This window comes from Dermacentor andersoni, chromosome 11, assembly GCF_023375885.2.
Source record: "Dermacentor andersoni chromosome 11, qqDerAnde1_hic_scaffold, whole genome shotgun sequence".
Classification (NCBI taxonomy): Eukaryota; Metazoa; Arthropoda; class Arachnida; order Ixodida; family Ixodidae; genus Dermacentor; species Dermacentor andersoni.
The window spans coordinates 93,318,269-93,587,197 of NC_092824.1; the positions used below are offsets into that span (position 1 = coordinate 93,318,269).

The window sequence follows — 268,929 nt, forward strand, 5'->3', positions numbered from 1 at the left end:
CGCGTCCGCGTGTGTATGTCTGTGTGCTGGTGCGTGCGTGTGTGTGTGCGCGCGCACAAGCACGTGTGTGTGTGTGTGTTCGCAGGCCGTTTGTTGATTCCACCTTTCAATAACCTGCCCCTCTTTCTCTCTCTGTGGTTATCAACGCGAAGGACGTTGGGACGTAATCTAACTTACAAATATTAGCAAACCATAATTCCAAACTAATGGACAAGCAGGGTGAGAAAAACGGTTTCTTACCTCGACTTCAGCAACAACGTCAACCTCTTGCCGGGGAAGTAATACGCACAGGTAAAAAGATAAACATACAGACTTTATTCACCTGAGATCCACGTTTATAGCTTTTTTTTTGCCTTGTTTATCTGCTGACCGAAAGCCGTCGTTCAAATACCGTTCCGCGCAGCACTTGAACAACACATTGAAAATGACTCCATCGTGTTGAAATAACAAAGTTTATGTTAGAGCACACACACCTCTGTCAACTGTCACATCGGCAACACATAAACAATATCTGCTTGCAGCGCTCTTTGTGAAGAAGAGCTCGCACTGAACGAGAAGACATTGCTTTGTGCTGGTCAACCATGCGAGAAAATCAATATAGACGATGGAATGAAACGCTCTGTTCTGCTATTGTTCTAAGCTATAGCACCTAAATATACCAACGTTTGGTGTTGCTCTACAGTTTAAAAATCGGGTCAATAATCGTTGAAGATAGAGGGGGGATTTGAGAACAAGAAACACAGAAATTTGTGCCAGCACTTCCGTCAAATGGAAGATATAGCTGACTGGCTCCCCATTCGAATACACGCGAAGAGCAGAAACGGTTCTGTTTGGCTATCGCTGAATCAGTTTGAGCTAAACTAGTGCATTGAAATGTAAACTAGTCACGCTTGAAAGCAACTTTCGATTTATACTGTCAACTTTCACACAAAAAAATGAACAATGAGAACATAGAACTGAAGTTTCCAAGAAGATAAAATATGTTTACGATTATTTAGCCCAGCAGCATAAATATTTGCAATAGCTCTGTGAAAAACACCTTTTGGAAAAAGTCAACGCAGAGAAAAAGTGATATACATCTGAATATGCCAGTGGTTTCTCCATATACGGTATTTGCAATACTGAAGTTAACAATATAACCTTTCCTCGTGAAACGTAAGCTGATACATCGTCATTGAGAACGTTTCATACGGTTTTAATATTCACCCGTGTAGAGTCATCGTAATCTTGACATGTCAGTGTACTTCAATATGCAACTTTGAGGCAGCTTACAACCTCACGGCACTTTTTAAAAAACGAACTAACAATCTTGAAAGCCCATATTGAAAGCGTGCCTTCAAAGTTCTCCAGAAGTGTATTTTCAATGAATAAAGCTCGCTTCATCTGTTACGTACTAACAGTGCTTCTGCTATTCGCACCCATTCGAGCGGGGGAATCTGAGTTTGCCTTAAGCTACCCCATTCTGTTAGCGTCGCACGACGTAGTAGTAAGGCTGACGTGCTCAGGTAAGATGCCACAAATGCTATATGTACACTATCTGTGTGTTTCCGTGGTCTGTGTAGCTGGTAAGCTGGCAGTGAGACGTGCCAAAACCACCTGATCTAACTACGTCAACGTACATGAAAGCTTTTGCATGCGCTTATTTTACAGATCATATGGCCTGCGTAATGATGCCGGCACGGACAGAGCCATAAGAAGGTATGTTACATGACCGATGGCGGACATAGGCAAGATATTCTGAGTACTTTTTCACATTGGTAACAGTACAGAGTGTCTTCACGTAAGCTTTTCTTCCACGCATTATGGCTTGCCTCCATTAGAATTGTGAGGAAGCTTTTACGTTTTACAATACAAGTACTATCTAGCAAGCTTTGGTTTAATTTTTACCATACTGGACTGAATGGGTATCAAAGCACAGCACCAAAGCGTTTGGCAAAGATCAGAGCGTACAGACAACAACAGAAGAAACAGCTTTCTCGGATGAATACTATTTTGAATATATTACTCATTTCTACATTTCGCGAAAAAAAATTGGCGGAAGAACTGACGCTAAACTCTGCTTATCGAATTTCACGTCCAAGCTCCGGTGGCGATGACGTCGATGTGACGTCAAAGGTCTCGCTGTATCCCCTCGCGGAATTTTGTGCTCGCGAAAGTCTGTAAACAGCTGAGAAACGCTGCTTTCAGTTCTCATCGAAATTATATTGAATAGTTACATTATCCGTGAAGGCACCTCAACATATTGTTACGTCACAGAGAAGCTAGTTCGAGAAATTGAAGGTGACGTCGCTAGTGGTCCGTTGATATTGCTTCATCCTCAGACATTAGAAGTTACCACTGTCGTTTAAAGCTGCCTAAGTATCTTAGGGAAGCGCAACATACCAGTCTTGCTTTAGCTTGTTTTCTTTTATGGTCTTTCAACCATTTTATACTGCGAGTGGGGGGGACACAAGGAAATTCTGCAAGCACTGCTGGCTTTTTATTAGGTTTTCCGATTTATCTAGCGTATTTTAGACACGTCAGAAAAAAAAGACCTTTAAGCGTATTTTATCTGTTTTAGCTTAAATATACTGGTGGATTCTAATGTCAGGTTAGCTTAATCTTTGAAGAAAAAGAATGGGAACAGCGTTCAAGAACTGTACTCTAAATGAAGTAAAAGGTGCACATTTTCACATTTTTGTAATTAAGTGGCGCTTGTCAGCGTATATAAGTGCAAGAGCCGCGCAGAATTGGATGCATTGGTTATTTTCGTTAGGTCTCAACGTAGGGTCGAGGTTACTGAGATTTGCAGGGGCAACGTGCGCTAAATAATGACGCAAGTCGTCAACGTTCGAGTGCTGTAACATGGATTCCGTCACCGCCACATTTACTTATCGTTAGCTCCTGTGAATGTTACCCCGAATGATGTAATCCTTGGACTTCAGGTCTCACACTGGCTATCTTAAGAGTAAAAGAAAAAAAACGTTATTTACGGCAGATTACCTCTTCTTAGAGCACAGGATGCCAGTTACTCATAAATATGCGAGAATCCACATCTTTCTGAAGGTTACCGTATACTGAGTGCATGATGTTGTGCACTGTTAGCACGCCGAATAAACGAACATGTTACGTATGATCTGTATGTGCTGTTGTTTTTCCTGCATTGTCGTGCACAGGGGCCTCTCTCTGAAGCCCGCGCGCTAAACGACACCGTGGCACGCCATTGCTCTCACCACGAAACGAGCTCGCGAGTAGAGTCGCAGGCATTGCATTGCCGCGTGTACCGTACCGTGAACGCGCGCTCACCACGTCGAGGTCGCGTGTGTTCTGCCCCCGTAGACTGGCACTTTCCTGATATGACGCGCCCAATGAATGGCACCGGGTCGCGCGATGTTCCGTGAAACATGTGCGTTCTCTTCCTGCCAGGAGCTGATTGCTTCTCTCTCTTTTTTTTTTTCTTTTTCTGTGAGTGTATACGCAACCGTGTTGGTAGCGTATACACTCCTGTAGCTACCGACGCGTGGTATCCCGGCTTCCGTTCCTGTAGAATGAAAACGCTGTTATCACGAGTCGTAACTCTTCCCTCACATGGCTGTGATTTGTCAAAAACTTAGACAGGGAACGCTTCTTCTGCTGTACGGGTGTTCGAGTGGGAGAAGCGTAGTTTTCCACTAAGTTTGTGTGCTTTCTGGTAAAAGTTGGAAGGCTCTACACTCCAGGAGACACCAAACGCATCGAGCTGACGTGTATGTAAATTTTTCTGCCGGTTGAGTGAATCGCATTTTTGTCGATTCCTTTCGTTAGGGTTTCGCCGTGCGCATAACGAAGCTTCGATCCAATTTACCTTGACACACTTTGAAACGCGAGACCTTTCAGTAAACGATGCACCGAGGTGGGTGCCGTGCCGACGACACGGAAAACCGCGTCGCGAACAATCTTCACAATCCAGAAACTTTACCGTCCCTTTGCGCAACGCATTGATACAAACTTGGCTGCAGCTTTTATAACACTGTGGCCTTGGGATTACGCGCTATGGCTTCTGCCTCGAACGGTATGAAGGTTATTTTTCTTTTGCCTTGGTAGAGACGCGACATAATGCTGGCAAAGCGGCTGTGACAACAGACGGTTCTCTCTGAACGACGCCATCTCGGTAAACTGCGACTGGATACAGTTACTCCGAGTTTCTTTTTTCCAGTTTGAAATGATGTCAAAGCTATCTGGCAGCGTCGAACAAAGTGGATAATAAGAACGGTGTCGTAACAATGCGCAACGTTTCGCTAACACTTTCTCTTTACAGTACCTTATAATCTTTCTTGCGCTCTTTTTTTTTATTCTCCTATAGAGCGTGACATACATTTCAGATATTGGTGTGTCTCTTAAATGGGACCGACGAAGTAGAAGGAGTCTCTGAGGAACGGTGCCATCACGGACTGTGTTTCTTTCTTTGTGAGGGTGACCTGGATTTTCTTCTTCAGCAGATCCTCCCGCAGGTTCTTTACTTCCCGTTCTGCGTGCGTCCGTAGCTGAAAAAAAGAAAGATAAAAAGAGATAAAAAATTGGCGAACTGATATTGAATTAAAAAGGGCTTGCAAGCCTGTCTTACTTATTGAACGCTGCTTACAGCAGTGAGAGGTCGTCTTGCATGTGAATGAATATTTATTTGCAGAGCGTCCGCTGTTTGAGACACTAGAACTGTGTATTATAAAGAGAAAAGTTCCCTCACTACCGATCCTAGCGAAATGCTTATGCGAGTTCTCGTGCGGAGCTTGCGCGTATTCAACATAGCTTCATGTCGCTTCGAGGCGAACTTATACCGTAGCCAAACTCTACCCGTTCCTTTCTGAACGCTACGAATTGCATTATTAGACATGTATGTTCGCCTGACGTGAGCTGGAACGCCACGAGTTAGCTATAGATGGTTATCTATTAGTATTGCGTCAAAATACGGCACAAAACGTCACACGCGCAGGTGTTGTCGGGTTGTCTATTACTCTTGCTTCGTTCGTCGAGCCAATTTCGTCGAAGAGGTAGGACGTGTGTCGGAGGAGCTTCTAAACATGACTTTGCAACATGGTGAACCCGGTTTAAATCGCGCATCTGTGACCTCAAAGATGTGTGACGTAATGCTAAAACATTTCTCTCGCATTGACCACCACATCGCCATGCCACTCAATTTTTTTTCTTCGTAGTATAGACATGCAGGCAGTAGTCAAGTGACACAGCATTGTTGACCTTGCATGGCTGGCCTCGAAAGACTAATTGTTTGCCGATGCTATGGTCTTGATACTTTTTTCTCCACACTCGACAAATGTACATGTCTGTATGTGCTCACGAACGCGTTACCGCTGGTACCCACTAAGGCTTGCATGGTTAAACCTGCCTTAACTAAACATCTTACATCGACACCATCAATTGGAAAGCAGCGCCGCATCTGGAGTGAAATAATATCTGAGCTCCAATCTATAATCTCGGTGATTTCGGAGCTAAAATTTTGAAACCAGGCACTGTGAGAATTTATTGAAAGGCACTGCAGTGGTGACGTCATCTTCAACTGCTTCATTGAAGCAGGGTGGCGCATACTTTTGTGAACAGGTGGCTGTAACCTATACGCTAGGTGCATCGAAGCGAAGTACATTGAGTCAGTTCATGCTCGTGTGAGAATACGGGCTTGACAAAAGTGTGCGTGGAAGTTCAGAAAAAAGAAAAAAGAGGCTTTCCTTTCATTCTAGACTGTCCGTGTCTGTGTAGCAGCACGTGCGTAGAAAAGTGAGCGCGCCTACCCTGACTTCGGCTCCGAGAGATATTCGGGTATACTCCAGGCGCCGCTTCAGGTCTTCAATCTCTTGGAGCACTTTGGCGATCATTATTTTGTAGCTCAGCTGAAAGAAAGAAAAACGAGACCTCTTAAGTACATACAGTAGATAAGAGGCCAATATAATTTTTAACGACATGGTCACAAGAGCGCTTTACCGCATGGCTCTAAAGTAGCAAAAGAGAGAAGAAAAGAGAAATTCAGTGATTTTAAACGTGTGATTTGGAGAGAAATGTTCAAAAGGCGATGAAATGTTCATAATTGCGAACATTCCTCAGCCGCGAATTCAATAGCCAAACTGACAAGTAAAACTGTACATAACACCGTGTGCCACTGTACAGTTGTGAGCAATATAAGGGGATATTAACTTCGGTGCGACAGGAAGACAAAGGAGAGAAAGAAAGTGAGCATAAAAAAACTTTGCTTTTTGGTGCTAACTCCGTTTCTGTTTTTTTTTTTCCTGTCGCACTGCATTTAATGAATCAACACTAACTGGCCCGGCTTTCAGTTCTTATATAAGCGTGAACACCGAATTCGTTGTTGTATTTTTTTTACATTTACTTGCGATGTGTTTGTTCAAATCTGTTTTGTTATTATGTGACGAGTAGCTTTCAATTTCAACATTTAGTCTTATTGAACACATTTATCCGGAGCATTGGGCATTTAGCCACTACGGCCCCTTGATTGCAATTTTACGTGTGCCCTTTTATATTCTGAAAGGGTACAAACTGACTACGACGACAATGATGACGACGACGACGACGGCGATGATGATAATGATGGTGATGATGATGATGATGATGATGATGATGATTTTAATTTATTTCGAAAGGGGGTGGCCGAACCCATAGATTTTCTCACTATAACACCTAGAGGGTAATCTGGCGCCACCGTCTATGCGAGTTTCTTAAGGGGGCACCGTGTCGTCATGGGAATGACGGTATATGTGTCTGCGAGGCTCGTGTTGGCTGGTGTTGTAAGAGGCTTCGTCTAAAACGTGGATATGGCTACGCAAATAACGCGTTCTCAAAGTAAAATCTTCATAAAATGTTTCCATTCACGCATATTACATCTTTACTCACCCACGATGCATGACCAAGCGAAGAAAAGCAAGAACAGACGACCAACTGTTGCAAAGCGAGCGCGAACCTTGTCGTCTGTCCTTCAACTTTAGCGGCCCGCTGATACTTCTTACGTAACATGTAGTCGTATGCACAATAACAAGTTCTCATAGTTAAACAAAACATGTTTTCGCGTAATAATAAAGCTAAAACAGCTTTTCACGTGCTGTTCTAGTAGAAAATTAATCATTGTGACAGACGGAACGGTACTTGCCAAGCGCGTCTTCAAGGTGTCCTGTCTCTACGAGAACGATGCCAATCCGAATCCAAAATATACCGGCATTCCCATGCATACCACAGCGCAGCAGCGCCAGATTTCCCTCTAGGTAATGTAGTGAGAAACTCTATGGCCGAACCTAATCACCTAGTCTGCTAGAGCTAATCAGGTTTTAGTGCATCTATGACAGTCTAGCATTCTGCCTGTCTCTATGTTGTATTACCTCGCTACATTAAAGTTTCTATAACCCGCCGTGGTTGCTCAGTGACTGTGGTGCGGGGCCGCTGAGTACGAGGTCGCGGGATCGCATCCCGGCCACAGCGGCCGCATTTCGATGGGAGCGAAATGCGAAAACACCCGTGTATCCGTGTATTTAGCATTAGGTGCACGTTAAAGAACGCCAGGTGGTCCAAATTTCCGGAGTCCCCCACTACGGCGTGCCTCACAATCAAACCGTGGTTTTGGCAAGTAAAACGCCATAATTATTTTTTTTTTCATTTCTATGGTATTTTTGAACCGCCTTGTATTTTCGCACTCTCCCTAGTGGGGTGTGCTACAAATCCTATCAAGGCCCCTTTGAAATAATGCCATTGATTTACTTAGCAAATTTTCGTCGCCCGTACGACGTCCTCCCCTCCCCCCCCTCCCCCCTCGTGAATTTCGCATTCGCCACCCGCTTCGTATTTGTCCTGTAAAGCGTGCTCTGCCTCACACAGAGTACATGTGCGGCAAAACATCTTTTGGATTTTAAGGGTTGACTGCGTGCGCGCAGAAACACGAAAGAAGGTTGTCCGTTATCTCCTGAAGAGCCTAAAATACCTTCTAGATATACAAGGTCTGACGATGGCAGCAACAAAAAGAATTTAGATGAAAGAATTCGCGTCAGAAAAAAATGGCTATATAAATGCAAACGCATCCCTGCTCTAATGCTCTATACACATATAATAAACTACGCTGCATTCGCATGACGTTGCTGTGAAGCCCGGCTCGAACATGATAGATTTCAAAACAGTGTCGGAGTGGGTGCGGCGAAAAATGCGGTTCAAATTTGCTGCGGGGTGTGAAATTATTACAAGGAACAACTTTTCCAGAGTTACAGCCGCATGAAGCCAACAGACAGTGTAAGTAATGAAACATAGGAAAAATTAACTTTGTTTCAGTTCAAGTGTTGAATGAATAAGAAGAAGAGAATTGAAAGTGTAATAAACAACAACTTGTCGCCAGAGAGAAGTTTCCTTGGCTTCATTGTCAGTTAGCTCCATGTGCTTGTTAGTGACATACAATCTAGCCCCTCAGTTTCCATAATTCTCGCGCATTGCATAGTGAGGTTCTCGAATCTCGTAACCTTGGTGCGTTGGGGTAGCCTACACGGCCGGTTCGTGAGCAGTCTTCTTCATGCATTACGTCAAGCCTGCGGTTGAAAGAACGTTGGGCATCCGCGGCCATGACCGTCAGCGGCACTTCTTTATACAGCTGGGGCTGGGTTTGAGTGCAAACGCACAATTATGGTTTCTGTGAGTTCTGTAGGTTATCAAGGTTATTGTAGGTGAGGCAGACTCATAAGCTATCCGATGGGTTTCTCTTGCCTGCGCCTCCGATGTCCTCTCTGTGTTGAACTAATCTGAACATAATTTTCAAGGTTAGTTCATGCTTACATAGTTTAGTGTCGTCCATAAAAAATGTTTGCTGCTTGCTGACGGCTTTGTGATTGGGTGATTAAAGAGAGGCATAAAGAAACACCTATCGCGGGATACCTTTGCTATCTCTCTATAAGGGGGTGGGAGAGAGAAAGAAAGGATGATCTGTATATGTGAAATATTTGGCGACAAAAAGGGCAGCTGTCAGCACTACGCTATAGGCATTTAAGGTGGTGTCGTATCAACGAGCGACAGCTTTGATGACCTGACAGCAACGACTGCATTCGCCATATCACGGCAAACCACCGGACCCCTCACAGTCGAACTGCACGTTCCGAATTTCTAAAAACGCTAAAAATTTCGCTTCGAACGTTGGAAGGCCCTTCCAAACAAGGTAAATGAGTACGCGCGTACCTTGTTCGAGGGTTGCTCGAAGCGCGGATAGCCGGTGAGGCGCAGCTCTCCTTCGACCCTGGCGAGCAGCTCCCGGTGAAGCCGCTCCAGTTCCAGCCTCCAGCGGGCGCTCTCTTCCTCCAGTTTGGGCGTGATCTTCTTTTCCTCGGCGTAGCGGCGGCGCCACATGTCGCGTGCTGCGACACAAACGTGCCTCCCCTGTGGTAAAACTGGCGCGATTCTTCCCTATTTTCCCGGTGGTTTACACTTCTCAACTAGATATATGAGTTTTGAATTTCTTTTTTAGAATTTCAAGTTGAGCTAGGTAAACAATATTGTAGTTTGTGTCGGCAACTGCTGAGATCTCATGCGGCGGGAAAAGCGCTGTTTCATCCAGCCGACATGTGTGCGCATCGCAAAAGAGGAGGACTGAAGGAAGAACACGGCGCCTGTGTTGTGTTCTTCCTTCAGTCCTCGTCTTTCGCGCTGCATGTGCACACATGTCGATATTGAATCACCAACTCGCCCAAGCTTCCATCTTTTCATCTAGCCACTTGATATCTTTTAATGTTCATTTTAAGGTCCTGTGAACTAACCTAATCGTCGAGGAAGGACAGCTTCTTTCCTTTATTTATTTATTTATTTATTTATTTATTTATTTATTTATTTATTTATTTATTTTACAATATTCCTAACTCCAGTGGCAGTCGTTGCAGAGTGGCTAGCAGACGATGATTACATCATGACAAGTCTTACAAACAGTAAAGAAAATGAACTAGTGTTTAACGCATACATGATTAAAATTATATTGACACGTGTACGTGCTTATCATTCTCCTGCGACCGCTTTTCACTGGCAAATAAATGTTAAACGTTATCGTTCGGCGCAGGACACGCCTTGGTGTATCGCGAGTTTCTGCAATGTTATCGATGGTTCTATCCCTTGTCTCTTGTCACCGAACCTTGTGTAATCTGACTGTACGCGCGACGCGAATTGTGTAGTACTTTTTGACTTTTTGGAAAGCACGCGAGCACAAGCGATTACTCTGGAACCTTCGAATAGTCCCGTACAAAAGCCGACGCGCTTGACCCGCTGATCAGATTTTAGACTATCGCTGATTGTGCTCGTCGCTGTCCTTGTGCTTGACTCTTGTATATTTTTTTTTTTCTGGGCAAAAGTTCGCCCAAGAAAACGTTACTTTCGGGATTCACAGTTTTCCCTAGCGTTCTTTACCGTCACGACAACGTGGCAATATGTTTTTATCACCTTTCTTTTCATCCTGATTTATATTCATTCCTTATTTAGGGCTTTAAGGCGGCGACTGTTAGTTTTTCAATGTCAGTGGCCTAGTTGGTTGCTGATAGCAGCTACGTTGCTCAGTGTATGCGAATGAATAAAGTTTCATTGCAGACAGTAGCTTAGAGTGTCATGAACGCACAAGTCCTCAAAGGATGGAAATTTCCGGCTTCATTATATTGGATCCACACTTATCTCAGTCTTACTTGTACCTCAACGGCCTTCGAAATCATTGTGTTGATACAAATTATGCTTCAAGCAGGTCTCTAATATATCTATTCCCATGAGCTATTCCTACCGCATACTGTTTCTTGCGTCAATGAGCAAAAGTTATCTTCAGTTAGTAGGCATTAAAGGCGCTGCTTTTGTCACCTTGGTCTCGTGTAGACGTAGCCTTGCTTTGGAGGAACTTTGCGCGTCGCAGAAGGTCTTCCCTCTTGGCTTCGCATGCGAGTCGTTCCTCCCGAAGAGTGTCCAGCTTTTTCTGTAGCCTCGCGACTGCGAAGAACGGAGTGCAAGCGATAAACAGCAAACGCGATGAAGCACTGCCTATCTGCAACCTCAATACTACCATAGCGTAGACGATACTGACACTACAGCTTCCAGCACATTTTTCTGAAAAGGATAACTTGAGATAGCCCATCTGGAAAAGCTGAAAATGCCATAGGGTGAGTGAGGCTAAAAGGGAGCGTTTAGCCAAAGACGTTTGCAAATTTTTCCCGCTTAACCAACATTAGATCGAACACTGAGCCATTTTGGAATGCCTAGTAAAGACAAAAGATCTTTTGACGGTGCGACCGATAGTTTTCACAGTGAAATCCTGACGCACCTTTCCTGGCTTTCGGACTCGAAATTTTCCACGCGGTTTTATGTTTGGCTTGACGGTTATGCGTTATTTCGAAAAATGGACTTTGCTTAATAAAGCAGTTGCTCTTTGGCGTTCAAAATCTTGCTTTAATAACTTATCTTCCTGCACACATTTATTATAGTTAGTCTTATTAAACCTATTGCTACATCAAAGTTATATGATCGCCTACATTACTGTCTGCTAAGGCAACGAGTGGGAATACTTTACAAACACTTCTGGCGGGCGTGTATAAGCTTTGCGAAATAGGTTGTTAAAGAAACGCAATTTTCATGGCATGCACGCTTGCGTGCACAATGAAAGACACACACAGAGAGACACACACAATAAGGAAGACATGGTGAGAAAGAGACAGACAAGAGAGAGTGATAAAGAGCGAGGGAGTGGTGACCTGAACGAAGGTGTGCGAGCTGCGCTTCCAAGGGGCTCTCTTACTCTCAACGAGTCCTTGTTCCTCCATGTTTACACTGCGGCTATGCCTGCCGAGCAGCCTGCTGGCATTGTCCGGATGCTGCTCTGGCGTCGTCAGCGCAGTTCTCGATGCAGCCACGGACGCCTGGTGGATGTGCTCGCCGTCGGAGCGGATCCTCCGCACGCCTCCAGTCCCGGCAATCAAGGGATGTTGCTTCGCGTTTCGTTTCGTCGTCGGCGGCTTGAACCTCGACGGCAGCACGCCGACGCCCTTCGGAGCCCTGATTTTCGCCGCTTTCGCAGCTCCCGCGTTCCTCGAAGCGTTGGGTTGTGGGCCCCGGATCTGCGGTTTGTGCGTGACGGGTAGCGGTACTTCGGTGACGGTACCGCGGCTCCCTCGGCCGCTGCTTGAAGAAGTCGCGTCGACTGCGCCGTCGCCTTCTCCGTTCTCTTCCCGGTCTTGCGAAGAGCCCCTCGTTGCAGGCGGCTCGTCCGCTAGGATGCCTTCGTCGAGGTTCTCGCCGTCTCGGAGGAGGTCCTTGGGCGACGCCAACTCGGCCCTGCTCGTGGCAGGCGAGGGAGTGCTGGTGCACGTACCGTCGGCGAACGCGCTGTCCTCCTCGGTACGCGACGTGTCTGCGTCAGTGGTTGGCGAAGCGCGGTCCGTAGTAGCAGTGGGCACATCCGTTTCCGTTTCCTCGGCAACGTCTTTTGGACCTACGGATTTTACGGCGTCTTCGGCATTGCCGTCGGGTTCTTTAGTATCACTCGTACTGTGGCGAAGTTCTTTTGCGTTCGCCTGTACTTTTTGTACGTCATCGGCATCAGATTTTTTAATTCGTTCCGTACTTGCGTCACTGTCTGTGGCCTTTGCGGTTTCCTCTAGTTCAGCGTTCGCCTCAGAGATGCCAGCTTCCTCTGTATCACCCCTCGAGCGAGCGGTTTCTTCAGCTGTTTCTTGTTCGACGTTCGCTTCGGCGACATCAGCTGACTCCCGCGTGTCGGCGTCTTCAGCTTTTTCGCTACCCATGTTCGGTGCCTTGACTTCGGTCTCACTTACCTGCTGCTCCTGTTCGGGCACTTCTGTTCTCTCTATTTCGTGACCCTCTACAAGCGGGTGTTGCCTAAGCGAATCACTGTGGTCTTCGTTATCAACGCTTTTGCCCTCAAGGTGTGTGTCACCTTGTCCCTCTTCGTTGCATTTTTCTTCGCCGGCAGTGAGGATTGGTTCCGCGTTACCTTCTTCAGCCTCAACGATCGGCGCTGAATCTGGAGAGGCAGGGTCCTCGCTGCGACGATTTTGTTTCTCTTGCTCCTCCGCCTCCTGTTCTGTGGCCAACACCTCTTGTGTAGTCCCTGCAGGGTGCAAGGTTTCCAAGGCCGTTGCTTCGTGATTGTTCGGCGTATCGGATGCACCATCCGCCTGTCCTTCGTTGCCGTCATGGATCGATTCGCGCGCAACGTCCTCTTCTGCGTTATCTCGACTTACATCTTCTTCAGAAGTGTCTCCTCTCGTGCTAGTTATCATGCCTTCTTTGTTAAGCTTTTCATTGTTACTATCATTATCTGTTGAGTCTCGAGAGCTGATATCGGCACTAGTATTTGTCATCTGTACTTCATTCCTCGGCACGACGTCCGACTCAACTACATCTGGCTCAGTACTGCTCTCTTGCTCATCTTTTTCCTTTGTCGTGGTAGGTAAGCTACCGTCTTGAGTTTTCTCACTGTTGACAGCTTTGTCATCATTTTCTAAGCTTTCCTCGTTTGACATAGGGTCTGCTTTCGTTTCTGCGTGTGTGTCTTCATCTTTCCCATCATCAACGCCTTCAAGAGGCGTTGACGTCTCGGCTGCAGGTTCACTCGCGTAATTTTCGACACCGTTCGTTTTTTCGTTGTTTTCGCTAACAGCCGTGGGTTCAATTGTTGTAGCGTCGTGCGTGATAGAGTCGTTCGCTTCTTCGTCGTTTACAGCATGTGGCGATGCTTCGACTTCGCTTGCAGAAACCTGGCTTGCGTTCGCATTTTCGTTCGAAATAGTAGCATATTCGCTCGGTTCTGCATTAGGCGCCGGTTCTTCATTCTGTTCATTTTGATAAACCTCAGGAAGACCGTTCACATTCTCCTCGCTGTCTTGATCACGTTCTTCGCCACTTACTTTCCTTTCAGTGTCGCTGGCGGTATTAGCGATATCATTCGCCTCTCGAGGCACTTCCCTTGATTCTGCCGCAGCATCATTACTTGCATCGTTAACTTCTTCATTTGATACGCCTTTTATAACATCGCCATATTCAACTTTTGCTTCTGGAGTGCTCACGCGGTTTTCTCCATCTTCGACATCTGCGTCGTCACCAGTTGGCCTTGAAGCGTCATCGGCCGAAAGCTCGTTGTGGCTTTTCTCGCCCTGAGAATAAGTTGTCTCTGCTGCTACGGCTGTTCCTGGTCGAGTACCAACCCCGGACACGTTTCTCTCTGTGTCGAGTTCCAGCCCTCCTTCTACTGCATCGTCTACCTTTGTACCGTCGCCGCCTTCATTCTCAACATGGCTATGGGCATTGTCAAGGACGTCCTGTGGTTCCTCGGGTTTCTCGTCTACGACCATTGCCTCGGAAGCCTCGGCGTCGTTGGCGTCGTTGCTGTTTCCATCTAAGCGCTTGCTGCCTTCATCTAGTATGCGTCCCCTTGCTTCACGAGAAGCTTCGAATTCTTTCGCTTTATTTTCATCAGCTACCAATGTCTTGCGTTCATCGTTCGTGACAGCACTCTTGTCGTTCGTTTCACTGGTCTCAATTTCTTGCACTTGGTGAATGGATTTGTGCGAGTCGTCCCCTTCTAATTCTTTCTTTGCTTCTGTGTCATTCGGACTGGGGGCAGTATCCTTCTGGTTGTCACTTTCCTCGGGCTTTTCTAGTTCGTGGTGGATATCGCGTAAGTCGCCTGGTTCGGCAACCGGCTTTACATCCATGTCTTCCGGATTGATATCTGTGGTGTTTACATGACCTTCCGTTTTGTCAAACTTATCAGGTGCTGGAACACTCCTCTGGCCTTCGTCACCTTCTGCTTGCTTCTGGTCAGGTGTGCCTGTTAATTGTTGGACTTCATTTGGTTCAACTCCGTGTTCATGTTCCTCGGCTACCTCTGGCTTATGCGCCGCGTTCCGGCCCAACATGTCATCACCTGCTTCCCCACCGGCGGCACTTTCTTCGCTAGATTGTATCCTGCCTGCGTCTTCTTGCGTCACTGGCTGCACCGCATCGCTGTGGAGTTCATTCCGTTCTGCACTTTCAATTTTCTCCATCAGTTCAGGCGCATTAGCCGAGCTTAGTAACTCCGCCACGGAAGGCTTGATTTCATCGCCATCTACGTGGCTATCCAAAGCACGGTCTGAAACTTCGCTCGGAGCGAAAGCGCGCTCAACTCCATTTTCGTCAACGGAACCTTCATCGTCCGCAGAAATATTCCCGTCAATGCCGTTCCCAGCGTCATCGATATCTCGCTTATTTTCTAATCTGTCTAGTTCAATATCAGACCGCTCACGTTCGGCTCCGCCGTTGTCTTCTAACGATGGATTGTCTTGACTAATCCCTGCGCTATCGGCTAGGCTACTCGCGTCCGCGTCCGTAGTGTCCGCGCCCTTGTCGGCCCTCACGTGTCCACTGTCGCCTAGCAAGCTGCCGCGAGTGTCACTCTTGCTCAACGACTTGTGACTCCTGGACCGGCGCCGTACGCCACTGCCACCGCCTCCACCCTTGGACGAGGACCCACGTTCCTTCACGGCCTTCCCGGAAGCTCCGGCCGCTCCCCCTGTCTGCGTTCCCGCCTCGCCCAGTTCAGTCACGTACACTTCAACGTCGAAGGTCCGTTCTCTCTTCGGCTTCTTTGCCGCCGCCGCTGCGGCGGCGTCGCTCTTTCTGTAGCTCTCGACCACCGTGCGGGCCGTGTCGACGTTGTTCACCGCCTTCCTGGACGCCCTCCTGGACGCGTCGCGTTCGCCACCGTCGTCTCGAATCCTCTCGCCGCCTCGCCTCACGTATTCCCTGATCTCCGACACCTCGGCTTCGGCGTCGGCCGTTCCGGCCTCAGCCGCAGGCCTGCCTGGAATGAGGCGCACTTTGGCGACTTGGACCGTGACTCCCGAAGACTGGCCCCGGGACTGCTTCCGGCTCCGTACGCCGGCTACTTTCTCGGGAACGCTCATCGCGGTCTGCGGCGCCGCCTTCGCACCACCGGCTACCGCCGGTTTTCTGCTTGGACCACCCCTAGTCGCCGCTGGCACCCGCGTGTACTGCTGCTGCTGCTGCTGCTTTTGTTGCTGCTTCTGGAGTTGGGGTTGTCCTACGCTGCTGGGGTACTTACTCCTTCGGGATGCTCGGTCGCCACCACCAGTTGCCTTCCACGTGCGCTGGCTCGACGGCGCGGCGATGACGTCGCCTACCTTACCTACGGGCGCGTCTGAAGTCGCCTGCGCGACCGCACTCTCCTCGTTCTCTTCTTCCTCGGTCACTTCCAAACGGTAGGGACCTTCCTCGCGGAAATAGTCACGTGACTCGCCTACCGGTTCCGCCTCCTCGCGCCCGCCGTACCCGTCCTCAACCTTAGCCTCCTCCTCCTCGCGATCCCTCTCAGCTTCGGACGCGGCCTTAGTGACTTCTTCTCTCGAACGCGACGCCTGAACGCGGTCGCCGGCGCGCGGTTCCTGATCCGAGGACGTTCCCTCCGCGCTGCTGCTGCCACGGGCGCGGTCCCGTGCAGCTTCCGCCGCGTCTACTTCCGCTTTCGCCTCAGCGTCAGCTTCCGGTTTGGTGTCGGCTTCCTGCTCCGTTTCCTCGCGTTCTGCGGAAACGGCGGTGCTTGAGCGGCGCGATTCGGCTTCGCGACTGGGCCTCCTCCGAGGTCGTCGCTCGCTCTCCCCTTCGAAATCTTGCGAGAGTGCCTCTTCGCTCTGTGCTCGTGTTTTCAATCTGCAAAAGAAAAAGAACAAGTCACGGTCAAAACGTATTGGTGGGCTTCTTCGTTTGCCATGGCTTGCAAACGATGCCGGAAAACACACAAGGGCAATCGAGGAGACATAAGTACGGTCGCGAGGCGCCTCGTGATCGTCTTGTTGTCCCCTTGCTTGTCCGTCGTGTTATTTGGCGCCACTCGCAAAACATGCAACGCATTGACTCATATTAGTACCGCGAGAAGAAAACTGATTGACAGTTTACTGCAGTTGATATCTACGTAATTCGAAGCAATTAGGGTTTGGTTGAGAATGGTTCTGATGAATCGTAACTGTTTTGCAGCTACCGGGTAATATTTTTCTAGCGTACTTCCCCACGTGCAGCACTTCACCATGTGCAGCACGTGGTGAAGTGTGTTGTTGTAATACAAAGGGACCGACGTTGGCGTCACATAAGTTCATCGAAGCGAAACAGATTGGCCTACATTTGCATAATGCACTAGATAAGGATCAGCCCAGGAAAACTACCAGATGCCGGCCGGATACCCGTTATAGAAAACTAGGTAGAACTCGTCAAAAACGCTTTGTATATAAAGTCTTTTTTTTTCTTTCGAAGTATGCGCCGTGACTGCAATCTCCTACAATGGCTTTGAAAAAAAGAGGCCTATGCAGCCACTAGACTTTGTTTCGTAATGAGTACAGGCTACAGCTGGTGTGAACTAGTCATAAGCGTAAATGCCCCACGAACGAATGTGCGCCTACGCCACTTTATTCCTCCACGTCAAATCGTCCTGTCTTCGCACTCAAACACAGTCTCCAGACTAGCCTCGAGCGCTTGAGCACGTCTCATAACTCGCGTCGCAATACAGCACGATTGCTAACGGATTATAGAGTTTACGTATATTTAGAACCAGTCACTGCTCGCGAACGCTGCACTTTCGTCAATCCTCACGGGCCATCAGCTCGTGGTAAATGCACTGAACTCCTTTTGGGAATACATGCTACGTTGCTTTTTTTAAATATCAGAATGCCTGCAATGTAAAGTACACAGTGAGCAACTCATTATAAAACTAAGCGAGAGAAAATAACAAGATACAAAGGAATGGACATAATTATGCTTTCGATGCGAAAAATTCTTAGGGCGTGTCATAGGAACACATAACTTTCTGTTACTTACGAACGCCATAACGCAGCGAAAATGGTGAAAGACAACAAGCGGTCTTAGGTGAAACTTCAATATGTTGCAGCTGTCGTTAAAAAAAAAATGGACATCAACTTAGCTGAACCAGTGATCCTGCAAGACAGCTTTGTTCCGACGTTGAAGCGTTAGGACCGGGTACACACAGCTTGCCTAAACTTTAGGTGACGACGCTGTACCACACGGAACTATTACATAACTAGCGTTGTAAAAATTCAGCATTCGGGAGCTGCATATGCCGTGCATGTCTCGTGTGTTATAGAGGAGCCCGCATGAGCTCCATAAAGGAAAGACGATCTCTCTTTCCCTCTCTCGCTCACTCACTCACTCATCCACAGCCACGAAGGAGTTCCTCTATTTTTTTTTATTGAAGTACCCTATAGGCCTATACGGGCATTACATAAGGGTGTTACACAGCAAAGTTTCACTTATAAACGGTTATGAGCTACCTTATTGAAAGCCTTGGCGAAGTCAAAAATATGGGTCTATTTGTGATGAGCCATGAATAGCTTGGTATAGGTAGGAGACTAGCTCGAATAACTGCGTCACGCATGAGCAGCCCTGTGGGAACTCGTGTTGACTGATGAAGAGAAAATCGTGCTCTGTTAGGTATTTCATGAATGCCGATGACATATTGTGTTCTAATAGTTCACATGGTATACTGTTCAGTGAAATTAGTGGTCAGTGGAATGTCGTTGATGATGGAGGTAACAGAACAGAAGTCAATATTAGCGCAACAGGAAGTCCACTTAGAAAACAAAACAATAGAGCGAATGTAATGCAGTAGCGACCCCTGATGGTGGGAGGAACGTTTGGGTGCGGGCTAGTTGGTATTCCATGGTATCAATCGTCACTTACAGCGCATGCATAGACGAGGGACAAAAAGGACGACGAAGACAAGCGCCGTTCTTCGTCGTCCTTTTTGTCCCTCGTCTATGTATGCGCTGTAAGTGACGGTTGATACCATGGAATACCATCTAGCCCGTACCCAAACCTTGTTTCAGTACATTTCTAGTTCGTTCAGCGCTTGTCTTCGTCGTCCTTTTTGTCCCTCGTCTATGTATGCGCAGTAAGTGACGATTGATACCAAGGTGGCAGGAACTCGTTTTTCTTCTTTCATTATGAACATGAGGCATGATGATCAAGATTTGGGGTTTATTACTTTCCAGAACTTGTTTGTGTTGTTAGCTAACATATTGGAAGTATTGGGGCCAAAAATGTGTCTTTAGCTGCTTCAGTTTTGGTTTTGCATAACTTTGATTGCTCCCGATATCACTTCCAGGCATCATCAGTTGTCGACAGTTTAGTTTTTGAATAAGAGCGTTTATTTTATTATAATTTTTTGTTAATCATTGTCTTACGTTAGAGGTGAAGCACGCACTTCTAGTAGAGTTATTTGTATTATTGGAATGTACTTTTCGTTAAACGACCCCTCAACAGGTCACATAACAAATTTCTGTTATACGCTGGATGTTAAGTGCCCTATAGGAAGGGTTCTACCGCAAGAATTTTTCGAATTGGTTCATTACTAGCCGAGATAGAAATATTTCAGTGCCGCGAACCCTGAAATATTTCAGAGCCTCAAACCCGTCATTTCAGGAGCGGAGCGTCAATGCCAACATATATATTCTCTCCGCTTGCCCCCGTCTAGCCTCCGCATGCGAAATTCCTTCCCTGCGTTCTCCCTTACCGGAGCTGTATGGTCGCATGACGCAAACGTCACGGACCCCGCCTTTTTTTTTTTCTCGTGCTTTCTTGTTGCGTGGCGCATTTCCGCTGATGGTCTCGTGCACGAGCTGTTGCGTTTGTCTCGTTTCGCGCAGCGCACCATTTTGCGCTCTGTGCGCGAGAACTCCTGACTAGCGGTATAAGCTAGTGCTACACAAAGACTGAGGCAAACACAAGCGGATCACAGAGCATGATCGCGCGCTGGAACGCGGTAGAAAAGGACGTAGTGTCGCTCTCGGCGCGCACGACTACAGAACGTGGGAACAAGCACACGAAAACGGAAGTGCATATCTCTTGCTACGGTACGAAGTAAAGCAAAGACACGCAGGCATTGGAACTGTAGGTTTGATTGTTTCTCTAAACTTTAGTTCGTGTACTGAAGCAACATATCAAACAAATAACTGCTGTTGCCTCGAACAATTCTCAGTCACGTGCCACTGTGAGCGACGTCACAACACGGCGAATCGCGTAGGCGTACTTGTGCGATTTACGTTCACTCCGGCTGGGAGCGCGGCGCCCGCGAGAACGGCGCAGGCTGCTTGGTTTAAATTTTAGCTCTTCTCGCAGCGCGTAGTGGTGTAATACTTTGCAAGCACGATCGTTAGCGCGCATTGTATACACTACACTCGTCAGTTTGAAACAGCTAGACCTGGTGAGGGGCCGTGAATTTTAAGTCAGCTTGTCACAAACAATCACCCTGTGATCGGTGCTATTCACGATCGTGCATGTCGCTCGCGAATTCTACACGAAAAGTCAAGAGCTCAGTGGCGATCATTTCAACATTTGCTCGCGCATAATCATAAATTGTTTTCCGGTACACTTTTGTTAGGCTTGATGTCACATTCACGATGGAAGGCGTTGTGGTCACTGATACAGTGTAACACACGAACAGACACGTTGACGGGCTCAGTGATCAACACAATATGCAAGATATCAACCCCCGTATTGGCAAGGAGACCGTTTTGGCTTAATCCGTGAGAATGAATGACGTCAAGAAAAGTTCTGCATTCAGCTTTCCTTGGGCCACTTTCGGGTGTGCCCTCCGCCAGTTAATTCCTAGGTGAGTAATGTAACCCGCAGGAATCATAGGTGAGCCAGGAAATCTGTTGCATAAAAAGGTTAACGATTCGTTTAAACATTTAATGAATGTGTCTTGTGAGTCTGGTGGGTGGTAAGGCACCCTAACGGCACGAGTTAGACATGAAATCTGAAGCAAGACCCACAAAATTTCAATACAGGAACCCGTGTCACATCGGCGCACTTGGAATATTTTTTACTGCGCTTATAACACCACCTCCTGGTGTTTCTACCCTGTTTTATCGAAACAAAATAAAGCTTTCAATAAAGGACAGTTCATTGACGGACAGTATGATATGAGGAGAGCAGGACTCGAAAAACACACGAAGGTGATCCTGTTTTCTCTAAAGATCTGTAAAATTTGTCACAATAATAGACAGTTTTTTGTCTTCAGCTGCGATGACACGTCAGTTGCCATTCGCAGGAGCCTGGTGTCTAGGGATGGGGACCACTTCTTGCTTGAAGGGTCGACAGTGTAAATTTCGTTACCAATTATAAGCTTATAAAACTGCAGCTTATATTTCTTTTCAGCTGTCTCTTCGCGCGTGTGCAATGACGGAGCGTTTTCTTGATTAGTTGCATTCGCGGTGAAAAAGTTTCCTCGACCCAGATTCGACGGGTTACCAGGTCTTTTAATTTGAAAGCGCTTTTCAGGATGCTGCTTTTCTCTTTGAAGTGCACAAATTTAACCCTAACAGGCCGAGTGGGATCAAGTTTACGTTGACCGACTCACTGAGCTTGCTCTACCTGGTTTAATACCCAGGTTTGTCGTCACCAATTCAAAAATAAGTTTTTCCCTGTCGCTACACTTTTCAGCAGCTTGTTGAGGAGTATACCCTTGAATACGAGATTATTTCGCCTCATTCAACTATTCAGGTCATCCACTACGAGGCTTGCTTGTTGTGTATGTTTCTGCTCGGTGCACTTCAACTGCACTTGAGCGTTATTAGCTGGGAATTTCGTCTGTCGCCTTGAATTCACACGTTGCTTTCGTCCATTTGCTCGCATCCTGTCTGCTGCCTGCTGCTCGGTGCACGTTTTCCTTCCCACGCTTTACGTAAATACGAAATGACAGATTGAGAAGAATTGCGTCGGGCGTTCCAAGAAACCCCCGGGCCGCTGTCTCCTCTTCTCTTTCACTGGGACAGACGGCAGCGCTCATGAATAGCCTTAGACAACCGCGAAGAGTACAGCGCCGGGGAAAGACGCCATTGACATTTTACCAAGTCTCCCTGGAGACACAACCTTCTTTTGCAATTCAACGCAGCCTCTTTGAGTCCAAGTCTTGTGCAATGCGCCGCTATCTCAGGGCCCATACTGCACCGTGCCTTGACAAGGAGGGAGAAATGAAAACAAATAAACGTGTACACGGCAGGGGGCCGTGGGCCGGCACGGTCGTGTCCTTGTTTAGTCTAGGCGCTGTGATAACAGGACACTTCTTCCTTTTCTTATTTATTCCTTCTTTTTCTTCAGTTTCTTTTCATGTTTTAGCCGCTGTGGAAGTCAGGAGCGACATGTCGCTACCACTCGTCACGCTAGCTTCATGGCAACTTCGAGGTCAGCGCTTCCAATGCTCATATCCACAACAAGGGCTGCTTAGGGCCCGTTCAGGTCCGCATGACAATAGTGCGTGTTTATTTTTGTCTTCACTGATATCGTCATTGTTCTTTTCAGACAAAGTATAAACACAGAAATGCAAAGAAAGTACAGAACTTATTTGTAGGGGCATTCATTGTTTGCCCAGGAATGTACCAATATTGCGAAGTAATAAACACACAACGTTATCTTAAATGAAATTTTTCGTCTCGTGGTGCGCGACGCTGTCATGCCTGTTCATTAACCGCTCTAAAATGAGCGCGATGTAGAAGAGCAGGACAGGACTAAGAAAGAGAAAAGCAGAGCCGTGCTTGTCTCTCTTGCATCCTCGTAGTCCGCGCTCTTCTCATTTTACGTCGTGAACTAACAGCTTGGAGCTTCAGCCCACCTGGACTTCATTTAGGACCGCATCTTTGCTATACCTCAGTCATGTCTGACGCAAAAATAACTCCCTTATATCCGGTGTTACAACCACATATTAGTTGCATGGTGATATCGGCGAGAAACATTCTCAATTTACTTCGTTATCTCCAACACATCCGTGTTCGTCATATCGATGTTGCAAATATGTGTTTAATACCTGCTCTGTATTATCCAAAAGCTACTACGACTATCATCCTTCCATAACTTGCTTCGTGCGTAGGATTTGCTCCTTTCTTCAGCGTGCGTGTTCTTTCCTTTCACGTTGCCCCGTGCAGGTAGCGCGTGCTGTAGATAACGGCGATGGTGCCCTTGTGTTTCCTTTGAGTGTGCTTGGCGTTTGCTTTTCGTCATGGTCCTGCTGATATTAACTATCTGGTTGCGTCCTTAAGTTCAGCTTTTGATGTCCCGTAGGAGCACAGATTCCCAAGTTCTGAAATTAGGCACCACTCTCTATGTCTTGTCTGCAGTTGCGGCTACTTGCACTATAACTGCAGTGGTCATTCTGCTGTGTAACTGTGTGCAACACAACAGACTTCGCCAGCTAATGAAGATCGAGCGTAGGTCGGGCGTGGTGCATTGACGCGCGTACGCACGCACGCACACACACGAACAAAAAACAAACCAACAACCCCAATAGGATCTATGGAAATGGTTAGGGAAATGAAACAGGGATCAAGGGGGCGATTGTAGAAGGAGGTTGAAATGAAGGCGCGAGGCGCAGCGAGAAAGAGGGGAACGTTCCGTAAAGCGACAGCAAGGAAGCAGCCCAAACGACGGGAAAACCATGGTTGCCACGGGTTACAAAACAGCTCCACCCTTCGTGGTTCGTTTCTCTTTTTTCTCCTCTGCCTTTTCTTTTTCTTTTTACATCGCGTCAGATTGGCGTTTGTGTTTTTTGATACCGAGAACCGCACGGTGACCCAGACGCCGCTCTGCGTGACCCAGCCGGGGTCTCTTTGCTGCTGCTTCTTAGTTCCGCCGCGTTAGTCCGTTCCCATTTTGCCCTTAGCTTCGGGTTGCCGGACAGCGGAACAAACGAGCTGCTGCTGCTGCTGCTGCTGCTGCTGCTGCTGCTGCTGCTGCTGCTGCAACACACAGAATCAAAGAACGCCGAAGTGGAAAGGGGTACATGTGAAACACTCGAGCAAACAGTCGCTTCAAGAGCTCTAGAGAGAGAGTGCCAGCAGCAACGGCACAAACTGCGGGCACGACGTGGTGTGCCGGTAAAAGGACTCGTCGGCGCGGAAAGCGCTTTTAGCTCATCGGGAGGCTCGCGTGTTTGCGCTCTTTTTTTTTCTCCCGTTCATTGTCTTGCCTTGTCGAGGCAGTTGTTGCGATGAAGCTTCGTTGTGGTTTTCGAGTGCTTGGCATTCCCTCGCAAGCTGGATGTGCTTCTTACGCTGCAAACGCCCAGCTTTCGGGCGTAAGGCGCTCTTTTTTTTTTTGCTCTCTGTGCCCCGCGCGAATTCATTGCTCGGCGCGTTTGAAAACCGCGCCTTTGTACTGCGACACTAAAAGTTCGCGCTGCTTGCTGCTTGGACTAGAGCTATTCACCCCGTGTTGATCCTCTGGCGTTACTAGAATCACCGCACGCGTTGCGATAGTTACTGCAGAGTGCGCAAACTTTACGAAGCTTCACCACCGCCTTTGTCATCTGCTTAAAAAGCCATCCCATGTGGCAGCTGTCTCGCCAGTATGCAGTGAGCAGCGCTTCAACTTTCTTTAATTTCTTTGTTCAATAACTACAGCATTTGTTCTGTGAAACAACAAATATTGCCGCTCTTCCTGCATGTAAAAAAATAAGAAAGGTGCCAGAAATATGAGGCGATAAATGTGAAAACAAAGGGATATATCCTTTTCGTGCACAGATAGCACTGTGTGCCCTTAATGTCAATGCAGAATTTTCTTTTTTTTTTTCGCGGGTACACTGCACAATGTTCATCGTTAATACTGCCACGACATCTTTATTCTCTCGGTCTATTCTATACACGTTCCTGTCCTTTTTGCAACTCACACACCAGTATCTGCGCTCATCCATAATACGCTCAACAGTAAAAAAAAAAAAAGACCAACCTTTCCCTTGCCGGAAAATGGGTCTAAGCGAAGCTTGTCCTGCGTGCACCTGACCTTCGTCACGGTTAAGTAACCCACAGGTAACGGTGCCGGGTTGCTTCGGCCTCCCGCTCCTTCAGCTCAGGATTTTCTGCTCGTTGCTGTCGGATTGCCTGGGCTCGGGAAGCTGTAACGGCTGGGTTGGCGCGCCGACAGCGAGCCCTTTCACGGGCGAGTTCTCGCCTCCGCTCGTCGAAGGCTGCCCGTTCCTCGGGGGAACGCACAACGCGTGAACGCCCTATCCGTTTTCCGAGGAGAATGAACTGAACGGAAACGAACCCGCCCTAGCGCACGCGAAACCCTTTCTTGCCATTTCCCTTCCCGGCGGAAACGAAACGGCTCTGATTGGTTGCGCGCGTGGCACGAGCGTGCGACTATGCAGCGGGAATCCTCGCAATGACTCACGCTCCGGCGCAGCTGCCACCTCATCCAACTGCCCTTTTCCGCAGCTGCTCTATTCCGGGACAATTTTTTTTTTTTTTTTTTGCGTGACCGTCGCTTGTGAGCCAACGCCACTTGTGAGCCAATACAAGCTTAACTTGAAAAAAATGAACAGCTAGCTGTCTTTGCCGTCGTCCATCCCGACTCTGTCCGCCGTTCTGCACATACATTCACATCGCCCTCCTCGCAGGCCTAAACGACGCGACGATTCGCGAGGTCAAGCCGTTGTCATTTATGATGAACGGTATCTCGCCTTTCTTGCTAAACCTAAAGGGCACAACAACCTCTACTCGCGATTTGGCTCACTAGGAAGCCGGAAACTGAAAAAAAAAAGTCATTCTGGCGAAATACGTGAACCGATATATACCGGCAAGTAGTTCGTTGTCTTGGACGTGTTGCAAATACAAGTATCTGCTGGAAACGATAGGACGAAACAGTGCAGGACGACGACGTGATAGATCCGAAGCAGGTGGCTGTCGGCCGCGTGAAAGTTACCACGAACAAGGCAGTCTATTGAATGCTCCGGCCACCTTACCGGCCTATTCGTTCCCGAGAGCCACCACACATATGGAGAGTTCCGGATGAGAGCGGCTTCGTGTAGGAGGTTGGCCTGCCGAGCCTAGCTGAGTGACGTCATACTCCCTCCTAGCTATTTCTTTCTTTTCTCTGCGCCATCGTTCCTGTGATAGCCGAACCGCTGTGCTTGACGCTCCCGTAGACGCAAAAGTCAGAGCGTCCTTCCAGTAATTTTCGCTAGAAACTCTACGCCTTTCAGGACAGCGCCATTATCAACGCATTCGCACGCGTACGCCTGTATAGCTGAGTGCCTTGAGCTGCGCCGCCTGCGCCTGCATGATTTGCAAGTCGACGCGCAAGTGCCGTGGACTGCATTTTTTTTTCCTGAGCCGCGTCGTTCTTTAGAGCCCACTGCTTGGGGCGCACGCGTTGCTCATAGGGACACTGAACGACTGTTGAATAGACGCACGCCGAAGTCTCTCATGCGAAAGGAAGCCCAGCTGAAGGCGACAGGTGCTTGGTGCCTTTTCCGATAGTGTTGTTCGCCTCTCGACTGTGTCTCTTTTCTCGACGTCTCGGTCTTTCCTTTTTCTGTTTCTTTTTTTCCCTTTTTTGTTAAGAACGGGAGCGTGAAAGGTCCCAGTTGAATAAGCGACACCTATTCGGGCACCCAGCGGGCTCGCGTGATCCTTTAATCCTCTTTACTCCGACCGCCCTATGGAACTGCTACGGGAAACGTTCACGGAGCGTGCGAAAAAGAAGTCAGTGAACGGTTATCTTTGGATTTCGCAACAAAGGGCTGCGCGCGCATGTGTTTATCGACGCTCACGAGTATGCCAGTACATTCGCATTCATTTGTCCTGCCATGTCTCTCTCTATCTATCTATCTGTATTACTTTGCGTGCGTGTGTGCGTGCGTGCGTGCGCGCGCATTGTTTTTACACATTTACCCATTAATATGTACATTGAGAAAGCTCGACATTGCTTGAATACAAATATTCAAAGCGATAAAATCACAGAAGCGGCGGGATCTGCAATCGGTCACTGTGTATCAGTTTACCGTTTGTGTGCATGAGCGGCCATATTGCTGAATTCCCCGATCAGACCTTGACTGTATCTATCAAATACTGACGAGCTTTGCAATGGCTGAATAGCTAGTGTCGTGTTTCGCAAAAACCTGATTAAAATTCCACACGCAGATCATCAAGTAAGCACGGACAGACAGGAGAAATGGTTGATAAAGTACTGCCTCATTGTTGCTCTCATTTCGGCCTCCTCCATTGTTGGCAATTGTTTGCAGTGGCCAAAAACAAAGAAAGCAACAAATAAATAAATAAATAAACAAACTTGAACACAAGGGGCGCACAAAGATGGGCGACCAAGACACAAAGGTAAACGGGGACATGAAGATCGGCAGGTGCGCAGGTACACAGCTTGTGCAGACGTACAGTGTACATTCGCCAGGCAAGCCAATCATACATTATACATTCGGGTTGATCTGAGAACTGCCAACTCCAGCGAATCGTTGATTCTCTTGACGTCGTCACCCCGGGCTTCGGCTTCAGACTAGCAATAAATATGCGGCCTATATAATCAATATAGAGTTGCGCGCACGCATTTGAAAGCCACTCAACCCATCATGCTTGCAAGAAACCCGTTCAATCTTTTAAGAAAGTCATCCAAATTACACGACGTGCCAAGGAGCTCCACTTTAGGACTCTTTGGGAAACCAGTACCGGCGAGGGGCAGAGTAAGTGAACGATCGGATGGGTACGTTAATCAAGCTCACTTCCTCGTTCAAAACGGCAGTACGCAGAAAAAAAACGAACACATCGTCATGATTCGCAGCCCAGGTGAGCGATACAGAAGGGCCCGGGCCGAAAGGACAAAATCGCACGAACGACTCGCCTTTGGCCCCCACTGTCTTCGTCCCCGCGTCTCGGTCCGAACGATCCGCCGGCGAAGCTCAGCTTCCGCGGCTGCTGTTGGAACGTCGGCACCGCTAGCCTGCTGCTCTCCACCACGGGCACGGTGGCCACGCTCCTGCGTCGGGACTCGGTCAGGCTCGGCCTCCTCTGGGACCCGAGAGACGTGCGAGCCGCGGCACCCGACGTGGGCGACGGCAGCGTCAGCGTGATCGTGCCCGCTCCGTCGCTGCGGCTGCGGCGGTCTCTGACAGACGCCGCCGGCGAGGGTGTCGCTTCGCTGGGCTCGCGCTGTTGATCGCGCTGGGCCGAAGCGTCGTCGACGTCGTTGTCGCTCTGGTCTTTGGCCCTGGCGTCGTCGACCTCTTGCGCGGCGAGGTCCTTGGCATCGGCGCCGGTGACCGGCGCCGCCGGGGACGAAGAGGCCACCGAGGGTCTTCTCCGAACCGACGAGGCCGGCGGAGGCGCGTCGCTCAGTTCGGGGCCGTCGGCCTCCCCAACTGTGTGCTCCTCGTGAACCCTGCGCACATGGGGACGAGGTATACGGACGGGAACGCGATAAGTGTGTTTGTGTGCTTCCGAGCGTAGCGGTGTAAGTAGGTGCGTGTCTCGCGGATTGTGATGTCACTAACCGATCGACGAAAGAAGACGTGTGCGCGGGTGTGCGTGTGTTACGTGCGTGTGCGTTCGTGCGAGCGTGCGTGTGTGTGTGTGTGTGTGCGTGTGTGTGTGTGTGTGTGTGTGTGTGTGTGTGTGTGTGTGTGTGTGTGTGTGTGTGCGTGTGTGTGTGTGTGTGTGTGTGTGTGTGTGTGTGTGTGTGTGCGTGTGTGTGTGTGTGTGTGTGTGTGTGTGTGTGTGTGTGTGTGTGTGTGTGTGTTTGATCGTGTGCGTCTGTACGCAATTAGTACGGCTGAATGAGCAGGTAAGCTTCGCTCTGCAAACTACACAAAGTTGAAAGCAAACATGTTTGGGCGACATAACGTAGTGGTACGAGTGGAGGCAGTGTTTGATCAAATGAAAGTCCTCATTAAAGGCCCGAGGTGATATGTGTGGTATGTGTACCACATGTTTAAATGGCAATAAATGTAACAGTTCTTTATGGAACTCCGATTTCGAGCTATTGTTCTCGCTTTACCTTGCTATTGCATCTCTTTTTCCCAGCATGTTCTGAAAATACATTACAAAAGAGGCATTCGCACATCAAAGTAGTAATTACACATTACAAATATTTAGGGGTGTTTCTTCGTATCTATATGCGTTTATTCCACATTGCACTACAAAAATGCCAAACAAGAAAAACCTTCAACGTTCATCAACGTTCGGCAGAGCCTCATTACCCGAACAATCATATTTTCGCCCAACTCCGTTCGCCATGGTCGATATTTGAAACCGCGATCTCGTAATGGGAGGATGATGGGCATCAGTAGCTAGAGCAGGGACAGGTGTTCTTATTCCTGTATGATACACCATATAACCAGCTCGAAAAAGAAAAGCAGAGATATGTCCTAGTGGAGCAAAGCAGGCGACAGTAGCGTGTCCTGTGTAAAGCGCCCAATTATTTAATACCATCAGCACCTATATTATCGCGTCAGCACCTTGTGGCGCGGCAGACGAGTTTTCAGCGAAGGGTAGCACACACCTATGTCACTCACGTCTGCCCAATTACATGGCGCCGACTAACTCGTATATTAAAAGTGCTGACATTATCAAATAATTGGGTGCCCGTAAATCTTCGTCGTCTCTTTCTGATCTTTATTGTGAGCTTCCTTTGTTGACTCTCGGCAGCGAAGCCAAGACGTCTTTACGGACGGTGCTATAAACCTTGTGTAAATTTTAGGGGCGTTTTCCGGCTTCCTAATAAGCAACATGCTTCTTCACTCAGGTTATCGTCGTAGCAGTTACTGCATTTTCGAAACGTACGGTATTCAAATGCTACATCAATGTCCACTGCACTGCCCCCTGTCTATACCCTTGTGTCATGTCTCTCTCCCTTCCCCATCTTTCATCGCCCCCATCCCTCTCCCATGTGTAGGGTAGCAAACCGGTTAAGCTAAACTGGTTAACCTCCCTGCCTTTCCTTCACTTTTTCCTTCCTTCCTTCCTTTTCCAAGGCATTACAGCAAGAAACCTTGGCTGCTTGGTTTGAACTGTCCAACTCATCGCGGGGGAACAGAATTTATCGACAGCTTAAATGAGACGGCAGTAATTAAGATACACGCGGCACGATACTTCAACTTGTCTTTGCTATGTAAAAATGCGGATAACATGCGTAGAAAGCAGTCGCTGGGTGGGGAGTGCACAACGGCATTATCAATCGCCACCAGCTGTCGGCAAACACCCTCGAACCCTTCGAGCATGTAAATGAGGCATAAATTTGTCAGGACAAGTCTAATCGTACATTAAAGAAAGTTGGCCGCTTAGCGAATGCTTTTTTATCCGTGCTATAGGCACCATTGCTTAGTGAAGACTTAGTTAAAGTTTGTCGTTTTTGCTATGTGTATCTTGCAAAATTTGGCAACCGTAAACCACGGTCACGCCTACGCATCGCTTTTGTCCGGCATCGTGCCAGTCGTCAAAGAAATCACACAGGTTCCACAGTGGCAAGCCGAAGACTGGGCTAAGCACCTGCATTATGCCACGCATTTTTCTCGCATGACCTGCCAGCCTTTGGTCCTACGGCGAAATGAATCATATAGTTTTGTACAATGACTAGAATGAACTGTGGCGCTAGTTTCTACGGGAGTTGCAAGCAGGGCGCTTCAGCCAACATGTGAACGATGGTTAGCGCATCGACTTGCCTTAGCTTCGTCCTTCTGGCTTTAAATGGATTCGTAACTTTGTAAATTGATCACTTCCAACAGAATGTTGCGTTATATATAATTAAATAAACATTAATAAAATTGTTCGACGGCAGGATTCGAGCACAGGACCTGTAGCGCGCACTCCCGATATTGAAAGCATTACGCTGCGGACGCATGGACAAACGCAATCGCTGTAATTAGCAGCGATTATGCGTGTTCGCAGAGTCCTATTGCCTTTTGCATTTCAGAAAGAAAAAAAAGTATAGATTGCTTTGAAATTTCTGCCAATGAAAGCAGGTAAATCGTAACAAACTAAACCACAGGAATCCCTGAAGCCAGAAGCACGAAGATCAGATAAATTCATGTACTAACCCTCATTCCCGTGGCGGTTGAACGATCGCTGCGCCAGAGTTCTCTCTATTGATTATTATAGGAAACCAAATGGACTGAACATCCACAAAAGATATGCGCAAGACTGGTGCTGGCTTGAGCGAGTTGCGCAGCGCGCACAGCATAGATGTTGTCGCTTTGTGACTCGGCAAGCAGCAGTTCATGTCCTTATATATACACTTCATCTCTGCACCTGATGTTTAAAGGTCAAGCTTCATAGACGAACAGTCCTGGACTTTGCTGAACATGGCTCATGCCTGGGCTGTCTTGCTGAACACTTCACACACTGGACAGCGCTCATAACGAATTCGCTTATATGAGGCCCAAGTGTGACAGCACTGACAGCACTGAGAGCACATCACTGTCACAGCAGTGACAGCACTTGTAGCGAATTGGCTTATATGTCCCCCCCCCCCCCCCCTCCTGCTGATGTGAGAGCTGCCGGCTGATACCGGCGGAATTGCGCCGTGGAAGAACAAACGTTGCCTGGCATCCTCAGTGCAACAAGTATGCGCCTGAAGGCACATCATTTCTACTATTAAAGCGAAGCTCTCTTTGCCTTCTTTCCCATAGCTTGACCCGTCTACTCGATTGACTTTTCGTCGAGTAATACCACTGACACATGGGTGAACTTAATTCATTTGACGCAACACTGAAGGACTCCTTATCAAGAGTGAGTCTCGCCGCTGACACACGGGACGGATTGGTATCCATTACACGTTTTCAGTAAACAACGCGGCAAAGCACATGTATGGCGCTGCTTCCTCGCACCAAAACTGACAAAACTGTAAAAAAAGGTAGTGTTTCTGGTCAAATTTCGTCAGTGCTACGTATAAAACAGTTTTTAAAAGAACTAAAACTCTTATTAAGGCACCATTTGTATTTCCTCAATTTTTGCGTTGCTCAAGAGCTGCACTCGAGCTTACCTCTTAAGACCAGTAAAAAATAAAAAATCTAATACATCTCCTTCAGCAAGAGACTTCACCAGAAACTACGTACTTTGTCGCGTAGCGCTTTTCATCGGTACATGTCTCCTAGTCCAAAGCTTTTTGGTGTGCGCGCGAGTCAGGGATGTAAGGTCCTGGAGACTGTGCAGCAGTAGTAAACTAGGTTAATCCCGTAAATAGCGTAATGAAAATTGGGCCGATCCCGGATACAAGGTTAACCCGCTTTGGCGTGGATCACGTGGGTCGCTTTTCGGGGTTTTCGCACGCCGCGCTGATTTGCCGGAAGGCGCTTAATGGCTATGCTGCAAAACGCGTTGCGAAAGATGAAACGGTTCTGTACTACTTAAATGACCGCTTTACGCAAACTTTCGCTTTATGTAGATTCTATAATGTTCCGTTGGGTCTGCACAATTTTGTTTCCTTACCGGTCTTCTGACTGGCCGTCAAGAGCCTGCTGTTGGCGTTCACTCTCCTCCTCTTCCTCCTCCGGCTTCCCCTCCCTCTCCACTAGGTCCTTCTCGTCCTTGGGAGGCGCGGGAAGCTTGAGCAGGTGCACCTGGTCCCTGACGCTCGTCTCTTCGACGGTGGTCGTGGACCGGTGCGTAGTCGTGGTCGTTGTGGTGGTCACGCGGTGCTGTTGGTACGGTCCCGCTCCGGCGGTGCCGCCGTTGGACCACTGGTACGTGGTGGTGGCGGTTGTGGCACCGCCCGCGACCGCGCCGTTACCGGCCGACCGGCGCGCCTTGCCCGGTCGGGAGAGGAACAGTCGCGTCGAGTCCAAATGCGGCAGGAAGCCGTCGGGGCTTGAGAGGGACGGCGGAGTGAGGACGCCTATCCCTGCGATGACAGCGGGCAAATTGACGAAAGTGACTGCGTGAGCGTTTTATATGGGTGGGCAATTGGAGATGTCGGCAACTATTGTGTCGCCGGCTCCTCTGCAAACAATGAATCGTCCAGTGAATAAAATATTACATCTTGAAAGAAATAAGAGGAAACTCTCCGACGATGCGAAAAACGGAATGGCAACAACGCTCGTTTATTGTGCATCAAGTATACGTTAAAGAACATCTAGTAGTGAAACTACGGCGTGCCTCGTGATGAGATCGGAGTCTTCGCTCACGGAAAATCTCCGAATGTTTAATTATGTGTGCAGTTGATGAGGGAGATTAGCAATTGATACCCTCAGCGCTACACTACTACTTGGCAGCTGATCTTATTGGTATTAAATGAGTCGTTCAATCGTGATCGAAAAGGATGTACACACGCGCGCACTGCCGAAGGGCTAATATCTGTTGCAGCCTATCCGGTCTCTCGAAGCCATCGGTACAAGTTCGCACTCAACAGATATCACGGGAACTTTTTCGCAACACCTCGCCTTCTTCTGTCCACACCTGCTGAAGTACGTCTGGAGTAGATGCATCACAGGCTGTCCGTGAGCCAAAGCTTGGATACCATGCTATTTCTCTTACTTTGCCAGTCGATTAATTTCTAATCAGTAAAGCTCCTCACGCCTTACAAAAAAGCTGTGGATACGGTACGCGTGTTAACATTTTCAGTCATGGTGCAGACATTTGTGTACGCGACCTGCTTTTGCCAGTTCTGCCAAGCGGTGGCAAGGAAAAAACCCGCTGTAATTGAGCATCGGGTAAATTGAACCCTTCACATGCTCAACGCAGCGCCGCATTTCACTTCACTCTGCTAAGTACGCGCGACCACTCTGCTGAAGGCACTGCCATTCTGGCCGGCTTGTTCGATGCGCTGTGCGCTTTCAGCAATGGCGAAGAGATATTTCCTTTCTTTTCTCATAATGTGTGCAGCCAATAATTGACTTGCGCATGGGCGGTGAGTTGGCGGTTCAATCGATATTATGAAAATAAAAGCACGACATGAGCCACTGCACATGAAATCAAGATTTAATTTTTTAATAGAATTACGACTACGCATAATAGAATATGATCGAACAATCTTTCTACCAGCTTGAATTTCTTACAGCAGAGCCTTCAAAGCGCCTACAAACCGTTCAACCTTCGACTAATTTATCGACAGCCCGTCATATTTTATCGCTGATTGGGTTCAACTGAAGAGCAGGCAGCTCACCCAGGTTATTCGCCTATTCCAGTTCCTGCTAGGGGAAAACCACGACTCAACAGGTTATCGAGGAAAGCTTCATTCCAAATTGCTCCCGTTTCCGAAGCTGCCGGCGCAAGGTATGCGATTCAAGAGGTTTATCGCGGGCAACCCTCGCTTCTGAAGCTACGTGTGCAAGTGCGTAAGCGAATATTGGTGAGTCAAAGCGTCGGTGATTTACCGCGTCTTCACCATGTCTCTCGCTGCCGGTCGACTGCGTCTCGCCGGGGCGAAGCTTTCCACCCCGTATGCAAAAAAGCCGCCTTCACGCACCGGTCGTAGTCGTGCGAGCACTGCCGTGCGCAGTTCGCTTTGCAGCGATCCAGACGCTTCGATCGACAAAACGCAGTCAGCCAACGGAAAAGGCACCCCCCTTTCCATCTCATTTTTTTTTTCTCGTGCTCAAGCCATAAACGCGCCGAGGTGGCTCGTCTATGGCTTGCAGGCATAGTCCATGCAGGCAGCTACAAATGAATGCCTGGAGGTGCGCCAATGATTTGTGTGTCCACCTTTGCCCTTACCCGTGCGTTTCGCGTTTGCATCTCTTCTTCCGCAGTCCTTCGTGTTTCTCCATAGTGTGAGCTTACCGTATGAACGCGCGCAATGGCTGCGCATATCGGAGGAGTTAGAGAGTTGAAATTTTTCAGTCGTTCCTTTTCACGACTTAATAAAGAAAGAGAGAAAAAGAGAAGCACTCAGCCACAATATAGGGTGACATCCGTGAATGCGGACGACAATTATTGCTGATTGTTTGGTTCGATTGGCGCACAGGGATTGTACGATGTCCTGTGTCACTGTTTTGCTTGACTAATTGTGCTCTGGCATCACGTTCTGTCTTTTCTCTTTCTTTCTTTTGTTCTTATATTGCAACTCTATTTTTTGCATCAGTTCCTCCCTTAACAGGATGGATAGATGGATGGATGGAAGTTATGAGCGTCCCCTTTGGAACGGGGCGGTGGGTTGCGGCACCAAGCTCTTGCTACTATGCTGCCTAATATCCTACCTAGGTTAACCAATGAAAAAAAAAAGAACACTATGAACTACCGCGTCCAAACTTTCTGATCCCCTATTGCGAATTGTGCTTTTGTACGTCTCCGTCTTTTGTCGTTTCCCTACTTTCCTTCCACCAATCCTGCAATCGCCTCTTACTAATGTCTATTGCGGACCTGTTTGCTTTACCATTACTCCCGCTGAACCCAAAGGCTTCAAGGAGGCCAGTGGTGCCTAAATCGACCGCTGGGTAGACGTCTTCACATTCTAATAAAATATGCTCCGTCGTTTCCCTAGCTTTACCGCAGCAAGCACATGCTTCTTCTTCGTTCTTATATCTCGCTTTATAGGTGCGTGTTCTAAGGCATCCCGATCTCGCTTCGAAAAGTAATGAGCTTCCCTTTGAGTTATCATAAATGGTTTCTTTCCTGATTTCGTTTTTTCCTCTTAAGTAGTTACTCATGGCAGGTTTCTTTTCCATTGCCGCCACCCATGAGATTAATTCAGCCTCTCTGACTTTCCGCTTGACCTTCGTAGTAGGCAGGTGTTGTGCTCCTTCTGGTGGCAGTAACAAACCACCTTCCGCACTTCTTTTCCTCTCTGTCGAGTGTACATATGTTTTAAGGAAGATTATTATTATTATTATTATTATTATTATTATTATTATTATTATTATTATTATTATTATTATTATTATTATTTGACGCACTGTAAGGAAAACCAAAAATGTACCACGGAGTCCCATAGTCCAGTGGATTCCAGTAGACGGGAGACGAGGTTATTGCCCTCGACTCTGTGACCTCTGCCACGTGTGTACAGGCGTATATTAAGAAGCCCTACTCTCTCTCAGAGTGAAGCAAGTAAAAGAGCTTGTGTCCTTCTGTGAGAGCTCAAGGACTGTTTGTAGGTCGCATTTATAGAAACGCACGTTGGCTTAAGGCGAGGAAGAACTTATTTTGAGATTCAGGCGTAAAGAATTGTAACTCACGGGAATATAAACCACATAGCCGCACAGGGCTATGAGGGACACAGTAGTGTACTTTACTCTGAAGGCCCTTCTTCGGAGCCGCAGCTACGTTTAAGACCGCACTTCGGCCGTCAAAAGCATCCTAGGGGACCTTAATTTTTTTTTTTTTCTTATTTACTTCAAGTCAGTTTTGTTAGGCGAGTGTGGCCATTACGCGCATCGATACGGTACACAGCGCTGCTGCTGTTTCTTGCTGGTTTTGAAAGCTTTTTAGTCTTTTTTCCTATGCTGTCGCCACTCCCATTTACTAGTGCCGCGGCTTTCGCTCAATTCTGGCTACGTGCTGCGCAGTAGTATACATACGTCTCCGTCGGCCTGTGACTGTGAGCGAACGCATTGATCTGTGTCGCGAACCCTTGACCATAACGCGCCGTTCCCGCGTGGTCTCCCGCCGTGCGGGGTGCATGCTTTGCTAGGCAACCGCGTTTATAAACCCGATCTGTTTTCGACAACAACTCTCCGCGTGGTTCGTGATCTTTGTTAGCTCTTGCCGCGTTCTCAGTGTGGAGGAATCGACGCCCAATCGATCCTGACGGCATGTCGGCACGCGAAATATAACGCCACGGAGCCGTGCGGCTCGACATTGTCGAGTAGAGCTATGGTATATCACGCCCCCATATCCTGGATCCTGTACTTAGTCTCATACATACCAGGCAGCGGTGCGAATGTCTATATATATATATATATAGTGAATCTTAAAAGTAGATGTAACATTCAGACTCGTGCCTCTATGTTTAAAATGTGACGTAATTATTAGCCGGAAAATATCGGAGACCTTTAACCTGTTTACCACCAAACGAGTGAAATGACGCGTATGCGGTAACAGCAGCTGCAGTGCCCCGCTTGTGCTCACCGACCAAAACGTAGTGCGCCGCATACTCGATGCAGAGAGGTGCACCACTGATGCACGATTTGACGTATAACCTTTACGTTCACCGGTTTTTAATTGCATTAGGAGGTTATCAAGTAGAAAGGATCGCAGAAAAAGAAAACAACTGCACTGCGAAGCGCGCGGAGGGACACTACTCGTACGACCGAACTAAACTTGCGTAGCAGCGTTGCCGATTAAGTATGAAACGGAGTAGAGGAAAGCGTGCCGGAAGGGGACTACTTTTTTTTTTAATTAGCCACCTGCTTCTGATTGGAAGGGAGCATCGACTTCCTGTTTCTGATTTTGCGTCATCTAGTAGGTAAACGGAAGCGGCAAAATAAAAAACGTGCACATGGTAGGATTAAAACCCTACCTTCGGGTGAAGTGCGCGGTGTTCATACTGGCACAACTGCCATAATAAAGGACAGTTTATTGGTGAATACAGGGGATTCTTGTGAAGGCCCGCTGCAATGGCGTTTACAGGGACGGCGAGCAGCAAAAAAAAAAAGCGGAGGGGGGGGGGGGGGTGAACTAATGTTGCTGTCTTTGCTTGCTTGCTTGCTTGTCGCACGTATTGCACGTATGTGAAAGTGCAAGTCGTCCCACAAAAGGTTCCGTGGAAACCAAAAAAACTTCCACGTCTTCTTTGCACGATGTGCGATAAAAGCTTGCTAAGAGGAAGTTGCAGTATATAGGTTCAAACAACCTTAGCTCTCTTTTAATCTACACGTTCAAAACGACGTTTCCTTCACGTCATTGCACAGCCTGGAACCTGTAGATGAGCTCTAAACACATCTGGTACTGTTGATTGCTGGTTTGGCTATGTGCACGGCGGGTTAAAGCACGTTTCGCGAAAATCCTCCTGCGTCCATTAACTCGCGTACATTAGTGAAGATCTCCGCACTGCAACGCACCGCACGCTCATCCATAATGTGTCCAGGAAAAGCGTTTTAGTATATTTGTATTGACCGCCAGACAGCCTCCACGTACAGCACAGTCAACGCAGTGTTTCATTGATTGCCTGAGTCGACTGGCGAGCGCAGCAATGTCTGGGAGAGAAGAGGTCGATTACTTATCTGGTTCTGAGGGAACAGCGTTTATCGACTTTTAGAGCTAGTTGGTTGCGTAATTGTACGAGTCCTGTTCGCTGGGACCGCAATCCTTCCGAGCAAACCACTTCCTGCTTTGCAAGGAATTAAATATACCAGGTTCCTGCCAATCATTTCATCAATCCTTGCCCGTGCATTCTGCCGCACGAATGCATAGTACCGCCTCGTAGGTATCTGACCTTCAGAAACGACGGTTTCCGCCTGGCGTCGGTGGTGGTAGGTGCCACCGGGGTCGGTATTGAATGTAAGCCATAGAAAGGCCGGCAACGCAGCTTATGTCGCAGCTTCAAATAGGCCGTATGCGCATTGATGAGAATGCCTTACCGTACGCCGACGTGTACTGAGCAGGCGCAGTGAATAGGAGCAAGCGTCGGACACTTCGGAGACTATAGAATTACTAAGCGTGGATGTGGCGAATCATTTCTAAAGATACGGGTATGTCGAAAGAAATGCAAGGACAATAGTGAAGCATTTGCAAAGTCTTGGGTATATTTGGGGTGGACTTCCGAAGGATGGGAAAACTCTCTTATACAGATTCAGTGTCTTTCGTGAGCAAGTTGCTTGAATTCGTATACATCTGAAAGCTTTTGTTTTTTTATTTCTTGCCCTGGAAATGCAGAAGTTCTCGAATGGGCAACATGCTAAAACACTCTTTCATCTTGCTGTTTATTTAGAACGTCCAAGGGTCATGTCTTATAGTTCTTTTGCTTTGATTTTGATCAGCATTTCTTGCGTGTCACGAGGAACGACGGGCTGTGAGTTAACAAAGGTGTGGTGGCGTGCGAATCAAAGGCGGATGGAAATAAGAATTAAGTGACAAACACATCTTCCTCAGAACCATCTGAAATGTCCAAGGTTTAGAGCCTGTTGGAACCGGCTTCGGAGGTAGTGAACACTTGTTCGAAATTGTTTGATGATTTGTTGGAACGACTAGTCGTGCGACGAATCGGATGGTTTTACCGCGGAAGCCGTGTTTTGTCGAGGTGTCCCGCAGACTTCCATTGCACGGATGCAACGAAAATTACTTCATTGTCTGACGTGGTGGCACCTGGGCTGCCCGCTTCAAGCCGAACGGTTAGCTCTTTCTGAAGTGTTTGCCCGCTTCACGGGAAGTGAATGGTATTGCAGACTTTCACCATGCGTTATCTCACCTCGTCCCCAAAATTCAACCGTTATTTTGGCGGTATTCTTGAGATTAGTTCTCGACATCCAGTGATGAAGGCCTAGTATATAGTCACTTACAGGCAACTGGCGATGTCACTCCAACGGAATGGTAGCGCCATCTGTCACCGCTACAGCAGCACACGGCGAAATACTCCGCACGGTGAGAGATGGCACCACCGTTCCGTTGCAGAGAAATCAGCATCTTTTAAGCAGTGTCTCCGTGGAAGACCATCTTGCCATTGCCTTTCGGCGTTGGTTCAGTCAGCGTGCACTAGCATAAATGCTCCCTTCGTTCGTGGGAGGGGAGTGTTTGTCGGGGGAGTGTTTGTCGGGGAGTGATGCACCAAAATGGGAAATGCACGGTAAGGATCTTCCATAGCTAGTAGACATTTCAATTTCACATGCTCGCAGAGCTATGTTTGGCTAATTTCGTAGTTCTTGTGGTAATCAGCGGCTGCAGCTTCTGCGGTAACCGAGTTCGGTTGATAAATCAAATATAGTCCCAAACTCAACCTACGTTGTCCTAAAACACGAGTGTGTCTTCGCGCTTAAATCTGGAAGCAAATGTGTAGAAAACCTGTGTCATTCTCACTTCTTTCGATGATTTCGTGCGTTCGTCTTGCGTCCAGGTAGGCTTCGTCGAGCCCGCTGTCGTCACCGTGCAACCAGCCTTGGTCTGCGAACTGGCCGGACTTGAGGTAGATTTCGGGCTCGCTGGCCTGCAAGAAAACGAAAACGAGCTTACTTTGTTGTCGTTTGAGACCATTTTACAGCATTATTAACAAGATTCTATGCTCTGTGTGGAACAAGTCACCCCACTTAGCGATCTCCAGTTCTTCTATATCGCGTCAGGCGGTTCCATCCTGTCCCTCAGACATCCTAATTTCACTGCACCCTCAAATTCTCTGCGGTCCTCGGCTGCGTCTCCGTTTTCTTGCCACCCATTTCGTTTACTCTGCCTGCCGATTATCTGCTCTACACGCTACATAAAGCGTGCCCAACTTGATCTCAACTGTAGTATATCAGCTACCCATGTTTGCTCTAGCATAACCAATGCTACCGTTGTCCTGCGTATTAACGTCACGCTTTAGCTCTCCCTTTCCAACGCTCCTTGCGTGGTGTATAGCTTCATATCAAGTTACTTCGTAGCCCTCCAAGAAAGTGAGCAGTAACTCCCTGATTCCCCCCTTTCGCTTACAGCCAGTATAGGGTAGCAAACCGGACGCTCGTCCGGTTGACTTCCCTGCCTTTCATCTCTTTGCTTTCCCTCCCTCTCTGTACCCTATAGGTAATTACTGCCAGGATTTGTATAGGAGAGAGAGAAAACATGCGAATTTAGCAAAGGGATAAACCACCTTCTACAATCATACAAGAGTATAAATACAGAAATGTAATAAAAGTTGCTCGTGAAGGTTAACAGCATTCACATTGATTGATTGATTGATTGATTGATTGATTGATTGATTGATTGATTGATTGATTGATTGATTGATTGATTGATTGATTGATTGATTGATTGATTGATTGATTGATTGATTGTAAAGAGGAAAATAAGCGCAAAAATTTGCTCAGGTACACAGGAACGCAGACACTTCTGTCTAGGTCACTCCTGCTAATGTCGACCTTGTCCGGTTCTTGTGTACACAAACATTTCGCCACAAGTGCGATTTCGCATTCTGCTATTACAGGAATGCAGCCACTACCGCGGCTTGGAACCAAGCCAACATGCAGCCTCGTGCCGGAGAGTTGGGGGTCATAATAAGCTATAAACCACAGGTACGGTTTTGTTTTTTTTCGTACACGTTTCTCCTGTTCAGGTCAGGGTCTTCACCAGTGACATTGTTTTGTCTATTAACATCCAAACAGCAGGCTGTTGATATTATTTTTTCCGCTAATGATATATTTGTAACAACACGTCTGGTTTCACGAGCTAGAGAAACGAGTAGGCCTTGAACTATACTAGAAGGCTACGGACTAAAGCAAAAATTATATGGGCGCAGTTGGGAGAAATGTAGAGGGCGCAGTAAAACAAGGGTGTGATCCACTTACGCCCTCTTCTGCGCTTCATTCACTCGTATAATTTGAGCGCCGTGCTCGGCGTCTGAAATACCCGTACGGCTCCACTCTACCTGGTTCCATTCCAACAACAGCGAGAAAAAAAGAACTACAGGAGCGCGCTAATTACGAAGTCTGCACCGGTACGGTAAGAGCCGTCGAAATTAACGCACCTAGAGAGAGACATGTCTAACGGGACATTATTCAGTAATTCCTGGTTACGTGCGATTTCCATCAAGACGAGCCACGTATCGCGACAATATAACGTTCCTTTTCGCGGCTGGCAATTGTCATTATTATGATGAGTATTATGATGATCTTGTAGCGCGGTTTCCGCAAAGGCTTTGTGCGATAGTAGGCGGCCGGTTGTACTAGAAAGACGACGGCGATCCGTTACAACTTTGACGGTGTCAGCTCAAGAACGCAGTGGTACACATCGCTGTACGACAAAAAAACTGTGAATTCGTATAGGTGCGCCGGCCAACTGCGGTGGTTCGTTTCCGTGACGTCACGGCAGAGTTGTTTCGATGTTGGTGTCTTACAGTGAAGCTCTCTGCGCGAACCCTGTGCCGCCGTTGTCAGACATCGCTAAAACGGGGCCACGTGACCTAGCGGGAGAGGAGAAGAAGAGCTCAACAGGGAGTAAGGGTTTGAAGTGACCCCTTTCCCCCTGTGAGAATGCTATCTTATACGCGAATCTTATACAGTGGCCAGACGGTGCATCTTCGGCGATCGAGCCAGATCGGCATCGAATTTATCGACGATTGATTCACCCCTGCCACGAAAGAAACACATGTTATGCGGTCTGTTTGCGGTCAACGAAGAGTGCATGGCGATTCAAACGCGATACTAGGAGCGCGTGGCTGCCGGCGCTTCTTGCGCCAGTCAGAAGTGCCGGCAGCCACGTCAATCGTCAAACCAATCTAACCAATCGTGAAAACGATTGCAGCGCCCGCATCTCCAGTGGTGGGCTTTGCGCCCGATATAGGGAGCTTTGGATTAGTGGTTCCACACATTGCATCCCAGCTACACATATGGGAAGACCACGAGTAGCGCGTATTTCTGAGGAAGAAGCTGCCTGCCGCGAGCGTCAGCGGGAGTTGGCTCGTGAACGGGACCGTCGTCGTAGGGTGGAGCCCGAGCTACGCGCCAGAGATGCCGAGTTTAAACGGCAGCGCTCATAAATCATGCTCACCACGCGAAGCACGCAAAAGCGAAAATGATGTGAAAGAATGGTGAAACAAAAGATAGCTACAATATAGACTGCTTGCGAAGTTTCATTTGCATGGTGTAACACTCGGTGCAACTAACACAGCTTCGCTGTTCAACCTTTCTATTCTTTCTCTATCTGCACGGACTGGAAGGAGCAGTGATTTTTATTTTCTTGAATGATTTTTGAGAGTGTTGAAGCACAAAGGGTAGTTGCACGGCGGTTTCGTAGATGAAAACCGAGTAAGAGAGAGAGAGAGAGAGAGAAAGAATAGTAAAGGCAGGAAGATCAACCAGACTAGCATCCAGTTTGCTACCCTACACTGGGGGGAGGGGGCGTAAGAGAAACGTTAGATAACGGAAAGGCACGAGCGATAGCTCATGGTTATCGTTTGGGGTCGAGATAAGCCCCAACAGATGCAAACATTTCTTAGTCTGTATAGTTGACGGATGTGGCGAAACTTGTTTCCGGTCACTTTCGGCTTAACATCGAAGTAGTGTAGTACGTGTTACCTGCACTGCGAAGCCAATAATATCGAGCATCCGGTGGTCTGTTGAAACGTAATTCACCGGTTTACCCTACTCTCGCCGGAACGTTAGTGCTCTGGCGAGAGGCCTATGATCCTGTGGTAGCCACGGTATAAAGCGTTCGAGTCCCAGGAAATGGCACTCACCCGTATATCTTCTGAGAAACCATTCACCTGCGCGACGCATACAATACGTGCCCTTGACGGTTTTTAAAACTTCGCTTCAGATATAAATACAGGGTGAAAGAAAAGCGGACTAAAAGACAGAGCTCGCCGCAGGTGGGATCAGTGCCGAGATATCCCGAACTACGCGTGCGATACGTGTACACTAAGTTACCGCAACAGCCGTCTTCCGGTGCGCTTCCTCGCGTGTTCACATATGTGTTAAAAATTAACCCTGTGCCCCTCACGGCCAAGGCGGCGTATGTCGAACATCCATGGAGGAAGGAAACATACCAGGAGTGAACTCTCCTCGAAGCCATTCCCTTCGCTTTCTTTTTCCCTCGCAGTATCGGCACAGCACGTGGCCTCGAGGCTCGGCTTATCGGCCGGGAATGTTTGGTTCCCGGCAGTCGTCTTTAATCGATGCGCAAATGTTCCCACTGCCATGCCGTATAGCTGTACCTGCGGTGCGGGAGCACTAAATCCCACCGCGCGCTCTGACGTGACGATCAGGCGCTGGGCCGATGCGTTCGCCCTCTGTCCCGTTGCGTAATTTTCCATCCTGAATATATCCTTACTCGATTCGAACATCCTCTCAACCTTAGGCGTCACGTAGTGCATGAACTTAGCAGCACACCACCAACAAATAGATCCTCGTATGCTGTATAGGGAGCACATGTACACCATTTTGTAGTCCTATTCGCAGATTCCACTGGGCTGCTGGAGATAAGCGGATCAATGCAACGCGCAGCTTTCCATCATGCTAGCTGCACGTCAATACGGCGACCTCGATAACGTCAGCGCAGACCAGCTGTATATAAAGACAGCAAAACCACCGAGCTCGTGAGCCTGGCTATGCGATGAACGATAATAGTAAGGGAAACCGAACGACTCGTTTTTTTTTTTTTTTTTTTGTACGCGCTTGCAAGTTTGTTTGTTTTTTGTCAGTATGTTCCTTCTTTTTCTTTTTTTTTTTCTTTTTGTTTTTTGCTTCTTCTACTCGCTCTTTTCGAAAGGCACCCAGAACAGTCGATAAAAGAACTTGCCAGGTCTGAAACGTTACAACATGCGCGTGAACACACGACCGCTTCGACCGGACTTTCGCAACTCGCGCGCTCGGTAGCCGTTTGCCCTTGGGTCCACCTCAAATAGCAAAACCTGATACTGGGTCGGTGGAGCTGCACACGTCGCCCTGCCTGTGAAGCTTGCGCAGAAAGCAAAATTAATCGAAGTCCTATCGGAGATGGTAGGGAAGGTAGGTACGCAATATTGAATCTAGCAGTTCAGTTGGAATGCGTAGGGAACTGCTTATTCTTCATGTTATTCTAAGAAACAACGCGATTGACCTCCCTTCGTACCTTGCGTGTGTGCTTGTGTATGCCTGTTTTCAGAACATCGCTATCATCAATGACCACCATAGAATTCAGCACAGACTCCACCCAAAAAAAAAAACCTACCACACTTTTCAATAATTCACAGTGCTTGCTCTCGGTGTTTGTTGTTCCCTAGATCTGTTTTTCCCTAGAGATATTGCTCCCTAGAGACGTCAACAATGAAAGAAGCGCGTCTGCGTTGTGATGTCGTTGAAATGAACCAACGCTATTGGCTGGCAAATATACAAAGTCTCTTCTAGTTGCACAGCGGTGAAATCTCCCGCATTCTTAAGTTGCCGCAGACTACAGACTGCTTCAAGGGCTTCCGAAAGGTTTACACTGAACGTAACCAAAGTAAGTCAACCAAATGTATGCGCGGTAGAAGTGCAGAGGGAAAGCTCGCGCATAGCTGCAAGATTTTCATGAGGTTATTGCATGTATATCTCTCCGTACTGAAAGATACGCAGGGGTACGATAACCTCCTGAAGCTATATAACGCCTGTGCGTTGTAGGTTCCCGCAAAACAGCGAGACCTCACCACTGTGCCCCCCCTTTTTTTAGGTACATTAATTTCTTGCACAATATTTGAAGAAGTTCTAATCATGATACCAGCAAAAGCACGCGGAAAGTGCCTCGCGACTTGTCGCGCCGCACTTTTTTGTGGTTTCCGGGCCATCTTTAATAATTGGAAAAAAAAAACTTTTATGTAGCATGTATCGAGCAACAGAAAGATGGATCGCGCATTTTTAATGGTAGCCCAAGTTTTCTGATTGACAAGTTTGCTATGATTATATTATTTGTGAAGTAACTAAGGATTAATTATGTAATTACGCGAAATACGAAACAAAATCTGACTTGCTCGAAGTGATGGAAAACAACTTGGTTGTGTCTAGCAACATGGGACTCGCATTTCTTTTGTTTTTTGAATTTTTGCACAAGTTACGTTTCACACCTTGTATAAATACATCTAAAGGTCGTTGAGCAAAACGAGAACAAGGTGAAAGCAGCAGCCAACATTTCGACAAGTGGACTTGTCGAAACATTGGCTCCTGCTTTCACCTTGTTCTCGTTTTGCCCATCGTCTTGAATTTCCATCTCCCGCCTTCCCTGTGTTTTCGCTGGATTTGTAAAGGTTGTTGTTGTTGTTGTTCTTTACGGCGAAGTGCGCCTACTAAGGGCATTGTTGAAAAAGTGTGATGTTAGTGTGCCAGTTACGTGTTTTGCATTCCGAGCACAGAGCCGCCATGGTTGCTAAGTGGCTTTGCTGTTGAGCTGCTAAGCACGAGGTCGCGGGATGTAATCCCGGCCACTGCGGCCGCATTTCGATGCAAGCGAAATGTAAAAAGCACCCTCGTACTTAGCTGTAGGTGCACGTTAAAGAACCTCAGGAGGCCAAAGTAAATCCATAGTCCCCACTACGGTGTGATAATCAGATCGGGGTTTTGGCGCGTAAAACCAGTAAATTTAAATCACGATCATAGAGTTTATGTGCAAGTTCGGCGGTCACTTATGTTTACTAACAGTTGTGTGGCGTTCTGCCAGTCTGATGCTGTGAGTGCACAAAATCACTACACCACGCGTCCAGTGTTCAAGCCCCTTATGATACTGCTCGTGTGCTTGGAACTTACGTTATATCGTGTGCAGCGTTCTTCATTAGTTTCGTCGTTTTTTTTTTTTCGGAGTATCCTTTGGGAATTTGGAATAGCCTGCCCCAAAAAGCTCAGCCTTCTGACTGCCTTCACATAGTTGAAAAATAACCGTCCTGTTTCCTTTCTCTTTAACGGATGTCCCCATAAGATTAAAAAAATAAATAAGAACAAGATGACGTCACAAAGTGCGCCCCCGAACAGGAGAAGAACATAGACGACAACATCGCCTTGGAGCCGCTAAGGACAAGACCACCTCCATGCAGGCTTGCAAAGCCTCCATCAACTCTTTCATTCCTTCAGAGCCAAACGCCCACGCCGAAACCTTGCTCTAAGGGACCGGAAGATCCACTACCAAAAGGTGAAGTGCTTTTTTTCAAACCTGGCAGCTTGAAGTGTTGGAGTGTTCTGAGAACTGCAAGTACAATGCCAGACTCTCTCGAGTGAGGAATGCAAGAACAACAACGAGAGCTAAGAATGGGGCGAAAGGGAAGAATAAGAGGCGTCTGCATGATTTGGCACTCGAGCGAAACTTTTCCATTCTCTTGCGTGCACGCATAGCTTGGTCTCCAGATTGAACGAGCTTTCGGGGCGAGTGTTGCGCCTCCCGCGCTTTGGCCGCTTTAAGGCTTGAGCGAGAAAAGTTAGAGCTGCTGTTCGCTCAAACGTCAAGCGCACGAGCCTTCAGAAGAGCGCATGTGGCTCTGTTGTTATAGGAGAGAAAATGAGAAAGCGACCCTTCTCGCACAATAAAGCGACGGTGACTATGCCTCTTTTACGGAACGTTTGAGAATGTGGCGAATCATGTCATCGACAGAGTTCAAGCTTACGCATTTTTCGTATAGTGTCTCTGAAAGCTTACAATGCACTTTCCCGGAATACGAGTGGGATTTGAGTGCAGGAACTGGGGCTTGCTGCTGAGCGAAATCCGAGTTCATACGTTATAACCAAGTTTGCCCTTCACTTTCGAATACTGCTTAGGCGTGCAGTCAAGGTCTTGGATTTATCGAGTTTTCGTATCAAACAGACAGACCCTTTCCCTCGTGTGGCATGTGCAAAGAGAGCCAATGCAGAATAGCAGCACAATTCTTTAATTACCACCCAAGCACTCCGTACAGACGGTTAACCGGCGACGCTGAAACGTGCGGCCCGGGTGTTTATCACTGAGTTAATCCCGACGGTTCATTAAACGATGGCTTGGTGGGCTCCGTATCCTGCATACGCAGTTCATGCTTGCACTCGGCTGCACGAATCTGTTCTTGTGCCCAGGCAGCAGTATCCGCACGGCGTAGACGAGCTCGTTCTCAGTTCCGATTGGTTCCCGGTTGCTGATCAAAAGCTGACTGCACCTAAGGAGTACGTATGACGCGTGGGCTACCCATTTCAGAGCCGGAAAGAAACTGCTGCTCTTGCGCTCGGCTGCGACAGAGGTCAACGACGTCACTACTAGCGCAGCTAGTCCAACGCCGCCTAGATAGCACAAGACCTTTCGCTCCGATCCATGACGTGATCTTACCTGGCCCGACTACCATAGAATCTAATGGGGATGCTCCCGAGTAGGCACCTGTGATTTTGCCACTTTCACCACGCCAGCTTTGTCATTGGAAATTCGGGCCAGGTAGCGTGACGTAATGGATCGGAGTAAGAGGCTTCGTGCTATCGAGGTGGTGTTGGCTAAACGCGCGCCTCTCTTTCTTTCTTTTTATTTCACGCATGCGCTTCGAATTGCGCCGAAGGAGTTTTCGTTGTAATGTCGTCCGAGAGACGCACGGACGAATCGGCTAGCCATGTACAGCTTCGCTGCAAAAATAACCACAAGGTGCACCCCCGTATGTATAGGCATACTGAGGCAAAACCACCGTGCGGCACACTTTTGCGAAATGGAGCGAGTTTCCTTGGACTAAGCAGGACTCGCACCAGGCAATGACGTCTGGAAAGCAGCTTTGCCGATGCACACGATATACGAGACTTACTCGCCGAATAGGTAAAAAAACGGTACTGACGCAATTAGCGCCAATATAGAAGGAAACCACATTGTACTGTACCCCTGTAAAGGGTGACGGCTGTATGTATAGACATGCTGAGGCATAGCCATCGTATGGGACATTTTTGCGAAATGGAGCGAGTTTGCTTTGAATAAGCAAGACTTTCACGAATAAATGATGTCTGGAAAGCTGGTTTGCTAGTGCCCATGAGATACGAGAATTTGTTTCCGATTAGGTAAAAAAGAACGGTACTGATGCAATCAGCGCCAATATAGAAGGAAACCATATTGTACTGTACCTCTGTAAAGGGTGCACCGCCGTATATATACGCATGCTGAGGCAAAGCCGCCGTACGGCACTCTTTTGCGAAAAAAAATGGAGCTAGTTTGCTTAGACTAAGCAAGACTCACACGAGGCAATCAGGCCTGGAAAGCAGCTCTGCCGATGCCCACGAAATCTGAGACTTAGTCGCGGAGTAGATAAAAAGAGCGGTACTGACACAATTAGCGCCAATATAGAAGGAAACCACATTGTACTGTACCCCTGTAAAGGGTGCACTACCGTATATATATAGACACGCTGAGGCAAAGCCACCCTATGGCACACTTTTGCGAAATGGAGCGCGTTTGCTCGGACTAAGTAGGACTCCCACAAAGCAATGACACCTGGAAAGCTGCTTTGCCGGTGCCCACGTGATACGAGAATTATTAGCCGAATAGGTAAACAATAAAGTACTGACGCAATTAGCGCCAATATAAAAGAAAACCACATTGTACTGTACCCCTGTAAAGGGTGCACCGCCGTATACATAGACACGTTGAGGCAAACCCGCAGTATGGCACACTTTTGCTATATGGAGCCAGTTTGCTTTGATTAAGCAGGACTCCCACTAGGCAATGGAGTCCGCAAAGCTGCTTTGCCGGTGCCCACAAGGTGCGAAAATTAGTCGCCGAGTAGGTAAAGAAAGAACAGTACTGACGCAATTAGCGCCAATATAGAAGAAAACCACATTGTACTGTACCCCTCTAAAGAGTGCACCGCCGTATATATACACATGCTGAGGCAAAGCCGCCGTATGGCACACTTTTGCGAAATGGAACGAGTTTGCGTGGACCAAGCAGGACTCACACTAGGCAATGACGTCTGGAATGTTGCTTTGCCGGCGCCCACGAGATACGTGAATTAGTCAACGCGTAGGTAAAAAACGGTAGGTACTTAATTAGCGCCAAAATAAAAGAAAATTACTACCGAAGCAGTCCGTACAGAAGGTTAACCAGCGAAGCTGAAACATGCGACCCCGGTGTTTATCACTGCGTTAATCCCGACGGTTTATTAAACGACGGCTTGGTAGGCTGCCGGACCCTCGGTACGCAGTTGCTGCTTGCGCTCTGCTGAACGAGCATGTTCTAGTGCTGGGCTGAAGCATCGGCGTGGCGTAGAGTAGCTCGCTCCTGGTTCTGCTCGCGGCGTTGCTTATCGAAAGCCGCCTGCTCCTAAGGAGTATGTATGACGCGTGGTCTAGCCATTTCGGTGCCGGAGAGAAACTGCTGCGCACGCGCTCGGCTGTGACGGAGAGCAACGACGTCACTACTCGCGCAGCTAATCCAACACCACCTAGATAGGACAAGGACTTTCACTCCGATCTATGACGTCGTCTTATCTGGCCCGGCTAACATAGAATCTAATGGGGATGCTCCTCAGTTGGCAACAGGGATTTTGACGTCACCACTTTCATCACGCCAGCCTTGTCATTGGAAATTTCGGGCCAGGTAGCGTGGCATCATGGATCGGAGTAAAGATGACATGTGCTATCCAGGTGGCGTTGCCTAAACGCACGCCTCTCTTTCCCTTTTTTTTCTTTGTGCTTCGGGTTGCGCAGAAAGTGTTTTCGGCATACAAGCGATTGACAGGCGCATGGACGAATCGGCCAGCCAAACGCATACAGTTTTGTTGTAAACTAAATTAAGCTTCTCCTGTGTCACAGCAGTGCAGCTTGAAACTCAAACGCGCATTGTATCGATCGAACAAAGACACGTCCAGTTCACTTTCCTGTTCCGTTCCACCATGGCGAAGTAATCTCTCTGGCCAAATGAACTGGATCGATATATGAGACTGCGTAATCGAATATGGTGACTTTGTGGTTGACCGATCCTGGTTGTCTTTGTGGTTGACCGATACCAATGGATACTATGTACCCTCGCAACGGTTTCAATGGGATTCAAACATGGTTAGCAGATATGTCCTTTTTGACCGTGTCACTCCTAAAGTCCGAGCTGTACTCCTCCTGCGATATTATTGCGAAAGAGGAGTCTTTTGTGTCGAAAACTGCGCAAATCATGTATTTCTACTGCAGAGAATTAGGTGTGCGCGGCAACCTATTCAACGCCACATCGTCCGTGCTTCAGCACTCCAAACAATTAGATTTGCATTCCCTGCATCGCTTCTGCAATCGCCGAAGCGGAGATTTTATCGCATTTGTGAAAATCGCAATTAAAGGCCCTCTCGTCCTTCCTAGTACATACCTGCACACCGTAGTCGCCACACGTTCTATACTTGACGCAACATGTCCTTTTGCGTAAAATTGGTGATAAAAAAAAGCAGGAAGAGAGCATTGCCGTGCAGCTTACACGAACGCATGCAGTGCCGGCTGAACGTGGGCTACATCTGCAGCTATCATTACAGTTGACCGTCTGGCTTTCGTAACCGTGCTTTTACTCGCAAGAATTGTGTGCGTCAAAGCTGACGTGTAGCGTTTGTTCTCTCAACGCTTCCTGTCCTTTGTGTCTTAGCGCTGAATCCACTATGTATTATAAAGCTACCTACCGATCATACACTTGGCGTTATATGTCCCGCACCATAGAGCTCCGTACGAAAAAAATACTAGAGCTCCCCAATGTCTACGGCAGATCGAAGGTTGTCGTTTCAGCCAGCAATGGCAGTGAAGGTACAGAACAGGGATTTGCATGAACTTCCTCATTCTGGCTTCTAAAGCCCTTGATACTTCGCAATTACAACACAATACTGCTTCTATAGTATATATGCGCAACAAATTGCAATGAATACGGATGTTCGCTGACACTTACTTCCTCGCTCTGTTTCGAAAACCACGATTGCTTGAAAGCTGAGAAAGGTGAAGCGCAATGAACTACGCCGCAGAAAACATCTGGGAACCACAAGGACATAGATTAGACAGACATGTATTACTTATCATTTCCATAACAGCTGGACGATCTCAGCACCAGCGAATCCCTCCAGCAATTTGTTGCAGGAAGCTACGGCCTGCGCAAACCTTTAGGAAGTATCGCTCGACAAAAAGAGGAGAAGAGAACAGATGCTTACAAAAGAGTTTTAGCGAAGCGAAGCTTGCGGTGCGTCGCTTTATCCCCCGCCGGAGCAACGCGTGGCCGCTGGCCGAGTCTACATCGCAGCGACGTCGGCGACTGGCGCGACCGCCACAACCGTGCCCTTCACCGGCAAGAGCACGCCACCGCGTGTCCCTCTCACCCACAAAGACACAAACCGGGCGCACATACGTCGCCCGTTTCCCCTAAAGCCACGTTCGCCGGGGAGCTCGCTCATCAATATAGGTCCACGCGCCCCTGCGTTACTACGCCGCGCGAATGTCCGAGGTGGAAGGGGGGGAGAGGAGGGGGCACGCAGCAGCCGCATATGGACGGAAACGCAAATTGACGTGTACCGGTACACGAGCCGAGGGGAAGGGGTTATGCCCGTGAAAGAAACGCGCGGCGCTGCGTGCAATGCACCGAAAGGGGTGAGCGGGTCGCTCGATGCGCGCCGTTGTCAGGTAAGACGTAAACAAAGTAAAGAAACGGAAATCAGGAACGCTACGGGAAACGCTTGTACGGTACGGTTCCTTGGTAGAGGAAACACTGTAGATCAGAATTTAGGGAATTATTAAAGCTCACTGCCAGCGCGACCACATCTGCAATATATATATATATATATATATATATATATATATATATAGAGAGAGAGAGAGAGAGAAAGAGAGAGAGACATAGAGACAATATATGCATATAGCATACGCCGACATAATTAAACCTTGCGCGTCCCATTGGGTACTTGTTTTTCCATGAGGTTCTTGATACGTTTAAGCTCTGTTGCTTTTAACACTAAATTGGTGTTTCGTTTAACATGGGGCCGTACTGTACATATCAGTGGATTCCTTGCAGGCCAAGAAGGAATGAGGGAGCATGGGAAGGGGTATTGGGATCAGACGATTGAATGGAGGTTGTTGGCAGAAAATGAAGAAAGAGAGTAGAGAAGAAAAAATAACAGAAGTGCAAGAATAAGAGGATCAAAATGAATGAATGAATGAATTCTCGCATTACGCAGAGCGACTGGTGACATAAGTTATCGTAAACAGATAAAGCTGAAGAAAAAAGGATGAAGCTAAAGTTGGGAGAGTCCCGAATTTGCCCGCGGGAAAACAAGAACATGAAGAGAAATTAAGGGAAGTAAAGGGACTACGCCCTGACCTCTTTCCGAGGCAATATATATGGACGGTAAATAGAGTGTAGTCTTCGGATCAGAGGAAGGATTCCTGCTACAAACATGAAGCCGGGCGAAGCAATCAAGGAGGAATACGCGAGGAGAAGAGTTTCTGCGCAATATTTGTGGCGCTGTCGGGTTCTCTTTCAATCTGGAACGTTCTCACCGCACTACCGAAATCGATTGGCGCCCCTCTGACGGACAGTCTCGCGAAGATAAATAAACTGACGCCTTTATGTAGGTGTCTCCAGAAATGAACGAACGCCAATGCACGAAAAGAAAGCCCTGGCGAAAAGCACCGCCCTGTGGCCTGAAGAAGCCTGCTAAGCACCACCGAGTTAGGAAACGTGGCGCCTGTTCATAGTCGCCTGTAAAGTATGAGCATTGCGAATGCTTGCAGCGTGTGTGGGGGGGGGGGGGGGGGGGGGGTGTTTGGGTGAGAGAGAGAGAGAGATGGCATCGGAAAGTGTGATCCGTTGGCTATCGATACCGGGAGAGGGGCAGGGGTCCACGGGAAGCGCGTATCACTAGTGTCCTGTATTTTTATTTTATTTGATAGACTCTGTTAACGGTGTGGATGTTCAGGCTCAGTGTGGGAATAATTTTAAGTAATCTCCGTATGCGCACTTGCACACGTAGAAACACTATAAAATGCGAATTGTGCCCACGCACTGCGTCCTCAGGTGCGTGTAGACTGTGCAGACACGCTTCGCGTGCATACTCAAAACGTGGACATTTGCGATGCGAACAGCGCAAGTGCTTTTAATCTAACTGCGAACGCAGTTTGCTGTTGACGAGTTTATCGGACATACATATCTGCAGTTTTCGCAGATAACATGCTCATGGGGCGCGTGGTCGCACTGTACATGTTCGTGTTGCGCGGGTTGGCTACATGCGTGCACATGCATAGCGTGCATCTGCATGTGACGTGGAAGGGAAATATTTCTTCCCCGTATTTTATGTATTTTATGTGAAGAAGGTTGGACGCGCTCCTAGGAGTCCTATGAAAGCCGTGCGTGGTCACGTGGTGTTTTAATCGTTTTAGGCCTCGCACCCGAACATGTGTGTATATATATATATATATATTCAGTCTCGAATTATGACCGAGTGTCGATACATGTGTGAAACATGCATAATTTTATGACAGATTGCTTGAGACTCCGTTGAAAGCAAGTCAAAGTAGTAGAAAGACAGTGCATTTTATAATGGCGCATCACAATTACAGGGTAACTAAATATTTGAATATGTTAGAGTCAGTTACGCTACATTTCTTCATAAAATGAATTGAATCACCCGCTCGAATTCCATGCGCAATTTATTTATTGGCGGCAAACATTTCAAGAAAGAAAGAAATATTTCGAGGTTGCTACTGACACGCCCCACGTCAAACGTCACGTAAGACACTGTAGTGCCTTCACCAAAGCGGTACTATCTAACGATACATATCATTCAGAAGTAAAATAGAGGTAAGTAGGTTAGCAGAATGTTTCATTTGCGCTAAGCTTAATGTTTTTGCTCTATTCTTTGCTACCATTGCACAACAATAGCAAAGACACGCTATGTTAGGAAGAGATGTGTGTTTAGAAAATATTGTTGCCGGACGCCACCGCCACCGCCGCCACCGACGCCAGATCTTCTGCGACACGGGCTTCTTAACGTTATTGTCTTAAAATAAACTGTGCAGGCCTGCTCTATGAGTGAATCCGCTTCCAGCAATAAAAAAAATAAGTCCAGCCGCGATATCCACGATGTCGTTCGTTGATTCTGGCTCCTCTTACGTGCACTTTCAACGTGAGGCCGATTGAAACACCAAGCGATAAAATAAATTTACGAATTAACCAGCTAAAATGAACCGCGCAAAAAAAAGGATTTATATCTGACGCACATCCATGGTTGCGCGAGATGACACCGAATGAAAACCCGTCGGCATCGATTTGCGTCCAGAGGAACGATAAAATAAATGTAGCTGGACGTTTCGCCACGCTGTGCTGTGCACACGGCTGTTGAGCAGGAACGTCAATGTGTGAGTACGCACCGTGCTCATGGCAGCGCCTGAAGCCAGAACGCTGCACTCTGGCTCCTCCAGTGCTGTTTGAACGGAGCGCGTCGCCACGTCCAGTTGGATTCGTCACACTTGGAGCACCTGGTGTCTCTAAAAAAAAAAAAATGCCTCCTGATCCTCCACGCGCCGACCGCACATCCGTCGTCCATATAGCAGGACGACACGGCGACGCTGACGCCGACGGCGAAAATGCTTTTCGCGCGTATATACATGACTGCTGTCCGCAGTGAAAGAATAAGTGCTGCTCAAAGCTAAACTTTGCCAGATTGTACTGTAGGCTTAACTATTCCTGTCGCACTATATATACCACTTGGAGCCTCCAAAATCTCTTTAAAAAATTTTACACCCTTTGAGTCGTGTCTTGTTCCACAACAATTCTCGTCATCTTCATTGCCCGAATTTCGTGTCTTTAGCGCTGCGAGCCCGGTACTTCCCAGTCACGAACGGCTTGCGCGTTATCAGCGTGGCACATCATTCTCGACAGGGAAGCAGCGAGCTCTAAGTTTTCAAGAAAGGAGACGCAAGCAAGGCAGATGACGATTATTGATGTGGGACAAATATACACCTCAAAGGGTGCAACTGTTTTAGGAGCGTAGGTTTGGGCGACAAGGCTGTTTGTCACACAGTATTACATTTTTTAAGTGGAACAAAATTATTGCCTTGTTTCCGGTTGCCCAAAGAAACGGAAACCAAAAATTTCATTTCTCTCTCTTCCTCATGTTTGCTCACTGACCATTTCACTGGCATCATTTCGTCTCCTAATTCTGTGATAATGTGGCCTTTTAAATCTCCTTCTTAAACGTGCCATTTATAAGATTGATTCAGTTAGTCTGACAGCAAATTACGCACCTACATGTATTTATTTATTTCGTATTGCGTGTTTTTTTTTTTTACTCTGTAGAATATTTGTTGGGCTTGTACGTTTTCTCCCGCGAACCAATTCTTGGTGTATCAAAGGTGCCATATCGTTGTAGAGCCAGCATGAAGCTACGCCTTATATAGATTCGCTCATCTCGAGCATGAACCGTCCTGACAATAATATGCGTAAGCGACGTGCCGAGAATGCTTCCTACACTAATGCCCCGCAATATTTCATTTATTCCTCGTCGTGACTCACAGCCATTAACCTCCCGAACTGAGGACAAACGTAATCCGCATACTACACTGTTATTCTCAGGGTTGTAGTTGCTGTTACAAGCATAGCACTGAGCTTTGGTGGTCCTTGATTGGGACTCCATGGTTGCGAACCGTGGCACAAGACGTTATGAGCACTAGCGAGAACAAACTGTCACTTCCTTGGACAGGCCTTCAAAGAAGTAAGACGCGCGTCTGCGAGCGACGTCTCTCATCAAAGCGCTTGCTTTACGGCCGCGAGAGGGCTTACGCCGCTGGCTCGGTTTTACAGCTTGAAACGCAAGTGTGTTCGAAACGACGCGAGGTCCACGTTGAAACGAGCAGCCCATGACCGCGCCCGGTCTCAGCGATTCTGTGAAATCACTTCTCTCACCGAGATCGTCAACGTCCCTTCAACCAGGCCTTCGAGATCGGGTGGGGCCACTCTTTTCGCTCTCGGAGGCTTAGCTTCAACCACAGAATTTCCTACGTACTTTACTAGAGGGAATTACGACGTTACTGTTTTCGGCAGCTCTAATTGCTGCAGTTCAGCCAACAGGGCTTAACGATAAATAGTACATGCATTTTGCCAAACTTCCTCTCTTTTTGCCTTCCAACGGCTTTGCGTCTTTTGACGTGAATCATTTTAAACGAATTGTTGCGTTATAAATGCAACCATTTGCAATTTTTATGCACGTGCGCAGTGACTTATTTCTCTTGTTGTGTTTAGAAAAATTACGATTGCTTGGAAATTTAGAAACATTAAGTTTAATAAATAATTCCATAGCACGTCTGAAGCCAGAAGAACGAAGATTAGAGAAATTCATGCGTGCACTGCCAAATGTTTTCATGGTAGCTAAACGATCGCAGAGCATGAGCTGCTTCTAGTAACTTTTGTAAAAAACTCTATACGCCGTCAACCCTTCACCTGTTCTTACGACCCATAAAAACGTGTATTATCGCACTCAAGCAGCGCTGTCTACGCCATCTTCCCAGATCGAAAGGAAGTAAAAATGAACGCTGTTTTCTTATTTTGCAGGATTAGCTTTTTTAGGCTCGTCTCCCTCTTGAGTGTGTCCTGTGTCACCAGGAATCTGTTGTAACGCGTCCGGTGAGCATACATGTCACAATGCCTCTTGTAGAACATCCCCCTATGCTTAACGGTTGTGTGCTGTACGTGTCATTTTCCCGCAGCCTGTCATTACAATTCGTACTAAGGACCTTTCTTCGCGCTGTTGGTTTGCGTGTTGTTTTGACTGTAGCAGCATTGTTGCGTGCAAATTCACTGCAACAGACTCGTTCCCTGCAATACCCACGTATACAAGGGGACGTTCTTTCGTCCGGGTAACAACCCACGATGTCGCCTTGGCAACAACAAGCCCCCATGTAGAAATCATGGCTCCAATTACATTTATTCTTCGACCATTGTTGATAATGTCGCGTGCACATCTCGTTGCGAACATGCCTTATGCGCACAGGTGTAATTTTGAAGAACTGATCAGTAACTCATAATATGAATCAAAATAAACCTTAACATTAAAGTCAGCCGTGCTTAGTTGGAAGTGAGGTTTTTGCAAGGAAAGTGGAATGCGCGAGAATTCTTCAAGAAAAATATAGGTAATAAAAAAACGGGGTGCGATGGAGACTGTCATAAAATGTAACACGATGGTAGTCTTCTGTCTCTGATAAAGCTGTAAACTGCAACATGCTTTGCTCAAGCCCGACGAATAGTCCACAAAGGAAAGGATGACTGGCGAAAGAGATGTCAGCCCTAGCTGTCAAAACGAAGGTCCTGAAAGTCTTTTTACAGCGAAGCTGGATATGGCTAAGTTCTGGAAAAAATTGCGTGCGTCTGTCGAGCCTCGTGGAACGAGAATTCAGTGCCCTTCCACTCTGTCTTACGGACACGGATTCTTTCTTCGGGCAGGCAAGTGGCCACCAATCGTAGTGCCTCGCTTCATCCTGCGTGCGTGAGCCCTCACGCAATGGAGTAGGGAGTAGGGACAAGAAGGGGGAAAGGGGGGAGGGGACGAACTGTGGGTTGTTATCTCGCACACTTGTTCGTCGTGGGAAGGGCCGGGAAAGGGCGCGTGCACTTGGGCAAGCGAGCATCGCCCTAGTATCGTTATCAGCAGTTGCGAGTTGGACTTGCTATGGGCAGGACGCTCGTAGTTCGCCATGAGGAAGAAGAACGTGCCCGCAAAGAGCGGCAGCGAGAGTAAAAGCGCGAATGGGTGCGAAGGCGACGAGAAGCCGCTTCCGCCGAACGAGCAGCGGCCGAAGAGTCGGGACCATCGAGTATGTGCCGTGCAGACGAAAGACGGGACAGTAGACGCGATGGTCTACGTCCATCCGGCTACGTCCAAATGAGACATTTACACGTTTCTCATAAGCGCCCTTGATTGGATGTCATCCGTCGAAGACAAGTCGATCGTCATAGTAGCGGACTCTAACGTCGATCCAGCGCGCTCCGACGGCAAGAGGATTGTATCCTTCCTGTTGGAACGCCTTGGAATTGAGGGCTACATGAACGTCAATTTGCCGGCCATGCGTCACCGGTCGTGTATAGATTGAGCCTTTGACAAGAACGTGTCTAGCAGAGCAGTACAGCCAATGGCGGTGTACCACAGCGACCACAAATCTGTGGTCACTGTGGTAACGAATGAGACAAAGTAAAGACGATAACAACAACGAAGTTACATGTCTCTTTATTCAATCAATATAACAATAACCATATAAATCAATATGGTAGTCAATATGGTCATCTCAATACAGCTTTGCTGATTATCATTCTTCACAGAGTGGAAGGGCACTAAATTTCATTCATTATTATTATTAGTTTACTGGGAACCAATAGTCCGGTAGCACGAAATAACTGACCAGTAGACTCACATTCATTGAACATGTGGCGCAGGTGTAAACAGAGATTTGACCATTTATTTTGTGATTAGAACTTCAAATTGTGTATTTAGAAAACGAATAATATTCCATGAAGTGTTCAAAGACAGGGGACGATCAGATTGTTTGTCTTTGATAGAAACAATATCGCTTTTGAATTCCTTCTTCAATCTGTTGCATTTGAAATAAATCACGACTAACGGCGATGGAAAACTCTCCGGCGATCTCAGTGTCAAAATCCTTGTGTAAGTTTTGCGATCACTGGGGTCGCTCCTGCGGTAAACCGTGACAGACTATGCTGCAGGTTCAGTGATAAACAGACACCTCAAGGAACACATATAATATCATGAAAGCCAGACCACCCCGAATCAAACAACATAGCGCTGTCCAGGGAGCAAGGACCCCGTATAAAACAAGATTGAAGTGATCGACATGCTAGTGCAGTTTGCACTATAAAGGCTGCGAAAGAAACCCTTTGACAGTGAGCTAGCGCAGAGCAGCTGAATCTTGTCTTTTTATTAGTTAGTTAGTTAGTTTCTTGGTTAGTTAGTTAGTTAGTTAGTTAGTTAGTTAGTTAGTTAGTTAGTTAGTTAGTTGATTGATTAGTTGGTTAGTTTGTTAGTTGGTTAGTTAGTTAGTTAGTTAGTTAGTTAGTTAGTTAGTTAGTTAGTTAGTTAGTTAGTTAGTTAGTTAGTTAGTTAGTTAGTTAGTTAGTTAGTTAGTTAGTTAGTTAGTTAGTTAGTTAGTTAGTTAGTTAGTTAGTTAGTTAGTTAGTTAGTTAGTTAGTTAGTTAGTTAGTTAGTTATAGTATGCAGCCCGTCACTCTACTTGCCTCTTTGCCGGCGCGTCCGCTTCCGTTTGCCTTCTTTCACGGAGGCCTTTCCCCGTTAATGATATTGGAGCCGACATTCAAGAAATAAAGTAAATGCAGACCTTTCTAAAGCTGGCGCCAGCGTTTTTCTGGAGCCGAGCGTTTAAAACCCTGAGCCGGCGAAAAGCCTGTTTATTTCAGCACAACAATGTGCGTGGTGAAGAGCGTTGACAGGCCCTTAGAGCTTCTAGGTACCGCTCCGCGCTGAACAAAGCACTTGTTCACTGAATTTTAAATGAGCGCGCCTCGCCCTTTTTTTCAAACGTCTGCCCACACGGCTTTGAGAAACCGATGTTCGGCTCTGCCTTTCTCGTCCGAGTTCAGGACAGGAGAGAAAAAAAAATATGGGGACAAAGAGGTGGGTGACGTGGAAAAGGCGGTACTAAGAAGTCACGATCGCCGAGAAATGTTGAAAAGGACCGTCGAATTTTCAATCGCGCAGCCGCAGCGTTAACGCTTGCCGAGCGTTATTTCGGAATTGCTAATTGCTCTGAGCCCTGCGGTGTGCGGCCATTTCGCCGGCCGTCGTTGTTCCTGTCACACCTATTCAAGACGATCGCGAGATAATAGACGAGCTTCGCCGCCATTAAATGTTTTGTGGAGCACGCCCGTCGATCAAGTTTGTTTGTTTGTTTGTTTGCTTTTTGTTTGTTTGTTCCGGCAAAGAATGGCAGCAAGAATGTCCTGCCTCTCCAGGCGAAAGTTTCTTTCTAGTCCTGATGATAAAAGAGCTCATGTCCTGGCCTTCAGTGCACATATACGCACGTCATTCCTCATGAAAGTACGATGAAAGCGACTATGCGTTGGTTCATAAATTATTTTACGCTGGGGGATGTTGGGAGCACTTCTTGCTTTCAATGCGCGTCGGTGCGTTGTGTTTAAATATTCTGTCTTACTCACGCTGCTACGGCATTGATTAAAAAAAATGAATGTCAAATATTAAAGGGCAGAAAGCCCCACGAACATTCAGGAAAGCCCATCAGTAAAGCCGTCTGGAAGAAACATGATTCCCCTAAAACATCAGTATAACGAAACCATATACAACAAAATAATGGATATAACGAAGTGAGTGAAGTTCCCCTTGAATCAAATGTCTATTGAGAGGCATAGTGCAGTACGTGTGTTAATGAATGTAATGAAGTAATGAATATAACTAAAGTAATTCTGGCTCCCCTTCAACTTCGCTATAACGAAGTTTCACTTATTAAAGTGGAACATTTTCAGTCGTAGCCGCGGAGGAAGGCGTTGAAGGAAGCTGACCAGCGATTCGGAGGAAAATAAAGCAATAGGTATCAGAGTTTTGGTGAGAGAAAAAATGAACAAATGAGAACAAAACTATATTGAATTTTCAGATAGAGAAATGTACAGTAAGGAGATACCTGGGAATATTATGTAACATGTGAATTTTAATAAGGCAATCGTTCTGTGTACCTAATAAAGCTGTTAATGGCATTAAAGACCACCCTGCGGCTGAGCCCAGCGAAGGGAGATATTGTTGGTGAAGTTAGTGATAGCCGAAGCAGGCGAAATCGAACACCTAAAAGTTTTTTGTGTTGTGTAAGGTAGTGGCACGATAGAGCAAGTGCTCAGTATATTCAGCTGCATCACAAATATAACACAGAAAGGACAGCGCCAGACCAAACCGGCGTAAGTAAAAATGCGCTGGCTCTAAAATCAGGCGACAGCTTCTCTTCAGGTCTGAGCCCGGCCATCGTCATGATCAAAACTGTTAACTTAGTTTTGTGCAGTCCTTATGAATTTCTTCTCCTGACACTTCGCTGGTGCGCAGATGTTAAATCAGAGTACCGTCACTGCTCGTAACAATAACCAATGAGAGTTCCCAGCAGCGTATATTATCAGGCCTGTTTATAGTGGAGTGCTCGCTTTACATGACGACCATCTTGTAGTGACATCTTTTATCTAAGATTAGACTTTATATCGTCATATAACATCACGTCAGATTTTTAGTAGGATACTATTACCTGCCAAAATTGTACAGGCTTTGGTTTTTTTTTTCTTTTTTTTTTTAGGTACGCGATGCTAGAGTGACATAGGACGCCCCAAGCGCCGGACAGAAAAGCGAATAGGAACACCTTATTCGAATTGATCGCCAATTATGCGCGCTATTCTCCCCGACTAAGTACAATTGTCATTTGCTAGTCGTGCTGTGCCTCCGCATTGTTCTGCCCGCCTTTGTCGACCGCATACAGCGGGCTTCAGTAAACTCGCACGGCCGCTAACCCTAATTTTAGTTCCCCTGCCGTCTGTACGAATATGCGTCACATGTAGGGAAGCGCACACTTTCTTATCCTGTTTACGTTTGTAAGGCGAACCGCACTTTCACCTTTCCCTGCCTGAGCTGCAACCTTGAGGCAGTGCCCCCCGAACACGGCGTGGCGAGTACTCTATTCCCAGTTCCATTGCATATCAAGTAAACTTAAATTTCGCCGTTTGATGTCTCGAAGCTGTATAGTTCTGTATTCTTTTCTATATTTTGGCTGATCAGGTAACGGAATTCAATTTAATTCAATTTAATTTGACATAAGGCGTATGATGTAAAAAAAAAATAAGAATAGTTTGGGCCCATGTCAAAAGGCTACAGTCGGTCCGAGACAGAAGTGGAATATAGTGCAAGCGAGTATTCATTTTCGCACAAACATTGAAGGCAATCATCGGGAATGTTTGCACCAAGCTCGCAATGTTTATGTTGATAGTGTGGAGGGACGCCACAGAGGAGGGGCCCCCTGAATAATTTTGGCCACCTAGATTTCTTTAACTTGAGCCCAATAACGGTACAGGACTGCTTTTATTTTCCTTTATTTATTTTTTTCACCCTCACCTCAGTGCGGCCGAGATGGCCGGGAGTCGCACCCTCGACCAAGTGCTCGGCAGCACAGAGCCATAGCCACTAATCCGGTGATATTAGCCGAACGCGTGGCTGCGGTTCGAGTTCCGTCGTAGCCGAAAGCGTAAGCGAAATAAATGGCTTCGACGAACGGCACAGCGAAGCAATCGAAAACCCACCAGACTACAAGGGAGCATGCGCCGGTGGCTGAGTGGTTCGTGCTTGTATGCACATACATCCGACTTAATTAGCACTCGGTATGTCGATAGTATTCGAAATGCAATGCATACTTCTAAATTTTTCTTTTCTTCTTAAATGTAAGGGAATATTTCGACGCATTGTAGAAGCACAAGAACAACTGCTCCAACGCGCGTTATAAAAGACTTGCAAACGCGGCGTTGTATGCAGAATACCGATGACATGTGGCAGGTGTTGAAGTGGGCAAGGAATGTTGTGGTGGAGTCCCCACACGGGCCCTGCCGTGCTTACTACGCCTCACCAGCTCCACGTAACGCAGTGAAGGTTATAGTTCACGTCGTAAGTAACGAGCGCCGGACCTCGCGGGAAAAAGAAAAAGGTGCATTGTCATGGGCGACGTCTATCGATTTCCAGGGTTATTGTTCTTGCATTGGGGTATTTTTCGGGCCTCTGCTGACGTCCGTGTAAGGGTATTCCCGCATTCCCGTGAAAGGCTGTAGTATACAAAGAAAAGGTTGACAATTGGCCCTTTGACGTCAAAGAGCGTTTCGCTGTAAAGTGTATCGCTGTTTTTTTTTTTCCCCAATACGCCGTTGCTATGACACTTGCATCGTTGTTGACACATTTCAGTTGCGCAGCGCTTGTTCGACACCCGTTAGAAGTGACGGAAGCATCGATTTTGCTGCGCAGTGCAATTTTCGGTTACTACGCGGGGGGATCCTAAGGGCGCCCATGTGTAGGTGTAACGATTTGGAAATGCTCCGACGACTGAGGCTCTATTGCGCATTGCTCTTTTGCGTCAGGTTCGTTAAAAGTACTACACTGAAATAACTTCGCTCTGTTTGATTGATGAGATTTATCCTCCAGAAACAACACTTTGCACTGTTGTGACGCTGCAGTAGAAGACGGCGCATTTATTTTGGCCGTCTTGGTTTCTTTGATATTACAGAATTTTGTGCGCAATGCTCAGTGATTCAAAAGCGATACTCGGAACACATGACTGCCCGCGCTTTTGGCACCACCGGTGTGCGCGCCGGGAACACCGTGCGGATGCTTTATGGCATACGATGAAAACGAGAGCCTTTGCGTCCCATTGTAAATGAAGCTCCCCCCCCCCCCCCCAAACCACCCCGAGCTCAAGCGCTTATACCTGTGACCCAAAAAGCTGACCGCCATGCGGGCCGATTATCGCGTTTGAATCGCCGAGTACGGTATGTGTTGCTTGAACTGATGTTCGCCTGCACCTGTCTTGCGGCAGTGTTAGAAGCGCTGTTAAACATCAATATCAATATCTGTTAAAGACGCGAGTGCTGTCTGAGCTTGCGAGCGACCATCATTGAACAAGTTTCACAGCCGCGAGTAATCGAATGAAACAATCATGAAGGCATATCTCTTGTTTTATTATTGTAATCATCATCAGCAGCAACAGCATCAACCTATTTTTATTGCTACTGTAGGACGAAGGCCTCTCCCGGCGATCTGCAATCACTCCTGCCTTGCGCTAGTCGAATCCAACTTGTGCCTGCAGATTACCTAATTTCAACACCCCATATAATTTTCTGCCGTCCTCGACTGCGTTTCTCTTCCTTTGACACGCATTCTGTAACTCTAATGGTCCGCCAGGTATCCATCCCACGCATTACATGGCCTGCCCAGCTCCATTTTCTTCTCCTAATGTCAACTTGATTTCAACTTAATGTCACCAAAATTATTATTGTAATCTGTGTTAAAGGAGATGTCAGTACCTGGTAGACGGCGCCTGCTACTTCTCTTGTCTTAGTTAGTCATAGATGTCCTCGAAAAAAGTTTCAAACAAAAAATATGGATAAGACTATAGTGACAACCACACCTCTACAGACAAACTCTGTCTTGTAAAAGACAAAAATGAGTAGATGGCTATTCCACCATTTTATTCTACTTCACTCTTCTTCCTCCTCATTTTCTCTCTTTTCCTCCAGTCACACGTTCGTCCTCGGCTGTGCGGCGATGCTTCTTTTAGTGGACACTTCACACGCCTTATCGGCGGCGGATTGTCAGTGTTATCGATTGATTGATATGGCGATCGATCATATTGCTTTTAATGTTTGAAAGCAAAGGCTGGCCAGTGAGAGACGTCGGGATGTATTGGATTGATCCGATTATCATTGAGCACCTCGGGTTATTATATGTTCATCTGAATAGACTCTTTTTCAAGAAAATTAGCGCTCACAGACGTATACACAAAAGATAAGAGGCCACAACGCAACATGACTAGCCCAATTTTATTTTATTTTTTCGGGCCTAAATATAAGTATATCAACTATCTTGCATTCCTATGAGGTCGGCCGCGTTAGCTGAAAACTGAACCCGCGACCTCGTGCGAAGTAGTAGAATTTCGTGGCCAAGGAGCCACCATGTGGCGTCCCCACGTTCTGCTGGCGCGATCGTTCCAGCGCCCATCTCAATGTTCAAGTAACCTTGTTCTGTCCTTGATGAAGTGTTGTTGTCTACCAATTTGACGTCACAAGAGTTCACTGTATTTTACTAGCTGTATGGAAAGATTGTGATCGCTCGGACAGAAGGCACCATTAGAAGTCACCGTTTCTGTAATTTACCTGCAACTTGTTGCTGCTAGTGCTCTCCTTCCTGGGTCCCCAGTCAGGCTGTTGCTAGGCGCCTTGTGCAACATTCACATCGTCGTCGACCTCGTCAACGTTGGCAACGAAGCAATAAACGTCCGCGACAACTGACTACCGGAGGTTCACGGGCCTTTTCCTTGAGTGACATTGGTGCTTAGCCTAGACTTGCCATTACGAAACACCGCGTGCCATCTTTAGAAGACAGAGCATTTGGTGAGTGGCGATGTGCACTGCACGAAAAAAAAACTAAGCCAACTCATCAGGCAGCTATCTAATCGCGTACATCCGTGCACTCAACCCTATTCGTAACGAAAATCCGCCTGTGTGCCTTCGCGACTATTTGCGATATTCGCGTTGCATTCGAAAGCAGCAAGGCTCTAAGCTGCCTATAAGCCCGAAAACACAGTCAAAGGTTCATCAGCGACAACTCGATTGGCAATTGTTCCTCAGCCACTTCCGACGGTGTTGGTCCTTCTTCTATGCCTTTAGGCTTGCCCCCTGCTAACCACTACACCTACGTAGGCATTACCGTTCACACAACAGCACGATAAAGCGCTGGCGGCTTTCGGTGGCATTCGGTGTGCGTCCCAAGCCATCTACTCTCGCCCCATAGTGCACTTTCGCGCAGCAACTTCTTCCGCGATCCGTGCTCCATCTTTTTTTCCTACGCATATCTCCCGCCAGGAGGCAGCACTTCGAGTTCTCCTTGGGGAAGTAGAGTGCTCCTCTTCTGCGAGGGATGCACTACATTATACTCCGGAAAAGCCCACAGATGATTCTGTTTCTGCGGAATCAGCGTAGCTGGGGTGAGCCTTTTATTGCGTTGGGCCAAGGATAAAAAAGAGACAAAGAAATAGACAACTCCGTCCCTGCGGAGATAGACACTTCTGGGAAGATTGCGACCGGGGCGGTGGTTGAGTTGCCTTATCTACTTATGCGCGAGGGAGCGTTCCCGATGTGTGTACTTCTGGCGAAGCTCGCATTCCGAGAGCTTGTCGATAGCGGAGCGAGTGATTCGCAGGAAGGGAAAGAAAAGCAAGGATGGAAGCAAAGAAAAAGAGAAAGAACAAGCAGTGCATTACACATTCACTCGCGCTAAAAGCACGCAGCGTAACCGACCTCCTTGAGCGTAAGCAGAACTGTTCATTTACTGGTGGAGAACGAATAAAACACGGACGGTAGAGTTCGGATATGAACAGAAGAGTCCTTGGTGGCAGTTCAGGTAAAAAGTGCGAGTCGCTTTGCCGTTCGTAGGCCAACGTGCATTGCGAGCCGTACCCCTAACCAAGTAAAAAGGTATGTCCACCGTCCCAAATGCAACATTTGCTCTTCTTAACCGAAGTTTCTTATTCAGGTTCCCATTTGTCCACTGCAGATGTTTTTTTTTTGTTGTTGTTGTTGTTGTTGTTTTAATTTGGAGCTCACCTCCTTAAGTAGGAAGATATCACCGGACATACGATAGCCCTGGATCCGATACCTCGGTAAGGACGGGCGTTTCATGAAGTTCCGAGCTTCTAAGCTGAAGCACCCTCATCAGTTTTCTTTGTAGTGTCGGATTGATTTGACGAGTACTCCAATCACTTCTTTCTGGAACAAGCTTTGCGCGTGCAACAAATATTAGGTTGTGATGTCCAGCTGTCATGTGTGTTAACCAGCTCCAATATTAAAATATCAAACGATATGATCTTCCAAAACATCAGCCAATAACAGACGCTTATTGCGCAATTGATCAGAGCCAGGCATTCAGCCTCTAACTAAAGCCTACGTCGCCTTCAGCTTCTGAAGCGCTGCACGGTATTCTGGCCAGGCTGAATTGGTGGAAACAGCTATGAGGCGTGCATTGCTTCAAAAGAATGGAATAAAATGACTGTGAAGCAGTCTAGTACTGTCGCGTTCTAGTTTGAATAAGAAAGCGAAGAAGGTGTCTTCTTTTTTCAGTTCAGTCCGATGAGTTTCGCAAAAACGCCAACTCAACGACTGCCTTCTTTATTTTGTATATCGGGTTCACGAGGCGCTAGGAAGACACAACGTTATACGTTTATTCTTGCATCGCAGGAAGAGAAAAAATGGGAAATTGAACGTATAAGATTCGTCTATTCTATCTCAGAATGGTTATTTTTCTCCTTGCTCTTGGATGCATTCCTATCTTTAAGTTGTAATACAATCTATCTATCTATCTATCTATCTATCTATCTATCTATCTATCTATCTGTCTATCTGTCTATCTGTCTGTCTGTCTGTCTGTCTGTCTGTCTGTCTGTCTGTCTGTCTTGTCTGTCTTGTCTTGTCTTGTCTTGTCTTGTCTTGTCTTGTCTTGTCTGTCTGTCTGTCTGTCTGTCTGTCTGTCTGTCTGTCTGTCTGTCTGTCTGTCTGTCTGTCTGTCTGTCTGTCTGTCTGTCTGTCTGTCTGTCTGTCTGTCTGTCTGTCTGTCTGTCTGTCTGTCTGTCTGTCTGTCTGTCTGTCTGTCTGTCTGTCTGTCTGTCTGTCTGTCTGTCTGTCTGTCTGTCTGTCTGTCTGTCTGTCTGTCTGTCTGTCTGTCTGTCTGTCTGTCTGTCTGTCTGTCTGTCTGTCTGTCTGTCTGTCTGTCTGTCTGTCTGTCTGTCTGTCTGTCTGTCTGTCTGTCTGTCTGTCTGTCTGTCTGTCTGTCTGTCTGTCTGTCTGTCTGTCTGTCTGTCTGTCTGTCTGTCTGTCTGTCTGTCTGTCTGTCTGTCTGTCTGTCTGTCTGTCTGTCTGTCTGTCTGTCTGTCTGTCTGTCTGTCTGTCTGTCTGTCTGTCTGTCTGTCTGTCTGTCTGTCTGTCTGTCTGTCTGTCTGTCTGTCTGTCTGTCTGTCTGTCTGTCTGTCTGTCTGTCTGTCTGTCTGTCTGTCTGTCTGTCTGTCTGTCTGTCTGTCTGTCTGTCTGTCTGTCTGTCTGTCTGTCTGTCTGTCTGTCTGTCTGTCTGTCTGTCTGTCTGTCTGTCTGTCTGTCTGTCTGTCTGTCTGTCTGTCTGTCTGTCTGTCTGTCTGTCTGTCTGTCTGTCTGTCTGTCTGTCTGTCTGTCTGTCTGTCTGTCTGTCTGTCTGTCTGTCTGTCTGTCTGTCTGTCTGTCTGTCTGTCTGTCTGTCTGTCTGTCTGTCTGTCTGTCTGTCTGTCTGTCTGTCTGTCTGTCTGTCTGTCTGTCTGTCTGTCTGTCTGTCTGTCTGTCTGTCTGTCTGTCTGTCTGTCTGTCTGTCTGTCTGTCTGTCTGTCTGTCTGTCTGTCTGTCTGTCTGTCTGTCTGTCTGTCTGTCTGTCTGTCTGTCTGTCTGTCTGTCTGTCTGTCTGTCTGTCTGTCTGTCTGTCTGTCTGTCTGTCTGTCTGTCTGTCTGTCTGTCTGTCTGTCTGTCTGTCTGTCTGTCTGTCTGTCTGTCTGTCTGTCTGTCTGTCTGTCTGTCTGTCTGTCTGTCTGTCTGTCTGTCTGTCTGTCTGTCTGTCTGTCTGTCTGTCTGTCTGTCTGTCTGTCTGTCTGTCTGTCTGTCTGTCTGTCTGTCTGTCTGTCTGTCTGTCTGTCTGTCTGTCTAACCGCTGCATCATTCTCCTCTGATTTCTTCCTCGCGCTCTCTTCGCTAAGCTAGGCGTTCGCCATTTCATCCTTCGCTGTGCTCGTTCGCTTGGTTACGCCGAGGGCCAACGCCAAGGAACGACGCCGACGCTAAACGCAGTAACGGGCACATAGGAGCTGCACTCTAAAACTAGCAGTGGTCGAAGAAGTTGAACTCATGGGTCAGGTTTGTCCGCTGCATACACGTGCATCACGGTACGTTCCAGAGGAATCACTGGTCCTCGCGTACATTCTAGAATGTTAAAACGCTATGATTAGTCAAGAAAATTTTGGATACACTAGGCGCGTCTCGCGCCGAGCAAGAAACTCGGTTGTGCCCAAAGCAAACTACAGAACAAGATTCGATGTACATAACAGCAATTATTTTGGGATTTAATATTAACGTCAATGTTTGTTACTTAGTTGAATATTTGTTTCGACTTCTCGTGCTAGTAATGCCCGCTCCCTGGAATAATCCAGCTCAAGGACAAGAATTATTCGTTCCGCCGCAAGCGGCATATAAAACAATTCTGGGAAATTTAGAAGCGATCAACCCGTGTGTGTGCTGAATAAATTCAACCCACCTCGCTTTGTGAACGCCACGCGCGTCTGTACCAGTCGTTTGCATCGCGGCGGAAAATTCTCGTCCGCGATCTCGCTGCTGCACGTTCCATTTGTAGCGCCGTAGCTCGCAACTGTTCCCATTTGCACACATAACCTCACTTTGATTTTTGGTTGCGTAATCTCCATATGTGTCGACGTGGTGGAGCAATGCTGTGACCTTACCCGCAGCGACTTTTAAGTTCTGTAGTGCCATAGTCCGTGGCTAAGGGCGTTCTGCTGCTGTGTGCGATGGTCGGGAGTTCGAATCCCGGCAATCGCGGCCTCATTCCGACGTAGGCGGAAGGCAGAAACTTCTAGGTACCACGCTTTGAGTACACGGTAAAGAATATGAGGCAGCAATATTTATTTAAGAGTTCGCCGTTAGCGCCATCAATCTGATTCCCTGTGAGAACGCTAATGTCCATAAATACCGTCAAATCAGTTTGATCGTTAGCAATAGAGAACTGCAACAAGTCGGGAGTAGAGCGCTACGCTCTTAAACCACGAAACTAGCAAAACAGTTACTACATTATGCCTAATACACGTTCGCAAGTTGCTTCGTGAGGTTCATGTTTAAAGCATCCCAACTTATATATACAAAAAAGATTCTTACGCAAGCACTGCTCGTTAGAACAAATTGCACCCAACTATGATGTTCGACATGTCATTATCGAAGGTGACCAGCCAATAGCATATAGCACTTACGAAGTAAAAGGTTTGTGAGTTCGGCCCCGGCTTTCCACCTGTGAAATTCTAGAGATAAGTTTAGAAAAAGGAAACATTCGTTATCTCCCATCTGTGACGGGACTTAGACGTGGTGTGGTCGCCCCGAGGAAGTTACGCCACGTTACGTGACCTGAAATCCTCGGGGTCTTTATGTAGGGTCTCCATCCGTCCATGCGCAGCGCAGATTGAGCCGCCGTGGGGGCCAATTCATGACCCGAAGCCTTGCTAGCTTCATCAGTATCCCAGAAAGAGAACAAAAAAACAACAAAACAAAGAAAGGGAACAAAAGGAAACATTAGCAAAGAGCGTGACCGAAAATAAGCAATAAAAGAACATCGACAGCCACAGTGTAGGCAAGAAAAACCTGAATGACAGCGGTCTGTACAGAGGAGTGTCAATGACCCCATATTCCTGCCTCTTTTTGTAATCGCTTCAAAGCTCCCTCCTGCGTTCCATATATGCGGTTGTTTTGTTTTCCTTTAGGTCTGATTACGGAGTCATAGCACGTTTCACTTTTCGGCCAGGTTGCGGCGAGTAATAACGTCGGGATTTTTTTGCGCAGAGCCAGGGACTGAAAAGAAAAACAAAGAACCTTACATACTAGAAGGACAACAAATTGAAATCGTTCGGAGGGAACAACCTAGCCTTTCTCCAAATAAATCAATAACGCTACTTCGAGAAACGCATCAACTAAGCGTATGGTGATTTTCCTTTAGTGCGTATGTGCCCATGTTACGTGTGTGTGTGTGTGTGTGTGTGTGTGTGTTGATACCAAGGAGATAATCTTACCTAAAGACCAAAATAAACATGTCAGCCGAGGAAGCACCTGCGAAATTTTTTTTTATGAAGCATCTTTGGGCGCAATGGGATTTCACTTAATGCCGCGCGCTGTGCGATGCCCCTTCGTGATCATAAGATGCTTTATAACTATCTGCGACGGGCGGGATGGTCAAACTGAATGTAATAAATAAATATGCAGTCGGTCACGAGAACTTACGGTACATTATATGTGTGAAAAATACAGTCATCACTTTTCCACTGATATAGAACTTTCTTAAGCGCGCATTATATAAAAGTTCTCCGTCTGCGGCAAAATGGTTTCACCTTCTTTTGTAGGTAAGCGTTTTTTGCAAGCATTAACAAACTAGGTCGACACAAACTCTGTGCAAATCCAGTGAAAGTACCAAGGTTTAATATAGTACCATGCATGTCATATTGTCAAGTTTGCTTTGGCTCCGAAGGAAGTTGCCTCGTGCTCATAGTGGCTGTTTGATGATGCGTAGTTCATATTGTGTCAGTGTTGCAACTCGCCAGCTTCGCAGTGTATTAGCTAAAAAAAAAATTCGGCAGTTTCACTTACATTTACAGCGATATCATCATTTACAGTGATATCACATTATTTATAGCGATAGCTTTCTCTACGGTGATAGCATGGGGAAACATCTCGCTCATGGAGTGGCTCTTGTGCGTTGTGGCTGTGTGATGGTGCGCATTTGATATTATGTCATTTGTGTTGAAACTCTGCAGGTTCGCAGTGTATTAGCAAAAAAATTCGGCAATTTCACTCGAAGGGTGAATCATTCACGGCGATACCTTTCTCTATGGTGATAGCATGGTGAAACATCGCGCTCGTGACGCTTCGCAGCTCGCAAAGCAGTTGCTGCTGAGCAGAGGGAACAACGCCCTCGCAGCTGCCAGGTGTTTTGACAAGGCTAACATAATTAGGAGCGCCGCCAGTGGCGTTGGAGGTATCGCCCCTCCATGATGCACCAGGTGGTGATGTCTACAACGCAACAGTGGACAAATGACGCAAGGAAAACGACTGAGACAAGCGCTGTCTTCCAGCGGAACTTCAATATCGCAAAACACACATAGATAGCTTTAGCACACGTGATGACAACCTAAGCGGCCAATGCATGATGCGTAAACTAAAATACGTCTCAAGCCTTTGAGAATGCGCACCACCTACGGCGCATTCAAGGTAAAAACGTTCCTTTTCCCATAAGGCGACCGAAGGCTTACCGACGCAATTGTCTTTAGCAATAGACGCGGCTTCAGTAATCATCCTCCTATTATCACGAGCGTGTCCTAGCTATTATTGTCGTAATTCAAAAAGAAAGCTGGGCGTAGCTGCATTCATTATAATTTGGCAATAATGAACAGCAGGTCGCGCGCCGTCCTAATTTACGTTGTCGGCTCTCGAAGGTTTGAGATATATTTTAGTTTGGGCAGTTTAGGTTGCGATCACGCGTGCTAGAGTTGTGTATGCGTGCTTACAATAATACAGTTCAGTTGGAGGTCAGCGACTGCCTCTGTCACTCATTTCGGTGGTTTGTTCGCAGCTGTGACGCACACGTCATCGTGTAACCGCGAACTAGCCCGATCTCACAACTTGCACCGGATGAGACCGACGGGATACTGCCGGTGTTGGCCAGTGCGCAGGGAAATGTTAGATAATAATTGCTGGACGCCTGCTGTCCGTTTTCTCTCTGACCAATTCATACAAACGCCAGCTCACCGGGAACGCTACCGTGCTTACAGCATGCGTACGCGCAATTCCCACGCCAGCAGCAGAAGCCAGAATGCTGTCCTGGCTCGGCCACAAAGCCGATCGAGCGGAGCAGAAGCGTTCATGGTGCGTCCGCTTGGCTTAGCTGTTTTTGCAGCCAACCGCACTTTGCGTCTCTGGAAACCCTCTCACCGTCCGCGTGCGAGCGGTGTAAAATTTGTCCATATAGGGACAGCACGACGACGACGGCGATAACTGGTATAGATTGAGCGTGCCTCGAGCCCCTGCATGATCGGTATAGCAACAAATATTGGCAGCTTTTCGCTCGGAGGGCGAAGAAATGAAAGCGATGACAAAGTTTAGCGCAGCACCTGAACGATGACGATAATCAACAATGTGTGGGACGGAGATGATGGCACGACGCGGAACGCGGGAAACCGCATTTGTGCCGCAGAAACAGTGCCCTTGCAGATAGATACCAGGTGTCCCACAAGGCTGCCGCGATGCGGAGTGCCGCAGTGGCGTTGCAGGCTTTGCACCTCGGCGGTACGCCATATGATACGAACGGAAAACCGTCGGCGGTTGTATATCTTCAAGTTTACTGTCCGTTCCACTCAAACCAGCTGCACAGAAACAACGCTAGTTTCTGAGCGCGCAAAGGTCGTGCCAGCAGCGGAAGGCGGAACGCTGCCCCGGCTCCGGGAGAGGATGTTCAGCTTAGCGTGGCGATGAGTCCACTGCGGCTCCTAGCTTTTGCAGTCAAACGCATTGCATGAGCGCCACTGGAGAGCTAACACTGGGACGCGCATGCGTCATCGATGCCACGGAGCGCGGCAGTGGCGACGCCAACGGCGCGACCATGCCACGTGTTTCCGTGCAATTGCTACCTCAATAAAAGCTCAGTTGCTGCGAAGCTTTGAAACAGAGTTTCGAATTCAAAGTTTGGATCCGTCGTAGTTCTCGCGTCTGACACAGTGATCCAGTGTGAGACGCACCATCCATTAGCAAAGCAGACATTCGCGTTTGTCCTGTATATGTACGTCCCGTAAACTTTTGTGGATGACTGTACAAGAACGTAGCAGGCGAACTTGTTCCGTACTGATGATGGCGACTAGTGGATAAAATTCAAAGTTGCCAGAACCCACTGCAGGCATCTTTCCTTAGTTGTCCGGCAAGTACGAAGCTCACTACGCTTTGTTGAAACACATCGTAATGGCTTCATGCTTTGCGTTGTGGCACAGGTGTAGAGCTACTTGTTTGTTTTAAGATCCCGCATACCGATGTGTGCGATATTGCTCCAGCAAAAGGCAAGCCTAGATTGCAATCTGTCGATTGCTCCATACCCCTGTAAAGGGTGCACTGCCGCAGAACGAGCTATATTGAGGCATAGCCTATCGCACGGCACACTTTTGGGAAATAGGGCGCGTCCACTTGGACTAAGCAGTGCTTGCACGAGGCAATGGTGTCTGGAAGGCGGCTCCGGCGTTGCCCGCAAGAAGTGAAAATCAGTCGCAGAGTAGGTAAAATTAACGGTAACAGCGTAATTAGCAACTACATTGCCTAAAAACACCACCATGGCGTCGTGTCCAAAAAAGAAAGGGTCTTCTAAGTGTTGACGCTTAAAAAGACAAGGTCGATGTAGTTGCACGTTGACTTCGATGCAACTGAAATACGAAGTGACCGAATAATCAGCATTAACCACCAATAAAAAATTTAAAGTTATATTCAACATTTCATCATTGAATCCTTTGAACCACCATGTAGGTCAACCTTGTCTTTTTTAGCGTCGACACTTGGTTGACCCTTTCTTCGTTAGCGGAAAGTTACGTTTTCATTCCTCGCCATGTTAGGGTGTATTTTTCTTTTTTTCTTTTTCTTCATCTCGTAACTTGTCGGACCGTTCAGAAGTACGTTGAGTCTCCACACGGAGACACCGTGGTGGAAAGCGACAAAAGCAAAACTTTGCTCATCACCGTCACAACATGCTCGCGCTGCAGAAAATTCAGGCCTTGGCCACTCAGCTTGTAGAGAACGGTATAGCTCTGAGCCACAAATGAGTGCCAGTGAGCACATCTCTATCCTGCGTAATCAAACAATAAATCAACATGTCATGTGTTTACACATGCAGTCGTCTCGGGAATATATCTCAGGCACGAAGGCTTGTTAATAGAAGAGCCTCGGAGTGCATTTTAGCCGGTGCCGTTGGCATCGCCATGCTGTTCTGCTATCGATGGCGAATGTGCGGCCAGCGCATGGATGATTAGAAGGCCTCCAGAGACGCGAAGTGCGGTTAGCTCCAAAGTGATGAAGTCAAGTGGACGCACGTTGATGCACGCGCAACTGGCTCTGCTAAACTTTGCTATCGCTATCAATGTTTTCCTTTTCCTTCATTTCTTTAAGCGTTAAGGACCATGTTCTTTAAGCGTTAAGGGCCATGTGCCGCAGAAAATTTGATGCCGGCGTCAGTGGCGTTGTCCGTTATAGAAAATTCATCCCCAACCACGCAGGCCCTCCGCGTCGTGCATAGGCATTACTTAACTAATTGAATTTATCAAAGTGGATTGGGTCAGAAAATTCGTAAAGTGCGACTTACACACAACGTATAGACATGACAGCGTCGGATAGCAATTTGAATACACGAGAAAACATAATTCTGTTACGCGGAAACTCAAACCCATTCCTCAGCTGCCGTTTGAGATCTTCCGTAGTAGGAGCGGCGCGCCGAGCTCGGTTCCTTGCGACACCATATTGATGGCGCTCTCCTAAATGCATCCGCGGTAGTGGCGGCGCCCGCCGTAAGGGGAAACAAAAAAAAGAACCGGAAAGCTCGCCTCCGTTCATAGCGTTCACCGCCAGCGTTTCCAGGAAAACATTATAGTTACATAAGCTGCAGTTGCCGGAAAGCGTGAGAAGCAGTCAGGAATCTTTGAATTATTTAGCGTTCCACTTTTAAAGTTGAGGCTTGAGCGTCCTCCATTTTTTTTCTACCTGCCATAGCTCTAAGCCAACACTGCCAAATAATCCGTGCGTTCAATAGCTACACGTCGGCTATTAGTTGTTATCAAGGTTTACCGGCAGATTTACAAATCCGTTAGCACTAAAAGTGTCAAAGTGTAAAAAGACTTGTATATGAATAACACAATGAAATGGGGAGAACTCGATGTAAACCATGGATCCTTGACCTTACAGAGGTGCGCCTAATGGTAACGCATTTCTTTCACATTTACCACGAAATAGCCGCTGATTTCTTCTTTCTTTTTTATCCGGAGAATGGTCCTACGAATCTCCTTTTCATCCCAATGCCCCTACTAACAGCGCCTACGGCGGTGCAATCTCTACATGTTAAGTCAGACTGGTTTTGCGGGAACGGGCTAGAACAAATTGTTAGTGAGGTATGCAAAGACACATACGGGAGTGCCCTAGCAACTGAAGTTTGTTACGATGGTAGTGCGCTCCAGAACGTGTTTTGTGTGTGTCCGGAACAGCCATGCTGTATGACATATTAACAGTATATGAATTCCCAATCCGTCCAAAAGGCAGCAGATTGCCAAAGCGTGTCCTTCCACTTGTTTTTATTTGGTGTATCCTCTGAGTGAAAGCAAACGTCTTATAAGAAACAAGTGTGTAGTAGCACCGTCTGTAGATTCCTGCATGAAAAACTCAGAAACCAGGATTGATTGATTGATTGATTGATTGATTGATTGATTGATTGATTGATTGATTGATTGATTGATTGATTGATTGATTGATTGATTGATTGATTGATTGATTGATTGATTGATTGATTGATTGATTCGGCTACTTACTCATAGTGCTTATGATTGCAACATAGATAGCACTGCAGCCTGTGCACGTGGCACATTTATGGGTACCGATCATAAGTACAAACTGTTTTCTGTATTCCTTTATTGATTTTCTCCCTGCCTTTTGGCTTTCTCAATTCTAAACCGCAGGATGGATTGGATATCGTATTCCATGCCGAGAGAAAAGCACATTTCCCTGTGCAGTTTAAAGGCACCGTTCGAAAGGAAAAATGGGGGAAAAAATGTGATAGAAAAAAGGCCATTTTGAAAGAAATGTCTTCCTGGTGAATTTTAAAAAGCCCAATATTTCATGAATGAACCGTGTCTCACGCCGTTTCTGGCACATATTGCTTGCGGCAATATTGCATTCCATCTTCCCGGCTCCTTCGCAATAACCTGTAGCTATGGATAAGGGCCCGGCGAGAACATCGGTTATGGATTGAGACCGTCTGGAGCCTCCTCTTGAAACAGGTTGCTCGTAATGATAGTGCCCTATATGATAGAAATTTTCTGCTGTAGAAGCCGCCGTAAGGGCTACTAAGAAGTGTCATCTATCAATGTCGAAAAAGCTGAGTTTGGTCACGTTCAGCTTCTTACTTATGTTGGGAACGACGCAACCGCTGATTTCAAGGGCAAACGCTACCTTGGGACCGACTCCAATATTACCCGCCGCCGTGGCTCGGGACCGTGGCGCATTCTCGATAGAAAACTAACATAAAGATTTGAATTAAGTTTGTCGCGTTTAAGTCGCCCTTCACCAGGCATCGACGAGAATTGTTCTTCTAGAGGGGCATTAAAAGGAGAAATATGTTAAGCTGTAGCAGTAAATTACGTTTGTACAATACCGAAAGGGCCACACTCTCGTCAAACATCAGGTTGGATGTGGATGGATTTACCGAGTCAATACCAGATGGATTAAACTAAAACTAAATAACCAAAAATAAAACTAGATAAACTTTGTAATCACGATTGTTTACTTTTTATATCAGCATTATTGTCGTATTGTTGCCGCATTTTTGTTGTATTGACATTGTTTTACTTCTTGTGACCTAATATTGTATTATCCACCCTGCATGGACTCCGTTTCCGCAGTATGTACTAAATAAATCAAGAAATTTATATATATATATATATATATATATATATATATATATATATATATATATATATATATATATAGTAGGCAAAGAGGGATTCTTCAGGCTACCTTTCAAACGTAAAGAACTTGAGTGGTGCTACAAGGTAAACAGAACAAGTATTTAATTTCGACAGTTTCGATCGGTGGACCGATCTTCATCAGGGTTTACAAAAAAATGGCAGTTCGGCCCTGGTCGTGAAGACACCAGACCGGGTGCCCGGTCGTTCTTACATACATCAAACCAAGAGGAACAGTTGTGACAGTGATTGATTTTCGGCGCCTTGGCAGATTTACAGCGGCCTTTGGCAGCTATGCAGGGCAAGAGGAAGGCGGAGTCACATGTATGTAGAGCAAGGAGGTCAGTGAGGAAAAAAAGGGAAAAAGAAAGAAAAAGGAAAGAAAAAGAAAAAAAAAAGAGAAACGCACACAGGAGGAGGGAGACGTGAGTCGGAGAGTGAGGGCGGCGGGAAGTAGCGGCAGCTAGGTTCCCGTGCACCCGAGGCAAGGAGGGAGAAAACGGTCGCTCCGCAGCACCAGTGCGTGGGCTGCCGTTGTAGCGGGAGAGAGGGCAAGTTGAATCGGGTGGCGGGGGGCACAATAGAGAAGGGGCCCAGAAGGAAGACAGAAGAGCGGCAACTTGTGGAAAGAAACACAGTGTCACAGTACACATATACAAGGCACGGCCCGTTCCGGCAACTCTGTGGTCCAGCTACGGTGCGAAAAAAAATATATAGTTCCAAAAAAGTATATATGCATGGTATTCGCAAAGAAAGTGCGCCCATGGGCTTAGATTTAGGGAGCCGAGTTAAATAGCCTCCTTGTGGTCCAATTTTTGAACGTTTAACAGACAACTGCCATCAAGTCAGCACGTGCGTATTTCAAGAAGGGCAATAGGTCACTCAGAATGACCACTTCAGTGGCAGGGTCCAGGAAACTGAATTTATTGGTTTTACGCTCGCGCCCTTGAGGCGCATGCGGAGGGGTGAGCAAGCAGTAAATAGACAGCGTCTCAATTTTATGTACAGAACATGTATTCGCGTTTCCCATGCACTTTCACGGCATATCCCGGAGGCACGTCAGCCGCCCCGGACTCTCATTAATTCCTTTAGTGTACGTTCCAAATTTATGGATGAAAAAAGATTCTCTCTGCTCGCGTGCACGGGTGTGTTGGAAACCAGATTGCAAGAGCACAATGCTCACGCGTTCAAAGGAGTGATCTGGCAGCCGAACGTGCCTGGAGAAGGGTAAATTGGGGAGACTTTTCACATGCGCGCGGTGATTGTTAAACCGCAGGCGAAAAGGGGTCTCTGTTTGGCCGATATATTCCTGCCTACACACCTCGCATCGAATTTTGTACACGACGTTACTGGAATCACAGTCAAGATTTTCGGTAATTTTATATACGAAGGGCGAGTTCGATGCTTCAGCCGTGTCTGCTGTTGTCATGTGACGGCATACCTTGCAACGAGGTTTCCCACACGGTCGACAGCCCTTGGGCGTGTTTGACTTCTGTGTCCTCGCCCTGACTAACAAATCCCTTAATTTTTTGTTTCTTCTATACACAACCCGAGGCGGCTGCTTGAAGATAGTAGTGAGTCGGATGCTCTGTTTCATGATATTAAAATGGCGGGTGAGAATGGCATTGACCCGCGGAGCACCGGTGGTGTATGTGAGGACCAAGTTTGGATCTGATTGTGTATTGCTATTGCTAACCTTTTCTCCCATTATCTGTGCTCGATCTAAGCTGCGGGCGCGTTCAATGGCATCGTCTACTATTTTTGGAGGATATTTTTGGCGTATGAGAGCAGATTTCAGTTCCTCCGCGTGTCGCTCAAATTGCGCAGATTCGGAACAGACTCTTCTGTATCTGTGGGCCTGGGAGTAGGGAATGCCTGTTTTGCAGTGATGGGGGTGGCTACTATAAAAATGCAGATATTGCTGACGATCTGTCGGCTTTTTGTATAGGGACGTGGAAATGCGACCGCCACTCAGTGACAGAGTGACGTCGAGGAAGTGAATACTATCTTGCGAGAAGTTGTGCGTAAAGCAGATTGACGGGTGCAGAGAATTGAAATTGGAAATGAAGTTCAAGAGACTTTGTTCATTGTCGGCCCACACAAAGAAAATGTCATCCAGGAATCGCTTATAAAATATTGGTTTTACGGCCGAGTTTGCGAGGAAGGGTATTTCTAAAGATGCCATAAAGATATTTGCATAATTTGGCGCCATATTCGTTCCCATGGCGGTTCCACTGATTTGCAAATAATGCTTGTCCTCGAACTCAAAGTGATTATATTTCAGTACTAGATTTAAAAGAGTCTCAACTGTATCTTTATCTAATTGCCTAGGTTGGCTGAAGCCAGCGTAAGCTGAAACTGCGGAAGCTATGCCCTCGGCGTGAGGTATGTTGGTGTACAAAGATGCGACATCCATAGTGACCAAGTAACCCCCCGCCGGTACCGTCAGGTTTGATACCTCCCGAAGGAAATGATTTGTGTCTTTAATGTACGAGGGGAATGAAGATGGGATGTCCTTAATGAGACTGTCAATAAAGCTGGATATTTTCTCAGTCACTGTTCCATTACTGGAAACGATAGGCCGACCAGGATTGTTTATTTTGTGAAACTGTTGAAATTACATACCCGTCCTGTTTACCTTGTAGCACCACTCAAGTTCTATATATATATATATATATATATAGTAGGCAAAGAGGGATTCTTCAGGCTACCTTTCAAACGTAAAGAACTTGAGTGGTGCTACAAGGTAAACAGAACAAGTATTTAATTTCGACAGTTTCGATCGGTGGACCGATCGGTGGAAGATCGGTCCACCGATCGAAACTGTCGAAATTAAATACTTGTTCTGTTTACCTTGTAGCATCACTCAAGTTCTTTATATATATATATATATATATATATATATATATATATATATATATATATATATATATATATATATATATATATATATATATATATATATATATATATATATATATATATATATATATATATATATATATATATATAGTAGGTAAAGAGGAATTCTTCAGGCTACCTTTCAAACGTAAAGAACTTGAGCGGCGCTACAAGGTAAACAGGACGAGTATGTAATTTCAACAGTTTCGACCGGTGGACCGATCTTCGTCAGAGTTTACAAAAAATGGCAGTTCGGCGCTGAAACTGAAGACACCAGATATATATATATTTTTTAAAATAAAACTGAGTTACTGAAATTACTCCTAATGCAGCACGATCCGCACATTACTGTTATAACAGAAACGTGGCTTTATACTGATATATCTGATGATAACGTGTTTCCTCCTTCTTATACTGTTTTCCGCAGGGATCGCTTAACTAAGGGTAGCGGAGTAGCAGTTCTTATTAGAAATGACATAGATACTATTGTACTAAATGATATTGCCGAACTCGAATGCTTGTGCATCAAACTATCTTTTTTAGGCAGACGTTTATTCTCTACGCTTTATACAGGCCTCCGGACGCCGCTCCAGAAAGCTTAGCCAAACTACAGGTTCACATGCACCAACATAAAAACAAGAAAATCATTTTGGCTGGCGATTTTAATCTCCCTGGTGTTAATTGGTATTGGCTTGATGCCGGAAATGACGCAAATATAATCCTTGACATAACGTTAGAGCACGATCTTATACAAGTCGTAAACCAGCCGACTCGGCTGCATGGCTCTTGCAGTTCTGTTTTAGATTTAGTGTTCCTTCCGCACTGTATTGTTGTATAGAACACGGGCTATCTGATCGCAAACTAGTCAATGTTTCTATGTCGATTTCTTGCCATAAAGTGCGAAATTAAACTGCTGTACATTACTACAAAGATTACTCACGTGCAGATGATGCGCCAATTATTGATCACTTGGAAGCATGTCTTACCGATTTTGATAGCAGTGATGTTGGTGTTTTATGGGAAAGTTTTAAGAGAATGTGCCGATATTGCTTTGATAAGTTTGTCCCGAACAAACGAAAGAAAGTACACAAGGAAACGCTGTGGATGACGCGAGACATCATCCATTTAAAGCGCAAAGTGAAAAGATTAAAAAATAACCGCGCACCCCTTAACGTCATAGCAGAATCCAACTGAAGCCTTGCAAGAGCACTGCATCGTTCAAAGGAACATTACTTCAGTACAGCGCTACCAAGTTTTATTAAAACCGACCCAACTAAATTTTGGAACTACTTGAGTGAGGAAAAAAAAAACCAGTTTCACGGATTTCTGCTAACGGCGTTATTATTAACGAACAAAAAGGCATTGCCGAACAATTCAATATATACTTCAACAGCGTATTTTCTGCTGCAACTGATGGCCTTCCCGCTACCATAGACACTGCATTTACAATTTTTTTCAAATATTATTAGTTACCCTGGAGTGCTCTCAATGCTACTTAACTTGAAAGCTAAGACTTCTTCTGGACCCGATAACATACCAAACGTTTTTCTTCGCCGATATGCCGAACCTCTCGCAACGTACCTTGTCATCATATTTCATGCTTCCTTGCCGTGTTCGAGTTTGCCGAAATACTGTAGGACAGCCCGTGTGGCGCCCATTTTTAAAAAAAGGCAACCGACTACTTTTAGAACACTATCGCCCGATCTCACTAACGCCAAGTTGCTGTAAACTAATTGCGCATATAATTACAAAAGCCCTCCATGAATTTCTTGATGAGAACAATATTCTAACCAACTCTCAACATGGTTTCAGAAAGGGATATTCAACAGTAACACAACTAATCACGGTCATTCGCACTCTTGTTTATTCCATTGAAAATAACAACATAAGTGATGTAATTTTCCTGGATTTTAGTAAATCCTTCGATAATAATAATAATAATATTCGATAATAATAATAATAATAACAAATCCTTCGAAACTAATATTTAAGCTAAAGAAACTATGGCATACCAGAAGTACTTGCTTTTTGGATCGCTGAATACCTAAGCAATCGCGAACAGTTCGTGGATGTAGGTGGGCATCACTCGGCCTGTCTTCAAGTGACATTTGGAGTACCACAGGGAAATGTACTGGTCCCTTTGTTTTTCCTCCTATACGTGAATGACATTGTTGACGTTGTAAAGCCGAATGTTCAAATAAGGCTATTTGCGGACGATTGTGTATTGTTTAAAGAAATTACCCACACTAGTGACCAATGTGACCTAAATGATAGCCTCAGTAAACTTTTCTATAGGTTCACTCAATGGGGGATGACTTTAAATGTTGAAAAAAAAAGAGTTTTTCTTCCCATTTCCCGCAATAAAACAACTCTCTCTTATAGTTATATGCTAGGCTCCTCTGTACTTAAACAAGATACTAACTATAAATATTTAGGTGTCACCCTTTGCAGCAACCGGTCCTGGAACCTTCATGTGCAAAGTACATCCTTCTCTGCCTTCCGTAAACTGTGCTTTCTCAAATACAAACTTAAACACGCCCCATCCTCTCTTAAACTGCTGACTTATTACTACTTAATTCGACCGAAGCTCGCGTATGCCTGTAATATCTGGGATCCCTAGACTCAATGTAACATAAACAAACTTAAACGAATCCAAAGACAGGCTGTCTGTTTTGTTTACAACAAATTTTCGACATTCGACTCACCCACTGAACTAATGAGGTCTAATAATATTCCTACACTTGAATCGCGTCGTAAAACATTACAGCTTGACTTTCTTTCTCAGTTATTAATAACGAATTGGCACTCGACCCGGCAATGTATGTAAGTCTACTAGTAACGAAACCTACTCGCCAACATCACCAAAATGCACTAACCCCCTATTTTGCCCGAACCAACCTATTTAAATACTCTTTCTTTCGACGCATCATTAATGACTGCAATGACTTGCCTTTATAAAACTCGTAATCACGATTGTTTAATTTTTGCATCAGCATTATTGTCGTATTGTTGCCGCATTTTGTGGTATTGACATTGTTTTACTTCTTGTGACCTAATATTGTATTATCCACCTCCACCCTCCATGGACTTCGTATTCGCGGTAAGTATTATATATATATATATATATATATATATATATATATATATATATATATATATATATATATATATATATATATATATATATATATATATATATATATATATGCTTGTAAGTCGAAAAGGTGCGGTACATCCTGCAAATACACAACGTCGGCTTTCTACTCTTGCTACGCTTAAATTGTGATATTTGACTATGACGTGCCGGATCGTTCGGAACATTTCCAAACGACTTGAGCAGCAGGATGTTTAAGCATTTCCTTCCCAAGCATCTGCTATCGTCCCGAAATACGACGCTAACGTACTCAGCGACCAAATAATTCGTAGGAGGAGCCAGAAATGACGGACACTCACGATGCTCAGAAAGGCGATGGGAAGTTCTCCGAAGACGACGGATCTTGCGGGTGCTTTCGTGGCCGACGCGTAGTTGTTCCTCGGTTTCATCGCTGACAACTCAGCGGCGCTCACGGTCAAGTTGCGGTGAGAACGCCACCTCACCCTCGTCGTGACCCGAGCCACACAAAGTGTTCATGACACCGCACTCCACAGTTGCGTCTGTGCCACTTCGATGCACGTCAAGATGTTGCTTGCTGAAGACTGTGGTCACGCGTAAGCCCAATAGAAGTGTACTTGGAGGAAAACCTTCCGTACCGTCGTCTCAAAAGTATACTGAACCTCCTGGTTCTTGCGATATTCAGGTGATTCTACGCCGCCGACGCAGGTCGGTTACGAACACTCCGGTAGGTTTCGAAGAGGGTGATATGGAATAGTGGACTGCGAAGCAGAGAAGCAACGCTTCGAGTGTCCTCTTAGGTCTCTTGCAGCGTTTCTGGAGTAATTATTGAGGGCCACGTCAATAAATGCTAAAGAGCACAGAGCAAAGTTCTTTGACTCCTAAAAGGGAGGCTACAGTTCGCTCGTATTGAGCAGACCACCAAAAGAAATCTTCCGAACACGAGACAAATGATCTACCGGCGTTTCAAGGACTTAGCCACGGTCCAGTCTTTCCCGGAAAAAAATGGGATCATTCCTGTCGATGCCGCAGTTTTTGATAAAAATCACTCGCTTACAGTCCCCTGGCATTTATCCTCCGAGTTCTTCATCTCATCAAAGTTCCAACCTTTCCTGGGATCTCGTACTTTTTCTAAAGAAAGCCTTAGACTGAATTCCGTCGCGAGGATATTGCTAAATTCCCAGTTTCGGCCTAAAGCCGTCGGGAGCTTCGGCTGCCCGTCGGGGTCACGCCGAAAAGAAAAGGTCGTCGGACTCAAAAGACTCTCGCATAATCTCGATCCGCCTGATCCGCAGGGCTTCGAGGGAGTACCCCCACGGTTCTAGTCAATGGTTTTGAGGGACGAACGTGACCGTCAACAGCAAGAACTCCGGATGGCCTCTCTCTTAAATCGATCTCAGAGCTCCTCCAATTTTCACTGCCCCGCTTCGTCTGCTTTTCTTATAGTAGCTCGACTACGATCTATCACTGACTTCGGAGACGTTGCGCGTTGGTGACTAGAGCACTTTCTTTGCTTGTTCTCGTGACCCCTGCTCTATGAAAAGAACTCCGTTTCGATAGTGTGCGCGCGAACGTCCAGCGAAATATATAAATCATATACTGGATTTCCTTTTACGAGTGCCTAGAAACGTATTGCATAGATTCCTAAAGCGTCCAACCTTTGTATCTATTCCTAAGAATTTTAGTAAGCAGTAGGCTTTGTGACAATCAAATCTGACAACCAAATATGACACGGGAGTAGAGGAGAGGAGGGTGAGTGCACGTGCAAGGGATTCACAAGAGTGCTCACTGAATATTGCAGTGAGAAAAATCTATCGTCAAGCTCCACGAACACGACGAAGAAACCTACCACCTTCTCCTTCACTTCCTCACGACGTCTTTCCCTGACTTCCTCCTTTCGCGTTCTGTCCACGTCCGGCGGGCCGAACGTTATAGGGAGCCAGGAAAAACTTTTTTCACGGGAGTGCTACTCCAATATTTGCTCGCGCCATACCGGAGGCAGTGAAGGCGACGACGAGACGCCAAGCAAATACTGCCGCCACTCGCACGCCTTGGTCTCCTCCATCCACAGCTTTCGTCTCTGAGTTCCTTTTTTTTTCTTTGTCTTTCTTCTATTTACGTCTGAGGGCAGACTCGCGCTGTTCACTAGACCAGTGGGAGCTGTTTGCGAACAAAAATGTTTTTTCCTCCGCTGGCCCTCGTCGCCAACTCGAGAGGAGGCGAGAAGGCACGACAACAAAAAAAATGGTAGGAATGAGGCTGGAAGCTGGAACCGGAAGCGTCCAATTTAGGCCTCCAATGAGAAGGGGAGCAAAGGCTTCCTCCCGTCTCCGCTCCTCCTCGAACCGGATATAAAGGCTATCGTCGCGTGTTTTGGCGAGAATAGGGGGAAAGAACGAAAAAACGTTAGGGTAACCCGACGCTATTACTTCCGCTATATGGCAGCACGTGCTCGTGAGAATGCTGACCTAGTTCGTTTGTTTGCTTACGTTTCTTTGCGAGCGGAGTGAGGCGAGATAATAAAAAAAAAATACGAAGAATGGTGAGAGGGCGGAAACTGTTTCCGCTGTAGTGACAAGTAAGAGAAACCGGAAATGAAGGAAGCTGTCTGACCCGAAAGACAAATAAAAACAAAAGAAACCGGCAGTGAAAACGGTATTCGAACCGGATACGGCGCGTCTCTCGCCGTCGCAACGTGGACAAACAAGAAATGTCGCAACGGTGAAGTCGAGCTACGTGCGGCGTAACTAGCAAACAAACGGTCAGAAAAAGAACAAGCGTGCGAGCAAGGAAGCGAGCTTCAAGAAATCCGACGCGCACGGGCAATTATGCAGGAGGATTTGTAAGGCCAACGAAAAGCGGAAGCAATGGGGAAGAGATTGCACCAAGTCAAGCCGAAAGTTCAGACTCGTAATAACGAGTTACCTCAAAGGCATTGTGAGAGGTTGGGGGAGAGTGCAGAATGGTTTTCAAGGAGAGAACAAAAAGAAAAGGGTTGCATTCTAATTAATACATCCAGACACGCAGCAATTTCTGTTAATTAAAACGACAGATAAACACAAACGAATGCAATCGAGCTGTCATTAGAAAATGATTGTGACAGCAACGCTTAACTTTCTGTGTAGAACTGTACTGATCACCAAAACACACACAAAAAAGGGAGCCCTGGCACTGACACGGTGCTAAATCATTGCGGTGCGGGTCGCGGAAGCCATAAAGAACGGCGCTGAGACACCAAACCGGAAGTTGGCACGTAATCCGCTTCTTCGCGTAAACTCAGGAGAGACGACGTTCGGAGCGGAGGCGAATAAACAAACAAATCACCCCAAACCGTCTCCGCAAATACCAAGAGCACACCCGTCAATCCGCACGCCGAAACCGCGCACACCGTCACGCAAAGCAGCAATGACTTTCCCGAACGCCCACGGTTGTGGTCAGCACGTTTACACTGGCTTTCCGTGACTGAGCCCGGCCCCGACACGGCACCTCTGTTTCACCGGCCGGGGAAGCTGGCCCCGGGAAGGCCGCTTCACCAATTGTCGTTTAGTCCCGTTTCTCCCCACAAACGAAAAGATACTTTGTTGCCCCTCTCCCTCGCTTCCCTTTCTCACCACTCCAATTTAGCCCCCGTTCCACACTTTCTTCCTTTCTTTTTTTTCTTTCTTTCTTTCTTTCTTTCTTTCTTTCTTTCTTTCTTTCCGTTGCGGTATCCCCCTGGAAGTCAGGCTTCGCTGCTCGCGGCGTGGCGTTGCTACAGAGCTTATCCCAAAGGGGGGAAACCCTCGCCCGAGCAGCTTGGCGGACCGGTGACAAACAACCCAGCAGGCAGGTAAAATCGGGACGTGCGTTGCGGGTGACTTGTTTTGACTTCGCTTTTTTTTGTCCAGTTTAGTTCCATCTCGCCTACCTTGTTCCATGCGCGTGCGTTTCTTTCGGGTTGCGAGGTCGTGGGCCGTGTTGTTGGCCCCCGAGGCGCACCATCGAAGGCTAAACGAGGGAGAAGAGAAAAGCGGCGTCTTTTTTTCAGTTCGTGTAGCAGGATTTTCTGCGGGCGAAAGTTGTTGCTCCTCTTCGTTTGACGGGGAAAAACATGAGGTGGCGTAGACGATGTGTTTGTGCAAGAGCGATTCTTCTTCCCTGAGTGTGTGAAGACGTAGGTGAACTTAGGTGTAGGCTTTAGTGGTGTGACCATCATATAAAGCAAACATATCTTGCCAACGTGCACACTACGACGCGCTTCGAATGACCCAAATGTTAGGTAGGCTTCGTGAGAAATACGTACTCTTGATGCGAGACCTTGTATCAGGGCCTCTGACAAACCTTAGCCTCTTCCCCTGGCAAGGCGAATGATTTTGATTTAAACCAGCAACACTTGGTATTTTTTTGACCGAGATTAACCACGGCAAAGCATAATAAATTGGTATAACTGCATAACACGGAGCAAGTGTCTGCTCTACGTGCACGCACTGTCGGTTTCATCCGCGGGAGAACTTAGTAAAGTGCTAGACTCCCCCCCCCCCCCAGAAAAGAAAGAAACACCAGATATGCATATAGTGTAGCAGCATAAAATAAGTTCGCTCACTTTTAAAACCTGCCAAGTATTCACTCGTTATGCCTGTACAATCAACGTCTCTAAACATCTCTAAAACATCTCTAAACATCTCTAAACATCTCTAAAATGACCACGAAAAAAATTTTGTCCACTAACAGTGTGGACAGCCTATTGTCTTTACAATTGAAGCGCGCAAAAAGAAATGACCATGAAATATCAAAATATTCGCACTTTGTGCTTTGACCCAGGTCATGCGTCCATTGAAGCATACAACTTTCTTGGGCAAGAAGTTACAACCTTATTCGGTCTGTCTTCATTGCAAAAGAAAGAAGGCTATTTTTTTTCAGCCCTTTAACAGCAGCGCCTTTATTAACTTTACCTTAGTCCAGCATTTTCTCCGCATTGTTCCCATTTTATTCCTCGATATGATGATGATTTCTTTTGCGCATATTGTTACGTAGCAGTGACGGTAAATAATACAGCGGCAACTCTGTGAATGACGAAACTGACCTTTATTGGGCTAACTTGTACCCCCAAAAGCAAATTGCACTCAAAGCACAGCGATAGTGACGAACACGGTCGGCGATCGTCGAAATGCGATCTGCCGGTCAAGCGCGTCGGCTTTTATGCATGTGTCATCGAAGGTGCCAAAGTAATCGGTGATGCCCGCGTGTCTTCCCGAAAGTTCTACACAATTCGTGTCGAACATGTAATCAGATTGCACAAGCTTCGGTGACAACAAAACCATCGATAACATTCGAGAAACTTTCTGTACATGCGGGAGCGTCCCGCGCTGAGCGATAACATTCGTTACACGATGAAAAGCGCGAACCCGTAAAAGAAAGACAAGTCCACGTGTCAATATGTTCCTCTCACTCGCGATACACTCCTAGGTGTTTTTTTTTTCCATTGCTTGCACATGTCATCCTCAAACCTGCATCAATTTTTTTTTTCTTGGTTTAAGCTGGAATCTGGAATGCGAAGAGGCAAATTCTGCGTTGTGCATCGAACTGGGTGGTTATTCCAGTGTGAACCTAGGCGCAAGTAAAGTAACATATGCTTACCATTTATCGAACCGTGTGCGCATATGCGGCGGCACAGAAACAATTCATTGATCGGTAGGAGTCGAACAACGAATGCCCCAGGCTAGAGCCTCAAACATTACTTGTTGGGCCAATGTTGATTACATCAAGTTCCCATATTGCTGGGTATCTGCAACTTGTCTTGACTTGTATACCATATTTGGCAATAACAATGTAGTCGTACACCTGAATAGCAGGCTCCAATAGAAAACCCGACGGCAGCTTTGCTAAATGAAATGAAATTGCAGTTCGAAAAACCGCAGCCTTGGCCGTTCCTTTTGCACTTGGATATGTTTTAAGTTCTTCGTGCGCGTTACTTACCACGCGCTTTCCTGCTTCTCTTTCACCTAGCTAGTGCACAGCAATTTTAGCCGACAGACAATGTCTTGCACCCAACTGATATTGCTTTCTTGTTAATGTATATCTCCTTACCAATGTGCCCAACAAAGATGTGCTGCCTACAGATGCCTGCAGCATTCGACTGATTGATTGATTGATTGATTGATTGATTGATTGATTGATTGATTGATTGATTGATTGATTGATTGATTGATTGATTGATTGATTGATTGATTGATTGATGTTGTGATAAATTCACTTTGCACGTTCTTAGTGCTTAACACAGCCAAGGTAAGAAACATGCTGATTTTGCTTGTTACGCTCATGCTAACCTTCCTCCAGCACAGGCAATAACGAAATGTATGTCAGGAACGGCGTAATGATTTCGCCGTGTACGAGCCGCACCGCCTCCGGTGGAGCCGCACTCGGCTGTGACAGCAGACAGCGACGGCGGCGACCCAACGTCCCTGGCCACGATGGCGAAACAATAACCTTCTATAACCAAGCACTGCGCAACGCAGGACTCGACAAACTAGAGCGTGGGTTTATCCGTCATTGTTTCTTTTCGGTTAAAGTGGAGGTTTAGAGGCCTTCAGATCTCTTTTTGTTATTAATCCCTTCGGTCAACTCGACACGCTCTGTAAACGACAAAAGCGCCGCGAGATGTTCTCTTCTTGTTTCTTCTCGCGCGAACTTAATATATATATCTATATACTGAATTAGGTAGTCTTTTCGTTTGTTCTTCCCTCGGGGCAATTACTGTAATGCGGTGCCATTGGCGCGGGTAACAGTTAAAAGAAAAAAAAAGTGAGAAAAAAGACGGTTCATTAAGAACTGCACTATCCATCTTCCACCCGGTTGTGGTTGAATGACTTCGCATGAACTGCTGTGGGAAAGGAAACAAAGAAGCAAAATTTTTTTATTTCAAGCTACCACATATCACAATGCAGTTTACAGGTATACTATACAGAAAGAATTATGCGTTGGTGGTTCGGTGTCTCTTTATTCGCCCGCAAGTTTTTAGAAGCTCAACCCAAGAGCTATAATTTTCCAGTTGTGCGTTCTATTTCTTTTTTTTTCTCTCTTTTTCACCGTGGCCTTATGCATATTTAATGCCCAGCGTTGTTAGGCTGCTGAAAAGTTCGAAAGTATAAAGCGACCGGTGAAAACTTAAAGTTCGTGTAGCTGGTTCAGCCTGTAGCTCGCTTTCATGCGCTATCGTTTCTAAGTCTGACATTTTCGCATCACCCCTCTCGCGTTCATTTTATTTTTCATCTTTTTTTTCTTCATTGTTTTCTTAATTTGTCTTGCCAGCGGCGAACGCCGTGAAAACTTGATGATGTGATGTAAACATAAATGCAGCGTTCAGCGACGTTCAGAAGCAAAACGGAACAAGAATGGTTGATGGCTATGCTCCGACCTACCTTCATTCGTCTATTCATGAAGGAGCTATTGTCCCTGTGAAAAATTTCCTTGTGTTTCCGTTACAGTCAGTGGCTCGCCTGCACAAAGTTAAGAGCTTCGAAATATGTGCGTGGTATTATTTCTTGCGCAAAGTTAAGGTTCACGTTCACAGAGTTTCCATCGAACAACGGTATGCTTCTTTGTGCGAATGAACTCTGCTCACCATACCGAACAGACATTACCTAAAGAGATGCTAAAAATTGACACTGGATAAAGTAAGTCTAAAACATTAGATACGTTCCAAACTCTGCCGTATATTCATTGTCGAGAAACTTCTGCTCACTAGTACAGACAATAAAGTCCAAATATGCCTTCTTTGAATTCTGCGCCCAATATCTCAGCGCTGTATCGTCAGCACGCTGCCGTTGTGTCGAAGCAAGAGTTCTGAAAAACCTGCTATGTCATGTCACTGGTGGCACTAGAATGCTGTATAATCTTGCTTTACCGGTAAAGAATTAACTAGATCCTAATAGACTTCGTTATTTATTTATTTATTTTTCACTGGCCCACAAAGCCTCCAAGCCCCATTTTCTTGTAACAGTAGCCGTTTTGCTGTTGCAGGACCTAAATTTACGAACGCAGCCTAACCTAACGTGTATCTTTATTATTCCATCAAAGGCAAGCCTTTTGAATAAGCAACATGTCAGTTTTGTATACCGCATTTCCTTTTTGCGGTGTTTCTTATACATTAGAATTACTCACATTTTGCATTTTCCCTGGCGAAGTTTCTATTAAAGATTCGGACATCCTTAATTACTCCATCAATAAAGTAGCTGCTGCCCACATTCTGTGTGTTCCAGCTAACGTTGACCAAGCGGTTTAACTTAAAAAAAAATACTTTAAAAACATGGTGCAAGGTATAATTATAAAACCTACGGTGTTTCGTGGTCAGCGCTTTGATAACCGCACACTGTAGGTTTTAAAATCGTATCTTGTATTGCGTTCTTTTAATATCTTTTTTTTTTGTTGAAGGCTTGGCTAACCTTAGCTGGGACACCACGTAAAATTATGTTCTGTTCCTTTTTAGTTTTCTGTTTCCTTTTGAGGGACTTTTTGCTGAGTTGTAATTCATTTTCATGCGTGATTATTGCAAAGAGCCGCATTATTTGCTCCATACTGTAGCGCTTCACAGCTTGCACTCTGCTCCACTACGCGGTGCAGTCAGGTGGCTTTAACGTAAACAAAAGGCGCTTTTCGCACCATTGTTCTCGACCCTCCTGAATCGATGTATAATCCAAAAAGTTTTTTTTTAACTTTTATTCTGGCGATTTCGCAAGCTTTTGGACAGAACCTTTGACCTTTCTATACTGTCTGACGAGGCAATCTAACCAACCTGAGTTTTACACACATCGTTCCTGCTTTCTTACATCAAATATTGGTTGCTCTCCCTCTTGTGAGTTCCCTGTTGGCACATGATGCTCTTTTCCTTGTCCCGTTTCTTACGCTGTTTTTTTTTTTTTTTTTATTCCTAGAATCTGGTTGTTCTTACGTTCTACTGCAACAGCGACTAAGCCTGTTTCACTATGTCTCTTCGTCTGTCCGTCTTAACCATTCCGTTTCGAAGGCAGTCATCCTCATCTTCCGGGGTGACTCGGTGACCATGGCATGGCGCCACTGACCACGATTTGCGGATTCGCTCCCGCTCGCGGCGGCCGCGTTTCGATGGAGGCGGAACGCCAAAAAAAAAAAACGCTTGTGCACTTAGATTTAGGTGCACATTAAAGAACCCCAGTTAGAAGAAATCATACCGGCGTCCCTCATTACGGTGTGCCTCATAGTGGTTCTGTGGTTGTAAAACCCCAGAACTCAAACGTAAAACCACCAGAACTCAAACGGCGGTCGTCGTCACCATGTCGTCACCTGAGGCCATTTAGTCATCCTCGGCTGCACCGTTGCCGTAGAGCGAAAGAAAGCAAACTTTCTCCACCACAGATCCGAGCTTCAACCCTCAAGGCAAAAAGATACGACGGTAATTACGCACATGGACATGCTAACCCTGTCTGTTGTGAATAAGTTCTGAGCCGAAGGAATCGCTGAAGTTTGCTCATCGTTGCTTTTGCTAGTTTCAAAGCACGTTATCTTCAACCGCAACAAAGCAATAAACATTCCCGCTCATATAGTTGCATACGAGAACCCGCTCCCAACGGGATTTCTTTGCAGCAGGAAGCGTGGTAAGCCAATAACGGAGAAGGCAATATGTGTCACGATGATACCTCGTGGCCGCGAGTCGTGGAGAAGCGCGCCCGCGTTCTCTGGTAGTCTTTACGGACGCCACATAAGAGATTCACTCGCCGGCGCAATATCTTCCGCGAGAAGAATCGTCACTGTCTGCACAATAAAGGCAACGCCGCGAGAAAAGCTGACCGCGGGCCCGCTAATGAATTCAGCGTGATAAGCATATGCGACATAGCGCGGCGCAATCTTCCAGATGCTTCCGGCTCGCGTTGTTTGCAGTGTGACAGTGGATACGACTTCCGTTTTCCACACGATAAACAGCGTCGTCCCCGCAGCCACGCTGCTTATGCCGTGGTGGCTAGGGGTGATCGAACTGGTATAATGATGACTGGTTTGTTAAACAGGCACTGTAATCAGGAGGAACGCCTAATCTGTTTTGACTGATCACCTAGTCTTTCAGAACTGCATTAGCGTTAATTTCGCGATAATATAGGTTGACTATTAGATGGCAAACAGGTGTTCAAAGTTAAATTTTTTTTAACGTTGCGCCGTAACCTCAGCACGTCACGATTTTAAAATATTTCCATGCACATGGGGGAGGGGGAGGGCTCTCTTGGGGGCAATAAAAATTATCGAAACTTCCTACTTCCAGTCTTTGACTCGTTTTCCTTTATAATATGGTGTAGTCCATCTCAACTCATAAACAATTAACTGGACCCCTCTCCCCCTTCCCGAGAAAACGCGGTCAAAATTTGTGACGTCACGATGAGCCGCGGCGAGAACTTCGAGACAGTCATCTTTCTTTACTGCGTCTTTGCTGGCTCACCGAGCCTCTTCTGACGGCAAGAGCGGTGTTTTATCGCGATAGCAATTATATGAACACTCCAGACAACTTTTCGCCGTCGGCGTCGTCGTGATGTTCCGTATATAATCATGTATGCTGTATGCTTATCCGAGCCGCATGATTATACATTATTCGAGTGAACCTTATTTTTGGTATTGCAGAAAGATAACTTACTAACACATCTAAAATTGTTGTGTTCTTTAATTGGCGCCCCCTCGAAGAGACTGGCAACGGTCGATCTTGCGCAGTAATTTCCGCGTCAGCGTTGCATGACAATGGTGATATGGTTACTTCAAGTGGACGAGTATACTCCAGAGGTTGTGCGTACTTCACAGAGTCGTATTTATGCTGCACCGCTACTGCGCCCAGACCTGCGTTCCGCGCTAAACTTCAATAGGATGTAGAGTTGCATGGCAACCCATGCCGTATGCTGTTTTCTCATACGTCATGTTTGGTTGTGTGAAGCTGCGATAAAGTATTAGAAGTGTTCTGAATAGATATACACATTACTTCGGCACAGGAAACTTGTATTGGGAAATAGCGATATGGGCGCAGTGAAAAGACAAGCACGCCAATGCATTCAGAAATTTATGTGGTACAGTAAAGGCACCACAGGAACTTTGTACTGACTGAACTGTCCGTCTAGTACTCAAAGCAGCGACATACCCTTGATTGGAAGTATAATGAGGAACACGATGCACAAAATATATGTGTGACTAACAATGATGTTAGAAGGACTCAGCAAGGTATGTCCAGGAGAGAAGCGACGGGAGAGGATGGAATAATATTGGATCAAATATTGGAGGCACGTTGTTGCCGAAAAGTTTTGTGACCCTTTGTTCGTGCTGTCTCAAGACGTCAAATGTACCTGAGAGTTTGAAAGAATTCCAAACATCATGCTGATTCATAAAAGAACGCGTTAAAGAATTGAAGAATTATAGGCCCATTACCTTCCTGCCGGTACTGTGTCCATTACTCATAGCGTCTCAACTCTTGTAGGAGGTACATACCAGGAATAGCAGGGAGCAAGCACTTCCAGCCACTCCATCCGATGCCCCAGTTAATCCTACCTACCTGACACTTGAGACTGTAAAATACAGTTTTTTTTTTTTTTTTTGGGGGGGGGGATAATATAATGGTTCGTTATAGTAATAACGGTAGTTAGTGAATTTTGCATGTTTGGTCATCAACAATCTCTCGATATTTGAAGTCCGCCGGCGCGAATAACGCGTCGCCGAAGAGATAGGTCTTGTTTTTCTTTTTCTTCACCGCATTGTTCAAAATTAAGGTTTTCGGGTGAAGTAAACCTTGGAATCCCACAGATCACGACACCGTTTACCCAGGACAACCGGTGGAACACGTGGGCAACGCCGAAAACATCAGCAACACAGAACTTCAATGATGTCGAAACATCAAACTGCCTTCGGTCGCGAATGAGTTCGAGCGCGCACTTTGAACCCTGCGGCTAAACGTCAGACACGCTTCGTTTGCGACATCGTTGCGCTATAGCTTTGCGCGAGAAACGCGACACTTTTTTTTCGCAACCCTGTTTTGCCGGTCGGATAATCCCGGCGACATCAGAACAGGACAGGCGCCCTGAAAAACGTCGGGCGAGTCGCCGGCAATAACGAGAAGACCACGAGGTCAGAACAACGACCTTTTCGAAAGCGTGGGCTTCGCGGGGGTTCGACCTGTAGCTTGCAGGGGTGGCTGTGCTACTAAAAATATATCTCCGACGTCAGATGTGTCAAGTCGCGTTAGCGTCAGTGTCGCCGAAGTTTCGGAGTTGCGTTGTTTTTTTTCGACCTTGCGGGTGTCGCGTGGTGGATGACGTTCGACGCACGTCACAGAAAAGCCGGTTTTCGTGTGAAAGACGGCCTTGCGCAGCGGGAAAATGAGGTACAGGATATCAGGTTGTGTTTGTGGTTTGTTTGCAGTTGGCTTCGGCGAGACGGGTACAAACATGGCAAGTGGGCTTCTAAACACGCAAGTGGCGCTATACAGAAACGCAAGTCCCGTCTAACTCGCCCGTCTGCTTTTCATTGGTTTAATTTTTCGAGCGCATCTACGTCTCTCGAAGGACGCGAACCAACTGGCCTTCCCACAAGTGCATTAATGTCGGGACAAATATAGTTCACGCAGGGAAGCTAATTTTGTACGGGCAAACAGCAACAAAAAAAAGAGGTGACGTTCTTTTTTAACAGGAAGCTGCTGCGTCCTACGCCGACTTCTTAAACTAAAGGTGTCGCGTGGATCACTCAAGCTGATAACCGTCAGCGAACAAAATGCCTGCAACTTTCTGTTGCCTCTGTCGCTAATCCTGCCACGTTCTCACCAATTATAAGTAATCAGCTGTCACGTCGTTTCTTTGCGGGCGTTATCTTTTTCATTCTCCATCTCGCTGACTGTTTTTCTGCCTCACCGCAGAGCTTTTAAAGTTAATGAACGCGTGAACTGAGAAGCAACCGTGGATAGCCCATATTGTAACTGACAACAAGAAGAAGAAACGGAGCTGGGCAGGCCGTGGGAGACGTAGGGCAGATAAGCGGTGGTCTGTTAGAGCTACAGGGCTCCAAACGAAAAGAAGCATAGTCCGCGACGGCACGGGAGTATAGTAGGTGCGATAATATTAGGATCATTGCAGGCATGGGGTGGTTTTAGCCGGCGAATAGACAGAGGGAACTGGATATCGCTGGGAGAGGCATCTGTTGCGCTAGCACACCAGAGCTCACACCCGTAAGACACCTCACCACGTGACACTGGGAGGCAGCGCTAACCAGCTCCAACTCTGCAGACTAGCTCAACTTGGTCGACCGAGCGAGAAGGGGAGCTAACACCGCTGGACTCCTGGACTGAGGGGACCACCCATTGCAGAGCGGAAGGGCTACCGTGTTGGCTACCAGCAGTGGGCATAAATATGATGACGACGACAATAATGATGATTATGAACATGCGAAACGAAAGTAAATAAGAACGTGCAGGCAACACACCAGGTAATTCTCTCAGTATTTCAGTATATTTAGTTTATTCTCCCAGTTAGCACGCAGTAAATAACTCCAGAATAGTCGTTTACCCGCATTTCAATACGTCGCCGAGTTAGTAGAACCACAATGAATAGCAGAGGCGCCCCCGACCAAATTCGCGTCTAACTCAAAGTACGTGCTTTACCCGTCACCCGCATTGTCACAAGCGTGTTAATAAAATAGTCGAAGCCGTCTCGACTGTCATGCATTTCGCATTTCGCAACACCGCGCGACAGCCGCTCTGTTCTCGCGATATTTGCTGCAAGAACATGAAGCTTGGTAATCTAAAGTGCATCTTACCTCCTCTCACCCCGTCTCCTTCGACTTCAAACAACTCATAAAGTGACGTCATAAAGAATGACAAAAGTCCTAAAGCAGTATAACCCCGATCCTAGCTTCAGTTAAGAAACTGAACCATAGTCCTACACGCCTCAAAAATGAGTCTGAAAGAATTTGAGACCATGCGATTGCTCGCGTCTCCCTTTTGGTCACTCGGCGCATTCTTGTTAATAATTAATGAAGGGGCGGCGCCGGCTTAATTAAACCAGTTGTCGAAGACACACTCAGCGCACGAAGTCATTTATTAAAATAGATGCATCAAAGGTGGTCCGAGGTACGTCTCCTTATACGCCTCTCAGAAACTCCGCAACTTTTTTTTTTCTTTTCCAACTGGAACTGCCGCAGCGCGGCTTACTCTCCAAGTGATGACTTCTGTTAAGCCTGCTTGCACAACTTCGCGCACAGCGTCGCTATATGAACTTGCGGTGCCACTTCAAAGACCTTAATTCAGAATCCAAAGCAAGAAGGCTTTCGAGAGTGGCGTGCTGTTAGGAGGAAGGGCGTGATAAGAACGCGCACGTTCGGGGGCGCGACCCGGTTCTTTTAATTAACGTGCTCGTGCAATCCTTATCTTTATCAAATGTTCGCGCGCGTACCACCCCGAACGCAGAGCTCCCTACTTATATTACCAGTGAAAAAGAAAAAGAAAATGCGGCGTTACCGTCTGCATGCTCCGTCGGTGGTATTGGCTGTTGGAACAGCGCAGGAATTTATGTTTGACACCGCCCCGGACGTGCTTGGCCGTTCACGAATGGTCGAGTTGTATACCTGGCGGCTTGCTGTTTTTTCCCTTTCATCGGCACTGAGGTGCCATTCTAGACGTTGCTACGTTCCGCCACATTCTTTTTATTTTTTTCGAATTCTGTGGTGGCGAGATCTCTTTTTAGCCAATCAGAGAGGCTGTGTCTAAACCCGTCCGGGCCAATGAGAAAACCGACGAGACGACGAATCCGCCCAGGTGGCGGAATGCGACAGTGTCTCGAATGGCACCACCGCTGATCTGCTGCATTTCACGTTTGACTGATGAATTCGGAGAAAGGGTAAACCAGCCTGTTGTGCTTTTATGTCGAGAATTATTAAAATGAAATTCTGTGGTTCTGCGTGCGTAAACCACGATCTTACAATGAGTGACGTCATAGTAGAACGTACACTGAAATGCACTGTACACGGGCGTTGTTGCTTACCCCCCCCCCCCCCCCCTCACTTCCACCTCCGACCGGTATTTGATTCCGCGACCTCGTGCTTGGAAGCGCGACGCCGTACCCACGAAGAAACAACGGCGGGTATTTGACCGAGATCCGTGACGTCACATTCCCACACAGGCATTCATAAACGAAAAGTGCTAAATCAAAGTCTGAACCGAAGGAGTCATGTGATTGATTTTTATGCAACACTTTGAATCCCGTCTTTTGAAAGCGTCCATAAACGGTTCCACAAAGCGCAATATGCAAGGTCTAGTCATTTCTGCGATGTAGCGAACTTCGGTCAATCTCTGGAATACGAGACTGAAGTGCGGGAGTGCGTAAGGGTCACGCCCTCGGCAGACGTCCGTGAGCGAAGTGAATGTTTGCGCCTTCCCCTCATCACCGTCGGGCGGGAACAAAGTGAGCATCCTTGTCAAGCTGTGATCTCACTCACTTCGAGCAAAAGACCGAGGGTCAAGCGTAAACAGCTACGCCAATTATGGGTATCCGAGTAAAATGAGACGGAGAGACGACAAAGTGAAGTGGAACAAGTCATACATTTACGGCGTAGCGCCTAGTAGCTAGAAAATATCCACACTTCACTTGTGGACCTACTTTCGCGAAAGAGTTGAAATGCGAAAAAAAAACGCTCTTGTATTCAGGTTTAGTCTGCACTTTAAAGAACCCCGGGAGCTCAAAATTAATCCGGAGCCTTCACTACAGCTTACCTCGTAATGGTATCGTGGTTTTGACACGTAAAACCTCACTGATTAGTTTTTAATTTACCGAGAAATGTCATGTTACGTTGCGTAACATAACACTAAACGTTATGTTCTTGTTTCGTAACTGTCTCGTTCTTTCGCTTAAGACGATACAGTGAACGATTAAGACGGTAGCAGTCATCTGCATATATAGAAGTTGTGTATGGACGAATACCGAACCAAGTCGCGCAATAAAAGAAGTTAACAGTCACTTAAGTATCCTTACCTGATTTGAAGGCGAAAGCATGAGGACTTGTCTAGTTTATCACCTTAAATTAAATCTGTACCTTAAACCAACCTTAATTCACCTCGCTCTAATTTCTACCAACCGTAATTCACTTTAATCCACCCTAATCCAATTTCGGGCCAGCTACGACGCCATGTCTGTTCACCGTGAGAATTTTGCAGTGCGAGCCACAGCAGGTCCAGCGCCGGAAACGTGACGTCATCACTTGGTCACGCGGGTCTTGGTACCATCGGATGATACTGCCGGACCCCGGATGTTTCGCTTCACGGAGCTTATAAGGCTTTCGCCTTAAAAAGCTAATTAGTCTGATTTTCGTAATGATCTCATTACTACCTCCAGTGATCTTAAAGTGTATGTTCCTGCGGTAAAAGCACTCCTGAGGAAATGTCTTTGTTCTCGTTTTTTCATAACTGTTCGCAAATTTTGAACGCATTTTCTAAAACCCGCTGCATACGTTCATGCAACATCTGCACTTCTACCTTTCTTTCTTTCTTCCTTTCGCTCTCTCTCTCTCTCTCTCTTTCTTTCTTTCCTTTTCTTTTTCTTTCTTTCTTTTTTGTAACAAAATAATTATTAGTTCTTGTAAACATGACAGGTGTTCCAATGTCACTTTCCCACTGTACGCCGATGCAATTACCGGTGTCATGCACATTGCGAGGGACCCGTGAATTGACCGTTTTATTGCAAAAATAAGAAAACACGCCCAGAAAACCTCAATTAACTAAATTAAGTTACGGGGCTTTACGCACCGAAACCACGATCTGATTATGAGGCGCGCCGTAAGGAGGGACTCCGGAATAATTTGAGCCACCTGGGGGTTCTTTAACGTGCGCCTAAATCTATGTACACGGGTGTTTTCCCATTTCGCCCCCATCGAAATGCGGCCGCCGTGGCCGGGATACGATCCCGCGACCTCGTGCTTATATAGCAGCCCAACATCATAGCCACTTAGCAACCACGGCGGGTAAAATCTTGTTAAAGCTGAGCGTTTATAAGCGAAGCTGACTTAAATGGGTGTGAATGCGAGGTAGTCGGTGTGCGTCCATCGGTGAAAAACAGCACGAAAAAAAAAACATGAAAAAGTCAGGAGCACAACGCTTGTCCTGTTTTCCTTCCTCTTCCGTGTTTTTCTTTTTTTCGTGCTGGTTTCCGGCGATGAGAGAGAAGCTGCCTAAGACGAAGAAGCGTGATCGCAAGCTATAGTATCCCCAACCTCGCAAAAGCTTCCAAGATCATTTCCTTTCTTTCTTTCTTTTTTGCGTAAGAGCACACAGCTCAGGCTAATGCAGATATAATCATGATAGCACTTACACAAGGAGGGAGGAAGCTCTTCGCCTTCAGGTCCATCTCTTGAAAGTCTTTCACCTACGAAACGACAAATAAGCGTGTAAATATCAAACGCCACTAGTTTAAACTACAAGGCAACTCGAAAATAAGTTCACTCTGTTGATAGTTAACTCACGGAACGTTTTTATTCGTTAACATAATATAATTGAATCGGGTAAAATAATGTAAATTATCATGTTTAGTCAGTTCCCACAATCCCACATAAATATTAGCACATTTAGATCTAAATGCCCGCGCACATGACATGCAAAAAATGCCCTCAGATGCCACCACTTAAGTTTATCAAATGAACGTTCTCGCATCGAAGTGGAAATATTAAACTCTACCGACCGAGGGGCGAACAGGTTACCAACTTCGGCTACACATTTTACATGGATTTTCAAATCAGCATGGTGAACAACATTGCAGCATCAACATTCTTAACCATCGTGACCTTGAAATACATGTTCTTCTCTTTTTTTTTAGCTACTTAGGGACCCAGCAGGACAGACCAACTAGTCACAATTACCGCCGTGGTCAACCGAAGCATCAAGTTTACAACTATCTACTTCAGCACTCAGAACGGGTCCGCAAGGTCAGAACACGGTCATACCATTTTTTTAAGTAAACTGTCAAATCTACGCTAAAGAAACATGTCTACGATTTCGAGTATATTTCACATCTTAGGTTGCCAGGTCCAATGTTGCTTCTTGCAATGTGTCCTCTGAAAACGTATTGAATAATAAATTGTATTTTTAAATATACGGTGAACATTCCGTAGAAACTGTCTAGAGGCACCACGCGTGGGCCTCCTATTAGTCCCTGTAGGCATCGTGAGATTGTCGAGATAAATTTTCTGCGAGGGACGTTGCCGCGGCTTTCGTTTACTTTAGGCATTTACTTGCTGCCCTTGCTCTCGACATGCTGCCGGCGTTACTAGCCGAACTCTGAGAGCGCGTTTTGCATTTAAAACAGTAAATTTCAGGCGGCGCCTATCGCATAGGTAAACAGCCGTAGCGAGCCTCGGAAATGTCGAAGGCCAACTTGCACGGGGACCGGCGCTCCAGGCGGGAGGTGCTTGCTTCTTAAGCCGCGCTGCTTCGTGAAATCCCGCCATCAAAGTTTCTATCAGGATGCAGAAAGTCAGTCAAGCAACGCTGAGGTGCTTTCCAAACGGCGTGGCGTTTTTTTTTTTTAAAGCTTTTGCTTGGCTTTCGCTCTCTTATTCGTAAAGTTCAGCACCGTGCTTGCATTTCCGACGCCATCTTCTACGCCTCCAAGGACGCTGAGACTCTAACCTCCTTCATTGTTTATTCAGCGCACGTCTCAGAATTTTTGCATTCTCTTGAAGCGCTTCCTAGAGTTTGCGCGATTCTTTAACATGGCTCCGGCATGAACGAGCGCCCGCGACAGAATGTGTGCTTCCGTCTGCAACGTGCTTAGCAACTGTCAGTCTTGTTCGCGAACATTAGGATCTTCGAAGGCTCGTACGCTCACTAACGATCATGAAGGAAGAAAACGAAGCCACCTATTGAGCTCTATAGTGTATGCTTCGTTCCTGACGTGCTTAAACACATTTACCCCTCTTCTGTGTTGGTATTTGAAGTAGTAACTTAGCGCGATAAAAACACGGAAACAAGAAAGGCTGTTCGGCAGCGGTTGAGAGTTTCCTTCACGAGAACCTGCCCAGCACTGACTGGAATGGCTGACAGTGAGCTTCACGCGAGATCCCTGCAATGCCTACGGTTGCAATGAGAATGTCGACCACTTTTTTTGTACCGCTGTCTTCGATTCGATATGCAGAGCCAATCGATGTTCGAAGTAATGCGGCGACTAGGCGGCGAAGGCAATTACGTGCTATCTGAAGCTGGTCCGCTCGAGCGCCTCTTACCGCGTGGTGCTGGCCGCATGCGTGCACCCGTTCATCTCGTCTTACATCTATCTATCTATCTATCTATCTATCTATCTATCTATCTATCTATCTATCTATCTATCTATCTATCTATCTATCTATATATATATATATATATATATATATATATATATATATATATATATATATATATATATATATATATATATATATATATATATATATATATATATATTGTGTGTGTGTGTGTGTGTTGGGCCCATTTTTTCGCGTTTATTACATAAGGAGGGGCTCGAAACCAGCAACATTGATGCCTTTAGGTAGCATGTGTGGGTTTATTGACCAGTTGCCTTCACTTAAGAATGTTACGTACTCGTATCGCCTGCGGCAGAAAGGATAACCCACGTCCGCCTCCAAGGTTCGTGAGTGTTGGTGCTGGTTAACACTCCCAAGGTTAGTTCTAGTAGTATGAATGAATGAATGAACTTTATTCCCCTTTTAAGAGAGGGGAGGCGCCGTAAACATAAATACCCAGGAAAGTGGATGGGAGAATGGCGCAGTGGTATCTCAACTAGGTAGAGGATCGCACGCGTAATGCGAAGTACAACTAATTCCCCCTATGTTGTCCTTGGTGTCTTTGTTTGTTGGCTTCTCATGATATGATATATATAGCGAGAACATGCATCTGAACATGAATGAGAACATGAACTAATAACACTCAAGCCGCTCGATTTTTTTTTCTTCTTGTTCAAATATATATTTTTTTATTCTGCTCTCTCAACATAGGGCAGCTAACCATTGGCTTTTCTGGTTAACATCCCTGCCTTCTCTCTGTCTATATCTCTGATTTTTTTAGGAGCCATGTGGCCCAAGATTGTTTCTACCTCGCTGTCGTTCATCACAGCGTCGCTAAGTGTCGTCACCAACACTGTGCTTCCCGGATACACCTTCTGGTATTGCCGTACACGTCCACCGTAGCCCGTGTCCGCCATGCTGAGCATCCTAATGACGTCAGAAGCTAGGTACGCAGTCGTAGCTGTAAACGAATACACAACAGCGTTGCGCGCGTGTGTGTCGACATCATCTATTTAATTCTGTGATTGCGAGAGAGTGGTAGTGTTGGCGAGCTCACTTGAGCATTCTCTCAGCGTCTTCCGCGAAGATAGCGCCATCACGTTACCTGGGTGAAGTTCCTTCCAACGCTGCGAAGGAAGACGTACTCCTTGGGAACCACGTCGTGGCCAAGTTGCCGGTTGATCTCCCGCCGCACGTCCACCAGGCGAGCAGTGGGCAGGACTCTGTTGGCACGAGCAATCCGATTGACCGACCGTTTGGTCCAGCAATTGTTCTGCTCTTCCATACTTCCTTAATTAAATAACAAAAAGTGTTTAATGGCTTGTTTTTCGTCGTGAGGGGAAAATTCGGGCGAGAGACTTCAGTGGTTTTGGCCAATCGGCGTGCCACAATTTTGTGAAAATTGGTATGACTTACGAAACCACGTAGGGAGTGCTTTCGTAAGTCCTACGACTGCAGGGCACTAGTTACGATAGCCGGCGAGAACGGGCTCATCAGCTGCCTGCATCCGGAATTCTCGCCTGCAGATTCAGCTCCACCAAAGCTTTGTTCGTTCATCGCTAGCGAAGGCCCAATGCAAGTTTAAGGGAATTTGGGGAAATGTTGGCGAAGGGCTGAGGCGTTTGACGGCCATGTGGATGGTGCATTCAGAGGTTCTTGAAGTGCGCGCAGTTCTCAGAGAACACAATAGCCCTACATATACGCTCACTCTACTTCACACATTGTCATGAAGTTATAGAAAAGAGTTTGTATTTCTTGAATGTGCAAGTACTTGGAAAGCATCTATTTACGAATAAAAAACAAACGAGGATTATTGAGTGCGCGCAAAGTAGAGACGGGGACTAGATCTTGTAGATGACGAGAGAGGGTGCCGCGAAAATCGAATTCCTTCGCTGTCCAGACAGCCATTAGTCTGAAACTTATGGATGGTCTGCGTGCTTCCTGTGGCCTAACTTAAAATGCGCTTCTCGCAAGTGCGTTGTTAAAGTGCCGTGACGTTCGGAAATTCTTTTCAATGTACGTTGTCCACAAACATTCCTGCGCGACTGTACTTCTTTCTTGAAGCCAACTACACTGACTCGAAGATCGATAAAAGTTGTCAGTGCACTACGCTGTAAGGCCCAAGTCACGTGCTGAAGAGAAAGTAAATGTTCACATGAAAGTGAAAGTCGCTAACTGCATTTTCACGGAGGGTGCAAACAAAACACAAGCGCGTAGCTGGGTTCACTGACCTTTCTCGCCCAGCGCACGCATTTTCGTGGAGAGCACGTTCTTTACTGCACCATCCCGAAAGCTTTTGACCGCCTCTTTGATAGTAGAACTGTTGAACAGCTGACGCACTGAATCACTCTCCGCCAACAGCCAGATTATTTGAACGCAAAACGTTGCGCTGGCAAAAGCGCCAGCTCTTTTGTCGCGGAAACGAACCTCGCGTCTCCCGACCGCGTCTACCGTCGATACTAATTTTCAGCGCAGCATAAATTGCCTGCCTGGGTGGGCCCACCACTTTGCGTTTGGCCGGGTGCTTATTACTTTGTTTCGCACGGTCGTTGGCTTCGCATCAATCGCGCCAACGGATTGCGGCGAAGCAGCGCCTGCTATCTGGCGGAGTAACGGTAAACTAAACGACATGAATCCCCAGCCTCACAGACGGTCGATATTCGCCGTGCGGTAGTCTCGGAGGCAATGCCGAAAAGTCGTTCTGCTATGTATCGGTGGCATCGCGGGGTGACCACCTACGAACCCTCTTTGTGTCACGGAACTCCCATGGCAAATGGTTCTGCGAAAGCCCGAGAGGTGGAGGAAGGTTCGTGAAAGGGAAAGCCGCGATCCACTCGGCTGTTTCACGAGGCTGCCGGTTGGGTGACAATTTCGCCATTTCAGGACTCCTATTTTGGGGGCATGCGCAGCTGAATACTTGTGACAACCAGTCAATAATACACGAACTTGTCGTCGGCCCATTGCATGAGACAAATGCGATATACAAAAATAAAATGGCACATAAGAAGGTGAATTGAAAAGCGGGCGAGTTGGAACCCATCCGGCAGCGCACGTGCGCAAACAAAACACGAGAAAGAAGAAAAAAATTAAATTATGGGGTTTTACGTGCCAAAACCACTTTCTGATTATGAGGCACGCCGTGGTGGAGGACTGAAAATTTCGACCACCTGGAGTTCTTTAACGTGCACCTAAATCCAAGTACACGGGTGTTTTCGCATTTCGCCCCCATCGAAATGTGGCCGCTGTGGCCGGGATTCGATCCCGCTACCTCGTGTTCAGCAGCCAAACACCATGGCCACTGAGCAACCACGGCGGGTTGAGAAAGAATACAGTACAAGCGCTCAATTTCCTCGCCTTTTTTTTTTTTTTTTTGTATGTACGCGGCCGAAGAATGGATAAGGCGGCGAATGGTTGTCTATATGAGATTGGGGGGGGGGGGCATTTCACTTCAGCATATCGTATCCTGTGTATTCACTACGTCACTGTCATCGCACTCGAACAAAATAATTTAACAAAACTATACATAGTACTTAGTACTTCAAAACAAAATAGGCAAAATGGCTAGTAACCACTAGTGTGTTCGTGCACTGGTAACAGTTTAATGACAGCTCCAGAAATATCGCACCCTAGTAGAATGATTTAGCGTAGCATTACCAATATAGCTTTGCCGCTACCGTCTACCACCGAGTGCACTTGTGTAGTAAACGCCGCCCATGCGCAGTCGGTGGTAGGCGGTAGCGGTAAAGACAAAATATTATGATTACCTCGCTGTCTTACTGGTGCTACATACGCCATTTTGCTTACAATATGTTCAGCGCGAACGAAACGAACCACGCATACAAGCACGCCGCACGTGATGTTTCTGCGCAACGCATGTCTACTTAAGGAGCACTTAAGAGAAAATTTCATCTCGAGGCGAACTCCGAATTTCCTATTCAGGTACATGTAAAACGCATAATTGCGTTTATCATACAACCGCATAACCGATTCGAATGAAATTTCTTGCGTTTGAGATAGGAGGTTATTATTCAGCGACTCTAAAAGAAGCACAACTCTGATTTAAGGATTCAAACTTTTTCCCAGAAAATTTTGAAAATGTCTAACTTTAAAACAACTCAAGCAAGAAGTGTACAAATCCGTAAAGCCGCATCGAAAATGGATATCGCGGTTCTGTCAAAAACATATGCTAGAGAATCTCGAAGGGACAAATTTGATGTATAAACTTATAACTTACGTGAAATTGTGAGGATGATAACGAGGGTTTTGCAAAAGTACCTGTACCGTCGTGGCGTAGTGGCTATGTCGATACGATGCTAAGCCCGAGGGCGCGGGATTGAGTCCTGACAGCGGCGACCGCATTTCGATGGGAGCGAAATGCAAAAAAGAAAACGTCCTCGCACCGCGCACATGGTGCACGTTACAGAACCTCAGCTGTTCAAAATTAGTCCGGAGTCGCCCCACTACGGCGTGCCTGGTATCCATATCGTGATTTCGACACGTAAAACACGAGGCTTCATTTCTTTGCAGAAGCGCTACTCAGAAATTAATTATGTACTTTAAAGTGGTCTACAATAGCTCAACATAGTCCACTTTAGATGCATTATTAGATGGAGTTTACAGGATTGTGATATCGTTGTTATTGTTGAGGTACACCTTTGTAAGCTTCATACATCACTTTTTTTTTCAGTCTTGCAGTTTTCAACAACATTCGTGAGAAAAGCTTACAGACTAAATTAAAACTTCTCTTCGTGAAGTCACTCGATTTTCACTTTTTCCTTTGAAATGCAAGAGACGTCGCCAAAGCTGGCGCAGTTGTTGCCGAAAAAAGAACGATTTCTCCGTTCCCATGTATATAGATGGGCGCTCCCCAAACGGAACCTTCCTCTTAACTCGAAATGCTAGTTATTTCATCACTCGTGGAAGCAACTGGAAACATTGCATATACGTAGTGGACGACAACTTTCCACGACACAATGCACATTTGTGCTGTCCAATAACTAAATATGTATACCGATATCCACACAGTTGTGAAAACAGTGCTCACATGAAATTTCCGACTAATTAATTAATTTTTGCCTTAGATGAATAGCGTGGACCCCAAAACTCCGCGCCAAAAAAAAACGGCAAGCCTCATGGTGCTTGAATTAATTTACTATACCGTCGCCTACAGTCAATTCAGCCATTGCGGAAGTGCAAAATTTGGTTGAATTATCCGGAAAGTTTAATTACTTAAAGGCGGCAAAAATAGGCAAATTGAAATCTTTTTTTTATTGCTTGAAGTATTGTCTGTCATCGTTGACAGACTTCTTCAATACACTATTATAATTAACTATGCATGTGATTGTCAGTCAGTGGCCCCTAGCTCCCCACACTGTCGTTGGCGCTGGCAAAACATTCAAAAAAGGCATCGCCCAGGCCACAGCGCATGTCGTAAGCAACGCTGCAGAAATGGCTGCTGCCGTCAGCGTAGTCGCCTAGGAAGGCAGAAGCGCCATCTGCCGAATTTCTTACATGCGTAAAGCTTTTAGTAACCTCTGCGCGCACGAGGGGGCACTGGCGCGGTTCGAATTAACCGAAGCGCGCATGCTTTCGCGTTCGAGCTAAAAGAGTTTTTTCTTCCATAGCAGTGTATGGTTTCTTGACGGGACTTTCCGGCGCGTTAAACGAACAGTCGAATTAACCGAGGTCGAAATAACCGGAGGCGATAGTAATAGATTTTTTAGCGAACCAGTTTTGTTTAATTTCCCATGAGGTGGAGCTGTATGTGCCGCGACGTCATAATGCAGCAGATGGTCACGTGAGAGCCAGGCATGGCATTGCTTCGGCTAGCTCGGCCGTCTGCTATGCTCTTGCTAATTGCACAGCGCGACGTTGCAGCACAACAGGCAACGGAGCGAGCTGGAGAGAGTGCCGCAACGTCGCAATGTCCTGCTGCCTTCTCTGACGTGACGTCACGACGCCTACGCCTCCTAGTAAAATAGACCGAGACCGGGCCCGCATTCATTAAAAGCACTTACGCTAGAATTGTTCGTACGAAAAAAAAAGAATGCCAGCCAATCCTGATGCTTGACGTATCATTAGCAAAGACGACCGACCAATGGCAAAGAGCGCTTATGAGCAAATAACTCTGTGAATTCGGCCCCTGGTTAGTAGAAAAGCAATTTACTGCACTAATATCTGAATCCGAGCTTAAGGTGCTGCGATTAAGACCCCTTAGCGCAGTAATTATTTAGGATGCTGTGTGGCTTCGCTGTATATTTTTCTACAGTTTTGAGGTCCAGGACCTTCATATACCGCTAAATTAAAATGATGAATTGGAAATTTCGGTTCACTACGCCTGTAACTGTCACCAAGACAAGTGCTATATCACGCCAACGTACCGTATGAATCCTGCGGAAATGGCATAGTCCACCACGTAGTTCCGAGCCAACTTCCGCTTTCGCAGCCATCTTTCCTCGGGGATAATGTACACGTGCAGGTCCACCAGCTGTGTTGACGGTTCGAATGGAAAAAAAGAAAGACAGAGAACGTGCAAAAGATCGTTATTCTTTTTTCTTGTCTAAGTACTTCTGTACAGGTTTACATAAAAGTGTTGCTGGCGTTTGAACAAAACAATTGTTCATCGAAAGCGCTTAATCATTCACCGAAAATACACATTTTTTCATGGAGACCTCGTACGCTAGGTGTTCTAAAAAAGTTGCCAACAATCGCTGAACAAGTTTATGCGTTATGGAAGGCAGAAACCTGATGATGATTTCAGTAGCAGAATTCGCTGCACCTACGACTAACCTTTCTCTCTTCGATGTGCTGTCGTTATTGTTACTGTGAGAGCACCTGTGAGCTCGAAACCAGGTTTGATGTGTTGTCTTTGTACGTGCTGTCCTGTTACGCCTCTGTAACGCTACAGGGCACTTGAAGTGCACACCGCAGAAATTAGCATCGTCAGCCTATTTCACGCCTGGAACTGGTTATGAGCTTCTCGCATGAGGGGCTTCAGCTTTCCAGTGATTATTGAGGTCACCTTTCGCATTTACCTGTCTAAATACTACCTCGAGTTGTTTAAAAGCCCAGTAGAGTCGCTTAGTTATCGCATTTTCCCTGTGGTGAGGTATATTGAACGCATTGTCCGATACATCTTTTATATTACGCCTCTAATAGAAAACTCAAGGATTGCAACTGAACTGAGCTCTCCAGTTAGTGTAAAGCTCTCTCTCTCTCTCTCTCTCTCTCTCTCTCTCTCTCTCTCTCTCTCTATCTCTCTCTATCTATCTATCTATCTATCTATCTATCTATCTATCTATCTATCTATCTCCTCTCTCTCTCTCTCTCTCTCTCTCTCTCTCTCTCTCTCTCTCTGTGCTGAGACTTCGCTATACGAAGCAAGACACACGGGCGCAGGTACTTGAGTGGCGCGGTTGAACTGGCTGTCTTTCAAACTCGGGACGTAGTCGTTCGAATTCTGTCGCAACAGTTTCCATAGGAGACACGCAGCTTAAATATCGGACACCGACACGGTATAACGTACTGCAGTGGTTCGTGGTTTATGCTCGTAAAGCAACCAGTACTGAATTATTGACATCTCCACCAACTTAGTCACTCGCGCTGGCATCGCCCCGAACAGCATTTTTTCTTTTTGTTCGTCAGCGTGGGGTTCTTGCTACTGTGGGATTTGAAGCCCAGTGAATGGACAGGGCCACACACCGCACAAAATCTTTAATGGTCCTCTTGTGCTGGTACCACTAATGCGAAACGCTCGGCAAGAGAGGTTCGTTTTGTGGCTGCTGTTTCAAGTAATGTACTCCACTGAAGCCTAACGAAGTAGACAACTCGTTTGTTTGTTTTCTTTTCCTTTTCTTCTTTTTTTTTGTAACCTGTGGTTATTGTCGTCCTCTGCTATTCTGCAACATTGAGAAACGAGCCAGCCTAACGCACGCTACCGTACCCTCGGGTCACAACCGGGGAGCCCACCTCGACGCGGAAGCCACCGGAACATTGGCAAGCCACGGGCGTGAGATCGATCCTAGGAGAACGAATTAAAAGTTATTGTGGTTCCCTCTTGATCGTTAGGCCCTCACGAAGGTAAACGTCGTCGCAGTAACGCTTGGCACGCCGTTGGCTATTAATGTTTGCTCAGCGGGGATTGGAATGGCGACGTTCGAGTTCAGCGACTCGCGAGGGTGGAGACGCACTACGCGTCTGTGTTCATAAGCGGGCCATGTGCTGTGTGGCCTGAATACATACGTGTACATATGTACGATTATCAGTAGTAGTAGTAGTAGTAGTAGTAGTAGTAGTAGTAGTAGTAGTAGTAGTAGTAGTAGTAGTAGTGGTGGTGGTGGTGGTGGTGGTGGTGGTGGTGGTGGTGGTGGTGGTGGTGGTGGTGGTGGTGGTGGTGGTGGTGGTGGAGGTGGTGGTGGTTGTGGTGGTTGTGGTGGTTGTGGTGGTGGTGGTGGTGGTGGTAGTGGCAGTAGTAGTAGTAGTAGTAGTAGTAGTAGTAGTAGTAGTAGTAGTAGTAGTAGTGGTGCTGGTGGTGGTGGTGGTGGTGGTAGTAGTAGTAGTAGTAGTAGTAGTAGTAGTAGTAGTAGTAGTAGTAGTAGTAGTAGTAGTAGTAGTAGTAATATTAATAGGCACACCTATGATTGTCAAGACAAGTTTTCACAAAAAAGAAAGCTCTTGCGCTAGAATTGTTATTACGAGAAAATACGTATTACATATTACTCAGGCGGCCTCAGGCGACATAATAGCTCAGGCGGCCAACCGTTGGAAAAGTGCATTCACGAACGGAAAGCTTTGTGAACTTTTTCCCATTTCACATGAGCGTTGCACGAACTTTCTGGGATTTCGTCTTAACATTGTCGTACCCAAAACGCAGTTCGCCATCGAAAAAGACTAGAAGAGCTTGTTGACCTATAGTTCGGGCCATGAAGAGTACATTCCTACAAAAAAGAAAATTAACTTACTTACAACGTATTAAGCATAAAATAATTCCATGTAATAAATATTCTATGAAAAATATGTAAATAAGTATGTAAATAAAATAAATATTAAATAAAATATTAAATAACATATTAATGTGAATGGAATAAAATAAGATATGTAAATAATGTAGTCCGCGCTTTTCTAATCCACAGCTGAAACTTCATTCCTGAATATGAGAAACGCTGCTGCGTCGTCTGTGTTAAGATTCCAGAGCTTCAATTCGCATTCTAAGGTATGAGACTCATATGTGATATCTCGGGCATTGCCGGGTTAAAGAAGTAACCGAGTCCTGACTGGACTGACTCAGTACATCTTTTTTTATGTAATGTCCCCGCAGAAAAATACACGAGGCAAAAAGAAAACAAGCTTTGTTTGTTTGTTTGTTTGTTTGTTTGTTTGTTTGTTTGTTTGTTTGTTTCTTTGTTTCTTTGTTTGTTTGTTTGTTTGTTTGTTTGTTTGTTTGTTTGTTTGTTTGTTTGTTTGTTTGTTTGTTTGTTTGTTTGTTTGTTTGTTTGTTTGTTTGTTTGTTTGTTTGCTTGCTTGTTTGTTTGTTTGTTTGTTTGTTTGTTTGTTTGTTTGTTTGTTTGTTTGTTTGTTTGTTTGTTTGTTTGTTTGTTTGTTTGTTTGTTTGTTTGTTTGTTTGTTTGTTTGTTTGTTTGTTTAACTCATACTAATTGACCCCCGTGTTGGTATTCGGGACAAACACATACTCCGCAAAATGTTTTCCTGAGACACAGAGTGTGCTATCCACTCATGTTTGGGCGTGCACCGTGTACACGTACACAACGATGTGCAAGTTGCATGTGTCAAGATGTTTTCAACCTTGTTATATTCGCTACCTTTCTATATTATTTTTCTCCTTGTCCTTTTGAGGAAATATCCAGATCAAGGGTTCGAGACGAAAGGATATCACTCGAAGCATCTCAGAACAAAGATTGAAATCAAGCCGGTATAAATGCAGAATTCTGTCTCCTGAAAAGCATGTAGCCGATACAACCTTTACTTTAGAAGCACGCACACACAATTGGAAGAAGGCTAAGTGGCTATGCCACTGTTTTGCTAAGGTCGAGGTCACTGGTTCGAATTCTTGTCGCAGCAACGGAACTGTGAGCGTAGATTGCTAAAACGCTTGTGTAATTTCAACAAAAATTCAAGCATGAACTATTACAAAACTATTCAATTTCGTTGTTCCATTTCCGCGTTCACCTGAAGTTGTTACAGTGGCTTAATAAGGCTCTAAAACGTACATTGGAACGGTTTCGTGCTTTGTAGCCGGCTTCAGAGTGATTACACGGGGCACTTCAATGTAATTACGCGTAACGGGCACTCTGATCAGCTACCTTTTGTTCGCTTTTCAGGTTACGCTGATGGTACAGTAAGGATCACCACAACCGCTAGTCTTTAGTGATGCCTTTTTCGATGCCAATGCCTTTTCGCGCTCCGTCAGTGTGTCGTCAGGGCGACACTCTGCTTCGCGTTATCTGTGGTAGCAGCCGGGACGTGAAGGGTGGTTGACAAGAGTGGCATAAAATCGAGTAAATCAAGTGGCATAGAATCGAGTAAATCAAGTGGGATAGAATCGAGTAATCGAGTAAAAGAGTAATAGGGCATCTCCAAGCGCTCGCGTTTGTTTTTCGAACGCTGAGCACAATAAGCGTGAATCTGTCGCCTATCGAAATACGCCTAGATTACGATAAGGAAGAAGGAAGACACGAAGTAGGCTTCACTAGCTAGGTTGGTTTTAAATTTTCTTGGATGACTGTCCTCCGCACCCTCATTTCGGCCAAAATTTATCCACAAGGTAGTTGGAAAATTCAGATGTACCTTATAGTCTACCTGCTACCACGAGAACGAAGCGACGTGCCAGGTAGTTGAAGTATACCCCTGTCTATACGTACTAGTACACGGCTCGGGCTTATACTGCACGGGCTGTAATTGCCGTCAAAAACGATTTCGACTTTCCCATGTATTTAGATATCAGAGTCCCCGAGTTAAGTCGGCGTCGTGCGAAGGGCGACCAGTGGCGATCAAGGGCGGAACGCTTCCTGTGTTTGTTAGTTCTCTTTTGCTTCTTTTTTTTTTTTTTGGTTGACGTGACCCGCAGCTTTCGCTGTACTGCACGGTGTTTTTTGGGCTGCAGTCCTGTCGCCGGCATAACTAATGTCCTCGTGACTAGGCCGTCCGAACGTCGATTTTCTCTTTTGATACGCATGGATTGCAGCAAGATTCAAAACACTGCCTTTCTTCTCTATACAGCTACACCCCGAAACGCCCGCTCGCTATTGTGACCGCTTCGCCGCCGAGTTTCGCGATAAAAGCAGCGGTACCGCGGGTGACCTGCTTTGTTTTCGCTCATAATGACAGCAGTGGCTCTCGATTCTCGAAGGCGGGCGCATTTCGTACGCACAAAACATGCCGAGAAATATGCAGATGTGCTTCTTTGCTGGCAATTCAAACGCTGCAGTGAACCAGCTGGTTCACCCTGACGTACCTCTACCCGAAAACGAGATTGGGCTGGTAGGTTGGACATGATAAGAAAAAAGAAATTCAGAAACGTAGCGTGCTGGTTCAAATTTTGTCTATTGCGGTGTCGCCCGCACTGCTCACCACGCCGCGCCCGTACATCTGTAATCTCTGCCCTGACAGACAGTACGGGGTGTTCAAATTGCAACCCCATCGACGGGCCTGTCGGAATAGCGGAAACTAATCTCGAAGGCCGTACTTCTGTCAAAGCAAGCACCGGAAGCTATTGCAAAAGCAGAAAACACGTCACGGTCGCGATGTTTCCGACACCACCTACTGCAAAGTATATATTCTTAGCAAAATACGGAAACGGAGCTGGTCATTATCATCTTCTTTTCCCAGTAAAGCTTAGGGTTCGAATTCCGTACGCCAGCAGGCTTCAGCGCTCCTCTTTACACTAAGGCGTAAATGCCTACGCGTCAGACCCAGAGTAACTCTTCGACAGATGTTTGAAAGCCATTGGGCTTGACCGCGGATGTATTGCCAGGCAGCGGGCTGGTTCCGAAACCATAATTTCTTCGAATCTCAAAGTGTTGTGAAACACAGGAGCGCCCCCTTAGATCTAGGCAACTTCTCGGTCTGATGTGACTATGTTGTGCCGCCGTTCGCTCGAGGTGGCATTTACTAAGACTTACCCGTTCCTCATTGGAACGGGTGGTACATTTATGTATGATTCTTTCGGAAGCGAAGAAATTATCGAACATCCCTTGCGCCTTTGTCCTCGGTGCGACATCGAGCGTGTACCTTTCCGGAGAGCATTAAACTGGCTAACCTTGAGACCGTTTTTGGACACGAAAACCCTTGAGGCATTGTCATGCGCATAGCTGGTACAGAAAGCAACTAGAGCGTTACTGCAGTACTTCAACTTAAGAGGGCTCTACGAGCGTTTATAAACAATCTCATTGGGCGAGGAAGAAAGCTCTGGCAACCGGCACACGGCAAGCCTTTTGTTCTCTCGGGCGGTGTGTCCCTGCTTGCGTGTGTCTTCATCGCGTGCTGCGGAACAATTTGGAGACTTTCTATTTCGTTCGTCAAAAAAATTGAGGTCACATCAGCTTATCGTCAAGTATGTCGGGGGATCACTGTATGGCCTCAGATGCAGCAGTAACTACAGTATGCGGAAAAATTTTCTCGGCTGTCAAACATGCGGCGGGCAGCACCAGCCGAGGTGTGTGTGTGTACATTGGTTTCCCCACGATGAAGAGCAGCGATGCCTGCGGATTGCCCGCGTGAATTGTAAAATCATCTATCTGCTCGCTTACCCAGGGAACTGTAAGAGTGCTCCCCGTATAGTCAATCCTATGCAACGCCGAAATATCTAAGCGTCAATCGTTATAATATTTGCATCAACAACCGGCCTCATGCATTTCAAGTCTAATATACCATGCCTACGACAGTCTCCTGCGTGAGGCCGATGGCGTGGCTCAGCACAGCGATCACTGCGGCTGGTAAACGAACATGATACACAAGATTTGAGTTTAGACATTGCAGTTTCGCCCTGTAAGACAGCAATATCCAACGGGGATCGCATAAATAAAATCCTACATCTGTTGCCGCAAAACGGTTGGGTGCACCATCAAGGACGGGGCTAAAAAAACGGAATAAAACACTGGTTTTCATCCCCTTGCGGCTTGTGGGAATCATACTTGTTTAGAGCTCTCAATCCGCCGATTTGTTCGCCATCTTTCACGAGAAAAAACACAGGCTAACGCCGCATAACATCACGCATGGTCATGCAGCATGCTCCGTCCCTCTGCTATAGTACAAACAGACACATAACCCAGCAGCTACCGCTAAGCAGCTGCTGGTTATAGATGGGTACAGCCGGCCACTAGACTACAACATGTGAGTGTGATTCGCACTTTACGGTATACTGTTACTGTTGACCAAAACCAATTTATCTGTTGACGAAGTCCGCGCCTAACAAACAAGGTAGTCGCGCAATGTATCTACTAATAACATTGTGAAAACTTTTGAATATAAGCGGCCGGACTTATTTCGTACCAGAACGGTCCTCATTTTGTTGCGATCGCCGGGTATGCTTCTTAACTACTCGATGCCGCTAAACCACAGCTTATGACAACAGGGAGAATGTTGCAATGTGGGCACTTTCGTGGAACGAGCTCTTTAGAGATACACGACTGATATCTGAGGCTGAGTATAGGCTCAAACATGCGCGTATACATCGCACTGGGTTCTCCGTCGGCCTCAACGCCAGTTGAAACTTTGGCCATGCGGAATTGAATCGCTACAGCACGTCTCACATAACCTGTTACAAGAAGACGCCGTGTTACGCAAAGTAGACCGTGCGAGCCCGAAAGCAACCACTTGCAACTGTCGCCGAGCATACATCTGGCAATACAGCATAGAGCATTCGCCCAAGCCAGCATGGCGGCGAGAGAAGACAGCACACAGATGACGCCACTGGCTCCGCAGTATGGCTGCGCCCATGAAAAATAGCTCTGTAGAGCACATCATCGCGTGTGCGCGCAGCTAGTGCTATTTCTGGCCCGTTTCCCTCCCTGCTTTTGTCCCTATGTCCCCTTTCCCTCCGTGCAGGGTAGGAAAGGATTACCCTCCCTGCCTTTCGTTATTTCTCTCTTTTTCCTCGCGTGCAGTTGCTTCCAAGTCCCTGACGTTGCGCACGCGACGTCACAAATAGAATATCAACGCAACAATAAATCCTTCTTTCATATTGAAACAGTGCGTCACAAACTTTGACCCTCCCCCGCAATATTTATCGGGTGAAGGAAGTATCTCTCCGGAAACTACGGGCTGGGGCGCGCGTTATATCAGCCCATCACTCTTACCTACGGTCAATCACATGAATACAGTGTCTAATGTCCGAAGTGTTCCGCTCCGGCGTCTACATCGGATGCCTACCATTTTCTTTGGATGTGCCTTCGGACAATTACAGTCCGCCGAAGAGTGTACTTAGGGGTGTGAAGTCGACAAGGGATCAAACCGAAGAATGTGCGAAAGATGGTTCTTGGACAATAGATATCATGTGTTGCCGTTGCAATGTCTGCATAAAAACGGGCCTCCATGCTTGTAGGTAATTTCATTCCGGAATTATGCCGCGTGGCAACTAAGACAAATAAAATAAAAAAGTGCTTCTATCTGCAAACAAAAGCCTCAATGCTTGTTTAAAATCTTTCATAACGTAGAGACGAGTCTGCATCCGAAACTAGCCACGTTGTGTTGTTATGCTTACAAATCACTCGAACCCGAACATCGCTACGTCCCTACTTGCGCCATGTGACCGGGGTTATAGCAGTCCCTGCGGCACAACACTGACCTTGTTTAACTGAAAGGTCACAATGCATTCTCTTTTTCGCATTGCCGGGACAAACGTATTGATTTCCGCTGCACATCGGCCGCACTTTAGGAATGGAAAGAAAGGAAGTAACAGTGTTGCGTCGATGGATAACGCGTACGAGTCCTAGCGATGGTCGCAGCTCTCGCCGCTTTTTTAACAACGCAGAAATCATTATTGACAGGTGGCGTCGATGCGAGCTGACCTTGCGAGCGGCCTTGCTGGCGACGTCATCGGCGTTTCCAATTAGCCAGCCCTTCCCTCCTCTCTCTCTCTTCCTCGTTCTCCCTCCGCCAATCATCCGCGTCCCCCCCCCCCCCCCCCCCCCGCCCAATTCGCCTACGTGCGTCCTGAAAACCCGAAGCGCGGTCGCGGTGCATTCATTAATGAACGCCGGACGTCGCGGGGCGGGAAGAAGTTGATATGCGAACGTGGGGCGATCGCGAGGCGATTTCTGCGAATAAGTAGGCAAGCCGGCGAGAATAACGACACGCCTGCGCCTAAACGACGCCGTGCAGGGGAAAAGGAGCAGTGGAGAAGCAGTTCGAAAGCACGAGAGAAACAGTGGAGCAAGCATTGAAAATTATACAAATGCACTGAGAAGACTGAAAAAAAAAAGAAAGAAAGAGTGTTGCGCATGTGATGAAATTGTCTGACACGTGAAAACCTAGTAAATGAAAAAAATCTTCCAAAAAGAACAAGATGAGAGGAAGAGACTGAGAAGGGTTTTTTCGCTGAGCTTGTTGGTGCATATTAACTTGTGGGTGAACTGCACTCGCGTTTGTTTCCTTTCTTGTCCCTTCCTCGCGCAGTTCACCCACAAGAAGAAACGGAGGATCCTAAATACGTTATATAACGTATCGCTCCTCGTTAAAGAAATACGATATAACATAAGATGCGGATGCGTGACACCACGGCGTCCGAGTGTCTACGATGTAAATAGAGCCAAACGACAGTATACCCCAACCCTTCGACTCCTGTACATGAACACAAACGAGAAAAACAGACGTACGAAAACAGAAAAAATAAATGTAGGTGGTGCGAACTGAGATTTCAACGACTTGCCAAAGCAATCTCAGGCCTCGTTTGCGCACTGTGCTGCTATCGCAAGAGTACTCCCTCATACTTTACAACTTCGGATGGACGTTGATGAACTTGCGCTAGCAAAACTCATGCACTGCGCGTCCTACTGAAGGGCCTCTGCGTCTGCTGCGGCCCGGTACTGTAGCGTCATGTAACATGCTCTCGACGAATGAGCGTTGTCGCCTCCGAGATATCCACACGCACCTTTGCATCTTTGTAAGCTTTTTTTTGTGCTTTCCTTCTTTGCGTCATTATAAGTAGAACGCACAATGCGTATCAGGCAAGATCACTCCTACCATTGTGCACGAAAGAGTGACTTGGTATCACAAATAAAATGGCTGATTACACATCTCGAAGGCACATATGACACATAAAGGGCTTCAGACAAGATGCTCCAAAAAAACCGGTGCGAGCACTTAAGTAAAACATACATAAGACGAAGCGGAGACAGGTACCAAGCGTTAAGAGCAGATTATGAAGTAGAAAGTGAGACATGTTTGTGGGAAACGCCATTAGGAAGCATTAAAAACATTTCTTTAGAACTAGTCTCTCACTATTCTCGGCACGCGTCGTTGCCTGTCCGTGTGTCCGCTGTGCGAAAGCTTCTTTTCTGCTTAGGCCCATCTCCTGTCACGTGGCACCACCGCAAGCTCAGCGCCGCAACGACAATCTAGGCGTGCCCCGGTGACCTGAATACCGCGGTCAGTCTGGACAGCGCACGTGAGTCCTCAAGGCTTTTCGTTCCTTTTGTGTTTTTTTTCTTTTGGAGCGATTCTCTGTGACCTTCCTCTGCCCACGAAGTTCTTCGGAGTGTACGTATATACGTGAGTAAAGTGCGACGGCCTTGCGTCGCGTTCTTTCTTTTTCTTCGCTCCCTCTCGCAGCCTGCGTGCCGTCCTCCCGACTCGTCAGCGGTAAACTTGAGCGCATAAAAAATGTGCGCACCTACCGTGAGGCGACATAGGCGTGGGAGCGCATGAATATGTAAGAGACGAAGCGAGTCACCATTAATCTGCCGCGCGTTCCGCCGTGGCACCGCGAACCGTTATTCCCAACAGCCAGGTACTGAAAAGTTTGCAGCGTTATCGCCACTCACGCCTTTCGTACTCCTCGTTTCGTTTTTTTTTTTTTTTTTCTGAGATACTTCCCGCACTGTGGAAGCTAGGCAGTGACAGCAGCCAATCCGCAGCCGAGTTTGCGGAGCTGTGCGCTGACCAATCGCAAACGGTCATTTGTGAACACGCCTCGTTGAATCGACTCTTGACTCCTCGACGCTCGCAGTGTAGCTTTAGCCGCACTGCACGCTTATTTTCACGAGCCGAAGTATACATGTCCTTTTATGCGCATATATTCCCGCGGAATCGCGCGTGCGGAAGTACTGGCTAAATGAACCGTGAATGCAATTTGGGAGATGACATGGCTGAACGACGCTGCGGATTATCACTTGCTTGTAGTAATGATTGTGTGCATCGTCATCATTTCCGATGTGCATGTTGGGTGCAATAGCCATTCAACTACACCGGTCTGCTGTACTGATGGAAAAATAGTTGCCACTCACTTCACAGTAGCGCAGCATTACCCGGTAGTTCTTGCTCATAATGTTCACGTTTTTTATCCATATTCCTTTCTCTTTATTTTCTTTAATCGGATGATGTGCCACAACGCACGTGTAGTAAAACATTTATAAGGAGGGCATCAAATAAGCTCACGCACCTGTGCGTGAGGCAGGTACTGTTAAACGAGTTCGCGCAATCGTTGTCCGTTACCGACCGGTATGTTCCCCTGGAGCATTAGCCGTAAGTTTGGCTTTCCCGTGAATCTTGTGCCTAATATCTCTAGCCCCAGGGTAAAACAGCAGTAGATGATGAGTTTCCGCCGTATACAATGGAGCCAGGCACTCAGGACAAGTTTCAGGAGTTTTGGTTATGAATCCCCAGGCTCACAGGACAGCGGGTGTTAAGGCCACCCCATCCGCAAACATCCGAAGGGAAATATCCTCCACGCGAGAGCAATTTTTTGGAGGGAAGAAGATACACGGGGTTATGAGGGTACGAGTGACGTTTGTCCCGCCGTAGAATGTGCTCCTGGGATTCAAGAAAATATTTGTGTTTTTTTATTTGTTATCTTGTGAAACGTTGGCTCGAGTGAATATCTGTCAAATACCGCCAGAACCGACGCCCTCATTTGATAAACAAAATTGTTGTTTATTAAATGATGGGACCTTCAATCTCATCTTTTGCTAGTACTACCGTGATGATGAATCACAAGAAGGGTCGTCAGTAAAAACGTGAGCAGTGATGAACGCAGAAGGCACGTGACAAAATGTTATTCCGACTGTTTGATCCTGTGGCCTTCGCTGTTCGCAAAGTGGTCGCCTGAACCACCACTTTTATATGAAAAGTATTCTAACGGGGTGTTAGTGAGATGGGAGCGAGGGGGGATAGGCCACTTCTCCGTGGAAGGTTTCAGGCTATTCGCCACCGCAAGCTTCCATTAAATAGTGCTAGTGATGCTTCGGGCTCAAGCTCTTTTACAGCTGCAATTTGGGTCAATTGATTGTGATTGTTAATGTTAATTGGTTATTAATGCTAATTTGTTATGGTTAGCCAAGAACTATCAAAATTGTAAAAGAGTCTTAAAACAACTTAAATTAGACAAATTAGGTGATTGTGCTTGAGCTAGGTGAGGCTTTGGTGTGGTTGATTCGAACTTAGATGGGCGATGCGCCGGTGCTTTTCAAGCGAAGCCTTTCGTCGTTTTTTTTTTTTTTTGCGAACCCTGTCAGACTTTTCTGGCCGTGACCGCAGTTTTGCTGAATATATTTGTGGATATATATCTTTGCAAACGAACAAGAATTCATGATCGCGAGTCAACCTCTAGAGTCTGTGTAGGGGTAGGTTTATCTGGGTCAATTGCAGGACATCCTGCTCGCGAGAAGGAAATTTACAGAAGAAAGAAATCAAGGGGGACTTACTTATCCCAACGTGGATGAATGCGAAAGCATTGTAACCACCGCGCGATGCCTAGACATTATATGCCACAACGCAAGCTCGTGGGTTCGACACTCACCAAAGGTGGAGGGTTCTAGTGCCTTAACTCTACCTTAATTCGCTATGCCTTAATTAAAACAAAGATCGTGGGTCCGACTCCCACCAAAGGTCGAGAATTCGACTCTCACGAAAGGTTGTGGGTTCGAGTGCCTTAACTCTATCTTGATTAACAGTGCGTTAACTACCTTCGCCTTCACTAACAAGAAAGGTCGAGGGTTCGTAGCCTTTTTGTGCCATCATGTAGTGACGCCGCTAACGCCGAATTTTGCGCCTCATGAGCCACTTAACGCTTTCGTATTAATAAAAATGGGTTGGAGCGCCCGCGGCAGGCATTACCAGTTCCTCACTGGGAGCTTACTACTGCCGTTAAAAATAAAAGTGCACAATCATTGCATTCTACCGGTATGATGATGATGATGTCCTGTGTAACAAAAAAAAAACTCCTTCATAAAACCTTAACATATTGTATCGGCTCAGAGGTATTTCCAAAGCACACCGATCTGTTTATAGTATGGTGAAATATATTTAATAGATTATTTGATTTACATTATGTTTTCTGGCTTAGTCACCCAGTATGCACCAGAGGGCTCTTCACCAATATTCCTGAATGAGCACGTCCCGCTACGTACGATTCCTGCATAAAACAATAAGCTTATAATGTCGGCTCACAGATACATCTAAAGCGCACCAATCTGTTAGTAGAATGGTTCATTATATTTCACGAATTCCCTTTTTTATTACTTTACTTTCTTCGATTCAACCATTCGGTATGCGCCATCGGGTGCTTGACCGTTCTTGGCCAATCCTCCAGAATGGGTATGTCCCATTGCGACGCAATTGGTACAAAATCCCCAAATGTTACTTGATACGTGTCGTACTTTTGTGTGCATGCGCCTGTCATCGCCAAACTGTTCTCATCGCTGTTAGCTGCAAAGCATTTCATTAAAAGCTTTACTTGAGCTTCGCTTCGCACAGGCTTCAACAACATGTGCGTTGGATATGTCATAGGAAGGCAAAGCGCATGTTATCACAAAGTTAACAGCGAAACCTGTCTACTTTTTTATTTGTGTGTGTGTGTTTGTGTTTTATCTATTCACCGATGCACTTAGCTTTGCTATACGTTCTCTCTCTCTCTCTCTCTCTCTCTCTCTCTCTCTCTCTCTCTCTCTCTCTCTCTCTCTCTCTCTCTCTCTCTATCTATCTATCTATCTATCTATCTATCTATCTATCTATCTATCTCTGGCCCTCTCTCTCTCTCTCTCTCGCACTCTCTCATTCGGCCCTGTTTCGGTATTATTTTAAAAACCTCAAGCCAGACATAATCGATTCGGCTGCACTGTCCTCACCAGTATGGTTCTGCACTCTTCCAAAGTTTTTGCGCCTCTCTCGCGAAACTTTTATGTACTATCCTAAACTAAAACTCTATTCACTGCCTTTAAAAACTTAGCGAAAAGCTTTCGGTATATCCCGTGTCACGTAACATTGGCACGCCATTACGAGCCCTCGTATAAACTTCGATGTCTACACATCAATCGTGTGCAGAGATATCCGAGTTATTGGAGTTCATATAAGCTATGTCATCTACTGGTCTGAGCTATAACTTGAATGTTCTATATATGCGTAAACACTTCAAATCTGACAATCCTAATAGGGTAGCGAACCCTGTGTGTTGAAAATTTCCATACCCCTCAGTCCCCGAAGGGCAGTGGATAAGGTGCCTTTGTGGTTAACTTTCGTGCGTCAAATTTTTTCCCTCTCTTCATATTACACTCAGACTGCACTTGTGAAGCCGATAGTCGCAGTGCAGGGGTAAAAGTAGATGCAGCTTTATCAGTAGTTGTCATCTTATCTGACCCCTTCTGCTATGACTAGATGCTTCAATTAGCTAGAGAACAAAGTTAGGCAATGTTCGTTGGCTCTAATTTCAAATCAATTTTCACATTTTGTGTGTACTAATTCAAGTAGACCAATTGCAAAATGCTGCTTAGGGGGTTAAACAGTAGTATGACAACGCACCAAAAATGGATACGTCAAAAAAGTTAACACTGTTTCATTCAGTAGGCGCAAGTGCATAAACATATTATGAACGAATGTACAAATGCAAACGTAAAACGCAGTTTGCCTGCCACTGTTCACGTTGCATCGAAACGAGGCGCTGGACACGAAGACCTCTTCAAAAAAGAAACGCGCACGTCAGTCAAGTTGGTTAGGTTAAGTTAGTAAAGCTTCGCCCCCGAGACACGCAAACAGGCAGGAAATAGAATTAAGAGAGACGCAACTGTAACTCGCTTTTACCTGCTCGGAGGGCGGTCGACTCCTGTGACTCTCTCGGTCTTCACCGGATTGATCCATGGCTTGTTGACACGGTGGCACCCGCACGAACAACTCGCCCCAGCACGCGAGCACCACAGCACGGGTTCGGCGGGCGTGTCACGGCGGCGCCGAGCAGAATCCGAACGCCGAACATCGTGAGGTAATCATGCCGCAGTGCGAGCAACGCAAGCCTCTCCGGGAGGCTTGCTCAAACGTTTGCCCCGAGGAAACATCGGGGCATGTGTCTCTCTCTTCTTCACCGGGTGGCGCGGCGCCCGCATGTTTCCTACGTTCAACGTCTCCTATGCCGTCGGCCAAGCCAAGCCATGCCGCGCCACACCGAGCAGACGATCGCAAACAGGAGTACAGGTATAGCAGCAGCAGCAATAGCAGCAGACGACGACCTGTAGCAGACGAAAAGACGAAGCGTGGAGGGGGGCCAGGCCAAGTTGCTTGCTTGCCCTGCCTGGGCAACTTCTGTTTAAAGAAGGGGGCCTTCGCAGCGATGTCGATGGGGGGAGCGAGCGAAGTGAGAGTTGCGAGTTTTGCGCGATACGAATCCGATGATGTCCTCACCTTCCACTCTCTTTTTCTCCCTCTCTCACCTTTGGTCGATGCGACCACTGCAAACGGGCCGTTGTCCGGGAGACAGTGGAGTACGTGACTCCGAACGCACACACGAGGCCCCGTTTGAAGAACGATGCGGTACTCGAAGTCTTGCGTCAGAGCCGGGGTGCTCACAGTTTGCACCTGCTCCCTGTAATGCGCGTTGGGGTATTCCAGAAGCTAAAGCGTGACTGTTGTGTTCAAGTTAAGGTCGCTTCTGGGCATTGCATAGTTTTCGCGTAGCAGGTCCGAATTGTTGCCTGCATCTTGAGCCTGTACGCGGTCACAGTGACGAGCAGCAGAATAGCGACTGATTTTTTACTTTAAGACGAAAGCTGTAATTCATGCTACGGGGACTGTGTATTTCAACTGTTATTGCAGCTGTACCTTGTTAAAAGTCCGCAGAGTTTGGATAGTTATTTCGAGTTCAAAACAGCACAAACGGCATAGACCTCAATTTTTTTCGCTGTTTGCAGAGTGCACAACTGTAGAAAAGATTGTTGAGAAGGGAGGCAACACAATGTGCACATACCTAAGCACGCATCCTCTTTAATACACGTGCAATTAAGGAAGTTCTGGCGATAAATCGTGCAAAAGCCGACGAGAGACAGACACACCAAAAAGACCTAGCAGGAAAAATACTCAACGCCAACAGACATAAATAAAATAAAAAGCATTGTAGCTCCCTTTTATGATTTGGCTGTATGTATTACCGTTACTAAGTTGTTAGTTTTGTTTGTAACCACGGATGTGATTCAATTAGCCCAATTTGCAATCCTAATTTACCACCAAGTAACCGCCATGTAAATTGTGGTAACGAAGCATATCGTCGCCGTCCTCGGTTTCGCTCCATTAGAACACCGCTACGCTTCATACGATAAAAAATGACCTCATGAACCAAACGACACGACAATGTTACTGACACCAAGCTAAAACAATCCGCTCCTATAAGTTGAATATTTCAGTAACATTATCTTCGACCCAATGCTACCAAACAATTGCAACAATAAGGTGTGCGTGCGTGCGTGTGTGTACGTGTGTGCATTCATGCCAAGAAAAAAATTCCACCAACCTACATTCCGCTATCTAGCCGCAACGAGCAGCGTAATATAAGAGATATCGATATTATAATAAACACATCTTCGCTATTACTTGCAGTTGTTGGTGAAATGTGACAATAAATAGGTTATAAAAACATAAACAAGTTCGTTTCTTCTGTTCATGCTACCGCGCACGCTTTCAGAGTTCGCATCTGTATGCTGCAGTACATCCATATAGAGCACGTCTACTCCGCGCTGCCGCATACCACCGCAGAGGCCTCACCGGGGGCCGCAGCAGTGAGCTAGGCTGGCCGCTGATCGGGTACTGAAAAAAATTAGTAAAAAGAGATGCGCGTCGACTGATGTAATGAGCGCTCAAACGCTGTTCGAGGGAGAGGAAGCGAGGCGCGGCGGCAACACACTGACCTCGGCTCGCCTTTGCGGCCGCAAAAGAAGGTGGAGTCACTGCGACGAACGCCACCGCCCTTTTCACCCCTGTAGTTTTTTTATCGACGTCTCTTTCTTCTTTTTTTCGCGCCATCTCGTGGCCGCCCTACTTACATGCATACCTCTCTCTGAGTCTTGTACTTTTTTGCTTCCGTAGGCGCGGTAGCGTATCGGAGCATATCTTCCGCCCTGGTGAGACTAATACCTAATGAGCAGCTCTCTCCCTCTCTCTCTCTCTCTCTATTCTGGCCCATGTTTCGTGTTGAACCCTTTCTTTCTTTTTCTTGCGCGGTAAGGCGAACGTTGTCTGTTCCCGGTCACGAATGTGGAGCACAGTGAAGAGTTTGACCCGACGGTTGACAGGGCGGGTTAAACCTGTTGAGATCCCTGGACGGCGGGGTCGCCACAGTCTCCTATTCCGTTACTAAGCGTAACCGAGATAGTCGCGTTGGTTCTGCGTATTGTTGCGTTAAGGTGTGCAAATTCGGAGCTTTTGTCCCAGACGGGCTTGGACGCTTGATTCTAACGGATGTATGATGCCGGTGTTCGTCCATGCGTATTGAAGTCAGGCACTGCGCATATCCATGCGCAGTGTCTGAACTCAATGCGATTGCGTTAGCGCGTCTTTTGTAGATGTGCTAGCAGTAGAGAGTACGCGTATAGTGTGAATGCTATTTGTAGGACGCTATGTGGAAAGCTTATTTCGTTGTTGCACCATTACCTATATTCCTTCTCTGCTTTTGTTCTTGTATCAGTGTGGAGTTCCATAACGAAGACACGCTCTTCCGGTAGACCTCTCTTTCTTTACCACGGCTAAAACAATTTCCTATCTCCCTTCCCAGCCCTGCAGTACATACTTTGTGTCCCGTAAGGCATGCAACATTCCGTCACGGTGACGTTGTGCATTAACCTAGGATTACACGAGATTCGTAGTCTTTGCAGGGTATGTGCGAATTACCAGCCATAAGGATATTGGCCAAGAGCAGTTGATCACTCGAACTTCTGCAACATATCGGGAACACGCAGGCTGCCGACCTCATGGCACCATCAGCGTGACCTGCTGACGATAACGTGTGAACATGCGCAAAATTACAAGGCGACGTCGCTGACTGCCACCTGTCCGAAGCAGCAGGCTGAATCAGATGGTCACCACTCTCTCGTCGATGCAAACCCCCAAAAAGCAGATAGTAATCTGCATACTTACCCGAGATTGAGTACTGGTTTTCATTGGCGGTAGGTCGTCAGCCGACTGGAGACTCGCATTCTTTTGATAAATATGATTCGATGGATCTCGAGCCGTAACTTTAGATCTGTTTGATGGCAACAATCTATAGCGCGTTGACAGAACAAACGGGAAGCAGCTAACGTGCTATCTGAACCGTGCAGTGTGTGCCACATTATTTGCCTTGACGAAAAGAAGCCAGCTTTACAGAGCGTACGGCTGAAATGCAATTGCCACTTCAGAATCCCTGCCCATCCGGCAAGAAGTCTTCGCCACACTAACTGTCACTGTATAAAGAAACCAGCTTTACAAGGCGTATGGCTGAAAGTCACCTCAAGCTCCTTGCTTTTGGGGCAAGCAGTGTCCACTGCATTAACTGTCACTGAGTAAAGGAGCCAGATATACAGAGCATAGCGGCTGCGACTCACGTCCTGCGCTATTGGCTACATTATTTGCCACCACACGTCAGGAAGCCAGCTTTACAAAACACTGTTTACCGAGCAGTGGGACACTGATGTAGTCTTGTCTCGACCTAAATCTTCTTGCTATAAAGCATACAGCCTTCAGCAGCTGCTTGTAACGCGTATCTTTACAATGCATGTTCGTCAGAGCCATGATGCCGCAGAAAGGCAAAACTTGAAATTTTACTTCCCTGAGTAGCTGTGTCCTCAGAACTCAGCTGCATATCTGTTACACCATGTCGCGTAGCACTGCGCTCAAGCACACACGCTCTCTGTAGCCGATTCAAAATAAGTAAGAAAATGAATGGACGGCATGTGTGTGCAACAGTTAGCTATAAGTCACTAATTAGGTTTAAAAGGGGCGTTGTAACGAAAGATAATTATTAAAGAAAAGCGACCCGTGTACATAAAGTGGCGAAGGAGGAGAATGGCGGGCGCCGGAGGCGTGGGCGCGGCGCCGTGGAGACGGCTCAGCGGTACAAGTGTGGCGTGCGCGCCAGAGGCCACGTGAGATATGACGTATGTAGAGAGCCGCGTGGTGCAGACATCCTGATGTGAGGCGAGCCAGGCGAGAAGCGGGCGCTGCGTCGTGTACGGTACACTATATGGCATCTTGCATGACTGAAGTGTACACACAAGATCCTTCCGTCCACGTTCAGCTTGTCGTACGAACAGCCGGAGAAGTCTCGTCAATTCACGGTGACCCATAAGGATAAGGCTGATTAAGCAACTGCGTACAGTCGTGTCCTGCGATCAGGCTTACAGAGCCTGTTTCATCTTTCTAGCATTTTACTGGCCACAAATGTCATAGAAGCTTTTCTACGGATATGTACGGGTGATTATCAACGAAAGAAAAAAAAATAACTTGAAGAAAGAAATGTCTATTTTGGAAAAGTTATTTACAATCAGAAACGTACTTAGCAGCAGACCTTCATAAAAACAATGAATGTCGCCCGTCTTTTCAAAACCTAATTTGATATTTCCACACTTCTGAGACTATAACGAAGCAGGTGTTGGTACCTTGAAGTTTATTCCAGGTTTGTTCTTCCCAGGTTAGCTTATCTCAAGGCAATCCGTTTGATAATGAGCCCACAGCAAAAAAAAAAAAAAACTTGGGTTGGGAAGGCTGTGTTCTCTTCGGCTAACGCTAGACTAGCAACAGCTTTCGACGTTGGTAGTAATCTCGAGGTATCGTAGGAGTATTAGGGAAATGACTGTTGCAGCCGAGTGATAAATGACAGTGATGCGACCCAAGATAAAAAGTTGTCAGCCCAAACACTCCGTACAGATTAACCAGCAAAGCTGAAACGTGCGGGTCCGGTGTTTATCACTGGGTAAATCAAAACGGTTCATTAAAGTATTTCTCAGTTATCGGTTACATCGTTGTGTTTATTAATTAGTTAGTTAATTAATGACGACGACGAACGCGGGAGCAGTGGCACGAGCGCGTTCGCACGGTAGCACCGAGGGACGCCAACGAGCCAACTGAGGAAGATGATGCTGGAGTCAATGCTGATGATTATAGTGTTTTTTTTTTACACGCAGACACGATAGTCGGGAAAGTAGCCCTTATCAGCTTCGCTGTAAAAATGATAATGAGGAGCTTGGTGCTACCTTCCACTGCGAACTTTCGTAGTGCTCGTAATCGCCACCTAGAGGTCTAGTTCAATAGCCAGTATGTAGCCGCCAGGTTATCAAAGGAGAGGCCAACGCAGAATTTTCAAGTATCAGGTTCCCATTGTCTCAGTACGTCGATTCTTGCACTGATTATTGCAGGGGGCACGTAAATTGGCAGCAAGACCAAGTGTTGCGACTGAGTGACGCATGACATTTACCGAATCATGGCGACCGTCATTACGTCCTTCTATTGCAATGTCAGTTTTTTGTATAAATGAGCTGTGCGAAGGACAGAGGCGTTTAAGGTGACTAGTAATGGCCGGCCATTTGGTACATAGTCTCGCAAGATCATTTAAATATACAAAAGAGAAGTTCCCTGCTAACCAGAAAACTCGAACAGTGTCCTGTGGCTGAAAAAGATAGAGCTCTTACGGAACATCCGGCTCCACTCCCTAGGGATGAGGACGTACAGTTACGCTCTTATTTTCCAAGTTATCCGCATTCTCTCTGTTACGAAGTACCACTGACCACACCACCTATACAACTCAAGCCACGAATCCTAAACTATATTGGAAGTACAGTAGATCTAGCGGTGGTTACAACCATCGTTGAAGTGACTCGATCATCATCATCATCATCATAAGCCTGGTGATGCCCACTTCAGGGCAAAGGCCTCTCCCATACTTCTCCAGCTACCCCGGTCATGTACTAATTGTGGCCATGTCGTCCCTGCAAACGTCTTAATTTCATCCGCCCACTTAACATTCTGCCGCCCCCTGATACGCTTCCCTTCTCTTGAAATCATGTCCGTAACCCTTAATGACCATCGCTTATCTTCCCTCCTTATTACATGTCCTGCCCATGCCCATTTCTCTTTCTTGATTTCAACTAAGATGTCATTAACTCGCATTTGTTCCCTCACCCAATCTGCTCTTTTCTTATCCCTTAATGTTACACCCATCATTCTTCTTTCCATAGCTCGCTGCGTCGTCCTCAATTTAAGTAGAACCCTTTTCGTAAGCCTCCAGGTTTCTCCCCCGTAGATGAGTGCTGGTAAGACACAGCGATTATACACTTTAATGGCAACCTGCTGTTCATGATCTGACAATGCCTGCCAAACGCGCCCCAGCCCATTCTTATTCTTCTGATTATTTCAGTCTCATGATCCGGATCGGCGATCACTACCTGCCCTAAGTAGATGTATTCCCTTACCACTTCCAGTGCCTCGCTACCTATCGTAAACTGCTGCTCTCTTCCGAGACTGTTAAACATTACTTTAGTGTTCTGCAGATTAATTTTTAGACCCACTTTTCTGCTTTGCCTCACCAGGTCAGTGAGAATGCATAGCAATTGGTCCCCTGAGTTACTAAGCAAGGCAATATGGTCCCCTGAGTTACTAAGCAAGGCAATATCATTAGCGAATCGCAAGTTACTAAAGTATTCTCCATTAACTCTTATCCCCAATTCTCCCCAATCCAGGTCTCTGAATACCTCTTGCAAACACGCTGTGAATAGCATTGGAGAGATCGTATCTCTCTGCATGACGCCTTTCTTTATTGGGATTTTGTTGCTTTATTTATGGAGGACTACGGTGGCTGTGGAGCCGCTATAGATATCTTTCAGTATATTTACATACGGCTCGTCTACACCCTGATTCCGTAATGCCTCCATGACTGCTGAGGTTTCGACAGAATCAAACGCTTTCTCGTAATCAATGAAAGCTATATATAAGGGTTGGTTATATTCCGAGTGACTCGATGTCAACGGGTTTCCGCCACCCAACACAGAGCCATATCCCGGTGTCGGCGGAGCGCAGAAAGACTCGTCTACTTAGGGTGCGTTCCAATTCTGGCCAGCATGAGACAGTACACGTAGACAGCTAAAGAGACAGCCGGATACAGCTTCGAGGCCGTGTAATGGAACGCGTTCAAAACTGTGTGGAAGACGCGTGGAAAACGCTTCTGCGACGTGACGCCAACTCGCGAATCTATAAAAAAGCACAATGTGACTTACATTAAGGGTGCAGGAGGGCATGTCTGCGTTTTCTTGTGCGCAGACAAAATTCCTGTCTGCTTTCCTAGCGTCCTGCTCAGCCGCCATCTTGTTTGGACAGGAAAGTAGCCTGCATCATTATTGACTTCGATGCTGTCTTCGCGAAGCTGTCTACTTTGAAGTCTTCGTGAGAATTCGAACGAGACTTAAGATGGCCGCTCCCCACTTAGCCGTCTACTTTGCCGTATACGGGGAGTATTGGAACTCAGCTTTAGACTATGGTACTGCATGTCCTGCATGCCCCGCCCGACCAATACTACAGCTGGGAGACATCAAAAACTGTATCACACAGCCTAAATGACTCGCGAAACACCCGATATTATTCTGTAATGCCTAAACAGTGGCTGCGCAGCATTGTATTTTTAGTACACGCAGCAACACTATCTTTAACAAGTCAAAAAAATTATTCGTATATGTAAGCCAAATTGAGCAACTCGTACACCATAGGCAGCTAAGCTGTACGAGTGTGTTCTCACACCCTTCGGAAGTTCGAGAGCTCCGTTTTGGCGCTACCCGAAATATAGTTTGCAGAGGCTCACTGTACGAGGTGCCGTTCTTTCGCTATACCAGTGCCTTTCTTTTATATGGTTCCCTGTACCTGAGCTTAGTGCTTCTGGGGTGGTATTCTGCAAGAGTCTACCTTATGTGTCCATTTCGGCCGCTGCTGATTGGCTGAAGGCGTACGATCGGAGAGCGAGAGTGTGTGATTGTGAAGAGGAACAGACGCCGTTTTCTGCAGCCCTTTAGGGAGCACGACTCAGCGCAGAGACAGGTACGCACAGCCAGCTTCTTTCTCACTGGTCCTTGTCCAGCCAAACAGCGGCGACCTAAATATATAGTCTAATAGGTAAAGTCTTGAGGAATACAACGCCTGAAGTCTCCGTTATATCCGATTCCGTATGTGCCTGCATGTTGCGCCAGCTCTGCCGGCGCCTGCGTCGGGCTGCGCCTTCTGATGGCGCTGTTACGGCTGTGTTGCTGGCTGTTAGAGTGATAGCTCCTGACACCGACAAGATTCGCGCTCACTATGCAACAGTTTGTCGTCTGTTCTTGCTTTTCATCGCTTGGTCATGCATTGTAGGTGTAAGAACGCGTTATTTGTGTAGCCACATCCACGTTTTAGACGAAGCCTCTTGCAACACCAGCCAACGCAAGCCTCGCAGACACATACCATCATTCCCATGACGGCACAGCGCCCCTTAGGAAACTCCCATAGACGGTGGCGCCAGATTTCCTTCTAGGTGTTATAGTGAGAAACTTTGCTTGCGCAGCCTTTTTGGCTGTTCTTCGGCATTTGATGTCGAACCCACCGCTGCACAAGAACCGCTGGGGAACTAACCATAACGGCGCTGTAAAAATGACCACTCAGGCTCGGTTCTTCCTTTTCTTTAATCGCCTCCTGATGGTTGGGAAGCCCCCTGCTCGCCGAGGCAGCATGCAGTGCGCACGATGGAAGTCCTCATTCGCCGCTCCACGGCTCCGCGCCGCTTACGCGGAACTGTTCCTGCTCTTTGAAAAGCCTGTTGAAAGAAAGAAACGCCAAAGGCTCGTTTACAGCGCTCACAACCAGGCACGGTACCGACTCTCGGAGCAAACCCAAAAATATTCGTCAAGGCGCGCAGGTTGGGCCTTCGATTTTTCTGTGTGATGGTTAAGATGACAAAAGGATAGAAAGTTGGGCGAGTTGGCACGGTAGCACGATCTTGGATTGTAGCGCGAACTGACGCGGACAGAGACTAGAGGCAGGACGAGCGCTCGCCCTGTCCTAATCTTAATTCCCAAAGCTTATAAAGTTACTACGAGAGAGAGAGAGAGAAATGATGCATAAAAAGGCAGGGAGGTTAACCAGTGCTAGTCCGGTTGGGGAAAGGTGAAGGGGAAGGGAATGCCAAGAAAGATATAGGGGTGAAAATTGCTGGAGTTTGAGAAAAAAGATGTTAACTAGCGTCGCTCGGCGTTGCAATGCGTTTGTATGTTGTTCATCATCATCATCAGCCTGTTTTATGTCCACTGCAGGACGAAGCCCTCTCCCTGCAATTTTCAATTACCCCTGTCTTGCGCCAACCGATTCCAACTAGCGCTCAAGAATTTCCTCATTTCAGCGCTCCACCTAGCCTTCTACCGTCGTCGATTGCGTTTCCCTTCTCTTGGTACCCGTTCTGTAACCCTAATCGTCCAACGGTTATCCAACCGGCGCATTACATGACCTGCTCAGCCCCATTTTTTTTCTCTTGATGTCAATTAGAATATTGTCTATACCCGTTTGCTCTCTGATATTGTTACAAATCAAATACTGGTCGTTCGATGCGAGACGTTCCAGGTTCAAAAGTGACCATCGCTGATTCTTTCGTAAAAAAATTGGGCTTGGTGATCGTGTAAATGAGGTCCCGCCAAAGTATTTCTCTCGTAAAATATTTTCGGTGAAAGCAAGCGCTTTTTGAAGTTTCCGCGAAGAACCAAAATTTGGTTGGAGAAAAAAGAAATTTTAGTCAAGTGTGAAACAAGATACAATGACAAATTTTATTTTAGGATATTGTACTAGCGTGTGTCGTTTCATGTTACGTTATAAATGAGCACATTTATTGCTTTTCCTCGTTTATTTGGCTCAATTAAAAAGCAAGAAAAAAGGTGCGTTTTCAGAAATATTTGCAGAAACGTCGTTAAGGTTTCAGCCACAGCGGCGGGGAGTGGTCGGCGGGGAGTGTCGACTATTCAGGTTCTTGCATAACTCGTAATCTGCCGACGAGTAGTGTTTAAAGAATAATGAATCAGCCCCGTGCGCTATATCTCGTTTCGCTCGGATAATTCGGCCGTCCTGACGACGACCTCGAAGCCGTCATGTTGCACTTTCAGCACACAAAACTTAGTTATGGAGTCATCGGCACTCAAACAGTGTAAACGGATACGTTATTACAATTTACTGCGCATTAACAAGCACGAGCCAATATGTTATGTATTAAAAATTCATAGGCACGGCACGAACTCAATTGTCGCCCAGACGTGTTTTGCAGTGAAGGCACAGTTCGCGCGTGCTTACGGGTGAGATTGGTTATCGACTTCAAAAACATTTTTCTCACCTTACACAAAATTTACTCGAATTGAAACTGCTAGATCGCAGCATAAAAGGTTTGTGCATATAATGAGCTAGCTCACGTATATTTATCAGGAGGGCCTTAAGGCTTAATTTAGGTCTCAACATCGTCAAAAAGTACCGTTCTTCTATTTGGAGGTAACTTACAGGAAAAGTACCCAATTTCATAAGGGAACATTTATAGCACAATTTATACCAACGGAAAAAACTAAAAGGAAGGTGGCTGAGTCGCTAACAATATATATGCAAGACATTTCTGAACGCGCAAATTTTTTTGCTTTTTTATAGAGTCAACTAAACGCGGAAAATTCATAAAAGTGTTCACCTATGCCGTCACATAATAGAACTACACCAACAGAATATTTTTCATTGTACTTAGTTTGCCACTTCATTTTAAATATTTACCTCCGGCCAACTTTTGCTTCTTCGCGGAAACTTCAAGGAGCGCTTACGTCACCAAGAATTTTTTTTTCGAGAAAGATTCTTTAGGTGGAAACCTCATTCGCACAATCACCAACTGGCCCCTTTTTCTTCCAAGAGAATCGACGGCGATCACTTTTGGGGTCTTGGGACGTTTCGCTTGGAATGAACCGTACAGAGACGCCACAGTGAAATGCCGCCATTGCCTGATTTTGCCGGCACTGCACCTAAATGCTCCTTCCTTAAATGTTAAAGAAATTAGAGTGGAATATTATTTCTGGGTCGAGTTTCGTTTCTTCGATATCAGGAGTGACAAATAATTTGTTGATTTTAGTACTTAAATTTATTTATTTATTTAATTATGTTATTTATTTACTTATTTATTTATTTATTTATTTATTTATTTATTTATTTATTTATTTATTTATTTATTGCCATCGCGCATTCAGAGTTCCTGCTGAGCCACTCAGTCGCTGAAGTATGTCTTCACCACGTCAAGCGTCACTACATGGAGAAGCCAGATCTACAGAGCATCTTTACCAAATGGCGCTACTGAACGACGGCAACCAGCTCATGTACCGGGATCAAGTCATGTGGACCTCGCTGGATTATTTCCAACTACTAAGATACCAGCTTTATACAACACTTCTAGCCAAGCAACATGGCCCTGGTGAATTCTTGTCGCGGCGTAAGCCCTTTTTTGTGAGCAGCTTTTGTCATTCAGTTCGGACAAGTCAAAGCGTCAGCGAATGCGAGCGTGCGAGCCGAGTGACTGTGAGTGAGTGAATCAGTGAGTGAGGGTGTGAGTGAATAGGTCAGTCAATCAATGACCTTGCGAGCGATTTAGGGATTGCTGGAGTGAGTCAGTGTGTTTTTGGGATTGTAAGTGTGTGCGAGTGATTGCGTGAATGTGAGAGAGTGTAAGTTAGTAAGTCAGTGAGCGAGCGAGTCAGTTGACTGTGTGAGTGAGTGAGTGAGTGAGTGAGTGAGTGAGTGAGTGAGTGAGTGAGTGAGTGAGTGAGTGAGTGAGTGAGTGAGTGAGTGAGTGAGTGAGTGAGTGAGTGAGTGAGTGAGTGAGTGAGTGAGTGAGTGAGTGAGTGAGTGAGTGAGTGAGTGAGTGAGTGAGTGAGTGAGTGAGTGAGTGAGTGAGTGAGTGAGTGAGTGAGTGAGTGAGTGAGTGAGTGAGTGAGTGAGTGAGTGAGTGAGTGAGTGAGTGAGTGAGTGAGTGAGTGAGTGAGTGAGTGAGTGAGTGAGTGAGTGAGTGAGTGAGTGAGTGAGTGAGTGAGTCTCTCCGTAAGCGAGTGAGTGAATTAGTTGATTATGCGAATGAGTGAGCGAGCGAGCGAGAGCCTGTTAGTAAGTCAGAGTGAGTGAGCGAGTGAGTCTGTCAGTCACCGAGCGAGTGAGTTGGTTGGAGCGAGTGAAGGAAGTGGCATAGGTAATTATGGGCCCCTCTTACCTGGAAAGCTCATGCCCGAGATGGCCAGTATGACGACAACGAGGACCAACAGAAACAGGAAGACGAGGAGCATGATGAGGGAACGCTCAGGGAACAGGGTGATGTCATCGTCGTCCCTCCTGCAGAGGGAGAGAAGAGAGCGGTAACTGTTAATGGATGATATGCATATAAATTCTGGAGTACAGTCCCTATCTGGTGCGTAGACAGGTGTAATTTATTCTGGTTAGTATTAAGCTTTCCGGACATAGCATACAATCCGCAGGGGTTATAACTGTGATCCATGCGTAAAACATATTTCACTTTATTGCGGTAAACATTTGTCTAAGAAAAAATCAAATTGGGTGCTAGCGGCGCTGCAGGAGTCACCCTTGGATTGTGCCTCGAGATGAGCCCACAAGACAAATTTGGAGGACGCTTAAGCTTCGCCTTTAAGAGGGGAACGCAATAGCGTTCAAAGACCCCTGACTGCTTTTCATACTTCCCAGCAACTGCGGCTTCTGCAACCGTAACGTTTACCGGGAGACGCTGGCGGGGAATGCTATGCACGTAGGGAAGCTTTCTGATAGACAAACGGCCTCTTGCGTAGGTCGATCTCCTGCTATTGTTTCGCACTTATATTTCAGTCTGAGTATAGCTAACATAAAAGGTATGCGCTGTTGGTGTTTTTTTTTTTCATTCCATTGATTGTGGGCTGCCGTTCTCAAAATTCCGAGGAATAACTTTCTAAAGAATGAAAGGCAATGTATGAGCAACTTTGGGGGTCGAAGTTTGGTTGGATATGCGTGGTTCGGAGTTTGGTTCGAAATTCTTTTTTTATAAAACACGCCTAGACGTTCAGGGTTTCAACCTGAAACCAGTGACACAACGAGCAATCTGTACGCTGAAAATGGTTGTTTCAAGCATGCACGAACCCCTTGACGTCAAGTAAAACGAGCGTATCAAATTGGACGGTGCGTCTACGCAAGTTTTGTTTTAGTTGGGACGGTGTGCGTATAACCCTGCTGATTCTTGGGTTGTTTGACTGAATATATAATGTCGAGAAGGAGAACGGCACGAACGAACCAAGGAACGAGACAAGTACACAAGACTCATCCTTGTTTCTTTCGCACTTCTCTTTTCCTTCTCAATCATGAACCAACTCAGCCAAGAAAATGCTCTTCTAAGACTACAGTGCATGTGCGCACACAGCGCACATGCCAGTAGTGGAAGCCACAACGCTACCCTGGCTTTCGCGCGAGGTCATGCATGCGTCGTCAATAGCAGGACAGCACGACGACGACGACGGCGACAGCGGAGACGGCGCAAATACGCTTCGCGCGTCTGCACAATTGTTATGGCACAAAACCGACTTTTTTTTTAAATAATGTTAGATCTGCTCATGAAATATGCCGTAGTCTGTGGAAAAGACGAAGGCTACGAGATATACGTTGTCTTCACGTTCCATGCCTCGTTCCATACCTAACTTGCAACACTATGGAAGCTACCTATAAAAAAAGTTCGGTAATCAAAACGTATCACTCCGCGCGTTTTTCTGGTCAAGTTTCGTAGCGCGCATGCTCGCGCGAGCTTGCGCGTGAGGCGGCAGCGACGAACCGGAAATGAAAAAAAAGAAAGAAAACCTGATAACGAAAGCAACGAAGAGCAAATTGATCTAAAGCAACGTATTACTAGCCGTATACCACAGTGAACTTATATTGAAGACAATGTCTCCCTTAGCGAGTTAGCAGCACTTTCTCGTATCGGATATGTCAGTTTATGCCTTTTTCGTGGGCCGATCAAGGATACAATGCAGTCGAAAAAGGTGGATCGGTCCCGAAGGCAGCGCACTCACCAAATTTTAGCAGTTCGACGCCCTTCCTACTCCCGTCACGCGATCGGTGACGTGATAAAGTGTCGTGCACAGTGACTTCGCCCCATTTTCAACTCCAGGCCACTTAACGCGGATTAGAATTCGCTCATCACCGTAAAATTTCGAAACATTTTTTTTTTTTCGCTGTTATTGAAGAGGCGGCTGCGCAAGGAGGCGAGATATGAATTCGAGCTATACCGCAAAGTGGGCGGAAATCTCCAAGAATGCTAATCGCATTGATAACATCCAACTATTTCTTGGTGTTTTGCAAGAAGTCTTGCTAGCCTCCGCCACGTTGCACACAATGTATGAAACGAAGTACAGATACAGTGCGATATCTCCGGCGAATGCGAACGAACCGAATGCGAAAATTCGCATCCTTCAGTGCGAACGGAGCCAATAATTAGGGATTACACTGTTCAGCTCTTTCTTTTCGGCGACAATGGAAGCACAAGGTTTTTTTCTGCGACTTTTCAAAAACAGGGCATCTAAACTACGATCACTTCTGTTTGATCACAAATCATTTAGACTATATTTCACAAGAAGCACGATATCTTATTTCAATCTCTTCAATACAGGGGAAGATAAATACGTTCATTGCCTAATAACTATCGGTGCAGGTTTGCTGCCGTCAGTTTTTCGAAGTAAGCGTTACAAAAAAAAAACAAGTAGACTCAACCGCAGTTCTCTTCTAACGTAGTGTGTGTGGGGGGGGGGGGGTGGATGTGGGTGGGGGTGTGTGTGAGAGAGAGAGAGAGGGCTGACGTAATACAAACGTAAATGTCAGTACGTAAGTATTGCGATACCCACTAACCCAAGTTGGCGTCAAATGGGTTCACTGAAATGGGTTCACACATACCCACTCGCCCATGCTCAGCGGCACAAGATGGCACACGGCCACTGGCATATACCCACTGGTACATACCCGCCGACGCAAACCCACCGACGCATACTGAGTTGCGGATACCCAGTGGCACATATATTTAGACTGCACAAAGTCCGCCATTGGTCCCCGAAAACGGCGAGATACATGCCAGAAACTGGATTGACGCGAGATAATTTTTTCGAAACGGCGCCACAGAAAGACACGAACACGTATATGACACCAAGAAAACAAACGCCGTGCCGTGAAATGTGTAGTTTATGAGTACACCATGAACAGATACGCAAGGAGCTAGAAAAGGAACCCCGGGTACCGTAAGAATAGGGAGAAACCTAAGGATCATAATAAATCTAAAGATATTAGGTCGCGCCTCCGAGAAACCAGATGTGCTACCAAAAAAAAAACGCGATTCTTAAAAAGAAGCAGTCCACGGGCGGTTGAGTTTGGACTACTTACGCTGCAAGCTCTCTATAAATAAACTGATTGTCATACGATGAACAGACAACAGCCGAAAAATGAAACCAGGTACGTGTGAATGAGAAGAAGCCTAAGGGTCCTAACAGACAAATATATATATATATATATATATATATATATATATATATATATATATATATATATATATATATATATATATATATATATATATATATATATACTAGGTCGCGCCGCAAGAACTCAGCTACCAAAGGAAAGAGTACTGAACAGTGGGTGGTAGAGTTTGGACTAGCTAGGAGACAAGCTGTGCTCAACATAATTAGAGCACAAAAAAACCGTGGCGATACCGGCCTGATAAATGCCGGAATCGGATAGAAACAATGTCAGACGAGACTTTAAAAGGAAGGCAGATGGCTGGAGGAGCACATAGACAGCCATCCTCCGGCCAAGTACAGTCAACCACAAAATTTTATGAAAACACGACACCTGAGAAAAAATCTGAATATCTGCGCAGCCTCACAACACAGCCTAGTACTCGCATTTGCAGCCTCTACCAGAAATATGTGAACAACATTGTGATGTTCGGTTTTACTACTTTAACAGGTTGCTCGGAAATTGGAGCGCTTTCTGCGATCCCGTAGTCCGTAAACTTTTGTTGTTGACTGTACAACGCCCATGGTTAGTCTACGGACAACAGAAACAAAAGCAACTTCAAAAACATCACTACTGCTGCCGGTGCTAAAGTCGAGACATGAAAGCAACAAGGGCACAAAAAGTGGGACGTTAGATGAGATTCGGCTGGTCACAGAACGCGCTGTGCAATTCATGGACAAACGCAACACCATGGGGTCAGGCAAAAAGGAGAAAGCGAAGTTTCAACCGTCGCTGCCGACTATGAAGAAGATAAAAGTCACGAGAACGACCTATTGGTGAATGAGCTGCACAACGGAATCATTGTGGCTTTGGCCAAGACCAGCGCTGCAGTGTGATGAGCTATGGACGACGGTCTAGAAGCGTTGCCTAAACTGCTATGATTCAAAAAAGACAGTACCGTGAAATATAGCAGAGGTTCAAGAAAGTGAAGTAAATAAAAAAGAAACAATTATGTGGTATGTCTGAACGGAAGGGGGATAATTTCGGGACCAGCCACTACACAAGCGCTGTGCTGTTTCAGCTTAAAGGAGTGCCATGCTACGAATAACTCGCTCATCCAGCCGTAAAAAAAAGATGTCTAAGAAGCTGTTTCAGATGCATTGACTGCGTCGCAACAATCAGAAAATAAAAAAATAAAAGGGGCAGTGCGGGAAAATTTCCAAGCATGGGCACGCAAGATGGATGATTTCGTAAAGATAGAAAACAAAATTTAAATCAGTCTAAGCGCTCCGCGATTGTTAGCCGATCGTAAATGCATGTTCGAAATGCAGCAAAAGAAGCATTCTATCCGTTATCATTATCAAATATTTTTTTTAAACACACAGCTTGCAGCTACGGTGACATACGATGGGAAAAGACAAAAAAAAACATTAAGCACCGACGTTAACAGTCTCTACTAATGAAAACATTAAGGAGAATTAAAAGAACTGACCGCCCGGAAGTAAATAAACATTCGCAAATAACTCACAAATAAACAACTACAAATGTCTAAAAGGATGGACGAAGTCTCGGTAACCAGCCCACATGACGCTACGGTTATCTTTCCATATCCCACTGGAAGGTTAGCCGTAAGCGTCTCTTTGCGGGTAACACGAAAGATAACCTGCGATAGGCCTGTCCATTATAAAAACACAAAGTGTAACTTCAAAAAGGAGATGGGAAAGAGATGAGGTAGCTGGGACCTGCTCACCTAGCGGCAAAATGGCTAAGGTAATAGTCGACAGACACGGCAACAGAGTCAGCGTCCGACAGACCAAAATTGTAGGTAATAATAAACAACAGTAGCAATTAACAAGCGTTATAAAGAGCAAGGAGGCAGCCAGTATCAGAGCAATATTGGCCGACGAGAGGGTACTTTGTTCGTTTAAAGAAGTTCCACGGTAAGGCCAAGTCCATGGACGAAAAGAGTATGCAAAAGATAGTCCGCGCTGCTAAGATTGCGAATAGCGACTACTTAAAGGAAACAGTTATGGGTAGGTCGAAATAATAAGCAGTAATCAATGACGGGGGCCAGGACCACCTAACCGAACATGTCACCTGTTACCCTATGTTTAGCCAAGAAAGAATGTTGACAATGAGACAACGGTGACAAAAAGACAATGTCGAAGAAGCCGACAATTGCCGTAAAAACAAGGAGCGAGTACATATAACGAAAAAAAAAAAGAAAAGGACAGCATTAACTGTGTGCTCATAGCAGCCGCATCCACCCATTTCTTGGCCAATCTCCATCGTGGGTAGGAGCCACACGCATCACAGGCCACAAAAACAACAACAACAACAGCCGCAGTGGCAGGAGCCAAGGCCACTACGGGTCGAGCACCACGCTAGGCCTATGCGACGAACGGAAGGGGTCTAAAGACAGTGTCCGAGCTGCCGAAATTGCGGTAACGACCAGCAGAGTGGCAACATACGAAAAAGAAAATGATGGCGGCGATGACCTGGATGGTCGTGGCAGGGGCCAGGATCACCTCGTTCGAGCTGGTCAAAGCGTTAGGGTTAGAGCCCCGATCGAAGGAGAGGATAAAAAAATGCCAATGCGCCTGCGCTATCGGAAACTTTAAGAGAGGGAAAACCACGTGGAAGAAAGAAAGAAAGTACGAGAAAAGCGAAGAAGGAAGAGCAGCACTTACCTGGACCTGCTGGCCGGTGTTAGCGGCGTGGCCCTAGAGGAGGGGGGCCACCGCTGCGGGTACTGGACGGGCATTCTGGGAGCGGCCACGCGCAGTTGGCCCGAGGGCGCGCGCACCGGGTACCCGCGGCTTCCCGCCAATATGGGCGAGCGAATCATGCCCATCGGCGGGCCGCGCATCATATCCGGGGGCTTCATACCCGGCGGTGACATAGCTGCGCGTTGCGGCGACATGGCTTGGTGCTCCGGCGACATCGGCGACATACCCCCGACGGCCTGGTTCTGTTCCGAGGAGGAGAGACCGCAAGTAGGCGCTGCGTCGTGTACAGTGCAGTATATGGCATCTTGCATGACTGAAGTGTACACACAAGATGCTTCCGTCCACGTTCAGCTCGTCGGACGAAAAGCCGGAGAAGTCTCGTCGCTTCACGGTGGCCCATAAGGATAAGGCTCATTAAGCGACTCCGTACATTCGTGGCCTGCAATCAGGCTTACAGAGCCTGTTTCATCTTTCTAGCATTTTACTGGCCACAAATGTCATAGAGGTTTTTCTACGGATTCGTACGGGTGATTATCAACGAAAGAAAAAAAATAACTTGAAGAAAGAAATGTCAATTTGGGAAAGTTATTTACAATGAGAAACGTAATTAGCAGCAGACCTTCATAAGAACAATGAATGTCGCCCTTCTTTTCAAAACCTAATTTGATATTCCCACGCTTCTGAGACTATAACGAAGCAGGTGTCGGTACCTTGGAGTTTATTCCACGTTTGTCCTTCCCAGCTTAGCGTATCTCAAGGCAATCCTTTTGATAATGAGCCCACAGCCAAAAAAAAGAGAACTTTGGTTGGTAAGGCTGTGGTCTCCTCGGCTAACGCAAGACTAGCAACAGCTTTCGACGTTGGTGGTAATCTCGAGGTATCGTAGGAGTATTAGGGAAATGACTGTTGCAGCCGAGTGTTAAATGACAGTGATGCGACGCAAGATAAAAATTTGTCAGCCCAAACACTCCGTACAGATGGTTAACCAGCGAAGCTGCAACGTGCGGGTAAATCCCAACGGTTCAATAAAGTCTTTCTCAGTTATCGGTTATATCATTGTTTTTCTTAATTAGTTAGTTAATTAATGACGACGAACGCGGGAGCAGTGGCACGAGCGAGTTCGCGCGCTAGCGCTGAGGGGCGCCAACGAGTCAACTGTGGAAGATGACGACGACGCTGGAGTCAATGCTGATGATTATACTTTTTTTTGTACACGCGGACACGATAGTCGGGGAAGTACCCCTTAATAACATCGCTGTAAAAATGATAATGAGGAGCTTGGTGGTGCCTCCCGCTGCGAAATTTTATAGTGCTCGTAATCGCCACCTAGAGGGCGAGTTCAATATCCAGTATGTAGCCGCCAGGTTATCAAAGGTGAGGCCAACGCAGAATTTTCAATTATGAAGTTCCCACTGTCTCAGTATGTCGATTCTTGAACTGTTGAATGCAGGGGACACGTAAATTTACCGAGTCCACCTTATGTGCCCATTTCGGCCGTCGCTGATTGGCTGGAGCTGTACGATCGAAGAAAGCGAGAGGGGTGCGATTGTGAAGATGAACAGGTGTCATTTTCTGCGGCCCTTTAGGGAGCACGACTCAGTACGGAGGTGGGCGCCCACAGCCAGTTTCCTACTCGCTGGTCCATCTCCGGCCAAACAGCGGCGGCCTAAATAGGCAGTGTACTAAGTGAAGCCTTGCGGAATACAACGCCGGAAGTCTCCGTTATATCCGATTCCGTATGTGCCTGCATGTTGCGCCGGCTCCGCCGGCGCCTGCGTCTGGCTGCGCGTTCTTATGGCCCTGTTACGGCTGTGTTGCTGGCTGTTAGAGTGATAGCTCCTGAATCTGGCGTCTGGTTGCCCGTTCTCACCGACACCCTTGTCAGACGACCTCTTCAGGGCTCTTGGGCACATATTACCTAGAGGGAAATCTGGCGCTGCCGTGCTGTGGTATGCATGGGAATTCCGGTATATTGAGACTTCGGATTGGCATTGTACTCGGAGAGCCAGGCAAGCACCGTTCCGTCTGTAACGATGATTCGTTTTCTACTAAAACAGCTCGTGAAAAGCTGTTTTAGCTTCATTATTACACAAAAACATGTGTTTATGAGAACTTGCTATTGCATGTACAATTATATGATACGTAAAATGTATCAGCGGACCGCAAAAATTGGAGGACAAACGACAAGATTCGCGCTCACTTTCGAACATTTGTCGTCTGTTTTTGCTTTTCGTCGCTTGTCATGCATTGTAGGTGTAAGAACGCGTTATTTGTGTAGCCACATCCACGTTCTAGACGAAGCCTCTTTCAACACCAGCCAACACAAGCCTCGCAGACACATACCGTCATTCCCATGACGGCACAGCGCCCCTTAGGAAACTCCCATAGACGGTGGCGCCAGATTTCCTTCTAGGTGTTATAGAGAGAAACTTTGCTTGCGCAGCCTTTTTGGCTGTTCTTCGGCGTTTGATGTGAAACCCACCGCTGCACAAGAACCGCTGGGGAACTCCCCGTAACGGCGCTGTAAAAATGACCACCCAGGCTCGGTTCTTCCTTTTCTTTATTCGCCTCCTGATGGTTGGGAAACCCCCTGCTCGCCGAGGCAGCATGCAGTGTGCACGATGGAAGTCCTCATTCGCCGCTCCACGGTTGCGCGCCGCTTACGCGTAACGGTCCTTGCTCTTTGAAAAGCCTGTTGAAAGAAAGAAACGCCAAAGGCTCTTTTACAGCGCTCACAACCCGGCACGGTACCGACTCTCGGAGCAAACCCAAAAAGATTCCCCAAGGCGCGCAGGTTGTGCCTTCGATTTTTCTGTGTGATGTTTACGATGGCGTTAACCATCAGATTTAATTTAACGTTACTAAGTGTGTTTCGTTTCTTTTTTTTTCGGGGATAAGCAATGCAGTTTCGCCCGTATGTGATAATTTTCGTGCCTTGCGTTAGGTGTGCGACTAACAGTAATATTGATATTCTATCTTTTAAACTTTGGCCGTCTAGGATGCGTAGTGTATCGGTGATAACCAGGCACTTCTTTATACGCGACCAAGAAAGTATGTTATAAAAATACTGGTAATATGTATGTACTGCATGCAAAGAAGAAAGGTTCGGTGGATACATCATGTGGGAGGTCAGGTAGATCTTAGTGTCTTTTTTAATGCAACTAACTTTTTGGCCTGATTCAGAACGCCCGTCGTGCTTACGTGGCTGTGATTTGAAGTGAATGGGCAAAAACTGATATTTTTTTAATTGTTGAGGAGCTGTGTAAGCAGTGATAGAATGCGAACTGCAGATAGGACGTCTTCCGGCTGCTCTGTTCAGTGAGACAATCCTAAGAGCGTGCTAGGAAATTGCCAAGAAGCGCGGCACCAACAGACGAAGCAATATACCGCTTTATTGGCCCAAGTTTTAAAATATGAGTCAGTTGGCATAGTTTTAGCGCAGATGAACAGAATACAGCCAATGGAAGTGGCTAGTGATCCAGTGGCTAGTGACTAGTGGCTAGTGACTAGTGTTCCAGTGATATATGCTGTATGTGATAACTTTGCTGCGTTGCGTAAGATGTGCCAAAATTAGTATTTTAGATATGAACGACTTGCTGGCAGCGGCTTAAGAATCTTAATTCCCAAAGCTTATAAAGTTACTACAAGAGAGAGAGAGAGAAATGATGCATATAAAGGCAGGGAGGTTAACCAGAGCTAGTCCGGTTGGGCAAAGATGAAGGGGAAGGGAATGCCAAGAAAGATATAGGGGTGGAAATCGCTGGAGTTTGAGAAAAAAAAGATGTTCACTAGCGTCGCTCGGCGTTGCAATGCGTTTGTACGTTGTTCATCATCATCATCATCATCAGCCTATTTTATGTCCACTGCAGGACGAAGGCATCTATCTCCCTGCGATGTCCAATTACCCCTGTCCTGCGCCAACCGATTTCAACTAGCGCTCGCGAATTTCCTAATTTCATCACTCCATCGTCCTCGACTGTTTCTCTTCTCTTGGTACCCGTTCTGTAACCCTAATGGTCCAACGGTTTTCTAACCTCCGCATTACATGACCTGGCCAGCTCCATTTATTTTCTCTTGATGTCAATTACAATATTGTCTATACCCATTTGCTCTCTGATATGGTTACAAATCAAATATTGGTCGTTCCATGCGAGACGTCACAGGCTCAAAAGTGACCATCGCTGACTCTTTTGTAAAAAAAATGGGCTTGTTGGTGATCGTGTAGATGAGGTCCCGCCAAACTATTTTTCTCGTAAAATATTTTCGGTGAAAGCAAGCGCTTTTTGAAGTTTCCGCGAAGAACCAAAATATGGTTGGAGAAAAAAGAAGTTTTAGTCAAGTGTGAAAGAAGATACAGTGACAAATTTTACTTTAGGATATTCTACTAGCGGGTGTCCTTTCATGTTACGGCATAAGTGAGCACATTGCTTTTCCTCGTTTATTTGGCTCAATTAAACAGCAAGAAAAAAAGGTGCGTTTTCAGAAATATTTGCATAAACGTCGTCAAGCTTTCAGCCACAGCAGTTTTAATATATGATTTATTTATTTATTTATTTATTTATTTATTTATTTATTTATTTATTTATTTTAGAACATGAAATTAACACATACCTTTTACATTTGACACACTTTTTACCAGTTACTGTACTTTAATCTAAATATAACTTTCAACTATAGAATCAAGTAAGTTTACTTACGTTTACTTGCAAATTTAGCACAAGGTCACTTTGTGACGATGCTCAGGCCCAAAATAAGCATTAATGCCCTCCAGGTAAAAATACGTGAGGCTGCTCATGATGCACACCAATCTTGTGAGCTAGGAAGTTTTATTCGAGTAAATCTTGTTTCGTGCGAGAAAAATATTATTTAAGTCCACAATCAATCTCACCGGTAGGCACTCCCGAACTGTCTTCACTGCAGAACACTTATGTGCCGCTGGCCATTTTATTAGAACGCATATGCACTGTTATACCAAGCGAACTCGTGCATTCTCAGTCGACATCAGTATAGATGCATCGTCAACGGTGTATGTTCGTCAGTTCACCACTTTCGATAGGGGGCGGGGGGGAGCGAGGGGGGGGGGGGGGACAGTCATGTAGGCGGACACGGCAAGCATGGATGTGATCTTTCTGGAGTGTCAGATAGTGACTAACTTAGCCTCATTCTGTCCTATGTAGAAGCAGTATAACCACACGGTTATTTCTTATCTGCTGCTTCACATAAGAACCAAAACGACGTTTGATGAAGCCCACGAATACTGACAGCAGACTATAGTCTGCAAACTCAAAATTTATTAACATTTGTTTCCTATGCCACGGTTGGCGGGGAGTGTCAAGTATTCAGGTTCTTGCATAACTCGCAATCTGCCGACGAGTAATACAGAATAATACAGAATAATGAATCAGCGCCGTGCGCTATATCTCGTCTCGGATAATTCGGCCGTCCTGACGACGACCTCGAAACCGTCATGTTGCACTTTCAGCACACGAAACTTAGTTATGGAGTCATCGGCACTCAAACAGTGTAAACGGATACGTTATTACAATTTACTGCGCATTAACAAGCACGAGCCAATATGTTATGTATTGAAAATTCATAGGCACGGCACGAACTCAATTGTCGCCCAGACATGTTTTGCAGTGAAGGCACAGTTCGAGAGTGCATACGGGTGAGATTGGTTATCGACTTCAAAAACATTTTTCTCACCTTACACAAAATTTACTCGAATTAAAACTGCTAGATCGCAGCTTCAAAGGTTTGTGCATATAATGGGCTAGCTCACGCATATTTATCAGGAGGGCCTTAAGGCTTAATTTAGGTCTCAACATAGCCAAAAAGTACCGTTCAATTATTTGGAGGTAACTTACAGGAAAAGTACCCAATTTCATAAGGGAACATTTATAGCACAATAGCAACGGAAAAAAACTAGAAAAATAGTGGCTGAGTCGCTAACAATTTCTATGCAAGAAATGTCGGAAAACGCACATGTTTTTGCTTTTTTACAGAGTCAACTAAGCGCGGAAAATTCATAAATGTGTTCACCTATGCCGTCACATAATAGAACCACACCAATATAATATTTTCCGTTGTACCTAGTTTGACACTTCATTTTAAATATTTCCCTCCGGCCAACTTTTGCTTCTTCGCGGAAACATCAAGGAGCGCTTACGTCACCAAGAATTTTTTTTTCGAGAAAAATACTTGGGGTGAAACCTCATTCGCACAATCACCAACTCGCCCCTTTTTCTTCCAAGAGAATCGACGGCGATCACTTTTGGGGTCTTGGGACGTTTCGCTTGGAATGAACCGTACAGAGACGCCACAGTGAAATGCCGCTATTGCCGTATTGTGCCGGCACTGCACCTAAATTCTCCTTCCTTAAATGTTAAAGAAATTAGAATGGAATAATATTCCTGGATCGAGTTTCGTCTGATCGATATCAGGAGTGATACAAATAATTTGTTGATTTTCGTACTTAAATTTATTTATTTATTTATTTATTTATTTATTTATTTATTTATTTATTTATTTATTTATTTATTTATTTATCGCCATCACGAATTCAGATTTCCTGCTCACCACTCAGTCGCTGAAGTAGGTCTTCACCACGTTAAGAGTGACTACATGGAGAAGCCAGATCTACAGGGCGTCTTTACCAAATGGTGCTACTGAACGACGGCAGCCAGCTCATGTACCGGGATCAAGTCATGTGGTCCTTGCTGGATTATTTCAAACTACTAAGATACCAGCTTTACACAACACTTCTAGCCAAGCAACATGGCCCTGGTGAATTCTTGTCGCGGCGTGAGCCCTTTTTCGTGAGCAGCTTTTGTCATTCAGTGCGAACAAGTCAAAGCGTCAGTGAATGCGAGCGTGCGAGCCGAGTGAGCGTGAGTGAGTGAATCAGTGAGTGAGAGTGTGAGTGAATAGGTCAGTCAATCAGTGACCAAGCGAGCGAGTTAGGGATGGCTGGAGTGAGTCAGTGTGCTTTTGGGATTGTGAGTGTGTGCGAGTGATTGCGTGAATGTGAGAGAGTGTAAGTTAGTAAGCCAGTCAGTGAGCGAGCGAGTAAGTTGATTGTGTGAGTGAGTGAGTGAGTGAGTGAGTGAGTGAGTGAGTGAGTGAGTGAGTGAGTGAGTGAGTGAGTGAGTGAGTGAGTGAGTGAGTGAGTGAGTGAGTGAGTGAGTGAGTGAGTGAGTGAGTGAGTGAGTGAGTGAGTGAGTGAGTGAGTGAGTGAGTGAGTGAGTGAGTGAGTGAGTGAGTGAGCCTGTCAGTCAGCGAGCGAGTGAGTTGGTTGGAGTGAGTGAATGAAGTGGCATAGGTAATTATGGACCCCTCTTACCTGGAAAGCTCATGCCCGAGATAGCCAGTATGACGACAACGAGGACGAACAGAAACAGGAAGACGAGGAGCATGATGAGGGAACGCTCAGGGAACAGGGTCATGCCATCGTCGCGCCTCCTGCAGAGGGAGAGAAGAGAGCGGTAACTGTCAATGGATGATATGCATATAAATTCTGGAGTACAGTCCCTATCTGGTGCGTAGACAGCTGTAATTTATTCTGGTTAATATTAAGCTTTGCGGACATAGCATACAATCCGCAGGGGTTATAACTGTGATCCATGCGTAAAACATATTTCACTTAATTGCGGTAAACATTTTTCTAAGAAAAGATCAAATTGGGTGCTAGCGGCGCTGCAGGAGTCACCCTTGGATTGTGCCTCGAGATGAGCCTACAGAAAACATTTGGAGGACGCTTAAGGAGACGCTGGCGGGGAATGCTATGCAAGAAGGGAAGCTTTCTGATAGAGACACGGCCTCTTGCGTGGGCCTCATGCGTGAGTGCCATGCTACGAATAACTCGCTCATCCAGCCGTAAAAAAAGATGTCTAAGAATCTGTTTCAGATGCATTGACTGCGTCGCAACAATCAGAAAATAAAAAAATAAAATGGGCAGCGCGGGAAAATTTCCGGGCATGGGCACGCAAAATGGATGATTTCGTAAAGATATAAAACAAAATTTAAATCGGTCTAAGCGCTCCGCGATTGTTAGCCGATCGTAAATTCATGTTCGAAATGCAGCAAAAGAAGCATTCTATCCGTTATCATTATCAAATATTTTTTTTAAACACATAGCTTGCAGCTACGGTGACATACGATGGGAAAAGACAAAAAAAACATTAAGTACCGACGTTAACAGTCTCTACTAATGAAAACATTAAAGATAATTGAAAGAACTGACTGCCCGGAAGTAAATAAACATTCGCAAATAACTCACAAATAAACAACTACAAATGTCTAAAAGGCTGGATGGAGTCTCGGTAACCAGCCCACATGACGCTACGGTTATCTTTCCATATCCCACTGGAAGGTTAGCCGTAAGCGTCTCCTTGCGGATAACACGAATGATAACCTGCGATAGGCCTGTCCATTATAAAAACACAAAGTGTAACTTCAAAAAGGAGATAAGAAAGAGATGAGGTAGCCGGGACCTGCTCACCTAGCGGCAAAATGGCTAAGGTAATAGTCGACAGACACGGCAACAGAGTCAGTGTCCGACAGACCAAAATTGTAGGTAATAATAAACAACAGTAGCAGTTAACAAGCGTTATAAAAAGCAAGGAGGCAGCCAGTATCGGAGCGATATTGGCCGACGAGAGGGTACTTTGTTCGTTTAAAGAAGTTCCACGGTAAGGCCAAGTCCATGGACGAAAAAGGTATGCAAAAGTAATGTCACTACGTAAAGGAAACAGTTATGGGTAGGTCGAAATAATAAGCAGTAATCAGTGACGGGGGCCAGGACCACCTAACCGAACTGGACACTTGTTACCCTATGTTTAGCCAACAAAGAATGTTGACAATGAGACAACGGTGACAAAAAGACAACGTCGAAGAAGCCGAAAATTGCCGTAAAAACAAGGAGCGAGTACATATAACGAAAAAAAAAGGAAGCATTAACTGTGTGCTCATAGCAGCCGCAGTTGCTGGAGCCAAGGCCACTACGGGTCGAGCACCACGCTAGGCCTATGCGACGAACGGAAGGGGTCTAAAGACAGTGTCCGAGCTACTGAAATTGCGGTAACGACCAGCAAAGTGGCAACATACGATAAAGAAAATGATGGCGGCGATGACCTGGATGGTCGTGGCAGTGGCCAGGATCACCTCGTTCGAGCTGGTCGAAGCGTTAGGGTTAGAGCCCCGCTCGAGGGAGGGGATAAAAAAATGACAATGCGCCGGCGCTACCGGAAACTCCACGTGGGAAAACCACGTGGAAGAAAGAAAGAACGTAAGAGAAAAGCGAAGCAGGAGCAGCAGCACTTACCTGGACCTGCCGCCCGGTGTTAGCGGCGTGGCCCTAGAACGTAAGAACGTAAGAAAACCACGTGAGAAAACCACGTGGAAGAAAGAAAGAACGTAAGAGAAAAGCGAAGGAGGTGGAGCAGCACTTACCTGGACCTGCCGCCCGGTGTTAGCGGCGTGCCCCTAGAGGGGGGGCCCCACCGCTGCGGGTACTGGACGGGCATTCCGGGAGTGGCCACGCGCAGTGGGCCCGAGGGCGTCCGCACCAGGTACCCGCGGCTTCCCGCCGATATGGGCGAGCGAATCATGCCCATGCGCATCGGCGGGCCACGCACCATACCCGGGGACATCATACCCGGCGGTGACATGATTGCGCGCTGCGGCGGCGACATGGCTGGGCGCTGCGGCGACATCGGCGACATACCCCCGGCGGCCTGGTTCTGTTCCGAGGAGAGGCCGCAAGACGCGCGGTTTTCGGCGAACGCAAAAAAAAAAGAAAGAGTCCGTTAGTCCTTGAACGCGCGAGCCAGTTGCAACCTACGCATGGTTGCTAGTAAAACAACACGAACGGTTGACGGAACAAGACGCGAAACGAAAGTTCTTCGAAACATTTATGTTACTCGGACAAGCAAAGTACGGCGTCAAACTAGCAGCTAGTCACTTCGGCAGTCCCAGTTAATAACGGCAGAGTACGTCCTCAAGCGTCTCGGTGGAATGGGTGACACTGATACTGGACTTTTGTGCTCTCTCGTCTCGTCAACGACGTTGAGCATCATACTTACCAAACAGCGCAAAGCCGCCTCGACTCGACTCTTTAGGGTGAAATTCCTTGGACCGTAGCTGCGTGCGTCATTAGCGCAGGCAGAGTGGTGCTGCAGTTCAGTCCAGGGCTTGAGACTGCAGCACTGGTTTTTGCTTCACGGCAAATGATAGGGTTTCGTGTGCTCAGCCGTTCACTTTATCAAACAAGCTATATTCTTGCCGTATACTTGCCTTCAGGTAAACCTCAACAGTGTGACAAGGCGTTCGCTCAGGCGAACGAGGACTGGTCCTGCTTATAACGGTTTCCCATGGTCCACGACTATAACTCACGTCGTAAACCATGCCCATTTCAAGAGCTAAGCGAGATCGCCAGAAGATCGGCACTTGGGGCCAGAATCTTCACTTATACCGCTGACACGTACGAACTAAAGGCCTTCGAGGTAACGATCTTTCTTTTACAGTGAAGGACCCCTTATCGAAAGGAGTTTCGCCGCTGACACATGGTATGGCGCGGTCTCTATGTTTTCGGTGAGCAACGAAGCAAAACGCATGGCACTAATGTTCTTTTAACTGATTAAACGTTAAAGAAAAATCTGGTCAAACTGCGTCACTTCTAGCTATATTATCATTTTAGCAAGCACTAAAATTATTAACAAGGCGCATTGTGTTTCGTTAAGTTTTGTGTTTCAGAAGGGCTGAGCACAGAGGGAGTAGCGGGAGGTGAGGTGAGAAGGGAGGCGTAATTACCCCTTTAGGCCCTAAAGGAGTTTGGATTACCTCCGCTTCCCCAAGGGAAATTCACCGAAAAGTAAATACCCCTTTGTCATGACTCGTCTCGCGTGAACGCTACTCCAGTAGATGTCCCCTAACTCCGAAGGCCTTTGGAGTGTCCGTGTGTCAGAGGTATGAGCGACGTAAGCTTGCCATTATTAAGCTCGTACGAGCTTGAAACACCGTGACTAGCGTATCCAAGCTGAATCGAAAGGTCAAAAGACTAGAGGACGCGAACATGCCACCTGTTTTGCCGAAGGTTGAAGCCCTGTTTTGTGGCATCGCGGTGCCATGAGGTCATAAGTGCCATTTGGATCATATCTGAGCACTTGTTTATTTGCATATCTGATCATATCTGATCATATCTGAGCACTTGTTTATTTGCATTTCTGATCATATCTGATCATATCTGATCATATCTGAGCACTTGTTTATTTGCATTTCTCAACTCATTTCTCGTTTCTCATTTCTCAACTCTCCGGCAAAGGTCGCGCAAGACAGCGAGACAGCATTCAAGCTTTATCGCGGTGATAAGCAAGGTGTCATAGCCATGTTATCGTTAGAGTCCCGCTTATAATTTCCAGACCTCGCAACGTTTATGTTGCTCACATACTTCTCTGAAACGACCAGTAGAAGAGGCCGTACCCGAGTATAACATGGGCAGATTGGCTATAACGAAGAGCAGGCGCTGCCTCTGTGTCGACAGCAGTTTGACGCAAAATGAGGTCGACCCCCGGAAAGAAAAACAAGAAGCATTGCATATTGTGGCGAGGGGCGTTCAAAAAGTGAAATGTAGGAATCGAATCGAATACGTATATTTGGGAAAATTTACCTCCGATTATCGGCTATTGTATCTTTTTAAACAGCCAAATGCAAACAATGAAATATTAAGCCTCCGGGAAGTTCGCTTGTAGAATTGCCAGACTTATTTACATTATTAAATGCATGCATGCATTGCCATTGACAAAAGTACATAGGGTCATTTCAGGAGCTTTTGACTTAGCAACAATTGCTTTCCGTTATCTGATTTCTGTTATCGGTTCTCCTGCAGCCGAATCAATCATTTGGAACAGCGCTCACCTGACTCGATTCCTATCCCGTTAGATTCGTATTCGCAGTTGGAATATTCGAACGCCTCTAAATGCAGCCCCCATCGGCCTCACCCGCAATATCGTTCCCGGTGGGCGGTCCTCGCTGGTCTCCGAAGACGTGGACTCCATCTTGCGGATGACCTCGTAGATGACGCGCTCGGTGGACGAGATCACGTTGTCGTCCATGGGCCTCTGGTGCTGCAGGGCGATGTCGCGCAGCTGCTGCGTCAGCTGCGTCGTCATGGGCGCGCTGCGGACTTGCATGTCGGACTGCTGGTGGCGAAACTCCTCGTGGGACCTCATGGAGGCCCCCGTGGCCAGCTGCCTCTCGTAACCCCCGGGTCGCGCCGGCGGTCCGGCCGGAGGGGGAGGCGCGCCGGACTCGCTCAGGTTGACGACCACGGTCGTGGGCGGAAGCACGATGGGACGCCGGGACTGCGGCGGCGGTTCCAGCCGCGGCACGGACCCCACCGGGCCGACGGGCTCCGAGTAGTCGAAGTAACCGTCCTGGCGATGGCGTTGCAGGGCGCCGCCGCCGCAGCTTTCGTCGTAGAAGACGGACTGTTGAGTTATGTTTGGTCGCTCCAGCCGCTCGGACCGCTCGCGTCTGGGAGGCGGCGGCGGCTGCTCGTCCACGTAGTATTCGTCGAACGCGGGCGGCCTCGGCGGCCGCGGAGGTGGAACGTCCACGTAGAAGGTCTGGCCGCGGGCTCCGCCGCCCATGCCATGCCCTCCTCCTTCGCCCTCGCTGATGTTGGTGGCGGATCGCCTTTGGTACATCTGCACCTCGACGTAGTTTTGGCCCTCCTGTTCGTCTTCGTACTCGTCGTTGTAGAACCGTTCGGCGTACACCGGTCCCGGCTCGGCCATCGCCCGAAGCATCGTCTCCGACGGGGGCGGCGCCTTGTACGCGCCCAGCGCCGGCCTCTTGGGTTTTTCTTTCGGCTTGTCTGGTCTCTCGACGCGCTCGCTCTTCTCGGATTTGTCGGACCTTTCAGACTTCTCGGACTTCTCGATCTTCCTGTCCGAAGACTCTTCGACGCGCTTGTCGGATTTGGGAGAGCCCTTCACCGATCCCTTCGCAGATCCCTTCGTAGATCCCTTGCCCGGACTCTTGGGGGTCTTGGGGCTCTTCTCTTTCCCTCCCTTGTCCTTGCCTCCCTTGTCTTTGTCTTTTTTGTCGTCTTTGCCCCCTTTCTTGTCCTTCTTGTCGTCTTTCTTATCGTCCTTGCCTCCCTTCTTGTCCTTTCCTTTTTTTTCGTCGTCGTCTTCCTCTTCTGGCATCCTCGGAGATCGATTTAGACGCTCGCCGAGTTACTCACACCTGGGAAATAAATCAAGAGGAGCCATGGACAGTCTTCAAAATTTCGCCGGTCCAAGCAGATCTAAAGCAGCAGTCGTGCGGAATTTGTGCCACTATCGCAGCAAGGCAGCATATAAATTTGTGTGGCGGTTATGCCCACGTTGTTAACAAGGTTGAACTGCGCTTGCCGGGGCCTCGCTATCAAGCTACAGTCACGTGCAGTACCTCATTGCGGCTACAAACCTCCGCACAGAACAAGAATAAAAATGTTAGAACGACACATAAGCGCCAAGAGCGACACAACTTAAAGCGCCAGTAATGCTAACTGAAAGCGCAGCAGAGGGCGACAGAAAGTTAGGTGGGCGGATGAGATTAAGAAGTTTGCAGGAACAACATGGCCACAATTAGCACATGACCAGGGTAGTTGGAGAAGTATGGGAGAGGCCTTTGCCCTGCAGTGGGCATAACCAGGCTGATGATGAATGCTAACTTCAAGACCGGACGTCGGGAGGCGTCGAGTAGGTGCATTGACCTGAAGCGACAAATATGACAGATATGTGCTCGTTATAGTTGAGAATAGCAGGTGGTTGATGCGAACTCGATTGAAGTAGAGAAGAAAAAGCCGAAACATTGAATTACCACTCCTTCAACCCCGTTCAATCGCCCTTCAACTTCATCGCATTGCGATTAACCATACGCACACTCTTTCCATGCGTCACCGCACGCGTACATGTGTTTGCTGCACCTCTTACATGTAAGAGGTGCATGGGCGGAAACCAATGTTATTCAGACCTAGACGGGGGCATTTATATGGCCGCACGTTAGAGCTCCGAAAGCCTTCTGGGATATATGAAGTCCATTCTCAGATAGCGATGCTGCTACCTCGCTTTCGTTAGAGTGGAAGCGCGTGAAAAACGCGCGCATGTGGTTGGCGCTTGAAGTGATAGCCACACGCCGCGCGCGCTTTTCGTACGACAGCGGCGCAGTCTCTATATACGCCAGGCGCTCTCCGCACCAAGACAATTGTCGAAATTGATTCAGTGCTCCTGAGTACGAGCAAGAGGATTTTAGCCTGTGGTGTTACAGCGGCACAAAGCGATCACCGACGAGGCGCGGTAGATGTCCTTTGCAACCACATGAAGTACGTTTCATGTGGTTGCCGCGTTAGCCTAAAAAAAGAAAGAACTCGTCTCCATTTAGAAACTAGGTGAGAGCAGAGTCACATCGCTAGGTAACGTGACCTCTTGTCGTCGGTCTATGATAACAGCTGCAGAAAGGTGAGAACGGACGAGCGCCTAGCCCTTGTTCAATACTCCCGCCTTCGACGTAAGCGCGTATGGGGGCTATCTTGTTAAGGTTAGCTTGAACGCTCACGTCGAAATATACACATACGACAAAGTATACATAGCATATAACACCGATATTTTTCACTAATACAGTTAATCTTCTGAAAGAATTAGCTTTTTTCTTCGGCAGAGAAAGGAAAGGTGACAATTTCCTGAGGAAATTAGGGTCAAACATGCTTCATTTAAAGTTTGCTTTCTAATCCAACGCATATGATGTTTATGACGTCGCAACCAGCCTTCACAATAGTTTAATTTCTGGGCCGTGTTAATATTTTTCTTTTCGCCGAAAAGTTGGTAAGTGCATTTTTGACGAAGAAAGATGTACACCGACCAAGTAAGCTTACTTAACAGACAAGACGTTTCGGCTTCCATACGGAAGTGTTGTTCGCAATGGGGTGAAAAAAGTAAGCGCCTGTTTAAAAAGGTTTTAGCATGTGGCGCAAGCACCACGCGTAAGACGGAGGAGGGTTCCTTCGTTTCGATTAAGCGTGTTTTCTGAGATTGTATCTCAAGAGACTCTAGGTACAGACGTGACTTGCAGTTTCTTTCCTGGCTGATTAGACTAGATTTCATCCAGTCAGTATTGTGCGCAGTCGTTGCTGCGTGCTCTGCCAAAGCGTTTGAAGCCACTCTCATCCACATCGTTTTGATGTTGGCGCAGCTGCTGTTTAAGGCTGCCCGTCTCCCCTGTGTAGACGCAATCGCAATCCGCACAGGGGATCTTGTAAACAACGCCAGGAAAGGCTTCCTTCTGTAGATTGTCCTTCCCGCTAACGAGCGCATTCCCCAGTTCGCGCACAGGAACGTGATCCACATCGGCGTCATATTTACGCAGCACGCGTGATAAGGTCTCGTTTATCCCGGCCACGTAAGGAATGGAAGCGCGTTTCTTTGGACGGGCTGTGCCAGCTTGGAAAGAGTTGAACAAACGGTGCTCTACAGCATTCATGAACGCAGGGGGGTAACCCCGTCGCCGAAAGATCCTTCCGGTTCGTCTGCACGTCGGAATTTAGGTCTTCAGGTTTCGTGCGCGTAGGGCTCGCACGGCCCAACAGGGAGGCAACTACTGACCTCTTGTGAGAGCTAGGGTACACAGACAAATTCAGGTAGCGGCCGGTGTGGGTACTCTTTCTGAAAACGTTGAAAGAAAGCGCATCATGGCTTCGTTTCACCAATACGTCCAAAAAAACGCAACTTCTGGTCAGTCTCCATCTCAACCGTGAACTGAATGTAATCTGCTCGATTGTTTAGATGCGTGGGGAAAGCTTTCAAAGCGCAGCGCTTGATTACGCAAGAACAGCGGCTGCGCCAACTTCAAAACGATGTGGATAAGAGAGGAGTGGCTTCACATGCTTTGGCAGAGCACACAGCAACGCGTCTACGAAACCTGGACCCGTGTCTGCAGACGAAGTGAGCGAGTAGGGCTACGCGGTAGTGGCCCCTTAGCCGTCGCTGGCCGCGTCCTATCAAGCCGATGGTGGCCGGCGGCTTACCTCGGGCAAGCGGGCGGGGGATGCCTACCGGAGGTTGTGGTCGAAGTCGGCGGGGGCCTGGGTGCCTGCTGACCTGCGTGGGCCCCGCTGACCTGGGTGCCGACGGCGGTCGCGTTCGTCGGAATACGGCACGGGCCGGGCGCGCCCTGCGTGGCTCGGACACGCGCAGAAAGTGCGCGCACAGCCACCGCTTCCTCCTCTTCCTCGCTTGCCTCCCCGCTTAACCGCTTGATTCATGGCCAGTCGACCAACGGTGGGTAGTCGCCTCAATCGTTTGTTTGTAAAATTAAATTCTGGGGTTTTACGTGCCAGAACCACTTTCTGATTATGAGGCACGCCGTAGTGGAGGATTCCGGAAATTTCGACCAGCTGGGGTTCTTTAACGTGCACCTAAATCTAAGTAGACGGGCATTTTCGCCCCCATCGAAATGCTGCCGCCGTGGCCGGAATTCGATCCCGCGACCTCGTGCTCAGCAGCCCAACAGCATAGCCACTGAGCACCCACGGCGGGTACATCCAGAGTAAGCGCGCTGCGTCGACAGGTTCTTGCGGGTGCTGTGACGCATTGGAAAGGCGAGCCTTTTTGCCAGTTCTGCGGCGTCTAAGCTAATCGGCTTTTCATGCGACCCGAATGTATAACAACAAGCCACCGGCAGCGATGGCTCCGTGACTGTGGTGTTGTGCTGCGGCGCACGAGGTCGCGGGTTCGGTTGCCAGCCGTGAGAGCCGCATTCTGATGGGGGGCTAGATGCAAACCCGCTCGTGTACTTAGATGTGCACGTTAACAGAACCCCAGGTGGTCGAAATCAATTTGAAATCCCCCACTACGGCGTCCGAGCCACAGTGTTGCTTTGGGACTTTAAGCCCAGTCAATCAATCAATCAATCAATCAATCAATCAATCAATCAATCAATCAATCAATCAATCAATCAAAGAGGGAATATTTTATTTGTAGAAAGCACACGAATGTTAGTCTATGCGTTCTAACCTACCACTCTGCGCTGTGGAAGGGAAAAAAGGGAACGAAGGAAGGATGGGGGGGGGGGGGATATGACGATGACAAGAATAGAGGTTCTGTGAATGCAAGTCGTTAACACAGCAGCATACTTGAGCCGCAGTATTGAGTCGAGTCTGGTGTAGTGTAGAAATTGTGTCGCGGCCCGTACTGTTAGCGTTAGGTTAAGTAGTACTGTTAGGAAGTTCCAAGTACCCAGAATTGTCAGTAATGAGCTACATAGGGAAACCATGCGGATTTCTCAAAAACAAGGCTTCGCATTTAAAGAAAAAATATATCCTGGGCCCTGAAACGAGCATGGAACCAGCGTCTTCTCGGTGTGGTCGAATGTGCTATATACAAGCTGTCTATTTTTTTTTTTTTTTTTTAGCTGCGCCAGTTTTTGTTCTTAGATTGCCCATGGCTGTCAGCACAATTGTATCCCTTGATTTAAATTACTCGATGAGGTGGTAATTACTTTTACGAGAAATCGAAATGCTTAAGTGAGCATTTAACGTAATGATACTAATTAACTTTATAATTAATTACTTTAGGCACAGATTTAAATCTCCTAGTTGTAGCCGGCGAGTTCACCAGGCATAACCATTTAGAACGAATTCTGAGGATCCACCAGCTTCGGGATATTTTTTTAATGCGTCCGACGAAATTCATTGGCGTTCCAGTTACTTTTGTGCTTGTATGCATAAAACAACGTTTTCTTTAAAAAGTAAGTGGAACAACAGCGCATATTTAGCGCAACTTTGACGACGCATATCTCGAAACCAGCGCCATCTTCAGAATTCGTTCCAAGTCGATATGACTCGCAAGCTCACCGGCTACAATTCGTAGATTGAGATACGTACCGTAAAGTAATTCATTACGAAGTTCATTCTCGTAATTATCTTAGTTATTCAATTAGGAATTTTTATTTCTCGCAGAAGTAATGGCAGCCTTATCGAGTAATTTATATCAAGGGTTAGAATTATGCTATTTGCCACAGGAAATTTTTTTTCAAAAAAAATGGTGCAGCTAAAACAAAACATACTGTATATATGAGCTTATCAGAAGGGTGGCAGATGGCAGAGCGAAGTCAAATTTATCCTCACTGGAAGCCGCCGGGAACAGTGAATAATGAAATCATCTCTGCAAAAATTCGCAGGGAGATACCCGTAAGCGTTTCCCTTGTGGGCACGTTCCGCATTCGCGTACAGGACTATTTTACCTTTCCTAACTCTCTATCCACTTCCCCTAATTCGGCATACTAATCCGATTCCCTTTCTCGTCACTGAATTAGTTGGCAAGTGAGGCATGAAATTTTCTCAATGTAATCTACTAATGTCTTATTATCATCATTATCACTAGCAGATTAAAGTTCACTACCTGGAATTCACACACAAAAAAAGCTCTCTCGAAGGCACCTTCGACTACCTCGTCTGCATCAGTCAAACCTATCCTATGAGGGAGGTTTCCTAATCTCATTGCCCCATCTACTATGTTGTTACGCTATCGTGTCCCTTCCCTAGGGAATAGACATCACTATCTGCTCCGCTCATTACTCAACTAGCAAATACAAAGCTCAATTCTTGTTTTTTTTTTTTTAATCTATACTTTAACACCATCTACTTGGGTTTATTCCAACGAGGCAGAAGGGCGTGGCTAAGCTCACGGGCTGTGTGGGAGCTGCAACTGACCAAATGGGCAGAATGTATTAAAAAAGAAGCGCAGATATTATCGGAGGATGACTGTCAGTGTCAAGCAATAGCTTCGCAATAAACCTGCTAGGGTACGCTGATGAGCACACCGAGAACATCTATTGGCTAATGATCTCAGGCCTGTCCATGCGGTGACGTTGCGCTGCCTCCTTAACCAGCGCAGTGTTTCAAACCACCCGAAAGCCCTCCAGCATACAGGCAACGCACGCCGGTCTCAGAATCGGCCCACGACGTCACTGCATTTTATACACTGCCTCCGGAATCGGCCGAGTTTGATCAAACCAAACAGCCGTTCACTCAAAGTGAAGAAGAAGAAGAGCAGAATAAGTCTTCGCTGTAAACCTTTACTGCTTAGCGTCTGCGGCAGGAAACTCATTTGTTGCTTCAGCGTTCTCGTCTTGCCCGTTTCTCGCCCAAAGGTGCAAACTTTTTTCTGGTCCAGCCAAAGCGATTCCTCGTTCACAGTCTGACCTTTTCTGGCGTTCAGCGTTTGGTTGAGAGGTACACCGACTCACCAGGACACATTGTATGAAGCGAATTTTTATTCGAACGCAATAAAAAAAAAAACTGCAACATGCTCGTGACGAGCGACTGAACGGGCTGCTTCGTTTGTTCCGAAGCGCCAACACCGGTGCAGGGATGTGGATAGGTGCGTGGAACCCTACGCTCCTGCCGGCGTCATTAGCGACGGTTCCAAGGGTTCCTGGACACTGGAAGAACAGCGTCAAAAAAAAAGATCACCGACGATTACAATACTCCCTAAGGCGAAATTTGAGCACCGATCTAGACATGTTTTCATTTCGCGATATACCGAGGCAAAGAATTCGAGAGAGAGAGACATGTAGCAGAGTTGGCGACAGTCGAAAATCTGATTTGCGGTCAAGCACGTCCGCTTTTAAACACGACTCGTCGAAGGTTCCAGTGTAATCGCTGGTGCCACGTGGCTTCCAGAAAGTACTACACAATTCGCTTCGCGCATACAATCACATTACAAAACAATCGCCAACCATGGTAATCGAAACAAGCGCGAACGAGACCAAACCAAGCAAACAAAACAAGCGCGAGCGAGAGCTGACGCGAGCAGACGATAGTACGAAGCGAGCGGTCCGGTTGAGACCAGATACGAGTACGCATCGAGCGGTCGGACGGGTCCGCATGACACCGGTTTCCCGCTCGCACGTCACTGAAGGGGCCGTTCCAACGCCTCCTAGATAACACAAGGCCGGTGCACTCCGATTTGTGACATCATGCTACTTGGACCGAAATTTCCATTGCCAAGCCCAGCGTGACGAAGACGATGACGCCAGAACCACCGCGGCTCGATCGGGAGCGTCCCCATTAGATACTATCGCAGTCGGGCAAGGTAGCATGACGTCACGGATTGAAGTGCACCGGCCTTGTGTTATCTAGGAGGCGTTGGCCGTTCTCATTGGGTTCCGCCCTTCGCAGCTTGCTTCTTTCATCTCACGCTCCGCGTTATATTCGACGAAATATTAGACGAGAATATTTTGCTGTAGAATTGGCGGCAACAATCGGGAACATTCGGGAAATTGCGATGTGTGCCCCAAAATAATTAGTTAAAAACTAAATTTCATTACTTTTGTTAATTACGTTACCTCGTGGAAGCAATGTCTACCTCGTCGAGTAATCCACCTCTACGAGTATAATTGTGCCACCTGATGCGATTTTTAGAGATTCTGTAAGAAGAATTATCCAATCGTAAAACGTGATGATGTTTTAGCGCGATGTGCGTGCTTTTTTTTCACTTGATTGTCCCGTCGTATGTGTTATTCTATTAGAGGATCTTGCCGTACCAACTATCTCGGATGTACGGCTCAAAAGGAGAAAAATGGAGTTGGGCAGGCAATTTAGACTAATGACGTAGGCCAGACAACCAGTGATCAACTAGAGTTGCAGAGTGTCTGTCACAAGTAGAAAAGCGCAGTCGAGGATGTCAGAGAATTAGGTGGTGTGTGAAGTTAGGAAATTTGCAGGCATAACTTGGAATCAGCTAGCGCAAGTTAGGGGGTAATTGTACATTGCTGGGAATGGTCTTCGCCTTGCTTTATACATCTTAAAAAAACTAGGCTGATGGCGGTGATTATCAGCTCACGCATGCTAGGTGACTACTTGCCGCTACCTCGTTTCAAAGAGAACGACATTAGAAATTAATGCTAATCACGATAGGTACGCGTCACGTTCGCTGGAGAACGTTTTGCAACGCGGGGTTCGTAGACTGAGTTTGGTGAAAGAAACTCCTGGCAAACTGACTTTGATTTAGTTCGGTGAAAGAAACTCCTGGCAAACTGACTTCGATTGAGTTCGATGAAAGAAACTCCTGCAAACTGACTTCGATTGAGTTTGGGGAAAGAAACGCCCGCGAACTGACTTCGATTCGTCTCGACGAACTCGGCGCTGACGATCATCTCGTCGTCGTACGCGCCGCCGTCCGCCTGCGGCCCCGGCAACGCCGGCACGCCGAACTCCTGCGGCACGACTTGCGTCACGTGGTACGCCTCCCGCTGCTGGACACCGCCCGCGGACGTACGCCCTCTGAGCGTGGCGTCCACCAGGTTCAGCTGCTGCTCGATGATGCTCGACTGCTGGTTGATGATGTTCGACTGGCGCTCGATGATGCTCGCCTGCTGCCTGATGATGTCTGCCGCCTTGGCCTGCAGGGACTGGACGCCGCCGACGCTCTTGCTCAATCGGAGCGACACGGGCTCGGCCGCGGCCGGGCCGCGGAAGCCGTGCGAGCTTCCGTGCATCGAGCTCGGGCCGGGGGCCGCGTTGTAGATCGCGCCGTGGTTGCTGTCGGCGCGCACTTGTAATGGGGGACTCGCGGTCTGGAGGCGCGTGGCGCTCGACTGCCGCACCTCGTGCTGCGTTTTTGTACGTGCCGGGTGAATGCACGGTTTACAGTGAGCGAGGCGAAAGTACAAAACAAGCGGTCCGGCTGAGACCAGACACGAGTACGCATCGAGCGGTGGGGCGGGTCCGCATGACAGCTGTTTCCCTCTCGCACGTCACTGAAGGGGCCGCTCTCATTGGTCTCCGCCGTTAGGAGGCCGCGTTTTTCATCTCACGCTCCGCGTTATATTGGACGAAATATTAGGCGAGAATATTTCGCTGCAGAATCGGCGACAACATTCGGGAAGGTTTGCGAAATTGCGATATGTGCCGCGACTTGATTAGTTAGTAAAATCAAGTCAAGTTTATTTTTTCCATAAATACATGGAGGGAGGCCTGAACACTGCCGGGCTAAGCGAACTGAAGTGAATTAGATACATTTGCAAGACTTTTGCGAGACACAAGGCAAGAAAGCTGGTTAGACAGCTTTAATTAAGCCCAGCCACCTCCTTCGCACGGAAATGCAACGGATACATGTAACTGAACGGCAAGAGTGCAATCGCAGACTCATGGACGAACCAAAAAAAAAAACACGAAGCACACCAACGCCGTCTTCCGCGCATGCTCAAGCAAAAGCAACGCCAAACGGTCCATCTTGCTCAACTTTCTGCCACTCTAAGCATAACGGATGTTTCGTGAAGTTGGAAGAGTTGCACAGTCAGTAACGAAGATAGGTGTGTTGAAAACAGATTGATTGATTGATTGATTGATTGATTGATTGATTGATTGATTGATTGATTGATTGATTGATTGATTGATTGATTTGACGTACTTTCAAGGCCCGAAGGCGTTACAGAAAGGAGTGGAGTCAAAACAAGAAGATTGATTGATTGATTGATTGATTGATTGATTGATTGATTGATTGATTGATTGATTGATTGATTGATTGATTGATTGATTGATTGATTGATTGATTGATTGATTGATTGATTGATTGCCCCACATCATTTCATTCGAGGTCTATGAATCATGCCATAATGCGAGATTCCAGGTTAAATTTGACTACCTCTGTATGCTGCGGAACTCGCAATATTTGCTGACACAGTCAAGGGACGCAAGAAAAAAAGACCGTACCGCGCAAGCAGCACCGCAGCTGTCTCCTGTTTTGTTGATCCTTTTCCTAATGTTATTGTGCTCAAAAAAAAAAAAACTGGCTTTGTATCGCGTCTGTAGTTGGAAGCATTGTGTGCATGCTGGTCTTTTTCGTTATTAAATGCGGATATTTGCTCTCGAAGCATCCCAAGTTAACTTACTTGAATAAAATAATTTGCATTAGGAAACGCAACACGTTCATGCAACTCTTGGGGGCAGACGCTCTATTTAGGCTCTGAACATTTCTACAGAAACTGGCAAAAATAACAGTACGCCTTTGAACCGGAATGTTAAGTTTACAAGTCTACTGCCGCAATAAAAACAGGCATTACTTTGTAAACCCTTTCTAGTATGACGCTTTAGAGAGAGCAAAACTGATACACCATATATCGCGACGAAATACATCAATAATTTTTTTAAGAATTTTTTTCTAATCACGTAAAAATTTTATACCTTCGCTTAAGTTCTCAAAAAACATACGCTTTTCAATTTATTTGCTCAAATAGACGAACCTTTGTTCTTATTACGAACCTTATGACATGTTCTAAAAGGCGATGGAATCGGCTACTTCGTAGCTGTTCAGACTTTCTTCTTGTGCTGTGCATGAAAAGACGGACAGGAAAACAAAGACAAACGAATGCTGTGAATTTGCGCACCATTAGTTTGTTCCTGTTTTCCTCTCCGTCTTTTCGTACATAGCGCGAGAAGAAACTTATGGCTTGGTCTTTTCATTCTTTAAATTGTGTCAATGTTAAGCATTTTTAATAATATTTGGCGTTCTAAACAAGATGACTGCCCTGCAGAGTCACTTCCAACTTTATATTTTATTTTATATGCGGCAAATTTAATTCATCTCGGTCCCCTGGTTGCCTAATGCAAGTATTTCTGTTTTGTATAAATGTCTATTTGAATAAGATAAATCACAGCTTGAGAGCTCGAACTAATGTTTCTTCTTCATAAAAGTCTCACTCTCTGACGCCAGTTTTTTGAAGCTTCGATTTGCGTCTGTGCGAACGCTGACAACCTCAACTCAGTACTGGGGAGACCGTGACGTATACGTGCATCTATTTCTTAGAAAATAGGTCGTTTCTGCGTATAGGGCCAGGCCATCACTGCCAAATAAAGCAGCAACACAACGACCGCACTTCTGAATCGTCGAACTGAATCGCATTGAATTCTGGGTGATTTTACGCGCCGAAACCACGATTTGATTACGAGGCTTCTGAATGGTGAGGGCATGGCTCGGGGCCTGTTACCTGACGCCGCCTAATTTCTCGCTTCTTGCGCTTCCTCGTGCCCGTATCCCGACGAGTCGTTTGGTTCCGCGATCGCAACTAACAGAGGCGCAGAAGGACGGAAGCTTATCTTACTCGAACAATGGCCTGGCTGACGCTGGGCGCACCGTAGAACTGGCTACTGCGTACGACGAGGGGCCCGCTGGAAACGTGGTACGGCGGCGTCGCCGGCGACTCCAGAGTCTGGCTACTCGGTCGACCGTGCGTCACTTCGTAAATTACGCGCTCCGTGGTCACCGCGTCGTCCGGCAGCGGCCCCGCCAAACCCTGCTGCATTTCCCTGAGCTTGTGCGCGATCATCGCATTCCTTGCCGCGTCCATCGCATTCCTCGCCGCCTCCAGGCGAGCAGCTGCTCTGAGTTCCCTGGACGAAGTGTATTGAGCCGTCTGCGGCACGCCGACCACGTCGCGGCAGAAGTCGCTCTGCTGCTGCGGAGGCGCCTGCCACACGGACACGGTGAGGTCGCCGTAGTCGGCGCGTTGCTCGCCTCCGGGATCGGGACCGGAGAAGAACTGCTGGTTGGACGTCCAGCGCCTGCCGGCCTGCACCTGTCCCGCGTCGGAGCCGTAGCCGGCGTACGAGACGGTCATCCTCTGGGCGGCGGGGGCTTCGGAGACCGGCTGCTGCGCCGCGTCGTAGTAGCTCTGGTTCCAGGCCTGTCCCCCCTGCGACGACGGGTCGACGTGGCCCGCCGAGTGTCGACGGCCGAACATCTGGATCTCGATGTAGTTCCGGCTCTCGTCGTCGTCCGTCTCGTCGTCGTAGTGGTGCTCGGCGTACACCGGACCCCGGGCCGTCAGCGTTCGAACCACGGTCATCGAGGCTGCCTGCTCGTCTGCCTTGGGGGCCTTGACGGACGATTTCTTCTTGAGGTCTAGCGCCACCTCGACCACTTCGCTCTTGCTGTCGGAGCACACGGACGACTTGTCGCTCGTCTCGGTCTTCGATGTCTCCGTCACGGTCTTCTCCACGGACGCGGCGCTCTTGATGGAAGACTTCTCGGCCTTCTCGGCGCCTTCGGGCTTGCCCGCTTTCTCCTTCGAAGCCGACGGAATTGCGCCGCTACTCTTCTTACCGGCCTCCTCCGCGGATTTGAATATCGCGAGCAACTTGGCCTTGTCATCCTTGGCTCCTTCCGCCGGCTTCTCGCCTCCCTTCTCTGCCGGCTTGTCCTTCTCGGGTCCCGGCTTGGGTTCCTTTGCCCAGTTCTGCGGGGGACTCTTGATCAACTCTTTGTTGCTGGGGTCTTTTTCTTTCTTGTCCTTGCTGGCACCCACTTCGGCGCCGCTCGCTTTGACGCTTCCGCCTTTGCTTCCTCCTTTGTCCTTGCCACCCTTGTCTTTGGCGTCCTTTTTTCCCTTGTCTTTGCCTCCTTTCTTGTCATCCTTTTTACCTTTGTTGGCCTTCTTGTCGTCTTTCTTGCCCTTGGACTTTTTGTCGTCGTCTTCTTCTTCCTCCGGCATGTTGTATACTTCGCCGCTCTTTCTCTAGGAGGAACTGTTAAGGAGGAGGGAAAGATTGGATCGGTTGCAAGCTTAGGTAATGGTTCAAGGTAGATGGAGAAGTTTTCAGGGGAGAGAAAAGAAGATTAAGCAAGAATGCTAGAATGAAAATCACGTATAGCGTACCTGATTAACTCGAGCAGGCTAGGTGACTATTTGTCACCGCCCGTTTCAAAGGGAATGCCAATAAATCATCATCTATCATAGAAACTGGAGAAAAAAGATGGGAGGAAAGAGTTCGCCAACTACGGTGGTACTTGCGCAGCTTGTGGAGATATCGCGGGTGTCGGCATGTCGCAATATCCAGTGGTCAATAAGGGGATATTAAGCATGTCCGAAGCAATGGCATTTAGGAATAAAAAAAGGCTTAGTGAATCTGAGGTGGAGAATAGAAGACGACAACTGCAGTATTAGTGGCGCAAAGTAGGGGGACAATAGATTTTGGGGAAATAAAATTATTTCGTGACCAATTATTTTTTTAACCACGAACGTGGGTACTAAGGCCAGTAATAGGCGCAGATAAAGGGGGAAAAATTGGCAGGCTTGGTGGCATCCGCCATTACCCCGTTTCAAAAGAGATGCTCGCAGTGCCCAGTCATGAGAAATCAGCCTCTCAAGCGTAGGTCAGCACATCGGTCGCTACTAAACGAACCATGCCTGCGCTCAGTATCACTCGTCCTTATGTGTCCCATGAACATGAAACCGCAATTTATTGGTTTCGTAACTGTGAGTCGTGAATAGTGAATGTGTTTTAGCTCTAACTCACTTCTGAAAGTTCGCAATTTGAAAGCTGTATTTCACTGATAAGCAAGCTGGTCGCTCCGTGCATTCAACAAACGGGTGCGCGTTGCCAGCAGAAACGAGATGACTGTCTAGGCACAAGGTACTATCATTATCATCATCATACTACATTTATGTACACTGCAGGACGAAGGCTTTTGCCAGCGATCTCCAGTTACCTCCGCCTAGCGCTAGCTGATTCCAACTTGCGCCTGCAAATTTGCTGATTTCATCACCGCACCTAATTTTCTGCCGTCCTCGTCTCCGCTTCCCTTCCCTTGGCAACCATTCCGTAACTCTGACGTTCCATGGATTATCTGCCCTGCGCATTACGCGGCCTGCCCAGCTCCATTTTTTTTTCTCCTAATGTCCACTAGAATATCGGATATCGCTGTTTGCTCCCTGATCCACGCCGCTCTCTTCCCGTTTCTTAACACTACGCCTAACTTTTTTTTCATTCGGTGGCGTATTGCGCGGTCCTTACCTTGTTCTCGAGATTCTTTGTTACCCTCCAAGCTCCTGCCCCATATGTTAGCACCGATACAATGCAATTATTGTAAAAGTTTCTTTTCAACAAGAGTGGTAAGCTCCTAGTCAGGATTTGATAATACCTGCCGTATGCACTCCAACCCATTTTTGTTCTTCTGCAAATTTCTTTCTCGTGATCAGGGTCTCCTGCGAGTAAATGACCTAGATAAATGTACTCCGGTGCACAGACTCTAGAGGCTGGCTGGGGATCATGAGTTCTTGTTCCTTTGCCAGGCTGTTGAACACGATCTTTGTCTTCTGTGTATTGTGCTTCAACACTATACTCTTACACTTTCTAGGTTAGCTCTTCAATCATGCGTTGTAATTTATCCCCAGTGTTGCTGAACAGGACAACGTCATCTGCAAACCGAAGGCTGCTGAGATATTCGCCGTTGATTGCACTCCTTAGCTTTCCCCAGTTTAATAGCTTGAATACTTCTTCTAAGCATGCAGTGAATAGCATAAGATATGAGTTATACGGGGTCTTTTTGATGTCCCCTACAATGCTCATACACATACTCTGTTCATTAAAGCAGATATAATGCCTGTCTTGAAATTATACAGCTATAGACCAATTGTTGCCTTTAAGTGCGAATTAAAAGAAAGTCGAAATCTGTTTTGCAACCTAGCCAAGCTGGCAATAAAGCCGACATTCTATACTATACGTCAGTCTGAATACTGGAAGTTGGTCACTCCCCGTGATAACTATTCTATGGGTACACTATCGTATATTTTGCCTAAGCTTCTTAATAATCTGAATAAATGTGGAACTGATTTAGTTCGTACTACAGTTCGCGAACTGCGCCACGTGATATGTTATGTCATTGAACAATTTTAATATTGATTTCCTTGTAATGCATTAAATCGAATCAATTTTGCGTTTGTCTTTTTTTAGCTTCCTTTATGTTCCATGTATGCTCCTGTACTGCCTTATAGAGGGACCGTGGGCTCTAGTCAAGCTGTTCAGCAGCTTTTACCCACAGCCCCTCCATCGTTTTGATGGAAATAAAGATTATTATTATTATTATTATTATTATTATTATTATTATTATTATTATTATTATTATTATTATTATTATTATTATTATTATTATTATTATTATTATAGGATTATGCAGAGTGTTGGAATATCGCCGGTGGCAGATAGCGTAGCAGTAATCCTCGAGTCGGATCACTCCAAGCGGCCTACATTACTCGCACAATAAATCCATATCCATAAATACTAATTAAAATTTCTGATTAACTTTATAATTAATGATCTTATGGCACATATTCCAAGTTAAGAGCTACAGCCGATGAGCCTGCAAGGCATATTCCCTTGGAACGAATTCCACTGATCGCACGTGTTTTGAGATATGCGCCGTGGTATCACCGGTAATAATTCACTAATGTTCTAGTTACTTCTTCAACAAGACCGCCATTTTATGCACTGAAAGCAAAAAGTAACTGGAACGCCCCCTCTATTTCGTCACACAATTTATGAACGAGCATAGCGAAGCTGGTGTCGTTCTTAAAATGTCTTCTATGCGGATACGCCTTGCGAATACACCGGCTGCAATTCGTAAATTGCAATACGTGTCGTGAAGTAATTAATGCAAAGGTTTATTAGTGAATTCTTTGGTCATTATTACATTGTGAATTTAGATTCAGCTGAATTACTAGAATTATGCTATCTGCCACAGAATTAATGAATTCAGTCTGGGTTTTTACGTGCCAAACCCACAATTTGATTATGAGGCACGCCGGATTAATTTTGACCATGTGGGGACCACCTAAGGACCACCGCAGGACACACCGCAGAGCCACCTTCGGCGGGTCATCTGACAGAGACGATTTGAAAAAAAAAAGAAAAAAGGATGTATGGTTTGCAACAAACACCCGGTTTGTCAATTGTTCAGAATGAAAGTTGTAATTTTTGTGCATCGTACGATTTTCTTTTTTTCTAAAGACGCCCGGTATTGACATGTGTAGCGAACTTGTCTAAAACGGTGCTAATTGTGGCACGAATGTCTCTGTAGTCAAGTCAAATAGAGAAACCAGGCGTAACAGCCGACTACCGGGACCTGTGTTAAGAGGAAGCTTTAGCTCGTGGCAAACTCCGATTGTCGTATTCTAACGTCTGTAAATGACAAAAAAGAAAATGATGTCCCTCATGAGAAAACCACTTGACGGATTTAAACAAAATTTGTCAAAGTTTAGCGAAAATGTTAAATTCTGGCAACTGCAGGAAGTGTCATTTTGACTTAGGACCTCAAATGCTTTGCGAAAATTGTCGAAATTGGGCAAGTCCAAAAGAAAGGAGTGATAAAACCACGAATTTTACAAATCCAACCACTCTGCAACAAAAATAGACATCGCAGTTCTGTAAACTGCGTCTACTAGTGCATCTAATGCGGACAAACTTAACCTCTAAATTTACTACTTCCGAAAAATTATTACAATGTTTACGAGTGTTTTATAAACGCCCTACCATAAAATCAGTGGTTTATATTTCGCAGAGGTGTACAACATATCACTTTTGCCAGCTTCGGATATATTATCAGGTGCACTTTACAAAATTGCGACAATATTTTTGTATTGGTGAGCTCGAGCTGTAAGTTGTAGACTCGACACCTGAGTCGGTTAAAGCCATATTTTTTTAAGACTTTACATACAGACAAATTCTGGCATGGCAGCTTCTTTGTCACAACGGGCCCCAAAAGCGGCGGCACTCCCCACGTGACAACGAACGTCTAGTGCACCGCTGGCACCGCTTTCCGAAGATCCTAAGCTGGCGGCAAAAAAAAATGCTAAATTCATTACACACAAAGTACACTCCGTCTTCGCCTTCGACAAACTGGGCCTTGCACGTCGAAGTTCTAACCAAGCCCGTCGGTTTGTCGCTGCGCCTGAACCGCACAATAACTGAGCGATTTCGCTGTTTCTACTTGAAATTTTACGTTGTTTTCTCTCCTGCCTGCGGTCGATGTTCCACTAGCCCTCACATCTCTTGATTTGGCTGGTTGTCTCAAACGTGATGGGCCTATAGTCAGGCGAGCGCCGTGTAGTCGCCATACAACAGTTCATTGTATGCAAACGACGGATAGACTGACCCGATTTGTGAAGCGAGTTGTACCGATATGGCGTCCCGTGCTGGTCTCCCCTGGCCCGGACCGTGGGTCCGCCGTTAGGTCATAACGCGTCGCGTCGTTGATACGCCGGAGGTGAATTTTTTCTCTCGCTCTTGGAGGCACGGTGATTGACCCCTTCCTTCCGCCTGAGCTTGGCGCGAGACGCTTCTTCTTCTGTCCCCTATGCATATGTACCCACGGTGGCTGGCTGGCCAGTAAAACGATGCTAACGCAAACAGTACTTTTTATGCCGCTGTTAGAGTCACAATTTGTGGCGTAATTCCCTAGCCTCCCCTCCCCAACCCCCTCAAAAAAATAATAATAATAACGCCATGGTAGGACGCTACATTCTTTAAAAACTGGGTCAGTATTCGCAAAACTTCTCTTACCCGAGTGCCACCTGCGATTACCCGTTTCGGGGGCACGTTTTCACACCGCAAGAAAGTTCTTACGCTAAAACTGTTCATAGGGGCTTTTTTCCAGCTAATCTTAAAACTGGACATATTAGCGAAGGCGGCTGGCCCCCTGGGCAAGCAGCACTTACGTGCAAAGACCCGTATTCACAATATGGTCTTACGCAGGGATTGTTCGTTAGGGTAAATTCCAGCCAATCCTGATTCTGGACAGCCAGTGGCAAAGCTCACTTGCGAACGAAAAGCTTTGTGAATGCGGGCCTTGGAGCCCTACAACGTAAAACTACAACGGTTTCCCATCCCAAGAACGTTCTGAAGATACGACTGTTCCTGAGAGATTTTTCCAGCTAATCGTAAAATGGGCCATATCAGCGAATACGGCCGCTCATTGGGCAAACAGTACTTACGTACAAGGCCCCCCCTTCACGAAAAGGTCTTGCGCTGAAATCGTTAGTTAGAGCAAATTCCAGCCAATCCTGATGCTGGACAGCCAATGGCAAAGTTCTCTCTCAAACGTAAAGTTTTGAGAATGCGTGTCCTGGGGCCCTACAGCGTTGAAAACTATTTCAATCAGTTTTTATTATAATCTCCTGACGTCAAACTTACGTATAACCGCCGATGCAAGCATCGAGTGGTGACCCGAAGCGTCGTTTTAATCGCCCTATCAAACGTTCTCCTCGTTTCTAGGAGGTCCCCTTTATTTGCTTTCAAAGCGAATAAGCTCGACTACCCTGTTGGGTAGCCCTAATTCCTTTCTAATTCCTATCTAATTTCCTATCTAATTGGCTGACAAGAGGCGAGGAGCGCGCAGAAGTGGAAAGGGTATCGGTGGGGCCGACATAGCGCAGATAAAATGTAGATAACCGGAGGAGGAGGGCTGGTTATCACTGGGTTTAGCCGGTCGTACTCGTGAGTGGCGGATGATAAATTATGATGATGATGATGATGATGATGATGATGATGATGATGATGATGGTGGTGGTGGTGGTGGTGGTGGTGGTGGTGGTGATGATGACGATGATGATGATGATCCCAGGCATCATCATAATAGCGAATCTACCACAGTGGGAGATTCGCCAAGGAGCGTGCGGTAGCACAATGAGAGGAAAGGGGGAATAACAGTAATAACGAATAGAATAAATCGAAAGAAATTCCCTGATTGTGCAATACCAGCCTCCGAACGACGTTGTGACTTTGTGCCTAGTCCTTGCGTAAGCATACCCAACTACAGGGTGGGAAAGCCTTCGATAATAAATTACAACGAATTATTGTCGCAAAAGGAAATACCAGCAGTCCGCTTTTGTTCGTAATTCCGCAATTCCAAAGGTTTTTGATGCGCAGAGATTGATACCTTGGCATACGGGTTTAAGCGCTGTTAATATACCGCGCAAAGCTCATAGTAGCGTTTTTGACACGCTATAGATTTCACAGCGAAGCTATCTATGGCCAGGAACCCGGGATTTCTTCGTCGCGTAACGTCGACATAAAACAATGGTGGACCGATCCGAGCGGCAGTGCACAGCTGCAGAGCAATGGTTCATACCCCCGTAAGCAAGCAAACATGCTATAGCTCGTACCCCTATAAGGCAGAGGCTACAAGCACTCAGCAATGTGAAGTGAACAGTGCATACATTCTTCGGAATCACGCATACAGCATACAGAACAGTATACGTTTCAAAAAAGAACAAGCTCAAGGCAAGCACCCGAAGCACGTAATTGATGATAACGGACACTCTAAGGTTATAATTGTGCGTATATTGTACCAGTAAAACGCTCGATTAGAGATGATAAGGCTCTCCTGATAACAATGCGAACCAAGCAGCGCTCCCCGCGTACGTTTACCCGTAAAGATTATTGTCGCGCAAGCTGCTGCGGCGACGACAGGTTGCGGCGTGGGGAGTGACGTCCCTAGCCTTTCCTATATAAGATAACCAGCTTAGCAACTGATTTCGATGTTCTTGGAGCACCGCTATGGGCGGCGGCGTGCTGCCATTAGTTACTTCCGTTACTACAATTACTCTAAAATAGGATCGCTACCATTACTCTAACGCGCAGCTCCAGGTCCGATCTTCAGGAGGCCATCCTGGAGTGGGCTGAGAGGATAAAGGAGGCCTACTTCAAGTAGTTCCTCCCCCCACCCTCTATTCCATTGCCCCCTTCCCTTTAAAGAGGGATAAGTAAAGTTTTTCATCATCATCGTCGCTGGACATCCTCTTTCGCAAGGCCGGAATGGCGAGTAAATTTTTTTCAATTGACTATGCAGGGCATTTACAGGAACCGGAAAGAAAGAACGATCGAGCTCGCTCAGGTTTGTCTGTCGCGCTCGCGTAGTCGCTCACGCTGAGCGAAGGTGTCGAGCCGGGCTCGGCCAGCAAGACCGCACGGTCTGGCTCAACCCGATCGATTTGCGCGCGTGTAAACGCGGCCAGATCAGGTTGCTGGTTCGCGGCCTTTAACCGGACGCAGGCTATTGGAAACAATCTCTACCCTTCAGGTACGACGTTCGTGTGAACGCTGTCGAGTCGAATCGGGTGGGTCCGAGCCCAAACTTCTCACTCGACCCGCCCCTGTCGGGTCGAGTTAGAAGCCGCGGCGTAAACGCATGTAGGTAAAGACAGCATAGGTCGCGGAAACTTCGAGCGAGAATTTATTGCCGCCGGTTCTGCAGGAAGGTGGGGTTAGCGCGCGGCGGACGGCGGATCGCTTCGCTAATCTTGGGGCACCAGGATGAGGACCAGGGTGGAGGTGTAACCGGGCAGGCCCTTGAGCAGCAGGTGCTGCATCTGCGGGGCCAGCCCGGCGTTGGTGATGGGCTGCGACATGACGATGGGCGCCGGCGTGCCGGCTAGCGCGGGCGGACCCGAAATGCCCTGGAGGCCCGGCGCGCCACCCTGCAGGGTCTCCATGGCCTGGAGCAAGGGCTTCGACGCGCGGGATGCCGGCATGAGAGCGTTGAAGGTGCCCTCTGCGTGAAGAACCGAAGGGAAAAACGGTTGAGCAAAGGTGGCTAGGTTAATCACGTAAAGTTAACATTGCATTACGTAATTTTTGTCACGGAGATTTGGAGCCATAAGTGGTGCTAGTGCTACGCGACACATTCAAGGACACAAATGAAGAACGTGACTACCGCTCCTGCTCGACGCCCCCCCCCCCCCCCCACCTCTCCTGGAAATTTTCACACACCCCTCATTTCGGTTCCTGAGGAAACCCTCGAGTCAAGCGATATTGTTAGTTTGGGTTTAATGGCACAAAGGCAACTAAGGCCATGCTGCGCCAGTCACAAGACAAAATAAAACGTTAGAGCAGGTAAACCTGCATTACATTATAGTTGGTGTAAATAACCAGTTTTTTTTTTTTTCTAAATAGTCGAGCAGGTTGGCAAATGGCACTAGGGGGTCATCTGCTAGTAATAGGGCAGGGTGTAATGGAGTGTGCAAATTATACAGGCTGTGTAAAAACCTCCGTCTCAGTCTCATTGTGTCGATGTGTGAACATGTTATTAGGATGTGCATGACTGTAAGAGCTTCATTGCATTTTTCGCAAGTTGTCGGGTTTTCTTTTCGGAGAAGGAAATTGTGCGTCAGATGTGTGTGTCCAATTCGAATACGACACAAGATCACCTCGTAGAACCGTTGCTGGTGACTGCATGATTTCCATCGCCAATTACAACGCTCGTCCCAATCGCGTTGCCATTTTGACGTCAAGGCCTTCCGAATCGCATTGACACTGTCTTTATATGGAAGCGCTGTATTTTGAATGCTTTTGTACGCTGCCATTGATGCGCATCTCTCCGCTGCTTCGTTACCCAATATCCCAACATGGCCTGGTACCCAGCGATATCACGCAAGAAGTAATGATCACGTAATTGTACACTCAACACATTGTAATACAACAATGTAAATAAATAACGTAACGGCCAATACCTTCCAAAAATAAAATATACTAAGGATATAGTACGATCGAAACAATTAGAAATACAGACACGGGGTTTTGCGTGCGTTGCCTGCCTTTGTCCTGAGCGCCGTCTTCCTCCCTGTGTTGCCTTGGCAACAGCCAGCGCCTTTGCTGGCAGTGTGTTAGTGCATAATTCCAGCCCACGCCGCACGCTTAAAGGCAAAAACGCATCTGTCTTTCTGCCCCTCCCTCGTTTTCTGTTACACTGTTGTCAATGCTTATTGAGACGCATACCAAAGTAAGGCTTCAGTCTATATTACAGCGGCGTGTTGTGTCTCCTTCGTCCCGTCCCCTAGCTCAATGCACACCCTGCAACCAGCCTTCATTCTGACATGGGAGTACGTTAGGTAAAAGACGTTTCTCGGCGACAGCACACTTCATGTACACGCGCCTTACCTTGCGGATTTCCGGGACTGCGTTTCCCCTCACAAGGTGAGGAGAAACACAGCTCCGGGGGCCGTAGTCTCGAGCTATTTACTTTCCTAATACGTTCTTTCGGTAATGACTTCAAAATCGCGCTAAGACAGCCTCGACAGCGAGTTTCACGCACGAGTCCATAACACAGTTGAATTCGTGAGCGGCAGTTGTCAATGGACTCACTATTACGAGCAAGCAAAAGTGTTCTTGCATGGCGTTTCATTATCTTCGCTGCGTCTTTAACGTCGCGAGTTAATGCCGGTGGCACGAATAGCGCGTAAGCAAGGTTGAGTAATTATATTGATAAGTCCCGCTTCTTACTTGATACTGGAAATGAGTTATGCGATGCTTCTTCGCTCACGTGGTGCAGATACCTGTAGGCTGAACAACTTAAGTGCGTCCTGCATTTGTACGCCTAAACAATTTCGCAAATAGCATAAATATTTCACTTCTCCAAATATGTAACAATTATGTGTTGCTCCCCAGCATATAGGTCCGCAAATGGAGACACAGTCCACCTTTCTCGGTACTTTGACGAATTTGTGATGCGATCGCATTAGTCAATCCAAATGTGCAAGCTGGAAAAAACGTAACTGCGTGTTTAGCTATGTGAAAGTGGCTAGATTGGTTCTCAGCAGCGCTCTCTGTGTGGGCACAGTCGCAACAAGTCTAATGGTATCGCGAGTTACTAAACTCGTCGCTGCGGAGCACCCTGGACCAATGAGGTGCATGCAGAAAGGAAATAAACAATAGGACAGAGCACCGCGTCACGCAGAGACGGCCACTGCAAGTCAACTCTCCGTGAATCCCTTCCCTTCGCTTTTTCGCTCGCGGAATCGGCCCAACACGTGACCTCCAAGACTGGGCATATTGCCAGGGAGTGTTTAGTTCCTGGTAGTCTTTAATCGATGCGCACTTATTCGGATGCCGTGTCGGAGTTCTGCGTGCAGAGTGGAAACACTAAAACCCACCCCGCGCTCTGACGTGATCGCGTGTTGGGCCCATACGTTTGGCTTCGAATGATCTCTACAAATTCCTTCCTTCCTCCATGCTCATTTCCGTTCTCTCTTATGCCTAATCAACGTCAACGCACAGACAAGGTCCCGGACACCGTTATCGGCCTGTACTCCCGCGCAACAAATACTGCACAGTGTGTACTCACGTGACTTTTGCTGCGAAATTTGAGGGCTGTTGGACATGAGGCTGGCGCTGAGCAGTCCCAATTGCGGGTTGGACGATACCGATCCTGTAAGCGTGTTCATCATTCCCATCTGGCTGGAACCGCCCAGCTGACCCATGCCCAGCAGCTGGCCCGAGCCCTGCTGTGCCAGCATGCGGTTCTGCTGCTGATTCTGCAGAGCGGCCAGCAAGCTGGACTGCTGACCGAGCACGTTGGACTGCTGCCCGCCCAGCAAACTGGACCGCTGAGTTCCCAGCAGGTTGGCGGCTGCCTGTTGCTGCGCCAGGAGGTTGTTGTACTGCTGCTGCTGTTGCTGCTGCCCCTGTTGCATTCCCATGCCGAGATTGAGGCCTAGGGACATGTTTCCGGGAGGCATTCCTATCGTGGCTTGTCCCATGAGAGTAGGTGAGCTCTGTTGCATGCCGCTCATGGGTTGCTGGAGCCCTTGTAAGCCCTGTAGGCCACCCAGCGATCCCTGCCGTGGCAAATTCAAGAATAAAAACGGTAGGCATCAGACGAACGACGCACCATTGCACAGTCATCATCATCATCAGCCTGATTATGCCCACTGCAGGGCAAAGGCCTCTCCCATACTTCTCCAACTACCCCGGTCATGTACTAATCGTGGCCATGTTGTCCCTGCAAACTTCTTAACCTCATCCGCCCACCTAACTTTCTGCCGCCCTCTGCTACGCTTTCCTTCCCTTGGAATCCATTCCGTCACTCTTAATGACCATCGGTTATCTTCCCTCCTCATTACGTCTCCTGCCCATGCCCATTTCTTTTTGTTGATTTCAACTAAGATACACATTGCACAGTACTCGGAACCAATCACGATTTCTCCAGCGTACAAAATACGGTCATTGGCCCAACAGTTCAGTTCCCATCACACTGCACATCGCAAACCCACAGGGTCACCACCATTAAACGACCTCACCCAGCGCTTCCCGGAAAGGGTTGTTAAAAAGTATGCTCGGATTATAACAGGGCGCCCGTACCACAAACAGGTAAAGGCGATGGGCAGTATAGCTTAGTCAGTTTGTTTTTTTTTTCCTTGAGTTCACGTCACTCTTGGTGAAAACTTATATTTCTTTGTTAGAATTAACTTCAAACTTCTTGGCTTAAAAGTTCGAACAAGGCAAAGGGTTCTCAAGCAGATGGAGATGAACTAATACTAGCCGGACAAAGAAAGCCTCAGCCTGGAGCTAACGTTTTGACATGAGGAGTTGCCTTTACCGAGGCTAAGCCGAATCCTTTTCTCAAAGCGCTGTCTCCCGGCTGGCTTGCTACGTGGGCTTAAAAGGCGACCTCGGCGGCAGAACGTCATGGCCACGTAGCCACCGCGACGGGCGTATGAGAATTATTGGACGAGTACAATTACAGCGAAGATGTCTATGGCTAGGATCTGGCGGATCGCGTCCGCGCTTCGACAAAAAATTTTTCATACGTGGGCCGATCCCGAAGATGGTGCAATGCCGGGCCGACCCGCGGCGGAGGCGCCAGTTCGTCATTAAGGGGCCCACATACACAGCTTCGCTGGTCATCCTTCACAGAGTGGCAGGGCCCTGAGTTTTTATAAGCTCATTTCCTCTGCCCTTTCTGCATGCTCTGCTGTCTGCTGGCTTCGTGCGCAAATTTCAGGTCAACCCAGCTGACATTTTCCTGAACTCTGCGGACAGTTTTTGTTTGGGAGAGGGGGGACGATGCACGAAAGAAGAACACACATTGCAGAACTACATCAAAAGAGAAAAAAAGTATCGGCTTAATTGCGGAAATGTATGAACCAACTGGGGCAGCTAAGAACCGTCGTGCGGTTGAAAAGTTACCTGCAAACCCGAAAGCAAGGCGCCCAGGGAGGCCTGCTGCCCGCCGAGACCGCCGGCCTGCTGAAGCAGAGCGGCCTGCTGCAGCTGGGCTAGGTTCGGCTGCTGCTGCTGCTGCTGCTGCCCCATGCCGAGCATGCCCTGCTGCATGCGCTGCATGTTCTGCAGCGCCGGCAGCGCGCTGACCGACGGAAAGATCGGCCGGGCCCCGCCCCGGTTCAACTTCTCCCGGCTCAGGTTCACGATGACAGTGGTGGAAGGGGAGCGGCCGAACGACACGTTTCCGGGTGAAGGCGTAGGCGAGCCCGCAGGCGTTGCTCCGCCCTGCTGGGCGCCCACCTGGTTCTGCATGGTCGGGCCTGGGGGAGAACTTGCGCGTTACGACGCTTCTTGCTTGGTCTTGCGCGAGGACCCGGCGGCAGGATGTCCGGCTGCGCGGTCTCGGAGAAAGCACGCGGGGGGTCTGCTTCTCGACTACCGCTGCGGATCTGCTGCCCGGGGCGTCCGTGGAAAGGAACCTCGGATCCGCCGTCCGACCTTCAGCGAATCTTGTTCCAATCTGGGTGCGTCATCGGTGCACGCGCTGCACGTTTTCGAAGCGCCGTTCGCTTCACTTCGTCGTCGTCCCCTTTGGGACACCGCTCTCGGCCTGCAACACTCTCCTGAGGCGGTTTTCGGAGCTGTGGCTCTGGTGCTCTGCTGTTACTGAGAGAGAGAGAGAGAGAGAGAGAGAGAGAGAGAGAGCGCAAGGACAGGGAAGGCAGGGAGGTCAACCAAACGAGCACCTGGTTTGCTACCCTACACTAGGGGTGGGAGAAAGGGGAATGGAAAGAGGGGGAAAAGGGAGGGTGTAAGCACAGAGTGCGTGTGGGAGGGACACCGTACACAGGGACACTATAAACAGTCTCTTAAACCGGTGCATTTCAAGTATTGTACTAGTGCACGAATCGCTTTTCGTGCCAGTGACGGGTGTGGCCACGGTCAGAGTATCTTTGACTCGCTGAATGGTCTTGAGTCCATTCGGTGCAAAGTTGCCTGCAGAGAGGGGCGTTGTACATCGTAGTGGGGGCAGATACGCAATAGGTGCTCGATGGTTTCCTCGCGTCCACAGGAGTAGCACATCTAAACAGGACTGCATGCATTTATGTGATGCCATCTTGCTAGTCATTTTTCTGCGCATAAGCCGTGCGCAATGTCCCTGTGGAAGAAAGAAACATGTATATATGGTCTATACTATTTATATGTCTACGTTTTTCAGCGTTTGCGTTTCTGGTATTATTAGCATCATACACTATCGAAAAATTCCAGCAGTACTCAACTCAGGATAAATGTCGACGTTCATGCGATTGGCGTTGGAGCAGCGAAGCGCCTCACCGCATTGCCGGCGCGGAGACGCGTTAAGTATGAGACCGTTCCTCATACTTAACGTATGACTTAACTATACTTAAGTTAACGTACTTAACGTACGTTAAGCATTCAGCCAGAGTTCCTCTCTCATCGGGTGTTCATTGAGACATAGTCCAGTGACCCGAGTTCGTCTGTCGGTTGGTTTCGAGCCCGGTTCTCTCAGCACGCTAGCCCAATGCTCTACCCATTAGACGATAGACTGCCCGGTGACCCAAGCTGGTGAGACAACCATTTGATAAACAGAAATCGGAAAGTGCCTTAAGTGCGCTAAAAATGTTAATTGCATCGAAAAGTTCCGTATGCCTCGTATCTAATTGTTCCACGTGCACATGTTGGGTACGCTATATAAAGACATCATACGGACAGTAGTCCCGTATCTAGTGTATGTAGGGTTATGGGTTACCGCGAAATCATAATCAGTTTTTATTTTCCCAACATTTGGGAAGGATCCCAGAAAGAAAATTGTTGGTGAACTGAGTAACTGTGGCGGATACCCACCGCGCTGGATTCGCCATGAATCGGGTGGTTAAATTAGGCGTATAAAAAGCAAGGGAATTAGCAATATACAGTCAGTAGCTTGACTTGGTCTCATTTTTTTTTTCTTCGATGGGGTGTCCAATATGATATATGGGGTCATTCAGGTTATTAAATAGGATCCCAATATGTTCCCATGAGATCATCGGATAGAAGTCGTGCGAGGGCTGTCTTTTTTTTTTTTTTTTTGACAGGGTACTGCTGGATATCGGCATATTGCTGGTTCTACCGGTATCCGGTATTACTTACGAGACGAATTTTGTCCAGCCAAGCTTTCCAGCTACAACAGCAGTACTGGCATAATACATATACTGCTGGATACTGTGAATTAATTTCTATATCCATCCACCCTTGCGGTTTCCGCGTAGGGCAGAAAAGCCGTCTACAGTCGGTGCAAATTGATGTACGAACAAGTCGATATCAGCTACAACACGGGTTATTTTTTTTTTTTTTTCATATCCGCATTGGCCAATATTTGCGTCATTTGACGCGATTCAGCATCCAGAATGCTGTTCTGGGATAACTGCATGCCTAAAAAAGCGCCTCGCCATCCTGCGAAAGCGGATGTCCACCGAAGCTGTCGCAAGACCACCACTACAACTGCCGAGAGAAATATGCAATGCTTTATTAAGGCGTAAGCCTTAGATGGCTCATGGGTCGAAAATTTGACCGTCCGGGAAATTCAATGGCACAAAAATTGAGAATCGAACGCACGGCCTTTAGTGTTAAATAAGGCGCAGTTAATCAACATATTGTTGATTCAGGCACTAGAACCTACGAACTTTGGTGGGAGGAAACAAGTAATAATAAGTAATAGCGCATTCGAATGAGAATGTCAAAGTAATTTAATGAATGTCTCGTGAGCGCGCTGGCTGTCGCCTTCATCCGCTTTATCGTATGCTAAACTGGCCAAACTTTTGATGGTTCAGATGCTTGTTTTGGGCTTGTTCTTTATTGAAACGTGCGCTGTTCCGTGTGTTGTTCGGGCGATTTCAATGAACGCATGCACCGTTCGCTTCACTTTGCTGAGCGCTCGTGGTCTCTGCCTTACGGGGATACGAGGCATTGCATTCTTTTCTTACTCACGGGGGTATGAGTCATCGCACTTTAAGGCAAAGTACCCCATGTCGCAGAAAGTCAGGCGCCGGCGTCGGCGACGACGATGTCCGTGCGATAAAAATCGTCCCGATCCATTCAGGCCCTCCACGTTGCGCCTCATTCCAAGGCCCCACTGGCAGGGGCCTTGGGGCCTTCAGCTCGTTGGATCAGTCGTGGCCGATCTTCCAGCTAGGGCCGGGCTAGACAGCAGCGGCACCCGGTGGTGGTGGTGGTGGTGGTGGTGATGTTGAAGCAAGCGGGGTTAGCCTGGCATACATAGCCGGCAATTGTTCCGCCTGATCCTCCTTCGAGTTGAGATCAGGGGTGTGTCACCAGGTGTCGATGAGCCTCGTGTCTCGCAGGAAAGCCCCGTGTCTCGCAGCGGCACCCGCTCGGTCGGTACACGTGCCGTTTGTTTGGCGTTCTTCTCCGTGTTCTGCACATTCCCACGTCGATGTGAAAGAGTGTTGGTGTTCTCAAAGTACAACGTGCGTAATAAAAATTCGTAAAGCACGACTTACACGCAACCTCCAACGCACGATAGCGTCGGAACGTAATTCGAACATACGCGAAAAGATAATTCTGCTACGCGGAAACTCAAACGCAAACCCACGCAAACCCTTTTTCTCCAGGTTGTTATTGAGCTCGGGTGATGAAAATAGGTCCAAGTTGACTGCGACAAGCCGCGCGAATGGTGCACTTCCTGGATAAGGAGGCCTTCAAGGCACTGAGGCAGTCTTATTCAAGACGACAGTGCGAAAGTCAATACTTGTGTACGTAATGTTCTATCATGTTGCAAAGGTATTACCCCATTTTTCCAGCTGCCGTTTAAGGTCAGCCTTAGTAGGAGCGGCGCGCCTCAGAAAGCTCGCATTCGTGCATAGCGTTAACCGCCAGCGTTTCCAGCTAAACATTACGGTTATATTATAAGCGGCAGTCGCCGGGAAGCGTGAGAAGCAGTCGGGGATCTTTAAATGCTATCGTGTTCCACTTTGAAAGGCGAAGCTTAAGCGTCCTTCAGTTTCTTTTTTAACTTGCTTGCGGGGGTATGAGCCATTGCTGAAGACGATACATGCACGTTTTGAGCTTGTTCGGTATTGAAACATACCCTGTTCTGTGTATACGCTGTGTGCGCGATACCAATGAATGTACGCACTGTGCGGTTCACTTTGCCGAGTGAGTGTATAACATCTGCATTACGAGGGGGATGAGCCATTCCATTTTTCTGCTCGCCTAAGGAGATACGAGCCATTCCTGATGAGGATAATTTTTGTTCACTGACGGACACGCAAAATGCCGACCACCGCGAGGCTACCAGCCTGGCCGGCTGTGCTGGCGCTCGACGACACATTGCACTATGAAGCAACCACGCTTAGGATATTCGTTGTTTATTTGTACGCTTCTTAGTAACTGCCATCGTATGGGATGATCACCATCATCGGTGAGCCAGTTACGACGGAACGACGCAGGAGCTCTGCAATACTGTTGTTGGGGAGCGCGGTGCGCAGTCATACTGCTTCTGCTCCCAAGTTCCGGCCTGGACGTATACACGTGAACGCAGGAGGGGCCAAGAACCTGGCAGTAGGCAGTAGACAAATGCTTCGGTAGAGAACTGAAACGACGCTTCGCATTTGTGTTGCACTTTTACACGGGCACACACAAAGGCGCACGTGCGAATCCTACACCTGTTCCTTATCGCAGCTTCGCGTGCTTGACGCTTTAAACGGGTGAAAAGCCAGTTTTACCGGCACCGTCACGGCTCTTGCAAATAGCGCGCATAACTAGGTGCTACGTTAAGACCCGACTACGTCGCAACATCACTGCTGTAAGCGTGCTTTTCGGACGTGCTGCAAGGGAAGAATAACGAGTAAAACCCATGGCAGCGCAGAGCGAATTTATTGCTGCTCGGGCAATGACTCGAGCCACCGAGGGTCCTTTCTTCAAGGGTTTGGCACCAGGATGAGGACAACTGTGGCCGTGTATCCGGGCATTCCTCGCAGCAGCAGCTGCTGCATCTGGGGCGTCAGTCCGGTCCCGGTCAGCGGCTGCGACATGACGATGGGCGACTTGTTGCCGGGTACAGCGGGAGACATGTTGGCCATGCTCATGCCGCCCATACCCATTCCCATTCCGCCCATGCTACTCATGCCCATACCCATGCCGCCGCCCATGCCGCCGCCCATGCCGCCGCCCATGCCGCCGCCCATGCCACCCATGCCCATCATTGGGGACATGGGCCGGGACCCGCTGCGGTTGATCCTCTCGCCGCTCATGTTGACAACCACGGTAGTCGAAGGAGTCTTGAAGGCCATCGGCGGCGACCCGGGCGGCAGGGTGGTGGTCTGCGGGCCCATCTGCTGACCCACGTCTCGGGTCTGCATGGGGGGCAGGCCGCCGCCGCCGCCGCCTCCCCACATGCCCATGCCCATGGGCATCTGCATGGGCCTCGGCGGGGGCCAGCGGCCGTAGCCGTAGGGGTCGTCGTATCCGCCGAATCCGCCAGCCTGGGACGGGGCCTGGCCACCACCTCTCCGCGGCGGGTAGCAGGTGATGTCGACGTAGAAGTCGTCGTCGTAGCCGTCATCGTACATGGACTGTGCCTCGCTATAGTAGCCGCCCATCTTCATCGGCTGCACGGCGCCAGGCGCACCGGGAGCCGCGCCGCCACCGGCCGCGGGGGCTGGTGCAGCCCCCGCGGCCGGGGCAGCACCAGCGGCGGCTGTGCCCGGAGAAGCCTTGGGCGAAGATCCAGCGTCAGATCCTCCTCCGGATCCTCCTCCCTCTTCGGTCGCGGAGCCATCTCCCTCAGAATCTTTCTTGGGCGACTTGCCTTTCTTGCCCTTTGGAGACTTTCCTTTCTTGCCTTTCTTGTCCTTGGAGCCGCCTTTCTTGCCTTTCTTGTCCTTGGAGCCGCCCTTCTTGCCTTTCTTGCCCTTGGAGCCGCCCTTCTTGCCCTTTCCCTTCTTCGCATCATCGTCTTCTTCCTCGGGCATGGCGGCGAATGGGAGGTGGCCGCGGCGATGAAAGGGATCGCCTCAGCGGCGGCTGCGCGCAAAGGAAAACAGGCGCAAGTGAGCCAAGGGAAATATTGAAAAACTGTTGGGCCTACAAGGAATAATGCATACTATGTGAAATAAGAAGGGTGCTTGAACACTGAAAACGGCTATGAGCCATGTGGTACAACACGCTATACATTCACCTAGAAGCAGTGTCATGTGCGACCCAGGCAATGCGACCAGACATGTGGCCACTGGTGGCAAAGAAGACGAACAGTCATAGCAATGAAATTAGAAAGTTATCGCAAAGGGAGAGAAAAAAGGATGCCTGCCCGATGTCGCGAAGGTAACATGCATTGGGCTACCTAGGGGGCTGGCCGATCCTCAAGGACGCATGCGAGCTGGAAAATTGCAAACTAAAATTGACCGCTAGATGCTCTAGCGATGGCAAAAGACCACAGTCGAATACGGATGGGAAAAAAACAGTCGTCGAGGGCAGGCTGCATAAAGAGTGCCTAGCTAGAAGGCTGGTTAGGCTTGGCAGGGAGCGAGCGTTCGAACGCGCGCGCTACGCCTAACCGACGGCGAGGTCCACGCTAGCGGCGGTTCAGTCGCAGGATCGAACCCTGGAAAACGTTAAGGCGTAAGGAGGCGAAGGACGCCAAAGCAGGCTCACCCGGATGGAAGGGGAAACCCTAGGAAGCCTAAGCAACCAGCCTCCCGAAGGACAGCTGGGCCCAAGCTATAGGGTCGGAGGCATCCCCGAACGCGACCGTCCGCTCCAATGGCAGTGTTCGGACTGGTCAGCGCAGCGGACGTTGTAGCGCGAGACCACGCGGTTCACGGGCGGGCGTGCCTGCCGGTGGCTCGAGGCGCGAGACCGCGTGCCGCGCCCTTGGTTCCCAAGTGGAAGACGACGATGACGAAGTATATCGTGACGATGATGACGATGATGATGGCGATGACAGTGATCACGCGCGTCTCCTCTCGCGCTCTTGCGGAGTGAAAGGCGGAACAGGTGCGCGCCGTGGTTTGCGGTTTTATCACAGCCTTAATAAAATGGGGTCCAAGGGTTCACAGAATCGATACAAAGCCATAGACGTCTCGAAAAAAAAAGGCAAGCCTCAGCCGGAATCCAACGCTTCGACAGAGTGATTTGCCTACGTCAGTAATCCCCAACTGTTGTTGCCTTGGAGTGCAATTATAGGAGAGGAGTACAGCGAAGCACAAGAGGAATTAATAGCCTGAAGGGCTTTCAATGCTGTTTAAACACTGACAAGCAGTCTGCATAGCATTCGGAGTCTGTTTCGCGATGCCCTTGCAAATTCTGAGATTATTGCCGCTATAAGGACATACACAAAAAGAAAACAATTCCGGCGGCATGACCCCCCGTGAAGCCGACATTGTCTCCTTTTGTGTATGTGTTTTCGTGCGATTTCTTTAAGCGGGAGTAATGTCCCAGGGCAAGTTCCAACTAGAACAATTACAAGTTCTTCTGAAACTCTTCTTCTGAAACTTCTTCAGCGGTAGTTCTGAAACCAGTGATTGAACAAACGGTCGCCGGCAAGTGATGGCAAGTGATCGCGACAGCCGACGAGATGGTAGCCAAGGCAACGGCCAATCGCAAACCAATCTCTCTTGCGATAAACTTTACGAGCACGGCCTCTGGACTCCGATTCGCAAAGCTCTTCCTAAGCAAGGACGGTAGGGTGACCAATCGCAGCAGCTAACGCCAGGGCCGCGAACGAGCCGATACCGAAAGCCCTGGACTTCGACGAATGCAACTCCCAAATTGAACGTCTTCTTCTAACCGTGATTCTGGATGCTAGAATTCTGTATCATCGATAGCTGTGACCAAAAAGTGGAGGAGGGGGGTATTCTGTAAGATGTGTCCACCGATTGGACGTGTCCATTTCAGCTGCTTAAGTGCTGATTGGCTGGGCTCGGGTAACATCAAGGAGGAGGCACGCGACCCCCAGTCAGTATATCCCTCCTCGCTGATACAGCTCCAGCCAATCGGCAGCGACCGAAACGGGACAGCCGCGTCAACTAATCGTTTCGATGAAAGGTGAAATTATCATCCACCCGAATGTAGCACGAAGTTACAAAGGAAACCTTCGGGTGGGTGAGAATTTTGCCTTTCTCGAATACTTCGTCCACCTTGCGGGATTCCGCAGAACTGATTTGCCATTTGTTTCGACCTCGGTACACCGATTCGACCGGATGGTTTTTGGGAGCTCAAACTGCTGAAAGCGCGCTCATTCAGGCCACGTCGTGCGCATGCAGCCGAACACTACGCGGAGCGAAACAACGTAGAAATGAGATGGCCCACTCACAAGGCGAGGCTCCTGGGCGGTTCCCTGGAGGCTGCTCTGGAACGGCCGACCGTGCCTCGTCGACGGCTGCGGCCCGTGGCAGGACACGAGCGAAGCTCGTGAGGGAGATCGCGAGCGCCCGCGCTGGGGCTGACACTGCTGTAGGCGTGAAGCTGCGAAAAACAAAAAAAAAAAGAAGACGAAGAACGATTGTATTTCCCGAAGGCACCATGCCGTGCTGCGCTAAGGCAGCACAAGTTTCGAACGTTCGGAGTAGTGACGTCACAGCAGTAGCCCCATATTCCATGTATTGCAAGAGAAGTGCGTGCAAGCGAGCAAGGGTATTCACGGTGTTCGCGGATGGTCTAACCCGCCGTGGTGGGGCAGTGGCTTTTGCGCTGCTAAGCGGCAGGGCGCGGGATCAAATCCCGGCCGCGGCAGGCACATTTCGATGGGGGCGAAAATGCATAAATGCCCGTGTACCCTGGACTGTACCCTGGATTGGGGTGGACGCTAAAGAACCCCGGATAGTCAAAATTGATCTGGTGTCCCCCACTACGACGTGCCACATCTTAGTTTTGCACGTATGAATCCTAAACTTTTTTTTTATTTACGCATGGTCTGCAATAGAAACGTCCGATGACAAGAGCGACGTCATAATTTCGAGCTTCCACATATTCTATAAGTTCTACGTCAGCTCTGGCTTCCGCAGAACTGACTCGAGACAATCAGGGGCCGAATCCACAATGGTCGCACATAATAGTCGCATGCGCAGCGCAACTCTGGCCTCATGAATGGATGTCCGCCTCGGCTGCGGGAGGACGTGGGTTCAAAATCACGCTACGGTTATCGCATTGCCCAACAGCCGTCCCCAAGTCCGGTGCTCGTCCTTCTTTAGGGTGAACTGAGCTGGTAAAGGAGCCCGCGCCATGCAAATGCCGTCGAACCCCGTGGGCAAAACACAGCCCTGAAAGGAGAGCTTATGGGTCGCTCCCATGGCGGCGATTGCCCATGTGGCATCCCAAATCACCTATTAGGCGTGGACGCCCTCGGGTTGGGAAGATACGCCCCTTTCCAAACGTTGAGCACCCGTAATGGCCGAATATCTGGCCGGGAACGCGCTTGTAACTATTTCATTGGTCAGGACATCGCAGCAGAGTCTGTCTCCCAAAGCCGCTACGAATGCTCTACAACGCATGTGTGTGCGTGTATGCGTATGTATGCGTGAGTGAGCGAGCGAGCGAGCGAGTGAGTGAGTGGGTGAGTGAGTGAGTGAGTGAGTGAGTGAGTGAGTGAGTGAGTGAGTGAGTGAGTGAGTGAGTGAGTGAGTGAGTGAGTGAGTGAGTGAGTGAGTGAGTGAGTGGGTGAGTGAGTGAGTGAGTGAGTGGGTGAGTGAGTGAGTGAGTGGGTGAGTGAGTGGGTGAGTGAGTGAGTGAGTGAGTGAGTGAGTGAGTGAGTGAGTGAGTGAGTGAGTGAGTGAGTGAGTGAGTGAGTGAGTGAGTGAGTGAGTGAGTGAGTGAGTGAGTGAGTGAGTGAGTGAGTGAGTGAGTGAGTGAGTGCCCCAACCCCCATTTTATCTTCAACAGATGCATACTTTTCTGATAAGCATGCCATGTGGAACATAAGTGCTGAGTCCTATGCCTCAGCATTTGTTCACAATTTTCGCTTCCCTTACAGGGAGTCGTGTACAAACGAAAACTAAGCAGGAAAATCTGAGGCTTGCCGTTTAGGTAGGACAAATATTGGTGTGATTGCTTTGAGCTTTGTCATGAAACATCTCGCTTGTTTCTTTGTTTTCTTTTTGTTTTTTTTTTGAAATTTATGTCAGAAGCAATTGTACAATTTTATTTGACATTTACCAACAGAAACCTTCTACAAGAGCTCTCCCAGAACGCGTATCGCACGGAAAACCAGTACTGAAAGCTGGCTACCTTGCAATTAGATTCCTTGTGCGGCGAAGCCCGCTTTCCGTTCGTTTCACTGGTATGCGCATTGGAATTGTTAGCGCGCGTACGGCATGCAGTAAGCTTCATTAACTATTAATAAATATGGTAACAAATAAAAGTTAGCTGTCGTTTGCTGTTTTCTTTCGTGTCGAATATAAACCTGCTTACTTCTCGCGTGAGTAGTCTGTTGGTCATTAACGGTGGTGCACTGTGTGGCATGCGCTAGTCTATTTCTATTTTTTTATTTTGTATATATTGATATTTGAACTGTCTAACACGACGCTGATCCTTCCTTCGTTACGTTTATGTGAGTGTTGTTATTGCCTTAAACGTAAAAAAATGTATTTACTTACTCACTGCTAGATACTGAGAAATGCATGAGAAGTGCTAAATGCAAAAAAAAAAAAAATCGGAAACAGAACACCACGCAAGAACAGACAGAAAGATCGAGCGCGGATCTTTGTATGGACTGAAGGACTTCAGTCAGGCGGAGTTAATCTGCCTTTACTCTTTTCATCTCAGACAACGTATGTATAAACTGAAGTAAAAAAAGTATATCAAGAATGCTTAATAAAGGTCGGAAACGGCCCTGTGGTTCCCCTTTATTTTGAGACCAGCGCTCAATCGATAACTGCCATGTACACCATACGAGCTGTATACAGGCCACACTGCAGACTCTCCGGGGCAAAAAAAACTGAATTTCCTAGTAATTCAGACGCACAAACTGAAATTGATGAGGGCACTACGTGAAAAGGTTGCAACGCCAAGGTTTAAACTGCAGTCATTGATTTCAAGCTGCATTCGTATAGGAGAGAGAAGAAAATAGGCTTTATTGCGGAGTCCCCGAGTCCATATACTTTTGCTCAGGGAAGCAGATCCATCCATCTGCATGCGCGAGCTGATGATAGCAATAGCGTCCCGACGTGACGCGTAGTCATATCAGAAATCAAACAAGGAGATAGCATGCGCGACTTACCGCAATCAACTCCTTAAGATTTCAGTTAACGACTCAGGGGAACGCGTACCACGTTACACGCGCTTTTCACACTGTCGTCTGTTAATTTGCAACTAAACTATGCACCGCACGACGTAATGCTGCGCGGCGCCAGCCTACCTCAGCACTCGCCGCGGTAGCTTAGTGGCTGTGGTGTTGCACTGCTGAGCTCAAGGTTTCAGGTTCGATCCCGCGGCGACGGCCACATATTTCGGTGGGGGCAAAATGAATAAGAGAAAAGAACGCTCGTGTACCTAGATTTAGGTGCACGTTAAATAACCCCAAGTATGGTATGGTACGGTAAAACTTTAATGAAGTCCTTCAGATCGTGAGTCTTCACGAAGCGGGCCGCTCCCAGGTGGTCAAAATTAATCCCGAGTTGCTCACTACAGCGTGCCTCATAATCAGATCGTGGTTCTGGCACGCGCGCAAGGCCAAATTTTTGTTTCTACCTGGACATTCAAAGTCCTTTCGGTTGTCATTGTAGACCGTCTTTTCTTTTTTCCCAACCACAATCTGAATGGTAACCATAGAATAGCGCGAATTTCACGACTGCGGAGCTGTGCTTTGGTTGTTGCGTCCTTTCTTGCCGAGTAGCACATCTACGTGCGGGGCAGGCTGCAGATTTTAGCTGCTAAATGACGCGCGTCTACGCTTGCAGAGAAAGTGACCGTCTTGGAATCGTCGCTCCCCATTCTCGGGGACTCCAGTCATGCCGAGGCGTCGGTGTTGCCTCTGCCGTCCTGGGAACACACCCTGTTCCTTGCCGCCTGGCATTCAGACGATGTTGGGCGTTTCATATATGGGAGGTGGTAAAAGCTCGCTTCAGACACGAGTTTCTGAGTCCAAAAAGATAGTTTTAAGAAATGCTCACAATTTTGCCTAAATGTAATAGGTACAGCATCTCGGCGCCAGTTTGGCATAGCAACCACATCACCGCAACATAGCAGCCAAGGCAATAACTAGTTGCGAGCCTTTTTTAAAGGCCAACCGCTTTGCGAATTCGCACCTTTATTTGCGCACTGAAACTCTTGAGCTTTCATAAACCTGTATTTTCGCTTACAACTGGTGGATCCAGAAAGGAGTCCTTTCCTGTCGCCCCCACCCCACCCTCCTTACCCCACCCTACATATGCCGTGACGGCAATCCTGACGCATGACAGAGTCGTGGTATTCATGCTATGCAGCAAAGTACGCTGCACAGGGAAATAAGTAAACCCCCTCCTCTCCCCCCCCCCCCCCCACCCCACTCACATCAACGCTGCACCACATAGGCCCTTGTTCTTGTGCCAGGGATGTGTGCTCAAGAATGTGAAATGTGAAATACACACTCCTACAGAGTACATTTGTTACGTAACCTTTTGGTGCAACAAACCTCCAAGAAAGATGCCTAAATTCTGGTCTAAAGAACAAACTTGCCTATTTCTGTGTCCTCACTTCTCAGCTAGCAATCACCGAGATAAGCTCAGAATTGTCAGTTCTCCTTACCATTTTGTTGTTGCACAATGAGCCTCTTTTTCTTTATCATTCAGAGCACCAGTAATTTTGCTGGACCCAATACCATCAAGCAACAAGCCCCAAATCACTCCTACTTTCCAGCGTCGACATCCTGACGTGCTGCTGTAGCAGGGCTGAGAGAACTTGTTTGTCAGCCGATCCTCCGTGTACATTTAACACTATCACTTAGGCAAAACGGAAGGCAGTCTGGACACACTGACAATAGTAGCGATGACAGTTCTCGTTAATTGTATAGATTTGGCCATGCAAATATCCAAGAACAAAGCTTCACAGGAAGTTCTTTATTCACATGGCTAAGAAATGAAGCCCGGGTGAAGATGCCTGTTAAAGAACCCACAGCTGCACCAGTAACAGGTCCACTTACAAAGATGCATTGCTATGTCTAGGCTCGTCCTGGTACAAGAAGACTTCTTAAGTTCCCATACCAGGTCGCCGTGAGGACATGGATTTTGATGCCGTCTACTCAGCTTCGTTAATTTTTTTTTATCAGTACAGACGAACTATGTACACTGCTCTAAAACAGCCAGAGATCGAACTTTGCAAATTCCAAGAACTTTCACATTGCCACAACAGCCCCAGTACAGGAAAACGCATTGACATCCTTGACCTCAAACTGATGTAGCAGTGCTGGAGTTTCTCTTTTAAATTTCAATCTTCAGTTCTGCTCTTGTGGCACATTCGACTGGTCACTTTCGAGCGCTCGCACAATGCCATTTACATTCAGCTGAGAGAAATTCTTGTTCAGAGCGTTGCACTCCAGCGCAGAGTGCTTCAGAGGAGCTCTCACGTTTGAGCTGGGAGCCCAACCGAGATCCGGCACAATCCTAATCACATGGCTCTTCTGGTTGCTCTGAGAGCAGCTGAACATTTGGCTCAGGGCAAGCTTCCTCTTGCTCCAACCTCGAGAGAGCTCTGCATCGCTGCAAGCTGTGTTGGAGCGCTGTAGGAACCAGTTGAATGTTCCGTTAGCAAATTGTACAACCCCTTACTGCAAAATTAATCAAGGGAGAGCTTTTAAAGAACACTTTATCAGTCTAATGTTTTTCTTTTATAGTGTCCTTTTAAGGTCTTAAATGCAAGTCAAGTGTTCCCTTTCACAGTGGCCCCACCGTAATTAAGTTGATTTTAAATGTCAAAAGACAAGCAACACACACTGTGGAGATGGTATGGAGTCACAATGCTGGCTCCATGAGAGCTAAGCCAATGTGACGGCTACATGCATATGCACATTATGAACATTCAACATGTTGTGTCCCACTCAGCAGAAGCTGTTTCAACATTCAGCAGCAATGCCATTTTGATACAACCAGTACCTAAGGCCACTTGAACATGCATTGCGCAACTTCACCAGACATCCTATATATACACTATGTACACACTTAAATAGAAAGCCGGGGCTACTTCTTCCGGAACTTCCGCTGGGGCACTGGTTTCTGTGGGTTTTGCTCAATGGGTTTGTGGATGGCGTCCCAAAGGGCCTTGGCTTGGGCTGCGTTCCCCATTGCCGATGACAACTCTTCTTCTGAAGCCTTAAACATGTCTGCAAGACTTGTGAATTTGCGCATCAGTGCGGTGTAGTTCTTCAAGCCGACCCCAGGCAGATGAAGCAAGAAATCCTGGAAACAAATGTAAATAGCTTTAGGCATTGTAGCTGGTATTGCAGTCAAAAGCTTTTTTTGGTGGAAAAGCAAGTTAGGCTGTACCATACCAGACACGAACTATAATACTGATTGACTAATTGATTGCAAACAATGTTCAAAAGCTACTGAACATACAAGCTATGAGAGGTGCCATTGTGTGGAAGGCTTCTGATTAGTATTGACCACTTGGAATACTGTAAGAACTGGAATATAGGTTGACCCCTGGTTTTGAGATGAAGAAAACTGATAAAAAGAAATATTCTATGCAGTTAACTACAGAACATGCAATTTATTAAATCAATGCACTTGTTCATCATCAGACACAAAACCACATGTGAACTGGCAGGATTCTCGTCCGGGGATGGCCACTAGTCACTTATGACATCTCCTAGCACGTCAGCGGTGATGCCCAAGGCATCTGTTATGCAGGAACATGCAAATGTGGTACTGTCATCAGGCCAGGGCTGACAACATGGAAAGTGAGCATTTCCCTACCAGACGACTGAAATTTCCCTATTTCTGCCGAAATTTCCTTCACTTGCCCAAATAATAATGTATACTAAATATTCTCGGTTTTCTTCATCACTTCCACTTTTATGATGAGAAACATAAATATATAACCTTTACGCCTCAGATAAATTTTGCAAAAATTATTTCTTCTGGCCAAAATTGTGGCCAAAGCAAATCTGGCGAGGTGAAGTGTTACCTGGAGATCCAGACTAATAAATGAAACCCCATTTTTGGCTTAGATAAAATGTGCCCCATCAGAACATGGTACTCCTTTAATAACTTTATTAGCACTTTTTGCACATTTTGTTTTAGGTTGACTACTATAGTAAAAAGTACTAATAAAGTTATCAAAGCAGTACCACGTTCTGATTAGGTGCATTTTATCTAAGCCATAGATGGGGTTTCCCTTGTTAGTGCAATACGCTCCTTTCTTGCATGCCAACATTTTTGCAGAAAAACGTTCGAGTGCTCTAGTGTTACCAGATGAACGCCCCACAAACTGCCATACAGCTGGAGGGAATAATGCAAACGTAGCTATAGCCTCTTATATTCGATGTTATCTCAGGAAAAAAAAAAAGTACATTACCTACAATATTCCAGCTAAATACGGAGTATGAAATTTCCCTCGAACTGGCAAGATTTCCGTTATTCCTACATAAACCAGAAGAATTACCTAAATGTGGGAAATTTTCCTCAAGTTAGCAGCCCTGCATTGGGCAATGAGTGGCACGCAATGAGCGATTACTGCAGATGACTACAGACATCCTCGAGACACTTGCACGCCGGCCGTGCAAATCCAAAGCTAGTCTAGTGGCGGGTCGCTTGAAACTACGAGACAGATGTACATCTACAAAAGGCATCGGGAACAAAAGGTCGCCGTACGGTGTGTCGCAAAGATGGTGGCTGTCAACAACTTTGTTGCAATCCCGTCCACTTGTTTTCATTTGTGAGACGGTTTAGCGGCTTTCCAAGTTTTGTGTGACTGCTTCAAATAGATCTGTGTCCATTCAGCACCAAGCTGTAACTTTAGCCGCCAACGGCCAATGAAGCAGTGCCGATTAAGCCTGATGGCCAAGGCAGTGTGACTGTGATGAAAATTCACCGCTGGCCGATGCAAGCTGTCGCACGCTGAGCTACGGGCCATTGCAGAATGTTTGCCGGTCATACGTTCATATTGCCGCTCATAGGTTTGCCGCTCATAGGTTCAATTGACGGCTATACTATATCCAACGCAACCTGCATGCTTATCGCTGGCTAATCAACCCGACCTTCGCACATGCTTTCGCACTTGACGAGACACGCACTGCTTGTATTTGCAGTTCTGTTGGTCAACATTGCATTATCATTTCAAATAGACGTGTCAACCCAAAACTTTGTACCGGCAAGGCAGACATATCCAACGCAGTGCCATTCTGCTAAGCGCCGTGTTCGGCCACTGTGTGTGCGATTCTCGCATAGAGCCAATGTCAAGAAGCGCTCGCAGTGACGATGCCCACTATTGCGTCAGCCGGAATGACCCGTTTGTGCTGCGTTCAGCGCTTCTTTTGCCCTGAGACAATATTAAATGCTCACTTGAGTGGCATCGAGCAAATTATAAGTCTAACCAACCAGAAAATCTATCTGTCTATGTACCTATGCATATATTTACCTACATATCTACCTATCACTTTAAGCCGCAAATGCAGCAGCATACAAACGGCAGCAGTGCTGCATACCTGTGGAGCAGGGTTGTACTTGTCACTTGACTTGCCGCTGTCCTGAAGCTCCTTTTCCGTCACTGCTTGTGCCTCTGCCACAGTCGGTTCCTCCTTCCCGTGCTGGCAAAAGAAACACAAGGACCTCAACAGTCAGTCATATTTATTTGCATGTGTATCCCTGATCAATCAATCACCTTTGGGGGCACTTTCACTTTCATTTGATGTATTGTCCAGCGCAATGTCTCACGCTGTACCTGGCCATCCCCCCTATGCACTCCAGAACTATGCAACATCAAATTAGCAATAATAGGAGGTGTTCCATTGAATTCATCACATGCGCTTGTGCCGACCGAGCAAATCGACTAAAGTGGCATAACTGAATGGGTCTGATCAAGAACATGACCCCTTTCCTGGTAGTAGTTTGCCTCCTTGCACCTTACAGCGTACCATGCAACTTTACAGCTTGCAGCTGGAATATGTGTACAAGACCACACTGCAAGCGAGATGAATAAAGTAATGTGTAGCACAAATATCATCGCAATGGAGCATGAAGCGAAGTGGAAAGTAAAATGCAAATCTGGTTACATTTTACTATGTAAGGAAGCAAATTATTCTCTGCCTAGCGGCTAGTTCATGTGCTGAAACTGCATGCCAGTTTGAGAACAATTTAAGAAGAAAGGAACATATCATGTAGTTGTTCCAGCACATGATTTGATGTATCTTGAATCTGTAGTCCCTTATCCACACTGAGTTCAGTAAAAAAAATGCACAAGTTCCAATTTTCTTTTTTTTTTTTTGCCATCAATCTTGTAACAACCTTTATATCTTTATATCATCTTTCGTGTCATACTTTCTTCTACTAATGCTATGGACACATAAACCTGAGCACCCAGTTTTATAGCCTATCCATCACATACTGATGATAGGCACATTTTATCTCTAAGGATTTCTTTGTAACGGCAAAGATATGTATTAACCATTTCGCTGTCACGCACGTACCGGTACGTCTTCGCGCTTCCCCCCCACAGTGTCACTGATGTACCGGTACATTCTCTATCGTTCATTCAAAATTTCATGCCTGAGCGCAAAGCTGGCGCTCCTGGACTGGCCATGCCATCTGTTGACTCTTTCTACAAGTTCGTATTTTCGCCTCGACCTGTGTCTGTACATGTATTGAAGAGTACGGTGCAACTGCCATTCGCCCCTCTCTCTTTGCTGAGTGGCGTGGTGGCTCCGCATTCGCTGTATCATGCGTCGCGCGCGTGTGGTTATGGGTTCAAGGGTTGTTCTGCCATCTCCGCTGGTTTGAAGGTTTTTATTTTTCTTCTGTTGGTGTGTCTGCTACAGCACGTCAAGTTCAGAGGCACGCGCCGTTTCCTCTCCGAAAAGAGTGACTCGATTGCTGCTTTCGCTCTCCCGCCGCACCCTCGCTTCCGACTTGCAGCAGTAAACGTAAAGCCCTTCGAACTTTGTTTTAGCCTTTTTCCATCTCCCTCTGTCTTCTTGATCACGCAACTCCCATTTCTCTCCGTTGTGGGGGCGACTGAAAGCGCATCCTCCCTGCGCGCAGTTACTTTCGGGTGGCTGAGCGCGCGGACCTTTGTCTGCTCATTGGAGCGGTGGCTCAATTCCGATTCAGAATACGAGCCCAGCTCGGATTCGGACTCGGACAGTCTCATGCGAGGAAGAGGCAAGTTCCACATCGTCAGATTCGGATGTTGAACGGATGTTATAGTCAGGCTGATGATGATGATGATGTTTACTAACATCAGCTGCAGAACACTGAAATGTGCATATTGCATTGACTATGTTGTTTGTATACCAATAATAATCAAAAATAAATTGCTATGTTCATTCCCTGTTATGCTCGTTCCCTGAAACCAAGCCGACACTGGGGGGGCGTCACGGCCAGAAAGGTCCGACAGCGAAAGGGTTAAAAGGTCACTAAAGTGGACAAATGGAAGCTGAAGAAAGCAGTTCCTTGCAAGCAGAAATTATTGACGTATGAATCTTTGGTGTACTCAGGTTTTAGACAATCCAATTCAGTTTTCAACTTTCAGCTAAATCAAGCATACTGATCAGTTAGGCCCACCATGTAATGCCACCACAAAGTACACATGTTCGATGCATGTGGGAAGTCCCTTTTCACAGACTTCCTTCCATAATTGAGGAGGAAATGAATCCTAGTGTGGGAATTAAGAACCCCTTGTTCTCTCACCTTCAGAATGTCAAAGATCTCGGCTGTGGCATACGGGCTTTGACACCAGAGCAGACGCAGGCGCGGGAAGTGCATCGTCAGCAGGATCAGTTTCGAGACGAAATTTTGTGAGGTCGACTCCGACGACGGCAAGTGCTTGCCCTGCAGTCAAAGGATGCAGCATTGTCAGCCTTCCTTCCCGTGGTGCAAGCAATATACAATATGCTTTGTTTTCATTTAAAGCCTTCACTCTCAATGCATTAACTGTGGTACACATAAAGACACACCACTGTTACATGGAGAGTGCAAAGTGTGCTTTACAGTGCACCTGTTTTAGCTAATAATGATGACAATGAATTGAGTATAAGAAGTATTCCTGCAATGTCATGGACATCATATTACAATCCCATTCACAGCTTCCCCACCACAGCTGGAGCTATACCGTAAATAAGCCCATCAAATAGATGCGCAGCTTTTTATTGAGGTAGTAAGGCTTCAACGCAGTTATTGCAATGACCTTATTGTATATAATGCACACATGAAATCCTGCAAGATGTTCTTGTAAAACAGCAAAGAGCCAAGCAAAAGAGCCATTTCTTTGACGAACCTACCAGTGGTCATCAAGTAAGCATTTATAACAATACGATAAAGCTCCAGCTAACTCACCTGGAGGCAGAAAGGCTGATTCTGATTGAACTCTATAAGAAGCACGGGACGCTTGTAGTAACGACACATTGCCTGCGCTTGGTTATACAGACGCCCGTTGTTCAGGGACCCGATAAGATCATTGAGGCTCTTGCGTTCAACGCAGATCTCCGGTGTCAAAATGTAATCACCAACCTAAAACGAAATGGTAAGGCAATGTTGATACCAAATCAATATGGCTTAATAATACCTGTGTACAAGCACTCAAATGTGCTGCGCAAAAACTTTCACAAAAGCTTCCACAAGAACTTCCACATGCCCAATGAAGGAGTGTCAAGGAATATACTCTCAACATTCTTAACATTCGCTATGAAAGCACGTTTTGAAATCCCGATTCCTGTGTGTCATGACCCACCAATGAGTCGCATCACTTTGGCTTGTTGTGATTGACCAGTGAGACACTGAGGAACCGTACTCCTTTGAGACTTTCTCAAGCTCCAGAAAGATGCTGCCACGATGTGTCCCATCAAGGCTGTAACGAGATTCTTCTCCCCCCTCTGTTAATTTCTAGCAAAGATGTAGCTTGCGCGCTACAGGAAAGCCTTACACAACTGCACTGGGAGAATAATGACCATAACCCACCCATGAGCCACATCGCAGTGATCGTGTTAAAGTGCTGACTTCCGCATAAACTAAGCAAGCAGGCTAGTAGCTTAAGTTCCTGAATGCACTCTGCACTGCTTTTGTTAAATAAACAAATGCAGTCATATTCCTGCTAACTGCACCTATTGTAGCAGCCAAGTTTTGCAAAGTATCGACTGCGATATCGCTTCTTAAGAAATTGCTCTTAAAACATATGCAAAGAAACAAGGTGAAAAACGTGCAGCATTGCAAACATTCTTGCACCTTAATGTCATAAGGGTCCAATGCTGAACCGGTTTAGGAAGCCTGCAGCAGGTGACAGTGCTGCCAATGTTGTCATGACTTGGCTTTTTAAAGAAGGCTGACATGGGGGACTTTAGCTATTGTTCGTAACTGCCTTTAAAATACATATTTCTATACATCATACATATGGCGCAAACAAGAGTTTGCAATGTTACACAAGGAACGAGATATCTCTGAAAGATGGCTAATTCTTCAGTAATGCTGTGAAAATTTGTGGGTACTAGAAAAACTGGATCCACTTCTCTGTGCCTCTATGCCTTCAAGATTAACACATACCACATCTTTTTTTTTTATTTCACGAAACAAAAGAAAAAAATACTGTTAAGCCTTGCAAAACGCAGCACACTTTTTTTTTTGTGTGTGTGTGTGGGGCGGGGGAGGTGTACCTCACAATAACAACGTAGCCTAATCTGCCGGTCTACATTGAGGTTCAAGCAGTGCCACAGTATGCCTGCTACTACTGACAACATACAGTTTCCATGGTTATCCCCTCGCCTCAAAAACCTTGCAGGGAATGATGCACTATAGAAGATGGCATGTAAAGCAGATGACGGTAATCAATTTTCTCATTAGGTGCATCATTTTTCATGGCCTATGGTATGGGTGAGTTTCACAGATTAATGAAATAAACATGAGGAACAGACGTTTATTCATTTGGTAACACACAACTACTTACGGTCGCACTCAATTATGGCGGGAAGTTTACACGGGGAATGAGCTTTCGCTTTAAGTATCTTCAATGCAGAATACTACATCTTTTGACTAGTTTTAAGGCACAGTTGTAGGTTCGATATAATGAAGTTAGTAAAATCAACAATTTGCTTCTTCATATTGAAATTTCGTTACATTGAAATTTGACTTTTTATGCAAATGAGTACAGTCGCCTACAAATTTTTCTTACATGGACGGGGCCACAATATTTTTGAATTATTGGGCAATTGGAAAAGCAAGCTTGCATGAGAAAAAGGAGTCTGCAACAAAAGATACGGTTTCATGCCGTGTCAATGATATCTTCATATCAATAGTACGAAGCGAAGCCTGCCACGCTTTCGCGTCTACTCCACCTACACAGCTAGTAGTGTCGCCGGTAGTGGGATGGCACTATCATGAAAAGCTGCGAAAGCGAGGAGTTAATAGTTCCCCTGCCTCTCGCTTCAACGCGTCTCTGAAAGCCGAGATTATGCAATCTGCAGTACCAAACGTGCAGGAAGCAGCACACGCCGTCAAGGCGTGATGCCACGCCGTCAAGGCATGGCCACACTTTGCACATGCAGCAGGTTATCTCTAAAACATGGTGCACGGCCACTTGCAATTCAACCATTTCACCGTCTGCGGAAGCTTTCAATTACTTTCTCGGTATTCTTTTGTGGCACTAGTCAAATTTAGTTATAATATTGAAATAGTGTGTAAACACACTTCATTGTTATTGAGGTTCCAAATACACGGTGCTCTATGGACAAGAAGTTACAAATAGTTAAATACTTTGTTATATCGAGAATTTCATTGCGGGGAAGTTTTTTTATATCAAGGGTTAAATGTACATCTGAATCAATTTAAGACTTTTCAGTGTGTGCAAGGAAGCCACGAACAAATTCATGCAGATTGCTGCTGCAGAAGCAGAAGCAGTCCTGCATTACCTCTATGGTGACTGGCTGAACACTGATTCCTCGCCTGTGAATGAGAGAAGGCAGCTCGCTGCGGAACTCTCGCAAATCCACAATGACCTAGAAGAGAAAACAAGAACACCTGAGAAACACACACACATAAAACTGCATCACAATACGCTCACAATTTCCAGGCAACTGGCGGGCAGAATTTTTTGTTCCGCAAGCAACAATATCTCGAATCATGTCCCTGTCACCACCAGCTGTGTTCCTACACTTCCTCACATGATGCAGTAATCGGCGCGTTGCTTTCTTGTGGCATAATACTACATCCCTCTCAGTAGCTATCCGCACTCTGCTTGGAACTAGTGAACAACACACTGCTAGATTCTTGGCTGTGAAGAACCCCCTAGAGGTTCGAGTAGATTTAGATCAGGCCGACCTCTTTGCTTTTAGTTATATAAACCTCCTTTCTCAATTTCTCAGCAGGGATTCACGAGCTGTGGCTTGTGCAAAGAAGTGTGCACAGTAGCCAGGTGAAGCACATACCGTAATATACCGTGGAAGCGCCCAGTTTCGCACCAGCACCTAGTATTAACACTTCCAAAACTGCAGAATTCTCAAAATTATATGTTAAACGTCCATCCCCGCCAAAATTCCTGCATCATCAGCAGATATATTCACTCCACTGCAGTCGCTACGAGACCACCATGAACAATGACAGGGATATTCACTTCCTTGCAGTGGAAAGGGAAAGACCGATGGGGGTGAAGACAATGCGGAGTGACAACGAACAGTCCTTGAAAGAAAAGCTATTAGCCGCAGGGCTTTTGCGAGACGCATCTTGATAAAGCGTGCACGAAGTCGCTGCTCACGCAGGTCTATTCAATTTGCGTGAGGATCAGCGACGAATGCATTGACCTCCTATTCTGCACCAACTCGGAAGAATCGTTCGCTGTGTTCGGTGACGATGAGTAAGGCACCAGTTTATCCCATCATTTACCATTTGAAAATAAGCATGCTTTCTTCGATTCCGTAGCCACCGTAGCTCTGCCTCAAAGTTTCATGTTGGCCGGCACCTCGGTTTTTACTGCTTCGACCGGACAAGCACCCATATCCAGAATAACCCAATTTTCAGTGAAAGTAGGGTGGGAACTTCCACGGTATTTTACGGTATGTGACATTTCATTTGAGACTGGTCTTAAGACATGCTACAGGGGAACACACAACCGTGGCTCACTCTTTCAAAACTGTTTTTTCAGCGAAAGAATGCTTTATTATTAAAAGAAAAAATTGACGCTGAACTTTCACTTATTCGAATTTCGCACCTAAACTATAGTAAAGTCAGTCTTGCATCAATGATATGATGGTATCTTCGTGTACCAGGGATTCTTTCATGCAAGAAAAGTCCAGAAAAGTATCAAAGAACTATGGCAATAGCAAGAGACTCCGAAGGGTCTAGAGACCACAATAAAAACATGACTACCAGGAAACACTTCAGATATTAAAAACCCAAGGGCATCACCAAACACTCCTATCCTTTGTGCAATGCTAGTTGTGTGACTTTCCAACCCGCTGCAGAAACCTACCCTACGGGATGTTGACACGGGGACAACTGCTCCACCCGCCTTCCGTGAGCTGGCTGGCTCATTTGACTTTCCAACGTCATCCACCAGATCAGGGTGGTACTCTCCCTTTCCATCTTGCTCCTCTGGTATCACCATTATCTGCAAAGTCAAGTCGCATCACGGTGTTCAATGTCGCAAAGCAATGCACAAGCTATAAGAGACACCATTGTAAGGGGCCTCAGGTTAATTTCGGCCACCTGAGGTTTTCTGTTGTGCACCTAAATATACGTACATGAGCGTTTTTGTGTTCGACCCCATCAGAACATGGGCACTGTGGTTGGGAATCGAACCTTTGACCTCATCCTCAAGCAGCAGAACACCACAGCCACTGAGCTAAACTACTGTAATTTTCTAAACCACAGTCATAACCCCCCTTACCAAGCAAAACATCAATTTCGCAACACAAGAAGGCCGGAGACACTGCTTACCCCAGCAAAAGTTTGCAGAGCACACAAATGCCACGGCTTACCTATCCACACTGCATGATTAACAGACATTTAAATGAAAGTGTGCAGGCCCTTCTCGTGTAAGACTCAAAGCAATGACATGTAGAACTTATTCCTCATGAGCCAACATTTATGAGTGTCTGCCTTATCATTTCATAACTTGGTAGTGTTTAGAATTTTCTTGTCTAGCCCTCGTTCACGGGCAAAGCAAGATGAACGCAAGGTGAACATCTGCTGTATGTGCTGGAACAGAACAGTTTGTACGACTCACAGAGTACTCAGGTGTGAGAACTCAGGGCTGCTCCAGACCACAGTCTCTAGGAAGAGACTTCCTTCACACTACAAAGGATCATGGGGAAATTAAGGCATACACATCCAAAGGGGGAAGTTATTTTCGGCCTAGAAGGATAGAGTGAGTTACTGAAAAGAGAGAAGCATGTGGGATTTCTGGTGCAAAAATACAGTGAGAATTTTCAACTGATGGACGGCTGTACTACCGATTATAAGCTTAAAAACCATGTCCTTCATTAGTACCTGCATTTCCACAGTGATAATTTTAAGCCCTCAGCTGCTTCCCATTATCTAGGCACACACTTCGCTGGCTGTACCCTGAGCAACGGAAGCTTACGCACTTACACTTTTTTCTTTGATGAGAAATTCGAAGGCATCCTTCTCACGGCGAAGAGAAGTGAGGTAACGTTGCTCATCTATGGAGTCCTCATACATGAGGAAGTACACGCGTAGCACTTCCTTCGCTCTGGTGGCCTGGTACATCTGCAATGAACAAGTATGTCTTTAATACACATGCTTATATATACTTCTTCTTCCTCAACCTTAGTCCCATATGACTACGAGGCTCCAAAAATTTCATACATACATGCTTATTTGCATGCTACCAATGACAAGGCTGACATCTCAAAGGGGCACTTTTTTTTAATTGCATCATGCCCTCACATCTCGAAGGCCACCACAACCAGGAATTAAAACTTACAATCTTGCAGTCCATACTATCTTATCATGGCTAAGTGTTACCGTGTTATTCTTGAACATTTCTTTAAATCGCCAGTTCAGTAACACCCATCAGCACTACTTCACAAAAAAACTTGATTAGAGATATGTGTTTCTAGAAGCAACTCCTCAACAAAGAGAGTGCCAAGGAACATGACTAAAACCACACCTGCCAAACTGTGAACATAGAATTTGTAAAATTCTGTGGCAGCAAGGAAGGGAAACAGAGATTTCATGCACTATTTTGTTTTCTTTAGCACATTTTGGACACAAACATGACTGTTTCTAGATCAACGTGACCTTCTCAGCAACTTAGCAGTTGCCATGATTTTTGCAAAGTGGAGTGCAGAAGCGTTGCAGAAAAAGGAGATCGGGAGAGGAAAGACACTCCTTTCCATAATGCTTCTGCGCTATCCTTTGCAAAAACCATGTCAAACCAACTAGCCCAACAGCTTGCTATTCTATAGCAGTTGCTAATTTCACCTACTTCAAAAACTTGTTTGCATAAACTTGCTTGAAGCAAGTACCCATATTGCATCTTTTCACCACCACAAAACTTGCAATAGAAGGTATGGCAACCGACATGCGATACATTCGCGCAGACAGAAATAATTTTTTGTAAAACTTGATGCAATGTTCGTAACATCGTAAAGTGAGCCCAAATTCGTCAAGCTTACGAAAACTTCAGGAGTTGGCAGGTATGATAAAATGCACCATCTCATTGGAGTAGTAGAGAACAATGATGAACCGTCAAACTGCTTCTTACTGTTTCCCACTGCTCTAACTCACCTCAATTTCTCTCACCGTCGCAATATTGACATCGTAGAGGATGATGTACTTTGGCTCAACAGAGTGAAGCAACTGCTGCAGAGCGAATTCTGGAGACTTCAGTGGGTGGAAAATCGTGTTGGGAAAGGCGGGTGGCGATTCCATTCCCTCCGTCTCTGTTTCTGTCATGTCAGATCCTTCCTTTATGATGCAAAAAATGGCAAAACAAAATGTTGTGCAACCTTACAAGGTTTGAGGCGTTTCCATGCAATGGCTAATAACTCAGCAGCAGCTCACATCATGAATGGCCTGTGTGGCATTCAGAGAGCTTTCATTTATATTAATACTGTCAAAGGAGTGATGAGAATTTTCTTTTTCAATCTGTACTACAGCAACAATTTTTGCACATACTAAATCCGTGCAAGGTATGCTATGCCATATGTACAGTTGACGTCGAAAGTTTATGGAGCACGGTATCTGAGGAGAAGCAGAATAACTCCAGAGTCTGGCCACACAACCTGGATTTCTGTTTTGCTATCAGCACAAATCTATGCAACCAATATTGCATTGCATTGTTTTACTTGCTGCAAGCTAAAACTGGGCTGAAAGTAGGCTTTCTTGTGGAACCACATGCCAAAAACAATTGGTGCCAATGTTAACGGACTACAGTTACAAATATTACGTGCAGCAACACACAGTGGGTTGTCAACATAAAAAAAAAATATGAATAAGGTTTCTCACCCAGAATAAACATACAGAGCAGATATACGTGCTAACACTACTCGAATCAATAACAGGTCTACATAACGGCTATTAAATGGTGACAAAGTATTGAATGCACCTACTGGTGTGTCAATCATAAGAAGACGGTTTTTAAGAAATCTGACACCTTTAAATGCAATTTTCTTAGAGACTCTATCTTGGCACAAAACACCCACTAAAGGCTATTGACAAATTGTGAAAATATAATGATCACACTGGCATCACAGTCAATCATAAGAACACTGTTTTCAAGAAATGTGACATCTTCTGCAACTTCCTTGGTGACTCTGGCCCACTGCTAGATTTTCAACAGTGTAATCTATCACTCTGGCTATATTTTGAACTTCACTGATTCATCTGGAGCAGGGTTGCTTTTTCTCCTTTTTCGTGTGTCCCATGGTCGGCAATTTGCTTTTCAGATAATTTTGGGTCAATTTACCCCACAGTCGATAATCTCACAAATGGCACAATTTCAAACTTCGCTGTACATTATCTCTCTTGACACACCATGAGGCACAAATTCAACTGCAAGTTCTAAAATACATGAGCTAAAGGAAATTAGATACCAACTGCGATTCATAATTTCCGCTGTGATACAACATGGAGCACTTTGTCTTTTTCTGGCAGGTTTGGATATCTGAACTCCAAGTGTGATGCAAGCAATCACTCATGCACTGAGGTAGCTGCTCCAGATCGACCAATAGTTTCATGTGTGCAGAAGCTGTGCACATGCGTGGCACACCACTCATCTTGAACAATTATAGCCTTGCATATGCAAAAGTTTGAATCAATGCTACTGCAGCCAAGTTTTTCCAAGACAAGCCAAAAGTCAGATCCATGCTTTCGTTAGGTCTGCATATTGTGCCTTTGCACTAGCTTCACGTGCAATCACTCTGCGGTTTAAGCCACAGGATGCCTCACAGAATTCTTCATTATTGCTGTCTCCTATCAGTGTTCTTGTGAAATGAAATCAACGCCCGTTTGGAAAAACTGAGCAGCAGTTTGAAGCCCGTCAAATATATAGGGCACACAAAACAAGCGCCTAAATTTAGCATGCATCCATAAAACATGAAGAGGTTTTCTACGCGGTGCACTTGGGCAGTTTGAGCCCAAAAGATGTTTACACACGCAGAGCTCCTACTCGTGTGAGACTAAAACTGTAATGAAATTTGTCATTAGGTGTCGCCGCACAAATATTGTAGCATGGCAGAAGTACCTTGCCACACCTATGCTTTCAAGACAGAAACAAGACTGGCCCCTCGGGCAATACCATTTCTGAGTCTTGATTTCCTTTCCTTTTCTCTTCACTCAGTCCATGTGATGAGTTCTTTGTCTTCTTCCTTCGCTTTCCAGGCCCTTCGTGGTCGTCGTCGTCACCGCGGCCCAGGGGTGGAAGCTCCACGCCGTCCTTGTCCCCAACAGCTTTGCGGTAGAGGTTGTAGAGTACAGAATCGGCACCAGAGCAAAGGTACTGTAAAATAAAAAGAAAATTTTAGCGTAAATCAAATTCCTTCACTGTAAGAAGTAACGAAGTTTACACTGAGCATAAAGCACTTTGAACTGGCAATGCACAAAAAATTTTGAAATTCTGTAAAGCATAGGAAGTGAATAAGTACTGAAATTTTGGGGTGTGCGAATATGCGAAAAGTTCCAATATTGTCGAATATCATATTTTTCAAATTCGTATGCGATTTCAAAAATAAATATTCAGAAATGTTTGAATATACAGTTCGATACAAATATTTGAATCAAATCGAATGTATTGCTGGCTGTGCGGGAGAAAACACGGTTAATCTAAGAATATTGTGGCGACTTCGGGCTAAATTTTCCGATTTCGTGCTGCTAGCAAAATTTCGCCTGTGGAGCACGCTTGGCCACTAAACGTCTAAACATTGCGGCAAAGCCAGCCTCAGTAGCAAGGGGCACACGGGTTTGCGAACAGAGAGTATGCAATTTTTTTTTTAATTTTTTTTCAGAGCCGCCCCCAATTTTGAGCTTATTACTTGACACAAAGCGCGATAAGTGACCACTAGCACACGATCAAATGCCTTTGAATTTACGGGCATTTATTACGGTATAATAAGGCAAAGGCTGGCAAGGACAGCTAGTGGGAATTACTAAATTTTCCAAATTAACATGAGCCAAATACACAATGTTTAAGTATACCGGCTTACTAGTCTATTCTTTAACATTGTAAATGCAGTTGCTATGTTCCAGCATAACAAACCAACCCAACTTACCAATAAATTCATGTGCATATCATTATTCAATATAGAGATAAAGCTAAGTATTCATGTTCGATTCGCATTCGAAAACATGGATATTCATACACCCCCAACTGAAATTACAACTAAATGAGCAAGACACGCATGAATTAAAATTTTAATTAAGTTACGAGGTTGGACGTCTCATAACAAGACATCTGGCTATGAGAGATACTGTAGCTGAGGGCTCTAGATGAATTTCAGACACCCGGGGTTTGTTAACGTGCACCTAAATCTATGTTCCCGGGTATTTTTACATTTTGATGCCATCAGAATATGGCCACAGCGGCCGGGAACTGAACCCACAACTTTGAGCTCAGCAGCGGAATGCCACAGACATTGTGAGCCATCACATTGAACTGATGTTAACACATATGTCTTGGCTGTTGGCTGAATTATTTTTGTGCACAGAAAAAAAAATTAAATATGAAAGATTGATCTGAGTACCAACTTTGAAGTCTCACAACTTTTGTTCTTGGGTAGACAGAGTGATAAGTAAAGTTGGGCTTATTAAATTCTATGAACCATGTGGACGTCATCAGCACCCTGCTTAACGAAATATGAAGAACTGATGTCTTGCAAATCTTTTCAGATAATTAAGCAATGAAAACTTGTGCAAAATTAGAACCACACAAAATAAATTAAAAGACCTTATATTAAAGATAAGCACCTAAAGCTGCATATTTACAAGTTTTCAGCCCTCTAACTCAAGGAACAAAGATTTGAAAAGAAAAAAGAAAAGATGTATGACCCATTAATTAAAAGGACCGATATTTGCAGTACTATACATATTATCAACTAAGGGCAGTGAATATTTAAGTACACACAACATGGTATAGTTCCTTAAAGATGAACACCAAAGGACTTTGGAAAGAGAGAGAGACAAAACTTTATTTCAATCAAGACTCCATTTTCAGAGTGTCCTCCTCGGAAAGCACTGTCATGTAAATTGGAAAGGTATGTGGATAGGGCTCAACACTTTCAGCCTTTCTTACCAAACAAAACAAGACGGCACACACAACGGCACAATGTAAAAGAAAGATACACAGACAGCACAATCATAAATCACCAATTACCAAGCTCAATCTGCCACTTAAACAGTTTTTACTCCTTAACGCCCATTAAAAATAAGCGTAAGAAGACCTAGAAAGTCTATTTGTATTATTAGAATATTCGCTTGATATGTGCAGAAGGTATGCAAACTACTCAACTCTTCAACTATACTGTTCAACAGCATGAACATCTGGTGCAGTGAAACAATTAACCTTGCCAAAACAACGAACCTGAGTAGGTTCCCTCATGCACAATTTGCTGTCCAAGCTAGTGTTTTGCATTCGTTTTATCCAGACTGTCGCAGTACCCTGGTGCACAATTTCACAAAAAGAAACAAGCACAAATAGCCCAAACAAAATAAGTTATGCAGTGGAAACTGCTGAATTGAAACTAAATGTGTCAAAACACATCTGCTACGTCATTACCGCAATAGTATATTACCATAGCAATTCCAAACTCAACAGCTTTTCGAGGAGCAGCTAAGAAGCATTTAATAAACGTGAGCTGTGGTGACTCAAGAAGCTGCCAATAATGACAACAGAAAACTTGCCTCTGAGAGCTGACCACACGTCCGGTCATCCTCGGCCACAATCAAAACAGTGTTGAGGTCTCCGCGCTCCTTGTTCTCTTGTCTTGTCTCGGCCAAGATTTCAGAGAGCGCAGCCCATTTCGGGCTGTGCTCTGGTTGGAAAGATGGGTCCACTGCAACCAGTCACTCAGTGTCCATGTTTACTTCTTCAATACTATGCAAGACCATTGCTGAACAAAGGAATCCTAAACACGAAGCCAACGTTTCTACAAGGGGACTTAGCTTTTTCATGGAAATAACTGCTTTCCTTGGCAGCTTCTTTCGAGGTTTCTCCCGAGGCTTCCAAAGTTCAGCCACTGTTATACCAGTGTCACATGGCCACTTTCGATCGCAGTCAAGCCCTATCTGGATCGAGTTCCTTGATCATGATCAACAATGATCGCTGTCACACAGTGCAATGGAAAGAGCTTGGGTGAGCTCAAGTGCACCAGATCTTGTTAGTGGATCCAAAGCACTTATTAAATTTGTCTAATATGCTGTAAAAATTGTAATGTAAAGTTCCTTTCATTTTTAAGAAAATATTATTTTGTTTAATATTGTAGGTAAGGCTATTATTGTCTGCTGATCATCTGCAACTCTCAGAACTACACGGCCGTCAGCCTACAATCACAATCAAGGAGCGCGATCGCGATGCATGGATCGCAATTATCTGTATCCAGATCAAGTAAGATCCCGATCGAAAGCGACCATGTAGCAGCACTCAATCCCAATCTAGCTCAGTCTGGGTCAGGCCTAATCGCAATCAAAAGTGAACATGACACACTTCGTCTCCATCTTCCTCAGAACCTCCGCCTTCTTTAAAAGGCCCCTCGCCAAGCACTATCTGAAAGTTTGGTTATACAGTGGAACTTCTATAAAATGCCATCATGCCATCTAGGGGTAATTTTACTGCAAGAATTTTTCAAACAGGTTTATTGTTGGAGGAGATCGGAGGAATTAAAATGTTGCATCCCCATTCTGTCACGGGGGCAATCTTCATTGCCAACATGGACACTCTCTCCCTCTGCCTTGACTAGCATCTACATACAAGCAAAATTCCTTCCCTGTCTTCTCCCATACCGAAGCTGAGGAACCGCATCACGTTCACATCAAAAGCACTGACTCCTTTTTATTCCTCCTTTCCTTCATTTCTCGCAGCACAGCTCATTTACAATGGCAGTTTATGCAGTCTGCCTTGAACGATTTACAAAAGTCACATGTTATAATTGGTGACATCGCAGGCAGCAGATCTTACGTAGAGGCGTTTATAGCACATGACCTCGATTCTCCAGCAGGAAGCTAAGTCCTCGAGAGGAAGAGCAGCCGGGCTTTTTATTTTAATTTGAGCTGTTCACACACAGCAGGGCAGTCTGATACTTTGCAGACGTGATTCTCAGTGCACAATCTCTGCACTGTGCCTGTCTGTCTGCAATTCCCAAACCTGGTGAGGTTTTAATTGCCTCATGTTGTCTCATGTTGCTGTCGTCCCCAGTGTGACGTTGCCAAATGCCTCATTTCTAAGTCAACGATAAGCCCTCAAGTGCCAGCTATAAGTTCATTCTTTCAAGCGTAAGAACTCGCTTTCAGTTTTTCTTAGCAAAGACAGAAAAAAAAAAGGCCCTAAGGCTCACCTTTTTTGTCGGTACTTTTCGACTTTTGGTCATCCTTGCGTGGCCGCTTTTCCGAGCCATATACTCTGGCCTTTGCTTGCTGCAATGTTAAGAAACAGTGCACATAGATTTATGCAACACGATGACAATAACGCTCCCCTGTCTGTGTCTGTATTCAAGGTTTGCAGAGAATCACATCAACCTTGGGATACTAAAACAGCGCGAATGATGGGAAACCAGACACAGAAGGAGACAGACACAGCACTGTGTCATTGTTTTTGCCAAGGCAGTGCATGCAATGCACTTCAAATGAATTCTCCATAGTACTTCAGATATGTTAAGAAAGTCACACTTTATGTAAGACGCGAGTCCTAGACTGGCTGCCAAATTGCATGACATGTGTCTGCTGTAAACCAGCTAGCCTGCATCACAGCTTTGTTTAACAAAGTAAAAATGTCATAATACTTCCAGGTCGACACAAGTCAGCAGACCGTAAGTGATAAGAACCTCTAGGAGACTTCCAACAATGTTCACATTATCCATCTGCATAATCCTCATGTGGCATGAATCAGTACTGAACACGGTGATGTTACATGGCATATGCTGCCACCGTACGCTAACAAACACGTATTTAGGTTTTTCCTCATCTATTCGATGTTTTTGGCATCTCCCCCACTTCCTCCTGCATTCAAGAATTCACAGCACAATTGCCAATTCTACAGCTTCTATATAGGAGACCCTTGTTGTAAGAAGCGTAGTTTCAAGCAGCAATACAGCCGTGTTAATATATGTAGCATTTACAAGGGGACACTAAATGACATACATATGTAAAAACAAAGATATCATATGGGAACAACTGATTTCTGTTGATGATACCTCTTCTTCCTTTCGTTTTCAATATCACCACTCAAGTTATAGTGCTGTGAGAGAATGTAACATCCAAACAAAAAATAACTAAATTAAGACATTGACTGATGGGATACTACATTCCATGTCAACACATTAGGCTATGAAATATGCTATAACTAGAGGCTCAGGACTAAGTTTGACCATCCTATGTGCACCTAAATATAAGTTTCTGAGCATTCTTGCATTGCGCCCTCATCAGAATGTGACTGCCGTCGATGGGGATAAATGAAGAAAGCACGATGTGACTTACAACATACAATGTCTCTGCTGCATCCAAGAAAAGCCAGTCAGACACTTGCGTCGTGGCTGCGGCACTGTCACTGAAAATCACAAACACACGAAAATCAAAATAAATAGAAGCATATCGACCAGCATGAAAGCTGCACCTTATCAAAAAATGTGCGTGCGTTTTTTTTTTTTCCATCTCAATGGATAACTGTCGACACAGTATAACTACACTACTACAATGCTTGAATTTCGTGGCAGTTGAAGAAACAACAAAATATTCTTTAATGCAACCAATTTAAAAGTGCAGTGCAGTTTCGGGCATGAAGAAAGAAGCAGGCTGCATCACGGGAACCAAACGTGGCGGTTGTCACGTGACACACCATCGATGTGCCCATCAGCGAGCTCAACGTAGTGGGCCCTAAGGTTGCACTGTGATCATGTTGCCACAGTTTCATGCAAAACAAATAATGCAAGATAGCACACTATAAAAGTATTAGGTTTTCAATGACAACTGTTAAACAATGCACAAAATACAGCAAACTGTAATTAAAAGCAAAATTACATAGTAGATGGTAAGTGCTTGACAAATGCAATGAACAAGTTGCTAATTGTAACTGCCTTCATAAAAGCAGCAAAAGGTTCTACTCACTGTACTGATTTGACAAGGCTGTAGAATGTCACACAGTCATGTTGTGTCAAATACCTGCAAATATTTCAGTTTCAATGTAAAAGGTCACAAAGCCTCCTTCGTGCCATTGTGGCAATGAATTGCAAACACACTTCGAACGCGAGGTAGTTGGGGCATTTCAGGTTGTTTCGGCAGCATAAGTTCAGGCAGGGACAGGCAGAGACAATCCAGTTGAATTCTGAGCAGTAGACTAATCATGTACCCCTCCGAGCTTGACGATTCTCAGCCTCAGTTTATTACTATGTGTAGCTCACATTTGTCGTCAATCGGCATTCCCGTGTTCCTTCATATTGAACCTTAGTTTTTAGCATTTCCTTCAGCTTTACTACTTCACATTTGCCATTGTTGGATGCCCTCTAAATTTCATGCTCCCAATGCTAGCGCTTTGCTCCTCTTATGAAGACTCTCCTAACGTGCTTCCGCCTGCCATTGTTTCAATCTTCACAGCTCCTTTTCTACATCTGCCACGGTTACCTGCTTCACACATTATGCAGCCTGCCCAACACCATTTCACCGCAATCCTAACTAGAATATTACCCACCGCATTCAACCTCTAACCCTTGCTACACTTTTTTCTATCTCTTAACAATAAGCCCATCATTTTCCTTTCCATGGTTCAAAGTGTAGTCCTTGGCTTCCTTACAAGCTTGCTCAGTAACCTCCATGGTCAGGTTTGTACAACTCGCACCATAAAAAACAGCACAGTTAGATAAATGTCTGCGCATGTTCTCAGTTGATGCTAAGCGCAGCCAAAGTCCTTGCCAAAGTTAGCAGTGCAGATTTACGAGCTGCTAACTCACAGTAGCAGCGTGCGGAGAGTCTTGATGTCAGAAACCAGGCGCTTCGTTTTCGGGCCAATCTGATGCCAGACAGGATCAAGTTGAAACTTGATTATCTTTTCAAACGACCTTGCAATGGTGTTCTCCACAGTCATGTCTTCCATTTCAAGCTGCAAAAAACACAGCATACAAGCGAAACAGGTTGATTTGCATAATGGTAGATGTTTGGAGACAATGCGATCAAAACATACCCAATGTTCATACTTGACTTAAAGCACCATGTCACGGCTAAATTTTACAACCTTCTTAAACTTTTTTGGGCTTTGGAGCGCACTTGCGCAATGATGCACTTTGCTTTTGATCTGCGTTGACTGATAAATAGGCACGTTTTTCTGAGAATAAACTTTAGCTTGAAGTAGCGCTCATGCTGTCTGGCCTTCCTTCTTAGGTCCTCATATTTTGTGCTTCAAGTCAAGTATGAATTCTTACAAACTCGTCCAAACTTCAGTTCTTGTATACCCAACATTTCTGGTGTCTCCCACGTGCATAAGAACAATAGCCTCAGAAATCCGAAAAAATTCTACATAAAACGATGTAAAGTGCCTTTACAGAAATGTTGTTATAACAAAGTCGCATCTCACATGAAAATATCTTCAGTGCAACCAATATTCATTGTAAGCGTATACATCTATATCGGCCAAAAAATTATCTTAGATTTACTTCATTACAGCCAATAATTGTGTTGTATACGTGTTGATTTATTGAGGTTCAACTGTATAAAGTAACAGCAACGACTAGATAAGCTATACTGCACAGAACAGTGTCACGTAGAATTCTGAGTGCTATATTTTTTGCTTAGTTTTAGAACACTCCATTCTCACACATTATTATTACTTCCAGCACAGAAATTGAAAAATTGCAGCAATCTACAGGAAGCATTTTCTACACCATGATTTTGATACCTCAGATCAGAAAACTTAAGTGCAGTGAGCAATAACATCACAAAGTACATGCACTATCATTACAACTCTAGCAAAACTAACAGTTGTAGCGCACAGCACTTATAAGTTGCATATACAATGGCTCTGGCCACAAAGCTTTGAGATGCAACACATTTGACAGCATGAGCACTCTATCATTTCCACACAGAGCACTCAACAATGGCATCTTGCTGGCTTCCCAAGACAAAAACAAGGCATCTTAGCAAAAAAAATTTTAAAAAGTTTACATATTTGCAAACTTTTTCAAAAGTCATGCTTAATGGTTAGCTGTAACATTTCAACAGTTGTGTGCGTATGAAAAAACAACTCACGCCTATGCGAGTAAAAGGACAAGGTCTTTGAACATCTATGAGACTCTTTCTTTTACAAATTTAGACACTTTATGTGCAGTGGACTGATTTCAAGAAATGGACTAAAGCAGCTCGTATGCATACCGTACCGAAGGATTGCATTTCTTTATTTCTCGGACACAGCTGGCAATAATATCCAGAATAGCCATCTGGATAATGTTCATTGCAGGAGTCATGCCAACACGGATCTCCACAACTTCTGGCTGCGTAGGTGGAAACAAAAAGGAACCTTTTGTCGCAGTTCACTGTGTAGAGCTCGTGCAGTCCTCAAACATGCACTAAGTCAGACTCACATTTGACAGAAGATCAACTGGCAGTAAACAAAAGCAGGATGCACACCCCTCATTCATAGCATAAATCAGAACAACAATCCCCATGGAAAATTTTACGCTAAGGCACACAAATTTAGGTACGCAACGAAAAAGGTCGTATGAGAAAGGGGTCGTGTGCATTCATGAACAAGTAGAGACATCAAAATTTTGATTGCATCACGCATCTTGGAACACTGCATATGAAGCTACTGGTTATGAATTGCAATAAAGAATACAGAAAAGCACGTTATTTATTTCAGCAAGTTTTTTTTCCTCTACAATATAGCCTACTTTGCTGTCAAACTGAAAGCACTGCGACAGAGTTGACTGGATAGACAAACATGATGTGTACATAACCAGTTGTTCCGGCACAATCCCCAGCTGGCAAAAATGTGCACATTTTTGCTAAAGGAATAGAAATAAGCTTTAAATTGTTCTCTGTTTCCAACATTAGGCCATAGCTACACCTCTTCTTATTGTCACTTATTGGCAGGTCTACTATACTTATATCATTAGCTTAAGTGGCATCATACCAGGCACGTGCTTTCTAGGAATTGATATTAAAGCCATCATACAACTGAAAACTTTTCCAACATAAAAGTGTACTGCACTTGGCAATTTCATGTTACACTCTGCTGCATTACATTCACTATACTAAGATAAAGCAACAAAACCTAATTTTTATCAAAAAGCATTCAAATGTTGTATAAAATAAAACACCTTTCTCTTCTCTAGGGATGCAATAACGTCAGCTTGGAACCTTGGCCAAAGAAACAACTTCTTGACAAAGAGATTCCTCATCATGCGTTGCACTTGTGAGAAGCCATGGGTGAATGCCATGGCACTGTCTGAGAGTCCCTTCACAAATCCTTTCTGCAAAGCAACAAAGTTTACAAATGCTTCAAATTCAGGAAGCATTGTGCAAGCCATCCAGAATGAGCCACCACACATCCACATTTTAATAATTCCTAGAGGAGATAAAGCACGTATTAAAACACTGAATGAAGCCACAAGAAAACCAACTTAATTCTGTGGGCAAATCAGTTATGTTCGAAGGGGTCTCTTGCGAATAGCAAATGTGCCGTCCAACTATCTGCCAACACAGTGCGAAAAAGGGAAACAAGAAATCCTTGAAGAAGCAAGAACAGGGAACCCAATGTATTCCTGCATTTAAAGAGACTCCCTGAGATTTGCTTTCATTACATCCACTGTAGACAGGTGGGCGAAAATCTTTCCTGCGTGACAGCCTTGAAGCAGAATTACGGAGATTCCCAGAACCTATTTACACATTGACAACCATACGATATCAACAGACAACGAAAACCAGTCTTGGCTTTATTGTGAGTTGGCATTATATCATTGTCACTAACAAAAAAATCGAGCCCTTCGGTCCCTCCGATTCTTCTCACTCATCTGTATACATAGACAGAAAAGTATTATGCAACATTTGGTGCTAGAGCAAAAGACAGTAAGGCTAAATATTCATGCCCACAATAAGCACATACAACAGATACGCTTTCTTTTCAAAGAAACACATACTTTGTTTTTCTGTCGATACAGCCTTAAAATGAAGGCTTCCTGACACGATTCCAGCGTCCTGAAATAGTTTTGTAAAAAATATTCAATGAACTCGCATTATTGAACCCTAATGTGAGAGCAGTACCAATAAAATTAACACGCAATACTCACTTGTGAGCTCGATATACTATGATGCCTGTGATGAGGTCGATGGGGACTCGCTCCATAAGCATATCGACAACAAGAATCCGTGACGTCACGAAAAGGACACCTCCAGCTAAGTACACATCAGTCCTGCAGACAAAACATCGTTTATTTCACTTTGGTATCGAGAGGTCTCATCTACTCGGCTCTAAGAACCGTTCACTGGTTGCTATTAAGAACGTAAGATCATTATTGTGAAGACGAGATGTTTCTGCTTACCTCTCCTTTGTGCCGCAGTCAGCAGTTATCGATTTTGGGAGCGGGTTTACATTGTCCGCTTGAAGTTGGCTGATAAAAAATTCCTGAAAAAAATGAAAGCGGAATAAATTTTACAGCAATCTGCTAGCTGGTGTCTGCTCATTGCGGTTATGTGCTAACATGAAGCGCAATCGACGTTAACACTTACCAAGACGATGTTCACTGGCAACCTAACTTTCGCAAAAATAAAGAAACGCAGGCACTTACCTCTTCTTCGGCTGTCGTTCCCAATACTAAAACAAGATTTCCGGGGTCGTTGTGAACCTTCATCAAACTTAACAGCAACCGTTCTATACCAAGGCCCCTGCGTAAACAATGGCAATATGTCATTACACTAAAGCCACAGCAGCGCAAAACTTGAGCGTTCACCGTTCGTTGCAAAACGCATAGCAGGCAAGGAACATGACAGAAAGTGACAGCTTACTTAGCTAATATAACAAGACCGTCTTCGTTGTGAAGGTCCAAGAACATTTGAGTTTCAAACTCGAGTAGAGACATCGTGTCAGAGAACAAATTCACTACCAGTGCACGGAAGAAGCAAGTTACTTAAATTGTGATCGCAGCATTTAGTAGCTTCCTGATCACTAAATTAAGCGTACAAACACCGGCGCTACAGCATGTCTGCACAGGAGCGACAGACGCTCAGGACGGCGCCATGTTGGTCCAGAAGCCAAGTCAAGCCGCCAAGCCAGCTATTTGCTTAAGCCAAGGCAAGGCCAGGCAAAGCTTCGATCAAAGCCGACCCGACTCGGCATCGGCGCAACCGTGTGCTAACGGCGTCTATGACGGCGTTACAAGAAACGACACGTGCGGCATGAATTTACAGTAATTGCTGGTGCATCTTTAATTATATTTAGATGAATATTCGAGGCAACATGAAGATCTGTTTGTAATGTGCAATTTCATAGCTTATTTTATCTTCTCAGAAGTCAGTATTTTTATGCATCGTGGGCTACGTTCCTTACACTCTTGCCACGGCCGCTGCTCTCGCATGCAGGATCTGCCTCGCAATTTATAGCGATAATGACCTCACTACACATGTACTGCCACGTCATTAAACGAGTCCACGTAGCCTCTATGGAACACAAGAACTTTATTCTACGCAAAGACACTCAATGCATGCCGGCAAGGAAACACTCGTTACTGACTCGGCGCAACCTCACAACGATGGCATAATCAACGCAGAGAACGCAAGTGCGGCGGCAGTCAGAATGACCACCGAGTGCTTGCACAAAGGCCTGTAGCCGCCGGCTGTAAGCATGCGTTGGCTGCCAAGCGTGGTGTCGTTTTCGTGCATGGGCACGTCGACCTTCACGACGCCGCCGTCAAGGCTCTGCGCTCGGGTGTCCATCGTGTCATTCGGACGCTCCTTCACCGGCGCCCCACGGGGAAACTCTCGCACCTTCAAGATACGCACGGGCATGTTCTGCTTTTTGGGGTCGAGCGGAGAGTCGCTCACGTTTGTAGCGGCGGACGACGCGCCGGTCGCTGTGGTGGCGGTAGTGGCGTTCGTTCCGCCTGTCGTGGCGGCTGCGCTAACGAGGGCGGACAGGTTCAGGCTTTCTGGGGCCGCCAGCTTCCCGACGCAGCGTCCGTTGTTCTCGAGTGTCCCAGGCGGGCACTGGCAGGTACCCGAAGGGCTGCACTTGGCTCCGATGTCCTTGCAGTCGATGTCCGTGTTGCAAGGTCCGCTGACCGTCTTGCGGGGCGCGCAAACGAGGTTGCCCAGCGGCGAGGTCTCAATCTTGAACGTCTCGACGCAGTCGCACTCGCCCTTGCTGCCGCAGTGCGAGTTGTTCGCGGCGTAGGTGCACTGCTCGTCGTAACTGCACGGCCAGCCAAGGTGCGCCGCCGCCCGGCACGTGATGTGAGACGAGTTGAGGTGCACGGGATGGCCGCCGTCGCAGCGACAAGCAAGCGAACTGCCGCAGACGGCGTTTCGCGACGCGCACTCCGAGTCGTTTCGGCAGAAGTCGCCGTACGGCGAGTCGATCTCGACGCGCTCCTTGAGCAGGTTGCCGTCGACGCTGGCGACGCACTCGAAGACGTACTTGCCGGCGGGCGCCGGCAGCGTCTCCAGTCGGTCCACCTGGATGCGCAGCGACTTGAGGAAGAAGTCCTTGCGCCCTGAGATGACCGAGCGCTGGACGACGTCTTCGAGCGGCTCGTCGTTGAGGGTCCATACGATGCTCGCCGAGTCGTGGTAGCCCGCGCTGCAGAACAGTTCCACGCCTCCGGAGTTCTCGACGACCGCCGGCACCGGATAGACCGAAAGGCGGCCCAGTTCGACCCTCACCGTTGCCGGGCCGCTTGAGGTCGTGATCGTGGTCTCGGCAGTCGTGAGTGACGTGGCCTCCGTTCTTGGCGTCGTCGATGGCGTCGTCGACGCTGTGGTCGTAGCAACGCTGGTGGTGTCGTCGGACTTGGCCAGGGGCGCAAGCGAAGCTGAGTCTGCTGGTGCAGCGACGGCTGGCGCTTCTGTCGCGATCACTGGAACATTTTCATCTTTTGTCTTTGCCGCATCAGCCACGGCGTCGGCAGTAGATGTCGAAGGCTGTTGTGCGCCTTGTTTGTCGCCAGACAAGGCGGGCTCCGGTGGCAGCATGGCGGCCAACGAGTCGTTGTTACCGCCATTCAGCGACGCAAAGTCGGGTACCTCGTACTCTTCGTAGGCCGTGCCGTTGATAATGGTGATGTTGACTCCGGCGAGTGCTGCGGCTGCGAGCATTTCGGCACTGAGTGTACCGTTGAGGTTGTCCACCGCAGCTGCGGACGGGGCTTGCGACACCAGCACTACCTCGTCGGCGTGGGACGAAGGCAATTGTTGGAGGCACAGGCATGCCAGGAACGCTATCCGCAACATGGCCGCTCGTGTGCTGGCGGCAACTCGGTGAACTCTTTTCTTCGTTAGCCGGAAGACCTCAATCGGCCGCCCCTGCTGAAGCCGGCGACACCGGGCAGCGTCCGCTTGCTTGTCGTCTTCGTCGTCTGTTTGATCTCCAGCGTCGGCTCTCTACGTGCAGACGCTAGCGCGCAGCAACGTTTTGTAATGGCGCCGGCTCGCGGGTGACGTATGTATGTACTACGTACTACGTACCTAATGTCCATGCTAATCCCGAAACGCGGGCTCGCGCGTTTGTGGCAGCGTTCCATCGCTCTGGAACGCCCGATGAAGGCTCGCGTTCCAAAAGAACGACTGTCTAGGAGCATGTCGAAAGGTTTGCTCCTTACATCATTCGTGCATTAGCTCGCATTGCAGCGTTTTAGTGCTCATTTCCACTTACCCCCGTATTCAGAAATGCATCCTAACTTGAAGCCCATGCTTGACTTGACTTGATTTGAATGACGCCTGTCGTGAACGCACCAAAGGAAAGGCAATGAGCGTTTTGGACGCGTTCGCACCAGGCGTCATTTATATCAAGTCAAGTGTGAGCTTCAAGACAATAAGCATTTCCGAATACGGGGTTTAGGCGCACCACAACAAGCGGCGTCTCTGCTTCTATTCTCTCTGTCCCATTCGTATTTTTCACAGCAGCGGAGATTAATTAAGGAGGCGGATGCCGGGCACAATGCATCGTCGCCGGGCGCCTCGTGTCCGTGTGTATGTTGAGAATGTTATGTCCTTCAATCGCTAAAAGGTGCTCATTCGTCTATCATCGCAGTTTGAAATTCAGAACCGCTGTCAGGGTTTCTACAAGAAAATGAGGAAATGTAGTAGTTCGTTTCAAAATTTCGTGTTCATGAGTACATACTACGGCAATCGGGTCTTCTTCGTATGGAGAGAGAGAGAAAGAGAGAAAACATTTATTTGTAATGAGATGGGGTGACTTCCTCGTTGGGTGGAGACCTTAGTTCAGGGCCCCATTAGCTCGCGCCACTCGATCCGCGTGCCCGCTGGATCGTATGGAGCTATAGCCTCATCGATGGGACGATTTTGATGCATCCGTGCTGTGACATGCAGTGTGCACATGTTCAGTGGTACAACAAAGTATTTTAGCAAAATTCAAATACTTACCAGTCCTATATATGTTGCATCTCGCATCTCGAGCAGCAAGGAATCCAGACGCTTCCCGACGAAATAATTAAAATTGGGACCCTGTATCCATGCACACTAAGAAAAGTTTGCACCGGCTATTTGAGGTTTATCTTCTCCCTCTGACAATATTTTAAATCTATTTTGCCGTACCACATCCTTTCCTTCTTTACCGCTGTGCACTCGGTATTTTTCGGGTCACGAGCGGCATATAGGCGATGTAGATATGACATTCTTGACAGGAAAGTAGTGAAGGCAAGCAAGAATGGTGATAATTATCTGGGGACAAGCTACGCCACAAAGGGCTAACCTTTTCTTTTTTATTGCACATACACGCAGGCGATCCGGGCAAGAGTTACGCTTCCAAAGCAGATGTGACGCTTCGACCGCTTGCTTCTTCTGTGCTGTTGTTGCTCCTTGGGGGTGGGTGGGGGCGGGGGGCGATTTCATTTCTAGCGAGCCCTTTTCGAAAACGCGCCTTTGCGCCGCAAAAAAAAAAAAAAGAAGAAAAAGAGAAAGAGCAATTCTTTTTAGATCAATAACCAGCTACTACACTCTTACCACCACCACGACTGTGAATGCGCTAATTAATGATCGCTAATCACTGATCAACAAACTGTAAGATGACTGTGTAATTAGGAGTTTTAGGACACATTATTTTGGGGCTGTAACTACGGGTGTTGCGGGCTATAAACGATTCGCGGCGTCATCTACGGAGAGTCAACGTTTCGGACAGGGTAGTGCGGGACTGCCTATTATTTACGGCAGCAAACTTAGTGGCCTAGCTCGTCAGTGGATGACCGTTGTGGTAAGCTGTTGGCTCAAACTAAACAGAATTAGCCCTCACATAGAAAAAAAGAATGCAAGAGGGAAGCTCCCGACTATAAAGATGTTATTTAAAGTGGCAAGTCCGCACTTGGGGGTATAGCTCAGTGGTAGAGCATTCGACTGCAGATCGAGAGGTCCCCGGTTCAAACCCGGGTGCCCCCTCTTTTTTAAAATTTTTCTTTACGATTTTTTTTATTTTTATTTTATGTTCTGCGATGAGAGTAAAAGGTTGGGAAACGGCTATGCTAGTGCTAATATTTCTCTTTTATTCAGAGAACAAGTCTGAGCTAGAACTGCCTTATTCTTTTTTTTTTTTTGTGTGTGTGTGTGTGTCAGACAACACCAAATGAGGACATCCCAAGCAAGTACTAAAGTCCCAAGTCAAAAAAAAAAAAAAAAAAAAAGAAAGAAAGGAAGCCATATGGATGTTTCATGGACTTCAGGGCACGGATGTTCAATGAACGTCCCAGAATAGAATATGAATGGGCAGCTGCATGCAATATATATATAGTCATATCAATATATATTGCTTATTTCCGTTGGCTTTATGAAATCACGCAAATTTCGAGCGATCAGTGTTTAAAACGAATTCTTTATGTGCCATCCCAGTACACGCACGACGTGCCCTCGTTCGCTCTCAAATTTAACTTGCCTAACCCTGCACTAGTTGCATGCATTACGGAGGCGAGAACACAAAATTTCACTTCTTTGCTGTAATTTTGGATATGAATTTTCGTGCCGTTCGGGCGTTAATAAATTAGCAAGCGGAATACGTTGAATAATATCGCGCGATAGGCTACGTTGGTCGTTTATTCCCACATTTATATATACCTCAATCTTGCGCACGAAACTGGTTCAACGTACTTATACGCTCCGATGGCGCATGAAAACGTTCAACGTAGATAAACATTACTGGGGATTGTAACCGTCCGTGTGACAGACCTGCGTGCATACTTTCTACCACTTTCTACTTGCCAAGTTCTCGGAAGCGGCGAGCAGTTTCGATTTCAGTTCTTTTTCTTTTATTACATAACTAATACTAAATAGGGAGGCAAGAACGATAAAAAAGGTTTATTATTAGTACCTAAATTCCGCATAGCTTCTTTTTACATTTGACTTTATTGTGTGTCCATTATGTACTGCAAATTCTAGGAAACTCCAGGCAAGGCGGCTATGCTATGCGGCTATGGGCGTCTTGCGCTGGAGTTTGAGGTATAGTAGCGGCGCCTGGTGGCGGCGCGGGAAACGACATCTGGGTCGTACCAGCTTGGGTCGTATTGAACCGTGGCTGTGGCGAAGCACGTTTCTAGGCCGAGTTTTGCGTCGATTCGCACTTTTTTCTGCCCTGTTGCGAGTGCGAAAAGGCTCGTCACTTCTCACAGACCACGCCGACCACGCTGCGAGCTCGCCGCAGCCTATAGTTTAACGAAAACTGACTCTCCGTGTGCCGTGGGACGTAATGCTAGGAGCAGAAGGAATCGGTGACGCCGATACGGAGAGACCTAGCCCAGCCTCGAAAAGGCGTCACCGTCATTATACTTCTGCGTCGTGGGCTGCCATGAACAAGAAGGCCTGAATCCCAACATCAGATTCTACCGTTTTCTTTCAAGGCCTCACGAAGTGGAGGGTCGGGCGCGTTGCATAGCTGAAGTTCGTCGCGCTGAGTAAGCGAAACTTCGCGCCATGCCTGTCTTGAAGCTTGCTTGATTATCTGCGTTCTAAAGTTCGGTCTTTTGCACCTACAGTCCCGACAGCAGACCGACATAGCAGCAGGCACGGCTGGTAATTCACGATTCGAGACCCGGCCACAGCGACAATTAACAATTCGACCGATGCGAAGTGGTGAAGTGACCAGGGGCGCTATAACGTAAAACTATTCCAAACTTTTCTATTCCAATTCCGCTATCAGCCCTCCACAATTGGTCAAAAACGTTTTTCAACCACCCCCACTTCACCTGTCTGTCACGCGACGTCACGAAAACCGCGATACCTCCCCATCTGATATGCTGTGTACACACTTATTATGCATGATTTGACAGAAAAAAGAAAAACAGTTATTTTTGATTCGACGCCTTTTCGCCACTAGCCTCCGGCTATTGGTCAAAAGTTTTCGGGCTGCACCCACTTCCACTGCCTGTCACGCGACGTCACAAAACCGCGAAAACTCAACACGTCAAAGTGACGTGTACGCATTAAAGATGCATTAATATGCCGAACAAAACTGAATTTTCTTCTGAATAGCCGCAGGCTGCCCCGTTCCGAAAGGAATAAAAGGTGGCTGCCGCCGATCGCTCAGGCGCTGGCTACTCGCGCCTGCCGGAGAGCATGGGTGTATTTGCACTTAATAAAACTTCTTGCGTGGCCCTGTAACGTTTTCGAGCACTTTCGGCACGTTTACCACCTCATTCTGCCAACTCTTCTTTGCTGAGTGTCCCTTTTAGCGTCATTCTTAAGCTTCCGTTGCATGCCGCCGCGATTTTCGACCAGCCACCGCAAGCTAAGTAAGGGAAAGCCGACCAATCGCATATGCCGGCACCACCCTGTTTATCTGGTTATCGATTTTCAGTGCACTGGCTCTGCCCTATCGAATTTCTCTTCACTTGAGCGTTCTCCTCGCCTCTTGTCAGCCAATTAGATACGACAAGCCGCTCAGTGAAGGCAATGTTATTCGTTTTTCAAGCAAACAAAAGTGACCTCCTATGAACGAGGAGAGCGTTTTATTGGTGTGTTCAGACAACCCTGCGGGTGACCGCCCAGTGCTTGCGTCGGCGGTTACGCAAATTTGACGTCAGGAGATTGGAATAGAAACATATTGGAATAGTTTTACGTTATAGGGCCCCAGGTGTGTGCAAATGAGCACAAATGGTCGGGCTCATTCGATGACAATTCACTACTCCACTACGAGCAGCACAGGTTAAGAGAGTTAAATGCGCTCATCCTTGATCTCAAGCCAGCACGTTGAGGCAGCGCAGCAAGGCAGTATTGATTGCAGCACATCGATGTTCGAGCGCTGTCATTAAAACCTACATCAAGCGAGCAGCGCACGAGCTCGCGCTGCAGCGCGATTCGCACGTACGTGCGAGCTCATATGCATTGCATCAGTTATTACCAGTTATTAAAAGGGACAGATGGCCGCTACTACAACGCAGGCATAACTACTTGTGTAGCGGCATGCAGTCAACAAAGATTGCAGGAGGCCCGCCGTTTCGCGGCATGTCGAAAGACCGCTGCCGTCGCGGCGCGTACAATCGTGCGCTCGAGCAGTTCGTACATCGCGGCGCGTACCGTCGTGTGCTCGAGCAGTTCCGTACACATGATGCCTGCTTATCGCTGCTGTGGATTCATTTATAGCAAGCATTTCCACGCGTTTGTGCGCCTGAATCTTGCAGCTAGCGTGCAAACCTTACCTGAAGTTCCACTTCGTACGCGACTCGCTTCACTTGCGATTGACACGGTGCTAAAACTTCGCCGCCTAATTCTTGAACGGTGTACACGTATTCGACACTGCATAATTTCTTGCCTTTACGCAGCGTGCCACCCCCGAAAAAATCTTCGGCGCCCGATATTCGCTGCAGGCCGTGAAACAACACAACCGAAAGTGGCGGGTCCATATTGTAAACGTGCTTTCCGAAGCAGACGACCGAGCTTGGTACGACCCATTTTAGGACAGAGGGCGCTTTTTAGCACTTTTTTCGCAGCGCCCCCTGGGCAATGCAAGAGCCCCATGGCTGCTTTGTTCCAAGGTTTCGTAGGTTTCGTATCTTTTTCCGTGTTCTCCGTGTACGCCATAGGTTGCGGCGTTTCACTGTTTCGCGCGTTTCTCAAATAGTGTTTTCGAAGTTGGGCTCGTGGAGCCGGTCTGCGTTCCAATCGAAGGTAGTGTTGTCGTTTTATGACTGTTTTTGATCAGTCTGGCCTGCGGACATAGGTGCGATAGCCTTGCTTTTCACATTCTTTAGAGCTTACGCTTGGCGGGAAGCGCGCCATGGAAAGCAAACACGAAAGTAAGTTATCGTTGCATTTTGCATTCCTCCACGTTCGTAGCGTTAGCCTGCCGCTTTTAAAGTGCAGTCGGGTGCTATGCTCTCAATGTCGCTCGCGTAAACAACACGCACACGTCAGTTTACTGGCTAGTGTGAATCTGAATTACGAGGAACACAATTGAGCAGTGGCTCTATAGCCGCGTCAACATGGCTTCCATGTCGAGAGCGACTGCCAACCGTCTCATATTAAAGCAGGGAATTATCATGGTGTCGCTTCCACCTCCTTTCGGCCAGCGGGAGTTCCCGAACCACCTCCGAACATTTCGCTCGGCCACGTTACGCGTGGCGGCATTTGTGGCGGTGCGCAGGAATTTAGCGATGTGGACGATACTGGTGACAGCATCCATAGCGATCACAGCTTTCCCGTGGAACCCGACAACGTGTTTGACGGGCGCCACAGAAGCCTTACACAGCAGGACATAGTAACGGATTCTAGCGCAAGCACTTTGTTGAATATAACTGGACATTGCATCACAATGGCTCGAGCTTAGAATCGAGTGTACCTAACGATGTCAAAAAATCTTTTAACGGTTCTTCGCTCGTATTCTTGCTTGCGTGAGCTACCAAGCAATGTGCTGTAGTTACAAGATAGAAACTGATACTGATGTTAGTTATGACACTAAGTTTGATTCATGACGTGCTGTAGAAGTTTACGTTAACGGCATGTTTATTACAATTCTAAAGAATATGAGTAAAACTAGAAGCCAGTTAGCACCTCTCTATTACCAACATCATTTAGGTTGCAAAACTTTCAATGCTAGCTGGATCCCAGTTGAACTTTATACCTGTATTTTTCTTGTTTCTTTTTAACAGAAGAAGCACATGGTTGTCTTTGGAGGGGACACAACCAAGCAAAAACAAAAAAAAAAAAACGACACGCGTGCTACAGTCCTTCCTGAGCTGGAATGCTACAATCAACTTGAGCTGGTTTGGTACGAAATTAGGGGGGGGGGGGGGGTTAATTCGAGCTGCATCTGTGCAAGCTACTGTGTGGTGAGTTAAATGTAGCAAGCTTGATATCACTTAGTTCTTTTTAAATCTAGTGTCAAGCAGTATGCTTACTGTACATAGGCTGCTCTGGCTGAATGGACCCCTTATTGCTTAGCTAGAGAGATTTTCCGTGGAAAAATATGTATGATACAGAACGTTGTAACAGCTTATGGCTTATCAATGCCTGGCTTATACACCTATTATTCACACTTTGCCGAGTTTAGTGCTAGTATTTAGTTTTGTCTCTTTAATAGAGTATGATACTGGTCCAAGTATTGTGTGATGTGCAAAACTTATAGGAAGGATCATTTTGCTTATGCATGCAGGCACATGTAATTATGACGTCAGACACTCAGATGCTACCCTAAAGAATTTTGAGAGGGCCGTCATGACCTGGTTCCGCCATGCTGCGCAAGGAGCATAATTTTGTTTATTTTCACTGTCGAATATGATCGTGCTGAAAGTCAGTTTTCTTGGTGCATATTTTTTGCATTGCCTGTATGAACATTTATTTTACCAGTATTTCGTTCTTTTCTTTTTTCTGTGTGTGTTTAATGTTACCGTTTGCCACATTCAGTGCCATCATTTTTATGTATTGTTTCTTGTGCTTAAGTGATTTTCTTTTTCCTGAAAGTTAATTTCTTTATTGGTGTACACAGCCTGCACTGCCTCCTTAACTCTTTCTAGTAATGTGGAGTTAAGAGTTAAGAGACCAGAATGAAAAGCGATGTCTTTTCCGATGCTATTCCTTCTCGCGCTTCGTCACTTGTCAGAGGGACGGCCCTAGCTCCCACGTTATCAATGGGATCAGCTGGTCGTGAACGGTAGACGACAATAGTGGCATCTAGAGCCGAGCGGAAGGCACCGTTACAAAATCGCGGCCCAATGCTCAAGAGTCACTCAAGAACGATGGACTTGTTGACAAATTCACTGCGTGACACACTCTTATCAACAGTTGATGCGCGCCGTGCATCAACAAGGCACACGTCATGCGTCGACCATGCGACTGCAACGAATATGCGAATGATACTGCTTTCGCTAACGTAGTACGTGGTATCATTAGTTCATCGATAACAAAACCACGACCCCGATGGAGCCTTAAATGACTGAATGAGAAATAGACGAAATTTGCAGCACAATAGACCTTGTGTTTAGATACGCATTTGGAACGTTGACTTTAGTGGTCGTGTTGCATCGTCACTATGGAGCACTTTAGTGCATACATAGTATCATAAAATAGAATACTCAAACAGACCACATCCATACAAAGTAAGACACAAATAATAATAATAATAATAATAATAATAATAATAATAATAATAAATTTAACGTGACAATGGAACAGCACTGATGTCCGAGTGCTGGTGCAAAGAGAAACAAGAAAAGGTAGAAACTTAAAATAACTATGACCACACATTATGGGATGAAAGCATAATAGTCGTGCAGTATTGACGGGGATAGAGAAATAGGAATATAGGACAAGTAATAAAGATGTGACAAGAAAACAGATGGAGAGAAACAGATGGATGGATGGAGAAAGATGGAATAGATGGAGAAACAGAAACATGATAGGAAGAGCAGTATTATACGATGATCACTGTAAGAGCACTTTGATCTTAGCCAACAGGCCCAGAAGCGAAAAAGATAATCTATATAGGGAGACGAAAATTGTGACGCATTACAGTCGTCCAAGTGGTCCGCGAGTAGAAGTAGTGATTGCTTGTTTGTTGGTTGCTGACGGGGTCCTCCCAGGTGGGAGGACCCGTCAGGTGTTACTGCCTTTTGCCCTCTCTTCCTAAGTGTAATCATGCACACTTGAATAAAGTCACTTCAAAAATTCGACTCAGTTCAATACTTAACAGAGATAGGGAAGACACAGAACTAAACGCACAGAAAGGGAAGAAAAGCCGCCGGCAAGAAAGAAGAAGAAGAAGGAGATGGAAACGGTAGCTAGCTCGTCGTGAGTACAGCAGGCAGCAGAACCATTTTTTGATGGCAACGGAGGGTATCAAGCGTTACCAGCGCATGATATTCGCGACCCTGTTCTTCGGGTACGCCTGCTACGGCTACAACCGCAAGAGCATCACGTTTGTTCTGCCCGCACTGCTCGCCGACGGACTGCGGAAAGACGAAGCCGGTAACTGCTCCGTCCCTTCCTTCTATTCGCTATACAGAGTCATGTCAAAGCTGCGACACCATCGTTATAGCGAATTTCCGTCCTGTTTTAGCGCACTGGCGGTGCGTCCATCAATGTCCAGTGGTCACCTCACTCCAAACTGCGTTCCATGCACACGTTCTACGACGTTGTACACCGCAGTGGTCAAATGTGTGCGTGGCGCCTCTTTCTATTCCCTCGGCTTCAGCTGCAACCACGTGGTTAACGTACCCGGGGCGTATTATTGGCGTAGTCATCGCGGTAGTGTAGCCAGACGGTTGCGTCGTTTTAAAGATGCACTATAGAGCAGCAGTTGAGATATATATACCGGTAAACTATTCTTCCAAATCCTCATATGCATTCATTTGGCTGAGAAAAAGGATAGTTATTACTGGAGAACATAAACACCAAACTTACACGTCTCTTGAGTTTCGGGCCCAAACCTTATCGCCGTAACGCCATTGTGACTTCATGCATTTTAAAGTATTTTTCTTGTGTTTGGTCCATCGTGGCACGAGTAACGTTCTTGAAGCTTGCTATAGATTGAGTCCTATAGGTTATTGTAGACTGCAATGTAACCTATGTTTACCGGTAATCGTCTAGTAGAGTAGAATAAACGCTGTCAAAAGTCCATGTTGTTGTGGCGAGTTGTGGAAACTTGAGGGCGGCGTCACCCATCGTCCTTGGTCTTGCGTCTTTTACCAAGACAGTATTGCAGAAGCGCAAGCAAGACAGTATTGCAGAAGCGCAAGTTACTAAGGCAACTTAATCATCATCATCATCATCAGCCTGGTTATGCCCACTGCAGGGCAAAGGCCTCTCCCATACTTCTCCAACTACCCCGGTCATGTACTAATTGTGGCCATGTTGACCCTCCAAACTTCCTAATCTCATCTGCCCACCTAACTTTCTGTCGCCCCCTGCTACGCTTTCCGTCCCTCGGAATCCAGTCCGTAACCCTTAATGACCATCGGTTATCTTCCCTCCTCATTACGTGTCCTGCCCATGCCCATTTCTTTTTCTTGATTTCAACTAAGATATCATTAACTCGCGTTTGTTCCCTCATCCAATCTGCTCTTTTCTTATCCCTTAACGTTACACCTATCATTCTTCTTTCCATAGCTCGTTGCGTCGTCCTCAATTTAAGTAGAACCCTTTTTGTAAGCCTCCAGGTTTCTGCCCCGTACTTGAGTACTGGTAAGACACAGCTGTTATAAACTTTTCTCTTGAGGGATAATGGCAACCTGCTGTTCACGATCTGAGAATGCCCGCCAAACGCACTCCAGCCCATTCTTATTCTTCTGATTATTTCAGTCTCATGATCCGGATCTGCAGTCACTACCTGTCCTAAGTAGATGTATTCCCTTACCACTTCCAGTGCCTCACTACCTATTGTAAACTGCTGTTCTCTTCCGAGACGGTTAAACATTACTTTAGTTTTCTGCAGATTAATTTTTAGACCCACTCTTCGGCTTTGCCTCTCCAGGTCAGTGAGCATGCATTGCAGTTGGTCCCCTGAGTTACTAAGCAAGGCAATATCATCAGCGAATCGAAAGTTACTAAGGTATTCTCCATTAACTCTTATCCCCAATTCTTCCCACTCCAGGTCTCTGAATACCTCCAGTAAACACGCTGTGAATAGCATTGGACAGATCGTATCTCCCTGCCTGACGCCTTTCTTTATTGGGATTTTGTTGCTTTCTTTATGGAGGACTACGGTGGCTGTGGAGCCGCTATAGATATCTTTCAGTATTTTTACATACGGGTCGTCTACACCCGTATGTGATATATATCTTTATTGTCCCTTTTAAAGTGCACTCAGGAAATGCGTTAAACATGAACGCTATTTTTCGAATTAATGTGCACGATATACTCTACAAGTCGATTAAATTAAGTTATGGAGCTTTACGAGCCAAAATTACAATTTAATTATGAGGCACGCTGTACGTGGTGGACTCTTGATTAACTTCGGCCACCTGGGGTTCTTTAACGCGCGCTCAGAAAGGTACTACAACCTGTGTAAATACTACAAGCATAACTCCATATTGCAAGCAAAATTTTGCCTGACTACATCTCGAAGGCACGCATGACACGCAAGAGGCTTTCACAAATCAGTGTAAACCGCAGGAGTATACCTTGCTGTTCTAAGTTCTCCGGAATTACACCTCTCAGAGGCATATATTACAAGAGGCTTCAGGCAAAGTGCATTCATGAACCACTGCAAGCACTTAGAATAACTTGCCTTGGCACGTTAGGTTTCGCGTGACTACACATCTCGGAGGCGCATATGACACGCAATAGGCTTCACACAAGAGATCGTCCCGAACCAGTGCAAACACTCAGTGTAACTCGCTCTCGCAAGTTGAGGTTACCGTGTTCAGAGTGCATGTGCAGGCTTTTCGACACTCGTGGTCCTCTTGCTCGCAAGTATATAGAGCGAACGCTGTGACGTCCACGCTGGCAGGCGCGATCCTGAGCAGCCAGAACCTGGCGTACGCCGGCAGCAAGTTCCTGTTCGGCGTGCTGTCGGACCGCGTCAGCTCCCGCCTGATGTTCGCCACCGGCCTGCTGCTGTCGGCCGTGTTCACCATCGTGCTGGCCGCGGCGGCCTCCGTGTCCGCCGAAGTGTTTGCGGTGCTCTGGTTCCTCAACGGATGCGTGCAGGGCTGCGGCTGGCCCTCGCTCATCAAGGTCCTCCAGCAGGTCAGCATTCTTTGATCCGCACTGCGGCAGTGGTGTACTTGTGGCCCCGGAAAGCTTCCGGTAGCGCATTTTTGACGCCCAAGTTTGCCAGGATAACTGAAGCATTTTGACCCACAATCGAACTGCAGCCAAATGTTCCGAATGTGTTCGAATATGAGGAACAGGCTTGGTGCATTGAGTTCACGTATGTATGGCTTTCTTGTGCGTTTATCTATCAGTGTCCTAACTGCGTAGCGATGTCAGTGCCAGGCTGGGGTGTCCTACATATCTACAGGCTATTGTAAATTATATTTTACTATTTACGCACTAATTTTAGCGCGATTTTCCAGGGGGTGAAATTGGAAGGCACTTCCGCGGAAATCTGCTAGGTGGAGGAAGTGGAAGCTTCGCATTGGCAAAAAGAAAAAAAAAAGAAAAATGGTCCTGGTCCGCGGACTGAGCCCCCATTGCCGCTCGGCTTCCTTACCGAATAGAGAAACCTACGTTCCCCGGAAGTTAACAATTATAAAGTTAGTGACAATTTCGTTAATTAGCTAACATGCTACTGCGATATGTTGGGAAAGTAATATCGGCCCCTTCTAGTAACCTAACTGATGGGCTATTTGACGGAGGCAACTTCTAATAAGTCTGCTTACCCGAAAAAAATAATAATAATCATACGCGCCTTGAATAATCTACACTTTCAGAAAAGCTTGCATCCTTTGGGGCTTATCTTGTTTCCAAACAATAATCGCAATCTTGCGTGCGTTCCATTTTTTTTTCTTTTGACGTTGGAATTTATATTTCCAGGTCACGAGGGCACGCGGTTTATCAGCGTGGCACAACGTTCTTGACAGTAAAGTAGGAAAAGCAGAGTTTTCCAAAATATTGGGCATACACCATTTGACGATGATAGTCAATGAAAGCGAATAGAACGAACGAACGAACGAACGAACCAACGAACGTTTTCCTTGCCGAGTCCGATCATCGACCATCACAGACATCCGAGAAACCACGGAAACAGCTGAAAGAGCCACTGAACGCTATTTTCTTTTAAAGGAAATGCAAGCAAGACAGATGAAATATTGTTTGAGGACACGATATGCACCAAAGAGTGTACATTTTTTTTTAACTCTATACGTCACCTCACCAACTCTGTGCAGTGCAGCTAAATCTATATGGGTCGCGTCAGCCAACCAGAAAAGTGAATCAGAAGGCTGGATTTTCAAGTGGCTGCCTTTGATCGCCTAAACAATGCTACACCGACTGGATGGAAGCTCCACGGAAGGATTATTAGCGTACAATTAATGGGCGATTGCCCTAGCCCTTTCTCAAAACACGCAGTTGGCTCTCGTTACTCACTGGCTGACACGACCCCTAGCCAGCGCTGCACTTCACCGAATTGGTCTCACTTTTGTTTCTTGCTGCGTATTCGACCCTGTAGCGGTAAATATGTCCCTTAGCGATAATGTCATTTTTTTTTCCTCGCAGTGGTTTTTACAAGCACAGTTTGGAACGTTGTACGGTGTGCTGTCAGCTTCAGCCAACATTTCGCTGAGTGTAGCCCCGTTCCTGTCTTCGTATCTGATGCTCACTTACAACTGGCGAGTAAGCGTCGGGTTCACGGGTGAGCGTGTCATTTGTATTCACAACTGGATGCGGCGGGCCTCCTATCGCTGCGCGCGTGTATAGGCGCAGTTATTTCAACGAATACCGTAATTTCCCGAGTACAGTTCCCATCCGGCGTGTGTACACCATGGTATTGAAGTCTTCTTGCGCTCGCGCGGCAGAACCGACGGGAAATCTGCCGCGCAATGTACAGCTGCATTTTAATGCGAATAGCATTCTTGGCGTTATGAGAACAGTTTTCCTTTGGGCAATCTATCTAACCAAAAATGTGGGTCGATCCCGAAGGTAGCGCTGTCTAAAAATGTGAACCATTCCCGTGGGTACGTGCCGCTTGGTATGCACCGCAGGGTATGGGCCACTTGGTATGTTTCACAGGGTATGTGTCGCCCTTCGATGGATTCATTTGACTCCAACATGGGTCATTGGGTATGCGCGAACTTCGCGGCGGCGGCCCCAGATGGCGCGGCGTGTCCAGAGATGAGCCGGCCCGAGTACGAGTTCTATGACGGCGCCGTCACGCGTTTCGACTATTCGCATACTTGGATGGACATCGTAGACGAGTTCTGTCCGAATTTCTCGTTCTAACAAGATTAGATGGGATCGTTTCCTTTTTCGCTTAGCGCTGCTTTGCTATATCGCTCAGATTTCGCAGCGAGATCGCATTTTTACGATAAGCTGCAATATCTGTCTCGTCGTGACGGAGAAATGCAGCACGAAGCATGCTTACCAAAATTTTTCGCCGCCTCACGACAACTTATGAGTCAATATTTACCCAGACAGGCGCTATAAGACCAAAGCTTCTAACACAGGGTTGTACTTTGGGTCTACTGGCTGACTTCAATTCGGCAATTAAAGAAACGTAACTAGTGAAATTTCGTAAATAATCGTGTACTGGCGATTACCGCGCAATTTCTGACGTTCGCCGCTGCTATGAAGCTTTGCCATCAAAAAATCGTCATATTAATTGATTGATTGATTGATTGATTCATTCATTCGTTCATTCATTCATTCATTCATTCATTCAAATAATTAATCAATGATTGATTCATTCGAATCTCTCAGTTTGCGCCGATAAGCTGTGCGCACGCGCAGTCGGTATATACTGTTAATTATTTTCTTAAAAACATAAACAGAAAAATTCTCGTAAATTTTGTAACATCTTTTTCTCTGCTTTCTTGTTTTCTGTTAGCGTGCTTTTCTTTGATTTCACCGAAACAAGCTGTTCATTGTCTTTCTGTAATATTACAAAAAAAGAATGCTAGATAGCTCATTCCATTAACGGAGTAACTTCTAATCCCCGCATGACTGCAGCTTTCGTGAAGTCAGGATGCGGTTGTAACAGGTTACACGTGTACAGATAAGCGGGCCTCGTAGAACATGTGAGATGTGACGTACCACCTGACAAGACATCTGGCGCCAGGCACCCAGCACTACGCGAGGAACCCCAGATTGTCAAAATTAATCCGTATCCCACCACTGCAGTGTACCTCATAACACACTGCAATTTAAGGACGTTAATCCCCGTTTTTTTTATTTAATCACTGAAACACATGCTTCAAACGGATCTAATGTTGCTGTTCAGTCTTCCTTTTAGACGCTGTGCTCGTGTGTACGCGCTCGTGCTGTCTTTTCGGTTTACATTTCGATATGGTTGGGCCGTACCACAAACTCGCAAACCATCATTTTTTTCCCTTCAAACTATCAGTTCATCTTTCCGAATCACAATGACAACTGGACACCGGCTGAGTGCGCCATCTCTCGGCCCCGCAGGCGTGATATGCGCTATTATGGGTATCCTGTCTCTGTTCACCATCGTCAACAAGCCAAGCGACGTCGGCCTCACTGTGAACGAAAGCGCGAGATCGAGTCTGAAGGGTCCGGACGCCGGATTACCTGCCGGAACAGGTGAGACGAGAGTTACAGTCTTCATCAATATGAAGGGGAACATCCAGATAAGTTTTTTTTTTTCAAACGCCCTTACGGGGATGAACACGCATGCCATTCGTAAAAGTGTTCAATGATACTAAAAGTTCAGCAGGAAAACTTATTGTTGTGTATCAAGTTCCTAAATTTGAAACCATGCACCATGAGTTGTTGTCGCTTAAAAAAAAAAAAAATTCGCTGTTCCTTTCCATATTGATGACGACTGTACATACCATGCATGATCTTGCTTAGAGTAAGCACCCGACTAAGAACATTTTATTGCGATAGCAATTACACTGACGCTCTATGCGCGTTCGCTTCGCCGCCGCCGCCGCCGCCGTGCTGTTCTGGTATCGATGCGCATGCGCGAGCCGCGAGTCGCTAGGTAAACCGCTGGCGGCGCTTCTCACCTAGCCGGGGATTCTGAAGCGCCTTCAGCGCAGCACTAAACCTCGCTATCGCTTTCAATCTCTCGTCTTCGGGCGAAACGGCAACATGCTTCGAATGAAACTGACGCTTTCCAACACGGTTGTAAGATATATACTCTTTAGAGGAGGACACTCGCAAGACGCGATGGATCAGATAAAGTAGCAACGGCGGCTGATGCGTATCGGCTTGACGACGCAACCGTTGCTATAGCAACCGGCGTTTCGCGGGATATCCGAACTGATTGCGTGACGCGCGAAAATAAGGTCACTGTGGTGAAGGTGAGGGTCACGTGTTGGGACGACACTCTTGGCTTCAATCGCCGTTGCGCGATGCTCATTCCTATCTTTTCCCTTTCTCTTACGATTATACCTCACAGACACTAGCACGAGCTGCCCATGCGTACATGCGTTGCAACCGCATTTCCGTATTTCGCGAAAGCTGGCTTCTTCGCATTAACGGTATGAATGTGGGGAAGCTTGTTTCGCAGTTACTTATTTGCGCAACCATACGTCGGCGCGGTTACTGTAAACAATTTGCATTTGACATGCGATAATACATTCAGTTGAACAAAGGGATACAATGGGGAATTTGACAGTTATCATTCGAGTCACTTTGAAATTATATTTGATTCAATTCAGTGCGATATAAGACTTTATGCACACTCCATCTTCCAGTATATATTCATGCTGATGTGCAGTTTTACCGGCATAATTCGATCCCTCTATACAGTTGGACCCACGCTCTCTTATTCAATCCAGCGCGAGGGGCTTTTTCGCCACTCTTCATCCCGAATTCTCATAAGCGCCTTGTTATACATGAGTGGTGTATCTCTCAATCGCCGGCGATATATTCTATTCGATACCCAATCCGGTATTCAATAGAATAGGCAATTCTATTGCGAGCAGTGCTTGAATCGGAGCGTATAAACGAGGCAGATTGACTTCTTGCGGTCTGGACCAATTGCTGATGGAATCGAATTGTCTGATTGAATTCGATGATTTGATCCGACATGTGTCCCATCTGGCAATCGGCCGAATTCACAATTTTCAAGAATGCAAAAAAAAAAAAATGTTGGCGTCTTGCCTGAACAAACTTCCTGACGAATTTAGACGTTCTCTTCCACGTTGGACATGTTGCTAGACGCCCGTATTTCCCTCGCAGCCACCTCGTCTTCAACGACCCGCGTCTTCTCCCACCAATCGCAGATGCCGCGCTGAAAACCACAACGACCAGGGAGCAGCAGGAAGAGGAACTCACCTGCTCCGCGGCGACCCCTGTGAACCTGCTGAGCAGCCCGTTTATCTGGCTGCTGTCGGGGTCGTACCTGACCTTGTTCTTCGCTCGCACTGGTGCCGCCGACTGGGGCCAGATCTACATCATCGAGGACCTCAAGCAGACCCAGTTTGCCGGTACGAAACTCCGCTAGAAGCGCTCCGCGTGGTCAACAGTTCGACGAAAATTTGTGTGGTCAGTTAACGTGTGTTAAACAAGAGCGCGTGCGTGCGTGTTTCCCAATCTACGCCTTAGTGACGGTTGCCTCTGAGTAAGGGAAACAGACCTCGAAGGCTAGGCTTTTGCGGGCCGCAAGTGCCAAAAGTCATTGCACAGCCCGGAAATACGTCACGGCCGCTACGTTTTAGATATCACGTACTGATTTAACGCTTTTCTTGCCTCACCTTCTATCTGTCCCTTCCTTTTCCTTTCTTGGCCAAGTGCTTCACCGTTAACCAGTGGTAAGCGTTTTTTGCTAAGTAAATGTTTGCTATAAACTAGCTGTAAGTAAACGTGGTCGTTTCAGCACTAACAACCACTGAGCTTTACCGCTTGAGCAAGGTGCGCAAAATTCTGTGCCTCACGCCGACTCCGTGCGTTTCGGAGTCCACAGCAGGGCGGAACTTGTCGACCGGGAACACGGCAAGGAATATAAGGTGTCGCTGGGAAGATGGCAGGGTACGCTGTGAGATCCTGCTGCTGTCGCAGTGAATAAGTTCTCGGCCGCAGAATTCGCTGAAATCGGTTCCTTTGCTTGTTTGTTTTGTTGCTGCGTGGTTTTACTGCAGCGATCACGCGCCCAAGGCACATGGCCACATTCGTTGCTGATTAACGGATGTTTCTGTTCTATGGTTGATTTGTTGCCGCCACTGCCAAAAAGGGGGACCAGGTCTGCAGACAAGCTGTTGAGTTACGGCTTTTACGCTCGCTAACTCTTCGATATGTTTTTGTAATGTGAACCAAAGAATGAATGAATGAATGAATGAATGAATGAATGAATGAATGAATGAATGAATGAATGAATGAATGAATGAATGATCTCCTATGTACGAACTCGCAGCCAATTCCTTCATGAGCTGCATCGAAGGTGGCGGTTTCCTGGGTGGCATCCTGGCCGGTTACATAACGGACTGGATGATCATCTGGCACACCAACAAGGTCGGTCACCCTTGCGATGTGCGGCTGGCTTGGGAACGTTAGGAGAGCGCCCAATGGACAGAAGCAAGAAGGAAGGCTTGTGACTGTCACAAGCATGCTTGTCTCAAATAGGAGGTAACAAGTGAGTGACGGCCGCGGGAGCCTGTGTCTGTCTATCGCTTGCGACTGTCATCCACTTCCCTCTTGTTTCCGTTCTCCCCTTAGTGGTCTTATGACGCGACAGTGCACCGACCTCAGTCCAAGTTTATATCTAGGTTGTTGCATTTATTACGGGCTCTTGACGATCGCAAACTTCCCCACAGTTGTCTTCGTATGTATATCTGCCGTAGTACGTTCAATGAGCCAATATACATAAGCGAGAAGGATGGAAACAAGAGGGGCTCGATTTTTCGTAATCACGACCATATAATGCCAACAGGCTATGAAGAGGCCTTATATATATAGTTAAAAAGGCGACAGTCCTATTTTTTTTTATTTCGACAAGTCAGTGTGACATCATGGATTTCGTTCTTTCTTTTATTTTTTCTGGTGTTCAGACCGATGTGGCTCATTAAGAGTTTTCAAAGCTTGCGAAGTTCCGCCTTTAGCTGCTCTTTTAGAATCCAATTTAGGGAACTTTTGCTGATAGAAGGTTAACTACGCTTGAGTAGACGCCGTACAGACGACGTGTCGACGAGCTGGTGCGAGGACTTCACGGCGGCGTCGCCACCTGTTTTTCGTTCTTGCAATTCTTTTTCTGCCTTACCAGCCCGCTCCTCCCCCTTTCGCGTTAAGGGTGGCTTTTCAGGAACGGTAGAAGGGTACTTTACTAATAAAGCTCAAACTATTTTTGTACTTAAGTGTCCCTTTAGCAGAAGTCGGAACACCGCGCCTGTGTAATGCTGACACACACAACCGATCTAGCCGCAAAGCATGGCCTCCAAGATCGACTCCCCAATCTCGGAGGCCATGTGCAAGGAGTCATGTCTTGTTCGTGCAATCGCAGGGTGGAACTCGCGGAGCGAACCCCAGGGTTCCCGTGTCGGTTGTTCTAACGGCTGGCGCTGCGGTGGCCTTCCACATATTCAGCTACAGCATCACGGAACACTCGTCGGAGGTATGCGTACACTTTTAGGAACAAGGCGAGTTTCACTACGCCAGCGCTGCCGCAAAGCATGCCGGTGGTAGTACTTCGACCCCTTAGCGGACTGAAGGGCAACTACGGTAAGAAGCGTGATGCATTTATACCACGACAAACCCGCTTGGACCTCGAGATCAAAAAGCCCAGAGAGGTGAGAATAATAATAATAATAATAAAAAAGATTCTACAGTCAGAGTGGTGTTGAGAAGGCGGACTTTCCCAACCTCCCTATAAAATTTACTGGGGAAATCTACAATGACATTGTTGATTATGATGGTGATGGTGGTACTGCCCTTTATATCAGGTCGTGGTAGTTGACCGTGCCCAAACCGGCGTGACAAAAAAGCAAAACCAACAACAACTAAGAAATGTCTTTTTCGTAAACTTCAAAAACGTTCGCGTACTCATCGGTGCAACGCCCCTTGCTGCCACCAAAACTCGGGGCGTTTCTTGGTCACCTCGGCCACCGCGACCTCTTTGACATCTTCCGTCTTGACATCTTGACATCTTCGCAAGAGCTGCAGGCAGCGCCGATGTGCGGGTTGGTGGAGAGATGGCACCGCACTCCATTACCACGTGAGTCAGTGTCTTGTCCTACCTGCCATGCTATGCAAAGAATGGTACCTATTCCTTCGGCAAATCATTATTTACGAAAGCGAAGATTAGTACACCGAGATAATAGCTGGGTAACGAGTTATTTACTAAAGGTCGCTAAGCAAGTATGTATATATTCAGAATGAGATGTTCGATTTAGTCAGTGTTTAAGTCTTAAAAGGAAGCTATAGCTCGGGCCTAACTCCGATGCCGCCAATTAAAATACATGTAAAACGCAGAAACGCTTTTCTGAGATAACTGCTGGACCGATTTTGCTGAAATTCGTTGCATTTGAGATGGAATTTTGAATTCTAGTCACTCTGGGAAACGGAATTCTCATTTACGACCCGAATTATATAAGGAACTTTCAAAAATTGGTAACAATGAACAAAAAAGGAAGCAGTAAGTTTACAAATTTGTAGCTCTGCATTAAGAACAAATATCGCAGTTCTGTAAACTGCATCCGTTAGAGCGTCCAAAGCGGACAAACTTGATTTACAATTTACACCTTATTTTTCATATTGTTTGCAAGGGTTTTGCGAAATTCCTACTCGCATATTAGTGGTGTATTTCAAAGCCATATAGAATAGAACACTTCTGTCCGCTTTAGATGTACTATTAAATACCATTTACAGAATCGTGATATCATTGTTGAGCTACAGAGTTGTAAACTTCATAGTTTCTTTTTCTGGGAATTTGCGATTTTCAACAATGTTTGCAAAAAATTGACGGTCTAAATAAGAAATTTGTTAGCAACAGTCAGTAAATCTTAGCTCCTTTTTTTAAACAAGCTTCATCAAATTTGATGCAGTGGTTGCCGAGAAAAACGATTTCTCCTTTCCAGTGTATTTAGATAGGAGTCCGCGAGCTAAATAAATCTTTCTTGTTTTTTTACATATGAAGTGTTTAGCTTATCCTTATCTTTAGATTTAACTGAAAAATTAAAAAAAAATTAAATTATGGGGTTTTACATGCCAAAACCACTTTCTGATTATGAGGCACGCCGGAAATTTTGACCACCTGCGGTTCTTTAACGTGCACCTAAATCTAAGTACACGGGTGTTTTCGCTTCCATCGAAATGCGGCCGCCGTGGCCGGGACTCGATCCCGCGACCTCGTGCTCAGCAGCCCAACACCATAGCCTCTGAGCAACCACGGCGGGTTAACTGAAAAATCGCCTGTGGCAGATGGCACATTGTTACTCCTTCAACTGGATTACTCGAAGAGGCGGACATTATTTGCACGAGAAATCGAAATATACAATCGACTAATTAACTACTTTTCGCTAATTAAGTGTATAACGAATTACGTTCGGGTGTGTATATTGCAGTTTGCCAATTCTAGGCGGTGAGTTCGCGAGACATTTCCACTCGGAACTAATGATTAAGAACGGCATCAATTTGCAGACATGCGCTCCCAATAGCGCAAGGAAATTGGCATTCCGGTTAATTTTATTCTGCGAATAAAAGACAGCGTGTCGGAACGAAACGAAAATAAAAATGAAAAAAAAAACCCTATGTTTTTCGGCCGGAACGATAACGCAACCGAAACGTTATTATTTTGTTTCGGAGTGAAACCGATATTTTTTATCGGGTTTCGGTTCAAGGGCAAAGTCGGCAGTCCGAAACAACTGACGTCGGGCAACGTAAGCGTTTGCACGTATCTCAAGGGTTCGATAAGCGCGTATCTCAAGCACTCAAAGTAGAGTGCAAGCGATGGCCAGTCGAGCGCTCCACTAATCTAAGCCTGCCGCTCGGTGCACTAGCAAATCGGCGTCGTATCAAAACCAACGGCTTGCGCACAGAAGAACTTATCGTTTCGTTGTCTACGGGTACAACGCTTTATTATCGAAGTTCTATCGTTCGTTTAAATTCGCTTTATCGGAAGAGCGGTCACGCATTTCGGCGAGTACACTCGATGACATGTTGCTTCTGAGATCTTGCTGAGTGTTTTGACTCGAGGCACTGAGCATGACCTCAGAATTCATAATTCAATCATTGAAAAAAATAAATCCTATGTTTTTATCGTTACTTTGTTCGGAAAATTTTTGCACGCGAACCATAAGCGTTATGAACCGTAACGGATAATTTTTTTTTTCGTTCAGGAGCAAAGGCGCTGTAACGCAAACCTATTCCAATCTGTTTTTAGTCTAATCTCATGACATCAAATTTACGTAATCACCGACGCAAGCATCCCGCAGTGTTGTTTGAAAAGCCCAATCAAACGCCCAATCAAACTTATAGGAGGTCCCTTTTTTCTTTCTTTCAAAGTGACTAGCGCTGCCTACATTGAGCAGATTCTCTTATAAAACTGGCTGAAAAGAGGCAAGGAGCACGCTCAAGTGGAGCGGGGTTCGATAAGGCCGAGCCAGCACAGTGAAAGTAGATAACCGGATGAAGAGGGTGGTGCCGGCGTCTGCGATTGGCCCGGTTCCCCTTACTTAGCTTGCGGTGGGTGGTCGAAAATCGCGGCGGCGGGCAACGGAACGTTAAAGATGCTGCCAGAACGGGTCCTTAGCAAAGAAGAGTTGGCAAAGTGATGTCGTATGCGTGCCGAAAGGGCTCGATAAGGTTATACTGCCACGGAAAAAAATGTTTATTATGCGCAAATAAATCCATGCTTCTCGGCCGCTCCGAGTAGCTCGTGCCAGAGCAATCGGCGGGCGGCCATTTTCTATTCCTTTCGGAACGGGGCAGTCTCCGGCTGTTCAGAAAAGAAAATTCAGTTTTGTTCGGCATAGTAATGCGTCTTTAACGTCCACACGTCACTTTGACGCTATGAGTTTTCGCGTTTTTGAGACGTCGCCTGACAGACAGGCGATGTGGGCGCAGCCCGAAAACGCTTGATCAGGGGCAGAGTATTGTGGCGACAAAGGCGTCGAATCAGAAATAATTATTTTTTTCTTTCGTTCGGTGTAATCATGCATAATCGATATGCATACATCGTATCAGATGGGGCGTTTTCGCTGTTTTCGTGACGTAGCGTGAGACAGGTGAAATGGGGGTGGCCAGAAAATTTTTTGAACCATCACGGAGGACTGATTGCAGAATGGGGGCGCTATAACGTAAAGCTATTCCAAACTTTTCTATTCCAATTGTGCAATCAGCCCTCCACGATCGGTCAAAAATTTTTCGAGTCACCACCCACTGCGCCTGTCTGTCACGCGACGTCACGATCGAAAACCGCGAGAACGCCCCATCTGGTATGATATGAACACACTGATTATGCATGATTAACCCGAGCGCAAGAAAAATAATAATTTCTGATTCGACACCTTTATCGCCATTAGCGAAAAAGCATCGTTTGACCAATTGCTTTTTGGTCAAACGTTTTTCAGGCTACGCCCACTTCACCTGTCTGTCACGTGACGTCATAAAACGTCATATCAAAACGTCAAACGACGCCATACAGGGTTCTAGTCACGGGGTACACAGGGTGTCCCACGTAACTTGAGCCAAATATTAAAAAATATGCACATGCGACATAGCTGGACAGAACCAACGTAATGTTGTTTGCCGTCGCTTGAAGATTCTCAGATTATTATATTTTACATCCCACCTAATTAGGTAAATAGTCTTAATTAATTAATAATCTTTTCAATTATCATAATGAGATGCAAATGATTATAATTAAATTGTAATATAAGATAACATGATTAGATGCTGATGCATCGATGGCAGTGACGAAATCGATGCGGTTCATGATCGTGGCACATATCTGCTTAGCGCTAATCCTATAGGATTAGCACTATAGTTCCGAGATATGTATCTCGAAAATCTACCACGAAACACTATAGAGAGTTTTTGAGATAGTGTCCCCATACGGCCTCGCGCACGTTCAAATACCGAAACTCCTTCGTGCACCCTTTTGTGTTCTCTTGTACTCTCTTTGCGTTCTTTTGCAGGCCGCGATCGATATTAGAGAGTTTTACATTAGGGTGCCCAAGCTCAGGGGGGCGCAAACCACCGGGCGTACAACAGAACGCAAAGCGAGCACACACACACACACACAAAAAGAAAAAAGTGCGAAAGGCCCACAGTGGAGTTTGCTTCCTCCAACGCTTGAGTGGGACTTGAGTGCCCATTCTAAAACTATCTGATACATGCTATGTCCCCTAACTTTGTGTTCCGTGTTTCTGAAACTTTCTATCGTTCAGAAAGCGACCTGAGCACCGAAGAGTTACAGACCCACGCAGAGGTATAAACGACGGGGACTATCGCTTTTCTTTATTGTGTTTATTCTAGCGCGTCTGCTGGCCCCCCGATCACTTTCTCAAGATGTTTAACCGAGAAAGGGGGAATATCGGAGGTTGCAGGGAGAGGACTCCGTCCTGCAGTGGGCAATACAGTATGTTATGATTATGATGATTACCTGGCCGCGGCGGTAAGCTCTGTGGCTATGGCATCGCGCTGCTGCGCACCAGGTCGCGGGTTCGATCCTGGTCGCGGCGGCCGAGTTCCTACTGGGGCGGAATAAAAAAAACAAGAAGAAAAAAAACGCTTATGTAGCGTGCACTACTGGGTGCGCACTAATGAAACCCATATAGTCAACAAATTATGCCGGAGTCTTCCACTATTAGGCGTTCTTCATAATCAGATCGTGGTTCTGGCACGTAAAACCCCGGAATTTCTTTTTTGATGATGATGCATTGCGAGTAACCCCGCTCTGCTCGTTGTAACCCCACGGGTGCTCAACCTCTCCCCAGAATTTCTTTTTTGATGATGATGCATGGCGAGTAACCCCGCTCTGCTCAATGTGACCCCACGGGTGCTCAACCTCTCCCCCATCACCCTCTCCCTCCGCGCAGCTGCTGATCGGCGTCATCGGTCTCGCCTTGGGCGGCTGCCTGTACGGAGCCATGGCCATCTTCGGCGTGGTGGCCTCAGAATGCGTGCCTGCGCACCTGTCGGGCACGTCGCACGCCATCGTGGCCTTCGGTGGAAGCCGTGAGTGCGGGAGAGAAACACAGAGCGAAGAAAAAAAAAGAAAAAGAGGGAGAAGAGGGAGAAACGCGTTCTGGGCAAGTGGGTGCATATTTTCTTTTTTTGACCAGAATTGGAGCGCTCAAAATAACAGGGACGACAGCGCCAACTTGCACAGCCGTACACCTTTATTTCCGGAAGGACACACGATATACATATACAAGTATACAGGGTGTTTCACGTAACATGAACCAAGGATTTAAAAGAAGTGGTTAACCGCAAATGAATGAAACCAACGAAATATGGTTTGCCGTCATGTGGTGCTCCTTAGGGTATTTTTTTATATTGCGCTTATTTAGGTAACTAAGATCAATTGTGCAAAATCTTTAATGTTCACTTTAGGGCCAATTGCGTTTCGTCACGTTGTAGAGGGCATTCCAAAACGACCGATCCAATTTTTTGTGGCAACGTACATGCTGCGTGGGGACTTTTTCCCGGTGTTTAAAGGAAGCCCGCGAAATATGAAATAAAACCACGTGACTGCGCTTGTGCGCTGTCGTATAACGTTTTTCGTTTCTAATTTATTGATTTTTTAATACATTGCGCTCGGATGCACGAGCCTGTTTGTTTGCTCGGGGCTGCAGCATCGACAAGGCGCAGACAAGCTCGTTCCCGCTCTGCCCGCGACGTTGTTGATCGAACGCTGCCTGCTCCTCAGAACGCTTGTCCTACCCATTTCGGGGCCGGAGAGAAACTTCTGCGCGTGCGCTCGGCTGCGACGGAGAGAAAGGACGCCGCTACTGCAGATGCAGCCAATCGCGCGCCTCTTTCTCTTTTTCCGCGCATGCGCATGGATTTGCGCCGGAGGAGTTTTCGGCGTACAGGCGACAGACTGACGGACGGGCGAATCGGCTAGTCATCTACAGCTTCGCTGTGAAAGACTCTCGACCGGCTCTACACGATGTGGCACCGCAAAATTCCATCTTTAATTATGGCTATGATCAGTGCGAGGTTGAACGTACTATTGGTTGGTGGGTGAAATAATGCTTTCGCACAAGAATTTGACGCTGTCTTAGCAAGCCACTTCACTGCTACGGAATCATAATCTGCCAATGCGGTTTAATGTTCTGTTCCTTTTTCTTTTCTAATGTTCGTTAGCATTATTTATTCACTTTGAACGTCATCTTGCCGGCGCGCAGTGGGCGGCGTCATATCGGGTTTCCCGCTCAGCCTGGTGGCCGAGCACTACAGCTGGTCGGCCGTGTTCCTGCTCCTGGAGATCATCAGCTTCCTCACGGCGTTCGCGCTGTTCGCCGGCATGAACTTTGACTCGAGGGTGAGGGCGCCCGCCGCCAAGAAGGACGTCGCCGTCGTCGTCGCCGTGCCGGTCCCCGCACTCGTGGACGCCGATAGGCCCGACACTCTGCCGACGGAGAAGCAACCGTCCGCACTAGACGAGCCGTCTTAAATTCCGGGAGGAGACTTATTTATATTTCTTTAGCATTCAGTTGTTTCTTCACTTCATAGCGCGCAACCCTGAGTGGGAAATTTAGTGTCTCAATGGAAAAATAAATACTTAAATGCGATGAAAAAAGTAATAATCAGCCTTGATTTGTAAGTAATCAGCCAGTAATAAGTAAGTAATCAGGCTAGACTTCTCAGAAAGTGGTTTTGGCACGTAAAACGCCAAAATTCTTTAAGCCTAGACTTCGTACGAAAGGCGAAGTACCGATTGTGATTGCCAATTAGCACGCAGCTATGCTAAGTAAGCATAGTAGTTTTATTGGCAGTATTCTATCGGTTTACACATTCCATCATGGATTCAAACCAACTAGCCCGCCGACATGAACACATCTCGCTCGATGAGCGCGGAAACTCGCTGTCAAAATGTGAGCAATCGTGGCAGCAGCAGCGACCTAATTGACCTTCGCGCATCTCTCGCTTCAACGCGAACCAAACGTCGAAAGCACAGCGCATTCGAAGCTACCGGTACTACGCGCATGCATTCTGCAAACATAGCAGACCGCTTTTAGTGGGCTCGGCCGGGGCACACCAAAGATCGCTTGACCTGGCCCGAAAGCCCGGACCTGGTAAAGAGATATTTAGTGGACCTGGGCTGGGCTCGCGGCTTGAAGCAGCCCGGGTGCGTGCAGTGCTCTAACCGAGATTTTAACACAAAAAACACAGTCAGTTGAGTTCCTTTATTTACAATAAAATCATCGACCAGAAATACGCACTTGTCTAGAAGAGGCGTCAATAGATATAATGCTATCTGTCTTTGCATGCAGGCGTATACTTACACGGTGTCAACTTTCGGCCATGTCAGGTTAACTCGACAAGGTTCTTGAGGAAAATCGGCTATTCGCAGCAATTTCGCGCTACCGTTACACACACATTCTCTGAAGAATGCAAGCAAAAAGGCATTTCGAAGAGTTTTAGCTAGGTCCGGATTACAGTTCACGCAATACCGAAGACACACGGGAGCAAGGAGTAAATTGTTGACATCTTTGCGACACTGCGTTGTGTAGTGAAGCACACAAACATTATTGTAATAAGCCAATATATGCATCTTCAGCTTCTGGCTTCAAGACTCCTGCATAGCAAGTTATAACGGTCTCGCTAGTTCGTAAGGACGCTTGTCTGAAGCTTGTTGTGCGTCACACGTTTAACGGCTTGTGTGAATCCTCTTGTGCGCCGTATACCCGGAGGTTCCAAAGCGCCAATCTCCTATGGAAACGTGTCCGAGGGCAAACGTGACGTCGAAAGTGCATGGTTCAACCGAGGAACCCTGGCTGAAGTATATAGTTCTCGGAGACACATACAGTAGGTGCGGGCCGCTAAGCCCGGGATGCATGCTGTTCCGAGGCCTTGAAGAGCACCAAGTCACGTGCTCTGAAACAGAACGAAGGGAGAGACTTCTGCAAGCGCGCAAAGCAAATTGCGGCGCGGGAATCGCCCACTAAGCTTTTCGCATCAGGATGACAGTCACGCGTGCCCCCCTTCCCCCCTTCCCCACCTAGTCAGGGTTATCATCCACACAATCCTGCTTCTACGAAAAACCAGTAGCGAGGGATCAGTGCATGCGATAAGGAAGTAAAAAGATTCAGCGGCGATTAAGTGGTAAATGCGAGAGAAATGAGTCAGCATAATGTCGCTCCTCTTTGAGGCCCCCAGATCCATGGTTTAAACAGCGTTACCAACATTGCAAATTGTTGTTCAGGAGCTCACTAGACACAGGTCCTGCCTCCTCGAGGAACGAAGTGTTGTCTTTGACACTGCTAACGCTATAAATCATTAAACATAAAGGAAAAAAAGACACCTCCCAAGTACTCAGTACAGATTGTTAATCAGCGAAGCTGAAACGTGCGGCTCCAGTTTTTATCACTGTGTTAATTCTGACAGTTCATCAAATGACGGCTTGGTAGGCTGCCGGATCCTCGGTACGCAGTTGTTGCTTGCGCTCGGCTGCACGAGCCTGTTCTTGTGCCTGGGCTGCAACATCGGCACGGCGCAGACGAGTTTATTCCCTGGTTTGCTCGCGGCGTTGCTGATCGAAAGCTGCCTGCTCCTAAGGAGTACGTATGACGCGTGGCTCACCCATTTCGGAGCCGGAGAGAAACTGCTGCGTGCGCTCTCGGCTGCTACGGAGAGCAACGATGTCCTGGTCCATGATGTCATTTTTCCTGGTCCAACTTCCATAGTATCTAATGGGGATGCTCCCGAATAGGCAACAGTGATTTTTACGTCACCGCTTTCATCACGCCAGTCTTGTCAATGAAAATTTCGGACCAGATAGCGTGACGTCATGGATCGGAGTAAACAGGCCTTGTGCTATCTAGGTGGTATTGGCTAACCGCGCGCCTCTTTTTTCGCGCATGGGGTTGCGCCATAGGAGTTTTCGGCGTGCGGGTGACCGACAGTTGGACGGATGGGCGTACGAATCGGCTAGCCTTGTACACCCTATCACTTTTTTAACGATAACGCGCGAGCGCCGATCACACGACGTGTCAGTGGCTTTGCAGCGGCGAGGGGCACTCCTGAAGCGAACAGTGCAGGAGTACACATTCGAACTAGAATTCGCCTCGCACGACCGCACATAAAGTTGCCAATCCCGCCGTCCGTCGCCGCTGCAAGGCCACTGACGGGCCTTACCGTCGACGCTCGCGTGTTATTGTTAGAAAAGTGGGAGGGTGTACGTACAACTTCGCTGTAATATGAGCACATATGCAAGGTATCTAAAAAAAGAAAAGGAGCAGAACTGATTGCAAATACTGGTAGCTGCGTGACCTGGCTATTTCTTAGGGTACTTGGTGGGGCGGATAACAAGCAAATGGCATTCGCATGGGAGATTGCCTCGCGTGCTTATCGTTGAAGGCGCTGACATTCCATGCAGTCGACGCCTGCGCTTTGAAGTTGAATAAATTGCGAGGGTGGGCACCCTCAGGCACCCCCTGTTGAGAGCAGCGTTAATTGCAACCTTAGCGAATTTTCTCGGTAGATCTGTCCGATTTTATGCTTATTTGACGAGTAAGAAAGTTCGGAAATTTTCGGGCGGATTTCGAGCGAAATTTAAGCGCAATCAAGAAAAGAGGCAGCAAGTGCGAATCGAACTTTACATAAGAGCTCAGAGATCACCGCTCTGGCGTGCCTTGCGGAAAATGGCGCAAACAAAAACGAAACGATTCAGAGTGTCTTAATTTGCCGGCGAGACGACCGATTGCACGAAGCGGCGCCCGATGCGATGCGACAATCTTTCGACGAGGGGGACCTTGTTTTCAGCACATATATAGTCAGGTATGTCAAACATACTAGCCCTCTCGCCAAAGAAGTCATCCTTATAGTTGTTCCTATTGTTATCCTATTGTATCATATTGTTATAGTTATCCTATTGTTGAGCACCACGCATTCCTCTTGTTTAGAACATGATGGAAGGTTGATGCATGCGACAGTTACGTTGTACACACCAAATCGGACTGGCGCCAAATCGTGTCGTCCGTCTATAAGAATGCTTGAACCGTGTATCTCAGACGTGTATATACATATACACGTACTTACCTCGGGCAACGCGTCACACCACTTGCGAGGGCACGTCCACGTCGCCTCGACACCGTCTCCACGCGGCCACGCCCAGTTCGAGCGCGGCGAACACGGTGCCGACCAGGTTGCTCGCGAACAGCGGCACGTCCCGGGCGAGCGCCCCGTACGCGGTCCAGAGGCCGCAGGCGGACAGCGTCCACGCGGCGATCTCCGGCAGCGGTACCGTCCTGATGCGGGCGACCGGCGCCGCGTTGCAGGCCACGGTGGTGACGAATGCGAGGTTGCCCAGCCACGTCACGCTCATCATGGGCGACGCGACCTCCATGGCCGCGAGCGCCGCCAGCAGGGCCATGCCGGGCCATTGGTCCCGCGAGTAGAGCCGGTGCACGAACGCGTTGACCAGCATGAGGAGGAGACCACAGGTGTTCACCCACATCACGTTGGGGTCGCCGGTGGCTCTCCCGTAGATGATCCAGGCGTGCAGGCAGATGGCGGCCGCGGCCAGGGGCAAGAAGGCGACGCCGATTGTGTTTCCGGAGCGCCAGACCCGCCAGGACATCGACAGGCTGCCGACGAAGCTGGCCATGGTCACGATGCCCGCGACGCGACCGACCCATTCTCGAGCTGCGTCTTCCATAGTGGCTGCGCTTGTTGCGACTGATTCATTTGGCGTTACATTCATGTCGTTGTTTCTTAGTAAAGATGTCGGTTACTTCGCTTGTAAGCCGGCAGCAACAATCGCAGGTCACGACGAGACACACTGTGGCAGTGCATACGTCTCCTATCGTGCACGTGGCATAGGCAAATCAGTGTTGGTCTTGATTATACATAGATATCACAGCGATGCGCAGAGGGCAGTGGCAACCTCTGGGTGTGCACTTTCGCTGCTTAGCAATGTAGCGCCTTACGCGGCGCCTCGACACGGAATCCTGCACGTCACTGGCATAGCCAATCAACGTCCTCATAAGGTGATATACGCGCGAAAGCAATCTACGCAGAACGCACACCACGAATGGAAAGCGTTGAAGTCGTGCGCCGCTGGCGCAAGCATGTCTAATTTCAGCACAGGTCAAACGGCATCGTCATCAAACAAACAAAAATGATACATCGAAGACTCGTGTACTGGCTCACATGCGAAATGAACCCATGAAAATGGCTGTCAATACTCATGGGCGCCGCCATATATGCTCACGTGACAGCGTCCGCCATTGGGCGCCTTCTGATCGGCGTTTCTTCGGTTGTTTACAATGTTCACGGCAGCCGCAGGCACGGCTCAGACAGCCGCTATTTCGGCCACCGCGATGGGCTGTGAATGGGTAGACGACACAAAATTTTGGTTAAAGCTGTGGAGGAAGCCTGGAGCGATCATGTCGGCTATTGGCGGAGAGCTCCACCATGCAATGGAAAAGCTGGCGCCACCGTCGGCATGACGTGGCATGAGGGATCACGGGGACACAGCGGCCGCGTCGGCTGCTTCGGAAGCGTCGAAGCGAGCTGAAAACGAAAGTTTAAAGACCCACCTGCCCCGCGATTCTGATTAAGAGGTGATGCTTTACCGCCTTGGGTATCTGCTTGACAACATTTGAAAGTACTATAATAGGTAGTGGCTGCCTTTGGAGGCGTGCAGTATGGTAGGCTACTGCTCGGTGCCGCAGGGCAAGGAGCTGCGTGAAGCTTGGCTGGCGAAACTTAGAAGCGGCAGACAGCCATCGGCTACAATTCGGGTATGCAGCAAGCACACACGCGAGGAAGATTTCTGCCACGGCGCCTGGTCTGCGATGTTCGGTGAGAAGACGAAAACGTGCACTGAGACGCTCGCCCGCTGCCCGGCTAATGTCATGACGGTTTGGTCTACTAACTTGTTGATGCTAGATACTGGCAAGTTCACTGGAACGGAAAGGGAGCGGTAAGACGTACATTAAAAAAAAAGGCATGGCGTATGGTCATGTTTGTGTTATGAATTAATGCACTGGATTACGAAAAAGAAACAGAGGGAGATCGTACACTGAGAAAACCGATAAACACACAGTGCGACGCAACTTGAGAAATAATATTGAAACGTCCAAGAATTTAGAAGACAAAAAAGAAAAAATTGAATAGTCACGACGGCACATCACATTCGCCGTAGGCGTCGAAGTCTCGCGTGATCCCTCATACTACGCAAGGGAGGCGCTTCCGACAGATGGCGACTCTGTAACTCCTCGCCCCCAATATGGCCGTGCGAAATTCTGCGTTAGCTTCGATTGCAATAATCGCGCCGGGAAGGGAATGGGAGTGGAATGGGAATAAAAGACTCGCGACAGGCTCTACGCTATGTAGCACCGCAAGATGCCAACCTTACGGCGATGATCAGTGCGAGATGAAACGTACACTGTATGTTGGCGGTGAAATAACGCTTTTGCACGGTATAGAATTTGACGCTGTTTTAGGAAGCCGCTTCACTGCTATAGAATCATGATATGCCAATGCAGTTTAATGTTATGTTCCTTTCTTTTTCTCTAAATGTTCGTTAGCATTATTTATTCAGTTTGAACGTCATCTTGCCGGCGCACAGTGGGCGGCGTCATATCGGTCTTCGATCCCGCTCAGCCTGGTGGTCGAGCACCACAGCTGGTCGGCGGTGTTCCTGCTGCTGGAGATAATCAGCTTCCTCACGGCGTTCGCGCTGTTCGCCGGCATGAACTTTGACTCGAGGGTGAGGGCGCGCGCCGCCAAGAAGGACGTCGTCGTCGCCGGGCCGGTTCCCGCACTCGTGGACGCCGATAGGACCGACGCACTGCAACCGACGGAGAAGCAACCATCCGCACTAGACGAGCGGTCTTAAATTCCGGGAGGAGACTTATATTTCGATTTCTTTATCATTCAATTGTTTTTTCACTTCATAGCGCGCAACCGTGAGTGGGAAATTTAGTGTCTCAATGGAAAAATAAATATTTAAATGCGATGAAAAAAAAGTAATAATCAGCCTTGGTTGGTAAGTAATCAGCCTTAATTTGTAAGTAATCAGCCTTAATTTGTAAGTAATCACCATGATTTGTAAGTAATCAGCCCTGATCAGTAAGTAATCAGCCTTGATTTCGCCCCAAAGGTAAAGTACCGATTGGGATAGCCAATTAGTAGACAGCTATACGAAGTAAGCGTAGTAGTTTTATCGGCCGTATTCTATCGGTTTAGACATTCTATCACGAATTCAAACCAACTAGCCCGCCAACATGAGGACATCTCGCTCGATGAGCGCGGAAACTCGCTGTCAAAATGTAAGGAATCGCGGCAGCAGCAGCGACCGAATTGACCTTCGTGCATCTCTCGCTTCAACGCGAGGCGAAACGTCGAAAGCACAGCGCATACGAAGCTATATACTGGCATTATGCGCACTCTGCAAACATTGCAGACCGCTTTTAGTGGGCTCGGCCGGGGCCCACTAAAGATCGCTTGATCTGGCCCGGACCTGGTAAAGCGATATTCAGTTGACCTGGGCTGGGCTCGCGGCTTGAAGCAGCCCTGGCCTGTGCAGCGCTCTAACTGAGAACACGACATAAAAGAAACATTCGAAGACCTTTATTTACAATAAAACCATCGCCCAGAATATACACACTTGTCGAGAATAGACGTCGATAGACGTATGGCTAACTATCTTTGCATGCAAGCGTCTACGCACACACTGGCAACTTTCGGCCATGTCAGGTTGGCTGACCAAAGTTCTTGAGGAAAATCCGCTATTCGCAGCAATTTCGCGCTACCGTAACACACACACACAAAAGGCATTTCAGAGTTTCGGCTATGTACGGATTGCAGTTTACACAATACCGAAGACACGGGAGCAAGGAATATACTGCTGACATCTTTGCGACACGGCGCTGTGTAGTAAAACACACAAATATTATTGTAATTAGCCAATATGTTCTACTTCAGCTTCTGGCTTCAAGACTGCTGCATAGCACAGCAAGTTCGTAAGGCTGCTTGTCTTATGCTTCTTGTGCGTCATACGTTTAACCGTTTGTGTGAAGCCTCTTGTGTGCCATATCCGGAGATTCCAAAGCGCCATTCTCCTATGGAAACGTGTCCGAGGGCAAATGCCACGCCGAAAATGCACGGTTCAACCGAGGAATCCTGGCTGAAATATATAGTTCTCGGAGACACACAGTAGGGGCGTGCCGCTAAGCCCGGGATGCATGCTGTTCCGAGGCCTTCAAGAACACCAAGTCACGTGCTCTGAAACAGAACAAAAGGAGAGAATACAGCAAGCGCACAAAGCAATTTTCGGCGCTGGAATCGCCCGCTATAAGCTATTCGCATCAGGATGACAGTCACACATCCAGTCAGGGTTATCACCAACACAATCCTGCTTTTATGAAAAACCGGTAGCGAGAATAGGATGTAAATTAAGATTTTTGACGTTTGACGTTTTTGACGTGTTCGCATTACAGGGATCCGCGCATGCGCCCAGGAATAAAGTTTAAAACAATACGTACAGTGTTGATTAAGAAGTACTCCGTACAGATGGTTAACCAGCGTAGCTGAAACGTGCGGCCTCGGTAGGTTGATCCCGAAGGTTCATTAAACGACGGCTTGGTAGGCTGCCAGATCCTCGGTACGCAGTTGCTGCTTGCGTTCGGCTGCATGAGCCTGCTTTTGTTCCCGAACTGCAGCATCGGCACGGCGTAGACGAGCTCGTTCCCGGTTCTGCTCGCGGCGTTGCTGATCGAAGGCTGCCTGCTCCTAAGGAGTACGTGTGACGCGTGGCCTGCCCATCTCGGAGCAAGAGAGAAACTGTTGCGCGCACTCTCGGCTGCGACGGAGAGCAACGACGTCACTAATGGCGTAGCTAATGCAACACCACCTAAAGATAACACAAGGCCTTCTCAATCCGCTCCATGACGTCATGTTTCCCGGCCCGACTACTATAGAATCTAATGGGGATGCTCCCGAGTAGGCCACAGTGATTTTGACGTCGCCGCTTTCATCACGCCAGTCTTGTCAATGGAAATTTCGGGCCAGCTAGCGTGACGTCATGATCGGAGTAAGCAGGCCTTGTGCTATCTAGGTGGTGTTGGCTAATCGCGCGCCTCTTTCTCTCTTTTTCGCGCATGCGCAGGAGGAGTTTTCGGCGTACAGGCGACCTACAGATGAACGGACGGACGAATCGACTAGCCATGTACAGCTTCGCTGTAATATATATGCACGTATGCGAGGTATTGTAAAAAAAAAGGAGCAGAACTGATTGCAAATACTGGTACCTACGCGACCTGGCTATTTCTGGCAGTTCTTGATGGGGCCTCGCGGATAACAAGCAAATGGCATTCGAATTGGAGATTGCCTTGCGTGTTCCTTATCGTTTAAGGCGCTGACATTCCTAGCGGTCGACGCCTGCGCTTTCAGGTTGAATTGCAAGACAACTCAGGACAACTTCGCACTGTTGAGAGCACGGTTACTTGCAACCTTAGGGGAATTTCTCGCTAGATCTGTCCGATTTTATGCTTGTTTGGTGACTAAGAGGTCGGGTATTTTTGGGCGGATTTCGAGCGAAACTTTAGCGAAGTCAAGGAAAGAGACAAGTGCGTATTGAACTTTACATAACAGTTCGGAGAAAAAGACTAGTCCTCTCGTCAAAAAGAGAAAGAGAAACGCTCTGTGCCGAGACATCCTTATAGTTCGACCATTGTTGAGCACCACGCATTTCTCTTGTTTAGATAGTGATGGAAGGTTGATGCATGCGACACTTACGTTGTTGTACACACCGGATCGGACTGGCGACAAATCGTGTCGTCCGTCTAAGAACGCTTGAACCGTGTATCTCAGACGTACACACACACGCACTTACCTCGGGCAACGCGTCACACCACTTGCGAGGGCACGTCCACGTCGCCTCGACACCGTCTCCACGCGGCCACGCCCAGCTCGATCGCGGCGAACACGGTGCCGACCAAGTTGCTCGCGAACAGCGGCGCGTCCCGGGCGAGCGCCCCGTACGCGGTCCAGAGACCGCAGGCGGACAACGTCCACGCGGCGATCTCCGGCAGCGGGACCGTCCTGATGCGGGCGACCGGCGCCGCGTTGCAGGCCACGGTGGTGACGAACGCGAGGTTGCCCAGCCACGTCACGCTCATCATGGGCGACGCGATCTGCATCGCCGCGAGCGTCGCCAGCAGGGCCACGCCGGGCCCTCGGTCCCGAGAGTAGAGGCGGTGCACGAACGCGTTGACCAGCATGAGGACGAGACCGCAGGTGTTCACCCACACCACGTTGGGGTCGCCTGTGGCTCTTCCGTAGAGGATCCAGGCGTGCAGGCAGATGGCGGCGGCGGCCAGGGGCGAGAAGGCGACGCCGATCGTGTTTCCGGAGTGCCAGACCCGCCAGGACATCGACAGGCTGCCGACGAAGCTGGCCATGGTCACGATGCCCGCGACGCGACCGACCCATTCTCGAGCTGCGTCTTCCATAGTGGCTGCGCTTGTGGCGAAAGCGGTCGGTGCGACTGATTCGTTTGACGTTATATTCATTTCGTTCTTTCTTAAGTAAAGATGTTGGTTGCTTCGCTTGTAAGCCGGCAGCAACAATCGCCGGTCACGACGAGACGCACTGTGGCAGTGTATACGTCTCCTATCGTGCACGTGGCATAGGCAAATCAGTGTTGGTCTTGATTATACACAGATATCACAGCGATGCGCAGAGGGCAGTGGCAATCTCTGGGTGTGCACTTTCGCTGCTTAGCAATGTAGCGCCTTACGCGGCGCCTCGACACGGAATCCTGCACGTCACTGGCATAGCCAGTCAACGTCCTCATAAGGTGATATACGCGCGAAAGCAATCTACGCAGAACGCACACCACGAATGGAAAGCGTTGAAGTCGCGCGCCGCTGGCGGAAGCATGTCTAATTTCAGCACAGGTCAAACGGCATCGTCATCAAACAAACAAAAAATGATGCATCGAATGCTATCGTGTACTGGCTGACATGCGCGATGAACCCATGAAAAGGCTGTGAATACTTATGGGCACCGCCATATATGCTCACATGACAGCGTCCGCCATTGAGTGCCTTCTGATCGGTGTTTCCTCAGTTGTTTACAATGGTCGCAGCAGCCGCAGGCACGGCTTAGCCGCTATTTCGACCACCACGATGGGCAGTGAATGGGTAGAGGAGACAAAATTTTCGTTAAGGCTGCAGAGGAAGTGCAAGGATACCTTTCATTTTGCATGCTTGTTCGAAGTTGGGCATTCCGTGATATTTTGTGCCAGCGGTGGCTGGCAACGCTGCGTTGTTACGCGCATGCGGTGTTAGCCTGGAAGTCATGTGCCGCGGCAATTGCATATGCCGCGCGCTGGCGGCAGAGCTTGTCGTGCTCGCCTTGCGGAAAAGGCGAGCATGACGAACGGTTGTACGGGTACGCACCTTGTGCAGTCGAGGAGGCGGACGAAGCTCGCAGGCAGTCTCATCCCACACCGCATTCAAGTCTGCGTCACCGTTCTCGCCGTTCATGACAGAGCACGTCTTCCCTTCGCTCTTCGGCATTTTACACATCAGTAGTACGAAGCGATTTCCGGCCTCTCGGCGGCTCATGCCTGCTTGCTCACGATTCAAAAGGCGTTCAATGGCGGTGGGCCAGTGGCGACACCTAGTGCGCGGTACATACACTGCTCGCTCTAAATGGTATACCATCTATACACGATACGAGGTTGTGCAGTGAGGAATTGACCAACTGGGAAAAAAAATAAAAATAAAACGTAAGGAAATCCAAGCTTAAACAAAGGTGCCTAAGTGTTTTATTATTATTTCTTTATTTCTGTGATTACACCCTCAATCATAGCGGGATAGAGAAGCTTCAGGTAACTTTTCTGCTTCTGCGTAAGAAGAGCAATACAGGTATTCGTTCCTTAACGCATCAACAGAACACCCAAATAGCGCGCGCATTATCATGTCTTTACGGCGCACCTTTCATGTCGTGGTGTGTTTGTGTGCGCGCTGCCCAAGAGCGGAAATAACTTTTGTTGCATGCTCCAGCAGTTGTCGGAGTTCACGCGTGCCGAGAATATGTGCATGAATATGTGCACGATGCAATGAACATGACCGGCGTCACTTCTGCAACCATTGCACCGATCGATGGAGTTACTTGGAGACGCACGCCCGTGACTTGGTCGCGCCGTCGTTAAAATTAAATTATAGGGTTTTACGTGCCAAAACCACTGTGCGATTATGAGGCACGCCGTAGTGCACGGGACTCCGGAATAATTTGAATCCGGAACCTAAATTTGAGAACACGGGCCGCCGTGGCCTGGATTCGATCTCGCGCATGGCAGCCCATCACCATAACCGCTAAGCAACGGCCGCGCCGGCATTAGTGGAGCAGAAACGATTACTTATGCCTTCAATTAACTTCCATCTCTTGACCGGTGTTGAAAAATTATTCAGCGATTTACGCTGCTGCCGCTATTCAATATTGTAGGGGACGTACTAGTTGCGTACACGTCGTATTTGTGCTATAGCGGTGCGCCGATATGTTTTGTATATTTGCGCACATTGCCGATGAAAGCCCGTGGTCGCCAACAGAGACAACACGTATTTGTAGCAGACATAGTGTGGGAAGCAGGAAAACTGACTGGCCGACACGCATCGTATGTGCCGACGATTTTCACGGCAGCGCATACGATGTCGTCTCCGATTAACTGCTCCGCGTTCACCTACATGGCTAAGCAGCCGTTGCCCTTTCGCCGCATTGCAGCCAAGAAAAGATAGCCGTCAACTGCACACATCTTCTTAAAGGCAGATCGAAGCGTGCACTTCTTGCACGTGTCGTTCGAATGAAACGTCCACTCACACAGCGCACGCGCTACGAAGCCTGCGCTAACACTTGCAGTGCAGCAGGCCATATAGTTTCATACAATTATTGTAAGAAACTCTATGCTGCATGCAACTTGCAAGGCGATGTGAAGGAGAGACTGGAGAGATGTACACAACTTCTCGTCGAAATTTTACCCAGCATGTGGCGCCCCCACGCTTGGTGGCGTAACCTACCGCCCCGTTCCAAAGGGGACGCGCTTAACATCCATCCGTCCGGCAATGCTGCTCGGCGGTGCCGTTGTTGTTTGTGCTGTAATGGGCATACGCTACAAAGCGGAGAGCCAGTCTTGTGCGCTTGCGTAAGTTGCGGTCATGCAGCGTGGCATGCGCCCTGGAGCGCGATCCATAATGGTACGAAAGGGTGCCACTAGTAACGCACTCCCCTACTAAGACTATTCCTTCACGACAGAAATGAACTACCGTACAGCTTTAACAGAGCATTTATTGCACAGCCCAGAGAAAGCAACTCTGTCAACAGGAAATGTCATATATAGGGCCATCCAGGCTTGCCCCAAGCGAAGTCATCATCATCATCAGCCTAGTTACGCCCACTGCAGGGCAAAGGCCTCTCCCATACTTCTCCAACTACCCCGGTCATGTACTAATTGTGGCCATGTTGTCCCTGCAAACGTCTTAATGTCATCTGCCCACCTAACTCTCTGCCGCCCCCTGCTACGCTTCCCTTCTCTTGGAATCCAGTCCGTAGCTCTTAGTGACCATCGGTTATCTTCCCTCCTCATTACATGTCCGGCCCATGCCCATTTCTTTTTCTTGATTTCAACTAAGATGTCGTTTACCCGCGTTTGTTGCCTCACCCAATCTGCTCTTTTCTTATCCCTTAACGTTACACCCATCATTCTTCTTTCCATAGCTCGTTGCGTCGTTCTCAATTTCAGCAGAACCCTTTTCGTAAGCCTCCAGGTTTCTGCCCCATATGTGAGTACTGGTAACACACAGCTGTTGTACACTTTCCTTTTGAGGGATAGTGGCAACCTACTGTTCATGATTTGAGAATGCCTGCCAAACGCACCCCAACCCATTCTTATTCTTCTGGTTATTTCAGTCTCATGATCCGGATCCGTGGTCACTACCTGCCCTAAGTAGATGTATTCCCTTACCACTTCCAGTGTTTCGCTACCTATCGTAAACTGCTGTTCTCTTCCGAGACTGTTAAACAGTACTTTAGTTTTCTGCAGATTAATTTTCAGACCCACCCTTCTGCTTTGCCTCTCCAGGTCAGTGAGCATGCATTGCAATTGGTCTCCTGAGTTACTAAGCAAGGCAATATCATCAGCGAATCGCAAGTTGCTAAGGTATTCTCCATCGACTTTTATCCCCAATTCTTCCCACTCCAGGCCTCTGAATACCTCCTGTAAACATGCTGTGAATAGCATTGGAGATATCGTATCTCCCTGTCTGACGCCTTTCTTTATAGGGATTTTGTTGCTTTCTTTGTGGAGGACTACGGTGGCTGTGGAGCCGCTATAGATATCTTCCAGTATTTTTACATATGGCTCATCTACACCCTGATTCCGTAATGCCTCCATGACTGCTGAGGTTTCGACTGAATCAAACGCTTTCTCGTAATCAATGAAAGCTATATATAAGGGTTGGTTATATTCTGCACATTTCTCTATCACTTGATTGATAGTGTGAATATGGTCTATTGTTGAGTAGCCTTTACGGAATCCTGCCTGGTCCTTTGGCTGACAGAAGTCTAAGGTGTTCCTGATTCTATTTGCGATTACCTTAGTAAATACTTTGTAGGCAACGGACAGTAAGCTGATCGGTCTATAATTTTTCAAGTCTTTGGCGTCCCCTTTCTTATGGATTAGGATTATGTTAGCGTTCTTCCAAGATTCCGGTACGCTCGAGGTTATGAGGCATTGCGTATACAGGGTGGCCAGTTTCTCTAGAACAATCTGACCACCATCCTTCAACAAATCTGCTGTTACCTGATCCTCCCCAGCTGCCTTCCCCTTTTGCATAGCTCCTAAGGCTTTCTTTACTTCTTCTGGCGTTACCTGTGGGATTTCGAATTCCTCTAGGCTATTCTCTCTTCCACTATCGTCGTGGGTGCCACTGGTACTGTATAAATCTCTATAGAACTCCTCAGCCACTTGAACTATCTCGTCCATATTAGTAACGATATTGCCGGCTTTGTCTCTTAACGCACACATCTGATTCTTGCCTATTCCTAGTTTCTTCTTCACTGTTTTTAGGCTTCCTCCGTTCCTGAGAGCCTGTTCAATTCTATCCATATTATAGTTCCTGATGTCCGCTGTCTTACGCTTGTTGATTAACTTAGAAAGTTCTGCCAGTTCTATTCTAGCTGTAGGATTAGAGGCTTTCATACATTGGCGTTTCTTGATCAGATCTTTCGTCTCCTGCGATAGCTTACTGGTTTCCTGTCTAACGGCGTTACCAACGACTTCTATTGCGCACTCCTTAATGATGCCCATGAGATTGTCGTTCATTGCTTCAACACTAAGGTCCTCTTCCTGAGTTAAAGCCGAATACCTGTTCTGTAGTTTGATCCGGAATTCCTCTAGTTTCCCTCTTACCGCTAACTCATTGATTGGCTTCTTGTGTACCAGTTTCTTTCGTTCCCTCCTCAAGTCTAGGCTAATTCGAGTTCTTACCATCCTGTGGTCACTGCAGCGTACCTTGCCGAGCACGTCTACATCTTGAATGATGCCAGGGTTCGCGCAGAGTATGAAGTCGATTTCATTTCTAGTCTCACCATTCGGGCTCCTCCACGTCCACTTTCGGCTAACCCGCTTGCGGAAAAAGGTATTCATTATACGCATATTATTCTGTTCTGCAAACTCTACTAATAATTCTCCTCTGCTATTCCTAGAGCCTATGCCATATTCCCCCACTGACTTGTCTCCAGCCTGCTTCTTGCCTACCCTGGCATTGAAGTCGCCCATCAGTATAGTGTATTTTGTTTTGACTTTACCCATCGCCGATTCTACGTCTTCATAAAAGCTTTCGACTTCCTGGTCATCATGACTAGATGTAGGAGCGTAGACCTGAACAACCTTCATTTTGTACCTCTTATTAAGTTTCACAACAAGACATGCCACCCTCTCGTTAATGCTATAGAATTCCTGTATGTTACCAGCTATTTCCTTATTAATCAGGAATCCGACTCCTAGTTCTCGTCTCTCCGCTAAGCCCCGGTAGCACAGTACATGCCCGCTTTTTAGCACTGTATATGCTTCTTTTGTCCTCCTAACCTCACTGAGCCCTATTATATCCCATTTACTACCCTCTAATTCCTCCAATAACACTGCTAGACTCGCCTCACTAGATAGCGTTCTAACGTTAAACGTTGCCAGGTTCAGATTCCAATGGCGGCCTGTCCGGAGCCAGGTATTCTTAGCACCCTCTGCAGCGTCACAGATCTGACCGCCGCCGTGGTCAGTTGCTTCGCGGCTGCTGGGGACTGAGGGCCGGGGTTTGATTGTTGTATTCATATAGGAGGTTGTGGCCAAGTACTGCACCAGGGTGGCCAATCCTGCTCTGGTGAGAGAGTGCGTTACCGGTTCTGGTCACCGGGATCAGGCCGCACTCCAGGCCTGTTTGTGCAATTTTCTCAACACACGTTTTTTTTTTGTATTTTCCGGTGGAGAATAGCGCGGCACCGGGATTTGAATCACGGTCCTCTTGCACTGGAGACGGATACTCTACCGTCCCCGTAGGAGTTAAATTAAAAATTAATTTATGGGGTTTTACGTGACAAAACCACTTTCTGATTATGCACGCCGTAGTGGAGGACTCCGAAAATTTCGACCACCTGGGGTTCTTTAACGTGCACCTAATTCTAAGTACACGGGTGTTTTCGCATTTCGCCCCCATCGAAATGCGGCCGCCGTGGTCGGGGTCCGATCCCGCGACCTCGTGCTCAGCAGTCTAACACCATAACCACTGAGCAACCACGGCGGGTCCCGCAGGAGTTGTACGCCTCATTTAACCTACAGTGGTGCCCTACTTGGTCAGTCAAGGTGGACCAATCTGAGCTCGGTTATACCGCATGGATGGCACTCGGCTAGAGAACCTGGTATTTATGACCTGCACATGTGAGTGTGAGGCCATAAATATTTGAAGATCTATATAAATATATATATATATTTTTTTTTTATGAGGGTTCCCGTACAGTGATAAAATAAAGGAAAAGACATTAAAAGAAAGAAAAAAAAGAAAAAAAAAGAAAGAAAAAGGGGCAGAAAAAAAAAAGGAACATAACAGGTGATTTGAACTCGTGACCCTTCGATGTTGCCCAGAAAGATAGCTCAGTCGGTTGGTTCGTCAGGTCCCAGGCTACTTTCAAGCGCCACAGCTCCTGCTCCGAGCCTCACACTTACGTGGAAAGAGACTCATGTTGTCTGCGCGCGCTGTTGCTTTGTCTCTGCGTGTAGTAGTTGAGAGAGCCAGTTTAAGGGCGGAGAAGAAGAAAGAAGAGAAAAGCAAAAACTGCAGCGCCGTGGTTTTAAAGCGCACCCGTGGTAGAGAAACGGAATGCGATATAAGCGTGCGTAGCCATGATACGCACACGACAAACTGCCTTAATATATTTAGACTTGAGGGAAAGCTTCGTTAGCAAACGATAGCACGGCAATCAGCACTCGAATATAATTATAACCCTAATACTAATTGTAAATATTTATCTCATCTATGGGATCTAATGCGCGCGTGTTGCTTTGTCTCTGCGTGTAGTAGTTGAGAGAGCCAGTTTAAGGGCGGAGAAGAAGAAAGAAGAGAAAAGCAAAAACTGCAGCGCCGTGGTTTTAAAGCGCACCCGTGGTAGAGAAACGGAATGCGATATAAGCGTGCGTAGCCATGATACGCACACGACAAACTGCCTTAATATATTTAGACTTGAGGGAAAGCTTCGTTAGCAAACGATAGCACGGCAATCAGCACTCGAATATAATTATAACCCTAATACTAATTGTAAATATTCATCTCATCTATGGGATCTAATGCGCGCGCTGTTGCTTTGTCTCTGCGTGTAGTAGTTGAGAGAGCCAGTTTAAGGGCGGAGAAGAAGAAAGAAGAGAAAAGCAAAAACTGCAGCGCCGTGGTTTTAAAGCGCACCCGTGGTAGAGAAACGGAATGCGATATAAGCGTGCGTAGCCATGATACGCACACGACAAACTGCCTTAATATATTTAGACTTGAGGGAAAGCTTCGTTAGCAAACGATAGCACGGCAATCAGCACTCGAATATAATTATAACCCTAATACTAATTGTAAATATTTATCTCATCTATGGGATCTAATGCGCGCGCTGTTGCTTTGTCTCTGCGTGTAGTAGTTGAGAGAGCCAGTTTAAGGGCGGAGTAGTTGGAAGGCATACTTTCTAGGAAAAATGGCCGCTCAAGGAGAAGAGCCAACTCGAGCGGCTTTAGAGGCTAGGAAAACTGCCTTAAAATATTTAGACTTGAGGGAAAGCTTCGTTAACAAACTATAACACGGCAATCAGCACTCGAATACGACGAGAGAAATTACTGAGACGTGGAAAATTCCCTTGAAAAAAAAAAATCTGGTTTGCTAGGCAAATGCTTGTATGTATTGAACCTCTTAAAAGATGAGGGGTGAAATATGCGCTCACCGAGAGGGCATCTTCGGCACGAGACATCCCCAAGGCACCTTACAGAGATGTGGAGAGCTTCGCGGCCGGAACGAAGCTTCCCTTCTCCGCCGGCCAAGAGGGGGAAACGCGCTTTCCGATCGCTCAAGGTTGCGCGGACAAAGCCTAACTCTAGCGTCTAGGAAAAGCTTAACCAGGTGCGATGGCGGCACGCATAGCGTGGGAAGCTAGCCGCCAGAATAACTATACCAAGGACTGCTGCTGATGAGGGCGAAATACCTTCGTGTAATTATAATAACCCTAATAGGACTACTTTCGAAAAAAAGGAAACGGCCCAGAGGGCTATACTACGAGAGCTATGACTGATAGTTTTCTCTCTCTCTCTCTATATATATATATATATATTCATCTCATCTATGGGATCGCATGCGCGCGCTGTTTCTTTGTCTCTGCGTGTAGTACAGTGAAGAGAGCCAGTTTAAGGGCGGAGAAGAAGAAAGAAGAGAAAAGCAAAAAATGCAGCGCCGTGGTTTTAAAGCGCACCCGTGGTAGAGAAACGGAATGCGATATAAGCGTGCGTAGCCATGATACGCACACGACAAACTGCCTTAATATATTTAGACTTGAGGGAAAGCTTCGTTAGCAAACGATAGCACGGCAATCAGCACTCGAATATAATTATAACCCTAATACTAATTGTAAATATTCATCTCATCTATGGGATCTAATGCGCGCGCTGTTGCTTTGTCTCTGCGTGTAGTAGTTGAGAGAGCCAGTTTAAGGGCGGAGAAGAAGAAAGAAGAGAAAAGCAAAAACTGCAGCGCCGTGGTTTTAAAGCGCACCCGTGGTAGAGAAACGGAATGCGATATAAGCGTGCGTAGCCATGATACGCACACGACAAACTGCCTTAATATATTTAGACTTGAGGGAAAGCTTCGTTAGCAAACGATAGCACGGCAATCAGCACTCGAATATAATTATAACCCTAATACTAATTGTAAATATTCATCTCATCTATGGGATCTAATGCGCGCGCTGTTGCTTTGTCTCTGCGTGTAGTAGTTGAGAGAGCCAGTTTAAGGGCGGAGAAGAAGAAAGAAGAGAAAAGCAAAAACTGCAGCGCCGTGGTTTTAAAGCGCACCCGTGGTAGAGAAACGGAATGCGATATAAGCGTGCGTAGCCATGATACGCACACGACAAACTGCCTTAATATATTTAGACTTGAGGGAAAGCTCCGTTAGCAAACGATAGCACGGCAATCAGCACTCGAATATAATTATAACCCTAATACTAATTGTAAATATTTATCTCATCTATGGGATCTAATGCGCGCGCTGTTGCTTTGTCTCTGCGTGTAGTAGTTGAGAGAGCCAGTTTAAGGGCGGAGTAGTTGGAAGGCATACTTTCTAGGAAAAATGGCCGCTCAAGGAGAAGAGCCAACTCGAGCGGCTTTAGAGGCTAGGAAAACTGCCTTAAAATATTTAGACTTGAGGGAAAGCTTCGTTAACAAACTATAACACGGCAATCAGCACTCGAATACGACGAGAGAAATTACTGAGACGTGGAAAATTCCCTTGAAAAAAAAAAATCTGGTTTGCTAGGCAAATGCTTGTATGTATTGAACCTCTTAAAAGATGAGGGGTGAAATATGCGCTCACCGAGAGGGCATCTTCGGCACGAGACATCCCCAAGGCACCTAACAGAGATGTGGAGAGCTTCGCGGCCGGAACGAAGCTTCCCTTCTCCGCCGGCCAAGAGGGGGAAACGCGCTTTCCGATCACTCAAGGTTGCGCGGACAAAGCCTAACTCTAGCGTCTAGGAAAAGCTTAACCAGGTGCGATGGCGGCACGCATAGCGTGGGAAGCTAGCCGCCAGAATAACTATACCAAGGACTGCTGCTGATGAGGGCGAAATACCTTCGTGTAATTATAATAACCCTAATAGGACTACTTTCGAAAAAAAGGAAACGGCCCAGAGGGCTATACTACGAGAGCTATGACTGATAGTTTTCTCTCTCTCTCTATATATATATATATATATATATTCATCTCATCTATGGGATCGCATGCGCGCGCTGTTTCTTTGTCTCTGCGTGTAGTACAGTGAAGAGAGCCAGTTTAAGGGCGGAGAAGAAGAAAGAAGAGAAAAGCAAAAACTGCAGCGCCGTGGTTTTAAAGCGCACCCGTGGTAGAGAAACGGAATGCGATATAAGCGTGCGTAGCCATGATACGCACACGACAAACTGCCTTAATATATTTAGACTTGAGGGAAAGCTTCGTTAGCAAACGATAGCACGGCAATCAGCACTCGAATATAATTATAACCCTAATACTAATTGTAAATATTCATCTCATCTATGGGATCTAATGCGCGCGCTGTTGCTTTGTCTCTGCGTGTAGTAGTTGAGAGAGCCAGTTTAAGGGCGGAGAAGAAGAAAGAAGAGAAAAGCAAAAACTGCAGCGCCGTGGTTTTAAAGCGCACCCGTGGTAGAGAAACGGAATGCGATATAAGCGTGCGTAGCCATGATACGCACACGACAAACTGCCTTAATATATTTAGACTTGAGGGAAAGCTTCGTTAGCAAACGATAGCACGGCAATCAGCACTCGAATATAATTATAACCCTAATACTAATTGTAAATATTCATCTCATCTATGGGATCTAATGCGCGCGCTGTTGCTTTGTCTCTGCGTGTAGTAGTTGAGAGAGCCAGTTTAAGGGCGGAGAAGAAGAAAGAAGAGAAAAGCAAAAACTGCAGCGCCGTGGTTTTAAAGCGCACCCGTGGTAGAGAAACGGAATGCGATATAAGCGTGCGTAGCCATGATACGCACACGACAAACTGCCTTAATATATTTAGACTTGAGGGAAAGCTTCGTTAGCAAACGATAGCACGGCAATCAGCACTCGAATATAATTATAACCCTAATACTAATTGTAAATATTTATCTCATCTATGGGATCTAATGCGCGCGCTGTTGCTTTGTCTCTGCGTGTA

At 46.9% G+C, this 268,929-nt stretch overlaps 10 protein-coding genes and 1 non-coding gene across 16 annotated transcripts; 2 read left to right on the plus strand and 9 right to left on the minus strand.

Moving 5' to 3' along the window:
- Positions 1–292: 292 nt before the first annotated feature.
- On the minus strand, positions 293–124,644 carry LOC126539050 (uncharacterized). 3 transcript variants are annotated; one of them, XM_050185760.3, is made up of 12 exons: positions 124,083–124,644; positions 109,217–109,323; positions 103,942–104,059; positions 100,874–100,927; positions 39,705–39,831; positions 32,250–32,661; positions 27,670–28,206; positions 16,085–16,689; positions 10,828–10,953; positions 9,181–9,356; positions 5,760–5,858; positions 293–4,502 (listed from the first exon to the last, which is right to left on the minus strand). In XM_050185760.3, the coding sequence occupies exons 1-12, from the start codon at positions 124,137–124,139 to the stop codon at positions 4,356–4,358; spliced, it is 2,565 nt and encodes an 854-aa protein (XP_050041717.1). In that variant the 5' UTR covers positions 124,140–124,644; the 3' UTR covers positions 293–4,355. The 3 variants fall into 3 exon arrangements, 2 of the variants coding, with proteins under 2 accessions (XP_050041717.1, XP_050041718.2); XR_008614135.2 differs by having other exon boundaries at positions 4,413–4,502; positions 15,571–16,689; XM_050185761.2 differs by lacking the exons at positions 16,085–16,689; positions 27,670–28,206; positions 32,250–32,661; ... (3 more) ...; positions 109,217–109,323; positions 124,083–124,644 and adding an exon at positions 11,756–15,564.
- Positions 124,645–132,921: 8,277 nt separating this feature from the next.
- Positions 132,922–142,700, minus strand: LOC140214258 (uncharacterized). Its single transcript, XM_072285615.1, has 3 exons — positions 142,469–142,700; positions 136,516–136,634; positions 132,922–133,065 (listed from the first exon to the last, which is right to left on the minus strand). Exons 1-3 carry the CDS (start codon positions 142,678–142,680, stop codon positions 133,034–133,036), a joined length of 363 nt encoding a protein of 120 aa, XP_072141716.1. The 5' UTR covers positions 142,681–142,700; the 3' UTR covers positions 132,922–133,033.
- Positions 142,701–145,049: 2,349 nt separating this feature from the next.
- On the minus strand, positions 145,050–158,747 carry LOC126539051 (uncharacterized). Its single transcript, XM_055075307.2, has 6 exons — positions 158,574–158,747; positions 154,504–155,755; positions 151,958–152,247; positions 151,830–151,862; positions 149,850–149,968; positions 145,050–145,199 (listed from the first exon to the last, which is right to left on the minus strand). Exons 2-6 carry the CDS (start codon positions 155,713–155,715, stop codon positions 145,168–145,170), a joined length of 1,686 nt encoding a protein of 561 aa, XP_054931282.2. The 5' UTR covers positions 155,716–155,755; positions 158,574–158,747; the 3' UTR covers positions 145,050–145,167.
- A 3,062-nt stretch (positions 158,748–161,809) lies between these two features.
- Positions 161,810–172,638, minus strand: LOC126539052 (uncharacterized). Its single transcript, XM_050185763.3, has 4 exons — positions 172,480–172,638; positions 166,652–168,074; positions 163,669–164,161; positions 161,810–161,989 (listed from the first exon to the last, which is right to left on the minus strand). Exons 2-4 carry the CDS (start codon positions 168,038–168,040, stop codon positions 161,961–161,963), a joined length of 1,911 nt encoding a protein of 636 aa, XP_050041720.2. The 5' UTR covers positions 168,041–168,074; positions 172,480–172,638; the 3' UTR covers positions 161,810–161,960.
- Positions 172,639–175,530: 2,892 nt separating this feature from the next.
- LOC129386897 (uncharacterized) lies at positions 175,531–180,880 on the minus strand. The gene is made up of 3 exons (XM_055075308.2): positions 180,288–180,880; positions 178,444–178,936; positions 175,531–175,875 (listed from the first exon to the last, which is right to left on the minus strand). Exons 1-3 carry the CDS (start codon positions 180,633–180,635, stop codon positions 175,619–175,621), a joined length of 1,098 nt encoding a protein of 365 aa, XP_054931283.2. The 5' UTR covers positions 180,636–180,880; the 3' UTR covers positions 175,531–175,618.
- Positions 180,881–185,202: 4,322 nt separating this feature from the next.
- LOC126539054 (uncharacterized) lies at positions 185,203–188,761 on the minus strand. 2 transcript variants are annotated; one of them, XM_050185766.3, is made up of 2 exons: positions 188,656–188,761; positions 185,203–186,368 (listed from the first exon to the last, which is right to left on the minus strand). In XM_050185766.3, the coding sequence occupies exon 2, from the start codon at positions 186,314–186,316 to the stop codon at positions 185,264–185,266; it is 1,053 nt and encodes a 350-aa protein (XP_050041723.2). In that variant the 5' UTR covers positions 186,317–186,368; positions 188,656–188,761; the 3' UTR covers positions 185,203–185,263. The 2 variants fall into 2 exon arrangements, with proteins under 2 accessions (XP_050041723.2, XP_050041722.2); XM_050185765.3 differs by lacking the exon at positions 188,656–188,761 and adding an exon at positions 186,996–187,137.
- A 4,596-nt stretch (positions 188,762–193,357) lies between these two features.
- Positions 193,358–219,339, minus strand: mei-9 (DNA repair endonuclease XPF mei-9). Its single transcript, XM_050185768.3, has 21 exons — positions 219,107–219,339; positions 218,890–218,986; positions 218,644–218,726; positions 218,392–218,514; positions 218,242–218,299; positions 217,423–217,575; positions 216,481–216,594; positions 215,062–215,210; positions 214,223–214,276; positions 213,596–213,665; positions 212,458–212,536; positions 210,809–210,960; positions 208,212–208,412; positions 206,201–206,380; positions 205,040–205,177; positions 203,919–204,056; positions 202,363–202,449; positions 199,802–199,975; positions 199,157–199,297; positions 196,957–197,058; positions 193,358–194,707 (listed from the first exon to the last, which is right to left on the minus strand). The coding sequence occupies exons 1-21, from the start codon at positions 219,178–219,180 to the stop codon at positions 194,489–194,491; spliced, it is 2,586 nt and encodes an 861-aa protein (XP_050041725.2). The 5' UTR covers positions 219,181–219,339; the 3' UTR covers positions 193,358–194,488.
- Positions 219,340–223,633: 4,294 nt separating this feature from the next.
- On the plus strand, positions 223,634–223,705 carry TRNAC-GCA (transfer RNA cysteine (anticodon GCA)). Its single transcript has one exon. It is a non-coding gene; the product is annotated as a tRNA-Cys (tRNA).
- Positions 223,706–227,879: 4,174 nt separating this feature from the next.
- Positions 227,880–247,989, plus strand: LOC126538958 (glucose-6-phosphate exchanger SLC37A4-like). Of its 3 annotated transcripts, XM_055075160.2 has the most exons (7): positions 227,880–228,518; positions 233,196–235,040; positions 238,600–238,803; positions 239,727–239,824; positions 240,810–240,920; positions 246,346–246,484; positions 247,660–247,989. In XM_055075160.2, the coding sequence occupies exons 2-7, from the start codon at positions 234,866–234,868 to the stop codon at positions 247,926–247,928; spliced, it is 996 nt and encodes a 331-aa protein (XP_054931135.2). In that variant the 5' UTR covers positions 227,880–228,518; positions 233,196–234,865; the 3' UTR covers positions 247,929–247,989. The 3 variants fall into 3 exon arrangements, with proteins under 3 accessions (XP_054931135.2, XP_054931132.2, XP_054931133.2); XM_055075157.2 differs by lacking the exons at positions 227,880–228,518; positions 233,196–235,040 and adding an exon at positions 236,702–236,947; XM_055075158.2 differs by lacking the exons at positions 227,880–228,518; positions 233,196–235,040; positions 240,810–240,920 and adding an exon at positions 236,702–236,947.
- Positions 247,990–248,646: 657 nt separating this feature from the next.
- LOC126538959 (uncharacterized) lies at positions 248,647–252,416 on the minus strand. Its single transcript, XM_050185642.3, has 2 exons — positions 251,516–252,416; positions 248,647–249,352 (listed from the first exon to the last, which is right to left on the minus strand). The coding sequence occupies exon 1, from the start codon at positions 252,177–252,179 to the stop codon at positions 251,529–251,531; it is 651 nt and encodes a 216-aa protein (XP_050041599.3). The 5' UTR covers positions 252,180–252,416; the 3' UTR covers positions 248,647–249,352; positions 251,516–251,528.
- Positions 252,417–255,280: 2,864 nt separating this feature from the next.
- LOC126539057 (uncharacterized) lies at positions 255,281–258,231 on the minus strand. The gene is made up of 2 exons (XM_050185769.3): positions 257,319–258,231; positions 255,281–255,709 (listed from the first exon to the last, which is right to left on the minus strand). Exon 1 carries the CDS (start codon positions 257,995–257,997, stop codon positions 257,332–257,334), a length of 666 nt encoding a protein of 221 aa, XP_050041726.2. The 5' UTR covers positions 257,998–258,231; the 3' UTR covers positions 255,281–255,709; positions 257,319–257,331.
- Positions 258,232–268,929: the final 10,698 nt, after the last annotated feature.

What these genes read in the sequence shown, in the direction of transcription:
- LOC140214258 (XM_072285615.1), bottom strand. Translation starts at nt 142,680, where the DNA reads ATGTCACCGCCGGGTATGAAGCCCCCGGATATGATGCGCGGCCCGCCG. An exon ending in ACACCGGCCAGCAGGTCCAG is followed by an intron (nt 136,635 to 142,468) that starts GTAAGTGCTGCT and finishes CTCCCTCTGCAG; the next exon opens with GAGGGACGACGATGACATCA. An exon ending in CTCGGGCATGAGCTTTCCAG is followed by an intron (nt 133,066 to 136,515) that starts GTAAGAGGGGCC and finishes TTCTTTCAACAG; the next exon opens with GCTTTTCAAAGAGCAGGAAC.
- LOC126539051 (XM_055075307.2), bottom strand. Translation starts at nt 155,715, where the DNA reads ATGCCAGAAGAGGAAGACGACGACGAAAAAAAAGGAAAGGACAAGAAG. An exon ending in ACACCGGGCGGCAGGTCCAG is followed by an intron (nt 149,969 to 151,829) that starts GTAAGTGCTGCT and finishes CTCCCTCTGCAG; the next exon opens with GAGGCGCGACGATGGCATGA. An exon ending in CTCGGGCATGAGCTTTCCAG is followed by an intron (nt 145,200 to 149,849) that starts GTAAGAGGGGTC and finishes TTCTTTCAACAG; the next exon opens with GCTTTTCAAAGAGCAAGGAC.
- LOC126539057 (XM_050185769.3), bottom strand. Translation starts at nt 257,997, where the DNA reads ATGAATATAACGTCAAACGAATCAGTCGCACCGACCGCTTTCGCCACA.
- LOC129386897 (XM_055075308.2), bottom strand. Translation starts at nt 180,635, where the DNA reads ATGCAGAACCAGGTGGGCGCCCAGCAGGGCGGAGCAACGCCTGCGGGC. An exon ending in CCTTGCTTTCGGGTTTGCAG is followed by an intron (nt 178,937 to 180,287) that starts GTAACTTTTCAA and finishes TTGCCACGGCAG; the next exon opens with GGATCGCTGGGTGGCCTACA. An exon ending in AATTTCGCAGCAAAAGTCAC is followed by an intron (nt 175,876 to 178,443) that starts GTGAGTACACAC and finishes TTCTTCACGCAG; the next exon opens with AGGGCACCTTCAACGCTCTC.
- LOC126539052 (XM_050185763.3), bottom strand. Translation starts at nt 168,040, where the DNA reads ATGCCGGAGGAAGAAGAAGACGACGACAAAAAGTCCAAGGGCAAGAAA. An exon ending in TCAGCCAGGCCATTGTTCGA is followed by an intron (nt 164,162 to 166,651) that starts GTAAGATAAGCT and finishes ACAAAAACGCAG; the next exon opens with CACGAGGTGCGGCAGTCGAG. An exon ending in GTTCGTCGAGACGAATCGAA is followed by an intron (nt 161,990 to 163,668) that starts GTCAGTTCGCGG and finishes CTGTTCTTCCAG; the next exon opens with TGTCCAGGAACCCTTGGAAC.
- LOC126539050 (XM_050185761.2), bottom strand. Translation starts at nt 15,026, where the DNA reads ATGGAGAAAATTGAAAGTGCAGAACGGAATGAACTCCACAGCGATGCG. An exon ending in GGAACAAGGACTCGTTGAGA is followed by an intron (nt 10,954 to 11,755) that starts GTAAGAGAGCCC and finishes CGTTCTTCGCAG; the next exon opens with TCGCGAGGCTACAGAAAAAG. An exon ending in TCGAGCAACCCTCGAACAAG is followed by an intron (nt 5,859 to 9,180) that starts GTACGCGCGTAC and finishes TCTTTCTTTCAG; the next exon opens with CTGAGCTACAAAATAATGAT.
- LOC126538959 (XM_050185642.3), bottom strand. Translation starts at nt 252,179, where the DNA reads ATGAATGTAACGCCAAATGAATCAGTCGCAACAAGCGCAGCCACTATG.
- mei-9 (XM_050185768.3), bottom strand. Translation starts at nt 219,180, where the DNA reads ATGTCTCTACTCGAGTTTGAAACTCAAATGTTCTTGGACCTTCACAAC. An exon ending in GAACGACAGCCGAAGAAGAG is followed by an intron (nt 218,727 to 218,889) that starts GTAAGTGCCTGC and finishes CATTTTTTTCAG; the next exon opens with GAATTTTTTATCAGCCAACT. An exon ending in TGTATCGACAGAAAAACAAA is followed by an intron (nt 217,576 to 218,241) that starts GTATGTGTTTCT and finishes GTTGCTTTGCAG; the next exon opens with AAAGGATTTGTGAAGGGACT.
- LOC126538958 (XM_055075157.2), top strand. Translation starts at nt 236,767, where the DNA reads ATGACAACTGGACACCGGCTGAGTGCGCCATCTCTCGGCCCCGCAGGC. An exon ending in TCATCTGGCACACCAACAAG is followed by an intron (nt 239,825 to 240,809) that starts GTCGGTCACCCT and finishes GTGCAATCGCAG; the next exon opens with GGTGGAACTCGCGGAGCGAA. An exon ending in CGTGGCCTTCGGTGGAAGCC is followed by an intron (nt 246,485 to 247,659) that starts GTGAGTGCGGGA and finishes GCCGGCGCGCAG; the next exon opens with TGGGCGGCGTCATATCGGGT.
- LOC126539054 (XM_050185766.3), bottom strand. Translation starts at nt 186,316, where the DNA reads ATGCCCGAGGAAGAAGACGATGATGCGAAGAAGGGAAAGGGCAAGAAG.